The 288,358-nt window shown below is 50.8% G+C and overlaps 2 protein-coding genes across 3 annotated transcripts; one reads left to right on the plus strand and one right to left on the minus strand.

The window, feature by feature from the left end:
* Positions 1-3,781: 3,781 nt before the first annotated feature.
* LOC146839252 (uncharacterized) lies at positions 3,782-216,200 on the plus strand. 2 transcript variants are annotated; one of them, XM_085651297.1, is made up of 5 exons: positions 3,782-3,846; positions 49,034-49,164; positions 59,605-60,449; positions 136,558-139,863; positions 211,058-216,200. In XM_085651297.1, exons 3-5 carry the CDS (start codon positions 59,861-59,863, stop codon positions 212,746-212,748), a joined length of 5,586 nt encoding a protein of 1,861 aa, XP_085507423.1. In that variant the 5' UTR covers positions 3,782-3,846; positions 49,034-49,164; positions 59,605-59,860; the 3' UTR covers positions 212,749-216,200. The 2 variants fall into 2 exon arrangements, with proteins under 2 accessions (XP_085507423.1, XP_085507422.1); XM_085651296.1 differs by having other exon boundaries at positions 3,829-3,872.
* LOC146839253 (death domain-containing membrane protein NRADD-like) lies at positions 170,306-177,383 on the minus strand. The gene is made up of 2 exons (XM_085651423.1): positions 176,955-177,383; positions 170,306-170,914 (listed from the first exon to the last, which is right to left on the minus strand). The coding sequence occupies exons 1-2, from the start codon at positions 177,381-177,383 to the stop codon at positions 170,306-170,308; spliced, it is 1,038 nt and encodes a 345-aa protein (XP_085507549.1).
* Positions 216,201-288,358: the final 72,158 nt, after the last annotated feature.

The raw sequence follows: 288,358 nt of genomic DNA on the forward strand, positions 1-288,358 counted from the left end.
TGCGGATTTCCACACCCTAGAAGCCTTCCCAGTTCTCACTATCACCGAAGTAGACTCTCTCTTAAAAAGCACCAAATCTGGTTCACCATTAGACCCGCTTCCGGCCAAGATCTCTGCCACTTTGTCCAACACTCTTGCTAAGCCGTTATGTTCAATCCACCCATCGCCTCGACCAATCACAGTCCGGCTTTCGCCCAAAGCATAGTACAAAGTCTACACTGGTGGAGGTTACTGATAACATCCGAATGGCAGCGGACAATGGTCGGGCCAGTGCTTTTGGTGCTGCTCGATCTGTCGGCAGCCTTTGACACCATATCCCACCAGGTCTTGCTAACACTGCTTAAGGATATAGGTATCCGGGGTAAAGCCCTGAGCTGGCTAACTGATTTTCTAACCAACAGGACACAAACAATCAACCTCGGTCCATATCGCTCACAGACCACCACCATCACCAAGGGGGTCCCACAGGGCTCCTGTTTGAGCCCCACATTATTCACTATCTATGTCACCCCCTTGGCAGGACTACTAAGGAAACTAGGCTTCACTCCCATTTCATACGCCAATGACACGCAACTCCTTCTGTCCTTCGACAAATCAAATACACACATTCAAGACATCTTTTCGGAAGGAATGAAAGGCATCGCACAATGGATGAGGGATAATTTCCTACAATTGAACACTGACAAATCAGAAATCATGTTATTCGGAGACGCAAAATTAAGATGGTCTCTTAACTGGTGGCCAGAGGAACTAGGACCGGCCCCGCCCCCAAAGCAGACAGTAAAGAATCTGAGAGTGCGAATTGATCAGGATTTAACATTAGAGGAACACGTAAACATCACAGCCAGGACTTGCTTTCATACTCTTGGCACTCTTCTAAGGGTTTTTCCTTTACTACCATCAGCTACCCGAAAAACACTAACCCAGGCTCTGATTATCAGTCGCCTGGATTACTGTAATGCCCTACTAATCTCTGTGAAAGAAAAATCCATAAATAAACTTGGGATAGTCCACAATACTGCTGCCCGCCTAGTAAGCAACGCACCTCCTAGAACACCCTCTGCTCTTCTTCTCCGCAGACTCCATTGGCTCCCAATAAAAAAAGAGAGTCAAGTTTAAGATCTGCTGCATGGTGTATAAATCATTACACAACATGGGCCCCAGCTATCTATCCCAAAAGTTGGTCAGATATACATCGACCAGGCCCCTTAGATCTAGCCATCAAGCACTTCTCTGTACTCCCCGCATCAAATTGGCGTGTATGGGAGGCAAAGCTTTCTCTCACCTAGCCCCCGGTACTGGAATCAGCTCCCTATACAGATCCGCCAGTGTACAAATTTCCTAGCCTTTAGAAAACTTCTGAAAACGGAACTGCTCTAATCCTCTTTGGAATGACCACAAGCAGTCTCAGCACAGAGATATCCCGCACGGGGTGATTCAGGCGCTATACAAGACACATAAATAAAAATAGTGCAAGCGTCTCTCTCACACGGACAATAGGTGCCTCCTACATAGGCATCGCTAGTGCAAGCGTCTCTCTCACACGGACAATAGGTGCCTCCTACATTGGCATCGCTAGTGCAAGCGTCTCTCTCCTACGGACAATAGGTGCCTCCTACATGGGCATCGGTTGTGCAAGCCTCTCTCTCACATGGACAATAAGTGCCTCCTACATGGGCATCGCTAGTGCAAGCCTCTCTCTCACACAGACAATAGGTGCCTCCTACATGGGCATCGCTAGTGCAAGCCTCTCTCTCACACGGACAATAGGTGCCTCCTACATGGGCATCGCTAGTGCAAGCCTCTCTCTCACACGGACAATAGGTGCCTCCTACATAGGCATCGCTAGTGCAAGCGGCTCTCTCACATGGACAACAGGTGCCTCCTACATGGGCATCGCTAGTGCAAGTGTCTCTCTCACACGGACAATAGGTGCCTCCTACATGGGCATCGCTAGTGCAAGCGTCTCTCTCACACGGACAATAAGTGCCTCCTACATGGGCATCTCTAGTGCAAGCCTCTCTCTCACACGGACAATAGGTGCCTCCTACATGGGCATCGCTCGAGCAAGCCTCTCTCTCAAACTCCCTTCCTTGTCACTTTGACCACACAGGCTTCAGCGGTGCAAGCCTCAAGCACGTAGAGAGAGTACCACTTGTGCATCGGCTATACACTATAAGCAGGCACACAAGCACGCAGAGAGAGAAAAAGAGACCACAGTTGCTACTTGGGCTTCGGCTGTACACCATCTGCAGTGCAAGCTTCCCTTACACGCGTTGTCTTTTCTCTCACACCTCAGTAGCAAATATGGTATTGAGGGGCTAAAGGTGGGCCAGACGTATAATGTCACTAAGGGTCAAAGGGCGCATGCTATCAGTCCTGCTACCCCTGGCATGGCGGTAACAGTGCAAGCATCCCTCTCGCACAGCAGTGCAGTGGTGGGGGGCGCTGCCTGCCACACGTAGAGCTCTCATAGCGCCTACGGACACAGGGCCAGGTGTAGTGGGCAGTAGGGGCAGGAGTGGCCAGCTAAGCAGGAGATTGAGTTGTCGGCCTGGGTGGTGCACATGGAAGCAGGGGGGGACCTCAAGGCACAGGAGCAGCAGAAGAGGGGCGGAGGTTGGCCTGAGGCGCTCCTAATGTAGGCACATGTCGGACTGCGTAACGTCCGATACAAGGTCAGGCTGTAGAAGCGCCTGCAGGCGGACATTAATGACATTACACAAACTAACTTCAAACCACACGACGCCACTGACTGCAGACACACTGCTCTACACACACAGCTTTGTCCTCTTTACACACAGCTGTAGACACACAGCTCTGTTCTCTTTCCTCACAGCTGCAGACAAACAGCTTGTTCCCCTTTACTTACTGCTGCAGACACACAGCTTTGTCTTCTTTCCTCAAAGCTGCAGACACACAGATATACACACAGCTCTTTCCGCGTCCTTACAAATGCCTGGCTCTGCAGACACACAGCTCTGTCCTCTTTGCACACAGCTCTGTCCTCTTAACTCATAACTCCTGACCCTGCAGACGCACAGATCTACACACACAGCTCTGTCCTTTTTCCTAACAGCTGCGAACACACAGCTCGTTCCCCTTTACTAACAGCTGCAGCCACACAGCTCTGTTCTCTTTACACGCAGCTCTGTCCTCTTTCCTTATAGCTGCAGACACACAGCTCTGTCCTCTTTACACACAGCTCTGTCCTCTTTCCTCACAGCTGCAGACACTCAGCTGTGTCCTCCTCCCTCACAGATACCTGAACATGCAGACACACAGACCTACACACACAGCTCTTTCTCCGTCCGTACAGCTCCTGGCTCTGCAGACATACAGCTCTGTCCTCTTTACACACAGCTCTGTCCTCTTTCCTAACAGCTGCAGACACACAGCTCTGTTCTCTTTCCTCACAGCTCTGTCCTCTTTCCTCACAGCTCTGTCCTCTTTCCTCACTATTCCTGACCCTACAGACACACAGATCTACACACACAGCTCTGTCCTCTTTGCACACAGCTCTGTCCTCTTTCCTCACCCCTCCTGAACCAACAGACACACAGCTCGGTTGCACACAGCTCTGTCCTCCTAGCTCTGCAGCTCACTTCTCCTGGGTATAAACAGACACCTTTCCTCCCCCCTGACTTCCTGCCGAGCTCGCTCTGCCCCTTCCGACCCGGAAGTAGTATCGCTCTCACGCTAGTGCCTGCGTCTGAACTCGCGCTGCTCTGATTGGGCGCAGTGTTTTTTTCTTGTGCTGTGATTGGCTGCTGTGAAAAGCGTGGGGGCGTGATGTGGTCCAGACCTCAAGTTGGCTCTCCGCTTGCAGAGCCCGAGGAGCTCCAGGTGAGAGGGGAGCCGAGGAGCTCCAGGTGAGAGGGGCTGAGGGTGAGAGGGGCTGGAGCAGGGGAGGGGCTGAGTGTGAGAGGGGCTCCAGGTTTTTATTTATTTTTATTTTATTTAATGCGTTTTTATATAGCGCGGACTTTACCCGATGGTGTCAGAGCGCTTCACAATAGGAGCAGTAATGATACATAAGGAGAAAAATTACAAGTGAGCATGTTACAAAATCAAATGTTACGTTCCATGAGGCAATAGTGGCATTTGTGCAAGTATCAGGAGCAAACAAAATACAAGAGGGAGCAAACGATACGTTACAAAAGGAAAAAAGTGACGTGTGCAGGTTACAAGAGCATACAAAGTACACAGAGGTCAATAAATGGCACACACTCAAAACACTAAAATAAAAGTTACGTTACATGAGGCAGTGGTGGCCGTAATAAAATACAAGAGGTAGCAAACGATACGTTACAAAGGAAAGGAGACGTCTGCATGTTATACAAGAGTACAAAGTACAAGTAGAGGTATACTACTGCACTAAAGGGCAGACACTCAACACACAAAAACACACTGGGAAGGCACTTCTATAGGCATTGAGAACAGAATTTCCTATAACGGCAGGACTTCCTTCAGAAAATAGAGGGCGTAAATTAAATTTGGAAGTGTCTTTGAAGGAGGAGAGCTTTGAGGTCAGATTTGAAGGCCTGAGAAGAGGTGGTGGTCCGGAGATGAGGCGGAAGTGAGTTCCAGATTCTCACCGCATTGCCTGAAAAGGATTGGGCCATCGATCTTTCCTTCTTGAAAGTGGGAGGTTCAAGCAATAAATTTTCTGCATTACGTGAAGGTCTGGAGCCTCCGGAGAGTTTCAGTTTATTCGCCAGGTAGCGAGGGGAGGAGGGGTGCAAGGCTTTGTAGGTGATACAGGCAGTCTTGTAGATAGATCTTGCCTCTATGGGAAGCCAACGGAGGGTGGATAAAATGGGTGTGATATGGTCGCTTCTTTTGGCCCCATAAATGAAACGAGCTGCTGAATGGAGAACGGACTTTAGGGGGGACAGGTGGGTTTTGGGGAGGCCAGTAAGAAGAGAATTGCAGTAGTCCAATCTGGAGAGAACCAGCGATTGGACCAGGGTTTTAAGGTCGTGCTCCGGGAAGAAGCGACGAATCCCCCTAAGAAGTCGCAGTTGGTATCGAGCAGACTTTGCAATGGAATCGATGTGGGAGTGTAGATTGAGTTTTTTGTCGAGTATGACACCAAGGGATTTTGCGCTCTCGACAATGATGAGTTTATTGTTCAGTAGATTAGTCTGATCCATCCATGATTGCACTGGGGGAGGAGAAAGTCATGAGGAGAGGAGGAGGAATTCAGTTTTGGAGGGATTCAGGATCAGTTGATGAGTTAACATCCAGTTTTGAATGGAGTCGAGAGTAGAGCTTAGGAAGGAGAGATCGTGAGTGGAGGCCACCTTAAGATAGATTTGAGTGTTGTCCGCATATAGATGATAATGGATCCCGGATTTACTCAGGAGATTTCCCAAAGGTTCTAAATAGAGATTGAATAGTGTGGGTGCAAGTATAGAGCCTTGAGGGACACCTTGGCTGACCGCTAAAGGAGATGAAAGGCTGTTCGCTATTTTGATCATTTGGGATCTATCAGAGAGGAAGGAGGCAAACCATTTGAGCACAGTGCCCTCTATGCCCATTCTCTGTTGAAGAGTGTTAAGGAGAGTGTTGTGATTGACTGTGTCAAAGGCTGCAGAAAGGTCAAGAAGAATTAGAAGACAAGACTCCCCTGAATCGAGTATCCGCAGCGTGTCATCAATCACTAGCAGCAGGGTTGTTTCAGTGCTGCAGTTTTGAATGAAGCCGGACTGGAAAGTGTCAAGAAGATCATTGTCCTTGATATGGCGAGAGAGTTGTTTCGCTACACATTTTTCTGTGATTTTCGCAAGAAAGGGTAGGTTAGTGATGGGACGGTAGGTGTTGAGGTCGTTCGCATCAGCGGTGGGTTTTTTAGGCAGAGGGGTGACCTGTCCATTTTTGAAGGAAACAGGAAGGGAGCCTTGACTGAGGGAGAGGTTGACCAGAGTGGTCCAATAGGAAAGAGAATGGGTATAGAAGTCCATGGCAATGGCACTAGGGATGGGGTCAAGAGAGTGGTTAGAGGGCTTTGTATCGAGGATGCATTTAAGGAGGGCGTCATCAGAGATGGGGGTCAAAGTTTTGCCAAATGGTTAAGGATTTGCGCTCCTCTGTAGGGGTAGGATGAATGACCTGATCTACAAGTGATTTCACCTTTTTGTCAAAGAATATAGCGAAATCCGCAGCTTTCTTTGTGGAGTCCTCCAATTTGGAGGTTGGGGGAGAGCTGTTAGGGTTCTTGAGGAGGTCGAATAGTTTTTTGGGTCTATTTTTGGCTGAGTCAAGGAGGGATTTGAAGTGTGACGCTTTTCCAAGGGTGAAAGGGGCTGAGGGTGAAAGGAGCTGGAGCGAGGGAGGGGCTCCAGGTGAGAGGCGCTGAGGGTGAGAGGGGCTGGAGCGGGGGAGGGGCTGCAAGTGAGAGGGGCTGAGGGTGAGAGGGGCTCCAGGTGAGAGGGGCTCCAGGTGAGAGGGGCTGAGGGTGAGAGGGGCTGAGGGTGAGAGGGGCTGGAGCAGGAGAGGGGCTGAGGGTGAGAGGGGCTCCAGGTGAGAGGGGCTGAGGGTGAGAGGGGCTGAGGATGAGGGGCTGAGGGTGAGAGGGGCTGGAGCAGGGGAGAGGGTGAGGGGGGCTCCAGGTGAGAGGGGGTGAGAGGGGCTCCAGGTGAGAGGGGCTGAGGGTGAGAGGGGCTCCAGGTGAGAGGGGCTGAGGGTGAGAGGGGCTGGAGCGGGGGAGAGGGGCTGAGGGTGAGAGGGGCTGGAGCGTAGGAGGGGTGAGAGGGGCTGGAGCGGGGGAGGGGCTGGAGCGGGGGTGGGGCTGGAGCGGGGAGGGGCTGAGGGTGAGAGGGGCTGAGGGTGAGAGGGGCTCCAGGTGAGAGGGGCTGAGGGTGAGAGGGGCTCCAGGTGAGAGGGTTTGAGGGTGAGAGGGGCTGAGGGGCTCCAGGTGAGAGGGGCTGAGGGTGAGGGGGGCTCCAGGTGAGAGGGGCTGGAGCGGGGGAGGGGCTCCGGGTGAGAGGGGCTCCGGGTGAGAGGGGCTCCAGGTGAGAGGGGCTCCAGGTGAGAGGGGCTGGAGCGGGGGAGGGGCTGAGGGTGAGGGGGGCTGGAGCGGGGGAGAGGGTCTCCAGGTGAGAGGGGCTGGAGCGGGGGAGGGGCTGAGGGTGAGAGGGGCTGGAGCGGGGGGCTGAGGGTGAGAGGGGCTCCAGGTGAGAGGGGCTCCAGGTGAGAGGGGCTGAGGGTGAGAGGGGCTGAGGGTGAGAGGGGCTGTGTTAGACGGACCGGGAGGGTCGGCCGAGGTCAGGGGGAGAGGTCTCCGGGGAGAGCCGTCTCCAGCGATCGTACAGACAAGTAACTTCCCCCCCACAGACAGACACCACACAAGGATAAGATTTAGCGTTCTTTATATGCACTTCTTAAGGTACGATGAAATAGTACAAGGAGGTCTGGACTCAGGGGTCCCCTCGATTTAGGTCTCTTAGGATAGGGAAGGGGTAGCGGGACAGTCTGTTTACCAGTCAGGTAGTTCGGATGAGATGATGGTTAGCTCACAATCCTCGAGCTTGGTGGTGTAGCTGGTACGGGCCGCGGCAGCGCCAGCAGGTCCCGGTAGAGATGGTCGATACACGGTCCGCGGCAGCGCCAGCAGGTCCCAGTGAAGATGGTCGATGTACGGTCCGCGGCAGCACCAGCAGGTCCCGGTGAGGATGGTCGTTACAACGGGCCGCGGCAGCGCCAGCAGGTCCCGACGAGGATGGATGTTGCAGAAGGCCGCGGCAGCGCCAGCAGGCAGGACGATAGTTCGCAAGATAGGGCTACGGCAGCGCCAGTAGTCCGTCAAGGCTGAGTTCTCTCGGTGTCTCTCGACTCCAGGATACAACTGCCATCCTGCTCCGGAGCTGCTCCAGTTATAGGGCAGGCGCCCTTTGATGTCCGGGCCCTCGCACTTGGAGGTCGGAGGGTCCGGGATGAAGGTGTCCAGACACCCAGCAGGGGGTGGAGCCAGCGCCTGGGGGAGCTGGAGGCGATCGGCACCTGGCGGGGGAAGAGCTCTTGACGCTTCGTTCTCCCATCGACCTGCCAAGTGGTCCGCTCACCTCCTGGGTGGATGGTGGTGCCGGGATGTCGGGGCCGGCCAGGCCCAGGGTTAGGGTCGGGGGGAGGCCACGCGGCCTCGTGGTGCAGGGCCCAAGATGGCGGCTTGACCCGGCCGGGGAAGCCGGTGGGGCTGGGGCCCGTGATGCATGGAGGTCCGAGGGCAGAAGTTCTTCCCCCAGGGCGGCGGCAGCTACCTGGCGGGGCTTGGGTGTTTGGTTCTGCGGGCAGCTTGGGTCATTGGCGTAGTGGCCGACTCGCTGGCATCGGTGGCACGTGACGTTGGCTCGGAACCCAGGACGCATCGGGGGGTTGCCCCGGCCGGCCGGAGGCGGGGTGCTGGCCACGGGTGTTGCCGGCAAGGCGTCTCTCCCTCGCCCCTGGCCTCCTCCTCCTCGAGGACGGTGCTGGCCTTGGTTGCTTCGGTTCTGCTCGTGTGGCCCTCTCCGGCCCACTCGGGTGCTTTCCCATCGGTCAGCTTCGGCGGCGAGCTGCCGGGGGTCAGTCAGCTTGCTGTCGAGGAGGTGCTGCCTGAGCTCGACGAAACAGTTGTTCGACAGGTGCTCCCATACCATAAGGTTAAAGAGTTGCTCGTAGGTCGTGACATGGCTCCCCTTGATCCAACCCTCGAAGGCACGGCTGAAATAGTTAACGTACTCCACCCAAGTTGTGCCCGGGATCCGGGTGCAATCTCTGAACCTCTGGCGGTACATCTCGGGTGTGAGGCCGTAGCGGGTGAGGAGGGCAGCCTTCATGTGGTCGTAGGACGACATTTGGTGATCTGGGAGCTGTAGCAGGGCATCGCGACCTTCGTTAACGAACCTCCCCCATAGTCCGGCTCCCCAATCACTCCGGTCGATCCGGTGGGAGGTCATGGCGATCTCGTAGGCTTTGAACCACTGTTGTATGTCGTCTTCTCGGACATACTCGCGGACAACATCCTTGGGGATGTGTACTTTTTTCTCGGTTGGCCCCGGGGTGTGCGGTCGCTCAGGCACCCCCGGTTCTTTATTCTGTTTCCGAAGTTCTATTTCCGCCAGTTTGCGCTCGTGTTCGAGTGTTATTCTTTTTTCCTCAAGCTCTCTCTGTCTCTGCTTTTCTTCTCGTTCTTCTCGGAGCCGCATATGCTCTAGATTTAGTTTCTGCTCGGCTAACTTGAGTTCACCGTCCATCTTGAGCCGTGCCATTTCCAACTCGTGTAATCTGGTTCTTTCTCTTTCCTGGATCTCCTCCTGCGAGAGGCCCGTTCCCCGCTCCTCGGGAGCCGTGGCGTTCCCCTCTGGTGCGACACTGTTTCGGTCGGAGGGCCCGGCGATCCCAGTTTCCGTCCACGACTCAAGGGCGTGCTTCAAATCATCTTTGGTACTCAGGCCGGTGGTAGCAATGCCTAGTTCCATGCAGAATTGTTTCAGTTCGCGGTGGCTGTATTCTTCTAACTTATCCATTTGGAATTTTTCAGTGGAACCGCTATCTTTGGCTGACATCGTGGTTTTGTCGTGGGGTGAGCTACTCTCTGTACGATTACGCGTTGATTCGGATCGCGCCGCTGGCCACCAATGTTAGACGGACCGGGAGGGTCGGCCGAGGTCAGGGGGAGAGGTCTCCGGGGAGAGCCGTCTCCAGCGATCGTACAGACAAGTAACTTCCCCCCCACAGACAGACACCACACAAGGATAAGATTTAGCGTTCTTTATATGCACTTCTTAAGGTACGATGAAATAGTACAAGGAGGTCTGGACTCAGGGGTCCCCTCGATTTAGGTCTCTTAGGATAGGGAAGGGGTAGCGGGACAGTCTGTTTACCAGTCAGGTAGTTCGGATGAGATGATGGTTAGCTCACAATCCTCGAGCTTGGTGGTGTAGCTGGTACGGGCCGCGGCAGCGCCAGCAGGTCCCGGTAGAGATGGTCGATACACGGTCCGCGGCAGCGCCAGCAGGTCCCAGTGAAGATGGTCGATGTACGGTCCGCGGCAGCGCCAGCAGGTCCCGGTGAGGATGGTCGTTACAACGGGCCGCGGCAGCGCCAGCAGGTCCCGACGAGGATGGATGTTGCAGAAGGCCGCGGCAGCGCCAGCAGGCAGGACGATAGTTCGCAAGATAGGGCTACGGCAGCGCCAGTAGTCCATCAAGGCTGAGTTCTCTCGGTGTCTCTCGACTCCAGGATACAACTGCCATCCTGCTCCGGAGCTGCTCCAGTTATAGGGCAGGCGCCCTTTGATGTCCGGGCCCTCGCACTTGGAGGTCGGAGGGTCCGGGATGAAGGTGTCCAGACACCCAGCAGGGGGTGGAGCCAGCGCCTGGGGGAGCTGGAGGCGATCGGCACCTGGCGGGGGAAGAGCTCTTGACGCTTCGTTCTCCCATCGACCTGCCAAGTGGTCCGCTCACCTCCTGGGTGGATGGTGGTGCCGGGATGTCGGGGCCGGCCAGGCCCAGGGTTAGGGTCGGGGGGAGGCCACGCGGCCTCGTGGTGCAGGGCCCAAGATGGCGGCTTGACCCGGCCGGGGAAGCCGGTGGGGCCCGTGATGCATGGAGGTCCGAGGGCAGAAGTTCCGTCGGGAGACGGGGTGCAGGTGCTTTTCGTGGGTCACGCCTGGCGGGCCGGAGCTTGGGCCCTGTCGTGCGGGGAGGGAGCAAGCCCTTCGTGTGGCCTGTCCAACATGCGTCCCCCCCAGCTGAAGGCGGGGAGAGTCACCCATCTTCTTGGGGACTCTCCTCGTCGAGGCGGAAAAATCGTGACATGCCATCCGCGTTGGCGTGGTCTAGGCCCGGTCGGTGCTCCACGGTGAAGTCCATTCCCTGCAGGGAAATGGACCAGCGCAATAGTTTTGGGTTCTCCCCCCGCATCTGCATCAGCCACTGCAGGGGTCGATGGTCGGTTTGTACCCGGAAGTGGGTACCGAAGAGATAGGGCCGGAGCTTTTTGAGGGCCCACACCACTGCGAAGGCCTCCCTCTCGATGGTGCTCCAGCGCTGTTCTCGGGCCAGGAGACGTCGACTGATGAAGGCCACCGGCTGGTCATGACCCTCGGGGTTTAATTGAGAAAGAACGGCCCCGATGCCGTGGTCGGAGGCGTCTGTCTGTACCACGAATTCCCGACTGTAATCGGGGGCCTGGAGCACAGGGGCGGTGCACAGGGCGGCCTTCAGCTTCTCGAAGGCCGCTTGACAATCGGGGGTCCAGTTAATCCGCTTTGGTTGGTTCTTGGACGTGAGACCCGTGAGGGGCCCCACGATGCTGCCGTAGTCCTTCACGAACCGCCGGTAGTAGCCGGTGAGCCCCAAGAAGGCTCGGACCTCGGTCTGGGTGACGGGGGGCTGCCAGGACTGGATGGCAGCAATCTTAAGTTGCAGCGGGGCCACCAGCCCGCTTCCCACTTGGTGCCCAAGGTAGGTCACGGACCCTTGGCCAATTTGGCATTTGCCGGCCTTAATTGTGAGGCCGGCCCGCTGGAGGGCCTGTAGGACCTCTTGGAGGTGGAGGAGGTGGTCGGACCAGTGGCGGCTGTATACAGCGATATCGTCCAGGTAGGCAGCGCTGAACTCTTCGAGCCCCGCCAAGACCTGGTTCACAAGGCGTTGAAACGTGGCGGGGGCATTCTTCATGCCGAAGGGCATGACCTTGAATTGGTAGTGGCCATCGGGGGTAGAGAAGGCTGACCGTTCCTGAGCCCGGGGTGTGAGACCGATCTGCCAGTAGCCCGCTGTTAGGTCGAAGATACTGAGGTAGCGGGCGGCCCCCAGCCGGTCGATCAGTTCGTCCGCTCGGGGGATCGGATGAGCGTCGGTCCGGGTGACAGCGTTCAAGCCCCGGTAGTCGACGCAGAATCTCAGTTCAGGTGTGGTGCCGGGGGCAGCGGCTTTGGGAACCAATACAACCGGGCTGGCCCAGGGACTGTCCGAGGGCTCGATGACCCCGATCGTGAGCATTTTGGCCACTTCCTCCTGTATGCAGGCCCGTACCCGATCTGGTACGCGGTAGGCCCGGTGTCGAATAGGGGGACTGTCCCCGGTGTCCACGTCGTGCAAACACCAAGGGGTGACCCCGGGGGTGAGGGAGAACAGTGTAGCGAACCGCAGCAGGAGGTTTCGGCAGCCCTGGCGTTGCTCCGAGGTGAGGGCGTCGGAGAGCCGGACCCCGTCCACGGAGCCGTCATTCTCCTGAGTCTTCAGGAGATCCGGGAGGGGTTCGGAGTCTTCCTCTGCCCCACTGTCCGTAGCCATCAGGAGGCTGAGTTCTGAGCGCACAAAGTGTGGTTTGAGTCGGTTGGTGTGGAGGACCCGAAGGGGGTTTCGGGGGGTCCCCATGTCGATGAGGTAAGTGACGGGGCTTTTGCGCTCGACCACTTTGAAGGGCCCCGTCCACTTATCTTGCAAGGCACATGGTTCGGTGGGGGACATCACCCACACTTGTTGACCAGGCTCGAACTCAACGGAGGAGGCATTGTGATCATACCATCTCTTCATGTCCTCCTGGCTGGCCTCGAGGTTCGCCTTGGCCATCTCTCTGAAGCGCCGGGTCTGATTGCGTAGGGCCAGGAGGTATTTGAAGACGTCTGGAGGGGTCTTTAGGGGGGCCATCTCCCAACCTTCCTTGACTAGGCTGAGGGGCCCTCGCACAGGGTGCCCGTACAGGAGTTCGAAAGGGCTAAAGCCGAGGGACTTCTGGGGGGACTTCTCGGTAGGCGAAGAGGAGGCACGGGAGTAGTACATCCCACTGGCGACGGAGGGGCTCTTCCAATCCCCCAATCATCCCCTTGAGAGTGCGGTTAAAACGCTCCACTAGTCCGTTCCCTTGGGGGTGATAGGGGGTCGTGAATCTGTAGGTGACCCCGCATTGTTGCCAGAGGGACTTCATGTATTTGGAGATAAAGTTCGTGCCTCGGTCGCTGACGACTTCTCGGGGGAAGCCCACCCGGGAGAAGATCCCCATTAGGGCCCGGCCAACCACCGGAGCTGTCACGGTCCGTAGGGGCACCGCCTCGGGGTAGCGGGTGGCATGGTCCACCAGTACCAGGATGAACCTGTGTCCTTGTGCCGTGCGGGGGTCCAGAGGCCCCACAATGTCTATTCCTACCCTTTCGAACGGGGTGGTGACCACAGGGAAGGGTTGCAGAGGGGCTTTCAGCTTCCGACCACTCTTCCCGCTGGCTTGGCATGTGGGGCAGGACCGGCAGTGGTTCAGGACGTCGTTCCTCATTTTCGGCCAGAAAAAGTGGGTCACTAGGCGACTGTAAGTTTTGTCCTGGCCCAGGTGTCCAGCCAGGGGGACATCGTGGGCCAGGTTGAGTAGGAAGTCTCTGAAGCGGAGAGGTACCACCAGCACTCGACCGGCCCCTAGCTCTGCGATTCTTTGTTCGCTGTATAGCAGGTCGTTATCCCAGTAGACCCAGTGAGATCCGGTGGAGTCCCCTGCGTTCTGGGCGCTGGCTTGTTGGCGGAGTCCCTCGAGGGAGGGGCAGGTCTTTTGTTCCTGGCGGAACTGTTCTTGGGTGGGCCCCCCTTCTTGACGCCACTGAGCCAGGCCTGGAAAGTCCTGGGGTTGCGCGTCCCCTTCGGTCGTTGGTTCTGGGGGGCTGGCCTCGTCGTTGTCTTCTACTGGGGCGACCGGGGGCGGAGGTGCTGGCCATTCCGGTTCTTCTGATCGGGGGACGGCATGGGCGGCCATGGACCGGGTGGTTATGCAGGCCCAGCCCGGGAGGCCCAGCATCCCCAGGTGCTCTCTTCTCTCGACGGTGGCCCACGGGGAACTTTCGAGGTCATTCCCCAGGAGGCAGTCCACGGGGGCATCGTCCCGGACCGTCACCTTCAACAGGCCGGAGACCCCTCCCCATTCGAATGGGACGCAGGCCATTTGACACATACTTTCAGAATTGTCGGCTGAGCGGACGGGGCAGAGAATGTTCGGCAGGATCTGCTCGGGCTTCACCAGGTGACAGCGGACGGCCGTCACACTGGCGCCTGTGTCCCGCAAGGCCTCGGCCCGATGTCCGTTAATGGTCACCCACTGACCGTATTTCCTGGTGTTAGCGGGTAGGGGAGCCCGCGGGACCATGTCTCTTCCCCCTAGGCACGCCAGGACCATGGCGGCCGGTTCCCACTCGTGCTGGGCCGGCTCATACTCTTCCTGTTCCTCCGATAATCGCTCTTCCCCCAGGGCGGCGGCAGCTACCTGGCGGGGCTTGGGTGTTTGGTTCTGCGGGCAGCTTGGGTCATTGGCGTAGTGGCCGACTCGCTGGCATCGGTGGCACGTGACGTTGGCTCGGAACCCAGGACGCATCGGGGGGTTGCCCCGGCCGGCCGGAGGCGGGGTGCTGGCCACGGGTGTTGCCGGCAAGGCGTCTCTCCCTCGCCCCTGGCCTCCTCCTCCTCGAGGACGGTGCTGGCCTTGGTTGCTTCGGTTCTGCTCGTGTGGCCCTCTCCGGCCCACTCGGGTGCTTTCCCATCGGTCAGCTTCGGCGGCGAGCTGCCGGGGGTCAGTCAGCTTGCTGTCGAGGAGGTGCTGCCTGAGCTCGACGAAACAGTTGTTCGACAGGTGCTCCCATACCATAAGGTTAAAGAGTTGCTCGTAGGTCGTGACATGGCTCCCCTTGATCCAACCCTCGAAGGCACGGCTGAAATAGTTAACGTACTCCACCCAAGTTGTGCCCGGGATCCGGGTGCAATCTCTGAACCTCTGGCGGTACATCTCGGGTGTGAGGCCGTAGCGGGTGAGGAGGGCAGCCTTCATGTGGTCGTAGGACGACATTTGGTGATCTGGGAGCTGTAGCAGGGCATCGCGACCTTCGTTAACGAACCTCCCCCATAGTCCGGCTCCCCAATCACTCCGGTCGATCCGGTGGGAGGTCATGGCGATCTCGTAGGCTTTGAACCACTGTTGTATGTCGTCTTCTCGGACATACTCGCGGACAACATCCTTGGGGATGTGTACTTTTTTCTCGGTTGGCCCCGGGGTGTGCGGTCGCTCAGGCACCCCCGGTTCTTTATTCTGTTTCCGAAGTTCTATTTCCGCCAGTTTGCGCTCGTGTTCGAGTGTTATTCTTTTTTCCTCAAGCTCTCTCTGTCTCTGCTTTTCTTCTCCTTCTTCTCGGAGCCGCATATGCTCTAGATTTAGTTTCTGCTCGGCTAACTTGAGTTCACCGTCCATCTTGAGCCGTGCCATTTCCAACTCGTGTAATCTGGTTCTTTCTCTTTCCTGGATCTCCTCCTGCGAGAGGCCCGTTCCCCGCTCCTCGGGAGCCGTGGCGTTCCCCTCTGGTGCGACACTGTTTCGGTCGGAGGGCCCGGCGATCCCAGTTTCCGTCCACGACTCAAGGGCGTGCTTCAAATCATCTTTGGTACTCAGGCCGGTGGTAGCAATGCCTAGTTCCATGCAGAATTGTTTCAGTTCGCGGTGGCTGTATTCTTCTAACTTATCCATTTGGAATTTTTCAGTGGAACCGCTATCTTTGGCTGACATCGTGGTTTTGTCGTGGGGTGAGCTACTCTCTGTACGATTACGCGTTGATTCGGATCGCGCCGCTGGCCACCAATGTTAGACGGACCGGGAGGGTCGGCCGAGGTCAGGGGGAGAGGTCTCCGGGGAGAGCCGTCTCCAGCGATCGTACAGACAAGTAACTTCCCCCCCACAGACAGACACCACACAAGGATAAGATTTAGCGTTCTTTATATGCACTTCTTAAGGTACGATGAAATAGTACAAGGAGGTCTGGACTCAGGGGTCCCCTCGATTTAGGTCTCTTAGGATAGGGAAGGGGTAGTGGGACAGTCTGTTTACCAGTCAGGTAGTTCGGATGAGATGATGGTTAGCTCACAATCCTCGAGCTTGGTGGTGTAGCTGGTACGGGCCGCGGCAGCGCCAGCAGGTCCCGGTAGAGATGGTCGATACACGGTCCGCGGCAGCGCCAGCAGGTCCCAGTGAAGATGGTCGATGTACGGTCCGCGGCAGCGCTAGCAGGTCCCGGTGAGGATGGTCGTTACAACGGGCCGCGGCAGCGCCAGCAGGTCCCGACGAGGATGGATGTTGCAGAAGGCCGCGGCAGCGCCAGCAGGCAGGACGATAGTTCGCAAGATAGGGCTACGGCAGCGCCAGTAGTCCGTCAAGGCTGAGTTCTCTCGGTGTCTCTCGACTCCAGGATACAACTGCCATCCTGCTCCGGAGCTGCTCCAGTTATAGGGCAGGCGCCCTTTGATGTCCGGGCCCTCGCACTTGGAGGTCGGAGGGTCCGGGATGAAGGTGTCCAGACACCCAGCAGGGGGTGGAGCCAGCGCCTGGGGGAGCTGGAGGCGATCGGCACCTGGCGGGGGAAGAGCTCTTGACCCTTCGTTCTCCCATCGACCTGCCAAGTGGTCCGCTCACCTCCTGGGTGGATGGTGGTGCCGGGATGTCGGGGCCGGCCAGGCCCAGGGTTAGGGTCGGGGGGAGTGTAGGAGAGTAGGGTCTGCAATCCTATGATCACCCAGATTTTTTTGCTTTTGCTTCATTGGTTTACGACTTTCTCCGGCTGTGGGCCTGCCAATCAGACCCACAGCCTAGCTGTTCTCTCTCGAAATTAACACACATGTACGTTAGGTGCATCCACTAATTGGAACTGGGCCACCTTGTCAGTCCCTGTCTCAGCATACCACAGGTATCCAGGGCATCGGTGTACCCAGGGCCTACCAGGGGCTGAAGCATGTATTATGCCCCCCCTGGAATGGCCGCCCAAATCTGACACAACTGGCTGCACGACAGCTGGGGCCACGTGGTGTAATCACCCGTTGCTGTAGGTGTAGTATTCCTACACCTAAACCCTAAAAATGGACACATGGATTCCTATCAGTCACTCCTATAGCAGGCCTTATCAATCCTGAAGGCAGAGTGCAGGGAATCATGTGGGACGGTGCTCTGGCGCGAGCTGAGCCCGTCGACGGCTTGCGGAACCAAGCCCTAATAGCCGTTCCATGGTGACGCGGGCCAACTACTTTTAAGGCATTATAATCCTTGCGGTTATCTGCTAACTTTGGCATCGCATCACCTATACATGTCGAGTAAGGTGTCATACGAATGGGAATACGAACCCCTCGCCAGTCCTGGTGACGGGGTTAGCATTCCCCCCTTTTAGAGGGACACGACATGGAAGTAACCTTGAACCCCGGTTAAAGTTGACTCAAGCCTCAGCATCACAAAATGGATGCTGCCACCAGACACAAGTCTGACCTCCTGCTGCTGGGGGACCTTCCAGCAAGGGGAGCTTGGACAAAGGGTTTCCTGTCGAGGGCGGTGTTAGCACCGTCCCAGACAGGGTTTGTGTATCCCAGGTAGGCAGGGCTGAAAGGAAGGTGACTGCAAGTGGCACCCCGGTGCTCACTGTGCATAGCCCGGCTCAAACCAGTTTCGGGGGCACACCAGCCCCTGAGCTGGCGCGAAGCCGGACAAAGGATAGGGGTGTAACCCCCCCCTCCTGGCTCCACCCATAGGTAGAACCTAGTCACGGGCCAGCCCCTTTCTCTTAGAATAAAGGTAGGAGCGAGTCCCCTTCCCAAATTGGATAATCAGATAATCGGATAACTCCGAATCACAAACCACTTTCCACGAAAGGAACTCTTGACTATTTCTGAAGACTCTCCCTTGTGGCTAAGGAGTAGCCACCCTGCACCAGCAGGCACCATCTAAGCGCTTGCGGTTTGTTGTAAGTCTCTCCTACGGATCAAGACTGCCCAGCTCGACGAGACCCGAGTCCCTGCCATCTCTGACCTTTTACCTCCCTCATCAGCTCAGCTGAGAGTCGTAGGTGTGACGAGACCTGCGGGACCGGATATCTTCAGAACCTGCACGACGCTTATCTAGCACGCCCACCGAGGGACCCTCGAGTGAGTGCACCTAGGGTTTGAGAAGCCCTAACCCTGAGCAGCTCCAGCATCGAAGTCTGCCTCCCCAGCATCCCCGAGATCTGCGTGGGGGCCCTTCCGCTCCTTGTTGTTCACCGCGTTGTTCGACCACTTGCCGACCGGCTTGTGGCCCTCTTCACGACGCACCACGATTGTTTCATCACTAGTCTGGTTGCTCCAGACTGGCTCTTGCTCCCCTTCAACGGAGGAGTACCACGGACCCTCCTGGTCCACTCCCGACGCCATCTTGACTCCCCCGCTTGGGTGGCCACTGCCAAGATCCGCTGCCCCTTCCTGGGCCCAGCATCATCGACAGCAGACACCTTCGTGGGACAGCTCGCCCTCCATCCTGGTCGCCGCCGCGCCTCCTGGTCCGAGGAACAGCCGAGTCCGACGTCACCCACTCACCTGGTCGAGGTGACTTCAGCCGGTACCCTCCAGGTACCCACACGATCGCTGGCTAGCGGTTGAGAACTGAGTCCCCTCTGCTTTCAGGTTTTCCTTCACCACCGATCCAGGCTTGGATCGCTCTGAACATCGTCACTGGTCGCCTGCCAGCAACTTCTTCTTTCAGGCTCCTGAGACTACACGAGGACTCCCGACATCTTGACGAACTTCACGCAGCCGCAGCCTCCGGGCTAGGTAACTCGAGCATCTCGGTGCTCCATCGCCGGTTCGCTCTACAAGTGTCCAGCTCCTTTTTCGTTTAGTCCCACTGATCGGATCACTCCGGAATCAGTATCTCCAGACTCTAACCATTCGCATTTCACTGTTAGTGTAGATGGTTTCTCGTGCCCCTCGGGCATTTGTGTAAATTGTGCAACTGAAGTATTTTCCTAAGAGTTTTGTAGTGTGCTTAGCTCCCTGACTCATAAAGAGCCAGGGTAGTCTTGTCATAAATAAATATCCTTTTATTTTCATAACAACTTGTGTGGTGTCCTTTCACTTGGTGTTCAAGGGGTATATGTGATGGTAAACAGCTGGCTTAACACGCCCTCTAGAGTTTAGCCTAAGACTGCTCGTATCCACGCTACTAGGATAGCTGGTCTAAAAGGTTGACTTACAACCAATCATCAATAAGGGTCGTCTGGAATGATACACAGTGATCACTAGAATAGTGAGCACTACATATCAGGCCAACTTCTCACATTGGTGGCAGCGGTGGGATTTGAGCTTGCTGTTGTTTTACCACACACGTATCCTAAGAATATCGCAGTGAAAGATCACATAAGTACCCAGGTACATATAACTTAACTTAGAATACTCCGAGTTCTACTGAACCGGCTGTTGTAGTGTAACAGGGCTTAGCACACCCTGACTACAACTCTTAGCAAGGGATCAGTAGGTAAACCCATAGTGTAGGTAGGTGCAACACTTACACCTCACTAGAAAAGCATGTCGGTCCACGGAGAGTCTGCAGGGACTCCCCTGGTGGTCAGTGACCCTCCACAGGTCGCGTCACGGTATGCAACTCTTAGCTTCAAGGAGATGAGACAACTGTAGGCCACGCGGCCTCGTGGTGCAGGGCCCAAGATGGCGGCTTGACCCGGCCGGGGAAGCCGGTGGGGCTGGGGCCCGTGATGCATGGAGGTCCGAGGGCAGAAGTTCCGTCGGGAGACTGGGTGCAGGTGCTTTTCGTGGGTCACGCCTGGCGGGCCGGAGCTTGGGCCCTGTCGTGCGGGGAGGGAGCAAGCCCTTCGTGTGGCCTGTCCAACAGGCTGGAGCAGGGAAGGGGCTGAGGGTGAGAGGGGCTCTAGGTGAGAGGGGCTGAGGGTGAGAGGGGCTGAGGATGAGGGGCTGAGGGTGAGAGGGGCTGAGGGTGAGAGGGGCTGGAGCAGGGGAGGGGCTGAGGGTGAGAGGGGCTCCAGGTGAGAGGGGCTCCGGGTGAGAGGGGCTCCGGGTGAGAGGGGCTCCAGGTGAGAGGGGCTGAGGGTGAGAGGGGCTCCAGGTGAGAGGGGCTGAGGGTGAGAGGGGCTGGAGCGGGGGATAGGGGCTGAGGGTGAGAGGGGCTGGAGCGTAGGAGGGGTGAGAGGGGCTGAAGCGGGGGAGGGGCTGGAGCGGGGAGGGGCTGGAGCGGGGGAGGGGCTGGAGCGGGGGAGGGGCTGAGGGTGAGAGGGGCTCCAGGTGAGAGGGGCTGAGGGTGAGAGGGGCTGAGGGGCTCCAGGTGAGAGGGGCTGAGGGTGAGGGGGGCTCCAGGTGAGAGGGGCTGGAGCAGGGGAGGGGCTCCGGGTGAGAGGGGCTCCGGGTGAGAGGGGCTCCAGGTGAGAGGGGCTCCAGGTGAGAGGGGCTGGAGCGGGGGAAGGGCTGAGGGTGAGAGGGGCTGGAGCGGGGGAGAGGGTGAGAGGGGCTGAGGGTGAGAGGGGCTGGAGAGGGGCTGGAGCGGGGGAGGGGTGAGAGGGGCTCCAGGTGAGAGGGACTGGGCTAGTAGTAAGGGGTTGGGGCAGAAGGGTTTGGGCTGAAAGCGGCTGCGGTTGTGAAGGCCTGGCAGTGAGAGGGGCTGGGAGAGAGGGGGGCTCCAGGTGAGATTGGCTGAGGGTGAGAGGAGCTGAGGGTGAGAGGTGGTGAGAGGAGCTGCGGGTGATAGGAGGTGGGAGTGAGAGGACGTGACGGGCTGCGGGTGAGAGGGGCTATGGGTGAGAGGAACTGAGGGGGGAGAGGGGCTGGGAGTGAGAGGAGTGACAGGAGTTGAGGGTGAGAGGGGCTGGAGCGGGGGAGAGGGTGAGAGGGGCTGGAGAGGGGGAGGGGTGAGAGGGGCTCCAGGTGAGAGAGACTGGGTTAGTAGTCTGGGATTGGGGCAGAAGGGTTGGGGCTGAAAGCGGCTGCGGTTGAGAAGGCCTGGCAGTGAGAGGGGCTCGGAGAGAGGGGGGCTCCAGGTGAGAGGAGCTGAGGGTGAGAGGTGGTGAGGGTGAGAGGAGCTGCGGGTGATAGGAGGTGGGAGTGAGAGGGGTGAGAGGGACTGGGGGAGAGGAGCCATGGGTGAGAGGGGCTGGGAGGAAGGGCTGTGGGTAAGAGGGGCTGTGGGTGAGAGGGGCTGGGAGAGAGGGGCTGGGCGTGATGGGCTGGGGGCAGAGGGTTTGGGGTGATAGGAGCTGAGGGTCAGAGGGGATGCGGGTGAGAGGCGAGATGGGCTGGGGGTGAGAGGGGCTGCAGGTGAGAGAGGCGGGTGAGGGGCTGCGAATGAAAGGACGTGAGGGGCCGTGGGAGAGGGGTGAGAGGAGCCATGGGGGAAGAGGGGCTGCGGGTGAGAGGGGCTGCGGATGAGAGTGGCTGATAGAGAGTGGCTGGGTGTGAGCGGCTAGGGCAGAGGGGTTGGGGTGATAGGAGCTGCAGTGATAGGAGCTGAGGGTGAGAGGGGCTGTGGGAGATAGGGCCTGGAAGGGAGAGGAGCTGGTAGTGAGAGGGGTTGCAGGTGAGAGGAGCTAGAGGGCTGGGGGGGCTCTGAGGGTGAGAGTAGTGGTAGGAGGAGAGGGTGAGAGGGGCTGAGGAGGAGATTAGCTGGGAGAGAGAGGGTCTGCGGGTGATAGGGTCTGCGGGTGATAGGGTCTGCGGGTGATAGGGTCTGCGGGTGATAGGGTCTGCGGGTGATAGGGGTTGGGGGTGAGAGGGGCTGAGGGTGAGAGGAGCTGGGAGTGAGAGAACATGATGGGCTGGGGGTGAGGGTGAGAGGGGCTGGGGTTCAGAGGAGCTGAGGGGGAGGGGGAAGGGAGTGAGAGGAATGACAGGAGGTGAGGGTGGGAGGGGCTGCGGGTGAGAGGGATGAGAGGGGCTCCATGTGAGAGGGGCTGTGGGTAAAAGGGGCTGGGAGTGAGAAAACGTGAGGGGCTGCGGGTGTGAGGGGCTGCGGGTGAGAGGGGCTGCAGGTGAGAGGGGCTGCGGGTGTGAGGGGCTGCAGGTGTGAGGGGCTGCGGTGCGGGTGGCTGGGGTGCGGGGGGCTGGGATGGGCTGAGGGTGAGAGGAGCTGAAGGCTGGGGGAGGGGCTGGGAATGAGTGGCTGCAGTTGAGAGGGGCAGAGGACGTGAGGGGCTGGGGAGTGAGAGGGCATGAGGGGATGGGAGAGGGGTGAGAGGGACTTGGGGGAGAGGAGCCATGGGTGAGAGGGGCTGGGAGGCAGGACTGTGGGTGAGAGGGGCTCTGGGTGAGAGGGGCTGGAGTGAAGGGCTTGGGGTGATGGGAGCTGAGGGTGAGAGGGGCTGGGGGTGAGGGGCTGCAGGTGATAGGCGGGTGAGGGGCTGCAAGTGAGTGGGGCTGAGGGTGTTAGGAGCTGAGGGTGAGAGGGGGTGAAGTGAAAGGGGCTGGGAGTGAAAGGACGTGAAAGGCCGGGGAGAGGGGTGAGAGGGGCTGCGGGTGAGAGGGGCTGCAGATGAGAGTGGCTGATAGAGAGTCGCTGGGAGTGAGGGGCGGGGCTGATAGGAGCTGCAGTGATAGGAGCTGAGGGTGAGAGGGCCGGAGAGGGGCTGGTAGTGAGAGGAGCTAGGGGGTGAGAGGAGCTAGGGGGTGAGAGGAGCTAGGGGGTGAGAGGAGCTAGGGAGTGAGAGGAGCTAGGGGGTGAGAGTGGCTGGGGGTGAGAGGGGCTGGGGGTGAGAGGGGCTGAGGACGTGAGGGGCTGGGGAGTGAGAGGGCATGAGGGGATGGGAGAGGGGTGAGAGGGACTTGGGGGAGAGGAGCCATGGGTGAGAGGGGCTGGGAGGCAGGACTGTGGGTGAGAGGGGCTCTGGGTGTGAGGGGCTTGAGTGAAGGGCTTGGGGTGATGGGAGCTGAGGGTGAGAGGGGCTGGGGGTGAGGGGCTGCAGGTGAGAGGCGGGTGAGGGGCTGCAAGTGAGTGGGGCTGAGGGTGTTAGGAGCTGAGGGTGAGAGGGGCTGAAGTGAAAGGGGCTGGGAGTGAAAGGACGTGAAAGGCCGGGGAGAGGGGTTGCGGGTGAGAGGGGCTGCAGATGAGAGTGGCTGATAGAGAGTCGCTGGGAGTGAGGGGCGGGGCTGATAGGAGCTGCAGTGATAGGAGCTGAGGGTGAGAGGGCCGGAGAGGGGCTGGTAGTGAGAGGGGCTGCAGGTGAGAGGAGCTAGGGGGCTGGCGGAAGGGGTGAGAGGGGCTGGGGGTGAGAGGGGCTGGGGGTGAGAGGGGCTGAGGGTGAGAGGAGCTGGGAGGGAGAGGATGTGTTGGGCTGGGGGTGAGAATGGCCGCAGGAGATGAGTGACAGGGGCTGCGGGTGAGAGGGGCAGGGAGTGAGAGGAGTGACAGGAGGTGAGGGTGGGAGGGGCTGGGGGTAGGGGCTGCAGGTGAGAGGGGCTGAGGGTGAGAGGGGCTCCATGTGAGAGGGGCTGAGGATGAGAGGAGCTGCAGGTGAGAGGGGCTGGGGTGCAGGGGTTGAGATGGGCTGAGGGTGAGAGGGGCTGCAGGTGAGAGCGGCTGGGGCAGAGGGGCTGAGGGGCTGGGAGTATGTGAGTTTGCCGCCCTCCCAGGGCCTACAACTGACCCTCTTCGCTAGTAGGTAACGATGTACTTTAGGAGGCAGACGGAGGATGTTAGGGTTTTTAATTTTATTAATGGTTTAAACAAGGTCCGAATAGGGGTAACTGAGACACCCAGTCATAAGGGCAAAGAAAATGAGACGAAATCCCAGGTCCGGTGGACGCTCCCTTGGCCCCCTCCGCTTTACGTCAGCCTCTTGGGGTTCTTTGGGTAACGTCGTGGCTCATGGAAACAAAGGAAACACAAAACAACCTCCGGTCAGACACAGGACTTTCATTTGGGTGTGATTGACCCTCCACCTGCTTGTACTGTCACCACGGTCTGTGAGGGTGGGGTCGTGAGGGATAGGACGGTCCTGACTAGTGCCCTGCTTCGTGTGTCCTCCCTGCTCTCCCCCTCCCAGTTAAGCGCTTTAAATAGGTCAGAAAAGGCATTGACCTGAAGCTACAGTCCTCCGGGACTGTAGCATGGGGTGTCTCGGCGTCCTGGTTCTCCGATGGACGACTGGACACGAGAGCGGTATTGGCTGGGTCCTCACGGTCCTTCTGCTCTCCCTCTTCGGTACTCCCTCGACTCTGTCCGCTGTACAGGTCTCTCCTCGGCGCTACTCCGTGTTCTTCTCCTCCTCTCCTGTCCGACGCGATTCTGCACTCTCTTGGCTCGGCGTGTGATGTCAGGTCTGCGCCAGCCGGGAGATCTAGAGCGCTGCCTTCATCCTGGTGGGATGGAGCCGCCGCCATCTTGAAGTTCACGGAAGAAGAGTCTTCCGTATCGCCCGCATCACAGAGTAAAAGGGGGCTGCAGGTGAGAGGGGCTTCAGGTGAGAGTAGCTGGGAGGGCAGGGGTGAGGGGCTGATGGTGAGAGGAGCAGATGGTGAGAGGAGCAGATGGTGAGAGGAGCTGATGGTGAGAGGAGCTGAGGGTGAGAGGAGCTGAGAGTGAGAGGGGCTGGGGGTGAGAGGGGCTGGGGGATGAGAGGGGCTGGGGGTGAGAGGGGCTGGGGGTGAGAGGAGCTGAGGGGGATAGGGGCTGAAGGGGATAGGGGCTGAGGGGGATAGGGGCTGAGAGTGAGAGGGGGTGAGGGTGGGAGGGGCTGTGGGTGAGAGGGGCTGCAGGTGAGAGGGGCTGGGGTGCAGGGGTTGAGATGGGCTGCAGGTGAGCGGCTGGGGCTGGGAGTGAAAGGGGCTGCAGGTGAGAGGGGCTTCAGGTGAGAGTAGCTGGGTGGCTGGGAGGGCAGGGGGGAGGGGCTGAGTGTGAGAGGAGTGGCAGGAGCTTTTGGTGAGAGGAGCTTTTGGTGAGAGGAGCTTTTGGTGAGAGGAGCTTTTGGTGAGAGGAGCTTTTGGTGAGAGGGGCTGCAGGTGAGAGGGTCTGGGGTGCAGGGGTTGAGATGGGCTGAGGGTGAGAGGGGCTGCAGGTGAGAGCGGCTGGGGCAGAGGGGCTGAGGGGCTGGGAGTGAAAGGGGCTTCAGGTGAGAGTAGCTGGGGGTGTCAGTGGCTGGAGGTGAGAGTGGCTGGGGGCGAGGGGCTAGTAGTGAGAGGGGCTGAAGGTGAGAGGAGCTGGGGATGGGGCAGAGAGGGGCTGGGGGTCAGAGGAGCTGGGAGTGAGAGGACGTGAGGGGCTGCGGGTGAGATGGGCTGCAGGTGAGAGGGGCTGGGAGTGAGGGGTTTAGGGGGAGAGCGGCTGGGGGTGAGAGTGGCTGAGGTAGCTGTAGTGTGGGAGAGGGGCTATGGGTGAGAGGGGCGGGGTGAGGAGGTGTGAGGGGCTGCGGGTGTGAGGGGCTGCGGGTGTGAGGGGCTGCGGGTGTGAGAGGGGCTGCGGGTGTGAGAGGGGCTGCGGGTGTGAGAGGGGCTGCGGGTGTGTGAGGGGCTGCGGGTGTGAGAGGGGCTGCGGGTGTGAGAGGGGCTGCATGTGAGAGGAGTCACGGGTGCGAGGGGCTGAGAGTGAGAGGAGCTGAGGGGGATAGTGGCTATGGGTGAAAGGAGCTATGGGTGAGAGGGGCTGTGGGTGTGAGAGGGGCTGTGGGTGTGAGAGGGGCTGTGAGTGTGAGAGGGGCTGTGAGTGTGAGAGGGGCTGTGAGTGTGAGAGGGGCTGTGAGTGTGAGAGGGGCTGTGAGTGTGAGAGGGGCTGTGAGTGTGAGAGGGGCTGTGAGTGTGAGAGGGGCTGTGAGTGTGAGGAGTCACGGGTGAGAGGGGCTGAGAGTGAGAGGAGCTGAGGGGGATAGTGGCTGCGGGTGAGAGGGGCTGCAGGTGAGAGGGGCTGGCTTGACAGGGGCTTCAGGTGAGAGGGGCTGTGGGCGAGGAAGGATGAGGGACTGGGAGTGAGAGGAGCTAAGGGGTTTTGTGGCTGTGAGGGAGAGGACCTGAGGGGGATAGTGGAAGTGGTTGAGAGGGGCTGGGAGTGAGAGGAGCTGAGGGGGATAGTGGCTGCGGATGAGAGGGGCTGTGGGTGGGAGGGGCTGGGAGTGAGAGGAGTCACAGGTGAGAGGGTCTGCGAGTGAGAGGAGCTAAGGGGTTTTGTGGCTGTGAGGGAGAGGGGCTGGGAAGGAGAGGACCTGAGGGGGATTGTGCCTGAGGGTGAGAGGGCCTGCGGGTGAGAGGGCCTGCGGTTGAGAGAACAGCCGCAGGCAAGGGGGGATGGGGTTAGAAGGGCTGAGGGAGAGAGTGGCTGGGAAAGAGAGGGGCTGAGAGAGATAGTGGCTGTGGGGGAGAGGGGCTGGTGGTGAGAGTGGCTGGGAGTGAGAGGGGCTGGGAGTGAGAGGATGAGAGGGGCTGAGGGTGCGGGGGCTGGAGGTGAGAGGGGCTGGGTTGAGAGGGGCTGGGGGAGAAGAGATGCGGGTGAGAGGTGCTGTGGGTGGGAGGGGAGAGGGGCTGAGGTGGCTATAGGGGCTGAGGTGTGGGAGAGGGCCTGCGGGTGTGATTGGTTGTGGATGAAGACGGGTGAGAGGGACAGGGAGTGAGAGGAGCTGAGGGGGATAGTGGCTGCAGGTGAGAGAGCAGCTGAGGGTCAGAGGGGCTGCTGGTTCGAGGGGCTGCTGGTTTGAGGGGCTGCTGGTTCGAGGGGCTGGGATAAGGGGCGGGAGTGAGAGGGGCTGGGCGGCGGGGCAGAGAGGGGCTGCGTCGGAGAGGGGCTGGGAGTGAGAGGTGCTTAGGGGATAGTGGCTGTGGGTGAGAGGGGTGGGTGAGAGTAGCTGAGGGTGATGGACTGCAGGTGTGAGGGGTTGGGAAAGAGAGAGCCTGCGGGTGCGAGGGGCTAGGAGTGAGAGGAGCTGAGGGGGATTGTGGATGTGGGTGAGAGGGGCTGGGAGTGGGAGGAGCTGAGGGGGATTGTGGATGTGGGTGAGAGGGGATGGGAGTGAGAGGAGCTGAGGGGGATAGTGGCTGCGGGTGAGAGGGGCTGTGGGTGGGAGGTGCTGGGAGTGAGAGGAGTCACAGGTGAGAGGGGCTGAGAATGAGAGGAGCTGAGGGGGGTAGTGGCTGCAGGTGAGAGGAGCTGGGAGTGAGACGGGCTGCGGGTCAGAGGGGCCAGGGGTGAGAGGAGCTGAGGGTGAGAGGGACTTTAGGTGAGAGGGATTAGGGTGAGAGGGGTTATGGGAGAGAGGGTCTAGAAGTGAGAGGGGCTGCTGGTGAGAGGAGGTAAGGGGTTTTGTGGCTGCGGGTGAGAGGGGCTGGGAGTGACAGGACCTGAAGGGGATAGTGTCTGTGGGTGAGAGGGATTGGGGGTGTGGGGCTGGGGATGAGAGGAGCTGTGGTAGAGAGGGGCTGGGTGAGAGAATGGCTGTTGGCAAGGGTGTATGGGGGTTAGAAGGGCTGCAGGAGAGAGTGGCTGGGAAAGAGAGGGGCTGCGAGTGAGAGGGGCTGAGAGAGATAGTGGCTCTGGATGAGAGGAGCTGTGAGGGAGAGGGGTTTTCGGGGAGAGGTGCTGGTGGTGAGAGTGGCTGGGAATGAGAGGGGCTGCAGGTGAGAGGAGCTGGGTGGCGGGGCAGAGAGGGGCTGGGGTGAGAGGGGGCCGGGGGTGAGAGGGGGCCGGGGGTGAGAGGGGGCCAGGGGTGAGAGGGGGCCAGGGGTGAGAGGGGGCCTGTGGTTGAGATGGGTTGGGGATGAGGGGCTGGGGGTGAGAGGGGTTCAAGGTGAGGGGCTGCGGGTGAGAGTGGCTGTGGGTGAGGAGGGGTAAGAGGGAATGTAAGTGAGATGAGCTGAGGGGGATAGTAGTTGCGGGTGTGAGGGGCTGGGAGTGAGAGGAGCTAAGGGTAAGAGGGGCTGTGGGTGAGAGGAGCTGAGGAGCTGCGGTTGAGAGGGGCTACGGGTGAGAGGGGCTACGGGTGAGAGGGGCTACGGGTGAGAGGGGCTACGGGTGAGAGGGGCTACGGGTGAGAGGGGCTACGGGTGAGAGGGGCTGCAGGTGAGAGGGGCTGCGGGTGAGAGGGGCTGCGGGTGAGAGGGGCTGCTGGTGAGGAGGGTTGAGAGGGACTGGGAGTGAGAGGAGCTAAGGGGGAGAGGGGCTGCGGGTGAGAGGGGCCGAGGGTGAGCTGAGCTGCCTGTGAGGGGTTGTGGCTACAGAGGTGTGAGAGGGGCCGGGGGTGAGAGGGGGCCTGTGGTTGAGAGGGCCTGTGGTTGAGAGGGGTTGGGGGTGAGGTGCTGGGGGTGAGAGGGGCTCAAGGTGATGGGCTGTGGGTGAGGAGGGGTAAGAGGGAATGTAAGTGAGATGAGCTGCGGGTGAGAGGGGCTGCGGGTGAGAGGGGCTGCGGGTGAGAGGGGCTGCGGGTGAGAGGGGCTGGAGTTAGGAGGTAGAGTGAGACGGGCTGGGGTGAAACGGGCTGATGGTGAGAGGTGCTTGGGGTGAGAGGGGCTGCAGGTGAGGGGGGCTGTGGATGAGAGGGGCTGCAGGTGAGGGGGGCTGTGGATGAGAGGGGCTGCGGGTGAGGAAGGGTGAGAGAGGCTGGGGGTGAGAGAGGCTGGGGGTGAGAGGGGCTGGGGGTGAGAGGGGCTGGGGGCAAGAGGGGCTGGGGGCAGGGCGGAGAGGAGCTGAGGGCTGGGGGTGAGAGGGGCTGGGGTGAGAGGGGCTGGGGGCAGGGCGGAGAGGAGCTGGGGGCTGGGGGTGAGAGGGGCTGGGGTGAGAGGGGCTGGGGGTGAGATGGGCTGGGGGTGAGATGGGCTGGGGGTGAGGGGGGCTGGGGGTGAGGGGGGCTGGGGGTGAGGGGGGCTGGGGGTGAGGGGGGCTGGGGCTGAGGTGGGTAGAGGGGCTGAGGTGGCTAGGGGGCTGAGGTGGCTAGGGGGCTGAGGTGTGAGAGAGGGGCTGCGGGCAAGGGGTTGCGGGGGAGGAGGGGTGAGAGGGACTGGGAGTGAGAGAAGCTGAGGGGGAGAGGGGCTGCGAATGAGAGGGGCTGGGAGTGAGAGGAGCTGCGGGTGAGAGGGGCTGGGGGTAAAGAGGGGTGAGAGGGGCTGCCGGTGAGAGGGGCTGCCGGTGAGAGGGGCTGGGGGTGAGAAGAGTTGGGGAGAGGGGGGCTGTAAATGAGAGGGGGGCTGTGAATGAGAGGGGGGCTGTGAATGAGAGGGGGGCTGTGAATGAGAGGGGGGCTGTGAATGAGGGGGGCTGGGGTGAGAGGGGTTTCAGGTGAGCAGGGCTGTGGGCGAGAGAGGCTCCAGGTGAGAGGGACTGGGGGTGAGGGTAGCTGGGGGTGAGGGTAGCTGGGGGAGCAGAGGGACTGTGTGTGCGTGTAGCTGGGGGAGCAGAGGGGCTGTGGGTGAGGGGTTCTGGAGGAGCAGAGGGGCTGTGGGTGAGGGGTTCTGGGGGACTGGGGTGAGAGGAGCTGCGGGTGAGAGGGGCTGGGGTTAGGAGGTGTGAGGAGTCTGGGGTAAGACGGGCTGGGGTGAGACGGGCTGGGGTGAGAGGTGCTGGGGCTGCGGGTGAGAGGGGCTGATGGTGAGAGGTGCTGGGGCTGCGGGTGAGAGGAGCTGCGGGTGAGAGGGGCTGGGGGTGAGAGGGGCTGAGGTAGCTAGAGGGGCTGAAGTTTTAGGAGAGGGGCTGCGGGTGAAGAGAGGTGAGTGGGACAGGGATTTAGAGGAACTGAGGGGGATAGTGGCGGCGGGTGAGAGTGGCTGGGAGTGGGAGTTGCTAATGGGGATAGTGGCTGCAGGTGAGATGCGCTGGGGGTGACAGGAGCTGTGGGTGAGAGGGGTGGGGGTGAGGAAGTGAGAGGGGCGGGGTGAGAGGAGCTGAGGGTGAGGGGTGGGGGTGAGGAGGTGCGAGGGGCTGGGAGTGCGAGGGGCTGGGAGTGCGAGGGGCTGGGAGTGCGAGGGGCTGCAGGTGAGAAGGACGGGTGAGAGTTGCTTTCATTGAGAGTGGTGAGGGGGCTTGGGGAGAGGGGCTATGGGTGAGAGGGGTGAGAGGAACTCCAGGTGGGAGGAGCTGCGGGTGAGGGGGCTTGGGGAGAGGGGCTACGGGTGAGAGGAACTCCAGGTGGGAGGAGCTGCGGGTGAGGGGGCTTGGGGAGAGGGGCTACGGGTGAGAGAAACTCCAGGTGGGAGGAGCTGCGGGTGAGGGGGCTTGGGGAGAGAGGCTACGGGTGAGAGGGGTGACAGGAACTCCAGGTGGGAGGAGCTGCGGGTGAGGGGGCTTGAGGAGAGGGGCTACGGGTGAGAGGGGTGAGAGGAACTCCAGGTGGGAGGAGCTGTGGGTGAGGGGGCTTGGGGAGAGGGGCTTCGGGTTAGAGGGGTGAGAGGAACTCCAGGTGGGAGGAGCTGCGGGTGAGAGGAGCTGCAGGTGAGAGGAGCTGCAGGTGAGAGGGACTAGGGGTGAGAGGAGCGGTAGGTGAGAGGGGCTGCAGGTGAGGGGGCAGGGTAAGTTTTCTTTGGATGAGAGGTGGGCTGGTGGTGAGAGGGGATGGTGTGAGAGTGGCTGGGGTGAGGAGGTGTGAGTGGGGCTGGGAGTGAGAGAGAGAGAGTGGCTGCGGGTGAGCGGCTGGGAGTGAGGAGCTCAGGGTGAGAGAGGCTGGGTGTGGGAGAGAGGCTGGGTGTGGGAGAGAGGCTGGGTGTGGGAGAGAGGCTGGGTGTGGGGCTGCGGGTGAGTGGGGCTGCGGGTGAGTGGGGCTGCAGGTGAGTGGGGCTGCAGGTGAGTGGGGCTGCAGGTGAGTGGGGCTGCAGGTGAGTGGGGCTGCAGGTGAGAAGTACTGGGGTTGAGATTGTCTGCCCTTGAGATTGGCTGCCCTTGAGAGTGGCTGCGGGTAAGAGGCGCTGGGGGTGAGAGGGGCTGCGTCTGCTACGCAGACCAAGCATTCGGTGAAGTTGGATCTGGCTGCGAGTGATTTGTCTGATATAGAGAGGATGATTTTGGTGTCATTGGTTCATGAGATGATGGAGCTTCTGTGGGATCTGATGACCTCTGCGAGTGGTGTCCTGTAAATGTTGTACAGTGTCGGGCTGAGTGATTATCCTTGAGGACTTCCCAGATCAGGTCCTTGGGCTCAAATGTATGTGGGGCAGTGAGACTTGCTCAGTTCTCTTTGTGAGGAAGGAGCGTATCCATTCGAGAGCCAGGCTTGGATGCCTGTATCGTGCAATCGTTCAATGAGGTTCAAATGTGACTGTGTCGAATGCTGCAGAGAGGACGGTGTTTTCTTTTCAGTGCGTATCTCATCTGAGCAGCAATAAGTGCTGTCTGTTTGCTGTGATTCCTGCGGAACCCGGATTGGGAGTGGTTGAGAAGATTGTGAAGATCAGGTTAGTTGGTGAGTTGCTGGCTGATTGCTTTCTCTGTCACTCATGCTGGGTACGATAGTAGGGAGATGGGTCGGAAGTTGCTTAGTTCACTAGGGTTCGCCAATGGTTTTCTTAGGAGGGCCGTGACTTGCAGCATGCTTCCACTCCTTTGGGAAAGTTGCGGACTCGTTGAGGAGTTGACGATGTGGGTGAGGAATTTGCTGACCACGGGTCCTCCAAGGTTGTAGATTAAACATGGATCTCTGGGGGTCCCGGAGTGGGCGGTCTTCAAGATGGAGGTGGTATCTTCCTCAGTGAGTGTTCTCCAGTTTGTTAGGTGTCTGTCTGAGTGGTGGTTGTTCAGTTTGCTGATGATGTCTTCTGGGTTCAGTTGCTTTTGAAGGTAATTGTGGATCCTCTCGATTTTGTTGTTGTTTGAAAGGTTGTTACAGATTTTCTGGGAGGGGGTGATGGAGTTGGTTGAGGCATCTGGGGTGGGGGTTTCCTTGATGATGGCAAATATCTTTGTTGCTGTTGGGTCTTGTTAGAAATGGGGGTCCTCAGTTGGCAATGGCGGGCGCCAGTGTCCAAATAGGGACCCTTTTTTCTAAGTCAGGGCAAGCGGGCTACCCCCTTTGACAACCCCTGCTCGACCCTGTGGTAGCTTAGCACGAGCAGTTAGGCCTGTCTCAGAGGCAGTGTTTGAAGCCTTTATGACCATGTACAATAAGGTAGCAACGACACCACAAAAGGACACAACTCGGGTAGATATAGAAAAATAATATCTTTTTTTAACAGTTTAACTTGAAATTCTCAAAGCGTTTCAACAACTACATTTCTCGCAACTCGTAGGGACTCCAGAAGGCAATTGCGTATTCACCAGAACATGACACTAACTAAGTTCAAGGCCGGGGCCTACACGACCCGTTGCGCACGAGATACCTGTCAGTGACAGCACGCAGCTTCTTGAATAGCGGAGACAATGACAGGCGGACTCCCAGCGACCACAAGACTGGGCTATAGAGGTCCATAGCTTGCAACCACAATGATTCGGGGACAGGCAGGCTCTCAGCGGCATCAGCACGCGGCTGTGGCGACCCGTGCTGGTTGTGGCGATGACTCTCGTCGTGCAGCTCCGTGGTGGGCTCACAGCGGCAGCAGCTTACTCTTAGCTGCCCATGAGACGATAGCAGCAATCCTCGACAAGGGTGAGCAAGGTGCGGGCACCCAGCGGCCACAGCTCTTTTAGCTGCGGCGGCCCAAAGGATGAACCACGATGATGCAAAAGTTGACAAGGGTGCGGGCACTCAGCAGCAGCAGCTCTCTCTTAGCTGTGGCAGCCCACAGAACGAATCATGATGCAACGTGGCAAAGGGTATGGGCACTCAGCGGCAGCAGCTCTCTCTTAGCTGCGGCGGCCCACAGAACGAATCATGATGGTGCAAAGTGGCAAAGGGTGCGGGCACTCAGCGGTGGCAGCTCTTTCTCTTAGCTGCAGCAGCCCATACTGATCCAGCAAAAGGTTCAAGGGTTCAGATTCTGGCGGGCTCTCAGCGGCAGCAGCTCTTTCTTAGCTGCAGCGGCCCGCACAGGTTCAGCAAAAGTTTCAAAGGTGCCCAGTCCGCGGTCCTCACAGTAGAACTAGAGGCTCCGGATTACTCAACGGAGGACTCACCTGCAAGCAGAATTCCTCGCACAGGAATTCCGACCGCTGACTGGGTGAAGTCTAATGTCCCTGAGACTTCTGCAGGATGCGCTCTCGATTCAGGCCCACGGTTAGTTTATTCAGCAAGCTTGGTGAAAGTTTCAAAGTCCTTTCCTCTGTTAACTCGGACAGAGTTTCATCTTGACATCCAGAAGGAACACACTTGGACAAAGTTCCAGCGCAGCATTTTATACCTAAAAAGTCTTTGTTCTTTAAGGTCACAAATCACTGACTCCAATCAGAACCATTTTGGCGGGGTCGGGGAGCACTTGGTTTATGAGGTGACATCCTGCCCTTTCAGAATGAGGGGGTCTGCTATCGGACGCCCAGTGGGAGGTGGAGCCATCATTCTCCTTGCCAGGCACGGCCCTGCTCCGATCAAAGAGTCCCCCCTCCCCATGCTCGGAATACCGATCTCTCTCTCCAGCCAGGTCTGACCCAGCTGGCCCTGCTACTCCAAAACCAGACGGCCAATACACATTCTCGCAAAGCCTACAGTAAAGCTTAGGCAAAAACGACAGCGTTTTCAGAAGTGGCATTTCTAAATATGGGATATATAAACGGTCCTTACTAAGAGGTGTCTCTCAATGTCCTGAGCACAAACATATCCAACTCGAAGTTCCTATTAGGTTCCTGGGGCCAGATAGGATGATAGAAAGTAATCCTCAACTGGCCCAGTCTGGCCTATGAGAACGGATCGTGTCACACTAGCGACAGTGAAATGGAGGGTAACTCGCTATTGGACATGCTACACAGATCTAGGCATTATGGTTATCCTGAGTCATACAGTCATTTATATACAGGGAGCATTCGCGCTGTGGCACTGATTAGCAGTGGCATGGCGCCCAGAGCATCTAAATCCAGCCAACATAAATAATAGGAAGAGGAGAGGGGAAGGGAGACCCACGCCAATGATGCCAGGTCTAACACGCGTCCCCTCCAGCTGAAATGTGGGGAGAACTAACCATCCCCTTGGGGGTTCTCAGCACTAAGGCAGAAAAATCTGGACAGACCGTCAGCATTGGCGTATTCTGTACCAGGGCGGTGTTCCACCGTGAAATCCATACCCTGTAGGGAAATGGACCACCTCAACAACTTGGGATTCTCACCCCTCATCTGCATCAACCATCTAAGGGGCCTGTGGTCTGTCTGAACCCGGAAGTGAGTCCCAAACAGGTATGGTCTCCGCTTCTTCAGCACCCAGACCACAGCAAATGCCTCACGCTCAATTGCACTCCACCTCTTTTCCCGGGGAAGTAACCTCCTACTGATGAAGGCTACTGGTTGGTCTAGTCCTACTCATTGATCTGTGACAGAACAGCCCCTATACCAAGCTCTGAGGCGTCTGTCTGGACAACAAATTCCTTTGAAAAGTCAGGCGCCTTAAGCACAGGTGCAGTGCACATGGCAGTCTTCAGAGCGTCAAAAGCTTTCTGACAGGTGTCAGTCCAGTTCACAATCTTTGGCCGCTTCTTGGAAGCCAACTCAGTCAAGGGGGCAACAATGTTGCCATATCCCTTGACAAACCTCCTGTAGCACCCCGTGAGTCCTTAGAAGGCTCTCACCTGCGTCTGAGTCCAGGGGGGTTTCCAGGCCAGGATAGTTTCAATCTTCGGCTGAAGGGGTGCCACCTGGCCGCTCCCCACCTGGTGTCCCAAATATACTACAGAACCCTGCCCAATCTGGCACTTACTGGCTTTGATTGTGAGGCCTGCCTTCCGCAGTGCCATCAATACCTCCCAGCGGTGGCGTAGGTGGTCCTCCCAAGAGGATCTATTCACCGCAATGTCATCCAGGTAGGCGGCACTGAAGTCTTCCAGCCCAACCAACACCCTGTTGACCAACCTTTGAAAGGTGACAGGGGTATTCTTCATTCCAAAGGGCATCACCCGGAACTGGTAGTGCCCATCGGGTGTGGAGAATGCTGAACTCTCTTTTGCTTCCTCGGTCAAGGCGATCTGCCAATACCCAGACGTCAAATCAAAGGTGCTGAGTTATTTTGCAGCCCCCAACCGATCTACGAGCTCATCAGCTCTAGGGATGGGGTGCGTGTCAGTCTTCATGACTGAATTGAGGCCCCGATAGTCCACGCAGAACTGAAGTTCTGGGGTGGTACTGGGCGTGGCAGCTTTTGGTACCAGGACCACTGGTCTGGACCAAGGGCTGCTAGAGGACTCCATCACCCCAAGGGCAAATATTTTGGTAACCTCGTCCTTAATGCAGGCCCTTACCCGGTCAGTCACTCGGTAAGCTTTGTGCTTAATGGGAGGACTGTCCCCAGTGTCCACGTCATGGACACACCAATCAGTGACACTAGGCACCAGGGAAAACAGATCACTGAATTGCCCCAACAGTTGGCGACAATCACCCTGCTGCTCAGGAGTCAGTGTGGTGGAGAGGACCACACCCTCCACTGACCCAGCTCACTCCCCTGCACACAGGAGATCAGGAAGGGGCTCGCTCTCCTCCTCCATCCCAGCATCTGTGGCCAGAAGCATGCCCACTTCAGACCTCTCAAAGTGGGGCTTCAGGCGGTTAACATGCAGGACCCGCAAGGGGTTCCGGGGAGACTGCAAGTCCACCACGTAGGTAACAGGGCTCTTGCGCTCCACCACCTCAAAGGGGCCGTTCCACCTATCCTGGAGCGCACAGGGCTCCACTGGGGCCATGACCCAAATCTTTTGGCCAGGCTGAAACTCGACCAGAGTGGCATTCTGATCGTGCCAGTGTTTCATCTCTTCCTGGCTGACTTCCAGGTTTGCCTCAGCAAGTTTCCTGAAACGCCGAGTCTGGTTTCTGAAGGCCAGGATGTAACTAAACACATCCTGGGGAGGTTTCCTGGGAGATTGCTCCCAGCCTTCCTTGACCAGACTCAGAGGCCCTCTTACCGGGTGACCATAAAGCAGTTCAAAGGGGCTGAACCCTAAGGACTTCTGTGGCACCTCATGGTAAGCAAACCGGCATGGCAAGAGGACATCCCACTTATGCTTCATGGGCTCACCTAGGCCCAGAATCATGCCTTTAAGGGTCCGGTTGAATCTCTCAACCAGCCCATTACCCTGGGGGTGGTAAAGAGTGGTGAACTTGTACGTTCCCCCACACTCCTCCCACAGAGACTTCATGTACTTGGAGGTGGTTAGTTCCCCTCTCGGACACCACCTCTCTGGGGAATCCCACATGGAAGAAAATCCCCATCAGTGCCCGCCCCATCACGGGGGCCTTCACTGTCCTGAGCGGGAAGGCCTCAGGGTACTTAGTGGCATGGTCCACCAAGACCAGGATGAACCTGTTGCCCATGGCTGTCTTGGGATCCAGAGGCCCCACAATATCAATGCCCACTCTCTCGAATGGGGTACTCACAACGGGAAAGGGTTGTAGTGGGGCCTTAATCTTACCCCCACTTGCCTGGCAAGTGTCACACGTCCTGCAGTGAGCATCTTGCGCATCTGGGTACAATAGGAGTGGGTGACCAGCCTCTCACAGGTCTTGGTCTGCCCCAGATGTCCGGCCAGTGGCACATCATGAGCCAACCCCAGTAGGAAGGCTCTGAAGCGCTGGGGTACCACCAGCAAACCGGCTGAACCAGGCTCAGCAACCTTAGGCTTACTGTAAAGGAGGTCATTCTCCCAATAGATCCAATGTGACCCGTCTGATCACCTGCTGCCTGGGCGGCGGCCTGTCTTCGCACTCCCTTAAGAGAAGGGCATGTTCTCTGTTGCTTGCAAAATTCCTCCCTGGAGGGCCCCCATTTCTGCTGCCAATGGGTTAGCTCCAGTAGGTCCCCCAGTTCAGCGACTTGTTCCTCGGTAGGTTCCGGGGCATCCACCTCAGAGTCTGCTCCCTCCGGGACCGTGGGAATCATGGGGGCCGGTTTCCCACACCCCTTCTCTTTAAGGCAGGGGCCATGGCCATAATTTCAGGCTCCAGGCCCTCCTGAACACCCTTCTGAGCTGTCATGGACCGAGTGGTCGCACATGCCCACTCAGGCAGGCCCAACATTTCCAAATGAGACTTCCTCTCCACCGTAGCCCACGGATAGTTCTCGAGATCATTGCCCAACAGTCTACAGGCATGGCAGACCTCACAGCCACTTGAAGAGTTCCTGAGACCCCCCCCCCCACTCGAAGGGAACCTGAGCCACCTTACACTGGCTCTGAGTTGTCTGCTGACACTACGGGGCAAAATGCATGGGGGACAACCTGCTTTTTGGACACCAACCTGGAGCTGACAGCAGTCACACTAGCTCCGATGTCCCTGAGAGCCTCCATCCAATGGCCATTGATGGCCACCCACTGTCAGTACTTCTTAGTGTTATTAGGCAGTGTGGGGTTAGGGACCTTCTCAAAGTCTCCTAGCGAGACAAGGGTTAACTCTATGGGATCCCACCCACCTTGGACCTCCACCTCCCCCCCCCTCTCCAGGGCTACACTGACCATCTGACAGGATGGTGCACCGGGCGGTGCATGAGGGGGTGCATTGGGGTCCCTCTGGGGACACTGGGGATCATAAAACCGGTGGCCTACTTGGCCACACTTAAAACAAGTGAGTGGCCCCCTCGGAACAGGCCTACCTGTCGGGCCACTGACTTCTTCTCAGGGGGAGGCTGGGACACCACTGCTTGGTTCCCTGGGGAATTTCTTTGGGGTCCTCTCTGGAGCTCCCTCTGCTTACCCTTTCTCCCCCTCCCACTTCTCTGCTGGGGACCCTGCCCACCTCTGGCGAAGTCTCCCACAAAACCTTTGCGGACCCTGGTGCTCACCCAGCGGTCCGCCTCAGCAAGCTTCCTAGGTTTAGTCAGCTTGCTATCAATTAGGTGCTGGCGTAGCTCTGGAAAACAGTTACTAGAAAAATGCTCCCACGCAAACAAATACAACTGCTCAAACGTTTCCACCTTGCTACCTTTCACCCAGCGATCCATTGCTCTGCATAAATATGACACATATTCAACCCATGTGGTACCCTCTAACTTCTTACAGGTTCTAAACCTCTGCCTGTACATTTCTGGGGTCAAAACATAACTGGTCATCAAACCTTACTTCATATGGGCATACACCATCCTGCTCTCCTCAGGCAAGTCCAACAGGGTATCCCTTCTATCACTCACAAAGCTTCCCCACAACCCCGCTCCCCAATCCTTGTCAGGGACCCGGTGGGACACCATGGCTATCTCATATGCGGCAAACCATTGCCCAATATCCTCACTTTTGTGAAAATCCTTAATGACATCTTTAGGAATATAAACTCTACTGTCAGGAGTTACTAAAGGTATGCTGCCACCAGAGGGGGAGGCCGGGACACTCCTCGTCCTGAGCTCTATCTCCTTCAACATTCTCTCATGCTCCATTTTCATTTTTTCAAGTTCAATTGACAATCGATTCTTCTCAATGTCTAACTTCTGACTCTCAAGGTCCTTCTGATCTTTCAATTTAGCCATCTCCAAACTATGCCTCCTATCTTTCTCCCTGTCCTCCAGCTCTTCTAGGGTCGGACTCCTTTGGGATACACTAGTACCTGGATTGGAGGGTGTTTTATCGCCCCCCTACTCTACTGCATCATCCTGCTGCCCTCCAGCATTCTCTTCCTCCTCCCCAGCAGACTCTCTCGCTTCCCACCAGGCCTTCAGCGCCTTCTGGTACTCCTCTTTCCTAGAGAGGCCTATCACGTGAACTGCGAATTGCTTACAAAATGACTTCAGCTGTCTGGCAGTATAGGTATCTAATCTTTCCTCCTCAAAGGTGAGTTCCTCCGATGCATTGGACGTTGGCCTTCCTCTACTAGCAGTACTCATGGCTGCTATCAACAATTCAATACTAAGACAACCAACCGAACAATACTAAAAACAAATTTGTGGCTGCACTTGGTCTACACTCATCAGTGGTGTTTACCAGTTATTGTATGTGGATCATAAATGCAAGTCCTGATCCTCACCGCTGCCCGCCAGTGTTAGAAATGGGGGTCCTCAGTTGGCAATGGTGGGCGCCAATGTCCAAATAGGGACCCTTCTTCCTAAGTCAGGGCAAGCGGGCTACCCCCTTTGACAACCCCTGCTCGACCCTGTGGTAGCGTAGCACGAGCAGTTAGACCTATCTCAGAAGCAGTGTGTGAAGCCTTTATGACCACGTACAACACGGCAATAACGACATCACAAAAGGACACAACTCTGGTAGGTATAGAAAAATAATATCTTTATCTAACAGTTTTAACTCTAAATTCTCAACAACTACAATTCATGTCAACCCGTAGGGACTCCACAAGGCAATTACGTATTCACTGGAACGTGACACTAAGTTCAAGGCTACGCGACCCGTTGCGCACCAGATACCTGTCGGTGAAAGGGGACACAGCACGCAGCTTCTCGAAGAAGCGGAGATGATGACAGGCGGACTCCCAGCGACCACAAGTCCCGGCTGTAGAGGTCCATAGCTTGCACCCACAATGATTCAGGGACAGGCGGGCTCTCAGTGGCAGCAGCACGCGGCTGTTGCGGCCCGGGCGGGTGGTGGCAATGACTCTCGTCTTGCTGCTCCGTGGTGGGCTCACAGCGGCAGCAGCTCTCTTATATGCGGCGGCCCATGAGACGATAGCAACAATCCTCGACAAGGGTGAGCAAGGTGTGGGCACACAGCGGCAGCAGCTCTCTCTTAGTTGCAGCGCCGCTCAGGACAAATTCTAAGGAGGCAAAGTTAATAAAGGTGCGGGCTCCCAGGGGCCACAGCTCTTTTAGCTGCGGCGGCCCACAGGACAAACCACGATGATGCAAAAGTTGACAAGGGAGCGGGCACTCAGCGGCAGCAGCTCTCTTACCTGCGGCGGCCCACAGAACGAATCACGATGATGTAATGTGGCAAAGGGTGCGGGCACTCAGCAGCAGCTCTCTCTTAGCTTCAGCGGCCCACAGGACGAATCACAATGAGGCAAAGTGAAAAAGGTGCTGGCACTCAGCGGCGGCAGCTCTCTCTCTTAGCTGCAGCGGCCCACATGGATCCAGCGAAAGGTTCAAGGGTACCGATTCAGGCAGGCTCTCATTGGCGGCAGCTCTCTCTTAGCTGCAGCGGCCCGCACAGGTTCAGCGACAGTTTCAAAGGTGCCCAGTCTCTGGTCCTCACAGTAGAACTAGAGGTTCCGGATCACTCGACAGAGGCCTCACCTGCAAGCAGAATTCCTCGCGCAGGAATTCCGACGGCTGACTGGGTGAAGTCTAATGTCCCTGAGACTTCGGCAGAAGGCGCTCTCAATTCAGAGTGCAAAAATCAAAGCAATTAAGGTGAGTTATAACTATCTCATGGTGGGCAGGAGAGCTTTTATTCTGGTGCCCCCAATGGATAGAACTAAAAACCAAGATAATTGATGAGGGGTATGGATGTTCCCTTATTTATTGGTCAACGTGTTACTGCCTTCCTTGACTACAAAAGTTTGAGGCATCCATCTGGACCAAGATCAAAAGTCACTCTGCTTAATAAATGAAAAGACAAGACCACACTTTCACGGTATTGGTCAGTTTCGCGGCATCCTCCTTTGTTGTGATCCACCAAAATCTGAAAGAATAAAACGCAACAGTGATAAACAGTCTACATCCCAATAAAAACTGTATTCATCCCAGTGACAACTATGTGCCCACCACCAACACTGCAAACCTAGTGTAAAGTGGATCGTGGTACCATGGAACAATTGTTAAAAGTTCTTACCAACTATAATGTATTAAATCTACTCGACCTTCAAAGGTCCTTTCAGAGCGAATGAATCGACATGCACACATCCCCAGTCTGTTCATGTTGCTTCATAAATAAAGTTTAACAATATTGAATCTTGAAAAAGCCATAGGACACAAGCAAGACAGGAAAACACAATAACAATATGTACGAAAGGTAGAAGAGGCAAATCTAACCGAAACGGCACTCAAGCCCATGTGTACAGTCTGAAAGCCAAAAATGCCTACCGCCAACGGAGTCTCAAACCCTATATCATCAACAAGGGGGTAACTCCTAAGAGACGGGTCTAGTAGGCTCCGGCAATTTTCAAAGTGACTGCAACTAAAACGGGGTTTTTACTAAGGACGTCTTACCTACAGAGTCTAAGACAACCATGTCACATGAAAGGCCAGCGGGAGGATCAGTCGAAACGGTATGTGTGTATTAGAAACAGCGCCCTGGAAGCAGTGGCGGTGCATCCATTGGGGCGTTGGGGCGTAGCCCCACTAAGCCACATGGATGCACCGTCACTCAAGCGCAATGTGACCCGCTGCCCGCAATCATTATCTCGCCTGAGAATATTATTATAAATATACGCGTGTCCCGGTACCTAGTAGCACCGGGACACGCCCGCGGCCAGACTGAAAAAAATGCGCTGCTGAAGCCAGGGGGTGGGGCAGCAGGGGCTGGGCTGCAGCAGCTGAGCCTGAGTGACAGTCCAGACTCAGCTGCCTGCAGCAGTAGAGACAGTGCGCGCATGTGCATTTTTGGGCTAGGACCAGCCCGTACATGCACACAACAATCTTTCTTTCATTAAGAGGAGTCAGGGACCCAAGGGGATACTGCTTCATACAGCAGCGCCGGGGCCGCAGCCCCTGGGTCTCATTATGGGCGAAGAGTAACTGTGCCCCCCTAGCCAATCCTGGCGCTGCATGCAGCGCCAGGATTGGCTGGTCCACCGCGCAGAAATGAGGCGATTCTTTTATTGGGTGCCGCACCGCGGGGTGGTGGCACTGCCGCAGCCGCACTTGTGTATGGCCAATCACTGTGTGACTTCATGTGAAGCCATGCAGTGATTGGCCATTTTCGGGTGGTGACGTCACGTCCAGGCTCAGGCTGAGGCACGCAGCGCAGCAGCAGGCCAACTCGACGTGGATGACTCCCTCATGTGTTTGCCACCACTGAGTAGTGAGTCAGTGTCGTGATTAAAGAGCCTGCCTCGGAATCGGATGCCCAGCTCATGTAACAGTTGCCAGGTAATCTTATTGTTGCTGGCCTGTGAGTGTTTTCGTTTTAACTCAACTGACTCCCAAGTCCCGCAATCTTTTTATAAAGTTCAAGTCCATGTTGTTGTTCCCCATGATCCCAGTCTGCCCCAAGTTAAGCCGGTCAGCGGTCGGGTCTTCTAATCTTTACCAGGCAGCTACCAGGGGGGAGTTGAGCCAGGCCCTCCAGGCTCCAATGTGATGTCACGAGGTCCGACCGGCGACCGCGCTAGCAACAGGCAGCTGCAGAATCTGAATGGAATGAGCCCCCCCCCTATATCTCATAATCAACAAACGCCACTTCCTCTCGGTAAGTATGAGCTAAGTTTCATTGGCATAGGAGATGATGTTGCTTCTTTGTATCTGGGTGATGTTAGCGAGAGATGCCATGTGGCGTTGAACAGTGTGGGGCTGAGGGAAGCAAAGCGCTTTAGCAAGCGGCCTTCTAACGAGAGACAATAAAAATGTTATGATAATGCTGATGGTTAATGTTCTTCCTAGAGAGAGATCAGAGTTTTGTTGAGTGGAAGTTTTGACTCATGGAAAGGTAGCGCAGAAGGTTAATGTGCCTGCTGCAAAAACATGTACCTGATGCAGATCACAAAATGCACATGATGTAAATAGGTCAGTGGGTCACTGCTTTTGTCAGAGAGATCCTTTTTGTTACTGTGGGAGGGCGGGTCGGATATACAGACGCGGAGGCTGAATATATTTTCCAAGTGAGAATGATTTATTGTCAGACAGGCCACTCTTTACTATGGGGGTTGGAAAGGTATCGGTTCTCGTTCCTGAAGAGGTACTGGGGTAACGCTGGTCGTCGTCTTCTTCCTCAATGCTGGACCTCAAAGGTGTTTGCTTCGCTTCTTCGGCCGTGGTTGGTTCCTCCCGAAGGCTCATGAAAAGAAGAAACAGTGGGCCGTCAGTGTCAGATTCAATTAGATTTAGGTGTTACTTTACCCGTCACCTCACCCGTGTTTCTATTTGGGTCGGTCCTGTTACTGGGAACACCGTGCCTCAGCTTTGTGGCGTAGGATGAGACCGACAGTAAGGGGTGTTTAGGTCTTCCAAGTCACACAAGAACCGGGATAATTCGGCTCACACGAAGAAAAGAAAAGAAAAGAAAAGAAAAAACAGACCAAAGGGTCGTGTAGGGATTGGTACGTTTTGTGAGGAGGATTTTGTCTGGTTTCTCGAGATAAAAAGATCCGCCAGACACACTCGGTGCTCAGGGAAACCACGGAGAGGTGCTCAGGACAACAAAAGTGCAGGGAAGAACAAACTAATAGTGCCCTGGGGTCCCGCCCGTGCCAGTTCCGCCCTCCCCACCCTCAGTGTCCTCCCTCCGCCCTTTACCCTGCCGGCCTTTCCCCTGGAGTGTCGTCACTCACCCGGCCCCGCCGCAACTCTCCAGAGCTGCGGCCGCTCCACAGCCTCCTCCGGGGGACACCACCAGTCCTCACTCCAGAACTCCTCCGGCTCCTCTGCCTCGATCTCGTCCTGGTCCGGTTCGCGGTCGTTCTGCTCCTCTTCTCCCTGTTCCACTCGCGTCGTCCTTCGGCTTCCTCCTGCTCCGCTCCGAGAGAATACGTCCTGGTTCAGGTCCCCTATGAGTGGTGGAGCCGGACTGCTTCCGGGGTTAGCCCCTCCCTCTTGCCGCGTCAGGTCTGTCTGTAGGAAGAGAGGAGAGGGGGGTGTGGTAGACGGACGTTTCGGAACTGCGTCCCTAGACCTCCGCTGTCCCTCTGGCGCTTGTATTCCCCGTAAATCAGGTGAGAAAGGGGTTGGACATCGTGGCCCCGGCCCCACCTCCTCACATCCCCTTTCCCTTGCTGTCTTACTACTAGGTCCTGAGTCTTGGGGATATCTTGACAGAAAGTCCGCATTCCCTTGTTCTGTTCCCTTACGATGTTTCGTTTGGAACCTATAGGGTTGCAAGGCAAGGAACCATCTCATGACCCTTTCGTTGTTGCCCTTGTTTCGGGATAACCATTCTAAGGGGGCGTGATCTGTATAGAGGGTGAAGTCTCTCCCTTCGAGATAATAACGTAAAGTCTCAATTGCCCATTTGATCGCCAGTGCTTCTTTCTCTACCATGGCGTATCTGCTCTCTCGTGGGAATAGTTTTCTGCTAATGTAGGTTATGGGTCTTTCTTCTCCCTGTTTAGTGACCTGGGATAACACAGCTCCCAAACCCTGGTCCGACGCATCCGTTTGTAGGACGAATGGGAGGGAATAATCTGGACTGACTAGGACTGTGTCAGAAATAAGGGAGGTTTTTAACGTTTCGAATGCGAGCACGATGTCAGGGCCGGGGTTTTTCAGGATGTGTTCTGTGTTTCGGTCTTTTTGCAGCAGGTTAGTGAGGGGGGCCGCTATATGGGAAAAATTGGGGATAAAGCGCCGGTAATAACCGAGTAACCCTAAAAATGCCCGGAGGGCCCTTTTGTTTCGGGGTAACGGTATCTGTGAGATGGCTGACAATTTGGAGTCCTGGGGTCTGATGACGCCCTCTCCCAATAAATACCCCAGATATTTCACCGTCTGAGCCGCCAAATGACTTTTTGCCGGATTTATTTTGAGACCATAGGCTTCCAACACTTGTATCACTCGTTGTAGGTGAGACATGTGTTGGGTCCAGGAATCGCTATAGATGACTATATCATCGATGTATGCTCTGGCATACTCTTCATGGGGACGTAGGATTAAGTCCATGGCTCTTTGGACAGTAGCCGGAGCGCCATGTAACCCAAAGGGCAACACTTTAAATTGGAACAGGCCATCGGGTGTGGAAAAGGCGGTTTTCTCCCTGTCTTGGGGTCGCAGGGGTATTTGCCAGTACCCTTTACAGAGATCAAGGGTACTGATGTATTGAGCGCGTCCAATCCTTTCTACCATCTCGTCTACTCGGGGAAGTGGATACGTGTCGAACTCAGATATTTTGTTCACTTCCCGGAAGTCAATACAAAATCGCACCGAACCATCGGGTTTTGGCACTAATACGATTGGGGAATTCCATTCACTTATGGACGGTTCAATTATGTCCATCTGTAACATTTTATGGATTTCCTCCTTAATCGTCTGTCGCCGGGCCTCGGGTATCCGATACGGCCGGAGTCGTACCCTTTTCCCTGGAGCTGTCTTAATAGCATCTTCTATGAGGGATGTTCTCCCGGGGAAGGTGGAGAAGTTATGATTAAGAGGAGAGAGGATGGAGATCAATTCTTCTCTCAATTCCGGGTTTAAGGTGGATTCTATGCACTGGACGAATTTCGGGGACGGGTCTTCTACTCGGGCCATACCTACTGGTACCGGGCCTTCCCATTTCTTCAGTAAATTAATGTGGAAGACTTGGGACACGCCCCTTGTCGGATCGAGGTCTATCCGATAGGTTACTGGGGTTACTTGTGCAATCACCTTGTACGGGCCTTGCCATTGGCCTAGTAGTTTGTGATCTGAGGAAGGCATTAAGAGCAGTACTGAATCCCCCACCTTAAAGGATCTCTCTTTCGCCTTTTTATCGTACTGTTTCTTTTGATTCACCTGAGACATCTCTAGATTGTTGTGGACTATAGTTCGGATTTGGCCAAGGCGGGTTCTCAGAGCGGACACGTAGTCCACTAATGGCCTGCTATTCTCCACTTCGTTCTCCCATTTTTCTTGGGCCATCTCCAGCAAGGTTCTTGGCTGGCGTCCATAGAGAAGCTCGAACGGGGAATACCCCGTGCTTTTCTGCACTTTACATCGAATTGCGAATAAGGCTAGGGGCAGCATCTCCTCCCATTTTCGCGATTCTAAATCAAATAATTTTTTCAGGGTGGACTTGAGGGTGGCATTGTACCGCTCCACTAACCCGTCTGTTTGCGGGTGGTAGGCTGCGGTTCGGATTTGGTTGATCCCTAGTTGGACACATACTTGTTTCAGGATCTTGGACACAAAGGGGGTCCCTTGATCCGTAAGGATCTCTTTCGGGAACCCTACTTGGGAGAACACCTTAATCATGGCACTGGCGATATTGGTAGCGTTGGGGCGGCGTAGGGCAATTGCTTCCGGAAAACGGGTGGCATAGTCGACAATGACCTGCACGTATCGACACCCGCTCTTGGAGGGCAATAAGGGACCAATAATATCCATCCCTACTCTACTGAATGGTTCATCTATGATGGGCAAAGGACGAAGGGGAACAGGGGGGGGGTCTGTATCTGCTGGTTTTTTGGCATATCGGACATTCCCTACAGTATTTTCTGATTTGTTGGTAAATGCCAGGCCAGTAAAAGCTTTCCATGATCTGTTTTTCTGTTTTGTCGGCCCCAAAGTGCCCGCCCAACTAATGACTGTGTGCCAGGAACAGTACTTTCTCTCGGAATGGTCCTGGTATTAACAACTGTGGTTGCTGGGTAGGAGTTCCTTTTCTATACAGTAATCCTTTTTTGATGAAAAAGTGGGGACCTACTCGTTGGGGTTCCTCGCTGTCTATAGCGGAGTTCCAGGCTTCTTGCAGTGCTGGGTCTTCCCTTTGTGCAGCATGGAAGTTCCGATCTGTTTCCCACGGGTTATCCACCGGGACGGTGGGTAAAGCCATGGTGGGTTTCCTTTTTTCTGCTCTCTTTAGTTTCCTAGCTTTCCTTGGCTTAGAGGGTGGCCACTCGGGTTCCTCCTCCATCGAGAACGGGGCTGTGCTCCACCAATCCTTTTCCGACTTCGTGGAGTTGTGCAACATTTGGGGTAGGTTCGGATAATCGCTTCCCAGAATAATTCGTTCCGGCAAAGTGGGTATGAGACCCACCTTCAGGGAAGTACCTACGTCGTTTTGATGTTGTATCTGAACGTTGGCAGTGGGATACTGTTTCGTATCTCCATGCACACAGCGGATAGCCACGATGTCCCCACTTGGTTGTATGCTGGGTTCCCAGTCTTGTGGACTAACCACACTCTGGCGACAGCCCGTATCCGCCAAGGCCATCGCGGATTGTCCATTTACTTTTACCTGGCAGTGATAGGGTGGCGCTTCTTTTGTGGCGTATGAACAGTAATAGTTACGAGCTACTCCAATTTCCATCGGCTCTTCCTTTTGGGGGCAGAACCTCGCAATATGACCCATTCCACCACAGTGGAAACACTGGGGTCCAGGGGTGGGAGGTCGTAGAATTGGGGTACCGGGTACGAGGGTAATGTGTTCGGGTTTTTTTATAGGAGGTCGAGGGGGTCTATGGGTAGTGTGTCCTCCAGGCCTCCACGGTTGGTCTTCTCTCCCCTTTTGCACTTCTTGTGCCCGGCTGTAGGCACTGGCTATTTCCACGGCGGTCTCTAATGTGAGATGGGCCTGCTGTCGTACCCATTTTTGGATGGGCGGATGCAGAGAGGATAGGTACTGTTCCAAATAAATCTTCGCCATAATCCCGTCTTTATCGGTGGTGGCGGGTTTTATCCAGCGATCGGCCATATCCTTCACCCGAAAATACAGTGCCCTAGGAGTTTCCTGAGGACCTTCTTTGATGTGCCGCAATTTGATGCGATACGACTCGTCGTCTATTCCTAAACGCTCCATGATACATTGTTTGATATCTGCATAGGGCACGGTTCCTTGAACGGTGGCAGCTTGGTATGCTGCCTGGAGATCGCCGGAAAGGAGAGGACCCAGATACTGACCCCACTTGTCTGCCGGCCAGGCCGCTGCCGTGGCTAGGCGCTCGAAATTGTTAAAAAAGAAATCAGGGTCTTCCCCGGGCACATAGCGCTGGAGAACCACAGATGGAAGAGTGGTAGGCCCTCGCTGATGTCCCAACACTTCTGTGAGTTTATCCATAGCGGCTCCATGGGACTGGCTTTGTCCGATAAGAGCCTGTTGGATCTTTCCTCGATCTTCCTCCACCACAGTAAGGAACCTTTCCATGACTTTCCCGAGATGTTCCTGGTTCTCGGCCATCTTTGCCAAAGCCGTCTCCATGTCTCCTTTGGATCCCACTTCTGACACCACCTGTGGGAGGGCGGGTCAGATATACAGACGCGGAGGCTGAATATATTTTCCAAGTGAGAATGATTTATTGTCAGACAGGCCACTCTTTACTATGGGGGTTGGAAAGGTATCGGTTCGCGTTCCTGAAGAGGTACTGGGGTAACGCTGGTCGTCGTCTTCTTCCTCAAAGCTGGACCTCAAAGGTGTTTGCTTCGCTTCTTCGGCCGTGGTTGGTTCCTCCCGAAGGCTCATGAAAAGAAGAAACAGTGGGCCGTCAGTGTCAGATTCAATTAGATTTAGGTGTTACTTTACCCGTCACCTCACCCGTGTTTCTATTTGGGTCGGTCCTGTTACTGGGAACACCGTGCCTCCAGCTTTGTGGCGTAGGATGAGACCGACAGTAAGGGGTGTTTAGGTCTTCCAAGTCACACAAGAACCGGGATAATTCGGCTCACATGAAGAAAAGAAAAGAAAAAACAGACCAAAGGGCCGTGTAGGGATTGGTACGTTTTGTGAGGAGGATTTTGTCTGGTTTCTCGAGATAAAAAGATCCGCCAGACACACTCGGTGCTCAGGGAAACCACGGAGAGGTGCACAGGACAACAAAAGTGCAGGGAAGAACAAACTAATAGTGCCCTGGGGTCCCGCCCGTGCCAGTTCCGCCCTCCCCACCCTCAGTGTCCTCCCTCCGCCCTTTACCCTGCCGGCCTTTCCCCTGGAGTGTCGTCACTCACCCGGCCCCGCCGCAACTCTCCAGAGCTGCGGCCGCTCCACAGCCTCCTCCGGGGGACACCACCAGTCCTCACTCCAGAACTCCTCCGGCTCCTCTGCCTCGATCTCGTCCTGGTCCGGTTCGCGGTCGTTCTGCTCCTCTTCTCCCTGTTCCACTCGCGTCGTCCTTCGGCTTCCTCCTGCTCCGCTCCGAGAGAATACGTCCTGGTTCAGGTCCCCTATGAGTGGTGGAGCCGGACTGCTTCCGGGGTTAGCCCCTCCCTCTTGCCGCGTCAGGTCTGTCTGTAGGAAGAGAGGAGAGGGGGGTGTGGTAGACGGACGTTTCGGAACTGCGTCCCTAGACCTCCGCTGTCCCTCTGGCGCTTGTATTCCCCGTAAATCAGGTGAGAAAGGGGTTGGACATCGTGGCCCCGGCCCCACCTCCTCACAGTTACTTGCAGTTGGTGAGTTAAAATCCTAACATACAACAGTGAGCTATTAACTGTCATCTAAGAGCTGCATGCAAACTGCAAGGAATAAATTGGAGCGTTATGTTTTTTTCCCCCAGTCTCAGTTTACCCTAGTGTTTCAAAAATAAATTGTTACCTTTTTATTTTCAGCACCTGGTAAAGCCTGACAACCTGAAACATTACCAAATTTTGGGGCAATTTTTTGGCAAAGAACAAGAGGCCCCAACCTCCTTTGCTGCTCTTTCACCCCGGCTACGACCCAGCAAACACCAGTGTTAAAGGTAAGGAAACTGATGCTATATTCTTTTTTTATATTGGAGTTAGGGCTATGTATGTGGTCACTCTACATGGTGGTTGGGGTGGGTGCACATTCTGAACATTGTACCCACAGTGGATGGAATTTACTAATAGCCTTAGCCCTGTGCTTCAGGCAATAACGGTTCTTAAAGGCACTATCTATCCCTTGCCTTGTTCAAGGCCCTCAAGCAGTGTCTGTTTCAGTGCCTTCAGCAACCACTATGGCACACAGAGGCAGCAGCCAGTAAGGCTGTATTTTTAGCAGTCCTGTTGTGCAAAGGGGAGCTGTTGGAGATTTATTGCAGTACTGCACAAGATATATGTATTTACACTGAAATATGAAATTATTGCACCGCACCGTATACGTTGTACTTTGATTATTGACAGGTTTCTTTAATATATATTGGTTATGCCAGCATCGGCATCATGAATACAGTACAAGAGCTGATTACAAGGTCATTCCAGGCACGGCCACTTGAAGAGAAACTACATTTAAAGCAGTTAGGACCTCATTAGCCTGACATAAACCTACAGAAAACTTCCCAGGACAGAGGAAAAATGTCCAAACGTACATTCTCAAACGCCTGGTACATAAAATCTGATTGGCTTACAGGGTGCCCTTTAAGAAATTCTCTGTTCTGCTTCCCCTGCTTGCTGTTTGGTGATGAGTTTTCTTGGACAAATCAAGGAATAACAGACTTGAAGCAATTGTCGGAAAAAATAAAGAAGCATGCATACACAAGAAAGCTTATGGAAAACCTGACGAGACTGGGAATGTTGGGGGAAGACGCACCGATTGAGCAGCAGATAAAAGATGCATACAGCAAAACAATACAGAAACACAATGAAGCCGTTGATGGGAACAGACAGATTCTATCCAAAATAATTGATTGCATTAGTTTCTGTGGTGCTTTCGAACTTGCATTGTGAGGCCATGATGAATCAGAAAGTTCCTCAAAACCTGGGATCTTCAGAGGCCTAGTGGATTTAATGACAAGCATAGACAAGGAATTGGAAACACATTTAGCGAGTGCTACAGTCTTTAAGGGCACCTCTAAAACAATACAAAATTAACTTCTTGAGTGTATGCTCGAAATTATGAGAAGCCATGTTGTGCAAGAGTTGCAGAACACGGACTTTGTGGCTATTCAGGCTGATGACACCACTGATGTGGCCACTAAAACACAGTCCGTATTAGTGTTTCGGTACATTGACAATGAGAGAGAAGTTGTGGAGAGGTTCTATGGTTTCACACATTTAAGAGAGACTAGTGCAGAAACCATTACTGCAGCTATACTGTGTCAACTGGACTTAATTTTTCCAGAGCTGCCTCAAAAACAAAAACTTATCGCACAAAGCTATGATGGTGCGTCCGTAATGAGTGGAAGCCTTAGTGGAGTACAGAAAAGAATTTGAGATGTGTACCCTAATGCTCATTATGTGCACTGTTACGCCCACCAACTTAATCTTATAATGCAACAGGCAGTGTCAAAGATCACAGCGACACAAATTTTCTTTCAGGATGTAGGAGGCATGGCAGCATTCTTCTCACGTTCCCCAAAAGAACGGAAGCACTTCATGAGATTGTGGACAAAAGCGTTCCAAAGGGATCCTCAACTCGTTGGAACTTTAACATCCGTACAGTCAACCTAATCTATGAACATAGAGAGGACCTTGAGAAATGTTTTGCCGCCATAGAAGCCAATAATGAGTTTGATTACAAAAGTCAGACTGAAGCCCGTGGCTTTTCTAGAACACTACAAGACAAGAGTTTCAGTTCTTACTGTTTTTATTTCATGATATAATGGTTGCTGTCGACCAGTTATACCATCAGTTACAAGCACGAGAGATAGATACTGTCAAAGTGCGAGTATATACCGCTATGTTTGTACAAAGCATAAGCAAAGTGAGGGATGGGGTTGACAATTTAGACGGCAAACCGCCAGAGCAATCTACTTTTTCAAACCGCAGGAAAATCAGCACCACTCTGGTCTGAATTGCAAAGGAGATATGTGACATTGTAATTGTGCAGGCACAAGAACGTTTTTCTTTCACTAAACATTTGGTGAGTGCCACATTATTGCAAACTGAAGAGTTTGCAAAATATGATGAGGCCTTCCCGGAGCGTGCTCTGAATGAGGCTGTGGAAGCTTATCCAATGCTCAAAAAAGAGCAGCTGAGAACTGAGTTGACTGTACTGTACGCAATTCCTGTGTACCAGAAGGCCACAAGTGCCTTTACTTTGCTGGCTTTAATACAAAAACTTCATATGGAGAAGTCACTTACAGAGACAGTGACTTTACTCAAAATTGTCATAACCACTCCTATGACAACAGTCGAGGCAGAACGATGTTTTTCAGCCTTAAAGAGGATTAAGACATTCCTGAGGAACACCATGCTTGAGGAAAGACTCAATGCTTTGGCAATGCTCTCTGTAGAGAGCAAGCTAGTTCAGAAAATCCCGGACTTTAACATTAAAGTTATTGACAAGTTTGCTGCTCTTAAAGAGAGACGTGCTGATTTCATTTACAAAAAGTAAACCATGTTGAATGCTGCTACTTTGCGACCAGTTTAGTTGTTTGTTAAATAAAAAACATCTGTAAGTGAGGTACTCAGAAATGCATTATATCTCGAAGTCTGTTAAGAAGCTCTTTGGTTATACTGAATAAGCAGCTACCTATGTTATATGACATCTCTTTATTAATATTATAACTGCACTTTCACAATTGCTTTATTAACCTTCCTGCTTTCTCTAATTTGCTTGAAAATGCACCATTTTTCTTCTCTTTTTTCAAAATTTTCGCGGGGTAGAACCCCCCGAACCCCTCTTATGGTGTTTCGGGCTCGCTCGCTCGCAACTGTGCAGTATACCAATCATTTTACGGCACACCACTTTCAAATGTCACCAGCCGCCCCTGCCTGGAAGTACCGTCCTTTTATGGACACTTGTTTTGCATAAAAATATTTCTTTGTGGTATTTTATTTTTAAAACCAATCCAGACTTGGTGCAGGTAACTAAAGTCATGCTTTCTCATATAATACGGTCGAATGAAATTACAGGTCGGTCAAATGTTCAGAAACTGTTGAAATTACTTTTTAGTTACTTCCCTATTACTTTGTGATTTCTTTTTAGATTACTTTTCAGATTACTTTTCAGATTACTTTTTCTATTCATTGTGATATGCCTAGATATCACACTGGGAAATTTCCTAAATAAAAGGTAAGTAAGTCCGTTTTTGTAAGCACACAGTTTCTTAAGTTCTCCTACAATTTCCAACTCCACACTTAGAGCTTTTTTCACAGAAAAGCAGTGAATGCAATCCTATTGGAGGAAAGGAAGTTATCGGTTTAAAGGTTAGTCCTGGTTGTGGGAGTTGGGTTGCTGTGGTTGGAACCAGGGTTCCCCAGGGTCAAGGATGCACGCAAAACGCACCCTCACCGGCACTAGGGCGGCCGGGTAAAGAGTGCTGAGGCCCAATGTTATCTAATGAGAGATGGGGGTCTCCGGTTGGTGGCTGCTCACGGGCACGCCACTTGGATGTGGGAGCAGAGCTCCTAGGGTTTAGCTCAGGACGAATAGTGATTCAAGATAGCATACAAAGTGCACCCACAGCGGCACTGGGGCGGCCGGGTGCAGGGTGTTGATTTGGCATCGGGCGCTCTGTTATCAATGGGAGTTGCTGTTTTAGGTTTTGGCCCCTGGCTCGGTCCAGGAAGCCTTCCGAGAGGAACCAACAGCCGGGCAGGTAAGTTGGAAGGCTTGGGACGTATGTGCACCTCGAGTTCTTCTCTTCAGGGCTCAGGGTGGTTGGATACAGGGGTGCCTTTTGAGGTTGGATGTCACCTTACCGTGCCACTAGCGGTTGGGGGTTCTTTGAACAGAGGCTGCAGGTTACGTCAGGGAGTCCTGGAGGGGCCACCCCATGGTGGATTAGGACTCTGGAGCACTGGGGGACCCCACTGGCACCTGTGGGCCACTCTGACTTGGGCCGCAGGCGTCTGGTGCAGTGGTGGTTCCAGGCTTCGTGTTTCTTTGTCCTTAGCGGGTTCAGAGTCTGTCTTGGGAGTTTCTTTTAGTAAGAGCTGCTGTTCATAGGAGATCCAGTCTTTGTTGAAACCAGTAATAATAATAATAATAATGATCCACTTTGGTAAAGCGCGAACAATCACCCGTAAGGGTCTCTAGGCGCTGGGGGCCGTCGGGAAGATTAAGCAAGCTGTTGCCCAGAGTCACATCGTTCTGGGCTAATCTGCCGCCGGGGATCAAACCATGATCCCCAGATTCTGGAGTCAGTCTCCCTGGCCGCGGCGCCACACCTCTTCTGCAGTCAGTTCTTCCAGGGGTTTTGGAGGCCGCTGGCGGCAGGAAAAGGTGATTTTTGGCACAAGATTTTTGGAAACTGTAGACGGGCTGGTAGGGCTGGGGCCAAGTCAGTTCTTCTCTGCAGTCTCCTCTGCTGGGCATCTTCTTTCGTCCTTCTTCTTCATAGGTTGGGGGAATCTGCCTTCTGGGTTCAGGGCTGCCCCCTCAATACTGTATTTAGGGGGTGTTAGGGGTCTCGAGGTAAGTAACCAATGGCTACTGACCTTTTGTGACCATACCCTTGGTCTGCACACACCGCATGGGGGATTGGACACAAGCCCTAACACTGATTGGAGAGTGCCTGCCATCTGCAAGATGGCAAGCACTGAAGAGTGGGCGTCACCTTGCACCCCCCCCCCCCCCCCCACCCCCCACCAAAGAGGTGGGGTTGCAGAAGTGGGCACACCTCCTCCTGTTCTAATTTTTCCTGCCTTCCTTATGCTGAAAAGGGGGCGAGACAGGAGGGGGGCCTATTCCTGATAGCAGGAGAGGCTGGGGGTCGCGTTACAAAAGCAGCAAGGCCTTTGGAGCTCCCCTGCCACTGATGGCTTTTCCTGACCTGGGGGAGGTGTGACCACCTCTGCCCAGGAAGCGAAGGTTCCCACTCCCTGGGGTCCAGGAACTTGTCTCGTGATCGCAGGCTGGTGTTTACCAGTCAAGAAACCCACCAGAGGATGGTCGTATTTCAGGGGGCATCTCTAAGATGCCTTCTGAGTGCATGGTATAATAAATCCCACACTGGCATCAGTGTGAGTTTGTTATGCTGAGACGTTTGTTACCAAACTTCCCAGAATTCAGTAAAGCCATTATGGTGCTGTGGAGTTCGGAAGACAAACTCCTGACCATATCCGCATTATGGCTTTACTGCACTTACAATGTCTAAGAATGGACTTAGACACTGTAGGGGTACAATGCTCCTGCAACTATACCCTCACCAGTGGTACAGTGCACCCAGCTAGAAGGGTGTCTTACCTATACCAAAGTCAGTGGGTTGAAGGCATGGCAGACAGGTATGTGTGCCATGTCGACTCTTCACTTTCTCTGCACCAAAACACGCAGCCTGCAACGGGAGAGAGTGAGAGTGAGTGTTAAGCTACAGCGCCTCTAAGGGTGGCACAATAAGTGCTGCAGCCCTTAGAGGCTTTCCCTGGTCAAAGTGCCCTTGGCATCCATAGTAACATTTACAAGGGACTTACATGTGGCCAGAGAGGTGCCAATTGGGGGTATAAATGTACAGTTTTGGGAAAGAACACAGGCCCTGGGAACCTGATTGGCAGGGACCCGGGGCACATCAAATCAAAGTGCATCATAAATCTGGCAAAAGTGGGGGGTTGCTGCAACAGAAACCCACTTTCCTACACAAGTCACCCCCCCCTCCCATAGGCCACGAGACTCAGCCAAACATGGGAGAGTCTTCCTAATTTTTCAGGCAAGGAAGAGTAGAGGAAGTGGTTTGACAGTTGCAGGGCCTACTCTGCCTTGCATCCTTCTGTCCAGGTCAGTTCCTCTGGGGAGCTGGCCTACCTCGACAGTTTCAGGACGTAATTCCCAATGCTCCTTTCCTAGCTCTTTAGTGTCTTTACCCCATCTTTTTAGTTTGGGTTCAGAGGTGCCTTCCTCTGCAAGTCCCAGCTTACCCACAGAGATCACCCACAGCTTGATTAACCCCACCATGACCAATAGGATCAGGGGGCCTAACTTGAAGTTTGGCAGGGGGCTAGGCCACCATGCCAAGGACAGTGCTGCCATGAAGGCCACCACCCAGCAGAGGCCACTGACAGCTGTCAGTGTCCAGAACCACACCATTAGCTCTTCACTGGTAGGTGAAGTGGCTTTCTTACAGGCTTCTTTGGGTTCCGGTGGCCTGTCTGCTGTTTTAGAGTAGGGGGTCACTAGACTTGGTAGTGAACACTCTTCTTCCACCCTCTGTTCTGCTAGAAGCCACCAACTCAGGCTGGACAGTTGCCTGACTAGTCAGGCCTTTTTGTGGGCTAGGGAGGACTTCACCAGTGCCAATTGTGGAGTTTTCCCTTACTGGATAGAATCTCCCTGGTCCACTGGAACTGTGGCTAACAGCTGTCCACCTTTCCTACACTGTCTCTTCTTTTTCTTTTGGGGCTTAGCTGCACCAACGGCAGGTTGAGCCCCCCCAGGTTTCTTGGATGAGGTCTGGCACTGGACCAGTACCTCTCCTTAACTCAGACCAACCTCTGACTACCACCTTCCTCCATCTAAGGGACCCGGCTATTTCTAGGAGCACTACAGCCACAGGCCTAACAGTGACACCCCCTGGGACAGTCCTTGCACTCTTTGTTTCCCCTGGGACATACTAGTTTGAGAAAACCAACCTGTTATGCACCACAGTGTGACAGGCACAGGTATCTCTGATGAGAACAGTGGTTGGGATTCCATTCACCAGTAGGTGGTGGAAGTGTCTACTCCCCTCTGGAATCTCCAACTCAGATGTTGGGCCCATTTTCCAGTTGAAGGCTAGGAGGACTTCCTTATCTGAGGAACAACCCTCAAATGCTACACTGGCACCCCCTGGAGCTTTACATGTTTAATCTTTTTTGGGTGCCCGCACCATTTTTTAATGTTGGACACAACAGGCTTGACCCCAAGGCCCCTGCGGCCCTTCCGGCTCCTCACCAGCACCCAAGCTTGTGCTGGTGGGAGTGGGCAAATTATTTTGGTAAGCGGGTGCCCCGGGTGCAAAGAGTCGTGTCATGGCAACCACAATATTTATTTTCATGTTGAGGCCAGCCAATAAGAGCATGTAGTCCCTCAGAAGCTCTCGCATCCGTGGAAGCGAGGTGGGCGAAGGGGGGGGAAAAAAGCCCCCTCGGCCAAACAGATTGTTCTGTTTTTTTGAAGTTTCATGATCACAGGTCTCTCACGAGAGTCCTGTGAACCCAACTGTCCTGATATACAAATGTTTTATCTGTAATTTCTGAAAAACTACTGAATGGATTTACACTATATCAAAAATAGCACGATTTCTGGTCTAAGATCTAGCTTCCTGCCAAAGTTGGTGTCGTTCTTTTTAGCCATTTTCGCAGTATCGCTGTTTAATTTTCCCATGGCAAACTGTAAGGAATTTATTTACGTTTTGGGACCCCCTTTTTTTTTCCTGCTTGACAGATCACCCCGAGTATATACCAACAACGGCATATTTAATCACTCTTTAGAAAACGAGCATAATTTATTAATGCAGTGAACAAGCATTTGTACTTTTTTATGTTGAAGCCACGCCCTCTCAGCTTGGTGAAGGTCATTTCAAGCAGTTGCATGTGGCTTTCGTGGCTGAGCTTGCGGAGTTTCCCTCTGTGGCGTTCCATGGAGGTACATAAAAAACTCAGCGAGATTATGAGGAATTCTGCGAACTAATGAAAATCAGCATGTCACGCTGATTTTTAGCACTGGTAGCTTATTTTATGCTGAAAAATTAGTGTAGACAGTGTCTCGGGCGCGCCCAAGGGCGCTGCTGCTCGAGGTGCTTTTGCTGCTGTTTGAGTAGATTTTCTACTTGAGCAGCAGCTTTCTCGAAGCAAACGGTCGCAACCGCCCGCGACTGCCTGCGTTATGAAAATCTCAACGGGTGCTCTCCTCGTGTCTGAAAACTGAGCTAAGGGACGCCACTTCTCCCTCACTAACTTACTGTTGGCGAGCCGCGAAACAGAAAACACTCTGCCATGCGGCAGTTAGCAGAGTATGGCTGGAACTCCACATTCGAATTCCGCCGACAGAGAGGAATTTATTGCCACCCCTAGACTTGAGCAGGACCTCTAGTGTTGAGTTGTGGAACTGCAGCTTCACGAAAGAATTTAAATGCTTTTGCAATCAGACATGAGAAGGACCTTTTAGTAATGACTTGAGGGGTTGGCATAAATGTATTGGTATGAGTATATCCATCACTTTGTTGTACGCTTTAGTGTGACGCTCTAGTGCGATGGGCGTGCCCAGATGTGGGTCCTGTGTAGACTGTGCACAGTTTGTTGTACGCTTTAGTGTGACACTCGAGTGCGATGGCCGTGCCCAGATGTGAGTCACGTGTAGACTGTGCACAGTTTGTTGTACGCTTTATTGTGACGGGTATGTCGAGATGTGGGTCCTGTATAGACTGTACACACTTTGTTGTACGCTTTAGTGTGACGCTATGAGTTTGATGGGCGTGCCCCGATGTGGGTCCCGTGTAAACTGTGCACAGTTTGTTGTATGCTTTAGTGTGATGCTCTGAGTGTGATGGGCATGCCTCGATGTGGGTCCTGTGTAAACTGTGCACAGTTTGTTGTACGCTTTAGTGTGACGCTCTGAGTGCGATGGGCGTGCCGCGATGGGAGTCACGTGTAGACTGTGCCACTGGAACCAAGCTATGTCTGACTGATGACCCTCATAAGGGTGAAACCGGACTTGGGTTGTTTACATATGGCTGGGTCCAAATTGAGGAGGAATGTAGTGCAAAATAAGGATGGGCTGGAATTTGACATGAGTACTTACAAGTGGTTGATATTAATTCCAGTATTCCATCCATTGTTTCTTCTTGTACTCCAGTGGTAGAATGCCCGACATCACCAGCAATGCTCGTGACGCTTCGATCTCTTCTCTCTGGCTCAGCCACAAGGTTTCAGCTCCGGGAGTTCAGAGAACGGTCCCCTTCTCTCGCTGGATTTCTTGGTTGCCTAACTCCTGGCCACTTGCTTCATGCCTCTCCCATCTTGACTCGCCTACGCCTTCTCTCGATCCCGAGGTTCCGCAGCATCCTTCGCTGTGTCTTGTGCTTCGATGTCGTTCTAGTTTCAGACTGTCAGTCATTCTCCACCATTCTTAGAGGTCCAGGGGTCTCACCATGGATGAAATTCCCCAGTTACTGTTCTACTCACCCCCATTACCTTCCCACAGTCCTTTTACTATGTCTTGTTTCTTTGTTGTGGGGCTGCCACCTTGGATTTCCCGATCCGTCCACTATGTGGGTTTCAGGATGTTCAACCCTTGTTTGTATGCATTGAATGCATTTTGGAGAACGTTTGAGGATAGAATATTTTAAAGTAGCGTGCTCCAGTACTGGAGTTAGAGTAGAAAGGATAGACAGCAGTGTTCCTGTAGGTTTGACCTATAATGACAGTCAGAAGTCCAGTGAATGCGAGGAGAGTGAGGGAACGTACAGAAGGTGACAGTGGCATGGAATCTGAGGGTGGCCATGGCCAGTGGCAGTGACGTTTGAGAAGGATGCGAAGAGGCTTTGGACAGAGAGGAAGAGTGATCGGGCAATAGGTAGGTTTAAGGATGATTATATGTCACTTCAATACGCCGAATTATCATGAGACGTGTCGATGTAGCATCGTCTGGTAGGATGGCCGTGGGGTGAACAAGCGTTCCATAGGACAGTGTCCATCGCATTGAAGACGGTTGACGTTGCACCTCCACAGTCCTGCAGAGTGAATGAGTTTGAAGAAGGCTTTTATTACAAGTCTTACAGCTGACAGATCGACTCCGCAGGCTCCCTCAGAGTTATTTACATTCGAGGTGTCCTGCAGACCTCAACCCACTCTAGCATGCACCAGCACAGCTGCGGGTGTGGATAAAAGTGCATGTTGTAGTAGAAATCTCCAGTGAATGATGTAGGGGGCATACTGAGATGGAAGCCCTGGAGTCTGCGGTGTAACCTCTGCTCTCCCCGGTGAGAGGGGCCAACCTTTCTCTTCAGGATGGTTTCCAGAGCACCATTCATCTGACTGCACGCCCCTCAGGCACGTCTGAGTTATGATGCGCACCAGCTGAAAAGAAGCTGAGCCTGTAGTGTGAGAATCAGTGCTTGTAAATACCTGAGCAGAGTGAGACGGTGGAGTCTGCGGTGTGAACGTCATGGCTGCAGTCACTGATGGGAGCGGAGAGACTGTGAATCAACTGATGAGACTGTGGGTGTGAAGAGAAGGGTTGGAGTGGTCGACTCTGCTAGTGACGTTATAACAAATATTACAGCATTATGGTTGTTTGATTCATATGTTTGTTGTTTGATTCATCTGACCTGGTGTGTAGTAACCCATTTCCCTTGTTGTTGCAGATGCTATCTGAAGTCTTGGAATTTACGCTCATTGCTCATAGATATGATGTTGAAGTGGAAACCACGCTGAAGTGATGACATTGGTGCATGTGCAGGAGATCTCCATGCTTCCCCGCTGCGTGATACACCAGGTGTGACCTGTTGAAGAAGAGCACGTCTGAGAAGAACGAGAGGATACTGAACTGATACTGGCGGATCAGATTCAGGGACGCTTCAGAGGCTATCGGTGTTTCCATCACTAGAAGGCCACAGGAAGATGCAACCCTATCAGCCGGACCCTCCTTCGCATCCCTTCGGTCCAGACCAGACAGAGATGCAAATGGAGCTTGAGAGTGACCTGGAAGCCTTCTTATCCGCGTTTGAGCGTGTGGCTGAGGAATCACTATGGCCTCGAAAGGACTGGGCGAGGCATCTGGCTCCGCTGTTTTCTGGGAAGCTCCGGGCCATGGTCCAAGCGTTGCCACCACATATTATTGAGGACTATGATGAGTTTAAGGATGCTATCCTCGAGCATGTAGGCGTGAGTGAGGACAGATATCGTAAGAAGTTCCGCAGCCTCGCATTCACCGCAGGAGCACGACCACAAACTGTGGCCCATCAGCTCAGCACCTTGGGTCGGAAGTGGCTCAAACCTGGGATCAGGAGTTCTGATGATATTGTGGAGCTAATAATAGTGGAGCAGTTCATCCAGATCCTGCCGGACGGTGCCGGGCAGTGGCTGAGCCATCGTCCTCTGTCATCCCTCGATGCCACTGTTCAGCTGATTGAGGAGTACTTTATGAGAGAAGCTGTCGGATATGAGGAAGATTACTCGAGTGTGAGGATATCGGCCCACAAGCCTGAGGGTATGTGAATTCCTTGATGCCCTCTTTCTGCTGCTTGGTGGTGTCTCTTGTTCGATCTATGGTTCTTTCTTCTGCTTGGTGCTCTTTTTCTTCTGCTTTCTCCTGTTTTTGTCCTTGTGATACTGTCTCTCCTGTTTGATGCTCTTTCCGCTGCTTGACTCTTCTGTTCTCCTCTTCATGCTCTCTTCTGCCTGTTACTGCTTCATGGTTTCTCTTCTGCAGGATATCGCTCTCTTCCCTGACGCTTTCTCTGCAGACGGATGCTTCTTGACATGTGATGTTCTCTTCCTGCCTGCTGCATGTTGCTCTTTCTGCTTTCTCTGTTACATGACGGTTTATTGCCTTCTTGATGCTTGCTTTTTGCACTTGTTGCTATCTCTTTGTGCATGGTATTCTCCTCCTTCTCTTATCGTCTCTTCCTGCATGATGTTCTTTGTCCAGCCCTTGATGCTCCTCAAGGGTAGTCTCTGTATTTTTCCATCCCATTCCCTGTGCCGACTCTGAGCCCTTCCTCAACCCTGCTGCCTGCATCACTTGCTTGGCTCATGTTATGCTATTTAGGACGATCTGCAAGCATTATTATCTGATCTTCAATCATTATTTCTTACCGAATTCACAGTCCGGTTTAGACAGATTCTTTGAACTTGCCTCAATCGTAGTTGTGATTTTGTGAACATATTGTACATCAAGGTCTAACTTCCCTCTATTTGAGACCCTACTAGATGGTGCTCTGTACAGCTTGTGTTTGTGTCACTTGCTCCCTTCTAGAGTCTCAGGCAGATAGAGTAGCTTGCCTGGATCCTTCCAGCTGCTTTTGGTTAGGTGCCGAAGCGGGGATCCCAGGTCTGCACGATGCAAGGGGTGAACCTTAGAGCTGTGTTGCTTGCACTATGCAAGGACCAAGATGTTTAGATATACCTGAATCACAGTTCTGTTTAGTTCTTCCTGTTCCCCTTGACAAAATTAGGATAATTGCCTGAAACCTTCCTCCCCTTCTGAAGAAAAATAAGACTTTTAGGTGAAATTATTATTACTATGGTTGGTAGATAATAAATGTATTTTTCCTTCCTCATTATTGGTGATGTCCCTTGCAGTGAAGACGTCTCACTTTGTTGCTTCACACAAATAACTTTCTCAACAACAGCAGCAATGCACATATTTCTCCGCTCCCCAGCTGCTAGGTGCAGCGTGAATCGCTCTTTAATGTCTTTATCCTCTAGTCCGACGTCTTACCAAACAATCCGTGGTTTCACACCATATCCCACTGTCCCGTTCACAAGTCCTTCCTGTGGAAATCGCAGCTTCCCAGCAGATTCATAAGAAAGTTTAGATTTTTTTATAAACTGTTTTTATTTAGCAACCTTACAAAAACCACAGCCATGCCATTCACCAATAATACACAGTCAGATACGAGATTTACATAGGTTTGATGTGACAGTACTTTTTCATTCCAAGGACCCCCCCTAAGATTTGATACACCCCACCATCTAGCCTTACTGTTTTGTAGTTCCACAGTAGGGGACAGGCATATTTCACCCCTGTGTGTTTCCCACGCAGCCCATTTATGATCCCATTTTTTAGGACACCCTCTGTGCTTGAAAACGTCTTTCCCTGCAATCATGGCTCTATCCATATCAGCAGCCCAGTATCTGATAGTTGTTGTTTCACCCACACCCCGTTTTTGTGTGAGGTTTCATTTTGCAAGGGCCTATTCCACTGAAACCCATGATCGAAAGAATGAAGAGTATGCAGTTCCTCAGGATAGAGGGAGAGAGAGGGTGTAAGTAACAAGGAGACCGTGTGAAAGAGGAGAGGAGTTCCTCTAGTCGGAACTAGGGTCCTCACACACCCAGCCAGCTAGGTGTCATGCTTCATCATATGGACCTGCTCCTCGTCGGGTCGGCGCTGCAATACCCGACGGGCACCCTTAAAGGGGCTCTTTAGCGGAGATCTACTGTTCCTGGCCGTATGGTGTAGTGCGTGTGAGGGGTCTAGTGGTGTAGATGTGAATGCGTGTAGCTGATTAAAACAAGTTGGATAGTCCAAAAATGAGACTTTATTGGGAATGGCTATCCACTTGATTAAAAAACAAAAACAGAGTGGCAGCTCGCTGACGTGAGGGTTCGGCTTAGCTATGCTCATCTGTGGTGGTCAACATGTTTCATGCCTCGCGGTCCTAGTGATCCTTGGCAATTCTTCAGGACCTATTGAAATGTTAACTATCTACACAATGTGGCGGGTGCATTTGTTACCTGCCACATGTATTATGGAAAACGATCTCGCCATGTGTCAAATGGGAACCTAGGAGAAGGAAATAAGGTAACCAAGACACAGGTCAGTGTAGAGTACTTGGTACTTGTCCGGACATATATCACAAACAAGGTCTCTCTTCCTACAAGGTGTGATAATAGACTATGCCAATTGTAACCAAGGAGCCAAGTGTAGGTAATCAAACAATAGAGTATAGAAATTACTATACGTGAATGTGAGATTAAAAACAAGAACCATTTAAAATCAGAAGACTGGATGTGCGGTAGTAGCTGCAGTGCAGGACTAGTATTCACATCATGGAGGTGCAGGGCACTCACCTATTAGAGTGTATATCCCTGCTTCTGTCCGTGTTCGCTGCGCTACCGGGACACTAAGATTCTGGTGTCCTATTGGAAGAAAAAAGTGAAAAGTAAAAAATATAAAACAGCTAGCCCAACACGTAGTGTAAGGACAAGTAAAGCGGTGTCGACCGTAGTGCGGTCATGTCATGCGGACAGGGGTAATATATGAGCAATGACAGACACGTGGTTGAGCACCGTGGAGACCCCCAAAACTAGTGAGTCAAATGAGGCGCAACGGTGGTGCACCCAACATCCAGCCGGGACATCGTGTTTTCCAGCTGGTGCTATAAAGACATTGTTTAGTGCACGTAATCCGCCACGCAATTGCCAGACCTCAAAGTGATGTCCGGGGATTAACCGGCGCACAACCTATGCATCCGAGAGGCCCACACGTGGGGGGTAATACTGTGTCGTAGATGCACAGTCGCGAACCTGGGGAACCCTGTCACCCATAATGGATCAAGCATCGTATGCGGCAGGTGTGACTGACACCCAGCTGGTACAACCTGCTGAAGCCGCCAAGTATTGAAACCTTCGCTAGAAGGCAGAGACCACTGCGTATCAATTGCCACTCGCGAGCTCAGTACAAGACTCAATCGGCGAAAACCGCCGTACCCGTAGGTCACGGGTGCACATCCATACCGCTGCCAACACCCGCCGCAAGAAAACGGAGACACGTCAACATTGTCGTAATACTCGCGTATTAGGTGCTGCCGGGATGGGCCGTTAACCTACCCAGGCGCTGCTCGAACCGGGAAGGACAACACAGGTATGGGTCCCATGCTGAAATACTAACCGATGTGGGAGGGGTCGGGCCGGCATCCGGGAGGTGTGTTCTACATCAAAGCGTGAAGGGTGAAGCTGAGTGTATGGTGTTGGTACGTCGAAGACGGCGGCCATCTTGAGATGTGGCTGTCATAATGCCGGCAATCAGTGGTGGTGTTACCAAGATCAAGGGAATAAGCATCACAATCGCGATCTACCAAACGTGATCTAATGTGGGTGGCCAAAGTATGTAGTGAATGTATGATAAATGGCGGTCAGCAAATAAGCGACACCAATCTTTAGATGTTCATGTTGGAACAATATATGAAGTCCTGAGTGCCCCACCTAGAAAAAGGGGGGGGCATACCACTGCGGTGTCTAGTTGTGGTAAATGAAAGTAAACCTCCATAGTGTTCACATAATTAGGTGAAAAGAAATAACGCTTGACTTCCAGTGGGGGGGAATTAGTCACAGGGCAGTAAAGCGAGAAAGGAGGGAAACTCCGTGTAGAGTGGTATAACAGAAAACGGAGTGACCATGGATGGAGAACTATCTATCATTGAGTGCCGCCCATGGAATTTGATCACTAAGCCTTCAAGGTCTGCCCTAAGACGATGTACCCATCTCTGTTCTATCTTGAACAGTGCTTTATGCGTGATCCTAGGGTGGGACTCAAGCACTAACCATCTTAGGGAGTCTGGTTTGTGGTTATTTTCTTTACAGTGAGTGTAGAGTTGGGTGGTGATTTTTTGGCATCTCACATTGCTTTTATGTTCTGTTATGCGTGTCTTGACTGGTCTAAGGGTCATGCCAACGTATCTCCTATCACACGGACAGGTGATTAGATAGATACAATGAGTAGTGTTACAGTTAGTGTGTCTCTGGATCTTCCAAGTGAAAGAGTCTGAAAAGATCACTTCTTTTGTCACTGCAGTTTGGTGGCACACAGCACATGAGCCACAAGGGTAGTGACCTCTCACCGGGGGAAGGTCCCATAGAGTTCTTTGCTCCTTGTGGTCGATGTGTCTTGGTCTCGTGTTGATGAGGATATCCTTCAGGTTTTGTGTTCGCTTAAAGGCAAAATGTGGGGGGGGGAATGGTGAGGTCACCCGTAGTTAGGATTCCCCAATGTTTCTTTATTATGCTTTTTATGCATGTAGAGTCAGGAGTGAAAGATGTGACACAGGTCCGGGTATCTGTATGTTCCCTATTGCTGGTCGTAGTAGGACCTCTCGTGGGTTATTGCGTGCCCTCTTAAGTGAGTTTCTGACCGGACGTTCAGGATAACCTCTTAGTCTAAGGTTGGAACTCAGGTGGTGAGCTTCAGTCAAATAGTCACTGGTGGAACTGCAGTTCCTCCTGATACGGAGGAACTGCCCAAAGGGCAAATTGTCCTTGAGGGCCCTAGGGTGGTGGCTACCATATAAAAGCAAGCTATTCCTGTCTGTTGGTTTCTTGTATAATGTGGCGCTTAGTCCTGTATCATGAAGTGTCACCTTCAGATCTAAAAAGGGCACGTGGGAGTCTGAAATTGTAGGAGTGAACTTCAAAATTTGGTTCTGTGTGTTAATCCACTCGCAGAAGGCTAGACAAGTCTGGTGGTTCCCCTTCCAGAAGATTAGTATGCCATCTATGAAACGCCTCCACAAGGTCAAATTGTTGATATAGGGGTTGTTGGGGTGTCTGATGACTTCTTCCACAAAGGTGGCCATGTAGATGCAGGCCACTCTAGGGGCGAAGGTGCTCCCCATTGAAGTGCCCTGCGATTGGTGAAACAGTTGTTTATTGTATTCACAGTAATTCTCCGTTAGTGCCAAAGTGGCACATTCCATTATGAAGGAGATAGGGGTAGGAGAAGTCCATTCCTCTCTCATGAGGACATTCTCAATTGCCGTTAATGTGGCACGCTGGGGGATATTGGTGTATAATGCTTCCACATCCAGCGTGACCAATAGGTAAATGTCACTCGTGTCATGTATCTCCTCTATGACCTGTAGGATATCCGTAGTGTCACGGATATAAGAGGGGGTGTTTTTGACCAAAGGTTGTAAGAAATGGTCTACAAATCTGGACACGGGTTCCAGAAGTGACCCTATTCCAGATACAATAGGGCGTCCTGGGACCGGTGTGGTGCCCTTATGGATGTTAGGCAACGTGTAAAAGTAGGGGGTCTTGGGATCCTTCGTAATGAGAAATTCGGCCTCCTTCCTACTGATCCACCCATTACTTTCTGCCTCAAAAGTGATGGTAGCAATCTCGGTGGTGAGTCTTGGTGTGGGATCAATCGAGTTAGGAGTGTAGTAAGTTGTGTTATCAAGTTGTCGTCTACACTCGCAGTCGTAGTCAATGGTATTTTGTATCACAGTAGCACCCCCCTTGTCTGCTTGTTTAATAGTGATGCTGTTGTCATTGGCTAAGGTTCTCGCAGCTGACAATTCCGCATTGGACATATTGTGAAAGGTGTGCTTTGCGGAATCGTGTCCAGCTCACGAAGAACAGCCTTCTCAAATGTTAATACTTTCGGGGGGACCATACTGTTAGTCGGAGTAAATGTAGACGGATTACGTAAGCCAGTGTCTGTAGACTCAACAATTGGTTGGTCTTGTAAAAACGCTTTCAAGCTTATTTTTCTGAGGAATTCATGAATTTCACAGTTGTCTCTAAATCTGTCTGTTCTGGGTGTAGGGACATATCCCAGTCCTCTTTCAAGGACCGCTTGTTCCAGAACACTCAAGGGTCTATGGGACAAATTGACCACTAGTTCTTTTTCCCTCTGTTCCTGCCCCTGGGTGCCAACGGGAATTGTTCCTGATCCTGCCACTGAACTACCTTCCCTCTTTTGCGCCCTCTTCCTCTGCCCCAACCTCTGTCTTAAAAAGGAGGGTTGCCAGGGGGATAGAACTGGGGCTGTCCATGCGGGTACATGGGGAACTGCCAAAAGGGTGGTTGTGGTGGACCTGTGTAGGCTGGTGTATTATTATAATGGGGGTAGGAAGGTGGATAATTCCTTTTTTGATGATTTACCCCCCCCCCCCCCCCCACCCCCCAACTGCCTGTGCTCGAGTCACTATTAGTTGATCCCCTTCTTGAGTTATCGGAGCTGTCGTCAGATGAATAGCTATTCTTGGTTGTCTGGTAATCTGCTTTCAAATAGGGATAGATCTTCTCCTTGTGGAATTTCTGTATGTCCTTCTGTAATTTAGCTATTTTTTGTTTGAGTAGATATTCCCTGTTATCAGTAAACTCACTGTTTATTTCCGCTAATTTCGCTTTGAAAGCAGTGTTCTGGATAGTGGATTTAAGTGCGCCCTCTGCCGCCTGTATTCTTGCTAATAGGGCATCTGCTATCCATTGGGCAGTGTTAATAATGAGAACCAGGAGGTCTCTGGTACATTTCCAAGAGACCAGGCACCGTTCTTTTTTAAATGTGGGGTCTTCCAGAAATAACCCCGGAAAAACGTTGATTACAAGTCCACTAGGAGCAATATTGGCTCGTAGGTATTCCGTCATCAGCGCCCCATGGAGCGTAATTTTGACCCATTCCCTTTTTAATGCTGTAAGTGAAGTCCAGTCTTCTGATTGTGACCCTGAAGCCACAGACCCCCTGCCCCAAGAAGGGAGGGAGTTTTCCTTAAAATATCGGCTACAGCTTCATCATTGAAGCTGAGTCCTAGTTTGTCCTCCATGATAGGTAGGTGAACAAAACCAACCGTCAGTTATATGGAGGTTTTGAAACAAGTGTCTGGGCAAGGTCCGCGTCTTCCCATATATTTAGCAGGCATAGTTTCAGGGTTACCATCAATTTCTCCCCCCTCCCCCGCACTCTCCATTTGCTCAGCAACAGCCTTCCAATATATTTGGGCAGCTGGACACTCCCAGATGGTATGGAAGAAAGTCCTCTCCCGATGACACTGTCTGAGGCAGTAAGAATCTACCCTCCTGCCCATCTTAACCAAGACCCCCGCGGCAAGATGGACTCTGTGCAGGGTCTTGAGCTGGACTAGTCGCAGTCTCCTGGGGATGGCCAGCTCCTAATGGGAGGCCAAGGCGTCCCGCCAATCATCCTCTTCCTGCTCACTCAAATCTGCCTCCCAATGTTGCCGTAGCGCATTAAAAGACCTGGGCAGTTATTTATACATTTTCTATATGCGAGGGATATGGCCTTCCTAACCATGGGGTCAAGTATCAACCCGTCCTCCAGTGGGTAGGCCTCAGGAAGTGGACCACCCCGCGACACTGCACTTTCGAGCACATGGCTGATCTGTAGATATCTAAATGTTTCGGATTGTGCAACGTCCTCTTCCCTTTGTAGATCGGCAAAGGTGGCCAGCCCCTGGGAATTCCACGTGACCCCCACTGTTGAAATGCCAATCCGGTCCAATTTTTCGAATCCGGGACAAGCGCTCAAACGGCCCAATTGCTTAGGTTCCCAGAGTGGGGTTGCACGTGTAATTTTGTTATGCCAGCCCAGTTTTTTATTAACCGTGTGGCAAGTTTCAATGGTGCGTGCTGTCGGTCAAGTGAGACCCAATTTCCTGGGGTTTTTGTATAGTGCATTGTTGTATCCACCTTGCCGCATGAGCCACTAGTCTGTACGGAGACTCGGGTCTCCCCGGTCCCCATGAGCCCAACTGTTAACCACCACCAGTTGAGATGCCTGGAGATATAGCCTAAGGTCAGGCAGCGCAATTTCCCCATCATACCACCCCGCAGATAGTTTCTGCATCGCAATGCGTGGTGCCCGTCCGTCCCATAGCAAGGTGTGTACGGCACCATCAATACTAGAAAAGTAGGAGTCGGGAATCTTAATAGGAGTGTTTTGCAAAACAGAGAGAAAGAGAAGCAATGCCAACATTTTGAAGAGGGCGGCTCATCTCAGAAGGGTCAAAGGAAGGGAACGCCAGTGTTTTATGTCTGTGTGGAAACACGTCAAGGGTCCTTGTAAATTAGTTTCATAAAAAACGGGTTGGGTCTGTCATTATAAAGATTCCTAAAGATCGGAAGCCTTCTAGTGCCACGGGGATATCGTAGTCCCTTGGTACACGCAGCGGCAGGCCCTGCATTGGGTATAGTTGTGGCTTAGACCAATTTATTGTGTATCCCGAATGCTTGCCAAGTGTACGGAAGATGTGAAGAATACGATGAAGGGTTGATGCTGGAGAGGCCATATATAACAGTAAATCGTACGCATAATGCGAAATTCTATCCTCATGACTCGCAGTCCATTTAAGTCCACGAATCGGAGGGTCTCCTCTCACCCATATTGCCAGCGGTTCCAGCACTAAGGCAAATATTAGGAGCGACAGGGGGCACCCCTGTCGAGTTCACCTGCCTAGTCGGAATTGCTGGATGTACGTTGGTTCACCACTACTTGAGCGATCGGGCTAGTGTACGTTAGTTTGATCCATTTAGTAAACTTGGGCCTACAGCCCATTTGTTCCAGAACCGCAAATATAAAGTTCCATTCGATGGTATCAAAGGCCATTTTGGCATCGAGGGACAACAGGCCCACTTCTTCCCTAATCATACGCTGCCTCCCCAGCACCCTAGGCAGGCGTCGCAAATTTAAGGCGGTATTCGGGCCCAAAACCTGACTAATCCGAGTGTATCAGCCCAGTGATCAGAGGGATGAGTCTATTGGCCAACAATTTCACAAAAATCTTAGCTTCTATCGTAAGGAGAGGGATAGGTCTGTATGCCGTACAATCATTTGTTGGTTTGCCCGGTTTGTGAATAACTATTGAGGCCAACCGGATCTACTCTGGCAGCAGCCCTCTCTCATAACTCTCACGAATCATCTGGCAGAGATAGGGAGTGAACTTTGAAGCTATTGGCTTAAAGAGCTCAACTGGGAGTCCGTTGGGTCCCATGGCCTTGCCCGAGCGGATATCAGGGATGGCTTGCTGGATTTCCTCCTGTGTAGGTTCCCCCTCAAAGGAGTCTCTGTCCTCTTGCAATAGACAGGTGACCTTTGATTGTGGAGAGAAGTTCCCGTGCTGCCAGTGGCGAGACTGTCCCGGCAGGTGAGTAAACCAAGTGAAAGTAGGTGGCGAATGTCTCTGCAAGCTGTCGGGGATCAGTGATTTCTTCCGCGGTGGGCCCTTGTAGATGTGCCCATCTCGATACCTGCTCTCTTTTTTCCAGCCAGGCCAATAATTTACCTGTTCTCTCCCCGTGCTCGTAGATCCTATGGCAGATTGACTTGTGTTTTGCCCTAGCTGCCTATGTGAGGAGCTGTTTGTAATCCAGTATTTTAACCACCAGTGACCGATGTTCCACCTGGTCAGGGGACCGTGCCAGTGTTTTTTTTCCCCTTGTAGGAAATGTTCTTCAAGTAGGACTATGCGATTCGTCAATTCCCTCTTGTGACCTACCATTAAAGCAAGGGCTCGTCCCTTTATAAAAGCCCCAAATGCACCCCAAAGAATTTGGGCAGAAGTGAAGAGCCAGCATTTTCTTTAGTATATAATTCGGTGTCTTTGATTAACCCCGTCTTGATATGAGGTACTCTGAGCTCCCAGGGATTTATAGTTAGGGTCGTACACCTGGGTTGGGGGCCCACCGCCATCGTGGTCAAGACAGGAGAGTGATCTGAAATTCCACGTGCGAGGCAGCGGGCCTCACTAAAGTCGGGCAGATCCTCAGCGTAAGTAAGCATGTAATATATTCGCAAATGGCTGTTATGGGCCCCAGAGTGAAAGGTGAATTCTGTGGTTGTGGGGTTAAGTTGTCGCCAAATGTCAACCAGGCCCAGGGTTGAAAGGAATTCGGCCAATTTGGACCCATAGATAGAATCTCTACGCGGGGGCAGTCTATCTAATGAACCGTCTACTGTAAGATTAAAGTCCCCTCCGATTACTAATGTACCAATTGGGAGGTCAAGAATACATTTACTGAGGTCTTGCAGGGTAGACTGCCGCAACGTGGGGGATCTAGACCAAAAGCACGTTGTGTTCTCCCCTCCCAGGAACCAGACACCGCAACAAACCTGCCCTGTTCGTCAGTCCATGTTTTCTTAACCATGTTGGGGCAATTTCTCCACAGGAGTATCCCTCTCCCATGGGAGCCTGAGGTAAACCCTGTGTGTGCAATCAATTGATAACCCCATCTGTTTAGGGCCTTACACTTATTAACAATAAGGTGGGTCTCATAATGGAAGAAAATCAACGTCCACAAGTTAATACCTTATTAGGTTTATGGAATAAGAGTACATTTATGGCCCCGGTAAGCCGGTTTTTGACATTACGCTTAGCCTCAGCCGCAGGAGTCAGTTGTAACGGGGCCACTATCTGTTCCATGGGTACTTGCTGCTGCTTACTCAGGGACATTTGCTGATACTAATATTTCCTTCGTTGCTGCTAGTTCACTGACCGGATTTCGGTCTTTTACTGTGTTTATTGTGTCTTTTACTGTTTACTGTGTTTTTATCTGCACTCTGAACCGCATACCCTCATTTAAAATCAGAATTCACTCACCTGCCACTTGAGCAGGCTCTTTCTCTCTCTCTCTTCCTAGTCACGAGCGCCATCTTGGATCGGTCTAGATCCTAAACTTTGAGCGCCATCTTGGATCGGTCTAGATCCTAAACTTTGAGCGCCATCTTGCAACGTGCATTTACGCTCTCAGACGGGGAGACTATAAAACACAGAGTCATGCAAGCGCGCAGCGCGCTCGCGCCGCAGGCGCGCCGGTGGCGCGCCAGAGGCAAGCCCATCTGCGCCCGTCCGCAACCGGACTCGGCCCAGGGCCATAACTTCTGGCCCTCCACTATGCTATTCTTCCCTGCAACTAAGACAGTTGAACCCTGGCCATTCCGACCGACATTGCATTACTCGGCCTCTCTCCACTGCAGTGGGCGTTACCCCCACCCCTTGCCCTGGGTGTCAATACCAACTTCCGCAACCTCGTCTTCCTGGCTCCTCAGCCTTAGACCCCCCTAGCAATATACCTTTTCATGAATTGCAAATCACTCAGCCCCATGGTTGTCGAGCAGCGCTCATTAATACGCGCTCCCTTCCCTGTCACAGCTTACAGATCAGCGAGTTTATTCTCGCCCATGATCTTGACTTCCTTTTTGCCACTGAAACCTGGGGAGATGCTGGTTCAGGACCGGACTTTTGTCTGGCAACCCCTGAGGGCTATAGTGTCGCTAGGCATGATAGACATATAGGAAGAGGTGGCGGACTTGCTATCATTTACAAGAATCTCTATCGCACTACACTCGATCCCATACAGTCCATTAACTGTGAAGCAGCCACCTTTGCTATTAATATTAATCACAAACAAGCCCTCAAGGGAATTTTGCTATACCGACCTCCTGGGCCCCGAAATTTTTTCCTTGCCACACTCTCTGATTTTAATGATCTTATCATAAGTTCGCCGGAATACATGATCTTAGGAGATTTTAACTTCCCTCTGGAAGAACAGGGCAACCACGAAACCACTCAACTCACTGATGATCTCCTAACCTTAGGACTTCAACAATTGGTGAAGGGAACTACACACCAGGCGGGGCACATACTAGATGGTCTGTTTACCAATAACTCAGATATCTTTGTACAGGATATTCTCCCTCTCACCTGGTCAGATCACAGGGCCATTATCTTTGGGATCCATACACGGCACGCTAACCCTCCCCATTCCAGGCCACGAACTAGGTTAGGGACCCGTGCTTGGAAAACTGCGGATATCCATCAGATGGCAGATATCCTGACACTATCCTTTCCTGTGGGGATAGCCAATCCTGTCTTCTCAGCCTCCGACTTCCAAGACTGGATTCGGAATGCTGCTGATCAGGTGGCGCCGGAGAAGTTTACGCAACCTAACAGATTATCCCCTTCGGTGGTTTGGTATACCGAAGAGCTTAGGCTCCACCGACAACATTGCAGGAACTTAGAAAGGCGCTGGAGGAAATTTTACTGCCCCATAGCCAAGCATTCCTACAAAGACGCCCTGACAATATACAAAAAGGCTATCATTGCCCGAAAAAGTGCATTTTTCTCGGCTCAAATCGAGAATGCCAGCAACTCTGCTAGAGAGCTGTTTTCAGTGGTCACCACTCTGTCCACCCCCTGTACGGGACCTGGGGTCGAACCCTCTCAGTCTCTCTGTAATGCTCTGTCCAGCTTTTTCACCACTAAGGTAGCAGATATATACTCATCCTTTGCAGGGAACGCAGAGACAAGATCCAGAGTCTGCAGTGGTGTAGAACCTGCTACCGATCATGATCCCTTCTCTTCCTTTGCTCCCATTACGCAAGATCAAATCAGCAGACTTATCTTTACTACCAAGTCTGGCTCCCCCTTAGACCCCTGCCCTCCTTCAGTGATGGCTAACCTTAGCGAGGTGATCTCTTATCCACTTATGAAAATCTGTGACACCGCATTTCAAACTGGTCACTATCCAGATCTTTGGAAGAAGGCCGTGATCAAACCTCTCCTGAAGAAACCCTCCCTGGACCCCACAGCTCTGGCCAGCTATAGACCAATAGCGTGTCTCCCCTTTCCTGCCAAAATATGCGAATCTCTGATGAATAAACAACTCTCAGAGTTCATCGATACTCACCAACTTCTCGACGAAACGCAGTTTGGCTTTAGGAAAGGTCATGGAACTGAGACCGCTTTAATAAAAGCTTCAGATGAGATTAGAGCCATTATGGACCAGGGAGGTGCGGCTGTTCTGATTCTGCTGGATTTGTCCGCAGCCTTTGACACGGTCGACCATGATATTCTGGTCGACCGTGTCACAGCCCTGGGGATAAACGGTATGGCTAGAAATCTCATCTCATCTTTTCTTGCCTACCGTACCCAGACAGTGAAGTTGGGTAACTTCTATTCTCCTGTCTCTGCACTCCCCTGTGGAGTCCCACAGGGCTCCTCGCTAAGTCCAACGCTATTTAATATCTATGTAGCAGACTTAGCGAGGGTAATAAAGGCCCATGGGCTGCGACTTACATCCTACGCAGATGACACCCAACTGGTTCTGGCAATACACAAGGACGGCCCAGCGGTGGCAGCTAATTTCCAAAGCGCCATGCTTGCTGTCAGTACCTGGATGTCCTCCAACTGTCTGAGGCTTAACTCGGACAAAACCGAGGTCATGACCTTTGGTAATCTCTCCCCGGTTTGGTCTTCTGCCTGGTGGCCTGACCAGCTGGGCTCTCCTCCTGTCCCAGTTGATCAGGCCAGAAACCTGGGAGTCATTTTTGACAGCAAGCTGTCATTCAACCTTCATGTCAACAAGGTTGTGTCATCTGCGTTCTTTATTTTAAAGAAAATTAGGAAAATACTGCCTTACCTTCCCACCTCAGCTGGGAAGACCCTGGTCTCTACCCTAGTGTTTTCCAAAATCGACTATGGGAACGCCCTCTTCCTTAATACTCAGAAACTCGTTCTATCTAAGTTGCAGTCCATACAAAATGCTGCTGCAAGAATTCTTCTTGACATCCCCCGCCGCCAGCCAACTACTCCAGCCATTCGTCACCTGCATTGGCTAAGAGTAGAGGGCCGCATTAAATTCAAGGCCCTCTGCATTGCCTATAAGGCAGTGCATGGCGTCGGTCCAAAGTTTCTGATTGAAGCATTCCAGTTGTATAGCCCCAAGAGACAGCTGAGATCCGCCAACTCCTGCCTGCTTCCGTTACCTCGCACGAGAACGGCAACCTGGGGAGACAGGCGCTTCCTGGTTGCCACACCTAAACTCTGGAACCTTTTGCCACTCACCATAAAAACTGCCCCCAATTTGATAAGCTTTCGTAGGCTTTTAAAGACATGGCTGTTCAATCAGTAATCCTGCGGCTCGGTCTCTCGTTTTTGTCACATGCGCCGAGACACCTTCGGGTATTTGTTTGCGCAATAAAAATCGCGAAATAAATAAAATAAATAAATAAGGTGTTGGACGCCTTTGAGACAGTAGTACAAAAGGAATTATGGAACGTCTTCAGACAAACACAATTTTAAGTTTCCAACATCACACAAAAGGAACGACCAGCCCTAGCACAAATCTCATCTAAACCAGAGGTTACCATCTGCCAGGCGGATAAGGGTGGTGCAATGGTCATCATGGACACTGATTTCTGTGAGGAGAACATCAAAGAGCACGATCAAGACACTAATACCTATAGGCAACTGTCGTTTGATCCAACAAACACATTTCTCAGAATTCTTTCTAAGATCATAGATGACGCTGTGGACATTGGCATCATAACGAAAGAAGACCAAAATTACTTCATCAAAATCAATCCATTGATACTATATATATATTCACTGAAAAAAACAGGTTTCACACACGTTGTAGTTAACTGGACTTTTCACTCATACAAAACCAATGAAATTCCCCCGTTATAGTTAGTTCAGCTAACTATAACTCGCGCGCCCGCAATCCACTGCAGATGACGTCACATATTACATCACTCATGACATGGTCAGTGACATCACTCATGACATCACTGATGACATCTCAAATGACGCACCCCTTGTGTTTTTTAATTAAAAAAAAATGTTTTTCACCCTTCATGGTCCTTCAGGGACCTCCTGTCAAAAGGTAGGGGGTCAGGAACTCTGTACCCTGCCCCCTTTTCACGTTCTCCACCTTTTTTTAAAATTGAAACACACTTTTTTTTTTTTGCATATATTAACCCTTTCTAAATGATTTCTACCCCCAACATGACTTCTGCCTGCTAGCATAGCATTAGATCATGTAACAGTTGTGTGTGCAGAGACGTCAGAAGTTCAGTACATAATGTTTCTAATCCAAAGAGCAAGAGTACATTTCACAGATGAAGGGAACAGAGTCTTCCTCTTGATCTTTAGACACTGGATCGATACTTACTTATAGGTACCAAAAAACAATCAATTAACACAATGGCTCTTTTTAGAGCCAACCAACACCCAAACACTTAAACTTTTTTTTAAATTCTATTTTGTATACGATTTTTTTGTCGCATCTCTATGCTTCCCCTGCGCAGGCCTACAAACTGCAGCCATGCGCCAGCGCAGGCTCCCTTGCACCATGGTACAAGGATGCCTGCGTGGTGGGGAGATTGTTCTTGTGCAGGAAGGGACACCTTCCTGCACAAAAACAATCACAAGAGGCTTTTTCCTCTTTCAATGCGTGCTGTAGAATGGAGGACGCACTAAAAGAGGAAAAAACAAGGAGAAATAAAAACATTTCTCCTCGTTGTGCCTCGCAACACCACCTCTAGGGTGGCTTAGCATTCACACACATCTCCAGAGTTACGATTTCTCGTAAACCTGGAGATGTGTCTAGTTCTTTGTGTGTTGCGTGGGAACACCCAAAACAACACCCATGGAACGCCCCTTCAACACACACTGCTGCGTGTGAAGTGGCTGTATTTATGTGGAGAGGAAAAGTCACGTAGGGTGGCTTTTCCTCTCCTTGTAAATATGAAGGAGCTCCCTGCGCCACCAGTACGTTATGAAAAGTGACGTACTGGTGGCGCAGAGGCCTTGTTAATCTGCCCCAGAGATGTAATGGAAATTAAGGGTAAGACAGACAAAGGGAGAGAGACAGAATCAGACACAGAGAGCAAGGAACTGAAAAGGAGTAAGGCAGTTAGAATGACTGAGACACAAGGAGACAGGGAGAGATACATGGTTGAAAAAGTAGTGATGAAGGCAGTAAACCTAGGGGAGTAGTAGAGAAGGAGTGAGGGAGTTACGAAACAGCAGTAAAGGAAGAAGAGAGAGAGAAGGGGAATGAGAAAAGCAGAGTGAGGAGAAGTGAAAAAAAGGGAGCATGAAAGTGAAGGGGTGAGAAATACAGATATTTCAAACTTACCTGACCAACAAAATAACTTAATTATAAATGAATGTTTTTTATTAATTGCTAGAAAAAAGGATTAATTTTCCTAAATTTTCTTTCTCGATCTGAAAAAAAAGTATTAATATTTAACAATACATTTTAGAATACAGTACACATATTTTCATATTTAACAAAGCAATTTTTTGCCCTTTTTTTGCTGTTTTCAGAATATATTGAATTTCACTGCAAATTGTGAAACCAATTGCATTCATCACTTAACAGCGGGCAAAAAAATTAACAATCTGAAAGATTGTTTAAAAAAAGCCCTGAATCTCTTCAGTAAAACATACCTTGATAGAAATGTAACATATATAATAAAAATATCTTCTAAGAACAATAACTATTTGCAATAAATAACGTCTGTAAATCTTGTTGCTTAAAATAATATCTGTCAAAGAAGTCCACAAGAGAAATTTTTACCTTTGCATGAGGCCAAATGGTAATTTTTAAATTCTTTTTTGGTGAAATAACCAATGGTAATCCAATAAAATCGAAATAATGGTTTGTTCAGATGCTGCAATTTGTATCTAAAATTTTGGTTTTAGAAAAATTAAGTAGGAATTTGGTAATTCTGCAGGCAAACGTTGCTTGAAAATCAATTGAGAATCATTACAGTGTCCAGCCTTTTTCACATTTTAGATAAACTGTGTAATGACCAGAAGTTATGGAAGGTCCATCATGGAAAATTATTGCAACTGCAACAAAAGTTTTTCCAGATATTGATAATTGATGTCCTGTAAACTTCTTTATTAAAGTGTCCAATTTTGTACCATCAGCTCTACAACGTTGCATCATTAAAATTACATACTGTCCATATTTATTTAAAAATAACGTTGATAACATGTCTGATTTACATTGAGAACATTCCATGTTGTGATTGGCATCTTTAACTAATTTACTAAAAGTCACTGATTTACTCTCTGGTAATGTTAAATATATGAACCTTTCAGAATCAACATTAGAGCTGCATGTGTTCAAACAGTTTTCACAACTATGTTCCCATTTATAAGAGAGACCAAACATATTTTCTATTTCTACCCCTTCATCTTCCAGTACCATAAGCATATACATCAAGAATTCCTGTGCATCTTGCTGGACATTTTGAGTAAACTGTGTACATCCTGAACATACATCTAAAAGATTTCTAACATCAAAAGCACTTTCTATTTTAGTTTTATCATTACTCAGCTTCTGAAAAAGAAAACTCAGCAGAGAACAGAATCTTTTTTCATGATTTAGTATTATCTGCTCTTGCAAACTTTCAAGATAAAAAGCAACATTCAGCACTACATTAGCGTAGCAGTTGACACCAGAGCTATTTTCAAAATGACAACCAACAACCTCTTCAACATTGTCCTTTTTCTTTTTGCTTGGAATCACATCACTCTCCTTTTGTTTTCTCTTCTGTACATCCTCATTACAGATATTCTCAATTCTCATTTTCCGACAAACCACACGTTTTTCAAACACAGGATACTGGCCTAATTGAGGAGCATAGCTTCTTCTTAATCTATTATATTCCTTTACACAGTTTGCATCAGCACTAACTTTTGACTCATCAAAGTCTATCATGAATAAACCAGATATTGTTTTCACACGTGACAAAGGAACATATGCCATACCTTCTTTAAACACAGTAGATCCAATGTTTACAAAAGCACGATCTACAGTTAATCCTTGAGATTTGTGAATAGTTACAGCATATGCTAGAGAAAATGGAAACTGCTTCCTACGTACATATAAGTCTTTCACAAGCAAGAAACGAACTGAACAACGACAAATGTCTTTAACCTCTTCAATCTGATCAAATTTTAGTTTTAAAAATTCAATTCCATCTTTTTTCTGGTAATTAACAAAACCCACAACTTTACCCATAGCTCCATTAACTAAACCTTTTTCTACATCCAAATTACGTCTTAAAATTACTCGACAGTTCATACATACATAAAGATTTTTTTCTAAACCAGCTGTTTTCGATATGTTTTTCTCTAGAGACTCCAATTTAGTTGTCAATTTGCTTGTCAATATAATAGTTATTCCCTCATGTTGTATTTTATCCACAGCTTCCAGTTTGACAATCTCTTCATTTTCCAATTTCAAAAGTTCTTGATTGAATATAGAGCATTCATGTAGTGTTGGCATAAAGCAGATTACAGTATTTTTTCCAGCAATTTTCTTGTATATTTTCTCTGGAACAATTTGTTCTGTTGGGAACAAATTACATAGCAATCGACTCTGTAAAGCTTTTCTGCCATGTTCTGTGAGTAGTCCAATTCTGATATCTTTGAGAATACTTGCATAATCATCATCATTTGCTTGCCGCATATTGGTAATGAGTTCTTTATACTCAGTTTGTCCAAATATTCACATTACCTATACTTCCTAACGACTTTTTCGTGTCTTCATGTGTAAGAGTTTGAAATACTGGTTGTCCTTTAACTGGAGTGAGCTGCAGTAGATCCCCAAAAACTATAACATGTTTTCCTCCAAATAGCACGTCATAGTTTGTCTTTTGAATTTGCTGCATTCTTAAATGCACAAAGGCAGCATTAAGTTTGATACCATGCTTACCTCATCAATGATGAGAACTTTCATTTTTTTGAATACTCTTGCAACTTCAAAACATGCTTCTCCTGTTAGCATGTGGTATTGTATTTTGTTCTCCTGCTCTACTGGTAACATTAGCAAACGATGGAGGGTAATTCCTTTTGTGTTATATGCTGCTAACCCAGTTGGGGCAGTAACAACACAAGACAAAGTTGAATCCGTTTTTTTCTGTAGGTAGCTTCTAATTACTTTAATCAAAAAACTTTTTCCAGTTCCGGCTTTTCCACTCACATACATTCTGATTGGTTCAAATGATGTGCACGAGCACTCTTTATTTTCATGTAGTAATCCATGATCAATTTGTTTTGTGACTTCCTCATAAATTTGTTGTTGTTCATCATTCAGTTGCTGTTCCAAACTTGGTAAGTTTATTAAATCTTCCTGAGCTTGATTCATACCTGTTTCCACTTCAGTCATGGCTATTGCAGCTTCATTTTCTACGATTGGTTGTCCTAGGGGATCTTGACTGAGCGTCCCAGAACTTTGACTGTCTTGAGAACTGTCTCTAGCTACTTCAGCTGCAATTGTTGCTTCTTGTTCAATTTCTTCATTTAACATTTCTACATAAGTTGTGAAAGTACTGCATTCAATGGTATCTTTGCATGCATTAAAGGAATCTTCATAGCTTTGAAAATGTCCAAGTAATTCATCCTCTGAGCGCCATGGTTTAAACAACTGTAAAAGTGCTAAGTGGTAAAATTCCTTCTTGTCAGTAGTGTCGCAACTCAGCTTTCTGTGATTAATCAAACTTCCTTTTGTTTGTTTTACCAAACATCCTTCCTCACCAATGACTTCATATTTTCCATTGTTGATGTCTCCTGTTGCATTCCGTTTATAAATGTAGTTCTGCAGCACTTCATAGAGACACATGTTCTCAAGATGATGACTTCTCTTTGGGTAATATGTGTCAAACATATTTGTTCTTAAAATGTCTGTACTTTCAGGTTTGTACTCTGCTAAATATTCAAGTTCTCGAATAGATTTCAGTACCCGATTTCGCATTCCTGCAAGGCCTAAACTTACCCAAATTCTTCTTCTGGATTTGGAGTACAGACTTGCAGATGATAACCTATCTGAGCATTCGTAGGATCCAATTTCTCGATGCGATAACATCTTTATACTGAAACTGTATAGCTTTTTACTGACAGTCTTCTCGTGAGAAAACTCTTCCCACATTTCTTTCAATTCCGTTTTCTCAGATTTAGTGATGTAAGATGTGACATACCGAGCAACAGCAATAGAATTGTCAGCTACATACTGTATATCCATGTTAGCATTCCACATGGATAAAATGACTGGGTTGTAGTCCTTTATATATTTTGACTCTTCTTTTCTTCTTAGGTTGTAGGTATTCTTAGGCGATTTTCTTGTAATAGTATGTCGCACAGCTGACCTAAAACTGTTTACTCTTCCTTTTGAAAGAACAGGTCGTAGAAATCCAAATCGACATTTTGTGTAGAATTTTTCTTTACTCTTGTACTTTCTTCGACAGTATTTTCCACACCGATGACTTTGGAAACGTAAAACTTGCTCTTAAGTTTTTTTCTTCTGTGCTTTTAGGTATAGCACATGTTGCATATCCTTCAATGAAAGATAAAACTGCATCCTCAGAATCTGTTCAAAATTTTGGGGCATCCTTGATCCACAACAGCATATGAATATGAGGAGCACCTCTTGCTTGGTACTCTTTTCTCCAAAAGAAATCCACAACTTCTCCAAGAGGTGGATTTTTTTTATTGCAGATGAAGGACATCATAGCTTCAAATCTATGATTGAAATATCTGCAAACATTAACCGGATCCAATGAACACAATTCTCCTGCTGTCTTGTATTGGATGTTTTCAATATTTGAATTTGCCTCTCGAAGAAAATCCAGTAAATCATCCCAAGCGTACTCTGCACAGCTTAGGGTAAGGAACCATGTAGGAGTTCCTAAATTCCGTAACATACATTTCAATTCTCCATGGCGTCGGTACCAATATTAATTAGTCCCACGCTGTCAAGCCATCAGATTAATTAATTGTGATTCCAAATGATCATCTCGCTGTTGCAGGAAAATCCTTTGCAGACACATTATGTAGATGTACTCCAGTTTTCAAAATGTGATTTACTGCATAAGATAGTGCTGATAAGTTACTTTCAAATAAAAGATGGAACAAATAAGGAATACTTTGACGAAATCTTGGATCTTCTGCATATAATCTTGTAGTCCATCATATCGTCCACCTTTTCCTGTAGAAAACAGCTGGGGAAAACAACGAGCTTCCAAGCTCTCCTCCGTTACACTCACTGGAGTTCCTTTTGCTTTTTTCATCTGAAAGAGATCAATAGTTTCCCATAACTTCTTTTGAATGAAGAGGATGTATGCTGAAATGTTCATAAATTTCTTCTTCTTTTGACTTATCCACTTTTTCAATTTGCCCAGTTGGTATTCCTGTGTCTGCTAGTAAAGATAGGGTAGGTGCAGCGTGGGAAAAGGGAGACCTGTAACAAAAAGAACATAACATTAGCACCCTATACAAGTCTGACTACACTCATATCTTCTCGCTACTACCGCTCCCGTACCTGCCAAGGTTCTTCCCTGTCTGTCGTACTTCCCCTGTCTAGTAAGATTCCTCTCTCACCGCTGGGAACGTGGTACAAGCATCTAGAAAAGCAAACATGACCAGTTAGTGCTACATCAACGATTTCCGTGAATTGAAACAGACGATATCTAGACCACATACATACCCTCTACCACACACCCTTGTAAACGAAAAAGAAGAAAGGCCATCTCCAGGAAAGGAATAAGTACACACAATCTTCTGACGGGGAAGCAATACAGTCCAAGTATTGTGAGCACCCAGAACGCTTGCCTTCAGGGGCCTCCAGACGGGATGCAGTTAATACTTGCTCAAGGAATGCAAGCTATTTCCAAATATTCCCCCCAAGTCACCATACAACAGAAAAGTGGTACCTCCAGTATAGTCCCCGGCACTCGGCACCACGTAACTCCCAGGCAAGCCTTCCTCTGTGGCTACAAAAGGTGGAAACAAAACAGCCGGTAATCCCTCCGTGGTTACCTGGGAAGTCCGTAACCTCACAGATAACTTTTTGGTTCGCGGCGGTTTTGGTTTGCGGCTGGCCTAATGAGTGTAATAAAATCACTTTTGAATCGCCAATGCAATCGTTGCATAAACCTGTAATTAACATGGAAGAAATACTACTAAGCGAATCGACGCGCTGGATCCATTCCAAATTTAGAGCTCAATTGTGAATACAAATGAATAAAAATTAATAACATATAATTAAAGCAATCATAATCGGAACAGAAATCCAAAAGTGAGTCATGCTGTGTAAAATGGAACAGCTTTGGTAACATTAATGTACGGAAACAGATTTCTGCATATAACAGCTGGAAGGAAATATTATTGCACAATAAGAGCATGGAATGAATTCTAATACATGAATAGTTTTATGAGGCTAATCAATTGTATATCATAGACGCAATCAACACATGTCACATTCTACACAGAACAATTCAAGTGCCACGACGGGGTAATGTACCCCATTGTAATTCTGCATCTAAACTAAGAGCTATAAAAGGTAATGTACCTTTCTGTAAGGGCGACAATCTCAAATGTTGTAATTATGAATATGTCGGTGGTATGACATACAACGGAGTAAGCAATTCCTGTGTATGTGCGTCCCCCCATCCCAAACAAGAGATAAAAATATGTTCGAGGCATGTGGGCTGCTGAATTCATATCTGTGCATAGATCGCCGCCTAGTGTTGGGTCCGGATGTTTGCACGTTGTTGTCCTGGAAGAGTCTTCGAAGTATCCTTGGATAGGTGACTCCTCCCCTGGACTACAGTGCGCATGGGCATCCTCTCCATCCTCAGATTGTTTTTTTCCGCCATTGGGTTCGGATGTGCTATCTTAGCTCAAGTTAGGAAAAAATTTTGTCGAGGCCACAAGGCCTTTAGTTCGCGTCGGTACTGTTTATCGATCGGTTTTCGATACTCTCTGTTAGTTTACTAACTTTCAGCACCGACTTTGTTCGCATTTACCTGTCCATCAACTACTTCGACGATGGAATCGAGGACGCCATTCAAAAGGTGTCCGGTATGTAATGCGAAGTACCCACACATCGACGTCCATCCGGTGTGCAACAAATGCCTTTCGCCGGACCACGACGAGTCGACATGTATGGCCTGTGCCCGGTTCCGTTCAAAGAAGACTCTGCGGAATCGTCGAGCGGCGAGGCTCGAAGCGCAGCACGCGGCACCGGCCCCAGCTGACATCTTCGACGACGCGGACGACGTCGAAGAAGTAGAAGTCTTACCCTCCAGTCCCGTTTCCGACCAAGAACCCGGATCGGACGAGGCCGACGAGTCACTCTTCCACAGAGGTGAAGACGACACCGAGGTAGGAGACGACGAGGAGGCCTTAGGGGCCGAAGAGAGTAGCTCCGATGATGAACAAGGCCTACCTGTTCAAACCGAGAATTCACCAGTGCCACAGACTATGGCTCCGGTCGAGGGATCGCCTTCGGGCCTTACCCGAGACCTATCACGCAGTCCTTCGGCCCCGCCCTCGGGCCCGGCCTCGGACGTTCAGCGGCAGCCATTACCGCTTAAGCCAGCTGGTTTCCCTTCCACGAAACCGAAACCGAAAGCTGCTCAGGTTCCTACGAAACCGAAACTGAAAGTGGCGCTAGTCGGATCGAGGCCTTCAACACCTTCGACGCCGGCGCACCGTGTCGGCACCGACCGCACCAAGGGGGACTTCGGTGCCGAACTCGAGACGGGCGACATGGGAGTCGACAAACGGAAGAAGGCCATCGGCGCCGAAAAACCTGCTCGGTTACCGGCGTCGACGCCACCGACACCGAGGGCCGTCCCGCCTGCTACGCCTCGCAGCACTCCCTCGACGACACCGAAACCTCACGTGTCGAAGACGTCGACGGTGATCTCCGCACCTCGGCTCGATGCACCACGGGCGCAGAAGATATCTGCAGCCGCCTCGACGACCCTGGCGGGGGCCCCGACCTCTAAGGCGCCCCGAGTACGGCCTGGCGCAATGCCAGGCTGCAAAACCAAGGCTGCCCTCCAGGACCAGTCGGGTTCGATCGATCCAGCGGTTTCGTCGGTGCCGACCAGCATTACCTTCGGCTTGCCTCCATCCACAATCCCGAAGGCGTTTCAACTCAGGACACAGGCCACCAAAACTGCGGTTACGCCTGTCGAGCCGTCTCCGTCACGCGTCATCGACGCCGACACTGGCAGGATGATTCTCCACGACCGAAGGATAACTTCGGAACCGCCATTGGAACCTTTCAGGATCCCGCTAAAGAGGAAGCTGCCTGTGGACACAGAACCTCTCCTGTATGAACCCTTTCATTCACCCTACCAGGATCCACACCGGGCCTCCCCCACACGCTCCGACACGGATGCATTGGAGGACTACATGGGTGAACAAGTCCCCTACCATGTGGACACGGACCCTGATGACCAGCAGGACCCTGACCAAACTTGGGGCGACCCTGCAGACCCCAGTGCACCTCTTGATGCACAGGACCCACAACTATATGGGGCAAAAACGTCACCCACAGAGGATACTGCGGCGTTCAACGCTCTGATTGAACGGGCGGCGAACAACCATGATGTACAGCTTCACTCTGATATCATCGAAGATGACTTTCTAATGGACACCTTTGCATCCTCAGAAAGACATGTAAAGACTCTGCCAATGTTGAAGGGGGTCCTTAAGCCAGCCACTGACATTTTCAGGGAACCCACCAGGGCACGAGTGATAAACCCCAGGATCGATAAGAAATACAGGTCAGCACCTGGGGATCCTACTTACATCAGAGGACAATTACCACTCGACTCCATCGTTGTGGCGAATGCCCGCAAGAGGGCACACTCGCAGACAACCGGTGACGCTCCTCCCCCGGACAAGGAGTCCAAGGTGCTGGAGACCTCCGGCAAGCGAGTTGCCGCACAAGCTGCAAGCATATGGCGCATAGCTAACACTCAAGCGCTCCTCGCTCGCTACGATAGGGCGCACTATGACACAATGGAGCAACTCCTTCAACACCTCCCTGACCCCTACAAAGAAGGTGCAGAAATCCTTATCAGAGAGGGACAGCTACTCACAAATGCTGCCATCAAATGTGCACTAGACGCTGCTGACACGGCTGCCAGGGCCATCAACACTAGCGTCATCCTACGACGTCACGCCTGGCTGCGTATCTCAGGATTCAAGCCTGAGGTACAAAACAATATCCTTAATCAGCCCGTCAACCCCGACTTTTTGTTCGGGCCTGAGGTTGACGCCACCCTCGAGAAGATAAAAAAGGACACGGACACTGCAAAGTCCATGGGCGCCCTACAAACTCAGTCCTTTCGGAGCGGCTCCTTTCGTCGCCCCGGAAACAAGGGAGCAGGCAGAGGACAGGGGTCACAACAAACATATAACAAGGGTAATACGCAGACCACCTACGATAAGAACACCCGAGGTGGCTATCGTGGCTCCAGTACCAAGGGCAGAGGACGTGGCTACGGCAACACCAGGTCCTCCCCCAAGAACAAGCAGTGACGCCCTCTCCCTTCCTCCCGACCACATAACACCTGTCGGGGGAAGGCTACAACGGTTCCTGTCCACGTGGAACTCCATCACCACGGACAGGTGGGTCAAAGATATTATAAAATACGGTTACTGTCTGGAGTTAACTTCCACTCCACCCACAATACCACCAAGAAACCGTCCTATGTCCTCAGAGCACTTGACGCTCTTACAGCAAGAGGTAGAAAGTATGCTTCTAAAAGGCGCTATCGAGGTCGTACCCGTCCACCAGCGGGGCACGGGGGTTTACTCCCTCTACTTCTTAATTCCAAAAAAGGACGGGTCGCTCAGGCCTATATTAGACCTGAGACCCCTGAACCAGTACATTCTTTCGGAGCACTTTCACATGCTCACTCTACAGCAAGTCCTTCCGCTTCTCCAGCAGGGAGACTTCCTAGCATCACTGGACCTCAAGGATGCGTATTTTCACATACCCATCCACCCCTCACACAAAAAATACCTCAGGTTCACTGTTCAGGGGCAGCACTATCAGTTCAAAGTCCTTCCCTTCGGCGTGACAACAGCGCCCAGGGTTTTCACAAAGTGCCTAGCTACGGTGGCGGCACATTTACGGAGACAGCACATACACGTCTACCCCTACCTAGACGACTGGCTCGTTCAAGCGAGATCAGCCCAGCAATGTGCAAGCCACGTGTCCCGTACCATTCACCTTCTTCACAGTCTGGGATTCTCACTAAATTACCCAAAGTCTCATCTCCAGCCCGCACATGTACAACAGTACCTAGGTGCGACTATAGACACTCTGGCGGCCACAGCTCAGCCAAATTTAGTGAGGATCAACGGCATACAAGCGCTGATCTCCAAGTTCAGACCCAACCACTCGCTTCCAGCGCGAGTGTTTATGCAGTTGATAGGCATGATGGCCTCCTGCATCTTCATAGTCCCGCACGCGAGATTACATATGCGCCCACTTCAGGAGTGCCTAGCACGTCAGTGGAATCAGGCTCAAGGACAGTTGAAAGACCTAGTGTTGGTGAGCGGTCGGGCATACAACTCTCTGCATTGGTGGAATCCACAAAACCTTTGCAAGGGCCGACCGTTCCAAGAGCCTGTTCCACAAATAGTACTGACAGCGGACGCGTCTCTCCAGGGATGGGGAGCTCATGTACTCCACTACACAGTGCAGGGACTATGGACGACACAACAGAAGAAGATGCACATCAACCTTCTGGAACTGATGGCAATCTTCCTGGCCATGAAGGCTTTCAAAGTACATCTGTGCAACAAGGTCGTGTTGATCCGGACGGACAACATGACCGCAATGTACTACATACAGAAGCAGGGAGGGACACACTCTCCACAGTTGTCTCATCTGGCTCAGAGCATGTGGAAGTGGGCCATTCAGAGGAACATGTTCCTCATGGCGGAACACCTCCCCGGCAAGGACAACCAGATGGCGGATCTGCTCAGCAGACACAGCCACCAGATGCACGAGTGGGAGTTACACCCATCGGTACTCCAACCGTACTTCCAGCAGTGGGGTCACCCAGAAATAGACCTATTCGCGACAAGCGAAAACGCAAAATGCCAAAGCTTCGCCGCCAGATTCCCACACCCGCAGTCGCAGGGCAATGCGATATGGATGAACTGGTCCGGCAAATTTGCGTACGCTTTTCCTCCAGCACCGTTGATACCGCTGGTGGCTCGCAAACTCCGACAACACTCCCTGACACTCGTCCTAGTTGCTCCCACGTGGGCACGCCAGCCGTGGTACACCACCTTCCTCGAACTTTCCGTGGTACCGCATCAAAGGCTGCGGATCAAACCCGCGCATCTGACGCAGAACCATGGAGAGGTTCAGCACCCAGATCCGCAACAGCTGAACCTGGCGATCTGGCTCCTGAAGTCCTAGAGTTTGGCTATCTCAATCTGCCACCTGACTGTATGGACATCATCAAGGAGGCCAGGAGACCCACTACAAGAGCTTGCTATGCAGCCAAATGGAAACGGTTCGTCATTTATTGCGGTAATAATGACATTAACCCGCTGGACGCATCCATCCACAACATCATATGTTACCTCTTACACCTATACCGATGCAATCTGGCGTACACCTCTATACGGGTCCATTTGACCGCAATATCAGCCTATCTGCAAACCAGGCAGCACCTCTCTCTCTTCAGAGTGCCTGCCATCAAAGCATTCTTGGAAGGACTCAAACGAGTCATTCCACCTAGTCACCCACCGGCTCCAATGTGGAACCTCAACTTGGTCCTCACACGCCTGATGGGTCCACCCTTTGAACCTCTACACTCATGCGAGATTCAATTCCTTACCTGGAAAGTAGCCTTCCTGGTAGCGATCACTTCCCTAAGAAGAGTTAGTGAACTCCAGGCACTAACCGTTCAAGAGCCATTTATTCAGGTTCACGCCAACAGGGTCGTACTACGTACCAACCCCAAATTCATGCCCAAGGTAATATCGCAGTTCCACATGAACCAGACTATTGAACTGCCCGTTTTCTTCCAAAACCCACAAACTGTTGCAGAGAGGGCATTACATACACTAGATGTACGGAGGGCCCTCATGTACTACATCGACAGGACTAAACCCTTCAGGAAGACAAAACAACTGTTCGTTGCCTTTGCCCCACACCACAAAGGTAACGCCATCTCCAAAGCAGGGATAGCCAGATGGATAGTTAAGTGTATTCAAATCTGTTATCAAAAGGCAAAACGCACATTAACTATTCCACCACGAGCCCACTCAACACGCAAGTTGGGGGCTTCCATGGCCTTCCTAGGAAACATTCCCCTGCATGATATATGCAGAGCAGCCACATGGTCCACTACACACACATTTACAAAACACTATTGCGTAGATGTGCAGTCAAAACAGCAGGCAGCTGTAGGACAGGCTGTTCTCAAAACACTTTTTCAGACCGCTGCAGCTGGCACGGGTAGCCGCCGCCAATAGAGGGCACTGCTATGTATTCTATGCACAGATATGAATTCAGCAGCCCACATGCCTCGAACTGAATATGCTACTTACCAGTATGCATCTGTTCTTGGCATGTAGGGCTGCTGACATTCATATCGCCCTCCCTCCTCCCCGGCGCCTGTCGCAGCTGCAGCTCTCAGAATTATTGCAAGCATGGTCATCACTTTCTGTATCTACTCCATCACTGCCACAATGGCGAAAAACAATCTGAGGATGGAGAGGATGCCCATGCGCACTGTAGTCCAGGGGAGGAGTCACCTATCCAAGGATACTTCGAAGACTCTTCCAGGACAACAACGTGCAAACATCCGGACCCAACACTAGGCGGCGATCTATGCACAGATATGAATGTCAGCAGCCCTACATGCCAAGAACAGATGCATACTGGTAAGTAGCATATTCAATATACAAAGTGGTATTCACTGGGCTAGAGTAGACAGTGGGATGATTAATAACCACGTAGGTCCAAAAGGGAAATTTCGATTATATCGACAACCCAGGATCAATATCGGAATACGATAAGCACCTTACTCTAGAAGAAATTTCAACAAGCCAATTATATTTCAATTGTGGCCATAACAATACGTATATGCAGGTGCGATCCCTATTCCCTATTATGGGCCAACTACATGTCCCCAATATATATATATATATATATATATATATATATTCACTGAAAAAACCATAGGTTTCACACATGTTATAGTTAGCGGAAATTTTACTGATAAAAAACCAATGAAATTCCCCCGTTATAGTTAGTGCAGGCAACTATAACTCACGCGACCGCAATCCTCTGCTGATGCTAATACTGTATTTAGACACTTATTTGCCCATGTCTTCTTCCATACATTTTTAGCTATACATATATTACAAATATTTTTTTTTCATAAAGACACATATGTCATCAGCAGAAGATTGCGGTCGCGTGAGTTGTAGTTGCCTGCACTAACTATAACGGGGGAATTTCATTGGTTTTTTATCAGTAAAATTTCCGCTAACTATAACATGTGTGAAACCTATGGTTTTTTCAGTGAATTTGCAAGGTTTTTTAAATGCTAATTCCTAACTATAACGTGTGTGAAACCTATGGTTTTTTCAGTGAATTTGTACGTTTTTTTAAATGCTAAGTTACTTTACGCCATTCGTGGCGTGCGCGCCCACTTAACGCAGTTTAATTTAATTTTCAGAAATACACACATTCACTGGATGATGTCATCAGTGATGTCATTTGAGATGTCATCAGTGATGTCATGAGTGATGTCACTGACCATGTCATGAGTGATGTAATATGTGACGTCATCAGCAGTGCATTGTGGGCGCGCGAGTTATAGTTAGCTGAACTAACTATAACGGGGGAATTTCAATGGTTTTGTACAAGTGAAAAGTCCAGCTAACTATAACACCCCTGAAACCTATGGTTTTTTTCAGTGAATTTCTGAGGTTTTTTAAATGCTAATTCCTAACTATACGTGCCTGAAACCTACGTTTTTTCTGTGAATTTCAAAGGTTTTTTAAATGCTAATTTCTAACTATGCCTACAGAGATAGGACATGTGAAGAAAGAAGAAAAAATGCACAGAAAGAAAAAAAAGAAGTGCAGAAAGAAGCAACAGAAGTCCTCAAAGACGAAGAAAAGTGCAGGAAGAAGGATAACGTGCAGAAAGAACAAACAGAAGAGCAGAAACAATCCTTGTTGCAAAATCATCCTGTACCCTCAACTTTTTCAGACGGATACTGGTGGTAACTGAGTCTGACTAACCAGTCCTAGAGCCAGTGCTATGTTAAAAGACACTTAGAATACAGTGAAAACACCTACATACACTAGGGAACATTATGCGTTGGGGTCCCCCTGTGATTAGCATGACCTCCTCTGTAAGCCCCTAGTATATAATAGGGCAGGAGGATTAAAACTACCTCTTAAAACAGACCACAGGGCGTTTTTGCACATGTTAACTCAGGCCCCGTCCCCTCCCTTCACCACTGTGTAAACGCGCCCTGTGTCCGTTTTTAGTTGGGAGATTAAGTCCCCTTGAATCCTAAGGGTCCCTAGGGTCAAACTAGACCACTAGGTACCTCCAGTAAGCGCCACAGAGCTGCGTTGCAGAGAGGTGTAAAAAGGGGCTTGGCCTCAGAACACCTGTCTGCAGCGCAGCTCCCTGGTGCATACTGGAGATGCCTGTTGGGCTAGTTGGCCCTCAGGGACCCTCAGAGGAATTAATTCCCCAACTTACAACTCGCCAGGGGGCGCGTTTGCAGAGTGCTGCAAGGAGGGGGCGTGGCCTCCGGCACGATGCCAGTCTTTTATTTATTTTAATTTTTTAAGAAGGGGGGCTGTGTGTTTCCCCTTCTTATTCTAATTTATTGGCCCTGATGACCCCATCCCCCAGGGCCTGTCTCATAATTATATTTTTTTGACCCCAATCCCCAGGGCCGGCCACTGTTTTTTATTATTTTTAAAAAATATATATTTATAGACACACCTAGGACATGCTGGACAAACCGTACGTACCTATCACCATGACGATTTGAGTGATATTGATTAAAAGGCGACTATGAATACAATGAATCCACGTGGAATGTATTTACACCACTAGTGAAGCTCTGACATGTCTGATGCCCTACCGTGCCTAATCCCGGTAGACATCCTTGTTGTTTATTTATACAAACATGGGTAGCTATTGACGGGCACATTTAATACACATGCACACCAAGCCATTCACAGGGGATTCGACAAAAATTCGACCAAAACTATGTAAGAAACCCCCCTCACGGTTAATAAAACACACATCCACTGCCGGATGTGTAATACTTCTTATTTTACTCTCTGGAAAGGGGACGAACATCACTTGAGAGTCACAGCGCGCTCCTGGCAGAGCCCAATGCTGTGTTACACCCACCATTGCCTGCCGAGTGCCACACACCTCTGTGTTGTATTCCACCAGCTAGTGCATATGCTATGACACTCTCTAGCCCATGTGCACTGTAACCCCACCCTTGTCTTCGCACGGGTTATATTGCCCCATCTAACGTGCCTTCCTCGATGCCTATGTTATAACGCACAGTGCTATGCCATATATATTACAATCTGGGATCCATATCTTTGTCACAGTGCATATGCAACGTTACACTCCCCAGCACATATTTTATATTACAACTTTAGAGACTAGTTAGGTTACACAACACTGCCCTGTGCATATTACACTCCAAGGCGCACATCGCATAGCACGCGCTAGTGCCTGTGCTATCTCGCGCTCTCCAATGAATCTGTCATTGCACGCAATGTATTGCATATTATATTTCACGCCCGGTTCATCTTATATCACACTTTTTGGTGCATAGTTTATACCATACACTATATCTAGTTTTCATTTTCAATCGTGCTCTCAGGACTATGTTCTATATAACACTGTGTTCACCTACTCTTTTCACGGGCATTACATTTTGCGATAGGGGGTGGAGGGTCAGGGGGTGTTTCTGCCAAGTGAGCCCGGAGTCACAGTCACAAACGTCCTCTTCTTCCTGAATAAAAGTGAGATTATGCTGCATACTTGTTCATATTTTAAGTAGTTCGCACAGACACACGTTTTAAAAACAATAAAGTTCCTAATACCCGCCTTCTCTGAACAGTTAGCTTGCTGCCTGTTGGAAGGCGGACCCCGAGGAGTCGGCGAGACCACCAAGGGGGGGGCCCTCACACTGTACGAAGTAGCCGAGCGCTGGCGAGAAGTCTCCTGAGAGATCCTTCTCCTATCACGTACTAGCACAGTAACACCACCACACAGGACTCAAGGCGGTTGTCTCAAGACAAGCAATTCTTTATCAGCAATAAAAAGGTTACGAGGTCAATATTTACACGAAGGGATCGAGGGATCCACCAAAAGTCTCAGTGTCTCTTTGGAAGGGTAGGGGTAGCGGGACAGTCTTTGGCAGGAGTGCGGTACGAGGGTACCTGGGGCCCAGTTCTTATCCTCAAGCTGGAGGACCTCCGGATCTCGGAGGGGTCGAGCCGCGACGGCGTCAGCAGGGCTCTGGCGTACAGTTCGGGGAGAGCCGCGATCCAATCAGCAGGGCTCTCCAGATGGTTTCTGCTCAGCTCGAGCCGCGACGTCGTCAGCAGGGCTCCGAGGGAGGTTTCAGCGAGGTTGGGCCGCGACAGCGTCAGCAGGGCTCCGATGTTCCAGGTGGCTTCAAAGTGTTCACAAGAAGGAGCCGCGACGCAGTCAGCAGGGCTCGTGATGGTTCCGACAAGAGTTCTTCTCCGTAGGGTCAGCCGCGATTCAATCAGCAGGGCTCTCGACTCCGGGATACAACTGCCGATCTGTGGCGGGGTTGCCCCAGATATAGGTCTGGAGCCCTTTGATATCCGGACCCAGGCGCCCGGTGGGGGCGGAGAGGCCGGGTGGAGGTGGCCAGACGCCCAGCAGGAGAGGCGCCAGGCCCAGGGGAGTTGCAGGGCGATCACACCTCGAGAGGAGAGGACAGTTGGGGGTCCCATCGATACTGTCCTCCGCCGGGGGCGATGAATGGTTCCTGCGGCACCCCCTGGCCAGTTCGTGGTGCCTCGATGTCGGGGCTTCGCTGGGGTCGAGGCCGGGTTGAGCGGGGTCGCGCTGGCTGGTGCACAGAGTCACGTGGGTGCCAACAAGATGGCGGAGCCACGAGGGGTATGTGACCTCGTGCAGCTCAGGATGAAGGGCCTCGGTGCAGTTCAGAAGGGTGGCCCGTGAAGGCCGGGGCGGGGAACGGGCACAATCCACGGGGGTAAGGACCACGCCACGAGGCCGGGTCCAACAGGCGTCCCCCCCCCCCCAGCCGAAGGCATGGAGAGTCACCCATCTCCTTGGGGATTCTCCTCGTCAAGGCGGAAGAAGCGGGACAGGCCGTCGGCATTGGCGTGGTCATTGCCGGGCCAGTGTTCAACGTCAAAGTCCATCCCTTGTAGCGAGATGGACCACCGCAGCAGCTTGGGGTTCTCGCCCCGCATTTGCATTAACCACCGAAGGGGCCGGTGGTCGGTCTGGACCCGGAAGTGGGTACCGAAGAGGTAGGGCCGGAGTTTCTTAAGGGCCCACACCACAGCGAAGGCCTCACGCTCGATGGTGCTCCATCGTTGCTCCCGGGGCAGTAGCCGTCGGCTGATGAAGGCCACTGGTCGGTCGAGCCCCTTTTCATCGGCCTGGGACAGGACGGCCCCGATCCCATACTCGGAGGCGTCCGTTTGCACCACGAACTCCTTATTGTAGTCAGGGGCCTGTAGCACCGGGGCAGTACACATTGCGGTCTTTAGGGTGTCGAAGGCTGCTTGGCAGCGGGGTGTCCAGTGCACCTTCTTGGGCTGCTTTTTGGACGTTAGCTCTGTGAGGGGGCCAACAATGCTCCCATAGTCCCGGATAAACCGCCGGTAGTATCCAGTGAGACCCAGGAAGGCCCGGACAGCGGTCTGGGTAGTGGGGGGTTCCCAGGCCTGGATGGCATCTATTTTCGGTTGGAGAGGGGCCACCTGCCCGCTCCCCACTTAATGGCCCAGGTAGGTCACGGATCCGTGGCCGATCTGGCATTTGCTGGCCTTGATTGTGAGCCCGGCCCGCTGGAGGGCGGCCAGGACGGCTTTAAGGTGAAGGAGGTGTTCTGCCCAGTGGTTGCTGTACACGGCAATGTCATCTAGGTAGGCCGCGCTGAAGGCCTCAAGCCCGGCCAAAACCTTGTTCACCAGTCTTTGAAAAGTGGCCGGGGCGTTCTTCATTCCGAAGGGCATCACCCGAAAGTGGTAATGCCCATCCGGGGTCGAAAAGGCGGATCTTTCTTGGGCGCCGGGGGTGAGCTGGATCTGCCAGTACCCGGCGGTGAGGTCCAGCGTGCTCAAGTAGCGAGCGGCCCCTAAGCGGTCGATGAGTTCGTCGGCCCTGGGTATAGGGTGGGCGTCCGTCTTGGTCACAGCATTCAGGGCTCGGTAGTCCACGCAGAATCGCAACTCCGGGGGGTGGCAGGGAGCTGCGGCCTTTGGCACCAGGACGACAGGACTGGCCCACGGGCTGTCGGAGGGTTCGATGACCCCCAGGGCCAGCATCTTCGTTACTTCGGCCTGGATGCATGCCCGCACTCGGTCGGGTACCCGGTAGGCTCTGTGTCGCACGGGGGGGCTCTCCCCGGTGTCGACGTCGTGGACGCACCAGTGGGTTACCCCCGGGGTGAGGGAGAAGAGGGCTGCGTAGTCCTGCAGCAGTTGCTGGCAGTCGTTGCGCTGTTCCGGAGTCAGGGAAGAGGCGAGTTGGACACCCTCGATGGTTCCATCATGGACGTTGGACTGCAAGAGGTCGGGCAGGGGCTCGGAGTTGTCCTCGCCCCCCTCGTCGGTCGCCAGTAGCAGGCTCAGTTCGGTCCGGGCAAAGTGGGGTTTTAGCCTGTTAGCATGTAGGACCCGGAGGGGGTTCCGGGGGGACTCCAGGTCGACCAGGTAGGTGACGGGACTTTTCTTCTCCACTACCTTGAAGGGCCCGGTCCACTTGTCCCGGAGGGCGCCGGGTTCAACCGGGGCCATGACCCATACCTTCTGACCTGGCTCGAATTCTATGGTAGAGGAGTTTCGATCGTACCACCGCTTCATGTCCTCTTGGCTGGCCTCGAGGTTGGCTTCGGCCATGGCTCGGAACTTGCGGGTCTGGTTTCGGAGGGTCAGGAGATATCGGTAGACGTCAGGAGGGGCGCCTTGGGGCTTCGTCTCTCAGCTCTCTTTGACCAGGCTGAGCGGTCCGCGGACCGGGTGTCCGTACAATAGTTCAAACGGGCTGAACCCCAGGGACTTCTGCGGGACCTCCCGATAGGCAAACAGGAGGCATGGCAGCAGGACATCCCATCTCCGCCTGAGGGGCTCTTCAAGGCCCTGGATCATTCCCTTTAATGTTCTGTTGAACCGCTCAACCAGTCCGTTCCCCTGAGGGTGATAGGGGGTCGTGAACTTGTATGTGACCCCGCACTGCTGCCACAGGGACCGCATGTATCTGGAAATAAAGTTCGTGCCTCTGTCGCTCACCACTTCGCGGGGAAATCCCACTCGGGAGAAGATCCCCATTAAGGCCCGGCCTACCACGGGGGCCGTTATAGTTCTTAGCGGGACCGCCTCCCGGTACCTGGTGGCGTGGTCCACGAGGACCAGGATGAAGCGGTGGCCCAGGGCGGTCTGGGGGTCCAGGGGCCCCACGATATCGATTCCGACCCGTTCGAACGGGGTGCTGACGGCTGGAAAGGGTTGGAGGGGGGCCTTGACCCGACCCCCCGTCTTCCCGCTGGCTTGGCAGGTCTGGCAGGACCGGCAGTGGTTGTCCACGTCTCTCCGCATCCGGGGCCAGTAGAAGTGGGTCACCAGACGGCTGTACGTTTTGTCTTGCCCCAAGTGTCCGGCGAGGGGCACATCATGTGCCAGGTTGAGCAGGAACTCCCGGAAGCGGAGGGGGACCACCAACACTCGGCTGGCCCCGAGTTCTGCCACTTTCTGCTCACTGTATAGCAGGCCCTCGGCCCAGTAGACCCAGTGGGTGCCGGTCTGGTCCCCGTTGGTTTGGGCGGACGCTTGTTGGCGGACCCCTTCGAGAGTGGGGCAGGACTGCTGCTCTTGTTGGAACTGTTCCCGGGTGGGGCCCCCTTCATGTCGCCATTGTGTCAGCTCCGGTAGGGCGCACGGGGAAGCCATCTCTTCGGGGGAGGATTCACTAGGTCCAGGGTCGGTGTCCGCCTCCCCCTTGCTGCTGGCGGGAGGTGGTGCGAGCCCCTCGGGCTGGGCGGTCCCGGAGGCCGAGGATGAGCGGGGGGCCCGGGTGGTCATGGACCGGGTGATGGCACAGGCCCAGTCAGATAGTCCCAGCATTCGGAGGTGCTCTCGTCGCTCTACTTGAGCCCAGGGGGAACTCTCCAAGTCGTTCCCCAGGAGGCAGTCGACGGGGGCGTCGTCGCGTACCATCACCTTCAGCAGGCCCGTCACCCCTCCCCACTCGAAGGGGACCAGGGCCATCTGGCACAGGCTTTCGCTGTTGTCGGCCGTCCGGACGGGACACAGCACATTCGGTGACACTAGCGCCGGTGTCACGAAGGGCTTCGGCCCGTTGTCCATTGACCGTGACCTGCTGCCGGTACTTCTGGGTGTTGCTTGCGATGGGGGTGCAGGGTACCATTTCTCGGCTACCCAGGCAGACCAGGGACATGGCTGCCGGCTCCCATTCAGTGGTCCCTCGGTCGAGGGTCTCCTCTTCCTCTTCTCCCAGGGCGGCGGCCGCCAGCTGTCGGGGCGGGGGCCCGCCGGCCCCGTTTCTTCGGTTCAGGGGGCAGACCGGATCGCTGGCATAGTGTCCGGTTTGTTGGCAGCCGTAGCACGTTACTGGTGGCCGTGGTCCGGGTCTGGCCGGGGGCGCCCCCCTTCGGGCTAGGCTCGGGGAGAGTTGTTGCTGCGGTGGCCCTCGAGGGGGGCTCCTGGGGGCCCCGGCGGGAGGGTCTCGGTTCCTGTTCGGCCCTCCCCCTCCACCGCGTTGGCGGGGGGGTCCGGTGGGGTTCCTCTGGTACTCCCCCATTGAGTTCCGGGGGACCCGGGAGTTGACCCATCGATCGGCCTCGACGGCGAGTTTTCGCGGGTCGGTCATTTTGCTGTCGAGGAGGTGCTGTCTCAGTTCCACGAAGCAATTGTTGGAGAGATGTTCCCACACGATGAGGTCGACCAGCTGCCCGTAGGTGGTTACTTTGCTACCTCTGATCCACCCTTCTAGGGCCCGACTGAAAAAGTCCACATATTCCACCCAGGTGGTGCCCGGGATTTTCTTGCAGTCTCTGAACCGCTGGCGGTACATTTCTGCGGTTAGCCCGTAGCGGGTGAGCAGAGCCTCCTTCATGTGATCGTAGGAGGTCATCACCTCCTCCGGCAGCTGGAGCAGTGTGTCTCGACCCTCACTCAGGAACCGCCCCCACAGGCCCGCGCCCCAGTCTTTTCGGGGCACCCGATGAGAGGTCATGGCCACCTCGTAGGCCTTGAACCATTGTTGGATGTCGTCATTCTTGTAGTACTCCTTGACGACCTCTTTCGGGATATGTACCTTGGTCTCGGCAGGCGGTAGAGTGTCTCTAGTACTGGGGGCGTTGGTCCCTCCGTTCTTGGCCTTGATTTCGAGCTCCTTGAGGCTGCGCTCGTGCTCAAGGGTCAGTTTCTTTTCCTCCAACTCCCGGTGTCGCCTCTTCTCCTCTATCTCCTCTTGAAGTCGTAGCTGCTCTAGGGCCAGTTTCTTTTCCGCCAGCTGGAGTTCGCCGTCCAGCCGCAGTCGTGCGAGCTCTAGCTCGTGGTTCCGGACCTTCTCCCGTTCTCGTATTTCTTCTTCGGAGAGGCCGGTTTCTAGGCTTTTTCTTCCTCCGGTTGCCGGAGTCAGTGCGGTTGATGTGGTCTCAGTCAGGGGCAAGGGACCTTCCTCCTGGGAGGGGCCTGCCCCGGCCTCCAGCCATGTCCTCAGAGCTTTCTGCATGTCCTCTTTGGTACCTAGGCCGGTGGTTGCAATGCCTTTGTCTTTGCAGAACTGTTTTAACTCTTTGTGCGTATATTCTTCCAGCCGTTCGGGCTGGAACTCCATTGTCGCGTTGTTTTCCTGGCTGCTCATGATTACTGTCCGTTTGGATGGGTAGCTAGTGGGTATTGGCTGGTACGTACTGCGTTCGGCTCGGATCCCGTCGCTGGCCACCAAATGTTGGAAGGCGGACCCCGAGGAGTCGGCGAGACCACCAAGGGGGGGGCCCTCACACTGTACGAAGTAGCCGAGCGCTGCCGAGAAGTCTCCTGAGAGATCCTTCTCCTATCACGTACTAGCACAGTAACACAATGTTCTGCTTGGGTTTTCGGATCAGATAGAACCCGCTCATCAGAGCCTCACTAACCCAGCCAGAACGTTACCCCCTCCCTAGGGCCTATTTCCAATAGTGCAACCACATATGTCTACCACCTAAGGACAGGGAATTCCTACTATACATACCAAGACCTCTTATAATCGGCGGCCTCGCGATCCCATACGGATCCAGACCTCTCTACCCAGACGGCAGTCTCAGCACAATCGGCGGCCTCGCGATCCCATACGAATCCAGACCTCTCTACCCAGACGGCAGTCTCAGCACAATCGGCGGCCTCGCGATCCCATACGAATCCAGACCTCTCTGCCCATACGACAGTATCACAAGTGGCGGCCTCGCGATCCCATACGAATCCAGACCTCTCTACCCAGACGGCAGTCTCAGCACAATCGGCGGCCTCGCGATCCCATACGAATCCAGACCTCTCTGCCCATACGACAGTATCACAAGTGGCGGCCTCGCGATCCCATACGAATCCAGACCTCTCTACCCAGACGGCAGTCTCAGCACAATCGGCGGCCTCGCGATCCCATACGAATCCAGACCTCTCTGCCCATACGACAGTATCACAAGTGGCGGCCTCGCGATCCCATACGAATCCAGACCTCTCTACCCAGACGGCAGTCTCAGCACAATCGGCGGCCTCGCGATCCCATACGAATCCAGACCTCTCTGCCCATACGACAGTATCACAAGTGGCGGCCTCGCGATCCCATACGAATCCAGACCTCTCTACCCAGACGGCAGTCTCAGCACAATCGGCGGCCTCGCGATCCCATACGAATCCAGACCTCTCTGCCCATACGACAGTATCACAAGTGGCGGCCTCGCGATCCCATACGAATCCAGACCTCTCTACCCAGACGGCAGTCTCACAAGTGGCGGCCTCGCGATCCCATACGAATCCAGACCTCTCTACCCAGACGGCAGTCTCATACGACAGTTCATCCTATGATCACCATAACATACAAAAAGGGAATCAGTCTCACTATTCATCAGATCACACAAGGACTGCCAGTTCGAGCATAGCCTGTTCTCCGGTTCGAGGGGCTCCTCTTTCCCTTATTCAGTTACCACTTACCTGATCAGGGTTAACATCTGTTCATGTAGCCGCAGCTGACTAGAAGAATAGGCTACCCTCTCATACAAGAACACGCAGCACATGTTGGTTCACTACAAACTGGGTACTTTATTACTCATTACATACGCAATCACATAACATTACAATATAACACATAACCTGCAAAGAGAAGTGAAAGATTAAGTTGTGTACTCTAATAAGAAAGGGTCGACATCACCTTAGTAGTGTGTAGCCTGCACTCAGTGGTCATCTAGGTTCCCTTCTCGTCTGTGCCTCGGCTCGCCTGGAAGTCACACCTCCGCAGTCATCCTTCTCCGAGTCACTGGGACCTCTTCCTTATCGGCTACTCTCTCCTCTCTGGCTATTCTGCTAGGAGAGTATCTGTCTCTCTGTTTTTCTCCGCCTTCAAGATGGCCTCTGTCTTCCCTGGAATAAGTAGTAGCTTTACTGCTAACGGCTAGATGCCGCCTACGGACTGAACATGTAACTGCCTCAGACTTTCACTAATATAGAGGTGCGTTTCCTCATGGAGAATTCCGGCCCGTAACCTGCCGCCCACCAAATTCTTGTACCTCCCCGTACCAAGGACACGTTCCCAGCCGGCCGGCCTGATGTAGTGTCTTCGGCATGAAGAAAAATACAATCCTTCGATAAGGGCCGGCCTGAACCGGTTCTCTCCAAGCGAATAACACCTCATAACTAAAACATTACATTTGACCTAGAAGCATCCCAAGCTGCCGGAGCAGAAAGAAAGATGGAGTCTCTCCCGTTTGAGGCCTACCAGGCCTGAATTCAGCACGGCTCCATGAAATACCCTCACTACAGGACAGGTTATCCCTAATCTATCCCCTAGGCTATGTGTGCAAGCCCTGATCTATGGGGAAGAGCACAGGATCATGTCGAAGTGCCTAGTAAATAGGCTCCATTCACTACTCTAACCCTTAGACTTGAATGGTAAGAGACTGAAGTCACATTCAATCACTTTTCAACACAAGAAGGCCGGGAAAATCGAGCAGAACATTTCACCCTTGACTTCAGTCTATTATACATTCATTAAACAGAACTAATATCTGTGGAAGAATAATATGAAACAAAACCAACTGATCTATGTCTAGTACCAGGTGTGCAGAATTGAAGTAGTGAAGGAATACACTGAATAAAGCAACAGATAGAAATCAAAATGCCGATAGTAACCAGAATACCTCCTAATATCTGACGTAACATATGCAAATCAGGTAACCAATTAAAGAGCCAGTCAAACCAGCCCTGGTCAATGTGTTTTCTAACTTCTTCTGTCAAGTCATGTAGTTTATCAATGTGAGCTTGAATGGATTTTGTATGATCCGACAAGTTAAAACAACAAAGACCCTCAAAATCAGAACAATCGTGTCCATGTTTAAGCAAAAGATAATCAATGGCCGCTCGATTTTGCAAGATAGCTCTACGTTCACCCTGGGCGTCTAATAGCATGTCAGACAGGACTGTAGAAGTATGATTAATGGATTTTACCATCCAGCAGGCCATTTTCCCAATAGATTTGGCATTATAAACTGCCAAAGCAGGAACACCAACAATTGAAACAGCCAGGCTAAGGTATTCAGATTTGGAATATAAATGCAAAGATGAGTCACAATCCTCCTGTAACCTCACTGTATCTCGAATCACACGAGAGTTGGCATTCGGATGTGATGAAAACATTAACAAGCTCAGTCTAGTAATGGCACAAGGGCCTCCAGAAATATTTGCGGGGATATATGGCCAGAAAGTATTACCACATGAGAAAAGCCATCCGGCAGGTAGTAACATCGTGCGATAATGACTGGGGGTAACTACCATACTCTTGCAAGTCATGTCATTCTGAACAGAAGTACATGTTTTCGGTGTCCTTTGAAGGCACAAAGTTCGTTCATGAGCGGTGAATGAAGTGGCACCTTTCAATCTTAAACGCATACATTCAGAAATCGCACTAGGATCACAAGTAAGGAAAAAACACAAATCACCCTGTGTGATATTATAGGTAACTATTTGGGACTGGATGGGGGGTATCGGGTCTGACAGTACAGTACACAAGGGGCAATACTCATGGGTAGCAAAATCGCCCAGAAGAATATTGGGGCGAGCATTCGATACATTAAAAATATGAGTCAAAGTCTCCAATGAAGCAGGGACAGCAACTAAACAAGTCACTAGAATGTCAGTCACCGATCTCATCGGTGTCAAGCAGAAATGAGGGGCTTTAGTCACTCGTTTGGCTAACGTAGTCCAAAAGTTCGACGACGAATCCCACGCAGCGAAGGAACGCGACACTCGGGTTCTCAACTCAGCCCGGGTTGATGGGATCCCTCCTCTCTCGTCGTACCAGCCCAAAAGGAGTCCAACGCCGACACATCCTGCAGCAACAGTCCAAAGAATGATCTGAAAGAGAATCAAATACAGGCATTATTCATTCTCGTAAGTAACATTTGTCAGCCGGGACTGCTTCCCAGCTATCTTTCCCTGGTCTCATAACTAAAATGGTGTTGTCTTGACCGGTTGCAATGACTTCTGCTTGTTCAGGGGGATTCTTAGGCGACTGCACCCAAACTCTGGCCCCAGGATTATCTGTGGAGCCAAAACCTTTCTGGCCTCGTACAGTTAGCAACGTTGGGGCAGTGCCTTTTGTGATCTCACCACTGAAAACAGGCATTATTAGCAATTGAGCCACTCGGTCAGTTCGATGTATCAGTAAGTCAACCTCACTGCTATTCAGCAGGAGCACCTTAATCTCTCCCTGATAATCACTATCAATGATTCCTCCAAGCACCTGAATGCCTTTTACAGCCAGCCCCGATCTAGGGGCGATTAATCCGAAATTCCCAGTTGGTATATGAACACCAACACCAGTTTCAATGATGACTCGATCCTTACTTTTTATAACGGTGTTATCCATGGCATGCAAGTCTAAACCTGCCGACCCTGGGGTCGCTCTACATGGAGCCAAAGCTCCGGGAGTAATCTCCCAGTACATCACAGTCTCTCTGATTTCATTGGGCTTAGCATCAACATTCGGAGGAAACAAACGCATAAGTGGGGATTCAGCATTTAGAAAAGGACGGTTATTCAACATCAATAGCGCTTGAGGCAAAAAGTCTCGCCAATTCTTATACTTGTCATCTGTTAATTTACGTAACTGATCTTTCAGCAGTCCATTCAACCTCTCCACAAGACCCGAGGCCTGTGGATAATATGGTATATGAAACACCCATTCAATATTGTTTTCCACACAGAATTCCTGTACCAATCTTCCACGAAAATGGGATGCATTATCAGATTGAATTTGGAATGGCACACCATAATACATCATAATCAATTCCAATGTTTTAATAGTATTCAATTGGGTAGCTTGCTTACAGGGAAGGGCCACCAACAGGCCACTGTATGTATCAACAATAGTGCAAACATATTGACAATTCCTACTCATAGGAAGTGGACCGATGTAATCAATCTGCCAAATTTGAGCGGGCAATTTCCCGCGATGTAAATGACCTTTAACAGTTTGGGGCACTTTGCGCTGCCTGATATGCTGACAAATGGGACAATGTAGAATAACATTTTTGATTAAATCTAGGGGAATATAAATTCCTCGATCAGCAGCCCACCTGCTAGTGGCTTTCTCTCCAAAGTGTCCTGCTTTCTGGTGGGCCCATTTCGCCAATCCCGCAATATCAGAATCTTGCCTGTCCACCACTGCCTCAGCAATTTTAGATTTCTCATCTGCAATGTTATGAAAGAATTTGTCAAGAGAGTCTATCGGGGTATGAGCATCCACATGGAAGATTGTAACAGTACTCTGTGGGAGCATTTCCCAAATCTCCTGCCATAATTCTTTTCCCCACAGTTCTTTTGAATGGATTTTCCAACTATGGGAATGCCAAGTCGGTAACCAGACTGGCAGTCCATTGGCAGTAGACCAAGAATCGGTGAAAATATGACATGTGCCAGGTAACTCTTGTTTCAGAACTTGATAAACAGCATAGAGTTCAGAAAATTGACTGCTCTTACCCTCACCAGTTGTACTCAGCAATTTTTGTGTGATCGGATTATAGGACACCGCCTTCCAATGCCGTTTCGTCCCTATGAACCTTGCTGAACCATCCGTAAACCAGACATGGTTTCTGTCCTCTGCGGACAAATCATCAAAAGGTCTACCCCACTTAACAGGAGACTCCTGTACTAAAGGTACGGAACATTCACTCTCAGTCTGTCGATGGCGCCCGTGCCACCTGCTCATGCAAAGATGCAACTCCTTTTTGTCCCCACGTGCCCTGTCTTGTATATACCATTTCCATTTAATCACACTCACCTCTTGAGCGTGTCCAATTCGGTGAGTTTTCGGCGAACTCATAACCCACTGCATGATAGGAATTTCAGGTCGCAAAACTATATCATGTCCCAAAGTCAATTGCTCGGTATCCACCAGAGCCCAATAACATGCAAGTAACTGTTTCTCAAAAGGTGTATAACGCTCACCAGCATCAGGTAACTTTTTGGTCCAGAAACCTAACGGTACTCTACTCTTGCCTTGTTTCTGCCACAAACTCCAATTCGCATAAAGGCCTTGGACAGACACATTCAAATCCACATCACCATCACATACAGGCCATAAATCCAGAGCATGCTGAATTGCTTCTTTTGCCAGACTGAACGCATCTTGCTGTGGTTTATCCCATTCAAATGCATTCTTTTTACGAGTGACCTGGTACAAAGGGGCCAATATTTGACTCAAATGAGGAATATGCTGGCGCCAAAAACCAAACAAACCAATGAAGCTTTGGGCTTCTTTCCTATTCCTCGGAACTGCAAAATCAAGAATTTTCTGTTTAACCTGAGGGATCACTTCTCGGTGCCCCTCATGCCAATTAATACCCAAAAATTTCACAGCCTGGGACGGACCTTGTAACTTATCCGGGTTGATTTCCCAACCTTTCTCACGCAGGCACTCAATGACTCTGTCCAATTGGGTCTGAACTTCCTCTTGTGTTTCGCCTTGGATCAAAATATCATCAATATAGTGACATATCTGAATTTGCGGATGAACCGGTACCTCAGCCAAATGCTCTGCCACCAGCCGGTGACATATCGTAGGACTATGCACATAGCCCTGGGGAAGACTTCTAAACGTCATCTGACGCCCGTTCCACGTAAAACTGAATTGTTCCTGACACTCGGGGGCAATCGGAATCGAAAAGAAAGCATTAGCAATATCAATGGACGCATACCATGTACCTGGATGTTTTTGGATTCTTTCAATTAGGGTAATACCATCCGGTACCGCAACAGTCAAAGAGGGTGTGTGTCTATTCAATTCTCGATAATCAACAGTCATGCGCCAAGAATTATCACTCTTACGTACAGGCCAAACAGGATTATTCCAAGCAGAAGTAACTGGGGTTATAACTCTTGCATCCACCAACTCCTGAATAGTGGTACTAATCTCTTCATGACCACCTGGAATACGATACTGCTTCTGACGAACCACTTTTGTCGCCTGGGGAACTTTTATGGGGGGCATTCTTAAACGACCAACCCGTACAGGCCTGGACGATATATAATGTTTAGTTCCAAATTGGTAACATCCATCATCTAAGTGCAAAGTCATTCCTTTCAAAATATCAATTCCAATTATGAATTCTAAGAGTAGCACCACTAATACAGAGTATTCTTTTCTAGGAATTCTACCTATTCTCATTTCAAGTAAAGTTTGAACTGCGGGAGTTTCCTTTCCACCTAATCCGGTAATTGTAAAAGGCTGACCTTTAAACTTCTTTGATTTTCCATGAATAAGAGTGGCCTCCGCTCCTGTATCTACCAATGCTCGGGCCCTTTGGATATTACGATGTCTCCAATAAATATCAATATCTACATAGGGTCTATTATCTCTGTGAGCCCATCTGTGTACTGGAGCTTGACCTATTTCCTAGTCATTTTTACTGCGTTCTGTGTACCAGGATAAATCAGGATAAAGACTCTCACGTTTCCCAGGTATCGATACCTCCTGTTCATATCCATCTCCATTACGAAATGGATTCCTGTCCTCTGCATTGTACTGCGGGTTTCGATCGGCCAATCTGTGTCGATCCTCTCTCCTTCTCAACTCAGGGGATTGATCCCTATCATCTCTACGTCTGCTGTTAACATAATCATCTCTCCCCCTCTCTCTTTCCCCCTCTCTCTCCCTATCTCTCTCACGACGGGGGGACAAATCACGTACATAACGTCGATCATCACGACGATCAGAGCGCCCACGGCGGTCGTCATCACCGCTACCGTCAGAAAAACCACGATCACACTCAGTCGTCCGAACACGCCGGGCACCCTCCTTTCGATCCAAGCCACGTTTGCGAAACATTTCCCACAAACGAGAAGTAGTCTCACCGTCAATGTCCTCCTTCCGCACACCATCGGCCATAAGACCAAAAAACATATCACGTCTAGTAAGTTTATTGTCACCAGGAGTACGAGTGTCAGGCCGGGATTGCCGTTCAGGTTTAAACCACTCACCCAACTCACCGAGTTGGCGTACCGATTCCAGCACCATAGACAATATGTTACCAGTCTGATTAATCAATAAAGTCATCATGACCTGCTTATAAGCAACAGGGGAAGAACGAATAATACGATTCCGCACAGAAGATGTCAACAAACCATCAAGCAACCTGTCAGCAGTATTCAGAAAAATTGCCGTTTTCATCACCTCCTCTTTGAGACGTTGTGCAGCATCGCGCAAAGTATACCACGGTTTGTCATTCACAGGCCAGTCAGACTCAGTAGGATATTTTTGATTACAACCCTCAGTCGCCAATTGAAGCAAAGAAATTTGACCACCAACATTAAAGTTACGAAAATGATCCTGTACAGTAGAATCCGAACTCAAGGAACAAAACTTCAAACAATCGCCAGCATCCAACATAATGCCAGCAGCGCCCAGTTCATAAAGGCGCACCATCCATGTGAGTAAGGTCTCACCAGCTCGCTGACGAAATCGCGGCAAAATATCACTAATTTCTTGTTGAGTAAAATCCTCCAAAGAGTCTAAAGCAATACCATTCGGAGCACCGGGAGCCTGCTGCAACTTCCGCCGAAAAACTGGATGCACCGAGACCGCGGGACGAGCAACACAAGGAGCTCGACCAGCACACATAGAGGAACAATCAGTGTAAGAAGCATCGACCCCACTCGAAGGACGAGCGCAATCATGGGGTGCACCATCAGAGGCGCAAGAAGCAGACTTACAATCACGGCCGGAGCGAGAGGACTCGCGCTTGGCAGACTCCTCACCCGAGGAAGGAGAATCACTCGAGTTCCAGATATTACCATCCCATTCATCAGGATTCCAATCCAGTCCGGCTTTCGCCACGACCAGACGCACCTTTCGCGTCGAAACCCGACCACGCCGATTCTTGTATTTATAACGAGCAATTCGCACAGCCGCCCTCTCGGCAATAGTTTGGTACGTCTCAAGTTTGTCAGCAAGCAACTTATTTTGACACCGCAACAAAGTATGAGCATTCTGAATCTCAACAAAGTTCGCTTCCAAATCCTTATGCAAGTTCTGTAACTTCAACAACCTCTCATGCAGAATCCTGTACGCAGACAGAACAATCCAACCTCTGCGCCCCAAAACGGGAAGCTCATCCCCCTTAGATACCGGCGCCTTCTGTAAACAAGTAATCACATTAGCCGGCTCCGCCAGCTCCAAAAAAGAATTCCAATTCTCACTCAAACCAGTAGAATCAGCCCACTCACGGGCTAAGGCTTCATAAGGCGTTGAATCCCAGCCGGGAATATCAACGGGCAACTTAAAAGTAGATTTCGACTTTCTAGAAAACATCTCGGAAAAGAAAGAAAAAGAGAAAAAGAGAAAGAAGAAAAAGAAAAGAAAAAAAAAAAACTACACACACAATTATATACAAATAATATACAAACGAAACCACGCACGCGCCGAAAGCAAACACGATACAACCACAACGCACACAGGTTTCGTAAACGGTTCGTGACGCCAAATGTTCTGCTTGGGTTTTCGGATCAGATAGAACCCGCTCATCAGAGCCTCACTAACCCAGCCAGAACGTTACCCCCTCCCTAGGGCCTATTTCCAATAGTGCAACCACATATGTCTACCACCTAAGGACAGGGAATTCCTACTATACATACCAAGACCTCTTATAATCGGCGGCCTCGCGATCCCATACGGATCCAGACCTCTCTACCCAGACGGCAGTCTCAGCACAATCGGCGGCCTCGCGATCCCATACGAATCCAGACCTCTCTACCCAGACGGCAGTCTCAGCACAATCGGCGGCCTCGCGATCCCATACGAATCCAGACCTCTCTGCCCATACGACAGTATCACAAGTGGCGGCCTCGCGATCCCATACGAATCCAGACCTCTCTACCCAGACGGCAGTCTCACAAGTGGCGGCCTCGCGATCCCATACGAATCCAGACCTCTCTACCCAGACGGCAGTCTCATACGACAGTTCATCCTATGATCACCATAACATACAAAAAGGGAATCAGTCTCACTATTCATCAGATCACACAAGGACTGCCAGTTCGAGCATAGCCTGTTCTCCGGTTCGAGGGGCTCCTCTTTCCCTTATTCAGTTACCACTTACCTGATCAGGGTTAACATCTGTTCATGTAGCCGCAGCTGACTAGAAGAATAGGCTACCCTCTCATACAAGAACACGCAGCACATGTTGGTTCACTACAAACTGGGTACTTTATTACTCATTACATACGCAATCACATAACATTACAATATAACACATAACCTGCAAAGAGAAGTGAAAGATTAAGTTGTGTACTCTAATAAGAAAGGGTCGACATCACCTTAGTAGTGTGTAGCCTGCACTCAGTGGTCATCTAGGTTCCCTTCTCGTCTGTGCCTCGGCTCGCCTGGAAGTCACACCTCCGCAGTCATCCTTCTCCGAGTCACTGGGACCTCTTCCTTATCGGCTACTCTCTCCTCTCTGGCTATTCTGCTAGGAGAGTATCTGTCTCTCGGTTTTTCTCCGCCTTCAAGATGGCGTCTGTCTTCCCTGGAATAAGTAGTAGCTTTACTGCTAACGGCTAGATGCCGCCTACGGACTGAACATGTAACTGCCTCAGACTTTCACTAATATAGAGGTGCGTTTCCTCATGGAAAATTCCGGCCCGTAACCTGCCGCCCACCAAATTCTTGTACCTCCCCGTACCAAGGACACGTTCCCAGCCGGCCGGCCTGATGTAGTGTCTTTGGCATGAAGAAAAATACAATCCTTCGATAAGGGCCGGCCTGAACCGGTTCTCTCCAAGCGAATAACACCTCATAACTAAAACATTACATTTGACCTAGAAGCATCCCAAGCTGCCGGAGCAGAAAGAAAGATGGAGTCTCTCCCGTTTGAGGCCTACCAGGCCTGAATTCAGCACGGCTCCATGAAATACCCTCACTACAGGACAGGTTATCCCTAATACTAACGAATCTATCCCCTAGGCTATGTGTGCAAGCCCTGATCTATGGGGAAGAGCACAGGATCATGTCGAAGTGCCTAGTAAATAGGCTCCATTCACTACTCTAACCCTTAGACTTGAATGGTAAGAGACTGAAGTCACATTCAATCACTTTTCAACACAAGAAGGCCGGGAAAATCGAGCAGAACACACCACCACACAGGACTCAAGGCGGTTGTCTCAAGACAAGCAATTCTTTATCAGCAATAAAAAGGTTACGAGGTCAATATTTACACGAAGGGATCGAGGGATCCACCAAAAGTCTCAGTGTCTCTTTGGAAGGGTAGGGGTAGCGGGACAGTCTTTGGCAGGAGTGCGGTACGAGGGTACCTGGGGCCCAGTTCTTATCCTCAAGCTGGAGGACCTCCGGATCTCGGAGGGGTCGAGCCGCGACGGCGTCAGCAGGGCTCTGGCGTACAGTTCGGGTAGAGCCGCGATCCAATCAGCAGGGCTCTCCAGATGGTTTCTGCTCAGCTCGAGCCGCGACGTCGTCAGCAGGGCTCCGAGGGAGGTTTCAGCGAGGTTGGGCCGCGACAGCGTCAGCAGGGCTCCGATGTTCCAGGTGGCTTCAAAGTGTTCACAAGAAGGAGCCGCGACGCAGTCAGCAGGGCTCGTGATGGTTCCGACAAGAGTTCTTCTCCGTAGGGTCAGCCGCGATTCAATCAGCAGGGCTCTCGACTCCGGGATACAACTGCCGATCTGTGGCGGGGTTGCCCCAGATATAGGTCTGGAGCCCTTTGATGTCCGGACCCAGGCGCCCGGTGGGGGCGGAGAGGCCGGGTGGAGGTGGCCAGACGCCCAGCAGGAGAGGCGCCAGGCCCAGGGGAGTTGCAGGGCGATCACACCTCGAGAGGGGAGGACAGTTGGGGGTCCCATCGATACTGTCCTCCGCCGGGGGCGATGAATGGTTCCTGCGGCACCCCCTGGCCAGTTCGTGGTGCCTCGATGTCGGGGCTTCGCTGGGGTCGAGGCCGGGTTGAGCGGGGTCGCGCTGGCTGGTGCACAGAGTCACGTGGGTGCCAACAAGATGGCGGAGCCACGAGGGGTATGCGACCTCGTGCAGCTCAGGATGAAGGGCCTCGGTGCAGTTCAGAAGGGTGGCCCATGAAGGCCGGGGCGGGGAACGGGCACAATCCACGGGGGTAAGGACCACGCCACGAGGCCGGGTCCAACACTGCCCCATCCCCCTCCTCCCTATCCTCTGTTGTGTGAATCCATGGACTAGCCTCCTCCCTCCTGCCATGCATGGTCTGATGTGTTGCCACTGCCCTCAATTTAGTATGATGTACCAGTACCCTCCTCCTGCCCTCCATTGCCCAATTCTATGCCCCATCATTAACCTCCTGCTTAAACTCTGTGCTTAGCTTGCTGCCTCTATTCTCTTTCCCCCTGCCCTCCGATGTCTTTGTGCATGCCCCTGCTCCATCCTTTTTGCCCACCATGTTCCATGGACCTGCCACTCCTATCTACTCGGAGTGTTCTGTTGAGCTGCCACTCCCCTCCCACCTGCCTAGCATTGTCAGATGACTGTAACCTGTCCCTGCCACCTCCACCCTGCCTGTCCACATTCCATGCCCCTATCTTCTTCCTCCTGTCCTACATGGTCCATTGTACTGCCACACCCTTCTGCCCTCCCTGGTCTGTTGTGCTGCAACTGCTCCTCCTGCCTGCCCCGTGCTGTCTGTTGTGAGGCCCCTTCCCCTGAACTTTCTTGTCTGTGCACAGGTCCTGACCCTCCCTTCTATCCTCCATCGTCCTTTGTGCATGCCCCTGCACCCTCCTTCTTGCCCATCATAGCCATGGTGCTGCCACTAACCCTCCCACTTGCCATGCATGGTCTTCTGTGCTGCCATTGCCCCTCCCACCTTCCCTGTGTGGTCAGTTAGCTGCCCCTGACCCCCTCCCACCTTCCCTCCATGGTCTGTGTGTATGCCATCACAGTCTCACTGTTGCTCTTCATGGTGTGTCTTGCTTCTAGTGCCCATCCTGGCTCACCTCCATGGCTATCTTGCTGCTCCTGCCCTGCCCCCTTTCCCCCAGCCCTCTGTTTACATGTGCAGACCCCTACTCCCTCCCTCCTGGCTTGTCTGTTCCATTGTAATGCCCCTGATCCGTCCCTCCTGCCCTTTATGGTCTGTTATGCTGCAGCTTTCTCTCCTGTCTGTCCATTATGGTCAGCTAGCTACCATTGCCTCTTGCCCCTCTGTTCTCTGTTGTCCATGTGCATGGTCCTGTCCCCTCCCTCTTGCTTTCTATGGATTGTTGTGCTGCACTCCCGTCCCGCATGCCCTGTGTGGTGTATTGTGCTGCTGCAAACCCTGATGCCTGCCCTGCAGGGTCAGTTTGGTGCACCTCTCCATGTCCCTCCTGTCCTCTGTTATCCAAGTCCATGTCCCTACCCCATTTTCTTCCATGATCCAATGTACCATACTTGCGAACATTTTGAACTTGGTAAGCGGGAGATTTTGAAAAAAAACTGGGGTATTGATTTTCCCCTTTGAGTTACATTGAAAAAGAGGAGATTGTAGACAGGAGACAGATCAAATAAAGCCCATTTGAGCTTAAAAACATTGGACGTTTCCTGGCTGAATCGGGTCTGTTGGCATGTATGGTTGTACTACCATTGCCTCTTCCTTCTGCCCACAATGGTCTATTACATTGCCACAGCCTCTCTTGCAAGTCCTGTATTGTTGGTTTGTTGCCCCTGCCCCCCTTTCCACTGCCCTCCATAGTCTGTTGTGCTGCCACGGCCTTTCCTGCCTGCTCAGTGTGGTTAAATTGTTGCCTTTGCACCCTCCTACCTGCCTTCAATTTTCAGAGTCGGTGCCCCTGGCCTCTGCCTCTCAACAGTATCCTAATGAACAACTAGATTGCTAACATTCTATATTTTTTACAAAAGTGTGGAACGCCTGACGTCATCTTGATGTAATCAAAACTGTAATACCTAGAGCATTTCCTTTAGAAATTACATATATGAGAGGGTCCTATTTGCCATAAATACTGAATGTTAGCACTCTAGTTGCTCATTAGATCACTGTAGTAAAACTACTGTTCACCATGGAAGTCTGCTCCTGGTATTAAAAGTGCATGTTTCAGTCTGCATGTCAGAATTTTTTAATGAAATAGAAGAGGATTTGAGAAGTCACTCAAAATGTGCCCTCATTTTCTTTCTTCAGCATTAATCATAATTTCTATGGCAAAATGAACCCCATCATTGTGTTCCTTTTTAAATTAAATGTTTTAAGTGTTACCAGTTTATTCCAATCAAGATGGCTTCAGGTGTGCCATACTTTTGTCATAATGAAGACGGTAAGCGCTCTAGTTGTTTTAAGAACACTCTGGGACATTCTGTCATTGGGCTATATTTGGGCTACATCTGGGTGATATTTGGGCTACATTTGGGCTCTTTTGTCTCTGGTGGCCATTTTAGGAGATTTATTTGTTATGAAGTGTCCTAATTTCCTCATTTACTGCAGTCTCCTCAGTAGGAAATACTTTCAGTTTTTTACTTTGATTCCATCAAGAAGGCATTCAGATGTGTCACACATTTGCCATAAATTCAGAATGTTAGCACTCTTTTTGCTCATTAGATCACTGTAGTAAAGCTACTGCTCACCAGGGAAAACTGCTGCTGGTATTGAAAGTGCATGTTTCAGTCTGCATGTCAGAATTTTTTAATGAAATAAAAGAGGATTTCAGAAGTCAAAATGTGCCCTAGTTTTTCTTTCTGCAGCACTAATCATACTTGTTATGGAAAAATTAACCCCCTCATTTTGTTCCTTTTTAAATTAAATGTTTTAAGAGTTACCACTTTAATCCAAGCAAGATGTCATAGCATACGCACTAGCTGGTGGAAAACAAAACAGAGGTGTGTGGCACTCGGCGGGCACTGTGGGTGTAACACAACATTGGGCTCAGCCAGGGGCACGCTGTGACTCTCAAGTGAGGTTTGTCTCCTTTCCAGAGAGTAAAATAAAAAGTATTACACATCCGGCGGTGGATGTGTGTTTTATTAACCATGAGGGGGTTTCTTGCATAGTTTGGTCGAATTTTTGTCGAATCCCCTTTGAATGGCTTGGTGTGCATGTGTATTAAATGTGCCCGTCAATAGCTACCCATGTTTGTATAAATAAACGACAAGGGTGTCTACTTGGAGAGTACCCACCAGCGGGGGCGCCGGGATTAGGCACGGGAGGGTGTCAGACATGTCAGAGCTTCACTAGCGGTGTGAATACATTCTACGTGGATTCATTGTATGCATAGTCGCCTTTTAATGAATATCACGCAAATCGTCATGGTGATAGGTACATACGGTTTGTCCAGCATGTCCTAGGTGTTTCTATAAATATATATTTTTTTAAAAAAATAAAAAACAAAGGCCGGCCCCGGGGGATGGGGTCCCCGGGGCCATAAGTGGCCTGAGGAGGGGGGCAACACAGCCCCCCTCCAAAAGAATAAAAAAATAAATAAAAGGCCATGACCTGGGGGTTGTGGTCCCCGGGGCCGATTAAGGCCTTGGGAGGGCCAAATTAATTTTTTTCAACAAAAAAAATTAGGGTGGAGGCCCTGGGGGATGGGGTCCCCAGGGCTAATAAATTAGAAAAAGAAAAGGGGGCCACACAGCCCTCCTTCTTAAAAATAAATAAATAAAAGACCGGCATCGCGCCGGAGGCCACGCCCCCTCCTTGCAGCACTCTGCAAACGCGCACCCTGGCCAGTTGTAAGTTGAAGAATTAATTCCCCTTCAATACTGAGGGTCCCTGAGGGCCAACTAGCCCAACAGTTATCTCCAGTATGCGCCAGGGAGCTGCGTTGCAGACAGGTGTTCTGAGGCCACGCCCCTTTTTACACCTCCATGCAATGCAGCTCTGTGGCGCTTACTGGAGGTACCTAGTGGGCTAGTTTGACCCTAGGGACCCTTAGGATTCAAGGGGACTTAATCTCTCAACTCAGAACGCCCACAGGCCCTGTGGCGCGTTTTTAAGTTGGGGAAATAATTCCCTTTCAATCCTGAGGGACCCTGGGGTCCAACTAGCCCACCAGGTGCTTCCAGTAAGCACCACTGCTCTGCGTTGCAGAGAGGTGGTGCAGGCCGTGCCACTTTTTACACCTCTCTGCAACGCAGCTCTGTGGCGCTTACTGGAGGTACCTAGTGGTCTAGTTGGACCCTAGGGACCCTCAGGATTCAAGGGGACTTAATCTACCAACTTAAAACGGCTACAGGGCGTGTTTACACAGTTGTGAAGGGAGGGGACGGGGCATGATGTGACATGTTCAAGCACGCCCTGTTGTGCGTTTTAAGAGGTAGTTTTAATCCCCTGCCCTATTATATACTAGGGGCTTACAGAGGAGGTCATGCTAATCACAGAGGGACCCCAACACATAGTGTGCCCTAGTGTATGTAGGTGTTTTTACTGTATTCTGAGTGTCTTTTAACATAGCACTGGCTCTAGGACTAGTTAGTCAGACTCAGTTACCACCAGTATCCGTCTGAAAAAGTTGAGGGTACAGGATGATTTTGCAACAAGGCTTGTTTCTGCTCTTCTGTTTGTTCTTTCTGCACGTTATACTTCTTCCTGCACTTTTCTTCGTCTTTGAGGAGTTCTGTTGCTTCTTTCTGCATTTCTTTTTTTTCTTTCTATGCGTTTTTCCTTCTTTCTTCACATGTCCTATCTCTGTAGGCATAGCTAGAAATTAGCATTTAAAAAACCTTTGAAATTCACTGAAAAAAACATAGGTTTCAGGCACGTTATAGCTAGGAATTGGCATTTAAAAAAACCTTAGAAATTCACTGAAAAAACCATAGGTTTCAGGGGCGTTATAGTTAGCTGGACTTTTCACTCGTACAAAACCATAGAAATTCCCCCATTATAGTTAGTTCAGCTAACTATAACTCGCGCGCCCGCAATGCACTGCTGATGACGTCACATATTACATCACTCATGACATGGCATTCCACGGAACTTTTCTCCCCAGCACTCCATAAGAAGCCCACGTCGGCCCCTTTTTTCCGTGCCTTCGAGGCACATGGACGGACTGACAGCAATATACATACACAGCATACACAGTACACAATATGCAAAGCAACACACACAGTGTGAAGAATAAATAACAAGGCAAAAGAAAGACATAATGGCTCTGAAAGTAATAAATACATCTTGAAATACCAGTAAACTGAAACATTAGCAACAGGACATCAAGCATAGAAGGACGGACAACAGGGAGGCGGGTGGGTCAGTGAGGAATCCACAGGCAGATACTGTATCCACCAGAAAAAGCGTTACCAAAGGTAAGTAACTTGTTCTTCTGATGGATAAATCTGCCAGTGGATTCCTCACCTTGTGAATAGATTCCCACAGCAGTCCCCACTCCCGGAGGAGGGTGTCCATCCTTCTATACCAAAAAGTCCTGAAGCACAGAGCGCGCGAAGTGGCCCTCCCTCCTCATCTCGGAGTCCAAGCAATAATGCTTCGCGAAAGTATGGAGGGAGGCCCAAGTCGCGGCTTTACAAATATCCGCCACGGGAACACCCCGGGCCAAAGCAGATGTTGAAGACTTAGCTGTAGTAGAGTGAGCACGAATACCCTCAGGAGGAGTCTTACCAGCCAGGGCGTAGCAGATCTTGATGGTCAGTATTATCCATCTTGACAGCGTGCGCTTGTGCACCGCTTTACCTTTAGAACGACCAACGTAGCCAATAAAGAGCTGGTCATCAAGGCGAAAGTCCTTGATTCTGTCCAGATAAAAACTCATAGCCCTCTTTGGGTCAAGGCGATGGAGTCTTTCCTCCTCCTTGGAGGGATGAGGGGGTGGATAGAAAACAGGGAGGGTAATAGACTGCCCCAAATGGAAAGGAGTAACAACTTTTGGCAGGAAGGCAGCCCTGGTCCTAAGAACCATCCTTTCAGCATGTAAGGTAAGAAAAGGAGGTTTGGAACTTAGAGCTTGAAGCTCACTTACCCTCCTTGCCGAGGTTATGGCAACAAGAAAAAACACCTTAAAGGACAACAGCCTCAACGGACAGCTATGCAAAGGCTCAAATGGGGACCCCATTAGAAAGGTTAAGACAAGATTAAGGTCCCACTGAGGCATTACAAATGGAGTGGGAGGAAACATGTTTGTAAGGCCCTTGATGAACCTCAGAACAACCGGAGATTTAAATAGTGACGGTTGATCTGGGAGGCATAGAAAAGCCGATAAGACCGAAAGGTAGCCCTTGACCGTGGCCACAGCAGAACCCTGCTGAGCCAAGGAAAGAGCAAACTGAAGCACATCAGAAAGATGGGCTTTTAAAGGGTCAATGGATCTCTCTCCACACCATTTAACAAACTTGGACCACCTGTAGGAGTAAATGGACTTGGTGGAGTGTCGCCTGGCCGATAAAATAACGTCCACCACATCAGGTGGGAGAGAGAAGGAACTCAGGTTGCCCCGTTCAATCTCCAGGCATGAAGGTGTAAGCTCTGGAGGTAAGTAACTTGTTCTTCTGATGGATACATCTGCCAGTGGATTCCTCACCTTGTGAATATCCCCTGCGCCAGCATTCCACGAAGGTTTTTTTTAATGGTAACATGGATGGTAGATTTGAATCCCCTTTATGTATAAACTTGTACTTTTCCAAAGCTCAGATCCTTTTTTTACTTAGTGTAAATCTTTTCTTGGCTTCTAGGACTAGCGTGCAGCCAGTGTAGCACCAGAGTAGACTTCAGTGCGTTCACAACTCTTCATGAAACAGAATCACTACGAACCGTACTAGCAGCACAGAGGTTCATTGCAGCAGACAGCCTCAACCCTTGGTTCTCAAAGAGTTTGGAAAAGTTTAGGAGGAAACCTGTATCAATCAAGATTTAGTGCAATCTCTCATGTGAAAAGTCTGTTGCCATAAATAGCTCAACATTTGGCCAATCCGGGGCGACCAATATGACTTGGGCCCGGTCTTGGCGAATCTTCCTCAGAACCCGAGGAATCAAGGGTATGGGAGGAAACACATAAAGGAGTCGTGAGCCCCAACTCAACTGAAACGCGTCCCCCAACGCCCCCTGCATCGGAAACTGGAGACTGCAGAATGACGGGCAGTGCGCATTCTCGCGGGTGGCAAACAGATCCACCCGAGGAGTTCCCCACGTCCGAAAGACGTGACGAACCACCTCTGGATGGAGCTTCCACTCGTGGTCGGCGGAGAACTGCCGACTGAGACTGTCCGCACGCACGTTCAGCACCCCGGCCAGATGATTTGCCATCAGACAAATCTGATGGTCCTGCACCCAGGACCATAGATGTAAGGCCTCTCTGCATAGACAAAGAGACCCCACTCAACCCTGCTTGTTGACATACCACATGGCGGTCGTGTTGTCTGTCAGGACTTGAATCGACTGACCGCGAAGGGAAGGGAGGAAGGCCTTGAGCGCCAAACGAATCGCCCGCAATTCCAGAGGGTTGATGTGAAGCAACCTTTCCTCTGGAGACCAAAGTCCTTTGATCTCCAGATCCTCCAGATGAGCACCCCACCCTAAAGTGGATGCATCCGTTATCACTGTGGCCACAGATGGAGGTAGATGGAAGGGCCTTCCTTGTGATAGATTGCCCTTTACGCTCCACCAAGACAGATCCGCTGCAGCTTCTCTGGAGATCTTGATTGACTCCCTGAGATCCCCGTTGTGCTGATACCACTGCTTGCGGAGGCACCACTGGAGCGCCCTCATGTGCCAGCGTGCATGGTTGACCAACAGTATGCAGGAGGCGAACAGACCGAGCAGACGAAGGACCTTCAGAGCTGGAACAACCGCTCCATTGTGGAATAAAGGGACCATTTCCTGAATGTCGAGAATCCTTTGAGGAGGAGGGAATGCCCGACACACAGTAGTGTCCAGTACCGCCCCTATGAACAGGTTGCGTTGCGAGGGCACCAGGTGAGATTTGGGTACATTGATCGAAAAACCCAAGTCGAATAACAGCTGAGATGTTACCTGCAGATGACGCTGCACCATCTCCGGGGACTCTGCCTTCAGAAGCCAGTCGTCCAGGTAGGGGAAAACTGGAACCCCCGACCTCCTGAGATGAGCATCCACCACTGCCATCACCTTCGTGAAGACTCGAGGTGCGGTAGTAAGACCAAACGGGAGGACCACAAGCTGGTAGTGTTGTGACCCAACCGTAAAACGGAGATACTTCCTGTGCGACTTCAGGATTGGAACATGAAAGTACGCGTCCTGCAAGTCGAGCGACACCATCCAATCTCCTTGCTGCAACGCCTGAAGAACCTGCGCAAGGGTCAGCATCTTGAATTTCTCCTGCTTCAGGTAAAAATTCAAGACTCTGAGGTCCAGGATCAGACGCAATCTTCCGTCCTTTTTGGGAATCAGGAAATACCGGGAGTAGCAACCCTGACCCCTTTCCTGCTCTGGAACCACCTCTATCGCACCCTTCTGAAGCAAGGCTAAAACTTCTTTCTGCAGGAGAAGTAGATGGTCTTCCGAGCATTAACCTTGGCAAGGAGGGTAAGGGGGAGGAAACTCCCGAAAGGGAAAGGCGTACCCAGTCTCTACGAGGGTCAAAACCCAAAGGTCTGTTGTAATAGATCTCCAACCCCGTAGAAAGTTGGACACCCGACCCCCCACAGGTCTTACATGATCCGGGATGGGGGATCTAGGGCTGCTTCCCTGAAGCCTCATTGGGAGCAGAGGAGGAGGAGGAAGTAGAGGGGTTGCGACCAGATCCTCTCCGACCCTTTTGTCTTCCTCTATAGGACTTATAGAGGGGATTCTGCTGCTGTTGTTGCTGCTGCTGTTGGGGCTGCCGGTAAGAGCAAAAAGACGATCTTCCAAAACCCCTAAATTTTCGAAAGGACGAACCCCTAGCAGGAGCTTGCAGACCCAAGGATTTCGCAGTCTGCCTGCTATCTTTAAATCGCTGTAGGGCAGAATCCGCCTTTTCCCCAAACAGCTTCTGTCCGTCGAAAGGCAGATCAACCAGCGTAGCCTGCACATCAGCTGAAAACCCAGAGGTACGGAGCCAAGCCTGCCTCCTTGCAGCAACAGATGACCTCATGATCCTTGCCACAGAGTTCGCAGTATCCAACCCTGATTGGATAACTTGTCTGGCAGCCGCCTGAGTGTCCGCCACAACCTCCAAAAAGGACAACTTATCCCCTTCAGGCAACTTAGGGGCCAAAGACTTAATGGAGTCCATTAGTGCATGCACATAACGTCCCAACAGGCATGTGGCATTAGTTGATTTCAACGCCATACTCCCCGTGGAAAAGGTCTTCTTGGCTGCCTGATCAACCTTTTTAGATTCCCTGTCAGCCGGAGACTGAGGGAAGGCACCCGAAGCATGCTTGGAACAAGAAGCCTGCACCACCAAGCTGTCCGGAGATGGATGAGTGGACAAGAAGTCAGGATCCCCTGGTGCAACCTTGTATCTTCTTGCCACCTGCCTACACACCGCCGGAGATGAAAGGGGTTTCTTCCACACCTCCAAGACCGGCTCCAAGATGGCCTCATTGAAAGGCAACAAAGGCTCTGATGACGAAGTTGGAGAATGCAACACCTCTGTGAGCAAGTTGGATTTGTACTCCACAGAAGGCAGCTGCAAATCCAAAAGTTCTGCCGCCTTCTTGATTACCACATGATAAGGAGCCAATTCCTGAGGCGGAGAAGACCTGGCAGATGCATGCTCCCACTCTGGGGTTGTATCCAAACCACTAGCCTCATCAATACCTTCGAAATCATCCGAGGAAGAGTCAACCTCACCTTCTTCCACATCCATCCGATATCTCTTTTCCTCCAACACCCTCTGGGCCTCCCTCCTCGACCGGATCCGAGGGGCCGACGTCGACGACGCCGTACGCGGCGTCGGAGGAGCCAAAGGTACCGGAGTCGGCGGCGCCAAAGGGGGAGTCGGCGCCGGACGCGGCGCCGATGGAGTCGGCGTCGGCGAAGGCTCCGAAGTCCGCTGGTCCTTCCGAGGTCGAATCGGATCCCCAGGCGGCGCCGGAAACTGCCAAGATGGCGCCATCGGCATAAAGGGAATAAAGGGGGCCTGAGCATACTGCTGCGGCACCCCTAGTGTAAATGCCATCGGACCCACGGGACCAGTTGGTGCTCCGGATGGGTAGGCTGCCCTATTAAAAATGCCATACATAGCATTTAAGAAACCGGTAGAATCAGTACCTGGAGCCGGGAACTGAGGAAAAGGAACAGGCCCTGTACCCCCTTGTGGAGTCACCAGCATCGGCTCCGCAGTATCTTCAACCGGAGCCTCAGACTCTTCAGGCACCGGAACAGACTCCTCCTGCTCATCTTCATGGAAGGAAGCATCCGACTCCACCCGTTCCGGAGTCGACTCCTTAGACGGATCCGATGACCGCGTCGGGGACTGAACCGGAGTCTGCTTCTTCGAAGGAGAACACCTCGGTGACTTCAAAGGTGATGGAGAAGGAGACAAGCATTTGCTCTGGCGTCGAAGGGGCGAAGCCGACCTCGACCTCGACTTCTTGGACCTCGAGGACCGACTTCGAGAAGTGTGTTTCCTCTTCTTGTGGTGCTTCTTCGACCTCGAAGACTCCGACGTCGACGACCCCCTCTTCGACTTCTCCTTCTTACTTCCTCTCTTCCCCTCACTGATCTTCTTCATGAAGAGCTTAGTCTTCCTCTCCTTGAGTGCCTTCGGGTTCATGCTTCTACAGCATCCGCACTCCTCCATGTCATGTTCCGAAGAGAGGCACCATAAACAGTTCTGGTGTGGATCAGTCATTGACATCAGACCTCCACATTCCCTACAGGGCTTAAATCCCGACTTCCTAGTCGAAGACATACTGGATTCAACAGATTAACACGGCTAAATTACAAAGTAGCCAACGAGCACTGGAAAAAAAACCATGTCAACATTTCCGGACAGTGAGTTTAAAACTGAATTAAGTATAGTCTCTGACTTGATTACTTTGTCCAATTGACAGGTAAATATGTCCCAACAAAGTCTATTCAGCTTTGGATTAAAAAAAAGTGATAAAGAAAACCCAGGAGAAGGAACCCCCAAAAAACCAACTGAGAGTGGGCCTTGTATCACTGCACAGAATCCTAACATAACTAAAAACAAAAAGTATGAAGCTGAAAAAAGAAAACAAGTTTTTCAGTCACACTGGGTGGAATCCTGGCCATGGCTAGCCCTGAAGGAAAGTCCGGCTGGAGAAGGACCAAAAATGTACTGCACTATTTGCGAGAAATATCCTCCTATAGCAGTCAGCTATTCGGGTTCAGGTAGAAATGCGTTCTTAAGTGGATGTGACCAGTTGCGCATTGAACCAATCAGAGCTCATGAAACTAGTAAGGCATATATGACATGTGTTTCATGGCACCGCCAGGAAATGAAAGAAACCGCTTTGCAGTCTCAGACTCCTATAGCTGGTACCTCAAATTCCAGTGTCCCTAAAGAGCAGCCCCTCATCATGCAAGCACTGCAGATACTGAAGGAGACCGAGAGAAAGAAACTGACCATCTTGTTTAACAATGCGTACCTAATTGCAAAACAAGGTAAGCCACTCTCAGACATGGACATCTTGTGTAGGGCTAAGAAAAAAGCAGGTGTGGATATAGGAGAAAATGATGCAAACCGCAAAAAATCCTCAGAGTTCATAAGATGTGAGGCGGATATACTTCGACAGGACATCAAAAAAATTGTTTCAAATACGCGCTTCATCTGCATTATTGCTGACGGAGGCACAGATAGTGCCATCACTTAACAGGAAACTGTGCTGGTGAGAGTAGTCAATGGTGGGAAACCCTACACTCTGCAGATCTTGTTCCACTTGAACATGCACATGCTCAAGGAGTTCTGGACGGTGTAGTTAACCCCTTCGACGCGCATGACGGAACGGTTCCGTCATGCACGTCGGTTGCGCTGTGCGCATGACGGAACCGTTCCGTCATGGCCCCGCCCGCGCACGGAATCTTCAGCGTGGCGCGGAAATCCGCGCCGCGCTGAAGAGGTTAAAGGAATCAAAAGGTTCTCTTTGGATTTAGTAGATATGAGGTTTACAGAACATCCAGGCCCATCACTAATAGCTGTCAATTTCGATGGTGCTGCGGTTATGATGGGATCTAAGGGAGGGGTTGCAGCACTCCTAAAGAAAGGCATTCCTTTTCTTCTGCCGTTCCACTGTGTAGCCCACACGCTTCAGCTTGGGATTCGAGATGCTGTAAAATACCATCCTTCTGTTTGTCAGTTTGAGCAAACATTGAAATGGATTTTCAAATTTTATTGGTATAGTCCTAAGAGGTGAAGAGATGCCTAAAGAAGTTTCAAGAATAATTGATGAAAACTTTGCACATTTCACCGATATTAAACAGGTTAGATGAGTATCCAGCAAAACCAGGGCTTTGGCAGCCATGCAGCAAAACCTGCAGACAGTGGTTCTACACTTGGGACTGGTTGCAGCTGGTAGTGATGATTCTGCTGCTAAGGCAAAAAAGTACCTCTCGGTTGTAACTAGTTTTACATTTATAAAAAACCTTTACAGTCTGAGAGATATCCTGAAGCCAGTGTCTCAGCCTTCAGAATTCTTTCAGTCTAATGAACTGCTTTTATTGCATGTTTCACCTGCTGTAGAGAGGAGTGCGTTGACCCTAGTAGGCCTACAAAGTGAGTTGGGTGAATATATGCAGCAGTTTAAAAAACTGTACCACCCTGAAGAAAAGAAGTTTGGACACATTTCTACTGATGGCTGGGAAATAAAGTTATCAGGACACTGCCCACCAACAGCAACAATCAAAAGTGACAGTGAGTTTATTGACAGTACGGTTAAGTACATCGATAAGCGGTTTGAAAATTGTAATTGCATGCTGGTTCAAGGGTTTCAGGCATTTGATTATACACTGTGGCCAGAAAGTAGAGAGAAACTCTATATATATATATATATATGAACTCTCTGATATTGAGGCAATTGGACAACATTTTGAGGTACTTTTCACCACAGACGAGAGGTTGGCAATTGTAGAGGAGTTTTGTGGACTTAAAACCCATATGAAAAGCTTTCAGGCCAAAGGCATTCCTGTATTGCCTGCATACTCCTCCGTGCCAGCAACAAAACCTTCCTCGTTGACTAATATATTAAAGCTTGTGGAGATGATGTTCACATTCAGCGTATCTACAGCAGAAGCTGAACGTGTGTTCTGCAATGAATATCATTAAGAACCCACTAGAACACGGTTAAATCAAGATGTTCTCCAAGCCCTAATGCTTCTTAAGGTAGAAGGTCCCAACTTTGAGGATTTTGACCCCAGCAGAGCTATTGATCTCTGGCTTACAACAGGAGGCACAAAGCGTGTGTGCAGACATAAAAGGCCACATCTATCATAACTTCTGAAGTATTGCTAATATGAGTCTTAGAGATGCCTGCCATGCAAGATCATTTATTGTTGTAACTTGTATTTCTATACAATTTCTATATGTTTGGATAAATGGGATAATATTGCTTGTCAAGTTTTTCTTAGAATTATTATTGCAAAGCATTTAATGGTTTACCAATATTAATAAAACAAAAATATATTACGTTTCTCTGTCAGCTCTTATGTTTGATGTGTGGACGGGAGTAGGTGGGACAAGTGGATTTTACAGGATATGTAGATCTCAGTGGCATTTTGTCACATGGACAAGTAGATTATTTTGAAAATTCCACACCCCTGTTGAGCTGGGGGTAGTGTTTTAGGGTTTAGCGTAGTGCAGTGGTGTGTGTTTTGGGGTTTAGGGTAGTGCAGTGGTGTTTGTGGAGTGTAGGGGTCGTGCTGGGGTAGTGTTTTATGGTTTAGGGTAGTGCAGTGGTGTTTGTGTGGTGTAGGGGGTCGTGCTTGAGTAAGTGTTTTAGGGTTTAGGGTAGTGCAGTGGTGTTTGGGCAGTGTAGGGGGTCGTGCTAGGGTAGTGTTTAGGGTAGTGCAGTGTGTTTGTGTAGTGTAGGGGTCGTGCTGAGGGTAGTGTTTTAGGGTTTAGGGTAGTGCAGTGATGTTTGGGTAGTGTAGGGTGTCGTGTTTTAGGGTTTAGGGTAGTGCAGTGGTGTTTGTAGTGTAGGGGTCATGCTGGGGGTAGTGCTTTAGGGTTAGGGTAGTGCAGTGGTGTTTGTGTAGTGTAGGGGTTAGTGTTTCAGGTTTTAGGGCAGTGCAGTGGTGTTTGGGTAGTGTAGGGGGTCGTGCTGTGGGTAGTGATTTTGGGTTTATGGTAGTATAGTTGTGTTTGGGTAGTAAAGGGGTTCGTGCTGGGGATAGTGTTTTAGGGTTTAGGGTAGTACAGTGGTGTTTGTGCAGTGTAGGGGGTTGTGCTTGGGGTAGTGTTTTAGGGTTTGGGTAGTGCAATGGTGTTTGTGTAGTGTAGGGGTTCATGCTGGGGTTAGTGTTTTAGGGTTTGGGTAGTGCAATGGTGTTTGTGTAGTGTAGGGGGTCGTGCTGGGGTAGTGTTTTAGGGTTTGGGTAGTGCAGTGGTGTTTGGGTAGTGTAGGGGGTCGTGCTGGGGGTAGTGATTTTGGGTTTATGGTAGTATAGTTGTGTTTGTGTAGTGTAGGGGTCAAGCTGGGGTTAGTGTTTTAGGGTTTAGGGTAGTGCAGTGGTGTTTGTAGTGTAGGGGGTTGTGCTGGGGTAGTGTTTTAGGGTTTAGGGTAGTGCAGTGATGTTTGGGTAGTGTAGGGGTTGTGCTGGGGTAGTGTTTTAGGGTTTGGGTATTGTTGTGGTGTTTGTGTAGTGTAGGGGGTCGTGCTGGGGATAGTGTTTTAGGGTTTAGGGTAGTGCAGTGGTGTTTGGATAGTGTGGGGCGTAGTTCTGGGGGTAGTGTTTTAGAGTTTAGGGTAGTGCAGTCTTGTTTGGGTAGTGCTGGGGGTAGTGGTTTAGGGTAGTGCAGTGGTGTGTAGTGTAAGAGAGTAGGATATGCTTCACATGGGTATCCCCACTTTTTGCTGGTGTTTCACTGTTTTTCGACCTTAGTCTGGCTGTGGCCCTGCTAATCAGGACCACAGATTAGCTGCTTCCTCTCTAAAATGGTTTCCATGTACATTAGGTACATATCTAATTGGATTCTGGAGTGCCTTATAAGCCCCCAGTATATGGTATTCTATGTACCTATGGCATACCTCAGAGGCCTACCAGGGGCTGCAGCATGTATTATGCCACCCCTGGGAAGCACTCCAAAATTACACCACAGGTCTGCTACTGCAACCTGGGTAAGGGTGTGCTTGCACCCCTTACTGTGGTATAGCCTACCTATATCACTACCTTATACAGACACATATAAACCTATAAGCCACTCCTATGGCAGGCCTTGACACCTGAAGGCAGAGTGCTTGGTTTTATGTGAGAGGGTGCCCAAGCATGAGCTGAGCCCCTCTGCAGCTTTCGGAAATATTTCCTTATGGCTGTTCTGTGATACAGCCATAACATATACTCTTAAGTGCATTATAACCTTGCGGTAAATGCTAACTTTGGGATGGCTGCATCAAAACATGTCGTGTTTGGTGTCAATACCACCCTCCCTCCCCCCCGCCAGTCCTGGCAGCGGGGTTAGCATTCCACCCTTCTAGAGGGAGAGACATGTTCACACTGGCTTAACCTGGCTAAATCTTTGCAATGCACTGGCATCACAAAATGGATGCCACTGCCACAGACACGGGTCTGGCCTCCTGCTGCTGGGGGAAACTCCGGCAGGGGAGGCCTGGACAATAGGTTTCCTGTCACAGGGAGGTGTAACCACCTCCCCAGACAGGCGGATGTGTATTGGGGCTGGGTGGGTGCATTCACAGAATGCTTTTGAGACACTGCCTGGGGCACCCAAGGTGTCCCTGTGCATAGCCCAGTTCAAACCGGTTGCAGGGGCACTCAGCCCCTGCTCTCCCTGCTCTGGCGTGAAACTGGACAAAGGGGAAGGGGTGTAACCACCCCCACCCCAGCCCACCCATAGGTGGAGCCTTAGAGATAGTCCATCCCCTAAACTTAGTATAAGTATAGGAATCTAGTCCCTAGGACTTTAGATTACCCTGGACGAACCTCTGAAACATATATCCTGGACCTTCGACTTTCTATCACGACTAGAAGACGGATGAAATCTCCCTTGGGGTCAAGGAGTGACTCCCCTGCTTGGCAGGCACCAAAGAAGCAACTGACCGGTCTGCATTGCTGAAGCTCCCGCTGGACGCCGAAGTCTTTGCATCACCAGTCGTGGTTCTTATACCACTTTTTTAGTATATGGTTTGGTACGCCCTAGGGCCCAAACGTGTATTTGTGCTTTTACTGATGCTTAAACACTTGAAAACTAAGTACTTCGAACTCCAGTCTCATAAAGAGACTAGAGGGGTGTGTTTAACCTTAAATACATATATTTTGAATATATAACTGGTGTGGTTGTCTTTTCATTTGATCATTCGAGAGATTATAGACTGGTAAAACAAGCTGCTCTACATTCCTTCAAGACTTAGCCTGAAGGCTGCTCTCCATAGCTACCACTGGGATAGCTTTCACATAAGGTTGTCTTTAACCATTCACCATAAGGGGTTGTTTGGACTGATACAACGTGCCCACTGGAACTCTAGTGGACAGCATATATCGGGCCACCTTCTCACATGTGGGTAGTGTAGGGGGTCGTGCTGGGGGTAGTGTTTTAGGTTTTAGGGTAGTGCAGTGGTGTTTGTGTAGTGTAGGGGTCGTGCTGGGGTAGTGTTTTAGGGTTTAGGGTAGTGCAGTGGTGTTTGTGGTGTAGGGGGTCGTGCTTGGGTAAGTGTTTTAGGGTTTAGGGTAGTGCAGTGGTGTTTGGGTAGTGTAGGGGGTCGTGCTAGGGGTAGTGTTTTAGGGTTTAGGGTAGTGCAGTGGTGTTTGTAGTGTAGGGGGTCATGCTGGGGGTAATGTTTTGGGGTTTAGGGTAGTGCAGTGATGTTTAGGTAGTGTAGGGTGTCATGCTGGGGTAGTGTTTTAGGGTAGTGCAGTGGTGTTTGTGTAGTGTAGGGGGTAGTGTTTCAGGGTTTAGGGTAGTGCAGTGATGTTTGTGTAGTGTAGGGGGCGTGCTGGGGGTACTGTTTTAGGGTTTAGGGTAGTGCAGTGGTGTTTGGGTAGTGTAGGGGGTCGTGCTGGGGGTAGTGTTTTAGGGTTTAGGGTAGTGCAATGGTGTTTGGGTAGTGTAGGGGGTGTGCTGGGGTTGTGTTTTGGGGTTTATGGTAGTATAATTGTGTTTGGGTAGTGAAGGGGATCGTGCTGGGGGTAGTGTTTTAGGGTTTAGGCTAGTACAGTGGTGTTTGTGTAGTGTAGGGGGTTGTGCTTGGGGTCGTGTTTTAGGGTTTGGGTAGGGCAGTGGTGTTAGTGTAGTATAGGGGTTCATGCTGGGGGTAGTGTTTTAGGGTTTAGGGTAGTGCAGTGGTGGATTCACAGTGAATGTCCTACCTCTGTGTCTGCCTCCTTTCCTTCTTTGGGCCTCCTCTTGGGACGTCTCCTCGAGGCGTACGATGCTCACACGTGTTGACGGCAGTGTGTGGTCCACCCACTTTGCGACCCTGCAGCATCTTCCAGACAGGTAGGGCTGTCTCTTCCGCCACCAGAAGACAGACCCCCAAACCCTCCAGAAATCTCCGTCACAGCGTCCTGTGGAGTCGGCATGCTGCAAGGTTCATCGTTGACCTCTCCCTGACTGACCACCTCAGGCCAGCCCCTGATGCGTCCAGCTTCTCAGTCTCCAATGTACCCCTCCTGGGCCCTGGTGCTGGGCGGGGACGGAGCAAACACTCCACATTAAACCGAGGTGAAAAGGATTTGTTGATGGCAGAAAAGGTGAGAGGTTGCAAAGCTAGAAACCAATGTAAGACTGTTTGGTATGAGTCCCGAGTGTTTCCTAACCAGACTAGTAGTGTGTGGTTAGTGTGAGGGCTTGGTTAGGCCTACGCGTTAGGGACCACGTGGCATCATGGTACAGCAGTAATGAAGGGACACCACACATGCAGTCAGGGTCTGGGCCGGAAGTCCCGTGCGACCTCCGCCCGTTTATAGTCTCTCTGGCCACGCCTGGCCAGAGAGTGATACAAAGTGTGTAGGTGCTTCCTGCAGCCTTACGCTGCATGCCGACAACTAGACCACTACATCCCATCCCAAATCAGTCCTTTTCTTTCCGACCCAACTGCGTGCTCCATGCAAACTCAGAGAGTTGGCTGTTCGGCTGTGGATTGGGGCGTAGATTATATTTGTGTCGCACAGCCCCTGTGCCCCTGGTCGGGCTGCCAGTTCCGGGCTCACATGGTGCTTCTGTCGGGTTGTTCTCTTCTGTTCTTGCCAAGGTCGGGGATCTCGGTCGCGGACTGACAAAGTGATCGATGTTCGGATCCATGTCAGCCATGTCGGCACAAGGAGTTCTTTCTTCACCTAGGCGATCTTCCTTCGCTTCCGGAACTTCTTTAAACCACGATATATTTCGGGTGACTACCTCGCCGTTCCTTTCTGCCGTCACAGCAGTACCTCGGACCTCCTGTACCAGCCATGACCCTGCCTCATACGGTGTTCGAAACTTTCCTCCAGGTCTACGATTTTTTATCAGCACCCGGCACCCTGGCCTCAGAGTTCGACTCTTCGCTCGTCTCCGTTGACTGGCTCTGATGTTGGTCATGGTCCTCCGGCGCTGAGCTGCAGCCGCATCGTAGGGTTCTTGTTCCCACGTGTCAGCCACCGGAAAACTGTCTCGCCGAGGCCCGGCCAACATTAGCGGCCACGGGGTCCTCTGGGTCGTGCAGTGTGGGGTGCTGCGATACTCTCGCAGGAATTTCTGTAGTACTACCTCGGGGTCAGCTTGTTCTGCCGTGGCGATGCGCAGGATCTTGTTCAGGGTCCTCATGAACCGCTCTGCTGTGCCATTGGCTTGTGGCCATTGAGGCGTTATGCGATGATGCTTTATTCCAAGCCGTGCCAGGAATTCCTTGAACTCACCCCCTTGGAAGGGGGGTCCATTGTCAGTCTTGAGGGATTCAGGCAGTCCAAACAGTGCAAATGTTTTTAGGAGTGCTGGGGCGAGGTGATTGAACGCCGTGGATGGTAGCACTTCCACACACGGGTACTTCGAGTAGCTATCCATCAGCACCGCGGTGACTCTTCCATCTGGGAAGCTTCCGAAGTCTAGGTTCACACTTGCCCACGGGGCAGGTGCTGGGTCCTCCGTGATCACAGGGGCCGGTGCTTCGGCAGTCCCAGTCAATTGGCACGCTCGGCAGTTCCTGACTACTTGTTCCACGGCTTCCTCTAGCCCGGGGAACCACATCTTTTCTCGCAGACGGGACTTCATTCTGTTCGCCCCTTAATGGCCTTCATGTGCCAAGCTAGTGATTCTCTCCTGCAGGCTTGTCGGGATGACGATTCTTGACCCTCGCAGCAGGATGCCGCTCTCCGTTGTACTTAGCTCATCTCGCACTCTCCATATCTTCCCGAGGCGCGTCATTTCCGCCTCATTCCAGCCTTGCACGTTGGTGAGGAAACCGTCCCACGCCCCTGTTTTTATGGTGTCTACCGTTCTCTTGAGGACCATATCCGAAGCCATGCTTGCGCTCACTTCTTCGCACGACACTGCTTGGGGGCACGCCCACTGAGACACCATGTTCACAAAGTCTTCAGTCTTCCTCTCCTGACACGTGTCCACCCTTCCTTGCTGGCTTGGGTGGCGCGACAGAAAGTCCGCCGGGTTTTTAGCACCTGGCCGGTATGCCAGCTCCATCTGGTACTGCTGAAGTTGTATAGCCCACCTCTCAATCCTTGGCGGTGGGTGCGGGGCCGTCCCTCGAAACAAAGGAAGTAGTGGTTGGTGGTCAGTAACCACTCGGAACGGGTGCCCGCTGACGTACAAATGAAAGTGATTGCACGCCCACTTGATAGCGAGGGCTTCTCTCTCAATTTGTGAGTATCTGGCCTCTGTTGCAGTTAAAGCTTTGCTGGCGAAGGCTAGCGGCACCCATGTGCCTGGTTTGGTCTCTTGGGTCAGGACTGCTCCCAGTCCTACCGGGCTAGCGTCCACGATCAGCTCTGTCTGCCGATTGGTGTCAAAATACACCATCGTCGTGCTGGCCAGCAACGCCGTCTTGATTTTCTGGAAGGCGTCTTCTTCTCTCTTGGACCATTGCCACCCAGCGTCTTTCTTCGTCAGTTGGCGCAGCGGTTCGGCTATGGTCGCCAGGTTCGGGATGAACCGTCCGCAGTACGTCGCCATGCCCATGAAGCTCCGTACTTCTGATGCAGTGTTTGGCGCTGGTGCCAGTTGTATAGCTTCCGACTTCTTGGGGTCAACTTTCACTCCCTCAGGACCAAACACGTACCCGAAGAACTCCATGGACCGCTGGAAAAATTGGCATTTCTCCTTGTGTAACGTCACTCCATGTTCCGCTAGCCGCTTCAACCTTGCTCTTAGTCGGCGGTGGTGCTCTTCAAGTGTGGCTGAGTGTATCAGAATGTCATCACTCACATTCATAACTCCTTGAAGCCCCGTTAGCACTTCCTTCACTGCATTCTGGAATATTTCCGCGGCGGATGATATTCCGAAGTTTAACCTGCGGTACCTTCGTAGTCCTAGATGGGTTGAGAATGTGGTAATGTACCTACTGTCCTTGTCCAACTTTAGCCGATGGTACCCAGCATTTAGATCTAGTTTAGAAAACCATTGTGCACCGTTGAGATCAGCTAGAATGTCATCAACGGTGGGTGTCAAATGTCTTTCTCTTTTGATGGCTCGATTAGGCATTCGCATGTCAATGCATATGCGGATCTTCCCTGGTTGACGAGGTTTTTCCGCAATCACCATTGGGGACACCCACGGAGTCGGACCGGACACTTTCTCAATCACCCCTTGCTGTTCCAGCTTTGCCAGCTCTTGCTCGACCAGTGGGCGCAGGTAAAACGGTATTCTTCTGTGACGTAGAGCTATTGGCTTTATCGCTGTGTCAATGTGTAACTTGACCGGAGGCCTTTTGATCGTACCTAGACCTTGAAACAACTGTGGGAATTGTGTTAAGATATCTTCCATTTGTGTAGTCTTGACCGCAATGGCGAATGTGACTAACGACAAGTCTTCTGCCGTGTGGCTTCCAATCAGAATGTCCGCTTCCTTGTCTACCACGTGGAACGTGGTGGTGACTTCTTGGTCTTCTGACTGCACGGTCACTGTTATTTTCCCCTTCAGCGGTAGTGGTACCTGGCTCCCATACGTGAGGATTCGTACTTTGGAGGGCATTAGTGGAGGTTTTGTCTTGAGCGCTCTGTATTGTTGGGATCCCATCACATTCACAGAGGCCCCAGTGTCTATTAGTGCGGTGACTCGTGTCCCTGTGATAGAGACTCCGCAAGTCGATTGAGCACGGCGTTGTCTCTTCAGGTCGCACACAAACGACAAGAAATGGCACTCTTCTTCTTCCTCCTCGGACGAGGATGCTTCGACATAGCGAGGATGCCCTGATCCGGCCCGTTGGGACATTGCCTGTGACGCTTCTTCTAGATGTAACTGTTTCACTTGCTTGTACGGCGCCTTTCTCCCTGTTGAGCCTCTCAGACGTGGGCCACCTCTGCACACGCTTGCAAAATGATTAAAGGTGCCACATTTTGTGCACGACTTTCCCCTTGCTGGGCAGCTCTCTGGAGGATGCTCTTCCTTCCCGCAGTAGTCACACTGAGGTTTCCGGGATGTTTGGGAGGGCCACCTCCCTCGATTGCCCCGTGCTACCGTGCGAAGTGCGTCTGCTCTCTCCATCTTCACAGTGACCGTCGGTTCTGCGGCGGTGTGGAGAGCCGCCTCCATCGCAGACGCTCGCACATCCGACAGCTCATGTGACCTGGCTAGGATGAGGATGTCCTCTAGCGCAATGCGCGGTTGGCGTAGAATGAGTGTCCTTAGCGTTTTGTTGCGACACCCTTGGATTAATTGAGCCCGGGCTTCCTGTACGGGGTCATCGTCGGTGTATGTGCTAGCCAACTCTCTCAGACGGGCGTGAAAAGCGTCCATCGATTCCCCTTCCCGCTGCTTTGCTTGTCGCAATTTGAACCTCTCATAGTCGGGGTTTAGCTGGGGATCAAAATGTGCGTTTAAGGCCCTGACCGCTGCATCATAGTCGGTTGCTGGTCCTGTATTTGGTAAGTGCGCGAACAGTTTATAAATTTCGTCTCCCGCAAAATGTAGCAGCAACGACCGTTTCACCTTGTCATCCGTTTCTCTCGTGGCGATGAAATAGTTGTCAAGGCGACCCAACCACACCTTCCATCTCAGGGACGCCGTCGCAGGGTCAATCAATTCACTGAAGGGAGGCAGGGCGCGGACTTGGGTGTGCGTCGGCGTCACCACGGGCGCAGGCGTCACTGGTTGTCTACTCGTGCTTGCCGCCTGGTCCACCATCGTGGTTATGGAATAGAGACTTACTGAAAATTAGCCGTCGTGGAGAAACCCCCACCGTAGGGGTGAATTGAAATTAGGTGTGGTCACCACGTGCTGCGCTGCGGCGAGACAGTGCACCCTCAGCCCCAAACTGCGATCACACCAGTGCACAGAACCACCTCTCCTGGTTGGCCGTGCCACCTAGGCCAAAACTTATGCTGGGAGCCCAACAGTCACAATGTTCATGCCACCACACTTTGCTTGTGCCAGTGTTTGATGATGACGACTATTTTATCGTTTTAAGTTATTTATTTATTTTTCCCTTTTTTTGTCACAGCCAATGCTTGATGATTAAGGTGGTGGTATCGCTGCTTTGCACGAAGCTTGCTGGCTCCCCTCTTCCGCGCTCAGGGAAGGCACACAAACACCCAGCAGGTCAGGGGGCATACACGCGCGGCGCGCGGGGAGCAGCACAGGCAGAAGGATCCGGTGCGCATGAGCAGGCCTCAGCGCGTGCACCAACAGCCCGTCTCACCGTCAGATGGGCGGCCTCCTCATCGCGCGTGACTGGCGCTGCCGGCCTCAGAGGGAAGGACGAGGACGCGGGATTGCTTCATCGGCACATGGGCACATCACAGCATCGGGCAGGCAGTCCGGAGGCCCAGGGCAGCAAGGCAGGTCAGAGTCGGGATCGCACCCGCATCACCAGGGCAACGATCGCTGCGGCAGCCAGTTACCTCTGCCACCGGGGCACACGCGCGTCGAAGCGCAGGACATGTAGCGCCCACCCTCGTCGCCAGTGTGAGGGCTTGGTTAGGCCTATGCGTTAGGGACCACGTGGCATCATGGTACAGCAGTAATGAAGGGACACCACACATGCAGTCAGGGTCTGGGCCGGAAGTCCCGTGCAACCTCCGCCCGTTTATTTATAGTCTCTCTGGCCACGCCTGGCCAGAGAGTGATACAAGGTGTGTACGCTGCATGCCGACAACTAGACCGCTACAGTTAGTACAGATAGAAAGGTGCCCCCAAAGTAGCTAATATCTCCGAGATTCTGCTACCACTTAAAAGCCAAACATTCTTTCTTTATTTTTGCTTCGTTTATTTTACGTGGCAACAGGTTCATGCTAAAGTAGCATTTCATGTATGACGGGGACATTCTGTGACAGGAGAACTCGTAAACCCACCCCAGCAGCATCAGTCTGCAACAAAAAAGGACCCAGAGCTGGGGTCCTGAAGCAGAGGGTCACATGTCAATATTTTCTTTAACTGGGCAAAGGCTCAGAGCAATACGTTTGGCGCTTTCTTTTCTAACCAAGCAGGACGGAGGCGAGCAACATCCGACTTTGCAGGACTACTTCTTCGTAATCACCCACAAAACCTCGAAAAGCTCGAACTTTGTTTTCAGTGTTTGCTTGAAAAATGGCCCGTAGTACCCCCTCTTTGTCAATCTGGAGTTTTATTAACCCAATGTCGAGTGTGTATCCAAGACACAGCACTTCTCTGGAAATGATGATAGGACGTGGACTGGTGCTCGGCACTGGCGTAAGGAACCTTGAGGGGGCCTCCCTGCAAGGCACCTGGGGGGGCCCCCCTCCGGGCTCACTCAGGAGCTCTGCAGCCAGAGTGCTGTGCTGAGGGGTCCCCTGGAGCTTTGGGCCCCCCCCGCGCCGCGGGGGCCCGTGTTACTCCCCTGTGCTGCTCGTTTCACTGATCTCCGCTGCTGGCAGGTTTTCCATTTCTTGGTCTCCAGCTTTGCTTCTGGAATACGATACGGTTGTATCTGGGTCCCAGTACCTGGTTCTTGTTTATTTTGTGTTTAATGAAAGAGGCGTGGCCAGGAAACACTGGAAGCGAGTCTGTAAAGTGTGTGCACAAGTTCTGTAGACCCTCAGTTTGAGACACTGCTGGGGCTTTGTTTACTCCATCTTCTGCCGCAGTCCCGGTCGCTGGCGGCTGCGGTTGTAAAGCCCGGAAAGAGTCGGGCTCTTTCCTTACATTTTTAAGCAGATCCAGATCCTCGGTCTGTAGGGCGGGTTTCATATCTTGCTGTTCAGAGCTACACATGGCGGGTCCCGGGACTTCCTTCACTTGATGGGGTCCTTTCCACTGCGCCAATAGGTTATTTTCCGAAGTAGGTCTTAGGAGCAGGAACTTCCCTAGTCCTATTACCCTCTAGCGTTCGTGCTCCGACACACTGTCAGAGCCGTTTCCCCCCCTGCTTCCTCCCAGTCTTCCAGTGTCATGCCCAGAATGTTACAGGACAGTCTCTCAAACAACAGTTCAACGGTGTGGATCCTGTAAAAGTTTTGGGGGGACTCCTAAGGGTAAACAAGGCCAGTGGTAATGCTTTGCCGCAGTTCTTCCTGGCTGCACTGGTCACTTCTCAGAGCTTCTGTTTGTGGTTCTGTCCTTCAACCCCTTGCTGTTTGAGGATGGCTCATGCTCTTGTAATCTGTTTGATGTGAGGAACGTGAGAGTTGTTTGAACAAATGGGACCTAAACTGGAGTGTGGTCCAAATTGCTTTCCTTAGGGAGGCTTCTGCGAGCAACGAATGGCAACAGAACATCTGCGATGCGAGTCACAGGCGCCTCTGGGTACCAAGCGGCATAATCCGCGGGGGTGTAAGTGGTCCCTTTATACCCATGCCTGCCCCTTGGTAACGGATTTGGGGAACTTTTCAAATGCAACTTGGATTTTTTCGTTGCCATGTGGGTCATTTCTGGTAGTATGTAGTGATCTCTGCATATATTCCTGGCAAGCAAAATGAGTTTTGTGCGACCCTTGATGTCTCGCTATCAAGTCACAGTGTGCTAGTTGGAGGAACACCTTCCTGAAAAACTGAGGTACAAGAAACTGTTTTTCTTCTGTTTGAGGTACCACATAATATACTAACCAGCTAACTTTTGAAAACAGTGACTAGTGGTGGCCAAGGTACCATCACCCGCTTGGAGTAAGGCATTTTTTAGAATATATATTCTTTTTATTTTCTGAACGCAGTGCAGTTGTCAGTCTTAAGTTGGTCGTGTAACTTGGAGTAGCGTGTCTGGGTTTTTTTTCACTTCTTTTGACTTTAATACTTATTCTTTGTCTTGTGCGTTTTCGTGGTTTTGGTACCTCTGTTTTGGATACGTCTGCCTCTTGGACAAGATTCTGCTACCAGTCAGACATGGAGGGAATTGAAGGGAAATATTCTTGTAGGTAACCGAGGTAAAACTCAAACTGACAACTTTGTATCCACATGAATACAGGTGCCTGCCCCACGTGCCCCTCTGCAAGGCCCACAGTAGACCCCTCCTCTGCACTCCCACAACAGGTAAGGGTGTGTTGGTCTCTCTGGTGACTTCCTTCCATGGTACAGGTTTAATGCTCTGACAGCAGCTTTGTGCTTTGTGACCCCAGCCACCACTTTCAAACATTGTGGCCCCATTTAGGCCATGATTGCTCTGTATGAGAGAGGAAAGGGCTTTGGTCCGAACAATCCCTCAGCTCTACCTCAGCTCGTGGACTGAAATGGTTTGAACTTTAAATACCCGCTCTGTCCTAAAAGGCTCTGCCCTGTTGGGAAATTGTAAGTACAACTCCCGCCTCTTTTTCTGAGTCCTTTCTATCATGAGAGCATTCGCCAGAGGCCCTATCCCGTGTATAGGTCCCACCCGCCTCTCTGCACAGAGCGCCGAACCCACAGAATGACTGTTCCGGGAGCTTGGTGGGATTTCTCCAACCCGTAAGGCTGCCTCTGACCGGAGTGAAAGACCTAGATCTGTCCATTGTTGACTGTGGCGCTTGAAATTCATTCATGCTTTGTAGGCGTTATACGAGGCCTCTTTTCTGCTGAATATATGGTTTATGACATTGGGAACTTTTGACCATGTTTTTTTTCTCTTTTGTCTGTTTAGGTGTTGCGACCTTGAAACCCAGGAAAGCTCTTGGAACGAAAGATGTTGAAGAGCCATCTGACCAGAGCCATGTAACGGCAGAGGGCAGAGAGCAGCTTGGAAGCGCCACTGCAACGAGTGTGGCTGCGGCTCCAGAAGGAATCCATATGGGTGCCGACCGAGAAGAACCACTTGTTGAGAGCGTGGGGGTGACAGGGAGTGCTGTTACAAGGTTCGTCATTGTGAATTCTGAAGTTATACCATTGACCGAACACGGGGCAGAGTCCTGCATCGAGGATCAACCTGAGCATAGCAAGATCGAGAGCGGCGGGAACTCCAAGGTCTGTGTTGTGATAGCGGAGCCCGAGAAGAGAGAGAGTAACGACGAGTCTAAAGCAAGGGGGAACATACTGGCACCAGAGAAAAACTCACAGATAAATAGAGGGGAGGATTGCTTTATTGTGAATCGTGAACATGAGATGAGAAGAAATGAATCATCTAAGGTGGTTTGCGTCACGATGGATACAGGCGATAGAACAAGAACTGAGGAAGGGGAGGATTGCTTTATCGTGAATCACCATGAATCAGAGAGGGGACCCAACCCAGAGAACTCGGAAGCAGCGGATGTCACCCTGGAGTCGGAGAATAGCTCAATGGCAGATGGAGGCGTCTCTTGCATTATTGTAAATCATTCTGAATGTCAAAGGAGTGAGAGTACAGGGAACGTGGAGGTGGTGTGTGTTACAGTGGAGCCAGAAACTAGCAATGGTGGGGATTGCACTGCCATGACTCATTCCTCAGAAGACATGAGAAGGAGTGCAAGACCATCAAAAGCGTTGCGTGCCGCCGTGGATCTTGAAGATAGGTCAAGGAGTGAAGAAGGTGTAGAATGCATTATCATGACTCACTCTGGGAAAGAAAAGAGAGCAAGTATAGAGAGCTGTACATCATTGTATACCACAGTGGAACTAGAGGACGAGTCAAAAAGTGATGACGGCGTGGATTGCATTCTCATGCCTCAATCTGAACAAGACAGGAGTCGGAGTATAGAGTGGTCGAATACTTTGTGTGTCACCGTGGAGCCAGGAGATGGGTCCGCAAGTGAAGGAGGTGTAGACTGCAGTATCATGAACTCCTCTGAACAAGTCAGGAGGGAGGGTACAGAGAAGTCAAAGGTAATGCGTGCTGCAGTGGGGCCACAAGATTGGTCAAACACTGAAGTACAGGATTGCTTTATCGTTAATCTCAATGAATGTGAGGAGAAGATAAAGGTCTCTGAGGAAAGGTGTGTTACTGTGAAACGTAAGCATGTGCAGAACTTTAAAGAACACGAGGATTTATGTGCCGTAGATCAGCTTCAAAGTGAGGGTCGCGCAAACCTGGAGAGCTCTGGGGCAGAAGGTGCAATAATGGTTGAAGATTCAGAGGATTGTATGATCATGGAGCAACTTGAGCCTGACAGACAAAACAGTAACAAGAGCTCCGAGAACGTAGAGGTTGTGACTGTGGATCCTGAAAGGCTGGTGGTTGTTGAACCAGAGAAAAGCAATGCCAAGGGCTGGCCCGAGACTTCCAAGCAAGAGAGCTTCAAGGCAGGGAGCGAGGCCGTGAAGTCCGAGGGCATGCAAAGGGATGGCAGCAGGAAAGCAACATCTGCAGTAGATGTTTCTGACCCTTGGAGGCCAGAGATTACCAGGAACTCATTGGAAGGACTTGTGACTGGTAAACAACCGGGGCTATCAATGATTGTAGAGTGGGACAAATACAGTGACGTGCAAAACTCTAAGCATGAGATGAAAGAGGACCTCGAGAACTGTAAGGTTGGGTTTTTAACTATGAATTCAGAGAGTTCATTAGAGGTTATGGAGTGGAAAGCTTCCTGTGAACACAACACTGAACCTGGCCTGAGGGAGGAAAGTGGGTACTCATTGGTTCAATTTGTAGGCATAAAACCGGAGAGAGAGTCTAAGATTGATGGATGTTTAATGACTTCTGCTATAGGTCCCTCACAGAGTCAAGAGGGCTCTGAGATCCATAACAGAGGGCCTGTGACCATGAGATCTGAACACAACAGAGGTACTGAAGGAGTTGAGGATTCCTGTAAAATAGATAACCCAGAACCTGAGAGGAAGGAGGTCAGCGTGACCTTGAAAGAAGAGTGTTTGACAAAGAATGAAGAAAGAGAGAGGAAATATGCAATTAGTCACTCAGAAGTGGAGAGTTCAGAAAGTATTACGAACTCTACAGTCAGGTGTCTAAAAGTGAAAGCAGAAAGTAAGCACACAACTAGTGATTGGGAGAAATCCTTTATCATACGCCCCCTGGAACATGAGCTCAGAGAGACCTTTGGGAACTGTGGGGCAGGATTTGGAACTCTGAACTCTGAGCGCACACCAGGGGCTGGGCCTGGAAGAAGCCTGGCCACTGCCGGCCATAATGAAGGGGCTGCAACTGTGAAGCCAGAGGATAGGCCAGTGGTTGTAGAACTAGGAGCGGCTTGGGTCATGGACCACCCTAAACCGAAGTCAAATGAGAACACTGAGAGCTGCCAGGCAGGATTTGGGACTCTCAAACCAGAGAGAATGACATCAGTTGAATTAAGGGAGAGGACATCTGGTAAGAGTCACAACGAGTGCATTGGAGGCTTTGAAAAATATGAAAATGTCAACAGACCAGATAACATCACACTTGATATGAGAGAAAACATTAAGAAAGCTAGGGTAGAGGCTCCACATGTAAGGCCTCCGGGTAGGTCAAGAAGTGAAGACCTAAACACTGAGGACCGTGATGAAGATTTTGTAACTGGGAAATGTGAGACTATATCAAAGACTGAAGAGAGGGTGAGACCATACATTAAGGATTATCTTCACTCTGAGATCAGAGCCGGCTGTGGGAACCACGGTCTTGAGTTTGCGGTACCCGAGGGTATGTCAGAGGCTGGTGCTGGGTTGAGTTCATCGACTCCGGATGCCCAGCACTCATATATGCAAAAAGATATCGAACAATATATACACGTGGATCCTCAGGCAGAAGAGGATAATACCTTCTCCAGCGCAGGTTTTGGTTTAAATAAAAGACAGGCGTCTTTACCATATGGAGTCCATTTACCCAGTGACATTACAAACCATTCCTTTCCTGGTGCAATCCATTCACAGTCTGAATCCCAAACTGAAAAGCAGTGTTTTGTAGTTGTGAACAATGAAATTATCCCAGTCACTGAAGCAGTAAGAGAGGCTTATGGCAGAGACGTCCCGCACGCTGAGAGGATGGAGAGCAGCAGTCATTCCTCTTCGAATGAACAAGACGTCTTCACTGCGGCAGCACCAGGTAGTACATATTTCATAAGGAGAAACCATGTTTTTATGCACATATGCTGGTGTCTGTGCCTGGTCCTCGATGGATGTTGGAGTAACAGGCGGTGGAGATACATACATATGTACACACACATACATTCTGAGTTTATGAATTGGGTCAAAAATGTCTGAAGTTTCACATCTGAGCAGCTGGAGAGCACTTGATGCTAATTTGGCCTCTTTCAAAATCAATGAATCAATGCAGTACTGGATCCCAGGAGATGACTGGTGATCAGTGGATCCATAGATATTATCACTGTATCCAGAATGATAAGCATGTCTGGGCGATGATCAGTGGACCCCAGGAGATCATTGGTGATCAGTGGATCCATAGAGATTGTCACTTGATCCAGAATGATAAGCATGTCTGGGTGGTGATCAGTGGATCCCAGGAGATGATTAGATCCCAGGAGATGACTGGTGATCAGTGGATTCATAGAGATGATCACTGCATCCAGAATGATAAGCATATCTGGCTGATGATCAGTGGATCCCAGGAGATCATTGGTGATCAGTGGATCCATAGAAATTTTCAATGCATCCAGAATGATCATGTCTGGGTGATGATCAGTGGATCCCAGGAGATCATTGGTGATCAGTGGATCCATAGAGATGATTACTGTATCCAGAATGATAAGCATATGTGGGTGGTGATCAGTGAATAAAAGAAAGAACTGAATGAATAAATGAAAGTGAGGACTGTCCAAGTGCCACCAGCATGCAGGTGGTAAGAGGAACTAAAAGAGGAGGTAAAATCACAATGTCAGGGATTGTAAAGAGGGAGTGGGAGAGTTCCCAGGACTAAACTTTGGCACATCGACCATCATGGTAAAAGCGAAGATCACCAAGCGAGGGAGAATTAGCGACTGGACAGAGAATAGGAGAGCGGTTTGAATGATTTACATGTGAGGCGTAGGTGGTGTTGGTCACAGGCGTGGTTAGACGATAGATCGTACTGAATGCGGGACAGAATGGATTGGCCTTCGTTACCTTATACTTGGTGATGTCTAGTTACCGTAAACTCTCAGTGATGCCAAGTATGTGGCAGGTTCCAGCAGTGGCAGTGTATGCCAATTAACATAACCGTTGATTGCTGGGCTTTTGATGTCTGCGATGAGTATTGTTATGCCGCTCTCACGAATACTTTGGGCTTTGGTTTGGATTAAATAAACAGGGTTTTGAGACTTCTGAAAAAATTTCCAAAGTACTTCTTGGAAGTTACCCCGGTCAGAATGTTCCAGGAAGACTGACATGGATATTTACACGTACCTAATTGGAGCAGGTGTATATGTGTTTACGCATGCATTAATATACCACTTCAGAGTCTTTGCACTTACTAACATTTTTCCTCCGTAGTGAAAGTATTTGGACATGTGTGAAAAGCTTCCACGTTTTCATGTGTTCACCTGCTTTGGCAGTTATCCTTGACACGAATCACCCACTCTTGCTTCATGCAGATGTTTTTTACTTGTGAGTAGATCCAATTATCAGTGTCCTTCCACGTGTTACAGAGAGTAAACGTGAGTTCGCCTTCTTAACTAAGGGTCAATTCAGATGGCACTTTATTTCGGCAGAAAAACACAGCCATAAACGCACAATACAAATATTAAAACATCATTAAAACATTTGTTATGTCCTCAGCTGTGCAAAAACGTAAAAAAAAAAAATTGCAAACAATATTTGCATAATAAAAGCAGACAATATTAAACCATTCCGAAGAATCTTCAGCCGAGCGAGGCCGGGGTTAGGGAGTCTGTAGGAGAGTAGGATCTGCTTCACATGGGTACCCCCACTTTTTGCTGGTGTTCCACTGTTTTTCGACCTTAGTCTGGCTGTGGCCCTGCTAATCAGGACCCCAGCCTAGCTACTTCCTCTCTAAAATGGTTTGCATGTACATTAGGTAAATTTCTAATTGGATTCTGGAGTACCTTATGAGCCCCTAGTATATGGTATACTATGTACCTAGGGCATAGGTACCTCAGAGGCCTACCAGGGGCTGAAGCATGTATTATGCCACGCCTGGGAAGCACTCCAAAATGACACCACAGGTCTGCTACTGCAGCCTGGGTAAGGTGGTGATTGCACCCCTTACTGTGGTATAGGCTACCTATATCACTACCATTGCACACACATATAAAACCTATAGGTCACTCCTATGGCAGGCCTTAACAATCCTGAAGGCAGAGTGCTTAGTTTTTGTGTGAGAGGGTGCCCCTGCATGAGCAGAGCCCCTCTGCAGCGTTCAAAGTACCTTCTCTGATCATATACTCATATACTCTTAAGTGCATTATAACCTCGCGGTAAATGCTAACTTTGGGATGGCTGCACGGAAACATGTTGTGTTTGGTGTCAAATGCTTTGGAATACTACCCCCCCTCCCCTCCCCCCCCCCCCCCTGGTAAAGACTTTCTACAGCCCTGGCATCACAAAATGGGTGCCACTGCCACATACACGGGTCTGGCCTCCTGCTGCTGACCAAAACTCTGGCAGGGGAGGCCTGGACAATAGGTTTCCTGCCCCAGACAGGCAGATGTGTATTGGGGCTGGGCAAGAGCACTCTCTGGTGCTTTGAAGTCCTGCACTGGGGGCACACTTGGTGTCCCTGTGCATAGTCCAGTTCAAACCGGTTGCAGGGACTACCTGCCCCTGCTCTGGCGCAAAACTGGACAAAGGAAATGGGTGTAACCACCCCTCTTTCCAAAGCCTCCCATACGTGGGTCCCTAGAGTATGTCCAACCCCCAAACTTAGTATAAGTATGGGAACCCAGTCCTTGCGACTTTAGATTACCCTGGACGAAACTCTGCAACATATATCCTGGACCTTCGACGTTCTGCTTCAACTAGAAGACTGAAGAAATCTCCCTTGGGGGCAAGGAGCGACTTCCCTGCTTTGCAGGCACCAAAGAAGCAACTGTCCGGTCTGCAATTCTGAAGCTCCCGCCGGACGCCGAAGTCTCTGATCCCCAGAGGTGGATTTCCAGACTTCCCCTAGGCTACCCTGAGTCCACAGCAAAGCTGAGGACCGTGGCTATCGTAGGTGACGTGGAAGCGTGACCCCTGGACACCGTGATCTTTTGCTGATCCATCATCTTCCTGGTCCTCCTCGAAGTTGTGCTTTGGGCTCTGAGTAGCCCCAGCCTTGAGCCCCTCCTGCACCGAAGATTTCTGGCCTCCACTCCACGAGTGACCCGTGGGCCAGATTCCAAGTGACTTGCCGTTGCCAAGGCTTGTTGGGTCTACTCTGGTCGCCGACACCGCAGCACTCGACAGACTTCGTAGGACAGCTCAAATCCAGCTTCTGGTCGTCATCGGAGCCTCCTGGACCTCGTGGCTGAAGAGTCAAGGCACCCGACAACTCACCTGAAGCACTCGACATCTGTGGGCACTGGACTATCGTGCCCTTGGTCACTGGTTAGTGACCCAGACTCTGTCCCCTCTGCTTTCAGGTTCCTTCCATCCTAGATCCAGGCTTGCATTGCTTCGGACACTTCTCTTCTTCACGGCAGCAGCACTTCCTGAGCAGCTTTCATTGAAAACAGCGACGTGACCCGACACCATTTGACACCTATGCACCCGGCTTCCCTGGGTGAGGTAACTTGAGTACCCCAGTGCTCCCATGGGTGTTGGCCCTAGACACCTCTAGGTCCAAAAGAGTTCGCTCATAGATATCCTCTAAGTGTCCTTAAACTCTAAATTTCCAACCGTGACTTTCCCCATAGAAGTTAACAGCGATTCGCGGCTGTGTTCTCACACTGCACGCATCCCCCGTGGGTCCCCTGTGTCACTACCTTGGGTGGTTCCTTGTGGTCCGAGCACTTCTACAGGCTCGAGGCCTTGTGTCTAGTTCAGTCGTGGTTCTTATACCACTTTATTGGTATATGGTTTGGTACGCCCCTGGGGCCCAAACGTGTATTTACTGTTGAATACTGACTTGTAACTTAAGTACTTCGAACTCTAGCCTCATAATGTTTTATCTTAAATACATATATTTTAAATATATACCTGGTGTGGTTGTCTTTTCATTTGATCATTCAAGAGATTATAGACTGGTAAAACAAGCTGCTTTACATTCCTTCAAGACTTAGCCTGAAGGCTGCTCTCCATAACTACCACTAGGATAGCTTTCAAGAAAGTTTGTCTTTAACCTATCACCATAAGGGGTTGTTTGGACTGATACAGGGTGCCCACTATAACTAGTGGACAGCATATATCAGGCCAACTTCTTACAGAGTCATACCATGGATTAGAACCCAGAGTTGACCCATCAGGTGGGTGCCCCTGCAGCAGCCTTCACGCGGATGTAGATTACGGCTTTAAGAAAATTGTTTTCTTTTAGCGATGGCACACTTAAAAAATGAGCAAATGCTTCTACAGAAAGTGGGTCAACTTACCTGTCACAGATACAACAGTGCCTCGGCACACATTCTGATGCCACAGACATTGTTAGTGGGACTAGAAACCTTGTTGAGTCGGCCAAGTAGTACTTGCAAAAGAAGGTGAAGTGGAGTAAACTCTCGGGTGAAGTCTCATCACAGGGACACATTACTAGGATCAAATTGACCCAGAGGAAAGCTTAAATGCCACCTCACGATACCAAACCTGAATCAGGCTGCAAGGACTCTGTCCCATGGCATCCACGCATGTCAAATACGGCTCCATATTAGGAGTAGTTTGCAAGTTAACTTACTCCCTTACAGAAATTGTAGCTAGTTTGCCTTCCTCGCTAACCTGCCTTTTCCTGGTTTGGAATGCTTTCCTAACCCAGGTTAGACCAGCTTTGGATTTTGTGGAGGGGGTAGAAAAGAGTTCCGGTCTCCCCAGGTCAGACATTTCATGCTTGATGTATTCCTCCAGGGTATGGCTAAGCCTCTATCTCAAGCAAGACAATCTGTGAGCACCTTCCTTTTAAGACCTGCATGCGGGTTCGCCCCAGACAGCACCCCATAACACCAGGGGGGCCAATTTGATAGTCTTCTACAAATCCAAGCCCAAGCTCCTGATGAACTATATAGGTGGCAAAAGCTGGGGGTACACCCAGGAGACATCGCAGAACCCTGTTTTTTTCAGTATGTTGGGCGGTAGTGTTGAAATATCCCCAGATGCCAGCTTCATAGGTAAGATTGGGGAGGCACTTGTTCCTGAATGCCTCCAGCAGATGGCCCATGGGCTTTCTACCGATCTGTGATGCTAGTTACAAAAAATGGGTATGACCCAGAGACGTCACTAGGCTCTGGGTTATTGACGGTACAGGAGAAAATGGTCCCAGGGGAACACAATTTAAAACAAACAATGATTTGTAATAACATATGTTAAATTACTCAAGAACATTTTCAGTTCAACAATGTTTAATCATATTGAAGCCATGCTGGAATTGTCATAACATTGCACATATCTAATTAAGTTATGCAGAGGTGCCCCAAGAGAAGAATATGAGGGGTTGGTGCAGCAAAGTGCAGAAGTGACGGTTTTTGAAAAAAGGAAGGGAAGTGACAATATATACATAAAAAAATACATACAAAGCCTGTACCAGCCTGACACAGGGCTACAAATACATCTACAAAGCCATTGTGTTAAGTTGGCGCTGTGAAAAAAGCACTGTTGTCCACATTGGCATTAAGGATAGAGTTGTCGACGTTTCGACCCCGAGAAAGTGTAGGGTGACTTAAATCCTTACAAGAGGTTCTTCATCAGGTCTGAGGGGGCACCTGAGGAGTAATGAAATAGCCTTTAGTATGTTGGTTAAAGAGGACTACTGCAATGCATGTCGCTGAAAACATACAAGGTAAACGAAAAATTACCGATGTCCACCAGTGTCTGTGGTGGGTAAATAGTCAAGAAGGGCCTGTGGGCTCACAAAGCTCCTTTGTGTTCAATGAAAGTAACCCTTACAAAGACCATGTGACCCTTTGGAGACGCTACATCGACGATGTTCTGTTGATCTGGCCTGGCGACTCCACGGAACTGAATAATTTCCATCTATGGCTGAACCAGAGATCCGATGACTTCAAGTTTACCATTCATTCAGACACAAATACTGTGATTTTCTGGACATTACCATCAAGGCAGAGAATAACTAACTATACCCCACCTTATTCAGGAAGCCAACCGAGCGGAACTCACTACTCAGATGCAACAGTCACCACCTCAGGGGGCTACGGGACAACGTGCCCTTTGGACAATTTCTGAGAACTCGCAGAAAGTGCTCCAGGAAAGAGGATTACATGACGGAATCAGAAAACCTCCTGGACCGTCTCATCGAGAGAGGATATCCCAAGAGGCTGGTCAAACGTGCTCGCAAGAGAGCATGGAAAACGTAACTCACGGCCAAGGCACGTGAAAGAGATCCAAATAACAGGATGATTTGTGTCACCACATTCTGTACCCAGAGTCATGCGATCAAGAAAATCATTAACCACTACTGGAGACTGATCTCAGATGATCTGGATCTACAAGAGCCACCCGTGCACTCCGTCAAGAAAGGAAAAAGTATACGAGACCGTGGGGTCCGTTCCCTACTGGAGGCACCTGCCGCACCTTCCATCCAGACCATGTGGCCCCTTCCGAAAACAATAGGCCACTATAAATGTGGCCATTGTAAGGCCTGTAAACTTACTGTCCAAACTAAAAAACGTAATTAAAAACAGCATGTCATTGATCTCAAAACTCACACTAACTGTAACACATCGGACGTGATCTACGCCATAATTTGTCCTTGCGACTTGATGTATGTCGGTCAGACACGGCAAAAAGTAAAAACCCGAATACTGCAACACTGCAGTAGGGTACGATGTGGTGTAATTGGGGCACCCCTGGTAGAACGTTTTCAGAGCACAGACCATTCAGCTGAGAGTTTAAAATGGGTTGTTCTTGAAAAGGTCGCACTTGGCATCAGGGGAGGCGATATTCAATCTGTGTTAAGTATTCGAGAATGTAAATGGATGCATCTTTTAGATACTATTGAGAATGGGCTTAATGGAGTGGATGCCAGCAATGCCCAGCTGGCATGATTAGCACTCTCTGAGATATGATCATTCTCTGGTCAGTATGTTTACTATCCTCTAACTTTCACTTTGTATATATTTCAAGGGGTTCTGTTAGTGTCATGTGATACTATGTGTCCTATTTATGGTCTCAATGTAAACATCGCACCATCTATGAATAGCACACACATGGAGTAGCGTTATATTCCCTAGGTTTACCATGTGCCTTACTCATAGGCTATGTTTCTTAGTACTGTTACGCTTTAAATCATACACCATAATGCATATTTGTGTGCAATATGCATGGCTGTATGTGCCTGTTTCGAGTTATGTAAATACTGCCACAATCTAATCGTACCACCAATGCACTGAATATGTAATATGTACTGTTCAACTTTAAACTCATGTCCCATGCCTGTAATATGTACAGTGGAGGGTGCTGTTTCAAAGTTATGTTTTTATTGTTAATACTGCCACGGTTTAATCATACCACCAATGTATTGGACATGCTGTGCACAGTATGCATGAAGTGATGGTTTAATATGTAGATTCAAACATAAGATGCACCTTTCATACATGATCTGGCATTCAGGATCCGATCACATGACATCCTCTTGAGATGATCCGTGGCTAAATCTCTTTTTTCATGCCCATCTCTTTTTTCATGCCCATTTCTCACTAGCACAGACGGGTGCTGACACAATACCATTCAGCAAAAACCAAAGGAAATGATGGACGGAGTGCTGAACATTGCAAGCACTCACCCCCAGTCAACTGATCTGGGTTTAATCCATCACCGTTCTTTAGCCCACTCTGCCACCCCAGTTCAGACATGGCCATATGCAAATCAGTCTGACCCTGTGCCTCATGGGAACAGTCCAGCCCGAACTGCCAAGCCAGGTCTTCCCTGGACCGGAAACAAGCTTCCTAGGACCGGTTTCTGGCACTTCAGCCGTCTTCAGCCAGGCTTGCTTGAATCCAGTGGCAAAGTGAGCAAGGGACTCACGTCTGAGCATACCCTGCCAACTTATGGCGAACAAAGCAAAAACCAAAGGAAATGATGGACGGAGTGCTGAACATTGCAAGCACTCACCCCCAGTCAACTGATCTGGGTTTAATCCATCACCGTTCTTTAGCCCACTCTGCCACCCCAGTTCAGACATGGCCATATGCAAATCAGTCTGACCCTGTGCCTCATGGGAACAGTCCAGCCCGAACTGCCAAGCCAGGTCTTCCCTGGACCGGAAACAAGCTTCCTAGGACCGGTTTCTGGCACTTCAGCCGTCTTCAGCCAGGCTTGCTTGAATCCAGTGGCAAAGTGAGCAAGGGACTCACGTCTGAGCATACCCTGCCAACTTATGGCGAACAAAGCAAAAATCAAAGGAAATGATGGACGGAGTGCTGAACATTGCAAGCACTCACCCCCAGTCAACTGATCTGGGTTTAATCCATCACCGTTCTTTAGCCCACTCTGCCACCCCAGTTCAGACATGGCCATATGCAAATCAGTCTGACCCTGTGCCTCATGGGAACAGTCCAGCCCGAACTGCCAAGCCAGGTCTTCCCTGGACCGGAAACAAGCTTCCTAGGACCGGTTTCTGGCACTTCAGCCGTCTTCAGCCAGGCTTGCTTGAATCCAGTGGCAAAGTGAGCAAGGGACTCACGTCTGAGCATACCCTGCCAACTTATGGCGAACAAAGCAAAAACCAAAGGAAATGATGGACGGAGTGCTGAACATTGCAAGCACTCACCACCCCAGTTCAGACATGGCCATATGCAAATCAGTCTGACCCTGTGCCTCATGGGAACAGTCCAGCCCGAACTGCCAAGCCAGGTCTTCCCTGGACCGGAAACAAGCTTCCTAGGACCGGTTTCTGGCACTTCAGCCGTCTTCAGCCAGGCTTGCTTGAATCCAGTGGCAAAGTGAGCAAGGGACTCACGTCTGAGCATACCCTGCCAACTTATGGCGAACAAAGCAAAAACCATTCAGGCCAGAGAGACATATGACCATCTACTTTCAGACAATATGTGGTCTGTTTTCCTTTTTTATACTGAACCGCGCATCACCGGCGATCTTCACCCTGTCTACGCTGGCATCAGCAGCCTTCACCCTGTCGACGCGGGCATCAGCAGCCAGCGGTCTTCACCCTGTAGACGCGGGCATCAGCAGCCAGCGGTCTTCACCCTGTCTACGCAGGCATCAGCAGCCTTAACCCTGTTGATGTGGGCATCAGCAGCCAGCAGTCTCCACCTTGTCTACGTGGGCATCAGCAGCCAACGGTCTTCACCCTGTCTACGCGGGCATCAGCAGCCAGCGTTTTTCACCCTGTCGACGCGGGCATCAGCAGCCTTCACCCTGCCGACGCGGGCATCAGCAACCAGCGGTCTTCACCCTATCTACACGGGCATCAGCAGCCAGCAGCCTTCACCCTGGCTACGCGGGCAGAGCGTGCACGCCTACCGCCGGTCAGGTCAGTATATAAGTAATCACTTCGGCATAGTTCCGCTTGCCAGTTGGTGAACGGACGTGCGATTTCCCTAAGGAGCTACGTTTTTAGGTCTCACCTAGCGTGGGCTGTGCACATGCGCAGTCTCGCTGGCGAGATTTAACGATTTGGGGTATTTTGTGTAGAGGGCATTAAGCCCCGCCCCTCTTTTCCATTGGCCGGCATCACCGTTTATGCTAAACGTTGGCCAGCCATTGGAAAAGAGGTGTTTGTGACGTTTTCAACCGGCTTTCAGAGCCGTCCCATTTGGACGGCTTGTCTGCCTTCCTTCTGCTGTGAAAGCTTTCTTATCTTTATGGGGCCATGTGTTTCAAACACATGGCCCCATAAAGACAAGAAAGCTTTCGCGACGGACGAAAGTGAAAGCGGACCATGCTTGTATTAAGAACCCTGAGGGAGAGGGTGGGAATGGAGAGCCCGGTAGAAAATTAGATGGTATTTTTGAATGCCCATACATATTTCGGCGGAGAAAACTGCGTTTGTACCATTTTAATAACTGAGGGGAAAGACCAATAAAATAGTAACAGATTTATAGTTATTTGTATCTACTTCTTTGACCGCACCCTCACTGTACTCAGGAACCCAGTTCCCATACTTTTTTTTTGTTCACTTTGAAAGGGGGTTTACCTGACCGCTTGCCTTAAAAAAACATAAAGCTGCATCTTTTTCATTTTAATTCGAGCATGTTCGGGACTGCCATTGGCACTCGGAATTTGTCGTCAACGAACGAACGTCTATTTGGTAGCCTACATCTTTACTCTATTTTCGGCCTTGCACAGTTTGTTTATTCTGTGGCCGCTAATCGCAAAAGTGACAGCTGGTGACGTACGGACAAGTTCTCAACTAATCACGGCGCAAGAAGTTCACAGTTGTACAGCTGTGGAAGCAGTCAGGGCACGCAACTCATAGGTGACGTACAATCCTAATGGCTGCTGACGCGAGGCTCCTTTCTCTGCCAAGATGGCGACTGGTTGAGTAGCGTCCTCTGCACCTAGGATCAGCGCCTGACACTGACCGGCGAAGGCGTGGTCTGGTTTCTGTTCCAAGCCGGGGTGAGAGGCAAAGAGGTAACTGCACCGAAGGGCTAAGACACGAGCTTCTGTTCCAAAGGTAAAGGCCAAGATACACTGCCCTATGATTGCAGCGGCACAGGAAAGCACTATATGGTGGGTAAGTGAAGGGGGACGGAAGTCATGGGTTGTCGGGCAGTAGGAATCTACGATGTCCGTGTGGGAGGATCAAAGGTGTTTGTGGATGAGAGGACAGGCACTTTGGCGCAGCAGGTATTTTAAGTATCTTAGTGGCGGAGTGCGAGTGAAAGAGGAGTAAAAGGTTTGTTGGTCATGTGTTTTGGCAGAATGTGTTGGGATGGTGTGTGAATATGTACAATTAAGAGCGCTGTGGATGAGATGATTATTGAGGGTAATCTAGAGCTCCGACGACGAGAGGATAGACTGAAATGAAGGTAGACGCGATAAAAAAAGAGGAGGGGAGGAGGAACAAGGGCCATAGTGTGACTGACTAGGTACGAAGTGGTCGTGATAGAGGAAGAGGGAAATAGTTGGGGGGACTAAAATATTGGATGCTAGGGAGGGAAACGTGGAGAGAGGAGCAAGTGGGTTGGTGTGAGGTGGTGAGGCTAATTAGCATCAAACGTAGGGGCTGAAATGACGGCACGGTGGCTTGGGATAAGTGGTGAGGCAGAATATTAATGAACAGGGCTCTGGTCCTTAAAAAAAGAAGTTAGGCAGAGTGGGCATGACATCATAGAGCATGATATCAAGCGTGGCATTACAACCTGACCTCACAGGAAGTGACATCAGATCTTAAGACTTCACATATGTTTAGCAGGTGTATCATTAGTACATTTGAGCACATTACACTATTCAACTAATTAGATTTTGCATTGGGGTTGAGCCAAAATATTGACCAACTCCAACGCAAAATCTGGCCTCAACATATAATTTTTTTTAAAACACTGCCACAAACAAAAGGGCATCAAGGAGAAACTCGGCAGTAAATCTGTTCTGCTTAATTGGCTGCAATGTCTGTATTTTAAATTTTCTTATGGGGTCAAGGCACCTGCCGCAGAGATGTTTGTGTGCCAGTTAAGTCTCAGGGACTAATCAGGGCTTTAAGTGGGCCTGGTCCCACCGGGTCTGAGCACCGGCAGTTTTTTAGAGGGGGCCTCGAAACGGGTCTCTATCGGGTTGTGCTTACTGCTCTGGCATAGATGTTCCGTTTTTTTCCGGACTGCAGTGACAGCAGGCACATCGATGTGCGCATGCTCACTTCTCACCAGTGGAGAAGTTACGGCATGTCATGCCAGGTGAACGTGCTCAGGGAGGGAAAATCCTTTAAAGAGTAATTTTCTCGCTGGATTTCCCTTCTCTTTTTGAAACTAAGGAGAAGCAACATTGTCATGGTGTCACCAGGGCTTTAAGTGGAACCTTCTTCAATATTATATACAAGCCATAGTTGCTGCTTATTTATCTTATGCAACTAACAACCATTGACAAAGCCAATAGTCCTGAAGGGATGTAGGTATGCTGTTACTTGTATCATATATCTAGATGCAATGCCAGAAACAGCAGAATACAAGTCGGGTGGCACACTACGCTAAGCACAGATTTTAACTTAAGTGTTGTAAACCACGCCCTAATGACATTGTACACGCCCCTTTGAGAGACCCTCCCGTTTTTTCATCCCACTTAAAGCCCTGGCAATAATTGTAATGGTAATGTAACTCTGGAGTATATCGTATTTGCTGGAGAGATCTGTGTTTTTCCTTGTCCTAGTTTTGAATAAAAGTAGCAAAGAAGGTTAATATGTCTCAGGCAAAGCACATCATGTGACACGCAGATGGCAGATTTTTATTTTATGGAAATGGGTTAGTGGGTTACTGCTTTTAAGACAGATCCTTTTGTTACTTGCAGTTCATAAATTGTAATCCTTCATATATAGAACAGTGAGGTATGTAGGAGATGGGACTCCAACACCTTGTAACACTCACTGTCTTATGAAACACATCATTTATATTAATGTACACACATAATTTATTGTCAATGTATAATCTGTACATGTGATTTAAAGCGCTCTGACACCCTGCATTGTAATGAGTACTGCTAAAGCACTATAAAAGAAATAAAACAAAATGGTGCTATTTACATTATTAGTGTAAATACTGGGTCGACCAACACACCTGACAGTCTTACAGTATATGTATAACTTTTATATATATGGAATGAACAGAGTAAAACGCATTTCTCTCAGTGAAGAAGGCCGGCAGAGGGAGCCAGTGGAGCAGGCCGGCAGAGGGAGCCAGTGGAGCAGGCCGGCAGAGGGAGCCAGTGGAGCAGGCCAGCAGAGGGAGGCAGTGGAGCAGGCCGGCAGAGGGAGGCAGTGGAGCAGGCCGGCAGAGGGAGGCAGTGGAGCAGGCCGGCAGAGGGAGGCAGTGGAGCTGGCCGGCAGAGGGAGGCAGTGGAGCAGGCCGGCAGAGGGAGCCAGTAAGACAGGTCGGCAGAGGGAGCCAGTGGAGCAGGCCGGCAGAGAGAGCCAGTGGAGCAGGCCAGCAGAGGGAGCCAGTGGAGCAGGCCAGCAGAGGGAGGCAGTGGAGCTGGCCGGCAGAGGGAGGCAGTGGAGCTGGCCAGCAGAGGGAGGCAGTGGAGCTGGCCGGCAGAGGGAGGCAGTGGAGCTGGCCGGCAGAGGGAGCCAGTGGAGCAGGCCGGCAGAGGGAGGCAGTGAAGCAGGCCAGCAGAGGGAGCCAGTAAGACAGGCCGGCAGAGGGAGCCAGTGGAGCAGGCCGGCAGAGGGAGCCAGTGGAGCAGGCCGGCAGAGGGAGCCAGTGGAGCAGGCCAGCAGAGGGAAGCAGTGGAGCAGGCCAGCAGAGGCAGCCAGTGGAGCAGGCCAGCAGAGGGAGCCAGTGGAGCAGGCCAATAGAGGGAGGCAGTGGAGCAGGCCAGCAGAGGGAGGCAGTGGAGCAGGCCAGCAGAGGGAGCCAGTGGGGTTCTATTAAGCTGCAGCTTTTAAGAGTAACAGATTTTTCAGAAATGTGCCTTTGGCTTTCACAGCGTTACCTCCATTATTTTCTTTAAAATAGCACCAATAAATTAGTACCGGCATGCATTGGAGCATTAAAATTGACCATATCTGCCAGATTGGAAGCAGGTGAACCCTTCGTCATATGAGCCTCAGGTGGAGACCATTTGAGATGCACAAGAAAAGTGGGCGATGATTGTTTCCATTCAGCCCAAGCACACTCGTCTGCTTAGTGTCCACTCAGGAGGTTTGTAGTTGTAGAGTGTGTGTTTTTATCTAATGTGTTGTGGTATAATACAAAGGTTATTTTTATACAATACCTTGTGTGGAGTTTCTTTTGTGGTGGGCCTTGGGTGTTGTTGCTGGGTGCGCGCGCAAACGCTTTACACATTGCCTCAGAGATAAGCCTGACTGCTCGTGCCAAGCTACCAAGGGGGTGAGCAGGGGTTATCTTTGGCGTGTAACTTCCTTGCCCTGACTAGAGTGGTGGTTTCTGCCTGGCTTTGGCGCAAGCCCTAGCCAACCAGAAATCGCCATTTCTAACATTGGTGGTCAGCGGTGCGGATTAGAACCAGTATTTGCACTTGACCTGCAGTGATTCGTCGTACATCACTAGTCTAGTTAGCAGTTACATATTGCACAAAGTTTTGGAAGACCTAGGAAGCATCATGTCTCTGACTGGAGTAGGCGAGGAGGTGGAATTGCAATTTGAAGTAGAAAAGTTGCTCACATATAAGAAGGATCAACTAATGCAATTCTGCAAACAGCTTGGATGCCCAGTGAAGGGCAACGCTAACAAGGCAGAGCTACAGAAAGCTCTAAGGGCCTGGTGGGAGGCCAAAAATGGTGTGACAGAAGAAGCTACTGGAGAGGATGGTACACCGGAGCACGGATTTGGATCCGATGATTTGCCAGTGAATAGGCCAGCGTCTAGGGCTGGCAGCACCCATTCCAGTAGGGGCCTTTCTCCAGAGGAACTGGAGGAAAATCAGAGGATTAGGGCCCATGAGATTGAACTTTTTAAGCTCAAAGCTCAAGCAGAAGAGAGGAAACTGCGCCTTGACAGTGAAAAGAAGGCAGAGGAGAGGAGGAATGCTCTCGCTTTGGAAGAGAGAAAACTCCAGTTGGCTCATGAGTTGAGCATGAGGGAGCTGGACATTAAAGCTAAACAGGTGGGAGTCCAGTCCGAATGGTGGCAGCGCACAACCAGTACAGGCGGGTAAAGTATACATACCGAAAGATTTGGTGCAGAATTACCAGAGGGGTGAGGATATCTATGCATGGTTTAGATCCCACCGCTGCCACCAATGTTAGATCTGGGGGTCTCTAGTTGGCAGAGGTAAGCACCTTAGACCAAATGGGGACCCTTGCTTCTAGTCAGGGTACAGGGACACACACGGTAGATAACCCCTGCTCACCCTCTAGGTAGCTTGGCTCGAGCAGACAGGCTTATCCCCAAGGCAATGTGTAAAGTATTTGCACGTAACAACTACAATGACCCCCTAGTACACCACAAACGTAGACCACACAGGTAAGTATATCAAAAATATAACTTTATCTAGTTTCAGCAGTGGCAATCAAGTATCAAAGGGTTTGCACATTACTCGCTTTCCTGCGTTGTCAGGATCGTAAGCAGATAGTCTCTAGTCTCTTGTGTGATTCAGTACTCACGAAAAAGAATCAGTTCGCAGGCTCTTGGTGTTTAGATAGCCACGTTCCTCTGGCGGCGCCTTTGCGCGTATTATTAAAGCGCTCCTCTCAGGCTGTTCGGTGCGGGGCTTCCCCAGCTCTCGAGCGATGGACCACTGCCCGATGTCGTCGTTCTTAAAGAACTCCTTCACTACATCCTTGGGAATATCAACTCTTGGTTCCGCCGGTACTGGCGGTGTGCTGCCACCAGAGGGATTATCTCCAAACTTTTTGCTTTCAGCTCCAGCTCCCTCAGCTTCATGTCATGCTCTAATTGTAGTTTCTTTTCTTCCATGGCTAATCTTTATTTTTCCATATCCATCTGCCCATGAAGTTTTGCCATCTCCACCTCGTGTGCCCGGGTTGCTGCCCTGTCTGCCAACTCTTCTGGCGACAGGCCTCTGCCAAACTCATGGACACTTTCTGGTGGAACCATTTCCACCTGATTCTCTGGTGCCTTTGACTCATACCAGGCCCTCAGCGCCTTCACGAGTTGGTCCTTCTTTTTCAATCCAGTTTGGGCAATTCTGAACTTGGAGCAAAAACCTTTCAACTCTTCATTGGTATGATTCTGAAGTGCGCTTTCTTCCCAATCTATGTCCTCAAATCCAGAGATTATAGAAGCTGCCCTTCCGTAGGGAAGTGAACCAGGCATGGCTCTAACAACGGAGATTCTTGGCAAAACAAAAACAATTGCTAGTCTTGTGGCTGTGTTACTGGTCTGCTCTCACTACGTGGTGATCAGTGGTTCACTATACACAAACCGCAAATCCGTAAATCCTCACCGCTGCCACCAATGTTAGAAATGAGGGGGCTCTGGTTGACGCAGGTGTGTACCCACAACAAGCAGGGACCCTTTACTTCTTGTCAGGGCGAAGGATGACTCTCCAGAATAACCCCTGCTCACCCTCTAGGTGCGTGGCGCGAGCAGTCTAGGCTAAGTCTCAGGCGTACACGGTTAAGCAAATGCAATTACACATACAGTAAACCCCTTGCATGCACCACAAACGGACACCAATCCGGAAGTATATAAAAATAAGCTTTTATGTAGATTCAGCAGATTCGAATACAAGGCCCAGTAACGATGAACTGATGGGGCCACAACTCTTGGAAATACGGTAAAGTCTCTTTGTTACGGAAAGTTCTTTAGGCGGGCACAAGGTAACTGTGGGCCTCAGCGCACTTCGTGCTGAGGCGGCGCCCGGGAAGCACACGGCAGATGACAGGGAAATCAGAACGTTGCGGACCCTGGATCCGATGCGAGCTCGCGGTCGAGTTCGTAAGTACAGTACCTTGTTTCTTGACGCGAAGGCGGGTGCGGGATTTCAGCGGCTCTTCGACAGAAGTGCGAGGCGGCGTCCGGGGCTCCCACACTTCACGAGGGGGGTCTGATCTTCAGGCTCACGACAAGAGCGGGGTGTTGCAGGTGGCAGGTGAACAAAGCGGGGCAGCCGGGCACGCAGATACGTCCGGGCCGTCCGAGGCTTGGAGATGCTCACAACGCCGATTCCGGCGGGAGGGTGAAGGTGCACAGCGAGCCTCCAGCGAGCGAGGTGACAGGGGCAGCCCAGCACAGCGTAGGGGGAGCGGCTCCGATCGAGCGAGGCTCTTCCCAAGGCGGGGGCGGCTAAGCAGTCCTGGTCACGGCTCAGGGAGGGACTGGGGCACGAGGGTCACAGCTCCGGCGAGGGAAAGGACACCACAGTCCAGCGGCAGGCGAGTGAAGATCAGGTAGAGCCCAATGGTCCTGGGTCTCAGTTCAGGGGGCAAGCTCAGTTCCAAGCCCTTGGAGATCGTTTTGAAAAGCACAAGTCTTGAAAGTAAAAATAAAGCAAAGTCTTCAGCAACAGTTTCTCTTCTCCCCTTTGGCAGCAAGGTCACCAATGCAGGCCAATCCCCCAGGATAGGGACAGTCTTCCTCCTACAGCTTTCCCGGTGCCTCCTCCTCAGGCAGAGATTCTTCTTGGTCAAAAGCGGATCTAGTTTCTTAGGAGCAGGGCTCCTACATTTATACAGCAAATCTTTTGTTCTCCCAGGCCAGGGGGGGCCCTTGCCTAGTCCAGTCCGGTTTCTGAGCACTTTGTTTACGCGATGCAGGCTTCTTCTTTCAGAGTGCAGGGCAGAGTCATCAGACGCTCCACAGGGGGCGGAGCCGGCATTGAGGTGGCAGAGCACTGTCCTATTCAGAGCCTAGGAGTACTCCTCCCCCCCATCTACCTGTTGATCGTCCTATTCGACACCAGGCTACCTAGCCCTGCCCATCTGGGTTCCCCCAGCCCTGTCACTCACACCAGCCAGACATCAGATACACATCACACAGAGGCGGGCTGAAATGTTTAGGCAAGTAAAGGCCAGCTTTCTAAAAGCGGCATTTGCAAACGCGGAATATTAAAATAAACCTTGGGAAAAGATGTACCTTATTATTCTGAGTTCAGGCATACTAAACTCGATCTTCTACCATGTTCCCTGGGTCGGTTAGGATCATAGGATGTAACAATCCTCGCCGCCCATACTGGCCTATGAGAACAGGGTAGCCTTACAGTAGTGAACAACAAGAGGGCGGTCATTCACTACTAGGACATGCCACGCATCCAGGCTTGTCCTATCTTAGGCTTACAATGCACCCTGCCCGTGGGCCTACCAGAGGGGTGACTAACATGAAGTTAAGGGAAGGTTTAGGGACCGGCAAGTGTGGGCACTTGCCAGTCAGCATGTCAGTACCAGACTGCACGCAGGTTCTGCGATGGCAGACCTTAACGGCCGCTTCTGTGGGTGGCACAACCAGTGCTGCAAGCCCACCAGCGGTGTTTGCATTTACATGCCCTGGCGCTCCTGGCGCACTTTACTGGGGTCTGACAGTAAACCAAACGATCCAATCATGGAATCCAACCAACATATATAATTTACAAGGGAGCACTCGCACCGCGACACTGGTTGGCAGTGGCACAGCGCGCTGAGCGGCCAACACCATAAAAGCACATGAGGCACAGCGACAAAAAGAGGAAGGGAGACTCACGCCAAGGTGCCAGGTCTAACAGTGTGGCTGTCCTTTCATTTGATCATTCAAGAGATTATAGACTGGTAAAACAAGCTGCTTTACATTCCTTCAAGACTTAGCCTGAAGGCTGCTCTCCATAGCTACCACTAGGATAGCTTTCAATAAAGGTTGTCTTTAACCTATCACCATAAGGGGTTGTTTGGACTGATACAAGGTGCCCACTATAACTAGTGGACAGCATATATCAGGCCAACTTCTCACATAGTGCCTCTAAGATAAGCCTGACTGCTCGTGCCAAGTTACCAAGGGGGTTAGCCGGGGTTATTTTAGTAGTGTATCTCCCTTATTCTGACTAGGAAGAAGGGTTCCCATCTATTTTACTGGTTAATTCTTTCCATTTGTTTCGATTTGGTTTCCTATAATGGGTTTCAACATCTAGAATCGCCTGCATTTTATTGTAATCCAGAGTGTCCATAATTACTACACACCCTCCTTTATCTACAGTCTTTATTACTTTGTTCTAAATTCTTTAAAGATTCTCAATGTTTAACTTACAAATTGTTGTCATTTTCTTGGTGAGTAGATCATCTAGGCCTCTTTCTATAATGTTACATCCTTCCTTCACTTCCTTCTCCTTCTTTCCCCATCCTCCCTTCTTTGTTACATCACCTGCTTCCTCGCCAGCCTTGGCAAGCACTGTCTTTACTTTCCATTCACATTCCAGATTCTGCATAGTTTGTTTTACACTGGAATCTTGTCTGTTGCCCAGTTGCACCTGGAGCTGTTTATGGATGGATTTACATTGCTGTGCAGAGAATAAATCTACTTCAAAATGTATTGGTAATAACTCCACTGACCCTACCTCTAATGCTGACCAGACTGGTGACAATGACCAGACTCCGGTGAACCCAGATCTCCTGGATGAGGATGAGGAGGATGACAATAATGCTACTTCCTTTATTCCTCCTGGTTGGCCTGACAACAGGGCTAGAAGGGATAAATCTCTGTCAAGGGGATCTGTCCAGTCTAACTCCTCTATAGGAACCTCTGTTTCTTCTCATAGAGGGAGGGAAACCTCCCAGAAGAGGAGAGAGAGACTGCTGAAGTATGAGGAAGACAAGTTCAACTTCAGAAAGCAGCAGATGGCCTTAGATAGGGTAGCCCTGGAGCTCTACAGAGCTAGTAAAAAGGGGGGACTAGAGTCCCTTGGTGGCAGCAATTTCCCTAGAGATAGGGAGAGGTCTTATGACCATAGAAACCTAAGTAAGATTGTCCCTCCCTACCAGAGTGGGGATGACATCTACAAATGGATAACTGCCTTGGAGAGGGCCTGTAAAGTACAGAAGGTCCCTCAAGGTCAGTGGGCAGCAATCTTGTGGCTCTCCTTTGCAGACAAAGGTAGAGACAAGCTCCTCACTGTAAGCGAAGAGGATGCTGATGACTACAACGTCTTAAAAAGTGCTCTGATAGATGGGTTTGGCCTAACCACTGAACAATACAGGTTAAGGTTCAGAGACACCCAAAAAGCACAAAATCAGGACTGGGTTGACTTTGTTGACTGTGCTGCTAAGGCTCTGGAAGGTTGGTTATTGGGCAGTAAAGTGTGTGACTTCAAAGGATTGTACAATCTGATAATGAGGGAGCAGATTTTTAATAACTGTCAAAATCAGCTGTTCCACCAGTACCTGGTAGACTCTGATCTGACCTCTCCCCAAGAATTGGGAAAGAAGGCAGACAAATGGGTCAGAACCAGGGTGAGGCAGAAGGTACAGAACCAAGGTGGTGACTCCTCATAGGACTGGTCCCAGCATCACTCATCTTAGGACTAGTCCCAGCATTACCCATCTCCGGACTGGGTCCAGCATTACCCATTTTAGGACTGGGCCCAGCATTACCCATCTCCGGACTGGGCCCAGCATTACTCCTCTTAGGACTGCTCCCAGTATTACTCTTCTTAGGACTGGTCCCACATTACCCATCTCAGGACTGGCCCTAACAGTACTCATCTTAGGACTGGTCCCAGCATTACCCATCTCAGGACTGGTCCCAATATCACTCATCTTAGGACTGCTCCCAGTATTACTCATCTTAGCACTGATCCCAGCATTACTCCTCCTAGGACTGCTCCCAGCATTACTAATTTTAGGACTGTTCCTAGCATTACTCATCTTATGAGTGGTCCTAGCATTACTCATCTCAGGACTGGTCTCAACAATACTCATCTTAGGACTGATCACAGCATTACTCATCTTAGGACTGATCCCAGCTTTACCAATCTTAGTACTGTTCCCAGCATTACTAATCTTAGGACTGTTCCCAGCATTACTCATCTAAGGAGTGGTCCCAATATTACTCACTTTAGGACTGGTCCCAGCATTATCCATCTTAGGACTGGACCCATTATTACTCATCTTAAGACTGGTCCTAGTATTACTCATTTTAGGATTGGTCCCAGCATTACTAATCTTAGGACTGGTCCCAGCATTACTCATCTCAGGATTGGTCTCAACAATACTCCTCTTAGGACTGATCCCAGCATTACTCCTCTTAGGACTGCTCCCAGTAGTACTCATCTTAGCACTGGTCCCAGCATTACTCATCTCGGGACTGGTCCCAGCATTACCCATCTCAGGACTGGTCCCAACATCACTCATCTTAGGACTGGTCACAGCATTACTCATCTTAGGACTGGTCTCCACATTACTCATTTTAGGACTGGGCCCAGCATTACCCATCTCAGGACTGGTCCTAGCATTACTCTTCTTAGGACTGCTCCCAGCAGCACTCATCTTAGGACTGGTTCCAGCATCACTTATCTTAGGACTGGTCCCAGTATTACTTATCTTAGGACTGGTCCCACATTACTCATTTTAGGACTGGGCCCAGCATTACCCATCTCAGGACTGGTCCCAGCATTACTCTTCTTAGGACTGCTCCCAGCAGCACTCATCTTAGGACTGGTTCCAGCATCACTTATCTTAGGACTGGTCCCAGTATTACTTATCTTAGGACTGGTCCCACATTACCCCTCTCAGGACCGGTCCTAACAGTACTCATCTTAGGACTGGTCCCAGCATTACTCTTCTTAGGACTGCTCCCAGCAGCACTTATCTTAGGACTGGTTCCAGCATCACTTATCTTAGAACTGGTCCCAGTATTACTTATCTTAGGACAGGTCCCACATTACCCATCTCAGGACCGGTCCTAACAGTACTCATCTTAGGACTGGTCCCAGCATTACCCATATCATGACTGGTCCCAACATCACTCATTTTAGGACTGCTCCCAGTATTACTCACCTTAGGACTGCTCCCAGCATTACTCATCTTAGGACTGGTTCCAGCATTACTCATCTTAGGACTGGTCCCAGCGTTACTAATCTTAGGACTGGTCCCGGCATTACCCATCTCAGGACTGGTCCCAACATTACTCATCTTAGGACTGGTCCCAGCATTACCCATCTTAGGACTGGCCCAACATCACTCATCCTAGGACTGGTCCCAGCATTTCTCATCTTAGGACTGGTCCCAGCATTACTCATTTTAGGAATGAACCCAGCATACTAATCTTAGGACTGTTCCCAGTATTACTCATCTTAGGAGTGGTCCCAGCATTACTCTTCTTAGGACTGGTCCCAGCATTACTAATCTTAGGACTGGTCCCAGCATTACTCATCGTAAGACTGGTGCCAGTGTTACTCATCTTAGTACTGGCCCCAGCATCACTCATCCTAAGACTGGTCATAGCATTACTCCTCTTAGGACTGGTCCCAACAATACTCATCTTAGGTCTGATCCCAGCATTACTCCTCTTAGGACTGCTCCCAGCATTACTAATCTTAGGACTGTTCCCAGCATTACTTATCTTAGGAGTGGTCCCAGCATTGCTAATTTTAGGACTGGTCCCAGCATTACTCATCTTAGGACTGGTCCCAGCATTACCCATCTCAGGACTGGTCCCAGCATTACTCTTCTTAGGACATCTCCCAGCAGTACTCATCTTAGGACTGCTCCCAGCAATACCCATCTTGAGACTGGTTCCAGCATCACTCATCTTAGGACTGGTCCCAGCATTACTCATCTTAGGACTGGTCCCAGCATTACTCATCTTAGGACTGGTCCCAGCATTACCCATCTCAGGACTGGTCCCAGCATTACTCTTCTTAGGACATCTCCCAGCAGTACTCATCTTAGGACTGCTCCCAGCAATACCCATCTTGAGACTGGTTCCAGCATCACTCATCTTAGGACTGGTCCCAGCATTACTCATCTTAGGACTGGTCCCAGCATTACTCATCTTAGGACTGGTCCCAACAACACTCCTCTTAGGACTGATCCCAGCATTTCTCCTCTTAGGACTGCTCAGCATTACTAATCTTAGGACTGGTCCCAGCATTACTCATCTTAGGACTGGTCCCAGCATTACTCATCTTAGGACTGGTCCCATTATTACTAATCTTAGGACTGATCCCTGCATTACCCATCTTAGGACTTGGCCTAGTTTTGCTCATCTTAAGACTGGTCCCAGTATTACTCATCTTAGGATTGGTCAACACACTTTTTCATAATACAAAAGAAAAAACATGTAATTATAGTAAAACATGTTTTCAATAGAAAATTAATTCCTATCCAAAGAACCACACTAGTCTGACATTGATAATTCTTTATACAGAGAAAAAACTTTTTATACTTTAATTCATTTGGTATAACCAATGTCCCAAAGATCTAGAATGGGCTTTTAAAACAATCATCAACGCGTTTCGGTGGGTACTGTTATTCGACAGCCACCATCTTCAGGAAAAGAACGATAGCTCCCAATTTCAAATCGATATCTGTACCACATTCCAAGAAAAGACAAAGATTTTTTTTTATTTTTTAAACATTTAACCCATAGTTCAAAAACTTAAAAACAGTATTTATATCCTGTTGATACTCCATATAAAACACACATACGCAAAAGAACCCAACCATACTTTAAACAGGATTCCAATACCAAGTTCTTGTTTCGGTATAGTTATGAGAGTACCTTGAAAACTTCCAAACATACTTTTGATCAAGGAGCAGGTTATTCCTTTGTTGAGGGTTGATGATATTTATCTATATCTATCTCCCTGTGATATGGTTGTCACATGATTCTGAAAATATATAAAAACCATAATGTAGTAATAACCTCCATGAGCTATATATATATCATCAAAATAACATTCTAAATGAGTTATAAAATAGGTTTTTTACCTCCACCGACTTCGCAATCTACTCCTAATGTAGGAAAGAGGTTGTAGGAAAATCAAAATCAAAATCAAACCCCTGTATATAAAAGAGGGATATACAAGATCCTTTTCTTTTTATATCACAATAATCGTTTTTTTCTATAAACGAGGGTTCTCAAGATCCTAAAGCCATCATTTACCTTCAAAAATATGGGAAAGAAAGCGGGGGACCACCTTCTTATAGGTGCAAGCGATGGTTCACAGCTCCATCCTCCAACTTAGTAGATTGTTTCTATCTTTTACAGCTACCTCTTTTGTATCTAGAAAAGAGAATATAGAGGAACATAGTATAGCGCCACATTACCCGATTACCATAATAGATCCAAGATTTCTAAATTATATTACCCCTACACATGTCTCAATTCCGTAGGACTACACATTTTTATAGTGCCGTATCTTTTTGGTCGGCTACATTTGAGTCAAATATCAATGTCCAAATGATCTAGAGGTATTCTTTTTTTAAAATAAACCACCAGACATTTATTATAGTTAATGGACCAATGATATTAGACAAATGAAGTTAGTGCATTCTTAAATGTCTTCCCCCTTGCCCATGTCTTAATTCCATGAACACTAAAAAAGTTTAGCGTGCCATATTCCCCTGATTATATTTGTGAGGCCGTATTCTATAAACCTATTCACTAGTGAACCCTAGCCAACTGTTAACATAATTAATGAGCGGCTCCAAACCCCCGAAATCCCAAGACGCTGAACCAGCGTTCTCATAACTTAAAAAACCAATAGTCTTCCCCAGGGGCTTCAGATGTGTTACAAACTCGCAGGCTTGGTCTATTTGGCTAGCCTGTAGGGAAGCAGCCAGCTACTTTAACTAAAACCAATGAGCATATATCCACCCCTTCCCAAAGGATCCTTACCTCCGTTCAGCAACCAGAACTCGGGGTATTCGCCTCCGTGAATCTAAACGACATGCTGGCGAACGCGGCGGGGTTCTAACTATTCCTGTTGCTCCCACGTGACTCTATGTTGAGAATCACTTACAGCTGATGTTCCGTGCGTGCTGTACATTACATTTTAAACACAGCCGGCATATTGTAGTTGTCAAAACATACTACACATAATATGAAAACCTTACAACAACTTAAATCATTTAAAACGAGACAATAACGGGACAATCTTCCAACGTAAATTACTCCAATCAATCATCAAAACGTGAATTATTCAAGTCGATCGTCATAATGATTTTTTATATGACACCTGAAGGTTAAGTATTCCCAAGGTAGAATCCTATTTATTTTCCATTGTTATCAATAAGGGATAGCCGATACTCTCAGGTCTACATTTTAAACGTTGTTATGTAAGCACCTACTGAGACCTCTTCTAGTTTGAAAAGGAAGCAAGGTTCGAGAACACAGGCGCCATTTTGTAGTGGCGTCCCACTCATAAATTTATGAAATATAGAAGGTATTCCGTATCACATTTCCCTTCAGATGTTTTCAAAAAAGAAAAAAAACAACAATAATCTATTAATCTTGTTATAAAAGACATCCCGCATTTGTTTTTTTCATTAAAGGAAGGATTTTTGATCTTAATATCCTTCAAAAGATTCCAACAATACCCCCCCATAACCCATTATATTAAAAACTCATCATTATAACAACTAGTCATTGTAAACCATTTGTTTAAAGTACTCTCCCTAATTCTAAATACCTCTCATGGAGCCATTACTCAGTTAGGTCACCCTGATACCTTCACAGTGCCCCTATCAAACGGTCGCATTCTTCCTTTGAATTCAGACCATTGCGTACTGTGTTAAGTCGAGGAATATACCACTGTTCTCTTGCTTTACGTTGCAGGTGAATGTTGCCACCTCTTTTTCCAATAGTAACTTTCTCCAAAACAAACCACAGTAAATCTTGTTCACTATGCCCTTGTTCTTGGAAATGAGACACCAAGGGGGCATTAGCCTTTTTAGTCCTAATTGCCGACTTGTGTTCCTGTATCCTTATGCGTAGCTCCCTGCTAGTCTCTCCCACGTAGACCATGCCACATGGGCAACGTAGAAGATAGACCACGTTCTTACTCCTACAGTTATTTAGCGTTCTGGATGTTAAACAACATCCGTTGTGGCTGATTACTTTGGTTTGTAAGCATTGAGCACAGATATTACAAGTACCACACCTTATATTCCCAGTTGCTAAGGTGTTATCTAACGGTCGTTGTGTATTACGTGGTTCTTCTCGATAGGTGTGTACCAGCTAATTTCTATGGTTTTTATTTCTCTTGGACACAAAGCGGGGTTTGTCCAATTTACTCTCCTCTTCATCATTAAGAATACGCCAATTCTTATTGATCACATTTTAAATTTTATTACTGATGTTGGAGAATTTGCTCACAAAGACCACACTATGCGTTTCTTTCTTCTTTCGTCCAGTCTTGTTAATCATGGCCTCTCTATCATAAAATCTTGCTCGCTTACAGGAATGAGATCAGTTTTTTGGGGTAACCCCTATCATTGAATTTGTTCTTTAGGACTTCCGCATGTTTATAGAAGTCTTCAAGATTTGAACATATTCTCTGTAACCGGAGAAACTGACTAAAGGGAATATTGTCCCTTTGCGATTTAGGGTGGAAACTTGAAAAGTGGAGCAGAGTGTTTTTGTCCATAGGTTTTGTGTATAATTCCACCTGTAGAATCCCATCCCTCCCTTTGATGGAAATATCTAGGAAGTCAACTTTTGTCCTACTGGGTTGTGAGGTGAATTTCAAATTGGGATCCCCCAAGTTGAGCCATGTTAAAAAGTCATCCAACTGTTCGATATCACCATCCCAAATGAAAAATATGTTATCAATGTTGCGGTACCAGCCCGCTACATTTTCAAAAAAAGGCGCAAATTTATTATAAATATGCTTTTTTTCTAACTCCCCTACCTAAAGACACGCCAGACTCGGGGCACAGGTGGCCCCCATGCTGGTCCCCTTGTTTTCTCTAAAAAGTTGATCCTTAAACAAATCAATCAATCAATCATAGCATTTATAAAGTGCACTACATACCCGTGAGGGTCTCAAGGCGCTAGGGGGGGGGACGCTACTACTGTTCGAAGAGCCAGGTCTTGAGGAGTCTCCTGAAGGTTAGGAGGTCTTCGGTCTGCTGCAGGAGGATGGGGAGGGTGTTCCATGTCTTGGCGGCGAGGTGGGAGAATGATCTGCCGCTGGTGGTCACTCTTCGGATGCGGGGGGCGGTGGCAAGGGCGCGGTCTGCGGAGCGGAGCTGGCGGGTGGGGTTGTAGAGGCTGAGTCGGTTGAGGTATGCTGGTCCGGTGTTGTGGAGAGCCTTGTGTGCATAGGTGAGGAGCTTGAAGGTAATCCTCTTGTTGATGGGGAGCTAGTGCAGGTCTCTCAGGTGGGGTGTGATGTGGCTGCGGCGAGGGATGTTGAGGATCAGGCGTGCGGAGGCGTTCTGGATGCGTAGGAGCCGTTTCAGGAGTTTGGTCAGGGCTCCTGCGTAGAGTGCGTTGCCGTAGTCCATTCTACTGCTGACGAGGGCCTGGATGACCGTCCTTCTAGTTTCGGTGGCGATCCACTTGAAGATCCTGCGAAGCATGCGGAGGGTGTTGAAGAAGGTGGAGGAGACGGCGTTGACCTGCTTCGTCATGGAAAGGGTGGAGACGAGGATGACCCCTAGGTTGCGTGCATGGTCGGTGGGTGTAGGGGGTGCTCCTAGTGCAGTCGGCCACCAGGAGTCGTCCCAGGCCGAGGGGGTGGATCCGAGGATGAGGACGTCTGTCTTGTCCGAGTTCAGCTTCAGTCGGCTGGTTCTCATCCAGTCGGCAACGGCCTTCATTCCTTCGTGGAGGTTGGTTTTGGTGGTGTGGGGGTCTTTGGTGAGGGAGAGGATCTGCTGGGTGTCGTCGGCGTAGGAGATGATGTTGAGGTTGTGCCGTCGTGCGACGTGGGCGAGCGGTGCCATGTAGACGTTGAACAACGTTGGGCTGTGGCATGAGCTTTAGGGTACGCCGCAAATGATCTTGGTGGCTTTGGAGCAGAAGGGGGGGAGGCGGACACTCTGTGTTCTGCCGGAGAGGAAGGAGTTGGTCCAGTCCAGGGCATTCTCTTGGATTACGGTGTCGTGGAGGCGTTTTCGTAGTGTGCGGTGGCAGACCGTGTCAAAGGCGGCTGATAGGTCCAGGAGGATGAGGGCCGCAGTTTCTCCATTGTCAAGCAGGGTCCTGATGTCGTCGGTGGCGGCGATGAGGGCAGTCTCGGTGCTGTGGTTGCTGCGGAACCCGGACTGGGATGGGTCCAGGATGCTGTTCTCCTCGAGGAAGCTGGTCAGTTGTTTTTTGACGGCCTTTTCGATGACCTTCGCCGGGAACAGGAGCAGGGAGATGGGTCGGAAGTTCTTGAGGACCTTGGGGTCTGCCTTGGGTTTCTTGAGTAAGGCGTTGATCTCTGCGTGCTTCCAGCTCTCCGGGAAGAGCGCTGTCTCGAAGGAGATGTTGATGGCTTTCCGGAGATGGGATGCGATGGTGCTGCTGGCTTTGTTGAAGATGTGGTGCGGGCAGGGGTCTTCCGGGGATCCAGAGTGGATGGTGTTCATGATCTTGATGGTGTCGTAATCGTTGATGTTGGTCCAGGCGAGCAAGCGGTTGGTGCGTGGATGTCTGCGATCTTGCAATGGAAGAAGGTGGCCAGCGAGTCACACAGGTCTTGTGACAGGGGGATGTTGTTGATGTTGGAGCTAGGGTTGAAGAGTTCCTTCACGATGTTGAAGAGCTCTTTGCTGTTGTGTGCGTTGTTGTCTAGGCGGTCAAAAAGATATTATTTTTAAGGATTATCCTTGCACACTCAACTATAAAGTTATTATTAACACCATCTAGATCTTGGTCATTGAGTGCCTCACACACAACCTCTATTGTGTCTTCTTGGGGAATATTAGTATAAAGAGGTTCAATGTCTAGTGTAACCAGACATTGAGTCTCTTCATTGAAAGGTTTACCCTCTAAAAGAGAGATAATGTGGGAAGAATCTCTCACATAAGATTTCAAACCACTCACAAGTGGACGTAAAAAGCAATCAATATACTTGCTTAAAGGTTCCAGCACGGAATCAATACTGCTTACAATGGGCCTCATCGGGGGGGTCCACACTATTCTTGTGTATCTTTGGAAGGCCGTAAATAGACGGGATTTTAGGTTAAATATTTTTCAAAAATTTGAATTGACTCCCTAGCTTCATAAAGCAGCTTCACACAATCATTTGATAAAATAGTTATTCAGTTTCTTTGTGCAGGTTCATAATGTTCCACTTCACTTAAAATATTACTCATCCTTCTTTCGTAATCCGAGGTATCAAAAATGACAACTCCACCACCCTTTCTGCGGGCTTTATGGTTAGATTGTAGTCCTCCTTCAGTGATAATATGGCATCTCTTTCTGCCTTAATATTGTGTGAAAAAGATCTAGGGGTTTCCGAAAGTACTTTCTGAACCCCGATTTCAACAGCCTTCTCAAACACCCCTAAGTTTTTACCCACCATGGCCAAGGAAGAGGTAAACAAAGATTTAGGTTTCAGGCCAGAAATATAACTAGTCTCTCGAGAAGGACGGCCGTCTAATAACCTTTTCAACCGTACCTTCTTGAAAAAGAATCAAAGATCCTTCTCCAGTTAGTATTTATTTACTTGTGAGGAGGGGACAAAACGAAAACCCTTTCCTAAAATGCTAATTTCTAACTTGCTCAGCTCTCTGCTGGACAGGTTAATTACTGGTGCTCAGTCTGACGCCAATACCTATGATTTCTCATGCGTAGATATTCTTGCGGGGGAGAACCCCGTATCTGTTGGCCCCTTCCTGGGTTCCCATTGTATCTCTGACCTCTCCTTGGTTTTTGTTTAAAAAAAAAAACCCGTACTCTTTAGTGTTACCTCTATTTGTATTCTCCTCACGGGGGATATTTTCCTCTTCACTGCTGGACCCTAATGTGTCTGAAAATGTGACCTGTTTTCTCCCACCTCTATTATAAATGGGTCTATTGGCCGGCCTTTCCCAACTAGGGTCATTCCTCTGTTGATAATTCTTTTTCCTTTTCAGCCATTTAAGTGGGCATCCATCTATTCTTAATCTAGGAACATTCTGCTGTTAGTGTGATGTGTACAGGTACTGTGGATAAACAAAAAACAGCCTCTTTTTACTAGATGCGACTAAGAAGGGCTTAGCAACAGTAAGGCACTCATAAATTCAATCACTTTTTTCTAGTTCACTAAGAACAGGTAAAAAGAAGTCAAAAGTGCACTTGATGTGCCATTTACACTTTCCAGCACCATTTAAAGTGTGTGGCCTTCACAAACGATACATGTAGATGATTCCATCACCAATGACAAGGAAGTCGCAACTTCTCATGAAGGATGTTAGGCCAGCAGCCATTGGCTTTCGGAGGTAGGATCATTCTTGGGGGCATCACTGCCCAACATTAGATCGCAGGTTTGTATCCTTGCTGGTTGATCAAAAGAAGTGCCACCTTGTGCAGCTCGACAAATGTCATGGGAACCCATGGCGTTACAGAAAGAAAGTTTTGATTGTCATGTAGTAGAAAGTGTGTTTCTTAAAAAAGTTCATGGGTATTCAAACACCATGCTTCGAGGCACTCCAGGCATACGATCACAACAGAATCAATCTGAAAGGGATGAACATGGAGGAACCAACATGGCTGATTTACAAGACATCCAACAGCAAAGATTTTGAGAAGACCTTGCTCCAGAAGCTGCTCCTATGCTGCAATTCCAGCATCTTGCCTGACACCGATGCAGTCTGTGACAACGACAAACTTGAAGATTCGCACATTTGACCAGCCCACCAAGACCTCGCTGTCACCACAGCACATGTTTTGTGTTTTTGTACTTCTTCACCGTTAGTCAACAGTGTCTGTATTTAGAATTAGTTATTTCTGTTGGAGGAACTGTCCACCTTTCAGCCTACATTATACCACAGAGCTGGCTTCTGATTTACTGTTGAGTTTTTCCACCACATCTGCTCTCTGCATGTTGATTAGTGCAGTGCATAGCACCTCCAGCATGGCACCCTCCTTGGTAGACCAGTTGGTTAGGAGGGTATGGACAGGGTGTTCACCGTGACCAATGGTATCAATGCTGTCCTCCTCAAAGCCAAGTAAGATAGCCAGGCGTTGCAAGTCCTTGCCATGGCTCAAATCTTCCCCCAGCCGCTCTACTTCTTCCTGCTTGTGAGGCGGAAGGTTAATGTCGAGCTTTGGTTCTGTCTTGTGTACCTTATTAAGCTGGTGTGGCTCCTGCAGGCTCTGCGTGTCTAGAAAGTCACCACTGTCGCTGTGCAGCTTCTCAGTCTCAGGATTGGTGCCCAGCTCCACTGCCCGCGCCTTTGCCAGCTGCTTCTTTTGCTTGCAAGCGCTCCAGCACTTGAAGGCCACATAGGCGATGAGTCCCACCACAACGGCCCCTAGGATGTAGCAATACACTGGGATGATGTTGTTGCTGCTGTCCTCCCGTGGGATGAGTTCAGGAGAGCTGGGCGAGGCGCTGCTCCCTGCGACCCACATCTTCTTGGAACTGTCCTTGTCGACAGTTCCAAGAGTTCCAACAGTTCAAGAGCAGAATGTTCCCAGATTAAGATGGATGCCCACTTAAATGGTTGAAAAGTGAATGACATGAAGTGGAACACACAAACCAGTGCATGCAGTGTTGAGTTGTTGAGCTGTCTGTTGTGGAAATGTGCTTAGAAGATAAAAAGCTCCATGTTGACTTCATTGGGGGATTTCTTCACTTGGGTGTTTCTGAAATGTGTTTTTTTGGCTGTTACCAATGTGTATCACTGTTGATTCCTATTGCAAGTGTAGTGTCCCAGTTTTCAAAGTGCACTTTGAACAACGTCATGAGCACACATGGGAAGAAATCAGTGCATGTTAATCATAAGAGATTCTCAGTGTAAACAAGAGGACGTTTTCCCCAGTTCAAAAGGTTGGCCAAACATATGCTTCAAAGAAGCGCTCGTGTAAATAAAGACAGTGCTGAAATAGCATGGACAAGGACTACATTCAGCCTTCAAAGGAATTGGTGGTCAGTTTCTCCGCATATTCAGAAAGTGTAGCAACTGTTGTCACCATGTGTCTGATGCCAAATAGTGCTCCTCTTTACTCACTCCATAGAAGTGTTGAATGCTGAAATTTGTACCACCAAGTTCAGAGAGTTTCGGAAATTCTCATTCCTTTCAATGTTATCCTTAAAATTCTTTTTTTTTACCCCATTTGCACATTTGGGACATATTTGTAACCTACAAACATGTTTCTGGAAACAGAGCTGATGTGAAGGATACATGCAGGGAATGTGGATGGTACTTGTAGTACAGGGGAAAACTACTCGGAACAGCTAGTCAAATTGATGTGTAGTAAACTCTAAGTTAAATTATCACAGCCAAACCTTTGGCTGGTGTACGAACCAGGAAGTATTTGTCCCAGGTGACATATTGATGCCTCAACAGTATCTTTATTCTGACATTTTACTGATGCAACCAGCAACTTGAGTTCCGCATTGTAAATTCCAGGAATATCTTTCCAAGATCATTTGGTCCCTTTGCATAAGCAGGAAGAATTGATCGCTGGTACATTTTTAGGTCTCGCTGAGCCAGCGCATACGCTGCTCAGAGAGAAATTTAGTAGGGGCTTTAAAAAGTGCTACCACAAGCTGCTTTGGCTGGCCTAGCCCTTGCGTTCACGCGCGCGTGGACGCGCGCAACCGCCACCTTTCAGTGCCGATCAGGCGCCATCTGTCTTTCCTCTCAACGCTCCTGCGCCCCTCCCCTCCCCCGCCGCGCTGCTTTCACTTTCGTGCGCGGCCAATGCTTGTTTATATTTACGTACATCTATACGTTAAGTCCCCTCTGGCTGTTCCACAACACACCATTGCATGGTACAGCAGATGTGTCATGATTGCTTTCAAAACCACGCGCGAGAAGACGAGGGTGCTTGTGTGGCCCCGTGCACTGCTATAAAAAGGATATATTTACAGTGAATGCGAGGTGATCCACAGCAGGGAGGCCAGCGCCCAGAGGCCGAACGGCAAGTACACTTTGACATCTGCGAAGCACTTGGTCAGATAGTCCCAGTTCCAAAGCGCCAAGGTTACAAGCTGCTGTCCTCGGGCCGCCTCTGTTCCATTTTCAGGGGGACCCGTCGGTGGGGGACCCACTGCTGAACCCTTAAATTACCAGGTTTTTGATGTTCGCTGCTGTTTACACAAGGGTAACCCTGTGCGATTGAGGCCGCGACATGCAGGCACACTGTTTCTAGTGCTCTAGCCTCTAGGCACTACGTTGCTATTCGTGCACCGGCCAGTAAAGTGCTCAGTTGTTGATACGATGCCTTCTGGTTGCCGAGTTCATGTCTTTGGCTTGGGGGTTTACAATTAGTGAAAAGCTGCTGGTACCTATCCTTTAACAACAATCACCAGTGTCTCTTGTAGTTCTAGGCACTAAGTCCTGGACATTTGGTTAACGTGTGTTGTGAGCACCTCGTCATCCACGCGTGACTCCGCTTTGTGTGTGCTGAGCTACTGATGGCCATGACACTCAGAAAGGTATTGTGGTAAAACACTGGACGATATACATGTATCACCCAGCCGTCAATATAAGCTTTATTTCGAAACAAAAAATATCTTAAAAGCTATACAATCCCAAATAAACAATTACAGTACTCCTAAATCAAAAAAAAAAATTCTTAGGTACAATTTACAGTAAAACAATTGGTTAAAAGAGACATTTAAAAACAGAATCATTAGAAGAATTTAACATTTTTATATACATTGTACCTGTAAAATGAAAAGTGCTTGTGCTAAAAAGCAAGCGCCACTTGAGGGTGAACACCCTAAATATCGATTCAGAAATATCGACTGCCCAGCATATCGAATTCAAAATATAGAGTGGACAGAATATCGAATTATCAAAATATAGATAGGTCAGAATATCGAAATTGGGGTACGAAATATCAATTTCCATAATATAGAATTAAAAAATATAAAATTCCATAATATCGAATTTTAAAATATAGATTACCATAATATCGATTTTTTTTTTAGTGTTATGTATGGTAGTATATGTGTTAAAATTATGTATTATTTTTATAATGTATGTTTAATTTATTTAAACTAAGGAATGTTATGTAATTTAATTTTTGTGTAATTTAATTCCGTAGCAGGTTGTGGGTTTATAGGGGAATAGGGTGGGAAGTAATTTAATTATGGTTAATTAAATATTAATTATATTTATATGTTTTTATAATTAATTGATTGATAATTAATTAATTGGTTATTAATTTTTATTAATTGGTAATTAATTTCTATTAATTGATTAATTGATAATAATGTTAATTGTATTTTTTATTATTAGGAGCGGGTTGTGAGTTTGTAGGGGAATTGGGTGGGAAGTAATTTAATTGTAATAAAATAAATAATTATTTTTTTATTTATCAGTATTGATAATTAATTGATTAATTATTAATTGGTAATTATTTTGTATTAATGGGTAAATAATTTGTATGAATTGCTTAATAATGTTTATTAAATGCAAAATTATTTGTATTAATTGATTAATTGATAATAATGTTAATTGTATTTTTTATTATTGGGAGTGGGTTGTGGGTTTATAGGGGAATTGGGTGGGAAGTAAATTAATTGTAATAAAGTAAATATTAATTTTTTTATTTATGTGTATTGATAATTGATAATTAATTGTTAATTGGTAATAAATTTCTATTAATTGGTAATTAATTTCTATTAATTGCTAATTAATTTTTTTCAATGGTAATTAATTGTTATTAATTGGTAATTATTTTTAATTAACTTTTTATTGGTATTGATAATTAATGTAATCTTATTTTTAAATTAAATCATTACTTTCCCTACTTTTGCGCACTCAGGAGTGGGAATAGTATTTTTTACCCTCCCGCTATCCAACTCTTTCCCTACTGTTGCACTCACTGAAGTGGGAATAGTAATTGTTACCCCTACGCTACCCAACGTTTTCCCTACTGTTGCACTCACTGGAGTGGGAATAGTAATTTTTACCCCTACGCTATCCAACGTTTTCCCTACTGTTGCACTCACTGGAGTGGGAATAGTAATTTTTACCCCTACACTATCCAACGCTTTCCCTACTGTTGCACTCACTGGAGTGGGAATAGAAATGTTTCCATTCCCGCTATCCAACGCTTTCCCTACTGTTGCACTCTCTGGAGTGGGAATAGTAATTTTTACCCTCCCGCTATCCAACGCTTTCCCTACTGTTGCACTCTCTGGAGTGGGAATAGTAATTTTTACCCCTACGCTATCCAATGCTTTCCCTACTGTTGCACTCACTGGAGTGGGAATAGTGATTTTTACCCCTACGCTATCCAACGTTTTCCCTACTGTTGCACTCACTGGAGTGGGAATAGTTATTTTTACGCTCTCACTATCCAACAAAAGCTCTACTTTTTTTATATTACTTTTATTATGTTGACATTTTAAGCTTTTTTATATTATATCATGTATGTTTTATTTAATTGTTTTTAATATTTAATTACTTTTATATTATTTTTAATACATTAAAAAAATTCGATATTTTAGCTAACTATATTTTAACATTCTATATTTTGGAATCGATATTTTAGTACTTACCTGTTTGTAGATAGGGAGTCGATATTTTGTCCGTCTATATTTTGGCGTCGATATTTTAGGCATTCTATATTATGTCCCTCGATATTTAGTCACTGAACCCCACTTGAGCGCTTAAGTTATTTAGGAATTAATGCTCACGTTTCTCGCACTAATACTCCATGCCCATCTAAGAAATTTGGCTGTTGCACAGGCATGGAAGTCCCTTGAGTCAGATCTTAAGATGTGTAATGCTACTTGGTGACTGCGGGTACCTAACTCCCTGCAAAGTGGTTTCAGCCAACGCCCCCTTGGTACTTTATAGGCTGGGCAAACAAACATAAAGTGTGGGATTGACTCTATGGCAGCCTCACAGCTTGGGCAGGAGGGGAGAGTTTGCTGAGGTGGCTTCCACTGCGCAGTGAATTCTCGCAAGGGGAGGATACCTACCCTGAACTTAAATACAAAGCTCTGTCATATGGTTTTTGAATTAGGTCCAGGTAGGGTTCAAAATGCATTATGTACTTGTGCTGCATAAATTCCTCTGTTAACCTTCCAACTCTAGGGTTGAGGAGGTCATTCATAGTAACCCACCGCCAGTATGCCTTCTTAATTTCTGCCTTTGGTGGGGAGGTTCTATTGATCCAAGCCTCTTTGAGGCCGGGATCATATAGAAGCTTTTTCACACCTTTTAACCAGTCAATCTTGTGCCACCCATCCATGTCCATTAACTCTCTAAGCCCTGCAGCATAATTGGCTAATTCAGGTGTCTGCCACAAGCGGGCCCACAGCAAGAGATGACGTAATCTTGCTATGTATCCAAGCGAGTGGCAGCCAAGATCATATAAAAGGGGCTTAGTGGGAGTCCTCTGGGGGAGCATCAATAGATCCCTCAGGAATTTGATTTCTGATCTGCAGATTTGGTCTGTATTGGATAGACCCCACAGTTCGGCACCATAAAGTGCCGAATTTACAGCTCTAGCCTTATAGATTGTTAGTGCGGGGGCAATTGGTTTGTTTAGTGAAGAACGATGTTCTTTAAGAATTGCCCCCACCACCCTTTTATGGCTCAAGAGCATTTTCTGCCCATGCGATCTCCAAAGCATGGAATCAGAAATACGAATTCCCAGATAATCGAATGTAGCGACCCTCTCCAGCGGTACACTGTTGAGTGAAGGAGGGTTCCTAAGTGTTTTAGGTGGATTTAGAATTAGGAACTTTGTTTTCTGAGTATTGATGGACAGCCCTCAGGTGTTACAAAACTGGTCAAAGCTATTTAGAAGAGTCTGCAGGCCCTTTGGGGTTTTTGAAATAAGGAGGGTATCGTCCGCGAACAGGAGAGTAGGGATTTTTTCCCCCGCCAGGGTTGTGGCATCAGATGGTATTTGCTGTAGGTGCCCAACCACCGCATTAACATACAAAGAGAATAGGGTGGGAGCTAGCACACAGCCCTGGCGGACTCCCCTGTTCACCGGTATCCGTGCTGTTATTTGCCCTTGTGAACCCCATCTTATTTGGGCATAATTGTCCTCATGCAGACGAATTAGCATATTAAGGATGTACCTGGGCACCCCCTGCTCTGACAGGACTTGCCACAGGCGCTCACGAGGGACCAGGTCAAAGGCAGTCTTTAAATCAATAAATGCAAGGTAAAGACTGCTTTTGCCTAGCTTGACCACCTTCCAATATAGGAGTAATAGCCTGAACGCCTGTTCAATGGTTCCTGTACCCGCTCTAAAGCCAGCTTGATAGTCGGAAAGGATCCTATTTTCGTCAGCCCATGCAAGGATCCTCTAGCAATACCCGACCAACTACTTTCTGGGTTGAATCGATCAAGCTTATCGGGCGGTAGTTGGCAGGGTCATCCCTACCCCCCTTTTTGAAAATAGGCACAACTTCTGCTCCCTTCCCAGAGTCTGGGATGGGACAACCGCGGTCAATAACATTAATTAAAAGTGCAATAAGTTTTGCCCATTTCGCCGAATCTGCTCGGAAGAGGTCCCCTGGCAGACCATCAGGTCCTGCTGCCTTGGCCGGGACTGTTCGCTGGATAGCAGCTTCAACCTCCAGATCGGAAAAAGGTTCTGTGTTTGGTTCCTGGCCCGGAGCCCAAGGATCGATAGTTGGGCCATCTAAGGTGATTTCCTGTGGACCAGAGTATAGGTTCAGAAAATGGTCATACCATCTCTTGCTCGAGATGTTATTCGTTATTAGCCCACTGTCGGGGCGAACCTTTTTCCTGACCAGATTCCAGAAAAGGCTAGCATCCTTCCCTGTGCTGGCTGCTTCTAATGCTTGCCAGTGCTGTTCCTCCCACTCTCTCTTCGCTTTGAGGACTGTCAGATTGTAGTCCTTTCTAGCAGTCTGGATCCTGATAGGGGACTTGCCTTTAAGGGCCATGATTAGGGCAGATTTTTACCGTCTGCAAGTCCTCGTGTACCAAGGGTTGGTGGTGTTCCTACTCAAGGTACATGGTTTGCTGCCCGTAGTTGTACAAAATAAGGATCCCAGAATATTGACCAAACCCTCATAGATTGAAAATACCTTCTGAGTACCATCTCAATCTATATTGATCTCTTGTAGGTCACTCAGAGACTCTGTCAGGGTCTCCCTTATAGCAGATAATTTCCCCTCATCCATTGCTACCTTTTGCCATTTGAGGCGCCTTCCGCAATTCGAGAGGGTATCCTCCCTTGATATCATATGGGCCTCTCTACTCGTATTTTCTGGGTTGGGGAGCCATAAGGGATTTAGCGACAAGGACAGCAAATTATGGTCGCTATCGGTAGTAGGTATAACCTCCATGTCTATTAGATGTCTCCAGAGATTTTGATTTAGCAAAATATAATCAATACGTGAGGAGAAGCCCACCCTGTTATATGTATGTGCTCCTAAGGGGTCGGAGGGGGATCTTCCATTAGTAGCCCTAAGACCATACTCTAATGATATAGAATTTAGCTGGATGGCTAGCTGAGTCCACCTTTTTATCGGGGGTAGACTCAGCAGGGGGATTCCCTGCTTTACGTCATCCTCCTCTGAACCCAACAGGCCCTCGGTGGCGAGAGGTTCAAATGTGCAATTGAAATCTCCCGCCACCAGGATGTTAGATTCAGGGGGGCAACGAGAAAGTTCTGCTTCCAAACAGCTGATTATTGGAGACTGGACTCCACCTTTTGTACCACGTACATAGATGTTGAAAATTTCTAGAGACCTCCCTCCTTTATTGTCCCTCAGGGTAAGTCTTAGGAGGTCTGGGCACTTGCACTCAGTTATTTGTATCGTGCAATCCAGTATAATGCTAACCCAAATAAGGAGGCCACCAGATGGCCGCCCCTTTACTGATACTGGTAATACTACAGGAATAAAATAGGAAGCAAAGCCAACTTTGTGGTGGGGAATCATACTCCAGGTCTCTTGGAAGATACAAATGGTGTAGTTGTCAATAAGTTTGTTCCAATCAGGTATGGCTAGATTTTTAGACAGACCGGCTATGTTCCAAGAGATAATTTTAAGATTGGAAATACTATCTCTAGGACACCCTTGTTCACCAATACTTGTATCTATATGCAGGGAATGTTGTTTACTAATAGGTGTATGAGGTAGTTCAATGACAGATGGTAACGCCTGGTTAGATAAACTAGGCCGTACAATAGGTGCATTAGAATGTTTGGCCAAAGTAGCACACTCCTGAATTATATTATGCCCAAGAGAGCTTTGTGCAACTGGAGATAGTCAGTCATTTTCGTCTAGTTGCGACTCCCTGGATGATTTGTGTTTGGGAGCTGTGGCCCTCATGTTTGTATTAGAATCGAGTGGGGTAGATCTAAATTGGATATCGGATAAACCAGGGGCAGAGGTCCTATATTCTAAAGCTAATAGGTCCTCGGCCAACTGGGGGCAAGTCAAAGTGATTTCTATTGTGTCTAGTCGAAGGTCATGAGAGGAGTGCCTTTTAACCTTAACAATATCTTCTCTTATCAGCGACCGGCACCCTCTAACATGACGGATCCAATGGATAACCTTATTCTTGAGAGAATCCTCGGGTTCATGGCCCAAATATTTTGCGACATTAACCATAAACACTGGCTGCCTCTTACGTGTGGTGGCAGGTCCGGGAAAGTGCGGGCCGGATGCGTTTGGAGTTGGCAGTAGAGGTCTAGCTCTTGGGGTTGCGAGATGGATATCGCTATTATTCTGTGTAGCTCTAGCTTGCCTTCTAGCTTTGGTCAGCAGAGATCTCGCATTTTGCCCTGCCAGTGTGTGAGGGGACACAGTAGGTGTGAGTGTGGCATGCACGGGAGTAGATTTATCTGCAATAATAGTATTATCTTGTATCGGTACAGGTAGGGGAGGAGCATCTCGAGGTATGTGGGCCATATGTTGGAGAGATAATGTCCTAATGGTGGCTGTTAGGTCTAGAACTGAAGATTTAAGATCCCTCACCTGAGCTACAAGTGAGTTTATAATTGACATCAACATCCGGCCACTTGCATTATGGTCTATTTCGCTATTTATTTGAGAAAGACAGAGTGCTTCTAATGGAGCCTGGGTGGCCAGATCGTCGGGTGGGGTTATTTCCTCAGTCAGAGCAGTATAGCGATTAGTGCAAACTATAACAGAAGGCTCTAGATGACTCATTTCTGACTGTGCCAAAGAGGGAAGGGGTGCTTGATCGGGCGAGATGATGGTCAACCCTAAACTAGATTGACTAAGTGTTAAATTACTACTTCCAGTAGCCGAATTTATACTTGGCGTTTTACAAAACATCTTGGGTATATGAACTGGCGGTGGTCGTTTGTTAACTTCTAGACTTTGGGTGGAATCTGCTGCTAGTATACCCTCACACTCATCAACTAGTGTTTCGATTCGATCCATAACATGTTCGCTAAGCATTCTCTTACTTTTCTTAGCTTTCTTGGATTTTCTGGCGCCCTGGCCTACATTTGCAGCATTCGGTCCCCCCCACTCCCCCTGATCCCTCCATAAGTTTCCTCTTGCCCATTATGAGGCCATGAAGGGAATGTTTGTGGACAGTATAAACAGTACCTTTGTGGGCAGTCCAATGGCAGTAGTCAATTTGAATCGGTCGATGGAAAACGACGGCTGTCAGGGGGGTGACCCTGCCCTGGCTCTTCCTGGCTGAGACGGGCGCGGACGGGCCCGCCCTTGGCCCGGGCTTCGCCTGGCGCTCGCATGCGTCCCGCGTCGCGTGAAGACTCCGGCAAACTTATACCCCGGTGGTGAGGGGGAGGGGCTTGCTGTCCGGTGCTCGCTCCCACAGGCTCCTGGGACACGGAGTCCTCCTGATTGCCCCCACTGCTGGCCACAAACAAAAGGCTGCGCCGCGTCTCCCACGGAGCGGGAGGCGCAAGGAGTTGTTGTAGCCCCGGTGGTGAGGGGGAGGGGCTTGCTGTCCGGTGCTCGCTCCCACAGGCTCCTGGGACACAGAGTCCTCCTGATTGCCCCCACTGCTGGCCACAAACAAAAGGCTGCGCCGCGTCTCCCGCGGAGCGGGAGGCGCAAGGAGTTGTTGTAGCCCCGGTGGTGAGGGAAAGGGGCTTGCTGTCCGGTGCTCGCTCCCACAGGCTCCTGGGACACAGAGTCCTCCTGATTGCCCCCACTGCTGGCCACAAACAAAAGGCTGCGCCGCATATCACTCAACCACATGCATTGCAAAATCTGGTAGTCTTTAATTATTTCTCCCAATCATTCTTCTGTGTCTATGAATTCCCCAAAGTGCCGCGTATCTCCTCACTAGAGGGACGTCAGACGCAAAGCATTTAACAACAGAAACACATAAAATAGAGTTCACCATAGTCCATCTTCTTTGCAAACCGAACACACTGTAGGAGAGTGGGATCTGCTTCACATGGGTGCCCCCACTTTTTGCTGGTGTTTCACTGTTTTTCGACCTTAGTCTGGCTGTGGCCCTGCTAATCAGGACCCCAGCCTAGCTGCGTCCTCTCTAAAATGATTTCCATGTACATTAGGTAAATTCCTAATTGGATTCTGGAGTGCCTTATAAGCCCCTAGTATATAGTATACTATATACCTAGGGCATAGGTACCTCAGAGGCCTACCAGGGGCTGCAGCATGTATTATGCCACCCCTGGGAAGCACTCCAAAATGACACCACAGGTCTGCTACTGCAGCCTGGGTAAGGGTGTGCTTGCACCCCTTACTGTGGTATAGGCTACCTATATCACTACCATTGCACACAAATATAAAACCTATAAGTCACTCCTATGGCAGGCCTTAACAAAGGCAGAGTGCTTGGTTTTTATGTCAGAGGGTGCCCCTGCATGAGCAGAGCCCCTCTGCAGCGTTCGGAGTACCTCCTCTGATGCTGTTTGTGGTGCAGCCTGACCATATACTCTTAAGTGCATTATAACCTCGCGGTAAATGCTAACTTTGGGGTGGCTGCACGGAAACATGTCATGTTTGGTGTCAAACGCTTTGGAATACTACCCCCACCAGTTCTGGCGGCGGGGGTAGCATTCCACCCTTCTAGAGGGAGAGACATGTTCACACTGGTCTAACCCGGTAGGACTTTCTACAGCCGTGGCATCACAAAATGGATGCCTCTGCCACAGACATGGGTCTTGCCTCCTGCTACTGACCGAAACTCCGGCGGGGGTGGACTGAACAATAGGTTTCCTGTCCCAGAGAGGTGTAACCACCTCCCCAGACAGGCAGATGTGTATTGGGGCTGGGAGGGAGCACTCTGGTGCTTTGAAGTCCTGCACTGGGGGCACACTTGGTGTCCCTGTGTATAGTCCAGTTCAAACCGGTTGCAGGGGCTACCTGCTCCTGCTCTGGCGCGAAACTGGACAAAGGAAATGGGTGTAACCACACCTCTTTCTAAACCCTCCCATAGGTGGGTCCCTAGAGTATGTCCAACCCCCAAACTTAGTATAAGTATGGGAACCCAGTCCTTGCGACTTTAGATTACCCTGGAAAAAAACTCTGCAACATATATCCTGGACCTTCGACGTTCTCCTTTGACTAGAAGACTGAAGAAATCTCCCTTGGGGTCAAGGAGTGACTCCCCTGCTGAGGTCCGTGGCTATTGTGGGTGACCCCTGGTCACCGTGAACTTTTGCAGCAACACTATCTTCTGGGTCTTCCTCGAAGTTGTTCTTTGGGCTCCGAGTAGCCCAAGCCTTGAGCACCTCCTGCACCGAAGATTGCTGGCTTCCACTCCACGAGTGACCCGTGGGCCAGTTTCAAGTGTGACCGCTCGAGGCTCCTTCGCGATCACTAGCCCGTTGGCTAGTAGGTCCCCATGAAGGCAATTCCTCTTCTGATTGGGCTTTCCTGGTTGCTCCAGACGTGCTCCGACTTACCCTTGCTGGGTAAGTCCCCCAGACCTTGCTGGTCTGCACCGCAGTCCTTTCTCTGATTTCCAATGACTTGCCATTGCCAAGGCTTGTTGGGTCCAATCTGGTCGCCGACACCGCAGCACTCAAAAGATTTCGTGGGACAGCTTGAATCCAGCTCCTGGTTGTCATCTGTGCCTCCTGGACCTCGAGGCTGAAGAGTCAAGACACCCGTCAACTCACCTGCTCATCTTCTTGTCTTTGTCATATGTCCCTGTTTCGCTGTTTTTCTTGTTGTTTGTCTCTGTAACCTGTTTCTGTTGGTGTGTGTTTTCTCTTGTTCTTAACTAACTTTGAATGTTGACGAAACTTACTCTTGTTGTCTAAATGGGGGATTGCAACTTATGAAATCGGCGACTCTCGAGCTCTATTTTGATGGTTCAGAGCAAAAACAGGACCTGTGCCCTCCTTGTTGCTGAGGGGTGTAATTGGAACTTGCATTTTGAAGTGCGCTGGGTGGCTTAGATATTGAACTCGGAGGATAAATCTTCTCAGAAGACAGAGGTAAAAATCTTTGCAGTGGCTTCTTTCACGGTTCTTCTCCAATGCTTGATAATTGAGGAGTCTTCTCTGCAACATGGCACACTGGACAATTAACATCGGTCTCCGATTAACCCGATTAAATGTTCTTTACTGCTTCTCCTTCAGGACTGGAGCAGGATTCATTGCAAGTGTGACACTTTAATACACGGTTGACTGGTAGTCATGGCATGAGTGGAATTTCGTGTTCTATGTTTTTTTGTACCGTTTGACAGGTAGCATGTTTGAACACACTCTTGTGCTGTTAAATTGGCTTTTGCCTTATATGTAGGCCGGGGCTAAAATTCAGTTCCGCTCGCGGAAATTGCGATAATTTGACATTTTTGCGTTCCGCGGAGAGCGCGAAAATGTCAAAATTTCCGCAATCCGCATTTTACCGGAAATGTTTTGCTTGCTCGCGCTGTAAAATAATACATTCTCGCGTGCGCGCGATCGCCTTACCTGATTCCACGCGTTCGCCGACAAGTTTTCCCGATCCGGTCGCGTTCTCCACGAGATGTTTGATTGTTGGTAGCCATTTGCGCTGTCTCGCGACAGTTCGCGCCCGCAGTAATGTCATTTGTCGTGCAATCACGTCTTTCTTCTCGCGATCATGCACCGCGAGACAAGTGAAAACAAGATGGCCGCGCCCGCGAACAACCGCATGGGTAAGTTGGCGAGCCGCGACCACGCAGAAAATACCGCGAACGGGCGGGAAAAAAACTTCCGCATCTTCGCAATATTTCTGCGTGTTTGCGGAGATTTTTAACATTTTCGCGATAATTTGCGAAAGTGAATTTCGCAAATTCCGCCCACCCCTACTAATATGAGGTGAAAACGTTACGAGACCTGCTATAACCCCACGAGCCCCCAAGGGTGGTGCTGAAAATTAGCATCTAGTGGTGTAGTTTGTAGACAGTTCTTTCAATTAATGCTCTATTCATACTTCGTTTACCAGCATGCAACAAAGTTGCTATATTTGAAAAAGTGCATTCAGTACATTCTTATCTTAAACAACTCCCTTGCAGTCCCGTTGGAGAACGCCTCCTGGGCAGGCGTTTTAACACATAGATTCCTGATTGTGTATTCTGTGACACTGTTAACTATGCAACTCTGTGTTGCATCTCGCATGCAGTGGGATTATTTGTAATATCTTTAGCCGCTCGTTTACCTTAAACAATGCAACACAACGTTTGAAAAGATATCAGCAGAAATGTGCACAGAAACCAAGCACAGCGTATGAGCATTCATGGCGTTCCTTCAAGAAAGAACTGATACCCACACATGCACACTGCCCACTCACAGTGGTAGGTTCCAAATGTAGAATATTAATATCCCTGGTCAAAATGTCTGCTGGCAGTGCACTAAGTACAACTTAAGTCTATAGAATGATTTATATATTTTTTTCCAGATTGCATGGTGAGATTATTTCAGAATGATTCTAGAGCAAAACAGCGGAATCATTCATTAAGAATTCTCAGCAGTAGCAAATCGACGTTCTTGTAGAAAGAATATTAAATGTTGAAAAATGGCTTGTGACGAGTGGTCTGGCTAAATCTCACAGCTTTGAAAAAGGCTATAGACAAACAGGAGTTAACATTGTGAGGACAAGCCTGAGGTGGCACCATTCTAGGGTATGTATTGGTGCCATACGCATTGAAATGGGCACAATTGAATGGCTCTGCAGTTCTAATCCCAACACTATTTTCCTTTCAGAGATAGGTGACTGCAAATTTCAATGAATGCCTGTACTTAAAATGTTCCAGTTCAAACACTGCCCTCCTGATACCCTCTTCCCCTCCCCCACCATGGTATGCATACCTCCTTAAGCCATGCTAAAAGGACTGAAACACATCTTCCCAGAGGCCCAGCTGTCCTCCCTTGCTAGGGTTTACTCTTCCGCTATAGGTACGTAGTAAAGTAGAAGTAGTAGGGAGAGGACTGTGAGAGGTCTTACTCCTAACAGTGTGGAGTAGGTGGATAGTCTCATGCCCCCTAGTGGCTCCCCCAGCTTCCACTAGAGTAGAGGGATGAGCTGTCCCCATTGCCCTGCTCTGCTGTAACACCATAGATGCCCTGGTCTGCTGTAACACCATAGATGCCCTGGTCTGCTGTAACACCATAGATGCCCTGCTCTGCTGTAAGACCACAGAAGCTCTGCTCGCGGGTCTGAAATTCTTGGAATGGATGAGTATAATCCCCAGTGGGATGAGGGTGAGTCGAGCAGGACTGGGGCAGTAGTTCCTTTTCTGTTAGTTATACGCATATGAATCCATTCATTTGTAATCGCTGTAGGCTGGTATATGCTGCAAAGAAATGACGGGAAGAGCGGGTAAACGTTTGTCCAGACAGAATGGTTTCATTATATCCTTTAATTTGAAATGATTTGATTTCTAATAACTTTCAGCTAAATTATTCCAGTGGTTTAGAACACCATTTTACAATATTCTTTGGCAAATATCAATCGTTTGTATCCGATAGCGACCATGCTTCCAACATTTTGATAGCGACATGTTCTGCTAGTCTACAGTAGTTTTCCTGTCCAACTCGAAACTTGGGTGGCCTGCTTTCTGCAAGTATTCTCGTCATTCGGGAGCCAAAAGTTGCACTGTAGTTTACCGCTTCAACGGTCCTGGCGTTGACGGCGGAGATCATTTTCTGTGTGCTTTTGACCATTTGTGTTCTTTGTCATCAATCCACCCGATTCTTTCGCTTCCAGAGAAAGATGAAGTGCATGCTTGGTCATGACAGAGCCTCAAGATCGACTGAAGCGTCACAAACAGTATGTAAAACTCTGCAAATGTTCATGGTGCTTCATATTGGGTTTGCCCAGTGTGTGGGTGCAGCCAGTTGTGGTGATACGGTCATGGAAGCACAGGGAAATATATATTGTGCAGGATCTCAAACTTTGGCCAAGGAGAACTATGAGATTGAAACCGAGATCTACTTGTTCCTCAGAATGTGTGTAGTCAAATGACCATGTCAAAACAAAACAAACAAGCATTGGCATAGCCAATGGGTCTCGCCTTTGGGGCCTTATAAGTGTTTAGTTATCCAGCACAGTATCCTTGATGCAACAACATCAAGTGTTGCATGGCTAAACCCTTATAATGTCCCAAAGGCAAGACCTATTGGCTATGCCAATGCTTGTTTAAAGCTCCCCCAGAGTTCCCTTTTGTGTGAGACCTCCAGTAGTAGATGCCTATCATCATCGCAAACCGAGTCACCTTGTTTGCTCCTTAGCAGGGGTTAGCAGATCAGTAGCACTGACATAGGAAATCTGTGCCTTCCCTCAAAGCATTAACTTGAATTTATCCTGGGCTCAGTTCAATGGATTCTCAATCAGTTCCTTTCACATTGAGTGAAAACATACATCTAACCTTATCGTAATGAATATGTGTGCCTGCTCCTCACCCGCTCTATTGAAAGCTGGCAATCGCTTCTCAGCTTTTATGGTGCTCTTTCTGTCCCAATGAACATTAGATGCTAATCAAGAGGACCTATTCGGAGGTGACAGAAAATCAAAGAGGACCTTGGACTGTGGGATTCCATTTTGTAACAATCTAGCCCATGGACGCCTAGCTAGATGAACAAGTGGTGCTCATCCAAGTGATCCGGACTTTGATGCTATCTTGAACTTGTAATATACTCTGTCTTTTTTCATACTTTTTATTTCTACTCGCAATTTGTCAAATTTTTTGTAATGAAACGATAATGACTCTTCATCTTAGCTAAATGCTATCCAAAAAACATGTTGTGAGAAACATAAGGTTTGTCCAATTCTTTGTGGGTAGGTGGGGCAGGGGCAAGAATGGGTTTAATAAGTACATAATCAAAGAGTTTTATAATGCCTGTAAATTACATTTTCATCTTAACTTAACATGAAATACAATAAATATTGTACATCAAAGCAAAAAATAAAAATAAAAAAAATAATAATTTTTCCTTTAAAAATGGGTAGGTAGATTCATAATTAAATCTCCCCATATTTGGGCCTCTTCTAAAGCTGTGCTGTCCCTCAATTCTGTCTCAAGTTTTTCTATGGCTTCCTTTTCTATGATGATCAATTCTTGCGCTGTTTCAATAATTAAGAGCATCCAATCATGGCAGTATCTATTGGAAATCTGGGTCCATGTCTCCAAGAACTTCCTTTTCTCAACAAAGAGGCCTGGTTCATTATGCACCTGTAGTCCAATCGGAATTGTACCAGATTTCACATATTCAATCAAATTGGCTGTTGAACAACAGTACCCACCGAAACGTGTCGATGCTTGTTTTAAAAGTCCATTTTAGATCTTTGAGACATGGGTTATACCAAAGTAATTAGAGTATAAAAAGTTGTTTTTCTGTATAACGAATGATCAATGTCAGACTAGTGAGGTTCTTTGGATTGGAATTAATTTTCCTGCATGTTCTCCCATATTATTTGTACTATTGAAAACATTTTTTATTATATTACATGTTTTTTCTTTTGTATTATGAAAAAGTGTGTTGTTTTAATGAATGTATAATAAATCACTTTAGGATTTACTGACCTATATTGAGTTTCCTGGTATCTGGATTTGCAGGATTAGCTTTATTTATGTCTTGGTGATATCATGTGTTGGTATGAGTATGAGAATTGTATGACTGAGTGTTGGAAAGGCATTCTCCGGGGTTGTTGGGCCATGGTGGCCGGAAGTCTGTGACATCGGGGATCAGGTGCGGTTGCAGGGTGGCTGGCTGGTCGGGAGGGCCCACGTCACGAGGCCGGTCTCACACTGAGCTGCCCAAAGGGCACTACTGTAAGTTGCGCAAGGGCGCTCGCCATATCTTTGTGGCCTCACTGTTGATTATATTACGGCCGCATATGACTATGCCTGGGTTCTTTGAAATTGCTTTTTTTTAATACTTTCCCACTTCCTCTGGCTCCTTTAATTCATGATGTAATTAAAAATAACATTATTTCTATTAGGACTTCTTCAACACAGTCTTTATTTGATTAGGCAACTACAGATTGTACAAAACACTGCGGCCAGAGTGATTTGTAAAATCCCTTTCCGCCACTCGATCACCCCCCATCTGAGGAAGCTTCACTGGTTACCAGTGATTAAACGCATTGAATCCAAGGCTCTCACTCTGGCATTCAGAGCTTTTCGGGGACAAGGCCCTGCATACCTGAGAGCTAGACTCAAGCACTATCATCACGACCGGACCCTCAGATCTAACCATCTTCGTCTCCTTGCTATCCCCTGTTTTCGCAGGTCTAGAACAGAAGGCAGAGCCTTTCGGTTATTACCTCTAAACTCTGGAACGCACTGCCACTCTCCCTCCACTCATCTGAGTCAGAACCTATCTTTCGACGTGCCTTGAAAACCTGCTTGTTCACCAACCTCTGGCTCCCCTCTCTGCGCCTATCATCTGCCGTCTGCCCTAGCGCCGAGACAACCTCGTTGGGGGTAGCTGTGCACTTTATAAACTCCTAAAATAATAAATAATAAATTATATTACTGTGTTAATTAATTAATCAATCAATCACTGATTGGTAGAGGGTGGCTACTCACCCGTGAGGGTCTCAATGGAACTGGGATGGGTGGGGGGTGTGAGAAGGTGACCTGATATATGCTGTCCACTAGTTCTAGTGGGCACCTTGTAGCAGTCCAAACAACCCGTTATGGTGATAGGTTAAAGACAACCTTTATTGAAGTTATCCTAGTGGTAGCTATGGAGAGCAGCCTTCAGGATAAGTCTTGAAGGAATGTAAAGCAGCTTGTTTTACCAGTCTATAATCTCTTGAATGACCAAATGAAAGGACAACCACACCAGGTATATATTCAAAATATGTATTTAAGATAAAACACACCCCTGTAGACTCTTTATGAGACTGGAGTTCGAAGTACTTAAGTTACAATTTAGCAATCAACAGTAATAACACAAATACACGTTTGGGCCCTAGGGGCGTACCAAACCATATACCAATAAAGTGGTATAAGAACCACGACTGAACGAGACACAAGGCCTAGAGCCTGTAGAATCGCTGGGACCCCAAGGAACCACCCAAAGTAGTGACACAGGGGACCCACGGGGACTGTGGGCAGTGTGTAAACACAACCGCGGGTTCCCATTAGCTTCTATGGGCAATGTCGTGGTTGGAAATTTAAAGATTAGGGACACTTAGAATCGAGCTAGGACCAAACCCTTTTGGACTTAAGAAGTTCTAGGGCTAGCACCCACGGGAACACCGGAGTACTCGTGTTACCTCACCCAGGATAACCGGGTGCAGAGGTGTCTTTTGGTGTCGGGTCGCGTCGTCGATTACAATGGATGCTGGCGAAGAACTGCTGCTGCCGTGAAGAGGAGAAGTGTCCTAAGGGATTCAAGCCTGGATCTAGGATGGAAGGAACCTGAAAGCAGAGGGGAGAGAGTCTGGGTCACTAGCCAGTGACCGAGGGCAGGATGGCCCAATGCCCACAGATGTCGGGTGCTTCAGGTGAGTTGACGGGTGTCTTGACTCTTCAGCCACAAGGTCCAGGAGGCGTCGACGAAGTCCATGAGCCGGATTCGAGCTGTCCCACGAAGTCTGTCGAGTACTGCGGTGTCGGAGACGAGACCCAACAAGCCTTGGCAACGGAAAGTCTCGTGGAAAGAGAAGAAGGATTTGTACAAATGACCGAGAGAGACCCCTTGTCTTTTAAAGGGAATGGGGTACTTGTCACACTTGAGGAAACACTATCCCTATACTAGGACACAATGGTACAACACACATAAATAAAACAATCATTGATATGAAAAAGGCACCAAATGTTCATTGCATTTATTATTTAAAAATATATGTGAAATTCATAAAATCAATTGTGCATTTACATAAACTTAAAAACACAAAAAAAAACAACATATACAGACTTTCACATTAATATAATTAACAACCTGTTATGAGCCCGCATAACAGAAGATAATGGAAGACAGTACACTTTGTCATAAATTACGCATCCTGATGGGTCTTATAAATAAGACTATGGTTGGTGATATGTATGCACCGTTATATCTACTAACAATCAACCACAGTTCTCCCTTGGATTGCGTTTTTTAGATGCGTCGACGCGTTTCGATGGTTTTTCTTATAATTCCATCTTTATCAAGACAGGTGATAGGCTTCAGGTCCTCTTCTATTGTACAGGGACCTACATAAGGGAAATAAGTTCTTTTATTAGACTCATCTTTATAATTAGTTTTTACAGGGAGCTCATATGCTCTCTCTAGTTAACTCTCTTAAGGAGTATATTCTAAGGTATATATCTACTCTTGTTATAGGTGTACATATCCATTAAAATAAGGTTATGCTTCACCTGATTTATTCAACTCCAATACTCCGATTTCTACTCAGTTTTCACTTGTTGGTCTACGTGGTGGAACGCTGTGGGTTTTAATTATTTTGTGCTGTAACACAGACAATAGTAACATCATCATGTTATTCAAAGGGCATGCGGACACTAACCCCAATTGAATTCAGAAAACACTCAATATGGCTATCTACTTACTGAATGTTTTTCCTGATTTTCCTGATTGTGGTTCTTATAATGGCGGCTGGGGGTACGTGACGTTTCTCCCTCAATGCTCCTCACCTATTTTTTTAAAAGAAATAGAGGCGCTCATGTTAGCGCCGCTGACATTTCTCTCGTACCTCGAGCGTGGTATAACCACATCGGTGTCTATCAATGCTGACGAGGACTATTAATCTAGGCGAACATTGCAGTCTCACCTCGTGGCCTTTAAAACATCGGCTTCATACGCGGTGACGGGGGTCCGTAATACTCCTCCCTCAATGTTCATCACCTATTTTTAAAACAAAGAAAATAGATGCGCTCGTATTAGCGCCACTAACATATTTCTCGTACCTGACGCGTGGTATGACCATCACGATATCTGTCAAATGCTGACAAAGAATATTAGCTAGCATTGCAGTCTCACCTTGTGGCCTCAAAACAATCGGCTTCGTACGCGGAAGTGCTCCTCTAGTCGCTTCCCTAATTCTTGTCTAAGGCGACTGCTTATTTGTGGGTACAGACATCGACCCTGATTGGTTAGATTTTACACGTGGTCAGTAACCCATGTGATATTGATGTTACGAGCGGGATTTTTTTAAAAGAAAACTTTATCGCTGAGTTTCTTGGGCACCCTAATTACTGGCGATATATTTCAGTACAATCGCCGTATTATATATATACTTTGCGATCAACTCTTGGTTTGCTGTTGATTACAGTTCACGATATTATTTAGGTGCATAATTGACCAACAAAACGAAATATTCTCCTAAATTGAGACATTATGATGACATGCAGTATGACAAACTTATCAATTCTTGGTTATTAACATAACTTCACATTGTCGAATATGTTATTACAATATCACCAAATAACATGAAATCATTATACTAGTATTCTGTACAATCACCTCATCTACACTTGGTCGTTTTACATATACTAAACATTGTCTCGTATGTATTTAAATATCACCAGGTCGACGTAATGGTTTTGATACAATTCACACCTTATGTGATATATTAACCTTATTATGCATCATGTGTTGTATAACTACATAATAAACTTCACCATTTAACAGGGATGGAAAATTTATGCAAATACAATGACAACAATCATCGTCTCAGAGATGTTGCTAGGATGCCGTTTGCTGCTCTTGTGGTATCAGATTTTTTGTAAATTCTCCTTACATATACCCAAGATTTACCCAACATGTTGTGCCCAATAGTATGCCACTATTAATCTGCAGTATGATTAAGGGTTATAATGATCTCTTCCTCAGGATAACACAAGAACAAACGTATTCTCAGCAGAATCTGTAGTATACTGGATCGATACAGAAAGAAAATGCTGTTTACTTTGGTCTGCCAGTTCTTTTAAGGACCAATGATACTCATCCAGTCCTCTTTCGAATTAAGACCTCTCTCCACAGTATTAAAAAAACATATGAACCATTGTTCCCTCTTTTTCCTCTTGATGTTCAAATCACCCCCTCTTCTGTTTACTGTCACTTTTTCCAAAATGAACCACCGGATTGAATCCCAATTGTGGTTTGCTTCTAGAAAGTGATCTGTTAGGGGGGCATTGGTTTTTTTAGTTTTGATTGCAGATTTGTGCTCCAACAGGCGGTTTCGTAGTTCCCTACTGGTTCCACCCACGTACCCAAGGCCGCAGGGGCAGATTAAGAAATAAACAACATTCCTGCTCCTACAGTTGTTAAAACTGCTGGCCCAAATTGTTTTGTTGTTGTGGGTAAGGTTTTTCGCCTCAAGGCATTGGGGGCAAATGGAACAAGTTCCACATTTGTAATTGCCTTTAGCTTTATCTCCCTTCATGGTGGTTTGGGATTGTTGTTTGTTATCATATGTCTTTACCAGTGCATTTCGTAATGTTTTGTTACGTCTGAATGAGAACAGTGGCTTCTCAAGTGGAGTTTCTGATCCATAGTTCAAAATCTTCCAATTTTTATTGACTATGTTTTTGATCCGGTTGCTAAGATTGGAGAATTGAGAAACGAAAACTAAACGTCCTGCTACTTTGTCATTATTTTTATTCTTATTTCTCTCCAACAAATGGTCGCGATTATAAAATCTCGCTCTTTTGAAGGAGTGTTTGATTAATTTCTTAGGGTAGCCTCTTGCAGCTAATTTTTTCTTCAAGAATTCAGAATGGTAATAAAAGTCGGAAAGAGCTGTGCAGTTGCGCCTTAGTCTTAAAAATTCCCCAAAGGGAATATTGTCCTTTTAGGAACGTGGATGGTTACTACCATATAGAAGAAGTGTGTTTTTATCAGTGGGTTTCGAATATAATTCTACATTAAGGGCGTTTCCCACATTTTTGATTTTTATATCTAGAAACGCCACCTCCGAATGACTATAATGAGCCGTGAATCTCAGATTAGGATCTCCCAGGTTAATCCATTCAAGGAAACGTTCTAAATCCTGACTGGCACCGTTCCAGACAAAGATGATATCGTCTATGTAACGGTGCCAGTAGGTTACATTTTCAAAAAACGGAGCCATCTCATTGTAGATATGTTTTAATTCAAAGTCACCAACATAGAGGCATGCCAAGCTGGGAGCACAGGCAGCCCCCATGCTGGTGCCTTTGATCTGGATGTAGGCTTCATCCTTAAATAAAAAGATGTTATTTTTCAGTACCTTTTCAATACATGACATTATAAATTCCTTATTGGCTCCCTCTAAGTCTTTATGATCTAAAATGTTGGAGATAACTCTTATGGTGTCGTTCTGGGGGATATTCGTGTATAATGCCTCTATGTCGAGGGTCACCAGAATCTGGGTAACCCTGTTGAAGCTCTGACCCTCAAACACGGAGATGGCATGTGCTGTATCTTTGAGATAAGATCTCTGTTTTTGTACGATTGGTTTTAAGAAATGATCTACATACTTGCTGACGGGCTCCAGGATGGATCCCACACTACTGACAATAGGTCTCATAGGTGGATCAGAGGTGCTTTTATGGATTTTTGGGAGTCCGTAAATGGCCGATGTCATAGGATGTAAGTTCAGAAGGAATCTATACTCATTCTCACATATCCACCCTTGTTCTCTCCCTAAGTTTAAGAGTGATACCACCTCTTTTTTAAGAACATCAATCGCTGTAAGACGGATGGGTTGATAATGTTCCCTCACGTTTAAGAGGTCCCTCATCCTTTTGTCATAATCTGTAGTGTCAAATATAACTATACCTCCGCCTTTATCGGCTGGTTTTATGGTTATAAGATTGCACTTTTGTAAGTTCTTTAATGCTTGTTTCTGATTCCAAGGGAGATTGTTGTTTTGGTATTTAGAGACTGCCTGCCTCATATTTCTAATTTCCATTTCTACCACTTTCTCAAATAACTCAACGTTTTTGTCCACTTGACCCAGATTGGGAGTAAAAGTGGACTTTGGTTTAAAACCAGATACATTAGGTGTAGGTACATAAGCTTTGTCTTCAAAAAATTTATTGAGCCTAATTTTTCTGAAAAAGCTCTTTAAGTCACTCTCTAGTTCATATGAGTTATGAGGGGCACTGGGTGCAAAACTGAAGCCTTTTTTTAAAATTTCAATTTCATTTTGGGTTAGAATCCTTTTAGACAGGTTAATAATGGGGAGTTCTTCTACCTCCAATATTGTCTGCTCCGAGTGGCTACATATTCCTGTCCCATCTGAGGTTGATGGTTTCTCGGGGGTTCTTGTCGGTTGTAACCCCTGTGTCCCCTGTGGCCCCGATTCTGGCGCCTGCCTAAAAAAGACTCACGTTCAAATGAGGGAGCTCCTCTCCCATTTCTTTCTCCATCATGTTCCTCTTCACTGCTGGAACCTGACGTTTCAGAGAAGGTAACCCGTTTGATGCCCCCTCGTGAATAAAGTGGTCTGACGTTTTGAGGTCTATCCCCTCTGTAGTCATTTTTATTGTTAAAATAGTCTTTGCTTAAATATGGATATACTGTCTCTATATTGTATTTATCAACGTCTTTTCTTAATTTTTTCAATTTTTTATTGGTAAGATATTCCATATATCCTTTTGCTTCCAACTCGAGTTCATCCAATTTACTTTTAGCCTCCTCCAAGGCAGTATTCTGCTTGAGATGGACTTCTAATTCGTTAATTTGTTTTTTCTCAATATCCAATAGTTCTTGAGCTGTTTCAATAATGAGAATAAGCCAGTCTCTGCTACAGCGATTGTGTCCATGTTTCTAGAAACTTGGGATTTTCCACAAACAGACCAGGTTCATTTCTAACTTGCAAACCTATTGGGATGACACCCGCTTTCAAGTACTCAATTAAAAATTCCGCGTGTAATTCGGTGCGGATTAATTTCTTTTTTGCATTTAAGATCTTTATTAGTTGTTCATGACTACTATTAAATTACTATAAAAATTGAAAAAATTAAGAAAAGACGTTGATAAATACAATATAGAGACAGTATATCCATATTTAAGCAAAGACTATTTTAACAATAAAAATGACTACAGAGGGGATAGACCTCAAAACGTCAGACCACATTTATTCACGAGGGGGCATCAAACGGGTTACCTTCTCTGAAACGTCAGGTTCCAGCAGTGAAGAGGAACATGATGGAGAAAGAAATGGGAGAGGAGCTCCCTCATTTGAACGTGAGTCTTTTTTAGGCAGGCGCCAGAATCGGGGACACAGGGGTTACAACCGACAAGAACCCCCGAGAAACCATCAACCTCAGATGGGACAGGAATATGTAGCCACTCGGAGCAGACAATATTGGAGGTAGAAGAACTCCCCATTATTAACCTGTCTAAAAGGATTCTAACCCAAAATGAAATTGAAATTTTAAAAAAAGGCTTCAGATTTGCACCCAGTGCCCCTCATAACTCATATGAACTAGAGAGTGACTTAAAGAGCTTTTTCAGAAAAATTAGGCTCAATAAATTTTTTGAAGACAAAGCTTATGTACCTACACCTAATGTATCTGGTTTTAAACCAAAGTCCACTTTTACTCCCAATCTGGGTCAAGTGGACAAAAACGTTGAGTTATTTGAGAAAGTGGTAGAAATGGAAATTAGAAATATGAGGCAGGCAGTCTCTAAATACCAAAACAACAATCTCCCTTGGAATCAGAAACAAGCATTAAAGAACTTACAAAAGTGCAATCTTATAACCATAAAACCAGCCGATAAAGGCGGAGGTATAGTTATATTTGACACTACAGATTATGACAAAAGGATGAGGGACCTCTTAAACGTGAGGGAACATTATCAACCCATCCGTCTTACAGCGATTGATGTTCTTAAAAAAGAGGTGGTATCACTCTTAAACTTGGGGAGAGAACAAGGGTGGATATGTGAGAATGAGTATAGATTCTTTCTGAACTTACATCCTATGACATCGGCCATTTACGGACTCCCAAAAATCCATAAAAGCACCTCTGATCCACCTATGAGACCTATTGTCAGTAGTGTGGGATCCATCCTGGAGCCCCTCAGCAAGTATGTAGATCATTTCTTAAAACCAATCGTACAAAAACAGAGATCTTATCTCAAAGATACAGCACATGCCATCTCCGTGTTTGAGGGTCAGAGCTTCAACAGGGTTACCCAGATTCTGGTGACCCTCGACATAGAGGCATTATACACGAATATCCCCCAGAACGACACCATAAGAGTTATCTCCAACATTTTAGATCATGAAGACTTAGAGGGAGCCAATAAGGAATTTATAATGTCATGTATTGAAAAGGTACTGAAAAATAACATCTTTTTATTTAAGGATGAAGCCTACATCCAGATCAAAGGCACCAGCATGGGGGCTGCCTGTGCTCCCAGCTTGGCATGCCTCTATGTTGGTGACTTTGAATTAAAACATATCTACAATGAGATGGCTCCATTTTTTGAAAATGTAACCTGCTGGCACCGTTACATAGACGATATCATCTTTGTCTGGAACAGTGCCAGTCAGGATTTAGAACGTTTCCTTGAATGGATTAACCTGGGAGATCCTAATCTGAGATTCACGGCTCATTATAGTCATTCGGAGGTGGCGTTTCTAGATATAAAAATCAAAAATGTGGGAAACGCCCTTAATGTAGAATTATATTCGAAACCCACTGATAAAAACACACTTCTTCTATATGGTAGTAACCATCCGCGTTCCCAAAAGGACAATATTCCCTTTGGGGAATTTTTAAGACTAAGGCGCAACTGCACAGCTCTTTCCGACTTTTATTACCATTCTGAATTCTTGAAGAAAAAATTAGCTGCAAGAGGCTACCCTAAGAAATTAATCAAACACTCCTTCAAAAGAGCGAGATTTTATAATCGCGACCATTTGTTGGAGAGAAATAAGAATAAAAATAATGACAAAGTAGCAGGACGTTTAGTTTTCGTTTCTCAATTCTCCAATCTTAGCAACCGGATCAAAAACATAGTCAATAAAAATTGGAAGATTTTGAACTATGGATCAGAAACTCCACTTGAGAAGCCACTGTTCTCATTCAGACGTAACAAAACATTACGAAATGCACTGGTAAAGACATATGATAACAAACAAGAATCCCAAACCACCATGAAGGGAGATAAAGCTAAAGGCAATTACAAATGTGGAACTTGTTCCATTTGCCCCCAATGCCTTGAGGCGAAAAACCTTACCCACAACAACAAAACAATTTGGGCCAGCAGTTTTAACAACTGTAGGAGCAGGAATGTTGTTTATTTCTTAATCTGCCCCTGCGGCCTTGGGTACGTGGGTGGAACCAGTAGGGAACTACGAATCCGCCTGTTGGAGCACAAATCTGCAATCAAAACTAAAAAAACCAATGCCCCCCTAACAGATCACTTTCTAGAAGCAAACCACAATTGGGATTCAATCCGGTGGTTCATTTTGGAAAAAGTGACAGTAAACAGAAGAGGGGGTGATTTGAACATCAAGAGGAAAAAGAGGGAACAATGGTTCATATGTTTTTTTAATACTGTGGAGAGAGGTCTTAATTCGAAAGAGGACTGGATGAGTATCATTGGTCCTTAAAAGAACTGGCAGACCAAAGTAAACAGCATTTTCTTTCTGTATCGATCCAGTATACTACAGATTCTGCTGAGATTACGTTTGTTCTTGTGTTATCCTGAGGAAGAGATCATTATAACCCTTAATCATACTGCAGATTAATAGTGGCATACTATTGGGCACAACATGTTGGGTAAATCTTGGGTATATGTAAGGAGAATTTACAAAAAATCAGATGCCACAAGAGCAGCAAACGGCATCCTAGCAACATCTCTGAGACGATGATTGTTGTCATTGTATTTGCATAAATTTTCCATCCCTGTTAAATGGTGAAGTTTATTATGTAGATATACAACACATGATGCATAATAAGGTTAATATATCACATAAGGTGTGAATTGTATCAAAACCATTATGTCGACCTGGTGATATTTAAATACATACGAGACAATGTTTAGTATATGTTAAACGACCAAGTGTAGATGAGGTGATTGTACAGAATACTAGTATAATGATTTCATGTTATTTGGTGATATTGTAATAACATATTCGACAATGTGAAGTTATGTTAATAACCAAGAATTGATAAGTTTGTCATACTGCATGTCATCATAATGTCTCAATTTAGGAGAATATTTCGTTTTGTTGGTCAATTATGCACCTAAATAATATCGTGAACTGTAATCAACAGCAAACCAAGAGTTGATCGCAAAGTATATATATAATACGGCGATTGTACTGAAATATATCGCCAGTAATTAGGGTGCCCAAGAAACTCAGCGATAAAGTTTTCTTTTAAAAAAATCCCGCTCGTAACATCAATATCACATGGGTTACTGACCACGTGTAAAATCTAACCAATCAGGGTCGATGTCTGTACCCACAAATAAGCAGTCGCCTTAGACAAGAATTAGGGAAGCGACTAGAGGAGCACTTCCGCGTACGAAGCCGATTGTTTTGAGGCCACAAGGTGAGACTGCAATGCTAGCTAATATTCTTTGTCAGCATTTGACAGATATCGTGATGGTCATACCACGCGTCAGATACGAGAAATATGTTAGTGGCGCTAATACGAGCGCATCTACTTTCTTTGTTTTAAAAATAGGTGATGAACATTGAGGGAGGAGTATTACGGACCCCCGTCACCGCGTATGAAGCCGATGTTTTTAAGGCCACGAGGTGAGACTGCAATGTTCGCCTAGATTAATAGTCCTCGTCAGCATTGATAGACACCGGTGTGGTTATACCACGCTCGAGGTACGAGAGAAATGTCAGCGGCGCTAACATGAGCGCCTCTATTTCTTTTAAAAAAATAGGTGAGGAGCATTGAGGGAGAAACGTCACGTACCCCCAGCCGCCATTATAAGAACCACAATCAGGAAAATCAGGAAAAACATTCAGTAAGTAGATAGCCATATTGAGTGTTTTCTGAATTCAATTGGGGTTAGTGTCCGCATGCCCTTTGAATAACATGATGATGTTACTATTGTCTGTGTTACAGCACAAAATAATTAAAACCCACAGCGTTCCACCACGTAGACCAACAAGTGAAAACTGAGTAGAAATCGGAGTATTGGAGTTGAATAAATCAGGTGAAGCATAACCTTATTTTAATGGATATGTACACCTATACCAAGAGTAGATATATACCTTAGAATATACTCCTTAAGAGAGTTAACTAGAGAGAGCATATGAGCTCCCTGTAAAAACTAATTATAAAGATGAGTCTAATAAAAGAACTTATTTCCCTTATGTAGGTCCCTGTACAATAGAAGAGGACCTGAAGCCTATCACCTGTCTTGATAAAGATGGAATTATAAGAAAAACCATCGAAACGCGTCGACGCATCTAAAAAACGCAATCCAAGGGAGAACTGTGGTTGATTGTTAGTAGATATAACGGTGCATACATATCACCAACCATAGTCTTATTTATAAGACCCATCAGGATGCGTAATTTATGACAAAGTGTACTGTCTTCCATTATCTTCTGTTATGCGGGCTCATAACAGGTTGTTAATTATATTAATGTGAAAGTCTGTATATGTTGTTTTTTTTTGTGTTTTTAAGTTTATGTAAATGCACAATTGATTTTATGAATTTCACATATATTTTTAAATAATAAATGCAATGAACATTTGGTGCCTTTTTCATATCTATGATTGTTTTATTTATGTGTGTTGTACCATTGTGTCCTAGTATAGGGATAGTGTTTCCTCAAGAGAAGAAGGATGTCAGTGCAGACCAGCAAGGTCTGACGGACTTACCCAGCGAGGGTAAGTCAGGGCACGTCTGGAGCAACCAGGGAAGCCCAAGTAGAAGAGGAGTCGCCTTCGTGCGGACCTACTAGCCAACGGGCAAGCGATCGCGAAGGAGCCTGGAGCGGTCGCACTTGAAACTGGCCCACGGGTCACTCGTGGAGTGGAGGCCAGCAATCTTTGGTGCAAGAGGTGCTCAAGGCAGGGGCTACGCGGAGCCCAAAGCACAACTCCGAGGAGGACCAGGAAGATAGTGTTGCTGCAAATGTTCACGATGTCCAGGGGTCAAGGTTCCAAGTCACCCACGATAGCCACAGGCCTCAGCTTTGCTGTGGACTCAGGGTAGCCTCGGGGAAGTCTGGAAATCCACCTCAGGCGATGCAAAGACTTCGGTGTCCGGCGGGAGCTTCAGCGATGCAGACCGGTCAGTTGCTTCTTTGGTGCCTGTCAAGCAGGGGAGTCACTCCTTGACCCCAAGGGAGATTACTTCAGGCTTCTAGCGGAAATAGAAAGTCGAAGGTCCAGGATATATGTTGCAGAGTTTCGTCCAGGGTAATCTAAAGTCTCAAGGACTGGGTTCCCATACTTATACTAAGTTTGGGGGTTGGACATACTCTAGGGACCCACCTTTGGGAGGGTTTGGAAAGAGGGGTGGTTACACCCATTTCCTTTGTCCAGTTTTGCGCCAGAGCAGGGGCAGGTAGCCCCTGCAACCGGTTTGAACTGGACTATGCACGGGGACACCAAGTGTGCCCCGAGTGCAGGACTTCAAAGCACCAGAGAGTGCTCCCGCCCAGCCCCAATACACATCTGCCTGTCTGGGGAGGTGGTTACCCCTACCTGGAACAGGAAACCTATTGTCCAGGCCTCCCCTGCCGGAGTTTCAGTCGGCAGCAGGAGGCCAGACCCATGTCTGTGGCAGAGGCATCCATTTTGTGATGCCAGGGCTCTAGAAAACCCTACCAGGTTAGACCAGTGGAAACATGTCTCTCCCTCTAGAAGGGTGGAATGCTACCCCCGCTGCCAGAACTGGCGGGGGGGTTAGTATTGCAAAGCGTTTGACACCAAACACGACATGTTTCCGTGCAGCCATCCCAAAGTTAGCATTTACCGCGAGGTTATAATGCACTTAAGAGTATATGGTCAGGCTGCACCACAAACAGCATCAGAGGAGGTACTCCGAATGCTGCAGAGGGGCTATGCTCATGCAGGGGCACCCTCTCACATAAAAACCAAGCACTCTGCCTTCAGGATTGTTAAGGCCTGCCATAGGAGTGACTTATAGGTTTTATATGTGTGTGCAATGGTAGTGATATAGGTAGCCTATACCACTGTAAGGGGTGCAAGCACACTCTTACCCAGGCTGCAGACAACAACATCCTGGACTCCTCCCAATCAGGATTCCGCAGCAACCACAGCACCTAGACCGCCCTCATCGCCGCCACAGATGACATCAGGATCCTACTAGACAACGGCGAGACTGTGGCCCTCATCCTCCTGGATCTCTCCGCCGCCTTCGACACCGTCTGCCACCGCACACTACGCACGTGCCTCCACGACGCAGGGATCCGTGACAAGGCCTTGGACTGGACCACCTCCTTCCTCAACGGCAGAACTCAGAAAGTCCGCCTTCCTCGTTCCGATCCGAAGCCTCCGAGATCATCTGCGGCGTCCCACAAGGATCCTCCCTCAGCCCGACGCTGTTCAACATCTACATGGCACCACTAGCATGCATCGTCCGACAGCACAACCTCAACATAATTTTCCTACGCCGACGACACGCAGCTGATCCTCTCCCTCGCCAAGGACCCTCTCACCGCCAAATCCAACCTCCACCAGGGAATGAAGGCCGTCGCCGACTGGATGAAGGAAAGCCGTCTTAAACTGAACTCAGACAAGACGGAGATCCTCATCCTCGGGCCCAACCCCTCAGCGTGGGACGACTCCTGGTGGCTCGCATCACTGGGGACACCCCCGGCCCCTACCCACCACGCACGCAACCTGGGAGTCATCCTCGACTCAAAACTCACCATGACCAAACAAGTCAATGCAGTCTCCTCCACCTGCTTCAACACCCTCCGCATGCTCCGCAAGATCTACAGATGGATCCCGACAAACACGAGGAAAACAGTCACCCAGGCCCTAGTCAGCAGCAGACTCGACTACGGAAACGCCCTCTACGCCGGAGCCTCGTCCAAGCTCATCAACAGACTGCAAAGAATCCAGAACCCATCTGCACGCCTAATCCTTGACATCCCGCGCCGCGACCACATCACCCCCCACCTGAGGAACCTGCACTGGCTCCCCGTCGACAGAAGAATCTCCTTCAAGCTCCTGGTCCACTCACACAAGGCACTCTACAAAACCGGCCCAGCCTACCTCAACAGTCGACTCGCCTTCTACATACCCAACAGGAAACTCCGCTCCGCTGACCACGCCCTGGCAACGGTCCCACGCATCCGCAGAACCTATTCCCACCACGCCGCCAAGACCTGGAACACCCTCCCCCTCAACCTACGACAAACCGAAGACCTGCTGACCTTCAGAAGACGACTCAAGACCTGGCTCTTCGACCAGTAGCAGCAGCACTCCCCCCCACCCCCTTACCCCCAGCACCTTGAAACCCTCACGGGTAAGTAGTGCGCTTTACAAATGATTTGATTGATTGATTAATTGATTGATTGATTGCAGTAGCAGACCTGTGGTGCCATTTTGGAGTGCTTCCCAGGGGTGGCATAGTATATGCTTCAGCCCCTGGTAGGCCTCTGAGGTACCTATGCCCTAGGTACATAGTATATCATATACTAGGGGCTTATAAGGCACTCCAGAATCCAATTAGATATGTACCTAATGTACATGCAAACCATTTTAGAGAGGAAGCAGCTAGGCTGTGGTCCTGATTAGCAGGGCCACAGCCAGACTAAGGTCGAAAAACAGTGAAACACCAGCAAAAAGTGGGGGTACCCATGTGAAGCAGATCCTACTCTCCTACAGGGGGTTGCTGTTCCATCTGGATGTTGGGTTCAGTTGAAGAGCCAGGTCTTGAGGCCCTTCCTGAACAGTGCCAAAGGCGCGGATTGCCTGAGGTGGAGGGGCAGGGTGTTCTAGGTCTTAGTGGCGAGGTAAGTGAAGGATCTTCCTCCGGTTCTGGTCTTGTGGATCCGTAGGACGGAGGCCAGGATGAGTTGGGCGGAGTGGAGATGTCTGGCGGGTGTGTGGAAGGTAAGGCAGTGGTTGAGATGTTCTGATCCTGCATGGGGTCATTGTGGCAGTCATCATTCAGTGATCGGCACCCCGGGTATTTTAGTCTGCTTTGGGCAATGTAAGATCATTTTCATTTATTTTTTTGTGGCAGTCATCATTCGGTGATTGGCACACCTGTTATTTTACATCATTTTGCTTTGTGACTATTTGCATATTTGGTGGTAGTCACCATTTCAATGATTGGTACATCTAATTAGCTGGTTATTTAATTATTTTATTTAGCAATTGTGAAGTCAAATTTAATTGTATTTTGAAAAATGGCAAGCATGCAACCGCCTCCTTTTTCCCTGGCTGAACTGGGAGAACTACCTGTACGTTGGGATTTGTAGATTGATATGTTTGAAGTGTATGTGGAGGTATCGGAAGAGGGAGAATGTACTGCGGAAAGACAGTTATTGTTACTAAAACATAGGTTTGGTGCTATAGGGTTAGAGAGTTCTAGAATTCACCTCCCATAGAAAATGCTAATAATGTGGATGTATACGAGTATGCAGTGAAACAGAGGCAGGAAAGGTTCGGCAGGGAAATTTATGTTGTGCTGGAATGATTCAAATTTTATTCGAGAGCACAGAAGGAGGATGAAACTATAGACCAATTTGTTGCATCAGTAACCGGGTTAGCTGTGACCTTGAGCATATGTCTTATGCTCATGTTTTAAGGGAGCAGATACTAATAAAAACGAAATCAGTACTACACATAGGCACTAATAACACGGTCATGTTATCCCATCACAAAGTTGTTGAAGTTCCATGGTAATTTCTTCACTCCGCTACTCCGACGAACCTCGATGTCATGTACTCCTCGTATGTCATTACCGCTGCCTCCTTATCATACTCATTCTCATCTCTACCCCCTACACACAGACTGAGTAATTACCACCCCTACCATCTCCCATCATATAGCCACCATATCCTTTAACATTTCCACAGCTGACATTCTCATCATTAGATTTTCTCACATTGTAAGGGCTCACACGTCGTTAATGCCACATTCTTCCAATTTGACTGAACTACCCAAAACTTTAATAATTCTCAAGGGTTCTGACCAACATGATGCCCCCTATTCCACAAAACCTGGCTTCCTCACTCGTACATACTGTCCCACTCTCACTATAGGTAAACTCATACAAACATTCTGTCTACATTTGGTTTGTTCTTGGAGAACTTCTGCCTTTCTTCTCATTTCCTGATCTTTTTATTTATTTATTTTATTTTTTATTGAGCGTAGATAGTAGACAAAGTAGAAATGTTAAACATGGTATAAGAGAAGAGAACATACTTACATAATACTCAAATTCATATTTCAGTAGACAATAAATAGATTCACATATAATATAACCAACATTCCAAAAAGCCCGACTCAACCTTCATAATACCCGAATTCATATTACAGCAGACAGATAATTAGATTCACATATTTTTTTTTTTTAAAACATGTTTTTAATGCAGAATTATGAATAAGGCATCCATTAAGTCAACCTGTACACGCATGTTATCTCAGAGCACACCCATCGTTATAGCAATGCACACAGCCAGTCAGCCCACATCCCGGGGGCCGGGCGGCGTACTAGTACAGAGACTCAGAGTATCATGGCGATCACCTCACAGAGATGTCAGGTCAACAGCCTAATATAGTATCTGCGTTTATACCCATCAAACTCCCTCCCCAAAAACACCGCCAGCTACAATCAATCACTCAGAGTGGTTGGCACCAGTATTGTCCGTGTCCACAGCTTCAGTCCACACCAGTGCCCTCCCGTGATAGCAGTGCCTAAGGCCTATCAGTACGCACATCCTAGGTGCCCAAGGAGAGCTGCCCTGGAGCCCCGGTCCCCTATGGGCAGCAATCATAGACCCTTCCTGTCAGCGCTCTTCTAAACACTACAACACCCCAACAACTCCCCTCCACCCTACCCACCCCCCAACTGCTGCTGATGTGGGCCATGATTGTGGGTTCTAACGCTAATGTTTGCCATTCCTCGGGTTTTGCATGTAGTCTCCCAAGTCTCATGGACCCCGCCCTCCGAATGTTTGTGCTCTGTACGCTCCAGTCGGTAATCTTGCAGGGCTTGTACTATCATCTCCCAGGCCCTCGCCCACTCCAAGCCCTTCTCGTCACCCGCCTTGGTAGCCTGTCGCCTTCTAAGCACACTTTCACATCTAGACCATTTCAACAGCTCAGCCATCCATCTACCAACTGATGGGCCCTCCCGGGATTTCCAGTGCCATGTAATTTCTCTCTGGGCCAACATGAGACCTAGGTCAATGAATTTGCTCGTCACTTTCGTCTTTGCCGTGTGAGGGAACCAGAGCAGTAGACATGCCGCCATGTCGAACTCCACCTCCCGGTCAGTGACTGCATTCAAAAGCTCTCCCACCTCGGCCCAATACGTCCCTAGCTTCGGGCACCCCCACAGAAGGTGGTCTAGCTCGGCCCCAAGCGCTAAGCATCTCGGGCACGCCGCATCCTGCACCTTAAAGTATCGTCTAATCTTTCCCGGGGTCAGGTAGGCCCTATGGAGTACGAAGAAATGTACCAGCTGAAAACGGGCATTCCTACTACCCTTCCACGGGGGAACAACCTTTACAACGCAACTTTTACAACGCACTACCATTACAACGCATTTTTTACAACGCATAATCCATTACAACGCATGACATTACAACGCATGACACTACAACGCATTTTTAAAAACTACCTTTACAACGCATTCCATTACAATGCATACTACCATTACAACGCATACCATTACAACGCATAATATTACACTATACTATCCAACACTTACCCTACTGATGCACCCCCTGGAGTTAGAATAGTAATTTTTACCCCTATACTATCCAACACTTACCCTACTGATGCACCCCCTGGAGTTAGAATAGTAATTTTTACCCCTATACTATCCAACACTTACCCTACTGATGCACCCCCTGGAGTTAGAATAGTAATTTTTACCCCTATACTATCCAACACTTACCCTACTGATGCACCCCCTGGAGTTAGAATAGTAATTTTTACCCCTATACTATCCAACATTTACCCTACTGATGCACCCCCTGGAGTTAGAATAGTAATTTTTACCCCTATACTATCCAACACTTACCCTACTGTTGCACCCCCTGGAGTTAGAATAGTAATTTTTACCCCTATACTATCCAACACTTACCCTACTGTTGCACCCCCTGGAGTTAGAATAGTAATTTTTACCCCTATACTATCCAACACTTACCCTACTGTTGCACCCCCTGGAGTTAGAATAGTAATTTTTACCCCTACACTATCCAACACTTACCCTACTGTTGCATCCCCTGGAGTTAGAATAGTAATTTTTACCCCTACACTATCCAACACTTACCCTACTGTTGCACCCCCTGGAGTTAGAATAGTAATTTTTACCCCTATACTATCTAATACTTACCTTAAATGTAATTAAATATTATGCGTTGTAATGGTATGCGTTGTAAAGGTAGTATGCGTTGTAATGGTAATGCGTTGTAAAGGTATTTTTTAAAAATGCGTTGTAGTGTCATGCGTTGTAATGTCATGCGTTGTAATGGATTATGCGTTGTAAAAAATGCGTTGTAAGTGCATGCGTTGTAAAAGTGTGCGTTGTAACGTCATACATCCCTTCCACGTCCTCCGCATAATGTGGCTCCAGACCGTGTCCGGAATGGGTTTGCCTATGCTGTCCTCCCATCTCTCCTTCAATGCTGTAAGCGGTTCCAGTCCCTCATGTAACAGTCTAGAGTGAAGGCAGGTCACCGCCTTAATCGTTCCCGCCGCCATCACCACGTATTGGCAGGTCAGGGTTGCGGTAGGTTCCACCAGCCCTTCCCTCCAATGCTTTTGTATCGCCGCACTCACTGCCGCATGCAGGAGGTAACTCCCATCCGGGAGGCCAAACTGTTCCTGCAACACCCCGAAGGGGGCAAACGCCCCGTCGACATAGAGGTCCCCACCATCTGCAGCCCCAGCTCCTCCCACTCCGCCAACGGGGACCAGTCATAATTAGATTCACATATAATATAAGCTTCATAATACCTGATTTTATATTGCAGTAGACAAATAGATAGATTCACATGTAGTATAATCAGCATTCTAAAAAGCCCAACACAAGGAAGAACACATGCTACCGACCGGCCTCGAATCCACAATTAAAATTAAAAAGCAGGCACGATATATAATAAAACCCTCAGGCTTCTCTTTGCCCAGAGAGATATCCTGCCTTACACATTTGCATCTAAGCGTGAAATACGAGCATAGCCCACCCAAGTTATCTTGAATCTATGAAGCGCCCTTACCCTTTTGCATATGCCTCTTCAAATTGGTAGGTCCGGGCTAACTTGGGAGGCCATTATACCATTGTAGGCACCTTCTGAGATCTCCAGTTTGCAACACCAGAGCTCTGGCTACTGCTATTGCAGCAAAAACAAAATATTGCCTATACTTTGGCAGCTGGCTAGTTGTGTGAGAATAGCCAAAAAGGGCCAGCGGTGAAAAAGGTAAAGTAGCCATAGACGCACAATCACTAATAAACCTAAACACCTCTTCCCAGAAGTGTTGTAGTTTGGGACATGTAAAGAATATGTGCACCCAATCGCCTGCCCCCGCCAGATTACATCTAAAACATTCATTTGAAAGTGCTGGAAACCATTTGTGTAGTTTGAGAGGGTATATTACGCCCACCACCTTGAAAAAAAGGACATCCTCTTAAAATTTGCCTGCCTCAATGCCTTATTCCCAAATTCGCAACCTAGTTGCTATTCCGTTATATTAAACTGGCAGTTGGTTTCCTGAGCGATTTATTTTTAAAGCATTACCTCAACGAAATTCTGACACAAACCCTGATGTAGTAAACAATACCAGTTACTAATACCACTTAGAGTCAAATAGAGGGCTGGTTTCAAAATTATTCTTTCCCTCTTGTTGATTATTTTATTCTTATTCGTGGGAAACAAGTTATCTGTCTAAAACTTAACCAAAGATCGCCTCTGCAGTGCGAATGCCTCCCACGATATCAAATTAGTGTCATTGTAGAAGTCACCCAGTTTACCAAATCCTAGCCTGTTATAAGTCTGCAGTAGCTTTTGTGAAAGCTGGAGACCTTACAACTCTCAGTCTTTAAGGGGAGTAAATGCATGGCACAATGGAATGTTGTATGCTTTATGGAACCGTTGTATATGGTTAGCAATTATATTCACAACCCTATACCTTGTTTTTTTGGGTAACTTCGCAGTACGCAGAAATGCTGTTAACTTAATTGTGCTTTCTATGAGCATCAGATTTTTAAAAAGTTATCAAATATCGATGCAGGAGCCACCAGCTGCATTAATAAACTAATCAACGCAGCTTGGTACTATGTGGGGAGGTGGGGTAGTGCAAGTCCCCTGTGCTAAAGGTCTAGTTGAAGAATAGATAGCTTGGTGCGGGTTTTTGTTTATTCCCATATAAACTGCCGGAAAATCTTGTCTACTTCGTTAAAATAAGGAATCAGTATTTTTAAAGGAAATTTAAAAACAGGAATATCAGCAGGGGAAGGATTAACATTTTCACTAAAGAGACTCGGGCTACTATAGTCAGAGGTAAAAGTGACTATTTCTCCAAACGATTTTTAATTGTATTGAGCGTTTTATGTAGTTCAAATGAAACAGTTGCGAAAAATCTGGTGTGATCGGCAAGTTTATCATCTCATTTTTCCTTTTCAACCACTACCACTTGGAAGATGGTTTCCTCTGTCTCTACAACTCAAAAGGCATCTTGCTTGTCTCAGAATAAGGAGTAATTATGTAGGACAATGAAATGTCCTGAAGATAGCTCTTCCATGACAACCCAGATTTCAAAGCTGGTTGAATGGTTCCTTTTATAACTCGATTAAACCGTTCTACTTGAGCATTACCCTCTGGGTGGTACGAGGAAACTTTTACATGTTTAATTCCAGAATCCTTTAAAAACATTTGGATCATTTCTGATGTGAAATAGACCCCATTATCAGACACCAGAACTTCAGGAAGGCCCTCCCTTGAAAAAACATCCTCGAGGAGTTCAGTTACCCCATCAGTAGATACTTTGTTCACCATACGTACCTCTGGCCACTTACAATAACAATAAATAAGTGCTATGACATATATCTCCCTGGCAGACAAGGTCAGGAAAGGCCCCATAAAGTCTATGGCCAACTTATTCCATGGTCCATTCGGTAACTCCACCGTTATCAAAGGTACAGTCAGTGGTTTCATAGACTAATTGCTTGCACTAATGGTTTTACAATTCCTCACCCAATGATCAAACATAGCATCTGCCTCTGGCCACCAAAAATGTTCTTTTATTTTCCTCCTAGTACTCAACTTCCCTTCATGTCCATCGTGACTTACTTTGGCGATATTCTCGTGTACACCACTCAGGAGTACAATCTTGTCTCCTCTCAACACAATAATATTGCACACTGATAATTCATCTTTAACTTTCCAAAATGCACTGCATTCTCCATGCAATTGAGATTCCGTTGGCCAACCCCTGAAATACACTCTCTTACAACCTTCAAAAACATATCCTTTGCCATTTCCTGGATCCACACTGCTTCAGACAAAACTTGCCCATACTTTTCTTCCTCACTCAACACAACATCCTCATAGGTAAAAGCCATCCTCACACTCACTTCCATTCTCTGCAATTACATTCCCTTCCTCTAACAACAACCCTGACAATTCATCAGCAATTCTGTTATCCTTACGAAGTACATATACAATCTCATAAAAGAACATTTGCAATTTGATTCTAACCTTTCTAACCTTGGAGAAAGATTCCTTTCACCCCAAGGCTGAAAAATATTTATCAGTGGTTTATGATCGGTGTAAATTTTGAATTTCCTACCCCACACAAATAACCTAAAGCACTCTACTGCCCAGGTATCAGCCAGGAACTCCTTCTCAATGACAGAATAATTATGCTCCATTGGAGACAAAGTACGAGATGCATACGCCAATATCCATTCCGTCCTTTCTTTTCTTTGTGACAATACTGCACCAATCCCATACACACTGGAATCTACTTATAACAAATGATTTTAAATATAGTGCATGCAAAATGTCCTTGATTGCTCTGAAACACCTTGTTTGATCTTGCGACCATTAAATTTTGCATTCCTCTTCAGTAACATTCGTAACTGATCCACTTTTGTAGCATAGTTATGCAAAAAGCAAACAACAAGAATAAAATGATCATTTCCAACATAGTTAAAATATTATTTAAAACCTAACACTCTAAAACCTACTTCTATGCGCTACGCTAGCAGAACATGGAAAGTAGAACTTGCAATCTAGACTGTCTTAGGGAGAAGCAGTGCACTGCATACCTTGTTGACAGCAAAAGCTGTGGTTATCAGTGAGGCATGAAGAGAAGGTTCCCTGCGAAAGGAAAACAAATGCCACAGCAGCCTCCTTTCTCCTGGACTCAGCTCATTATACATATCAGGTGCAGACAAGAGTGTCTCCATCAGTATCTTGTGTGATAATGTGGGTGAAGGACCTCTTCTGACAAGTGGACAAGTGGCAGTCCTTCTATCCTATCTCTGATCACGGACTGAAATCACTGACGTAAGTTCATGAATTTCTGACATTGATTATTTGCATCGAGGTGTGTCTCCCAGACATGTACAGATGATCATACATGTTGAATGGACCTCTATTCAGACTACACTGTTTTGAGGATGTGTCTGTATTTGCTGTTATTTGACCTTGACATTGTGATAATAATTCTCTTGTCCCAGACTAATGTTGTATCAAGATTTTTATTTATGTCATTGTCTGAATGACTTAACACTTTCACAGACCTTAGAAAGATACGGTCAGAAGATATCTGCGACAATGGCAGACATGACAAGGATTCTGCAGAAGCAGAGAATCTGGCGACTCTGTTTACCTAAAATAGAGTCGAGCCTACACAAGATGGAGCTAGGCCTACACAAGAATGAGTCAGGTCTTATGGACTTTGTCAGCTATAGATATATAGTTAGATTTTCATGGTGGCATGTGGTTAACCAAATGTAGCGCAACTGCAAAATATTTTGGACATGGTCACATTGCAGGAAAGTGAAACTCCATTATTAACAATGTATGTGTGTTCATGCACTAATTTCTATCTTTATTTTTTGCCTATATAGAGAATGGCCAGAGAAGCAAATCTAAGATGCTGCATGGAGACTATGCCGAAGAACTGGAGCCAGGCAGAACATTATCTGGAACCAATACCAGACCGTTACTCCCATCCACAGCCTCAGACAGTTCTATCCTGGAACATAACAAGAGTCAGTGGGAGCCAAGAACCTCCCAAGAAAACAGACCGCATCAACCTCTTCAAAGAGAAAGCAGTTTCAACAAAGCTTTTCTTAATTTAATAAGCGAAGAGGAACCAAGTGCTTGCATGTTTCCTGATCACCAAGGAGGAGAGGTTGGAGCAAATGCAGCCAACGGTGGTGAATATGGTAGGCGATTCAACAATTCATCAACCTCGAGCATGCCTCAGCATCTCCGACCTGGGGAGAAACCATATGAATGTAGTGAATGCGGAAAAACCTTCAGGTTTTCATCAAACCTCCAAAAGCATCTCGAAGAACATGCCGGAGAGAAACTGTACCCATGTATGGTATGTGGCAAAGGCTTTGATACCCCCGCATCTCTACTCTGGCACCAACACATGCACACTGAAGAAAGCTTGTACACATGCACGGTGTGTGGTAAGAGTTTTGGAACAGCCTCGTCCCTACTCTGGCACCAGCACATACACACTGGAGACAAGCCGTATCCATGTGCCAACTGTGAGAAAAGTTTCAGGTCACAATCAAACCTATATCAGCACCAGCAAGTACACACTGAAGAGATGCCATACTCCTGTTCCATGTGCGAGAGGAGCTTCAAGGACCCATCAGCACTGCAAAGGCATGAAGAAGCACATGGAGGACTAACATCGTACTCACTTACTGCATTTGATGAAGGTTTCAATGACTTCTCATCTATCAACCGGCAAAAACTAATATGTACAGATGGTAAACCATACTCGTGTACAGACCGTGCCAAGAGTTTTAAGGACCCATCAGCTCTTCCTAGGCACAAACAGGCCCACACAGTAGCTAAACCATCCCCATGTCCTGAGTGTGGGAAAACCTTTCCTGACCCATCTTCCCTGCAAGCACATTATCAAAAACATACTGGAGAGAAACTGCATCCATGCACTGAGTGTGGGAAGACTTTCCTGAGCCCTTCAGCTATGCACCAGCATCAGAAGATGCATACAGCAGAGAGGCTATATACATGTCCTGAGTGCGGGATTAGTTTCAAAGCTCTGCCAAACTTGCATACTCACCAACGAATGCACACAGGAGAAAAGATATACCCATGTACTGAGTGTGAAAAGAGTTTCCTAACCCAATCAGCACTACGTAAGCACCAAATAATGCACACAAAGCACCAAGAGAGGCCATACCCATGTCCTGAGTGTGGGAAGCGTTTTGTTGACTTGCCATCTCTGCACAAACATTTAAGAACACACTCAGGCGAGAAGTCATTCCCTTGTGATGAGTGTGGGAAAAGTTTTAGACTCCGAAAATCCCTGCGTATACATTATCGAATCCACACAGGAGAGAAACCGCATTCATGCACTGAGTGTGGGAGGTGTTTCAGTGACCCATCTTCATGGCGCAAGCACCAAAGAATACATCGAAGAGAGAAACCTTATCTGTGCACTGTTTGTAAGAAGAATTTTTCTGACCCTTTGTCTCTGCAGAAGCACCAACAAATACACACAGAGGAGCTGGAAATGAGTAGGCCTATCACTCTTCTCCCCACACTGAGTTGAGTAGCCATACAAGGTGTGTCCCTCCGCAGACGCAGCAGGAGAAGCAATGCAATACGCATGAATGTCACACAAAGATCCATAGTGCCCATATATACCTCGATGTGAATGGTCCTTGCCCATGTACCCTAAGTGTTAGCTCATTCTAATGCTGCGAGTTGTCCTACTAGTGAGGCCGTACGTCAAACTCCAAGAAGCAGAGCAGACATGAGAGTGCCAATAATGTTAGGAGCAGCACCCGGACTACTGGAGGAGCTTGAACTTACATTTCTCTATTCCTAGGTGTGCATCCTCTACCTTACAAAATAGGAAATACTTAGGACAAATCAACACAAAAAATTGTCTATTAATATAGGAGGAAAAACATCAAAACGTATCCAATTAAACATAATAATACTGTCTATGGTAGACAGAGTAAAAGTGATGCACCTACATCTAACATATAAAACCAGCAGTAAAGGGAAGGAATATAAGTCAAACTTAAGAACACCCTAAACAAAACATGAGAAGGTAACTACTTGAGGGATAAGGATGAATAGAAACCTTGACTTGGAGAACGTAAAAGTGGAAGAAGTAAGGTAAAGAGACAGCAGGAGAATGTACATGTAAGGAAAGACATTATTCTTGACCAAGAATGGCTTTCTAGAAACTGATGCACCTCTTGGAAGCAACAGAGATCTGCAAACAACTATACAATTTAAGAGAAGTGAATCTCCGTGAAATGAATCTCCAGCCACGAACAAGATTGGTTCTAAAAATATGAAGTGCAAATACACCTGAAGTTTTCATTATTGAAGGTGTGTCAAAATGATGTCCCAAAAGTACAAAGAGTTATGATTGCTGAAATAGAAAATATTAGATTTGGGTTCACACCCGATGCCCTCCCCTCAGACCAAAAGAATAAACTATCTCTACTGAAGAAACACAAAATTAGAAATAGAACATATACACTGAAAAGGAGAAGAATCTGCCTTTTCAAAACTTCATTGGTATAAAATTACAAAACGGCTACAGAAAATTTAAGTACCTGAACATTTTTTTGTGGTTTTGAAAGAGATTGCAGCATGTTTGTAAATTAAATCTTTAAAGACTCTCATCAATTGGGCACAGATAGTAGGGAAAGTAAAAAAAATTCTAGAGCAACATTAGAGATAACAAAACTAGAAAAAAACATTAAATGTCAGAACATTGATGGTAATAGATCCAGATTAACACTCTATATTTTGGAATAGTAGTGAAAAGAGATGCAGCCTAAAAGATAATATATTGGAATACTACAGGTAAGAAATTAAGATTAAAACCATTTTATATTATGAATGTTAGAAACAAGAGATCAGATAAAAATATATAAAGAAACATAAAGTATAACATCGGGGTAAAGTTTACGATTGGTGCAAACCAACCGGGTAATAAGACCCCAATCTACAAGTTCATTGACTTCAGGTTCAAGTCAGAGTGGCTTCATACCACTCACTCTGTCCACACACATATCTGTACAAAGAAGTCCCAAGTTTTGGGCCACCAAAGTCTTATAATATCAGCCTTGTAGGCATGTATATTTTAAAGGTATATATATTGTTAAAGTGCACAAAATCATAAAATGCTTTCAAAGCAGAGGCTCCCTGCTCTTCATTGTAGCATTTATTATTGAATGTTAATGGCCTCCCCTCTTGTTCAAGCACATCTTTCTCCCAGGACTCAGATCTCTAACTATTCATCTGAAAATAAACCTAGGCCACATTTACATATTCTCCACAAAAGATCTTTTCACACACCATATATGTTACAGAGATGTCATGTGGAGAGTGAACATGGGCGCACACCCCGTTCCTGTGCGTGGTGTGTCAACAATAGTATTTGTGTTGTAGCCTCAGTCCAGCGCACTGAAGCATTTTATTACCAGAAAAGACAGCGGAGTTACACGACTTCAGCTCCAGGACACCCTTGCGGGTGGTAGCACGGTTTACAAACACACATAACATAACAAACACAAATACTGAAAAATAATACAAACGTGATAACATTGTTTTTGCTCAAAATGATCCACAATTAGAAAAATACAACACAGCTATGGCTTGAATTTAGATCAAAGTGATGTGGTATCTGCATGAAGTGCAGAAGCCAGGATACGCAAAAGTCAATGTTGGTGGAATATTTTCGTAGCATCACTTGTCTTGGGTGAAATACAACCGCTAAAGATCTGTGCTCCCTTTAAGATTGGTACCGAAAGAACCCTGGGCGAAAGCGATCTGTGACAGAGACGGATACAAAAACAACACTTGAAGAATACTAGCCCGGGGCACTCTTACTATGGCACGTATGCCAAATAGAAACTCAACTGGGAGAGAGTCACCCTACAGAATTGTGCTACATTTGGGAGGAGCACGTCCAGTTTTCGACACTTAATGAGTCAAAGAATTCTCATTCTTGACTTTACATGAAGAACCCATTATAGATGTTACCCGTGCAAATAGACCTACAGGGTACAGCACATTAGGTCCTGGGAAACTGAAGGTGGTAGTTCTGTTCCTGACACTGTGGGGTAATCGCCAGGAAATTGAGCGTAATATGATATTGGCTTCTGCAGATCAAATCACCACCTGTCAATAATACCATTAATCTCAGCCATCCCAGAACCTGGAGTTATGGAATGGGATGAAGCCTTAAGTGCTATCTCTTAGCATGAAATTCCTACTTTTGGTATAGACTGTTTTCAAGCAGCCCTCTCAGCATCACCTCTCTGGTGCATCCATCAGTGTCATCCCCTTCATAAAGAACAGCATTTCCACCATCGTGACCGTCCATGAGAGACGTGATCCTTACTCTCAACTTTGATGAGTATTAATTATCACCCAGGAAATGCAGCCACTTCAGCTCTGCCTGCTAAGAACTGTCAAGGAATATATCCACTGACTTCAGGAATTTTTCTGTAAGCTCTGGTGCTTCTAAGACTTGACTCCAGAGATGTGTGTGTGTGTGTGTGTGTGTGCCTAATCATTTAAGCCCATCCACCGCTCTGATTTCCCACCACGGATGCCTGAAGCTCCTCCACCACGGTGATTCCTCTCCACAAATGCTTCAAGCTCATTCGCAGCAGTGATTCCCCGCCATGAACTCCCCGGGTCCCGCTGGATAGAGCAGTCTGCAAGCCTATCTTACATTCTGTTCCCACCAGAAGCAAGATGTCTGTACATCTGAGAGGCCTGCCTACCACAAGAAAGGCACCCACTTGTGGAATTCTCATCCTACGGTATCATCTCAATGAGCTTTCAGTTACTGACTTGAAAACCTATGTCTTTACGCTTCATTTCATTGGATCTCGTTCTTGGTTCCCTTTCCCCACCCTTGCTATGTTTAGTCTGTTCCACCATTTGTTCTTCTAGGCCAAATTCTATCTGAAATGTTTTGTTTCTTTGTTCATACTTCACAGTGAATATCAGTGTCTGTTGAGTCAAGACTGGGTAAAGAATTTTTTTTAACTAAATGAATAAGTCTTATCTAAACTCTCCCTTCTCATTTATGAGGCACATTGCTGTAATTGCGTTTGTAACAGTTAACAAAATGTTGTCATACGCAATGGAACCAAGTGTACCATGAGTACACAAGAAGAAAGGGTGTGTGTCCCATAGCAGTGAACGTGACTCTAGCATTTGTCCATTCCACCTGCCTGTAGAGCTGCTGATGCATGATGGACTCACGCCCACTGGATCCGTAAGGTGTTCAGTGTACAGGGGCTCTCAGAATATCCCTGGGTCCTTTGACTGACACATGCAAGCTGTGTGAGGGGAGTCACTGGGCCTGCAGAACTATAGCAAACTTACTGAACTCACCAGCCTCTGAAGGCAGTGGTGAGATGTCTGGCACCAGCACATGCAATAACAATCCCCATCCTAAGCTCAGGCTCTGAAGCCCAGTCTTCCCCATTGTTGACATACGCCAATGAATAATGCCTTAAGATCATTGGCTACCTCCAACGTGTGCTGTGAACATGTAGACAGCAGAAACCACTCAAAGATTGACCATCCCTGATTGCCCTCTACTGCTTGAGGTGCTCTCCCAATTCTGAAGTCCACGCCTTGCCTCATTGGAACTCCCTTGATTGCCCTCTACTGCTTGAGGTGCTCTCCCAATTCTGAAGTCCACGCCTTGCCCCGTTTGAACTCCTTTTCATTGCCCTCTATTGCTTGAGGCACTCTCTTAATCCTGAAATCCACACCTTGCCCCATTGGAACTCCCTAGATTGCCCTCTACTGCTTGAGGCACCTTCCCAATCCTGAAGTTCACACCTTGCCCTATTGTACCATCCCGGATTGGTCTCTACTGCTTGAAGCACTCCCTTAATCCCTAAGTCCACACCTTGATTGCTCTCTACTGCTTGAGGAACCTTCCCAATCCTGAAGTCCACACCTTGCTCTGTTTGAACTCCCTTGATTGCCCTCTACTGCTTGAGGCGCTCTCCCAATCCTGAAGTCCACATCTTCCCCCATTGGTCCATCCCTTGATTGCCCTCTACTGCTTGAGGCGCGCTCCCAATCCTGAAGTCCACATCTTGCCCCATTGGTCCATCCCTTGATTGCCCTCTACTGCATGAGGCGCACTCCCAATCCTGAAGTCCACATGTTGCCCTGTTGGTCCATCCCTTGATTGCCCTCTACTGCTTGAGGCGCGCTCCCATTCCTTAAGGCTGTCAGGGACTGTCCGGGACTATGTGGGGAACACAGTCAGGGACTTGGGCAAGGACTGGGAACTAGGTAGAAAACGTACACAGAAAGAGGAGTACAGCGCTGCCCAGGATCATACAGGGAGTCAGAGGAGAAAAAGGGATCCAAAGGAGAAGCCTGTACAAGTGAACAAGATGGGTAAGGAAGGGCATTCACGAGGCAATTTAGCATTCAGAAGAACTACACCCAGGACGAATGTGCAAGACATATATATGAAACAACATTAACAATAAAGGGGAGTGTGGGGTAAAGCACTCAGGAGCTCCACACGGTAAGACTGGAGTTCAGTAGGTTTCTCACCCACAATTGCTGTTACAGATCCAGACTACAAATACCCACATGTAGGATATGCATGCAAAGGCAGGGTCTGAGGAGCTGATACATACGGTGATGTTATAAATGCAACTCAAAGACAATACTCACAGTGAACAAGAAACACCACCTAGGTAGTCAGCCGTGCCCGTGGATCCTGGCGATCAAACAGGAACACACAAGGGGGTAGAACTAAACACAAGCACAATAGACAAGGAGCTAGCAAGGAGGAGTGCTTAACAGGAAAGGAAGGAAATCTCTATGCACACTTGACAGAAAGCAGGCAACAAACATACAAAGCAACAGAAGGAAGGCAGCAGAATAGAAAGACAGCATACTAGGAACTAGAACCAAGGAAATAGGGAGAAAGGCAGTGACTGGAGAAAGATATACAGGAGGGGAGGCTACAAGGGTAAACTAGAATAGTGCAGGTTCAGGAATCAAGAAAACAAAGTAGCAAAGAAGGCAGAGTTGGGGCAGGAACAAGAATTGAGCTAAGGCTGAAGAGTCAAGGCAGCAATGCAGGCAGCGCTAGTTCAAGGAAACAGGAAATAGCTAAAGCTCAGGAAACATGGACTCACGAGAGCACTACAAGAAGTGCAAATCAGGAACAAGAATTGAGCTAAGGCTCAGGAGTCAAGGTAGCACTGCAGGCAGTGCTGGTTCAGGAACAGGGAATTATTTGCAGCTTCGGGAGTCAAGGTAGCACTGCAGGCAGCGCTAGTTCAAGGAAACAGGAAATAGCTAAAGCTCAGGAAACGTGGCCTCGAGAGCACTGCAAGCAGTGCAATTCAGAAACAAGAAAAAGCCGAAGCTCAGGAACTGGAGCAAATAATAACTATAGCTCAGGAACTCAGGAAACATGAGCACTGCAGGCAGTGCTAATTCAGGCACAAGGAATAGCTATAGCTCAGGAATCACTGGAAACAAGGATATCAAAGGCTCATGAAACACTGGAAACGAGGATCGGTCTCACCGGTACACAGCTCCAATGACCGACCTTGGCCTGAAGGGAGCTGGGGCTTAAGAGAGCTCACAGTAATCACACGCATCAGGTGTGAGCAGGCTAGCAGCAGCCAGCCACAGGTGAGCTGAACTCCTCCACCCATCCTTGGCCTGCAGGGGTGGAGACAAAGCAGTGAGCAGGAAATTCTAGGTAGTGGAGTTCCAGACATGAGCAGGCTGGCTTCAAGTATGAGCAGGCTGGCTTCAAGTATGAGCAGGCTGGCTTCAAGTATGAGCAGGCTGGCTTCAAGTATGAGCAGGCTGGCTTCAAGTATGAGCAGGCTGGCTTCGAGTATGAGCAGGCTGGCTTCAAGTATGAGCAGGCTGGCTTCAAGCATGAGCAGGCTGGCTTCAAGTATGAGCAGGCTGGCTTTCACAAAACCCGGCATAGATTGGGAATGGATGTCAATTCCCAAATAGTGTTCAAATGGCTGGAAATCAGTATATACATGAAGGGGAGGGCCTGGGGGCTTATTAGAACACTGGAGAGTCCCACAGTCCAGCCCCTTGATGGTGGACATGAGAACGCAGGGAGCAAATTGTGACAAAGGCCACCCCTTTGCTCTGTTCCTCACTGCATGTATTGTGGTAGTAGTAGGCTTCCTCTGTCATCTTTTTGAATCTTACTCTCACAGTCGGGCTCTCCCTCTCCATGCATTAATCTCTACATCACTCTCCCCACGCGCCCACCTTCTCTTCTCCAAAATGTCCGTCCCGGCTTTCATCACTCTGCTCCTCTTTTTTGGGAAGAGGTGTGGTGCAATGGCCAGGGCGGCTGACTCCGCACCACGGGGGCTCAGGGTTCAATCCCCGGCGGCAGATTAACCCAGCACCTTGTGACTCTTGGCAATAGCTCGCTTAATCTTCCTGACGGCCCCCAGCGCCGGTACACCTCGTCTGAGGTAGCTGCGCGCTTTGCAAATGCTAGTATTATTATTATTATATACATTCCGTCTACCTTAACCCCACTATTCCTTCCTCCTTCCACCCATCCGCCCTTTCCACTCATTTATCCTCTATTCTCATCATTCTGTCCATCTGTTGCTGCCTTCATTCATTAATCCATTCATCCCTTGCCTATGCCTCTCCCTCACTGGTACTCCCAGTGCACCTTTCTGAAGACTGCTGGGATGTCAAGAGCAGGTCCAGATAACACTGAGATCATTCTTTTCTCAGCACAAATGTAAAGGAATTGATCCAAGGGCCCAGGTGGGACTTGTAGGAGCTATTGCCACCAGGCAGGTGCATCTCTCAGCTACAAGATGCATTCCTTCCCAGCTACAGGTTGCATACTCTCTCAGCTACAAGATGCACACTCTCCCAACTACAAGATGCACACCCTCCCAGCTACGAGATGCACACCTTCCCAGCTACAGGATGCACAATCTCCCAACTACAAGATGCACACTCTCCCTGCTACCTAAAGCCCACCCTCCCAGCCACAAGATGCAATGTCTCCCTGCTACAAGATGCACTCTCCCTGCTATAAGATGCACACTCTCCCTACTACAAGATGCACTCTTTCTGTTACAATATGCACACCCTTCCAGTTACAAGAGGCACACTCTCCCTGCTACAAGATGTGAACCCTCCCAGTTACAAAATGCGCACCCTACCTGCTACAAGATGCACACTCTCCCAGCTTAAAGATGCACCCCCCAGCTACACCCTCCTAGCCACAAGATTCACACCCTCCTAGCCACAAGATTCACACCCTCCCAGCCACAAGATACACACCCTCCCGGCTTCAAGATGCACCCCCCAGCTACAAGATGCACACTCTGCCTCCTACAAGATGCACACCCTGTCAGCCACAAGATGCACACTCTCCCAGCCACAAGATGCACACTCTCCCAGCCACAAGATGCACACTTGCCACACCACAAGATGCACACTCTCTCTGCTAAAAGATGAACTCTTCCAGCCACAAGATGCACACTCTCCCTTCTACAAGATGCACACCCTCCCAGCCACAAGATGAACTCTCCCAGCCACAGGATGCACACCTTATGGGAGGTTGATGGACCGTCTCAGAGAATGCGGTGTAGAGGGCAAAGCTTGGGAGCTGCTTAACTAATTTCTCTCCGACAGAAGCCAGATAGTAACGTTGGAGAAGTTTAAATCAAAACCTTTTTTATTACCATGCGGCGTCCCGCAGGGGTCTTCCCTGAGCCCGACTCTCTTTAATGTATATGTTTCAACCTTAGCACCGGTTATTAGTGCTTATGGGTTTGGGATCACCTCGTACGCAGACGATACGCAAATTGTGGTAGCTCTACTACCTGGCAAGGAAACCGGAATGGACAGGAGCTTCCAGTCCTGTATGGAAGAAGTCGGAAGATGGATGGCAGGTAACTGCCTGAGGCTGAACTCGGATAAAACCGAGGTGATGTTGTTTGGGAACGACCCTAATTTTTGGACTCCCTTATGGTGGCCGGCTTCACTTAGGTCACTCCCCATCCCATCAAAGAAGGTTAAAAATTTGGGGATCCTGTTAAATGAGAAACTTTCCATGGGAGCCCAGGTCAATGCGGTACTTTCCAAAACAGGGTACGTTTTAAGAACAGTGAAGAAGGTCTTGAATCTTCTGCCGCTAGACTGTCGCAAAACAGTGGTTACGGCCCTGGTTTTATCGAGGCTGGACTATTGCAACAGTTTATATTTAAACATGCAACAAAAGCTGCTGCACAAGCTTCAGCTGCTCCAGAATGCCGCGGCCAGACTCCTTACGGGTACCCCCAAATTTGCCCCGATCTCCAATGTGATAAAAAAAACTACACTGGCTCCCGGTTAGGAACCGGGTACAGTTTAAATAATTATGCATGGTGTTCAAAGCACTGCATGGAGAGGAACCTGATCACCTCAAAAGGCAATTTCAATGGTATAAACCAATGCGCACGCTTCGATCGTCAGAAGCGAAATTGACCCCTCAACAAAAAAAGCCCATTGGGGCGGACGAAGCTTCACCTTTTGTGCCGTAAAGGCCTGGAATGAGCTTCCATTTAATTTGAGAAATGCCAATAATCTGCTAAATTTTAGAAAGGATTTAAAGACCTGGCTTTTTGATAAATAACCTGCCTTGCCCTGGGCTTGCCTAAAGAGAAGTAACTAGCGCCAGGAGACCTTCGGGTAATCATGCGCTTTAGAAATCGCCTTAACATAACATAACACACGCTCCCAGCCACAAGATGCACACTCTCCCTGCTACAAGATGCACACTCGCCACTCCACAAGATGCACACACTCCTTGTTACAAGATGCACACTCTGCCTGCTACAAGATGCACACTCTCCCAGCTACAGGATGCACACTCTGCCTGCTACAAGATGCACACTCTCCCAGCTACAGGATGCACACTCTCCCAGCTACAGGATGCACACTCTCCCAGCTACAGGATGCACACTCTGCCTGCTACAAGATGCACACCCTCCCAGCCACAAGATGCACATTCGCCACTCCACAAGATGCACACCCTCCCATCCACAAGATGCACACCCTCCCAGCCACAAGATGCAGACTTGCCACTCCACAAGATGCACACCCTCCCTGCTACAAGATGCACACTCTCCCACTTACAAGCTGCACACCCTCCCAGGTACATGATGCACACTCTCCCTGTTACAAGAGGCACAATCTCCCAGCTACAAGATTCAACCTCTCCCAGCTATGAGATGCACACCCTCCCAGCTATGAGATGCACACCCACCCAGCCACGAGGTGCACACACTCCCAGCCACGAGACGCCCACTCTCCCAGCCACAAGATGCACTGTCCCTGCTATAAGATGCACTCTTCCTTCTACAAAATGTACTCTCCCTGCTACACAATGCACACCCTCCCAGCTACAAGATGCACACTCTCCCAGCTACAAGATGCACACTCTCCCAGCCACAAGATGTACTCTCCGTTCCTGCTACACAATGCACACCCTCCCAGCTACAAGATGCACACTCTCCCAGCTACAAGATGCACACTCTCCCATGTACAAGAAGCACCCTCCCCCCAGCTACAAGATGCACCCTCCCCCCAGCTACAAGATGCACCCTCCCCCCAGCCACAAGATGCACACCCTCCCAGCTACAAGATGCACACCCTCCCAGCTACAAGATGCACACTCTCCCAGCCACAAGATTCACACTCTCCCAGGTACATAATGCACACTCTCCCAGCTACAAGATGCACACTCTCCCAGCCACAAGATTCGCACTCCCACAGCCACAAGATCAACCCTCTCTCTGCCACAAGATTCACTCTTCCCGCTAAAAGATGCACGCTCTCCCTGCTACAAGATGCACGCTCTCCCTGCTACTAGATGCACACTCTTCCCGATACAAGGTGCACTCTCCCAGCCACAACATGCACACCCTCCTAGCCACAAGATGAACACTTGTCACTCCACAAGATGCACACCCTCCCTGCTACAAGATGCACACTCTGCCTGCTACAAGATGCACACTCTCCCAGCTACAAGATGCACACTCTTCCTGCTACAAGATGCACACCCTCCCAGCCACAAGATGCACTGTCTCTGGTACAGGACGCACACCCTTTCAGCCACAAGATGCACACCTTCCCTGCTACAAAATGCACACTCTCCCAGCTACAAGATGCACCCTCCCCCCAGCTACAAGATGCACCCTCCCCCCAGCCACAAGATGCACACCCTCCCAGCTACAAGATGCACACCCTCCCAGCTACAAGATGCACACTCTCCCAGCCACAAGATTCACACTCTCCCAGGTACATAATGCACACTCTCCCAGCTACAAGATGCACACTCTCCCAGCCACAAGATTCGCACTCCCACAGCCACAAGATCAACCTTCTCTCTGCCACAAGATTCACTCTTCCCGCTAAAAGATGCACGCTCTCCCTGCTACAAGATGCACGCTCTCCCTGCTACTAGATGCACACTCTTCCCGATACAAGGTGCACTCTCCCAGCCACAACATGCACACCCTCCTAGCCACAAGATGAACACTTGTCACTCCACAAGATGCACACCCTCCCTGCTACAAGATGCACACTCTGCCTGCTACAAGATGCACACTCTCCCAGCTACAAGATGCACACTCTTCCTGCTACAAGATGCACACCCTCCCAGCCACAAGATGCACTGTCTCTGGTACAGGACGCACACTCTTTCAGCCACAAGATGCACACCTTCCCTGCTACAAGATGCACACTCTCCCAGCTACAAGATGCACACTCTCCCAGGTATATAATGCACACTCTCCCAGTTACAAGCTGCACACTCTCCCAGCTACATGATGCACACTCTTCCAGTTACAAGCATCACACTCTCCCAGTTACAAGCATCACACTCTCCCAGTTACAAGCTGCACACTCTCCCAGCTACAAGATGTACACCCTCCCATCTACAAGATGTGCACCCTGCCAGTGACATGATGCACACCCTCCCTGTTACAAGATGTACAATCTCCCTGTTGCAAAATACACAATCTCCCAGCTACAAGATGCACACCCCACTAGCTACAAGATGCACTCTCTTAGCTACAAGATGCACCCCTCGAGCTACAAGTTGCACACACTCCCTCCTACAAGATACACACCTTCCCTGCTACAAGATGCACACTCTCCCAGCTACAAGATGCTCACTCTCCCTGGTATATAATGCACACCCTCCCAGCTACAGGATGCACATGGTACACACTCTTCCAGTTACAAGCTGCACACTCTCCCAGTTACAAGCTGCACACTCTCCCAGCTACAAGATGCACACCCTCCCAGCTACAGGATGCACACCCTGCCAGCGACATGATGCACACCCTGCCAGCGACATGATGCACACCCTGCCAGCGACATGATGCACACCCTCCGTGTTACAAGATGCACAATCTCTCTGTTACAAGATACACAATCTCCCAGCTACAAGATTCAACCTCTCCCAGCTACAAGATGCAAACCCCCCAGCTACAAGATGCACACTCTCCCAGCCACAAGATGCGCTCTCCCTGCTACAAGATCCACTTTCCCTGCTACAAGATGTGAACCCTCCCAGTTACAAAATGCGCACTCTACCTGCTACAAGATGCATACTCTCCCAGGTTAAAGATGCACCCCGCAGCTACACCCGCCTAGCCACAAGATTCACACCGTCCCAGCCACAAGATACACACCCTCCTTCCTACAAGATGCACACCCTGCCAGCTACAGGATGCACACTCTCCCAACTACAAGATGCACACCCTCCCAGCTACGAGATGCACACCTTCCCAGCTACAGGTCTCCCAAGTAAAAGATGCACACTCTTCCTGCTACAAAAAGCCCACCCTCCCAGCCACAAGATGCAAGCTCTCCCTGCTACAAGATGCACTCTCCCTGCTAGAAGATGCACAGTTTCCCAGCTACAAGATGCACACCCTCCCTACTATAGAATGCACACCCTCTCAGCTACAGAATGCATACCCACAACTACAAGATGCACACCCCCTAGCTACAAGATGCACACTCTCCCAGCCATAAGATGCACCCTCCCTGCTACAAGATGCACACTCTCCCATCGAAAAGGTGCACTCTCTCCTAGCTACAAGATGTACACCTTCCCAGCTACAAGATGAGCACCCTGCCAGTGACATGATGCACACCCGACCTGTTACAAGATGTACAATCTCCCCGTTGCAAAATACACAATCTCCCAGGTACAAGATACCTCTCCCAGCTACAAGATGCACACCCCACTAGCTACAAGATGCACTCTCTTAGCTACAAGATGCACACACTCCCAGCCACAAGATGCACCCCTCGAGCTACAAGTTGCACACCCTCCCTCCTACAAGATACACACCTTCCCTGCTACAAGATGCACACTCTCCCAGCTACAAGATGCCCACTCTCCCAGGTATATAATGCACACTTTCCCAGTTACAAGCTGCACGCTCTCCCAGCTACAAGATGCGCACCCTCCCAGCTACATGGTGCACTCTTCCAGTTACAAGCTGCACACTCTCCCAGTTACAAGCTGCACACTCTCCCAGCTACAAGATGCACACCCTCCCAGCTACAAGATGCACACCCTCCCAGCTACAAGATGCACACCCTCCGTGTTACAAGATGTACAATCTCCCTGTTACAAGATACACAATCTCTCAGCTACAAGATTCAACCTCTCCCAGCTACAAGACGCAAACCCCCCAGCTACAAGATGCACACTCTCCCAGCCACAAGATGCACTCTCCCTGCTACAAGATCCACTTTCCCTGCTACAAGATGTGAACCCTCCCAGTTACAAAATGCGCACTCTACCTGCTACAAGATGCATACTCTCCCAGGTTAAAGATGCACCCCCCAGCTACACCCGCCTAGTCACAAGATTCACACCCTCCCAGCCACAAGATACACACCCTCCCTCCTACAAGATGCACACCCTGCCAGCTACAGGATGCACACTCTCCCAACTACAAGATGCACACCCTCCCAGCTACGAGATGCACACCTTCCCAGCTACAGGATGCACACTCTCCCAACTACAAGATGCACACTCTCCCTGCTACAAAAAGCCCACCCTCCCAGCCACAAGATGCAAGCTCTCCCTGCTACAAGATGCACTCTCCCTGCTAGAGGATGCACACTCTCCCAGCTACAACATGCACACCCTCCCTACTATAGAATGCACACCCTCTCAGCTACAGAATGCATACCCCCAACTACAAGATGCACACCCCCTAGCTACAAGATGCACACTCTCCCAGCCATAAGATGCACCCTCCCTGCTACAAGATGCACACTCTCCCAGCCATAAGATGCACCCTCCCTGCTACAAGATGCACACTCTCCCAGCGAAAAGGTGCACTCTCTCCTAGCTACAAGATGTACACCTTCCCAGCTACAGGATGCAGACCCTCCCAGCCACAAGATGCACACCCTTCCAGCTATATGATGTGCACTGTTCCAGCTACAAGATACGTACCTTCTCAGCTACAACATGCACACCCTATCTGCTATAAGATGCGCACTCTCTCAGATTAAAGATGCACGCTCTCCCTGTTATACGAGGCACTCCCTCCCAGCCACATGAGGCTCATACCCCCAGCCACAAGATGCACACTCTCCCTGCTACAATATGCAAACCCTTCCAGTTACAAGAGGCACACTCTCCCTGCTACAAGATTTGAACCCATCCAGTTACAAAATGCGCACCCTACCTGCTACAAGATGCACACTCTCCCAGCTTAAAGATGCACCCCCCAGCTACACCCTCCTAGCCACAAGATTCACACCCTCCCAGCCACAAGATACACACTCTCCCAGCCACAAGATACACACTCTGCTTGCTACAAGAAGCACACTCTGCCAGCCACAAGATGCACACTTGCCACACCACAAGATGCACACTCTCCCAGCCACAAGATGCACACTTGCCACACCACAAGATGCATACTCTCCCTGCTACAAGATGCACTCTACCTGCTACAAGATGCACACCTTGTTGTGAGAAGGTGGCCTGATATATGCTGTCCACTAGTTCTAGTGGACACCTTGTATCAATCCAAACAACCCCTTATGTTGATAGGTTAAAGACAACCTTTATTGAAAGCTATCCTAGTGGTAGCTATGGAGAACAGCCTTCAGGCTAAGTCTTGAAGGAATGTAAAGCAGCTTGTTTTACCAGTCTATAATCTCTTGAATGACCAAATGAAAGGACAACCACACCAGGTATATAGTTAAAATATATGTATTTAGGTTAACACACACACCTCTAGTCTCTTTATGAGACTGCAGTTTGAAGTACTTAGTTTACAAGATAGCACTCATCAGTAATAGCACCAATACACGTTTGGGCACTAGGGGCGTACCAAACCATATACCAAAAAAGTGGTATAAGAACCACGACTGGAATAGACACTAGGCCTAGAGCTTGTAGAATCGCTGGGAACCCAAGGAACCTCCCAAGGTGGTGACACAGGGGACCCACGGGGACTGTATGCAGTGTGTAAACTTAGGGACACTTCTAATCGAGTCAGGACCAAACCCTTTTGGAATGTCTTGACTCTTCAGCCACGAGATCCAGGAGGCGTTGATGAAGTCCACGAGCCTGATTCGAGCTGTCCCACGAAGTCTGTCGAGTGCTGTGGTGCCACCGACCAGAATGGACCCAACAAGCCTTGGCAACGGCAAGTCACTGGAATTTAGAGAAAGGACTGCGGTGCAGACCAGCAAGGTCTGAGAGACTCACCCAGCGAGGGTAAGTCAGGGCACGTCTGGAGCAACCCGGTAAGCCCAATTAGAAAAGGAGTTGCCTTTGTGGGGACCTGCTAGCCAACGGGCTAGTGATCGCGAAGGTGCCTCGAGCAGTCGCACTTGAAGCTGGCCCACGGGTCACTCGTGGAGTGGAGGCCAACAATCTTCGGTGCAGGAGGTCCCCAAGGCTGGGGCTACTGGGAGCCCAAAGCACAACTTCGAGGAGGTCCAAGAAGATAGTGTTGCTGCAAAGGTTCACGGAATCCAGGGGTCACGGTTCCACGTCACCCACGATAGCCACGGGCCTCAGCGTTGCTGTGGACTCAGGGTAGCCTCAGGGAAGTCTGGAAATCCACCTCTGGTGATGCAAAGACTTTGGCGTCCGGCGGGAGCTTCAGCGATGCAGACCGGTGAGTTGCTTATTTGGTGCCTGCCAAGCAGGGGAGTCACTCTTTGACCCCAAGGGAGATTTCTTCAGTCTTCTAGTTAAAGTAGAACATCAAAGGTCCAGGATATATGTTGCATAGTTTCGTCCAGGGTAATCTAAAGTCCTAGGGACTGGATTCCTATACTTATAGTAAGTTTAGGGGATGGACTATCTCTAAGGCCCCACCTATGGGTGGGCTTGGAAAGAGGGGTGGTTACACCCATTTCCTTTGTCCAGTTTCGCGCCAGAGCAGGGGCAGGTAGCCCCAATACACATCAGCCTGTCTGGGGAGGTGGTCACATTTTGTGATGCCAGGGCTCATGAAAGTCCTACCGGGTTTAGCCAGTGTGAACATGTCTCTCCCTCTAGAAGGGTGGAACGCTACCCCCGCTGCCAGAATTGGCGGGGGGTAGTATTCCAAAGCGTTTGACACCAAACACGACATGTTTTGATGCAGCCACCCCAAAGTTAGCATTTACCGCGAGGTTATTATATGGTATGGCTGTATCACAGAACAGCCATAAGGAAGTATTTCCGAAAGCTGCAGCGGGGCTCAGCTCATGCTTGGGAACCCTCTCAGATAAAACCAAGCACTCTGCCTTCAGGATTGTCAAGGCCTGCCATAGGAGTGGCTCATAGGTTTATATGTGACTGTATAGGGTAGTGATATAGGTAGCCTATACCACAGTAAGGGGTGCAAGCACACCCTTACCCAGGCTGCAGTAGCAGACGTGTGGTGTCATTTTGGAGGGCTTCTCAGGGATGGCATAATACATGCTGCAGCCCCCTGTAGGCCTCTGAGGTACCTATGCCCTAGGTACATAGTATACCATATACTAGGGGCTTATAAGGCACTCCAGAATCCAATTAGATATGTATCTAATGTACATGGCAACCATTTTAGAGAGGAAGCAGCTAGGCTGTGGTCCTGATTAGCAGGGCCACCGCCAGACTAAGCTAGAAAAACAGTGAAACACCAGCAAAACGTGGGGGTACCCATGTGAAGCAGATTCTACTCTCCTACACAACACCCCCCCTCCCCCAAACGCAGGGACATTAAACTAACCTTGACCAGTTGAGTCTTCATGTTCTAAGTAGAAATACCTAGAGTGTCCATCTGCATTGGCATGGTTACTCCCAGGTCTTTGTTCCACTGTAAAGTCCATCCCCTGTAAGGAAATGGACCACCTAAGCAGTTTGGGGTTTTCACCCTTCATTTGTTTTAGCCATAAGAGGGGCTTATGGTCTGTCTGAACAAGGAAGTGAGTGCCAAACAAGTATGGCCTCAACTTCTTCAGAGCCCAAACCACAGCAAAGGCCTCCCTCTCAATGGCGGACCAACGTTTCTCTCTAGGGGTCAGCCTTCTGCTAATGAAAGCTACTGGCTGATCCTGACCTTCTTCATTCAATTGTGACAGTACAGCCCCAACCCCCAATTCAGATGCATCAGTTTGAACAATGAACTTTTTGGAGTACTCAGGACTCTGCAGAATGGGAGCAGTGCACATGGCCTGCTTCAGGTCTTCAAATGCCTTTTGACAGCTAGCTGTCCACTGAACCTTTTTGGGCAACTTTTTAGAAGTTAAGTCATTCAAGGGTGTCACTATTTATCCATACCCTTTGACAAATCTCCTATAGTACCCAGTCAGGCCTAAGAAGGCTCTCACCTGAGTCTGGGTAGTTGGAGCAACCCAGTCCATTATGGTCTGGATTTTGCTCTGCAATGGTTGAACCTGGCCTCCACCTACAAGGTGGCTCAGGTACACAACCTGACTCTGCCCTTTCTGGCACTTAGTAGCCTTGATAGTTAGGCCTGCTTTTTGCAGGGCCTCCAAAACATTCCTTAGGTGGACCAGGCGATCCTCCCAGGTGGAGATAAAGGCAGCAATATCATCCAGATATGCTGCACTAAAGGCTTCCAGGCCTGTGAGAACTACATTCACCAACCTTTGGAAAGTGGCAGGTGCATTTTTCAGACCAAAGGGCATTACCATAAATTGATAGTGCCCACTAGGGGTTGAAAATACTGTCTTTGGCTTGGCATCATCAGCTAGCCTGATCTGCCAGTAGCCAGCTGTCAAGTCAAATGTGCTAAGGTACTTGGCTGAGGCCAAAGTATCTATAAGCTCATCTGTCCTTGGTATTGGATGGGCATCGGTCCTAGTGACTGCATTAAGACCCATGTAGTCCACACAAAAAACCTCATCTCTCTTTTTCCATCACTGGTGTGAGGTTTTGGCACAAGGACCACTGGACTAGCCCAAGGGCTATTTGAGGGTTCAATAACACCTAAATCCAACATTTTCTGGACTTCTGTCCTGATACAGTCCCTGACATGGTCAGGTTGCCTATAAATCTTATTTTTAATAGTCAGACTGTCCCCAGTGTCCACTTCATGAGTGCACCAGGTAGTCTGACTTGGAATCAGTGAGAATATGTGTCTGAACTGATTGAGCACCTGTCTGCAATCGGCTTGTTGCTGGGCAGTGAGGCTGCCTGCCAAGGCTACACCATCAACGGACCCATCATCAGGGTTCTGTGAGAGGAGGTCAGGGAGTGGGTCACTCTCTTCCTCCTGTCCCTCATTAGTTGCCATGAGCAAGCCCATGTCAGCCCTGTCCACATATGGCTTTAGCCTGTTGACATGTAGTACCCTATGGGGACTCCTAGGGGTTCCAAGGTCTACCAGGTAGGTAACCTCCCCTTTCTGTTACAACACCCACACTTTCAGTCCTGGCTGGTAAACAGTCAGTACAGCCTTTTGGTCATGCCAGGCTTTTTGCAGTTCCTGACTAGCCTCAAGGGTTTTGTTTGCCTTTTTCATGTGCCATCCTGGAGCGGAGACCAAGTACATAGTCCACTATGTCTTGTTTTGGGGGCTTGAGAGGTGACTCCTATCCTTCCTTCACCAAACACAATGGACCCCTGAAAGGGTGACCAAACAGAAGTTCAAATGGGCTATAGCCAACCCCCTTCTGAGGCACCTCCCTGTATGCAAATAAAAGGCAGGGCAAGAGCAGATCCCATTTTCGCCTAAGCTTCTCTGGGAGTCCTTTGATCATGCCCTTTAAGGTTTTGTTGAATCTCTCAACTAAACCATTGCATTGTGGGTGATAGGGTGTGGTGAACTTGTAGTTCACTTGTTGGAAGGCGTTCACCGGGGAGGCTGCGGAATGCGTTCCTGACCACCCGGAGACCCACCTTTCCCAGAGTTAGGCCGAGCAAGAGCGGGGAGGCCCTTCCTAGAAGTGTCTCGTACCTAGGATCGCACACGCTGCGCTTTCTCTCTTCTGATAAGAGGGACACCACACAGTAGTTCTTCGTAAGACAATATACTTTATCGTCAGTTGTAGGGGATCTTTATGATCCGGAAGGCAGGTACAGAATTAGTGCCACAAGCAGCGGCGATCTCGTGATGGGGGCTATGGGGGTAGCGGGACAGTCTTTGAGTCAGTGTCTCTGCGGAGTATCCGGCGCACAGCTCTCAATCCTCGAGCTGAGGGGATGTTGCTTCTCTCGGCAATCTCTGCCGATTCTCTTGGAGGAGGGGGGCCGCGAGTCACTCAGCAGGCACAGGAGGTTCGTAGTTCGGGGAGCCGCGACGGCGTCAGCAGGGCTCAGATGGTTCAGAGTTCGAGGAGCCGCGACAGCGTCAGCGGGGCTCAGGTGGTTCAGAGTTCGGGGAGCCGCGACAGCGTCAGCAGGGCTCAGATGGTTCAGAGTTCGGGGAGCCGCGACAGCGTCAGCAGGGCTCAGATGGTTCAGAGTTCGGGGAGCCGCGACAGCGTCAGCAGGGCTCGGATGGTTCAGAGTTTGGGGAGCCCCGACAGCGTCAGCAGGGCTCAGATGGTTCAGAGTTCGGGGAGCCGCGACAGCGTCAGCAGGGCTCAGATGGTTCAGAGTTCGGGGAGCCGCGACCGCGTCAGCAGGGCTCAGGTGGTTCAGAGTTCGGGTAGCGTTCTTCGGTTCGGGGGGCGTTCGAGCCGCGACCAGGTCAGCAGGCTCTCGTCAGTCCAGGTCTTCTCTGCCTTCCGCACCCCTTGTTATACTTCCCCTCCTCTTTGAAGTCCGGGGTCCTCGCCGAGAGGGGTCTTGGTGCCTGGGGGGCGGTGTGTCGGGGCTTCCTGTCACTCGGCCCTTTGATCTGTTCAGGTGGGTCCGGGAGGGACTCCAGACACCCAGCAGGCGAGGCGGCCGCTCACCGGGGGCCTGGTGGTCGATCGAAACCTCCCTTGGGTAAGAGACCAGAGGTGTGACAGGGTCGGCGCCTCTCGGTCTGGCTTGGGGGGTTTCCCTCTCCTTCGGCCGGGCATGCGTGTTGGGGGTCTGGCCGGCCATCGGGATGTTGGGCCATGGTGGCCGGAAGTCTGTGACATGGAGGATCGGTGCGGTTGCAGGGTGGCTTGCTGGTCGGGAGGGCCCACGCCACGAGGCCGGTCTCACACGCGCCCCCCCCAGCTGAAAGGCGGGGAGAACTACCCATCCACTTGGGGGTTCTCCTCGCTGAAGCGGAAGAATCGGGACAGGCCGTCCGCGTTGGCGTGGTCCGCCCCGGGGCAATGTTCCACAGTGAAATCATCCCCTGGAGGGAGATGGACCAGCGTAGCAGTTTGGGGTTTTCCCCTCGCATCTGCATCAACCACCGCAAGGGTCGGTGATCGGTTTGCATTCGGAAGTGTGTTCCGAACAGGTAGGGCCGTAGCTTTTTGAGGGCCCAGACTACTGCGAAGGTCTCTCTTTCAATGGTGTTCCACCGCTGTTCTCGGGGCAGCAACCTTCGGCTGATGAATGCTATGGGCTAATCTACACCTTTGTCGTTGAACTGTGAGAGGACTGCCCCGATGCCGTGTTCCGAGGCGTCCGTCTGGACCACAAACTCCTGGGCGTAGTCGGGGGCTTTAAGCACCGGAGCAGTACATATAATGCGGTTTTTAGGGCGTCGAACGCTTCCTGGCATGGGGGAGTCCATTGTACTTTCTTGGGGTGTTTTTTGGAGGTTAGCTCTGTGAGGGGGCCTGCGATGCTGCCATAGTTCTTAATAAACCTCCGGTAGTAACCGGTGAGGCCCAGGAAGGCCCGGACTTCCGTTTGGGTCGTTGGGGGTTCCCAGGACAAGATGGCATCGATCTTTGGCTGGAGGGGGGCGACCTGTCCGCTTCCCACCTGGTGCCCCAGATAGGTTACGGAGCCGTGCCCAATTTGACATTTTCTGGCTTTGATGGTGAGGCCGGCCTGGCGCAGAGCCAGCAGGACTTGTCGGAGGTGCTGGAGGTGCTCGGTCCATTGGGAGCTGAATACCGCTATATCGTCGAGGTACGCTGCGCTGAACCCCTCTAGTCCGGACAGGACCCTGTTCACCAGCCGCTGGAAGGTGGCCGGGGCATTCTTCATTCCAAACGGCATCACCCTAAAGCGGTAGTGCCCATCCGGGGTGGAGAAGGCGGAGCGCTCGTTGGCTCCCTCGGTGAGGGCAATCTGCCAGTATCCACAAGTTAGGTCGAAGGTGCTGAGGTAGCGAGCGGCCCCGAGGCGGTCGATGAGCTCGTCTGCGCGGGGGATAGGGTGAGCGTCCGCTCGGGTGACCGCATTGAGTCCTCGGTAGTCCACGCAAAACCTCAGCTCGGGGGCAACACCAGGGGCAGCCACTTTCGGAACCAGGACTACCGGGCTGGCCCAGGGGCTGTCAGAGGGTTCAATCACCCCGAGGGCCAACATCTTCGCTACCTCTGTCTGGATGCAGGTTCGGACCCGATCAGGGACCCGGTAGGCCCGGTGTCTCACTGGCGGGCTGTCGCCGGTGTTCACGTCGTGGACACACCAGTCGGTGACCCCAGGGGTTAGGGAGAAGAGGTCCGCGAACTGCCTTAGTAGCTGGCGGCAGCCGTCGGACTGCTGGGCTGTGAGGGCGGTTGACAGTCTCACCCCCTCCACGGAACCATCTGTCTCTTTCGCCCCCAGGGGGTCTGGAAGGGGCTCGGTGTCTTCTTCGGCCCCATCGTCGGTGGCCAGGAGTAAGCTCAACTCCGTCCTCAGAAAGTGGGGTTTGAGGCGGTTCACGTGGAGGACCCGGAGGGGGTTCCGCTGGGACTGCACATCGACGAGATAGGTGACTTGGCTCTTCCGCTCGACCACCTTGAAGGGTCCAGTCCATTTATCTTGGAGGGCGCAGGGTTTCACCGGGGCCATGACCCAGACTTGTTGGCCCGGCTGAAACTCAACCAGTGTAGCATTCTGGTCATACCAGTGTTTCATCTCTTCCTGGCTAGCCTCGAGGTTCGCCTCAGCGAGTTCTCGGAATTTCCGGGTCTGGTTGCGGAGCGCCAAGATGTATCGGAACACATCCGGAGGGGTTCCCCGGAGAGTCGTTTCCCAACCCTCCTTGACCAGGCTCAGGGGTCCCCGGACGGGGGGGCCGTATAGCAGTTCGAATGGGCTGAACCCCAGGGGTTTTTGTGGGACCTTTTGGTAGGCGAACAGGAGGCATGGGAGGAGGACATCCCATCTCCGGCGTGGAGGTTCTTCGAGGCCCATGATCATTCCTTTCAGTGTCCTGTTCAATCGCTCGACTAGGCCATTCCCTTGGGGGTGGTATGGGGTGGTGAACTTGTACGATACTCCGCACTGCTGCCATAGGGACCTCATGTACTTGGAGATAAAGTTCGTGCCCCGATCACTCACGACTTCGCGGGGGAACCCCACGCGGGAGAAGATCCCCATCAAGGCCCGGCCTACCACGGGGGCCGTCACGGTGCAGAGGGGGATGGCTTCGGGGTAGCGGGTGGCATGGTCCACCAGGACGAGGATGAACCGGTGGCCCTGGGCGGTCTTAGGGTCCAGCGGTCCCACGATGTCGATTCCTACCCGCTCAAAAGGGGTACTGACGACGGGGAAGGGTTGTAGCGGAGCCTTGCGCTTCCCCCCACTCTTTCCGCTGGCCTGGCACGTGAGGCAGGACTTGCAGTGGGCCTCCACATTCGCTCGCATCTTGGGCCAATAGAAGTGGGTGACGAGTCGCTGGTAGGTCTTATCTTGGCCTAAGTGTCCGGCCAGGGGTACATCATGGGCTAGGTCCAGGAGGAGACTTCGGAAGCGCAGGGGTACCACCAGTACTCGGGCCGAGCCCAACTCGGCCGACTTCTGTTCGCTGTACAGGAGGCCGTTTTCCCAGTATACCCAGTGGGTGCCGGTCCGGTCGCCTGCTGCTTGGGCCTCGGCCTGCTGTCGGGGTCCAATGAGAGAAGGGCAGGTGGATTGTTCTTGGCAGAATTCTTCTCGCAGTGCCACTGGGCCATTTCCGGCAGGTCCCCGAGCTCGGTCAGGGGTTCGGGGTTTGGAGGCACGGACCCCTCGTCGGGAACGGTCGCTTCGTCCGGAAGGGGGTCGTCGGGCTCGGGTGGTGCATCCCGGACCTCGGGGATGGTGGCGGTGTTCAGCGGTATGGCCTCCCCTCCCTTGGAGGAAGGCAATCTGAGAGTCATCGAGCGCGTGGTGGCGCATACCCATTCGGGTAGGCCCATCATCTCGAGATGGGCTCTTCGTTCCACTTGTCCCCACGGGGAATTCTCAAGGTCGTTGCCCAGGAGGCAGTCTACGGGCTGGGAGGTTCGGACTGCCACCTTCAACTTGCCGGTGACTCCCCCCCATTCGAAAGGAACTAGGGCCATCCGGCAGAGGCTCTCGGAATTGTCTGACGATATGACTGGACAAAAGGCGTCGGGCAGGATCTGATCTTCGGAGACCAGGTGACAGTGAACCGCCGTGACACTCGCCCCGTGTCCCGGAGGCCCTCGACGCGGTGACCGTTGACCGTCACCTGCTGTCGGTACTTCTTCGTGTTGGCGGGCAGGGACGTTCCGGGGACCATCTCTCGGTCCTCTAGGGAGACCAAGGCCATGGCGGCTGGTTCCCATTCTTCGGAGTCTTCCATCTCTTCCCCCAGGGCTACGGAGGCCATTTGTCGAGCCGGCGGGGTTGTCGTGACGGGTCGTTGGTACATGGGACATTGAGGGTCGCTGGCATAGTGTCCGGTCTGTTGGCAGCGAAAACAGGTGATCCTCGCTCGGGGCCCCGACCTCCCCGGTGGCCCGGTGCTGGCCGTAGGTGGAGCTGGAAAGGGCGGAGGTTGTCCTCTGGGGGGACTGAGCTGGGATCCCCCCGGGAGTTCTCTTGGCCGGCCTTGATTCCCTCCGCCCCTCTGGCGGGGGGGTCCCTGACTGTGGCGACCGTAGTCTCCCACGGGACCCCGGGAGGCCCGGGTGTTTACCCACCGGTCAGCCTCGACGGCCAGTTTTCGAGGGTCCGTGAGTTTGCTGTCCAGGAGGTGCTGGCGCAACTCCACAAAGCAATTGGCGGACAAGTGTTCCCATGTGATTAGGTCGAACAGCTCCTCAAAGGTGGAGACCTTGCTGCCCTTGATCCACCCGTCCAAGGCCCGGCTGTAAAAGTTCACGTACGCCACCCAGGTGGTACCGGGTATCTTCTTGCAGTCTCTAAATCGTTGCCGGTACATTTCAGGGGTGAGCTCATATCTGGCTACTAGGGCCTCTTTCATGTGACTGTAGGAGTTCAGCACCGTGGAGGGCAGGTCCAGCAGGGTATCTCTCCCCTCGCTCAGGAACCGGCCTTACAGCCCAGCCCCCCAGTCTTTCTGCGGGACTCGGTGGGAGGTCATAGCGACTTCGTAGGCCTTGAACCATTGCTGGATGTCGTCGTTCTTATAGTATTCCTTCACCACATCCTTGGGGATGTGGACCTTTGGTTCCACGGCGGAGGAGAGGGGTTGAGTTTCCGAGGGTCTGGCCTCCGCATTCTTAGCCTTGAGCTCGATCTCTTTCAGGCTACGTTCATGCTCTAGTTGGAGTTTTCTTTCTTCGTGTTCTCTCTGTCGTTTATTTTCCTCGAGTTCTCCTTGTAGGCGTAACTGTTCTACCGCCAGCTTCTTTTCGGCCAGTTTTAGCTCCCCCTCGATTTTTAATTTTGCTAGTTCTAGTTCGTGGTTGCGACCTCTTTCTCGGTCCGCTAGCTCCTCTGGGGATAGGCCCCCCTCGGGGGCGCTGTTCCTCCCTGGGGTGCTTCGTGGTTCGTTTAGCGGTTCTCCTTCTGTTTGTGTCCGGGGAGCTCCTGCCCCGACCCAGGTTTTTAATGCTCCCTGGACGTCCTCTTTCGTGCTTAGTCCGGTGGTAGCGATTCCAAGGTCTTTGCAAAATTGTTTCAGTTCTCGGTGCGTATAAGATTCCAACTGGTCCTCTCGGAATGTCGTGCTCGTGTCGGTACCTGCGGCACCTAGGGAGGTTTCTCCTTCCATTTCTTCTTGGTAGTGCGTCAGCCGTTTACTGCACGATCTCTAGGTGTTGGCTCGGATCCCGTCGCCACACCACACAGTAGTTCTTCGTAAGACAATATACTTTATCGTCAGTTGTAGGGGATCTTTATGATCCGGAAGGCAGGTACAGAATTAGTGCCACAAGCGGCGGCGATCTCGTGATGGGGGTATGGGGGTAGCGGGACAGTCTTTGAGTCAGTGTCTCTGCGGAGTATCCGGCGCACAGCTCTCAATCCTCGAGCTGAGGGGATGTTGCTTCTCTCTGCAATCTCTGCCGATTCTCTTGGAGGAGGGGGGCCGCGAGTCACTCAGCAGGCACAGGAGGTTCGTAGTTCGGGGAGCCGCTACGGCGTCAGCAGGGCTCAGATGGTTCAGAGTTCGAGGAGCCGCGACAGCGTCAGCAGGGCTCAGATGGTTCAGAGTTCGGGGAGCCGCGACAGCGTCAGCAGGGCTCAGATGGTTCAGAGTTCGGGGAGCCGCGACAGCGTCAGCAGGGCTCGGATGGTTCAGAGTTCGGGGAGCCGCGACAGCGTCAGCAGGGCTCAGATGGTTCAGAGTTCGGGGAGCCACGACAGCGTCAGCAGGGCTCAGATGGTTCAGAGTTCGGGGAGCCGCGACAGCGTCAGCAGGGCTCGGATGGTTCAGAGTTCGGGGAGCCGCTACGGCGTCAGCAGGGCTCAGATGGTTCAGAGTTCGAGGAGCCGCGACAGCGTCAGCAGGGCTCAGGTGGTTCAGAGTTCGGGGAGCCGCGACAGCGTCAGCAGGGCTCAGATGGTTCAGAGTTCGGGGAGCCGCGACAGCGTCAGCAGGGCTCAGATGGTTCAGAGTTCGGGGAGCCGCGACAGCGTCAGCAGGGCTCAGATGGTTCAGAGTTTGGGGAGCCGCGACCGCGTCAGCAGGGCTCAGGTGGTTCAAAGTTCGGGTAGCGTTCTTCGGTTCGGGGGGCGTTCGAGCCGCGACCAGGTCAGCAGGCTCTCGTCAGTCCAGGTCTTCTCTGCCTCCCGTCCCTTCCGCACCCCTTGTTATACTTCCCCTCCTCTTTGAAGTCCGGGGTCCTCGCCGAGAGGGGTCTTGGTGCCTGGGGGCGCGGTTTGTCGGGGCTTCCTGTCGCTCGGCCCTTTGATCTGTTCAGGTGGGTCCGGGAGGGACTCCAGACACCCAGCAGGCGAGGCGGCCGCTCACCGGTGGCCTGGTGGTCGATCAAAACCTCCCTTGGGGAAGAGACCAGAGGTGTGACAGGGTCGGCGCCTCTCGGTCTGGCTTGGGGGGTTTCCCTCTCCCTCGGCCGGGCATGCGTGTTGGGGGTCTGGCCGGCCATCGGGATGTTGGGCCATGGTGGCCGGAAGTCTGTGACATGGAGGATCGGTGCGGTTGCAGGGTGGCTTGCTGGTCGGGAGGGCCCACGCCACGAGGCCGGTCTCACATCACTCCACACTCCTTCCACATAGCAGTCAAGTAACTAGACATGAAGTTTGCACCCCTGTCAGATACTACCTCCTTTGGAAAACCTACTCTTGAGAACACACTCAAGAGAGCTTTTGCCACTACAGGTGCAGTAGTGGTCCTTGTGGGAATTGCTTCTGGATACCTGGTGGCATGATCCACTACCACCAGTATAAAGCTGTGCCCAGATGCTGTTTGGGGATCCATGGGACCAACAATGTCAATCCCTACCCTTTCAAAGGGCACCCCCACAAGAGGTAGTGGTGTCAGGGGGGCCTTTGTAGTGCCACCTGCTTTGCCACTGGCTTGGCAAGTTACACAGGAGCGACAAAACTCCTTTGTGTCTTCAGACATGTGAGGCCAGTGAAAGTGAGGAACAATTCTGTCCCAAGTCTTGTTCTGGCTTAAGTGTCCTGCTAGGGGAATATCATGGGCTAGTGTCAATAGGAAACCCCTAAACTTCAGCGGTATAACCAACCTCCTGGATGCACCAGGCTTGGGGTGTCTACTCTCTGAATATAGGAGTCCATCATCCCAATAAACTTTATGTGTGCCACTAGCATTCCCAGCAGCCTCATCAGCAGCTTGCTGTCTGAGGGTTTCAAGAGAGGGGCAGGTTTTCTGCTCCAGGCTCAGATCAGACCTGGAAGGGACCCCTGTTGTTGGACCCGGCCTCGTGGCGTGGTCCTTACCCCCGTGGATTGTGCCCGTTCCCCGCCACGGCCTTCACGGGCCACCCTTCCGAACTGCACCGAGACCCCTCATCCCGAGCTGCACGAGGTCGCATACCCCTCGTGGCTCCGCCATCTTGTTGGCATCCACGTGACTCTGTGCACCAGCCGGCGCGACCCCGCTCAACCCGGCCTCGGCCCCAGCGAAGCCCCGACATCGAGGCACCAAGAACTGGCCAGGGGGTGCCGCAGGAACCATTCACCGCCCCCGGTGGAGGACAGTATCGATGAGACCCCCAACTGTCCTCCCATCTCTAGGTGTGATCGCCCTGCAACTCTCTTGGGCCTGGCGCCTCTCCTGCTGGGCGTCTGGCCACCTCCACCCGGCCTCTCCGCCCCCCCCGGGCGCCAGGGTCCGGACATCAAAGGGCTCCAGACCTATATCTGGGGCGACCCCGCCACAGATCGGCAGTTGTATCCCGGAGTCGAGAGCCCTGCTGATTGAATCGCGGCTGACCCTACGGTGAAAAACTCTTGTCGGAACTATCACGAGCCCTGCAGACTGCGTCGCGGCTCCTTCTTGTGAACACTTTGAAGCCCCCCCCCCGGAACATCGGGGCCCTGCTGACGCTGTCGCGGCCCAACCTCGCTGAAACCTCCCTCGGAGCCCTGCTGACGACGTCGCGGCTCGAGCTGAGCAGAAACCATCTTGAGAGCCCTGCTGATCTGATCGCGGCTCTCCACGAACTGTACGCCAGAGCCCTGCTGACGCCGTCGCGGCTCGACCCCTCCGAGATCCGGAGGTCCTCCAGCTTGAGGATAAGAACTGGGCCCCAGGTACCCTCGTACCGAGATCCTGCCAAAGACTGTCCCGCTACCCCTACCCTTCCAAAGAGACACTGAGACTTTTGGTGGATCCCTTGATCCCTTCGTGTAAATATTGATCTCGTAACCTTTTAATACTGATAAAGAATTGCTCGTCTTGAGACAACCTCCTTGAGTCCTGTGTGGTGGTGTTACTGTGCTAGTACGTGATAGGAGAAGGATCTCTCAGGAGACTTCTCGGCAGCGCTCGGCTACTTCGTGCAGTGTGAGGGCCCCCCTTGGTGGTCTCGCCGACTCCTCGGGGTCCGCCTTCCAACATTTGGTGGCCAGCGACGGGATCCGAGCCGAACGCAGTACGTACCAGCCAGTACCCACTAGCTACCCATCCAGGCGAACAGTAATCATGAGCAGCCAGGAAAACAATGCGACCATGGAGTTCCAGCCCGAACGGTTGGAGGAATATACGCACAAAGAATTAAAACAGTTCTGCAAAGACAAAGGCATTGCAACCACCGGCCTAGGTACCAAAGAGGAGATGCAGAAAGCTCTGAGGACCTGGCTGGAGGCCGAGGCAGGCCACTCCCAGGAAGAAGGTCCCTTGCCCCTGACTGAGGCCACATCAACCGCACTGACTCCGGCAACCGGAGGAAGAAAGAGCCTAGAAACCGGCCTCTCCGAAGAAGAAATACGAGAGCGGGAGAAGGTCCGGAACCACGAACTAGAGCTCGCACGACTGCGGCTGGACGGCGAACTCCAGCTGGCGGAAAAGAAACTGGCCCTAGAGCAGCTACGGCTTCAAGAGGAGATAGAAGAGAAGAGACGGCACCGAGAGTTGGAGAAAAAGAAACTGACCCTTGAGCACGAGCGCAGTCTCAAGGAGCTCGAAATCAAGGCCAAGAACGGGGGGACCAACACCCCCAGTACTAGAGACACCCTACCGCCTTCCGAGGCCAAGATACATATCCCGAAAGAGGTCGTCAAGGAGTACTATAAGAATGACGACATCCAACAATGGTTCAAGGCCTACGAGGTGGCCATGACCTCTCATCGGGTGCCCCGAAAAGACTGGGGCGCCGGCCTGTGGGGGCGGTTCCTGAGTGAGGGTCGAGACACACTGCTCCAGCTGCCGGAGGAGGTGATGACCTCCTACGATCACATGAAGGAGGCCCTGCTCACCCGCTACGGGCTAACCGCGGAAATGTACCGCCAGCGGTTCAGAGACTGCAAAAAAATCCCGGGTACCACCTGGGTGGAATATGTGGACTTTTTCAGCCGGGCCCTAGAAGGGTGGATCAAGGGTAGCAAAGTCACCACCTACGGGCAGCTGGTCGACCTCATCGTGTGGGAACATCTCTCCAACAATTGCTTCGTGGAACTGAGACAACACCTCCTCGACAGCAAGATGACCGACCCACGAAAACTCGCCGTCGAGGCCGATCGATGGGTCAACTCCCGGGTCCCCCGGAACTCAATGAGGGAGTACCAGAGGAACCCCACCGGACCCCCCCGCCAACGCGGTGGAGGGGGAGGGCCGAACAGGAACCGGGACCCCCCCGCCGAGGCCCCCAGGAGCCCCCCTCGAGGGCCACCGCAGCAACAACTCTCCCCGAGCCTAGCCCGAAGGGGGGCGACCCCGGCCAGACCCGGACCACGGCCACCAGTAACATGCTACGGCTGCCAACAAACCGGACACTATGCCAGCGATCCGGTCTGCCCCCTGAACCGAAGAAGCGGGGCCGGCGGGCCCCCGCCCCGACAGCTGGCGGCCGCCGCCCTGGGAGAGGGAGAAGAGGAAGAAGAGACCCTCGACCGAGGGACCACCGAATGGGAGCCGGCAGCCATGTCCCTGGTCTGCCTGGGTAGCCGAGACATGGTGCCCTGCACCCCCATCCCAAGCAACACCCAGAAGTACAGGCAGCAGGTCACTGTCAATGGACAACGGGCCGAAGCCCTTCGTGACACCGGCGCCAGTGTCACCGCTGTCCGCTGCCACCTGGTGACCCCCGAACAGATCCTACCCAATGTGCTGTGCCCCGTCCGGACGGCCGACAACAGCGAAAGCCTGTGCCAGATGGCCCTGGTCCCCTTCGAGTGGGGAGGGGTGACTGGCCTGCTAAAGGTGACGGTCCGCGATGACGCCCCCGTAGACTGCCTCCTGGGGAACGACTTGGAGAGTTCCCCCTGGGCTCAAGTAGAGCGACGAGAGCACCTCCGAATGCTGGGACTATCCGACTGGGCCTGCGCCATCACCCGGTCCATGACCGCCCGGGCCCCCCGCTCGTCCTCGGCCTCCGGTGCCGCCCAGCCCGAGGGGCTCGCACCACCCCCCGCCGGCGGCGAGGGGGAGGCGGACACCGACCCTGGACCTAGTGAATCCTCCCCCGAGGAGATTGCTTCCCCGTGCGCCCTACCAGAGCTGACACAATGGCGACACGAAGGGGGCCCCACCCGGGAGCAGTTCCAGCAAGAGCAGCAGTCCTGCCCCACTCTCGAAGGGGTCCGCCAACAAGCGTCCGCACAAACCAACGGGGACCAGACCGGCACCCACTGGGTCTACTGGGCCGAGGGCCTGTTATACAGTGAGCAAAAAGTGGCAGAACTCGGGGCCAGCCGAGTGTTGGTGGTCCCCCTCCGCTTCCGGGAGTTCCTGCTCAACCTGGCACATGACGTGCCCCTCGCCGGACACTTGGGGCAAGACAAAACTTACAGCCGTCTGGTGACCCACTTCTACTGGCCCCGGATGCGGAGAGACGTGGACAACCACTGCCGGTCCTGCCAAGCCAGCGGGAAGACGGGGGGTCGGGTCAAGGCCCCCCTCCAGCCCTTTCCAGCCGTCAGCACCCCGTTCGAACGGGTCGGAATCGATATCGTGGGGCCCCTGGACCCCCAGACCGCCCTGGGCCACCGCTTCATCCTGGTCCTCGTGGACCACGCCACCAGGTACCCGGAGGCGGTCCCGCTAAGAACTATAACGGCCCCCGTGGTAGGCCGGGCCTTGATGGGGATCTTCTCCCGAGTGGGATTTCCCCGCGAAGTGGTGAGCGACAGGGGCACGAACTTTATATCCAAATAAATGCGGTCCCTGTGGCAGCAGTGCGGGGTCACGTACAAATTCACAACCCCCTATCACCCTCAGGGGAACGGACTGGTTGAGCGGTTCAACAGAACATTAAAGGGAATGATCCAGGGCCTGGAAGAGCCCCTCAGGCGGAGATGGGATGTCCTGCTGCCGTGCCTCCTGTTTGCCTATCGGGAGGTCCCGCAGAAGTCCCTGGGGTTCAGCCCGTTTGAACTATTGTACGGACATCCGGTCCGCGGACCGCTCAGCCTGGTCAAGGAGGGCTGGGAGACGAAGCTCCAAGGCGCCCCTCCTGACGTCTACCGATACCTCCTGACCCTCCGAAACCAGACCCGCAAGTTCCGAGCCATGGCCGAAGCCAACCTCGAGGCCAGCCAGGAGGACATGAAGCGGTGGTACGATCGGAACTCCTCTACCATCGAATTCGAGCCAGGCCAGAGAGTATGGGTCATGGCCCCGGTTGAACCCGGCGCCCTCCAGGACAAGTGGACCGGGCCCTTTAAGGTAGTGGAGAAGAAAAGCCCCGTCACCTACCTAGTCGACCTGGAGTCCCCCCGGAACCCCCTCCGGGTTCTACATGCTAACAGGCTCAAACCCCACTTTGCCCGGACCGAACTGAGCCTGCTACTGGCGACCGACGAGGGGGGCGAGGACGACTCCGAGCCCCTGCCCGACCTCTTGCAGTCCAACGTCCATGACGGATCCATCAAAGGTGTCCAACTCGCCTCTTCCCTGACCCCGGAACAGCGCGACGACTGTCAACAACTGCTGCAGGACTACGCAGCCCTCTTCTCCCTCACCCCGGGGGTGACCCACAGGTGCGTCCACGACGTCGACACCGGGGAGAGCCCCCCCCGTGCGACACAGAGCCTACCGGGTACCCGACCGAGTGCGGGCATGCATCCAGGCCGAAGTAGCAAAGATGCTGGCCCTGGGGGTCATCGAACCCTCCGACAGCCCGTGGCCAGTCCTGTCGTCCTGGTACCAAAGGCCGCAGCCCCCGGCCACCCCCCGGAGTTACGATTCTGCGTAGACTACCGAGCCCTGAATGCAGTGACCAAGACGGACGCCCATCCTATACCCCGGGCCGACGAACTCATCGACCGCTTAAGGGCCTCCCGCTACCTGAGCACGCTGGACCTCACCGCCGGGTACTGGCAGATCCAGCTCACCCCCGGCGCCCAAGAAAGATCCGCCTTTTCTACCCCGGATGGGCATTACCACTTTCGGGTGATGCCCTTCGGAATGAAGAACGCCCCGGCCACTTTCCAAAGACTGGTAAACAAGGTTTTGGCCGGGCTCGAGGCCTTCAGCGCGGCCTACCTAGATGACATTGCCGTGTACAGCAACCACTGGGCGGAGCACCTCCTTCACATCAAAGCCGTCCTGGCCGCCCTCCAGCGGGCCAGGCTCACGATCAAGGCCAGCAAATGCCAGATCGGCCACAGATCCGTGACCTACCTGGGCCATCAAGTGGGAAGCGGGCAGGTGGCCCCTCTCCAGCCAAAAATCGATGCCATCCAGGCCTGGGAACCCCCCACTACCCAGACAGCTGTCCGGGCCTTCCTGGGTCTCACCGGATACTACCGGCGGTTCATCCGGGACTATGGGAGCATTGTTGGCACCCTCACAGAGCTCACGTCCAAGAAGCAGCCCAAGAAGGTGCACTGGACACCCCGCTGCCAAGCAGCCTTCGAAACCCTAAAGACAGCGATGTGTACTGCCTCTTTGCTACAGGCCCCTGACTACAATAAGGAGTTCGTGGTGCAGACGGACGCCTCCGAGTATGGGATCGGGGCCGACCTGTCCCAGGCCGATGAAAAGGGGCTCGACCGACCAGTGGCCTTCATCAGCCGACGGCTACTGCCCCGGGAGCAACGATGGAGCACCATCGAGCGTGAAGCCTTCGCTGTAGTGTGGGCCCTTAAAAAGCTCCGGCCCTATCTCTTCGGTACCCACTTCCGGGTCCAGACCGACCACCGGCCCCTGCGGTGGTTAATGCAAATGCGGGGCGAGAACCCCAAGCTGCTGCGGTGGTCCATCTCGCTGCAAGGGATGGACTTTGATGTTGAACACCGGCCCGGCAATGACCACGCCAACGCCGACGGCCTGTCCCGCTTCTTCCGCCTTGACGAGGAGAATCCCCAAGGAGATGGGTGACTCTCCATGCCTTCGGCTGGGGGGGACACCTGTTGGACCCGGCCTCGTGGCGTGGTCCTTACCCCCGTGGATTGTGCCCGTTCCCCGCCCCGACCTTCACGGGCCACCCTTCCGAACTGCACCGAGACCCCTCATCCCGAGCCGCACGAGGTCGCATACCCCTCGTGGCTCCGCCATCTTGTTGGCATCCACGTGACTCTGTGCACCAGCCGGCGCGACCCCGCTCAACCCGGCCTCGGCCCCAGCGAAGCCCCGACATCGAGGCATCAAGAACTGGCCAGGGGGTGCCGCAGGAACCATTCACCGCCCCCGGCGGAGGACAGTATCGATGAGACCCCCAACTGTCCTCCCATCTCTAGGTGTGATCGCCCTGCAACTCTCTTGGGCCTGGCGCCTCTCCTGCTGGGCGTCTGGCCACCTCCACCCGGCCTCTCCACCCCCCCCCCCGGGCGCCAGGGTCCGGACATCAAAGGGCTCCAGACCTATATCTGGGGCGACCCCGCCACAGATCGGCAGTTGTATCCCGGAGTCGAGAGCCCTGCTGATTGAATCGCGGCTGACCCTACGGAGAAGAACTCTTGTCGGAACTATCACGAGCCCTGCAGACTGCGTCGCGGCTCCTTCTTGTGAACACTTTGAAGCCCCCCCCCGGAACATCGGGGCCCTGCTGACGCTGTCGCGGCCCAACCTCGCTGAAACCTCCCTCGGAGCCCTGCTGACGGCGTCGCGGCTCGAGCTGAGCAGAAACCATCTTGAGAGCCCTGCTGATCTGATCGCGGCTCTCCACGAACTGTACGCCAGAGCCCTGCTGACGCCGTCGCGGCTCGACCCCTCCGAGATCCGGAGGTCCTCCAGCTTGAGGATAAGAACTGGGCCCCAGGTACCCTCGTACCGAGCTCCTGCCACAGACTGTCCCGCTACCCCTACCCTTCCAAAGAGACACTGAGACTTTTGGTGGATCCCTCGATCCCTTCGTGTAAATATTGATCTCGTAACCTTTTAATACTGATAAAGAATTGCTCGTCTTGAGACAACCTCCTTGAGTCCTGTGTGGTGGTGTTACTGTGCTAGTACGTGATAGGAGAAGGATCTCTCAGGAGACTTCTCGGCAGCGCTCGGCTACTTCGTGCAGTGTGAGGGCCCCCCTTGGTGGTCTCGTCGACTCCTCGGGGTCCGCCTTCCAACACCTGTCCCCAAGAACTCAACCTGGTCAGCTTCAAGCTCCTCTGGGACAGTTCCTTCTTCAGGCTCAAGATCATCTCCCTGAGGAGACTGATCAGTATTCTGAGTCAGGTGGGAAGGCTCTCCCTTAACCCTACTGCTCCTCCTCTTGTGAGACACCTGGTCCATTGGTCCAGAATCCAGGGCCTGTCCAGTTTTAGACATTTTAGCCTGTGACCTAGTCACAGCAAAGACATGTGCAGGGATCCCTAACATTTCTGCATGTGTCCTGAGCTCCACTTCAGCCGAAGCTGAAGTTTCTAGATCATTGCCAAGCAAGCACTGTACTGGTAGGTCTGCACTTACCACAACCTTCTTAAGGCCAGTTACCCCTCCCCAGTAGAAGTTAACAACTGCCAGAGAATGGTCTGTTCTGACATTGCTAGCATTGGTCACTTGGTACATTTCACTAAGTATAATCTGCCCAGGATCCACAAGATCTTTTGTCACCATTGTGACATTTGCTCCTGTGTCCCTGAATGCCCAAGTTTCTTCTCCATTAATTAAAGGCTGCTGTCTGTATTTGCCCAAGTTACTGGGACTCACAAAGGGGGACATATCCAAGCCCCCATCACTGACAAGCACAGCCTGAGTTGGTACTCTGACTAGGCCAGAGTCCATCTCAGAACCCAGGGTCAACCCTACTACACCCTTATTTTGGGTATTCCCACTACCAATTGTAACTGCACTAGGGGGAGCAGGTGCCTTAGGGGTATTGGTAGGGACTGGAGTATTCTCTTTGGCCTTGGTCCAGTCACTAGTCCAGTGAGTTTTCTGTTTACAGATTTTGCACCAAGGTTTCTTTTGGCCTTTGCCCTTTCCTGACTGTGAATCCCCACCTGAAGAAGATTTTTGGGGCCCTTGAGAAGACTTCTGGTCTTTACCCTTGTCCCCACCCTTGTCAGAGTTTTTGGAATTTTGCTTCTTTGGGTCACTACCTTGGTTCTGTACCTTCTGCCTCACCCTGGTTCTGACCCATTTGTCTGCCTTCTTTCTGAATTTTTGGGGAGAGCTCAGATCAGAGTCTACCAGGTACTGGTGCAACAGCTGATTTTGACAGTTATTAAGAATCTGCTCCCTCATTATTAGATTGTACAATCCTTTGAAGTCACACACTTTACTGCCCAATAACCAACCTTCCAGAGCCTTAGCAGCACAGTCAACAAAGTCAACCCAGTCCTGATTTTGTGCCTTTTGGGTGTCTCTGAACTTTAACCTGTATTGTTTAGTGGTTAGGCCAAACCCATCTATTAGAGCACGTTTCAAGACTTTGTAGTCATCAGCATCCTCTTATCTTACAGTGAGGAGCTTGTCTCTACCTTTGTCTGCAAAGGAGAGCCATTAGATTGCTGCCCACTGACCTTGAGGGACCTTCTGTACTCTACAGGCCCGCTCCAAGGCAGTTATCCATTTGTGGATGTTATCCCCACTCTGGTAGGGAGAGACAATCTTACTTAGGTTTCTATGGTCATAAGACCTCTCCCTATCTCTAGGGAAATTGCTGCCACCAAGGGACACTAGTCCCTCCTTTTTACTAACTCTGTAGAGCTCCAGGGCTTCCCTATCTAAGGCCATCTGCTGCTTTCTGAGGTTGAACTTGTCTTGCTCATACTTCAGCAGTCTCCCTCTCCTCTCCTGGGAGGTTTCCCTTCCTCTGTGAGAAGAAACAGAGGTTCCTATAGAGGAGTTAGACTGGATAGATCCCCTTGACCGAGATCTATCCCTTCTAGCTCTGTTGTCAGGCCTCCGAGGAGGAATAAAGGAAGTGGCATTATTGTCATCCTCCTCCTGGTGGTCGGTGTTCACCAGAGTCTGGTCATTGTCACCAGTCTGGTCAGCATTAGAGTTAGGGTCAGGGGAGTTTCCATCCCTAGACCCACCCTCAGGTGCTGCCCTACCTACACTGTCTAAATCATCAGGCCCACTAGGCCCTGTGATGTCATCCAGTTTCAGTATCTTTATGAGATGCTGGGTGGATGGACTTTTGCCAGTCTTCAGCTTCCTAATGGAACATAAGGCCCTAAGCTGAGCAAAGGAGAGATCCTCGTATTTATAGGGAAGGAGCTCACTGGTTCCTGGCAGGGGCTCACTGGTTCCTGGCTGGTTAGACATTACTAATGTGGTGTGGTGTATTGCACTACCATCACTAGTGTGGCCTACTAAACTCTTGAGTTGTAGAAAGGGTGTGCTATCCCTTAACACACAACTCTAAGTTCAGTAGAACCTACTGTAGTTAAACTCGATATTATATGTACCTCAGATACCTTTAGTGGTTTTCAGTTGATCAATTCAATTGAGATTATCTGGTAAAACAATAGCAAGCTGGAATCCCACCGCTACCACCAATGTGAGAAGGTGGCCTGATATATGCTGTCCACTAGTTCTAGTGGGCACCTTGTATCAGCCTAAACAACCCCTCGTGGTGATAGGTTAAAGACAACCTTTTTTGAAAGCTATCCTAGTGGTAGCTTTGGAGAGCAGCCTTCAGGCTAAGACTTGAAGGAATGTAAAGCAGCTTGTTTTACCAGTCTATAATCTCTTGAATGATCAAATGAAAAGACAGCCACACCAGGTGTTGGACAGGCCACATGAAGGGCTTGCTCCCGCCCCGCATGACAGGGCCCAAGCCCCGGCCCCCCAGGTGTACCCACAGAAAACAACCCGCACCCCGTCTCCCGACGGAACTCCTGCCCCCGGACATCCAGGTATCATGGGGCCGAACCACTACCGGCTCCCCCGGCCGGCCCAGCCGCCATCTTGGACACTGCACCACGAGGCCGCCTGGCCTCAGCTCGACCCTAACCCTGGGCCTGGCCAGGCCCCGACATCCCGGCACCACCATCCACCCAGGAGGTGAACGGACCACTTGGCAGGTCAATGAGAGAAAGAAGTGCTGATGGCTCTCCCCCGCCAGGTGCCGATCACCCTCCAGCCCCCCGGGCACTGGCTCCACCCCCCTGCTGGGTGTCTGGGCTCCCTCATCCCGGACCTTCCGACCTCCAAGTGCGAGGGTCCGGACTTCAAAGGACGCCAGACCTATAGCTAGGGCAGCTCCAGAGCAGGAAGGCAGTTGTATCCTGGAGTCGAGAGACACCGAGAAGAACTCATCCTTGACGGACTACCGGCGCTGCCGTAGCCCTGCCTTGTGAACTATCGTCCTGCCTGCTGGCGCTGCCGCGGCCTTCTGCAACCTCCATCCTCGCTGGGACCTGCTGGCGCTGCCGCGGCCCGTTGGAACTACCATCTTCGCTGGGACCTGCTGGCGCTGCCGCGGCCCGTTGGAACTACCATCTTCGCTGGGACCTGCTGGCGCTGCCGCGGCCCGTTGGAACTACCACCTTCGCTGGGACCTGCTGGCGCTGCCGCGGCCCGTTGGAACGACCACCTCCACCGGGACCTGCTGGCGCTGCCGCGGCCCGTCCAAGCCCGAACACCGAGCTCGAGGATTGTGAGCTATCCATCATCGCATCTACCAGATTGGTAACCAGACTGTCCCGCTACCCTTCTCCCCAAGCTAAGAGACTAGAATCGAGGGGACCCCTGAGTCCAGACCTCCTTGTACCATTCCATCGTACCTTAAGAAATCGCTTATAAAGAAGTTAAATCTTATCCTTGTGTGGTGTACCTTTGTGGGAGGGAAGTTACTCATCTGTACGATCGCTGGAGACGGCTCTCCCCGGAGACCTCTCCCCTTGTCCTCGGCCGACCCTCCCGGTCCGTCTAACATTGGTGGCCAGCGGCGCGATCCGAATCAACGCGTAATCGTACAGAGAGGAGCTCACCCCACGACAAACCACAATGCCAACCGAAGAGAGCGGATCCACCGAGAAATTCCAGATGGAGAAATTGGAAGAGTACAGCCATCGTGAGTTGAAACAATTCTGCATGGAACTAGGCATTGCTACCACCGGCCTGAGTACCAAGGACGATCTCAAGCACGCCATTGAGTCGTGGGCAGAAACCGGGGTCACCAGATCCCCAGATCGAAGCATAGCAGCCTCAGAGAGGAACGCCACGGCTCCCGAGGAGCGAGGAACGGGCCTCTCGCAGGAAGAGATCCAAGAAAGAGAAAAAAACAGACTACATGAGTTAGAAATGGCACGGCTCAAAATGGACGGTGAACTAAAATTAGCCGAGCAAAAACTGAACCTAGAACATCTGCGGCTCCGAGAGGAACGGGAAGAAAAACAGAGGCAGAGAGAGCTCGAAGAAAAGAGATTAACATACGAACATGAGCGCAAACTGGCAGAAATAGACCTACGGAAGCAGAACAAAGAACCGGAGGGGCACGAGCGACCGCGCACCCCGGGAACGGCAGAAAAGAAAGTCCACATCCCCAAGGATGTCGTTCGAGAGTATGTCCGAGAGGACGACATACAACAGTGGTTCAAGGCCTACGAAATCGCCATGACCTCCCACTGGATCGACCGAGGTGACTGGGGAGCCAGCCTATGGGGGAGGTTCGTCAACGAAGGCCGCGATGCCCTGCTACAGCTCCCAGACCATCAGATGTCATCCTATGACCACATGAAGGCTGCCCTCCTCACCCGATATGGGCTCACACCCGAAATGTACCGCCAGAGGTTTCGGGACTGCACCCGGATCCCGGGTACAACTTGGGTAGAGTACGTCAACTATTTCAGCCGAGCCTTCGAGGGTTGGATCAAGGGGAGCCACGTAACAACCTACGAGCAACTTTTTAATCTCATGGTGTGGGAGCACCTCTCTAACAACTGCTTCGTCGAGCTCAGGCAGCACCTCCTCGACAGTAAATTGACTGACCCACGGCAACTCGCCGCCGAAGCTGACCGGTGGGAAAGCACCCGAGTGGGCCGGAGGGGGCCACACGAGCAGAACCGGAACAACCAAGGTCAACACCGTCCCCGAGGAGGAGGAGGAGGAGGCCAGGGGCGGGGGAGAGACACCGTCCCGGCCGCACCTGCTGCCAGCACCCCGCCCCCGGCCAGCCGGGGCAACCCCCCGATGCGCCCGGGGTTCCGAGCCAATGTCACGTGTCACCGATGCCAGCGAGTCGGCCACTACGCCAATGACCCGAACTGTCCACAGAACCAAACCCCAAAACCCCGCCAGGTAGCTGCCGCCGCCCTGGGGGGAGAACAAATCTCCGAAGGACAAGAAGAATACGAGCAGGCACAACAAGAGTGGGAACCGGCCGCCATGGTTCTAGCGTGCCTAGGGGGGAAAGACATGGTCCCGCAGGCCCCCCTACCCGCCAACACCAGAAAGTATAGCCAGTGGGTGAACATCAATGGGCGCCGGGCCGAAGCACTACGCGACACAGGGGCCAGTGTGACGGCCGTCCGCTGTCACCTGGTAAAACCAGAGCAGATCCTGCCGAACATTCTCTGCCCCGTACGTTCAGCCGACAATTCAGAAAGCTTATGTCGAATGGCCTGCGTCCCCTTCGAATGGGGAGGGGTCTCCGGCATGTTGAAGGTGACGGTCCGAGATGATGCCCCCGTGGACTGTCTCCTGGGGAATGATCTCGAGAGTTCCCCGTGGGCCGCCGTCGAAAGAAGAGAGCACCTGGGGATGTTGGGCCTCCCGGACTGGGCGTGCGTAACCACCCGGTCCATGGCCGCCCGTGCCATCCCCCGACCAGAAGAACCAGAATGGCCTGCACCTCCTCCCCCGATCGCTCCAGTAGAGGACACCGACGATACTGACCCCCCGGAGCAAAACCCCGAAGGGGTCGCCCAGCCCCGGGACCTTCCCGACCTGGCTCAGTGGCGTCAAGAAGGGGGGCCCACCCAAGAACAGTTCCGTCAGGAGCAGAAGACCTGTCCCTCCCTCGAGGGACTCCGCCAGCAAGCCATCGCCCAGAGCGCCGGGGACACCACCGGAGCCCATTGGATCTATTGGGATAACGATCTGTTATATAGTGAACAGAGAATCGCGGAGTTAGGGGCCAGTCGAGTGTTGGTGGTGCCCCTCCGTTTCAGAGACTTCCTGTTAAATTTGGCCCACGATGTCCCTCTGGCTGGACACCTGGGCCAGGACAAAACCTACAGTCGCCTGGTGACCCATTTTTTTGGGCCGAAGATGAGAAGCGACGTCCTCAACCACTGCCGGACCTGCCCCACGTGCCAGGCCAGCGGGAAGAGCGGCCGCAAACTCAAAGCGCCTCTGCAACCCTTCCCAGTGGTCACCACCCCCTTCGAGAGGGTGGGGATAGACATTGTGGGGCCCCTGGACCCCCGCACAGCACAAGGACATCGGTTCATCCTGGTACTGGTGGACCACGCCACCCGCTACCCCGAGGCTGTGCCCCTGCGAACTGTGACCGCCCCGGTGGTCGGCCGGGCCTTAATGGGGATCTTCTCCCGGGTGGGCTTCCCCCGGGAGGTCGTCAGCGACAGAGGCACAAACTTTATTTCGAAGTATATGAAGTCCCTCTGGCAACAGTGCGGGGTCACCTACCGATTCACGACCCCCTATCACCCTCAAGGAAACGGACTGGTTGAGCGATTCAACCGCACGCTCAAGGGAATGATTGGGGGATTGGAAGAACCCCTCCGTCGCCAGTGGGATGTACTACTTCCGTGCCTCCTCTTCGCCTATCGAGAAGTTCCCCAGAAGTCCCTCGGCTTTAGCCCTTTCGAACTCCTGTACGGGCACCCTGTGCGAGGGCCCCTCAGCCTAGTCAAAGAAGGTTGGGAGATGGCCCCCCTAAAAACCCCTCCAGACGTCTTCAAGTACCTCCTGACACTGCGCAACCAGACCAGGCGATTCAGGGAAATGGCAAAAGCAAATCTTGAGGCCAGTCAGGAGGACATGAAAAAATGGTACGATCAAAATGCCTCCTCCGTCGAATTCGAACCTGGTCAACAAGTGTGGGTGATGTCCCCCACCGAACCGTGTGCCTTGCAGGACAAATGGACGGGGCCCTTCAAAGTGGTCGAACGCAAGAGCCCCGTCACCTATCTCATCGATATGGAATCTCCCCGGAACCCCCTCCGGGTCCTCCACACTAACAGACTCAAGCCCCACTTTGTGCGCTCGGAACTCAGCCTCCTGATGGCTACAGACAGGGGGGCAGAAGAAGACTCCGAGCCTCTCCCTGATCTCCTGAAGACTCAGGAGAAAGATGGTTCCGTGGACGGGGTCCGGCTCTCTGATGCCCTCACCCCAGAACAGCGCCAAGGCTGCCGGGCCCTCCTGCTGCAGTTTGCTACCTTGTTTTCCCTCACCCCAGGGGTCACCCCCTGGTGCTTGCACGACGTGGACACTGGGGACAGTCCCCCTATCAGACACCGGGCATACCGCGTACCAGATCGGGTGCGGGCCTCTATCCAAGAGGAAGTATCCAAGATGCTCACGCTCGGGGTCATCGAGCCCTCGGATAGCCCCTGGGCCAGCCCGGTCATGCTGGTCCCCAAAGCTGCTGCCCCCGGCACCACTCCTGAACTCCGATTCTGCGTCGACTATCGGGGCTTGAATGCTGTCACCAGGACCGACGCTCATCCCATCCCCCGAGCGGATGAATTGATCGACCGCATGGGGGCTGCCCGCTACCTCAGCATCTTCGACCTGACAGCGGGCTACTGGCAGATCGGTCTCACACCCCAGGCCCAAGAACGGTCCGCCTTTTCTACCCACGATGGCCACTACCACTTCAAGGTCATGCCCTTCGGCATGAAGAATGCCCCAGCTACTTTTCAGCGACTAGTGAACCAGGTCTTGGCGGGGCTCGAGGAGTTCAGCGCCGCCTACCTGGACGATATCGCTGTGTACAGCCGCCACTGGTCCGACCACCTCCACCACCTCCGGGAGGTCCTGCAGGCCCTCCAGCGGGCCGGCCTCACAATCAAGGCAGGCAAGTGCCAAATTGGTCAGGGATCCGTGACCTACCTCGGACACCAGGTGGGAAGCGGTCTGGTGGCCCCTCTGCAGCTCAAAATCGCTGCCATCCAGTCCTGGCAACCCCCAGTCACGCAGACCGAGGTCCGAGCCTTCTTGGGCCTCACCGGCTACTACCGGCGGTTCGTGAGGGACTATGGCAGCATTGTGGGGCCCCTCACGGGACTCACATCCAAGAACCACCCGAAAAAGATTACCTGGACCCCAGACTGTCAAGCGGCCTTCGAAAAGCTGAAAGCCGCCCTGTGCACCGCCCCTGTGCTCCAGGCCCCCGATTACAGTCGGGAATTCATTGTGCAAACGGATGCCTCCGACCATGGCATCGGGGCGGTCCTCTCTCAGCTGAACTCCGAGGGACTTGACCAACCGGTGGCCTTTATCAGCAGACGCCTCCTGGCCCGAGAACAACGCTGGAGCACAATCGAGAGGGAGGCCTTCGCAGTGGTGTGGGCCCTCAAAAAGCTCCGGCCCTATCTCTTCGGTACCCACTTCCGGGTGCAAACAGACCATCGACCCCTGCAGTGTCTGATGCAGATGCGGGGGGAAAACCCTAAACTATTGCGCTGGTCCATCTCCCTGCAGGGGATGGACTTCACTGTGGAGCATCGACCGGGCCAAGACCACGCCAACGCAGATGGCCTGTCACGCTTTTTCCGCCTCGACGAGGAGAGTCCCCAAGAGGATGGGTGACTCTCCCCGCCTTCAGCTGGGGGGGGACGCATGTTGGACAGGCCACATGAAGGGCTTGCTCCCGCCCCGCGTGACAGGGCCCAAGCCCCGGCCCCCCAGGTGTACCCACAGAAAACAACCCGCACCCCGTCTCCCGACGGAACTCCTGCCCCCGGACATCCAGGTATCATGGGGCCGAACCACTACCGGCTCCCCCGGCCGGCCCAGCCGCCATCTTGGACACTGCACCACGAGGCCGCCTGGCCTCAGCTCGACCCTAACCCTGGGCCTGGCCAGGCCCCGACATCCCGGCACCACCATCCACCCAGGAGGTGAACGGACCACTTGGCAGGTCAATGAGAGAAAGAAGTGCTGATGGCTCTCCCCCGCCAGGTGCCGATCACCCTCCAGCCCCCCGGGCACTGGCTCCACCCCCCTGCTGGGTGTCTGGGCTCCCTCATCCCGGACCTTCCGACCTCCAAGTGCGAGGGTCCGGACTTCAAAGGACGCCAGACCTATAACTAGGGCAGCTCCAGAGCAGGAAGGCAGTTGTATCCTGGAGTCGAGAGACACCGAGAAGAACTCATCCTTGACGGACTACCGGCGCTGCCGTAGCCCTGCCTTGTGAACTATCGTCCTGCCTGCTGGCGCTGCCGCGGCCTTCTGCAACCTCCATCCTCGCTGGGACCTGCTGGCGCTGCCGCGGCCCATTGGAACTACCATCTTCGCTGGGACCTGCTGGCGCTGCCGCGGCCCGTTGGAACTACCATCTTCGCTGGGACCTGCTGGCGCTGCCGCGGCCCGTTGGAACTACCACCTTCGCTGGGACCTGCTGGCGCTGCCGCGGCCCGTTGGAACGACCACCTCCACCGGGACCTGCTGGCGCTGCCGCGGCCCGTCCAAGCCCGAACACCGAGCTCGAGGATTGTGAGCTATCCATCATCGCATCTACCAGATTGGTAACCAGACTGTCCCGCTACCCTTCTCCCCAAGCTAAGAGACTAGAATCGAGGGGACCCCTGAGTCCAGACCTCCTTGTACCATTCCATCGTACCTTAAGAAATCGCTTATAAAGAAGTTAAATCTTATCCTTGTGTGGTGTACCTTTGTGGGGGGGAAGTTACTCGTCTGTACGATCGCTGGAGACGGCTCTCCCCGGAGACCTCTCCCCTTGTCCTCGGCCGACCCTCCCGGTCCGTCTAACACCAGGTATATAGTTAAAATATATGTATTTAGGTTAACACACACCCTTTTAGTCTCCTTATGAGACTGGAGTTCGAAGTACTTAGTTTACAAGATAGCAGTCATCAGTAATAGCACAAATACACATTTGCACCCTAGGGGCGTATCAAACCATACACCAAAAAAGTGGTATAAGAACCACGACTGGAATAGACACTAGGCCTATAGCCTCTAGAATTGCTGGGACCCCAAGGAACAACCCAAGGTAGTGACACAGGGGACCCACGGGGACTGTATGCAGTGTGTAAACACAACCGCGGGTTCCCGTTATCTTCTATGGGCAATGTTGCGGTGGGAAATTTAAAGATTAGGGACACTTCTAATCGAGTCAGGACCAAACCCTTTTGGACTTATGAAGTTCTAGGGCTAGCACCCACGAGAGCACCGGAGGCTTTTTGGTGTGGGGTCGCGTCGTCGATTTCAATGGAAGCCTGCAAACAACTGCTGCTGCCCTGAAGAGAAGTGTCTAGAGAGATCCAAGCCTGGATCAGGGATGTAAGCAACCTGAAAGCAGAGGGGACAGAGTCTGGGTCACTTGCCAGTGACCTAGGGCAGGATGGACCAATGTCCACAGATGTCTGGTGCTTCAGGTGAGTTGATTCGTGTCTTGACTCTTCAGCCACGAGGTCCAGGAGGTGTCGACGAAGTACACAACCCGGATTCGAGCAGTCCCACGAAATCTGTCGAGTGCTGCGGTGTCGGCGACCAGATTGGACCCAACAAGCCTTGGCAACTGCAAGTCACCGGAATTTAGAGAAAGGACTGCGGTGCAGATCAGCAAGGTCTGAGGGACTCACCCAGCGAGGGTAAGTCAGGGCACGTCTGGAGCAACCAGGTAAGCTCAATTAGAAAAGGAGTTGCCTTTGTGGGGGACCTGCTAGCCAAAGGCCTAGTGATCGCGAAGGAGCCTCGAGCAGTCACACTTGAAGTTGGCCCACGGATCACTCGTGGAGTGGAGGCCAACAATCTTCGGTGCAGGAGGTGTTCAAGGCTGGGGCTACGGGGAGCCCAAAGCACAACTTCGAGGAGGTCCAAGAAGATAGTGTTGCTGCAAAGGTTCACGGAATCCAGGGGTCACGGTTCCACGTCACCCACGATAGCCACGGGCCTCAGCTTTGCTGTGGACTCGGGGTAGCCTCGGGGAAGTCTGGAACTCCACCTCTGGTGATGCAAAGACGTCGGCGTCCGGCGGCAGCTTCAGCGATAGAGACCGGTCAGTTGCTTCTTTGGTGCCTGCCAAGCAGGGGAGTCACTCCTTGACCGCAAGGGAGATTTCTTCAGTCTTCTAGTTAAAGTAGAACATCGAAGGTCCAGGATATATGTTGCAGAGTTTCGTCCAGGGTAATCTAAAGTCCTAGGGACTGGATTCCTATACTTATAGTAAGTTTAGGGGATGGAGTAACTCTATGGCCCCACCTATAGGTGGGCTTGGAAAGAAGAGTGGTTAAACCCATTTCCTTTGTCCAGATTCGCGCCAGAGCAGGGGCAGGTAGCCCCTGCAACCGGTTTGAGCTAGGCTATGCTCAGGGACAGCAAGCGTGCCCCCAGAGCAGGACTTCAAAGCACCAGAGAGTGCTCCCGCCCAGCCCCAATACACATTAGCCTGTCTGGGGAGGTGGTCACACCTCCCTTCGACAGGAAACCTATTGTCCAGGCCTCCCCTGCCGAAGTTTCGGTCAGCAGCAGGAGGCCAGACCCGTGTCTGTGGCAGAGGCATCCATTTTGTGATGCCAGGGCTCAGGAAAGTCCTACCGGGTTTAGCCAGTTTGAACATGTCTGTGAGACCGGCCTCACGGCGTATGCCCTCCCGATCATCCCGCCAACCTGCAACCACCCTCAAGACACGACATCTCCGACTCCGGCCGCCCCAGCCACACAGACCCGAGGGCCGGCTAGAGCCCCCGACAGACTCGACACCCTACCACGCATGTCCGCCCGAGGGAGCGGGAACCCCCAAGCCAGACCCAGAGGCGCCAGCCCAGTCACACCTCGGGTCGCCTTCCCCCGGGAGGACTCGATCGGCCACTAGGCCCCTGGGGAGCAGGCGCCTCGCCTGCCGAGCGTCTGGGGTCCCTCCCAGACCCACCTGAAAAGACCAAAGACACGAGCGGCAGGAAGTCCCGCCGAACCCCCTCAGTCACCCAAGGCCCCCCTCTGCGAGGACTCCGGACTTCAAAGGGCAGGGGGAGTATAACAAGGGGTGCCGGAGGAACGAATGGCAGAGAAGACCTGGAACCATCGAAGCCTGCTGACGCTGTCGCGGCTGCTGAATACTGAACCCGACCTCCGAACCATCTGGGCCTGCTGAGTGACTCGCGGCCCCCAGCCATTGAACCATCTGAGCCCTGCTGATAAGATCGCGGCTCCCGAACTCCGACTACCTGTGCCTGCTGAGTGACTCGCGGCGCTCCCCTCGAAGACGAATTGGCAAGAGATCGCCCAGAGAACCAACACCCTCCAGCTCGAGGATTGTGAGCTATCCGCAGGGTACTTTGCAGAGACACTACCTTCAAAGACTGTCCCGCTACCCCCATTCCCCTATCACCGATTTGTAGTCTCTTGTACCGCTGTGTACTCCGTACGCCTTGGATCATAAAGATCCCTTGAAACCTTCGATAAAATAACCTATCGTCCTACAAAGAATACGTGTGGTGTCACTCTGTTCGTAGTGTAAGCTCAGGGTGTGCGCGCCTGGTTCGGCCTACTTGGGAGAAGTGGGTCAAAGGGGTGGGCAGGACGTGTCTCGAACCCCCCTCCGGCGAACGCCTTTCCAACATTTGGTGGCAGACGACGGGATCCGAGCCGACACCGAAAGAGAGCGTGCAGTGAACGACTGACGCACTACCAAACAGAGATGGAAGGAGAAACCTCCCTGGGTGCCGCAGGTACCGAAATGAGCTCGATGTTCCGAGAGGACCAATTGGACTATTATACGCATAGAGAATTGAAAAAATTTTGCAAAGACCTTGGAATCGCTACCACCGGATTAAGCACAAAGGAAGACTTCCAAAAAGTATTGAAGACCTGGGTCGAGACGGGGGCGCCCCCGACCGAAACGGAAGGAGACTCCGCCCAGGAACCACAAAGCATCCCGGTGAGAAACAGCGGGCCAGAGGGGAACCTGTCCCCCGAGGAACTAGCAGACCGAGAGAGAAGCCGCAACCACGAACTTGAACTGGCCAAGCTGAAAATCGAGGGAGAACTAAAACTGGCCGAGAAAAAGTTAGCCGTCGAGCAGTTACGGCTACAAGGGGAACTCGAAGAAAAGAGACGCCAAAGAGAGCACGATGAAAAGAAACTCCAGCTGGAACATGAACGCAGCCTGAAAGAGATAGAGTTGAGGGCTAAAAGCGAAGAGTCACGACCCTCCGGGAATCTACCATCCACTCCCACCGTGGAAGCCAAAGTCCACATCCCCAAGGATGTGGTAAAGGAGTATTACAAAAACGATGATATCCAGCAGTGGTTTAAGGCCTACGAAGTCGCCATGACCTCCCACCGAGTCCGGCAGAAGGATTGGGGGGCTGGGCTATGGGGCCGGTTCTTAAGCGAAGGGAGAGATACCCTGCTGGATCTACCCTCCACGGTCATAAACTCCTACAGCCACATGAAAGAAGCCCTCGTGGGCCGGTATGGACTCACCCCCGAGATGTACCGGCAACGGTTCCGAGATTGCAAAAAGATACCGGGCACCACCTGGGTAGAATACGTGAACTTTTACAGCCGGGCCTTGGACGGGTGGATCAAGGGCAGCAAGGTCTCCACCTTCGAAGAGCTGTTTGATCTGATCGCCTGGGAACATTTAGCGGCCAACTGCTTTGTAGAACTGCGCCAACATCTCCTGGACAGTAAACTCACCGACCCCCGAAAACTGGCCGCCGAGGCTGACCGTTGGATGAACACCCGGGCCGCCCGAGGCCCCGTGGGAGACTACGGTCGCCACAGTCAAGGACCACCCCGCCAGAGGGGCGGAGGAAACCACGGCCGACCGAGAGACTTCCCAGGGGGGCCCCCGCACAGCCCTCCCAGCAGCCCACCAGCGGCAGGTCCAGCTCCGTCCCCAGCCAGCACCGGAGCCCCGGGGCGGCAAGGGCCACGAACCCGGACCACCTGCTTCCGCTGCCAACAGACCGGACACTACGCCAATGACCCCCAGTGTCCCCAGTATCAACGAACCGCAACGACCAACCCCCCGGCCCGGCAGATGGCCTCCGTGGCCCTAGGGGAAGAGATAGAGGACTCCGAAGAGTGGGAACCAGCTGCCATGGCCCTGGTCTCCCTTGGTGATCGAGAAATGGTCCCCGGGACACCCTTGCCCGCCAACACGAAGAAGTACCGACAGCAGGTGACCATCAACGGCCACCGAGTCGAGGGCCTCCGCGATACCGGGGCAAGTGTCACCGCGGTCCACCGCAACCTAATTTCTGAAGACCAGATCCTACCCGGTGCCCTCTGTCCGGTTATATCCTCCGACAATTCCGAGAGCCTCTGCCAGATGGCTCTGGTGCCTTTCGAGTGGGGAGGAGTCTCCGGAGAATTGAAGGTAGCCGTCCGAACATCACAGCCCGTAGACTGCCTCCTGGGCAACGACCTCGAGAGTTCCCCGTGGAGGCAAGTGGAACGAAGAGCCCATCTCGAGATGATGTGCCTACCCGAATGGGTCTGCGCCACCACGCGCTCCATGACCGCGCGATTGCCACTCTCCGAGGGCGGTGAGGCCCTCCCACCAAACACTGTCCCCGAGAACCGGGACACCCTACCAGAAACGAACAACCCTCCTTCGGAGGGAGAAGAAGACACTAACCCGGGAGAAGAGCCGGGACCTTCCGCCCCTGAGGCACTGACTGAGCTCGGAGAACTGCCCGAGATGGCCCAGTGGCGCTGCGAGGGAGGTCCCTCCCGTGAAGAGTTCTGCCAGGAACAGGCCACCTGCCCTTCCCTCGTGGGGCTCCGACAACAAGCAGAAGCACAGACCGCCGGTGACCGGACCGGAACCCACTGGGTCTATTGGGACAATGGCCTCCTATATAGTGAACAAAAGTCAGCAGAGCTAGGCGCAGCCCGAGTACTGGTGGTACCCCTGCGCTTCCGAAGTCTCCTCTTGGGCCTGGCCCACGATGTACCCTTGGCAGGACACTTAGGCCAAGACAAAACATATCAGCGATTAGTTACCCACTTCTATTGGCCAAAGATGCGAGCAAATGTAGAAGTCCACTGTAAATCCTGCCTCACGTGCCAGGGCAGTGGGAAAAGTGGCGGAAAGCGCAAGGCTCCATTACAACCCTTTCCCGTTGTGAGTACCCCGTTTGAGCGGGTCGGCATCGACATCGTGGGACCCCTGGATCCGAAAACCGCCCAGGGCCACAGATTCATCCTCGTCCTGGTGGACCATGCCACCCGCTACCCCGAGGCCATTCCCCTCCGCACCGTGACGGCTCCCGTGGTGAGCCGGGCTCTCATGGGGATCTTCTCCCGTGTCGGATTCCCTCGCGAGGTTGTGAGCGACCGCGGCACTAACTTCATATCCCGCTACATGAAGTCCCTGTGGCAGCAGTGCGGAGTAACATATAAGTTCACGACCCCCTACCACCCCCAGGGCAACGGCCTGGTGGAACGCTTCAACCGAACCCTGAAGGGGATGATCCTGGGCCTCGAGGAGCCCCTGCGCCGAAGATGGGACGTCCTCCTCCCTTGCCTCCTGTTCGCGTACCGGGAAGTTCCCCAAAAATCCCTGGGGTTCAGCCCATTCGAACTACTATACGGACACCCCGTCCGGGGGCCCCTGAGCCTGGTCAAGGAGGGCTGGGAGACAAGCCCCCGGGGGACCCCTCATGATGTGTTCCGCTACATCCTGGCGCTCCGCAACCAGACCCGGAAGTTCAGAGAACTAGCAGAGGCTAACCTCGAAGCCAGCCAATAAGAAATGAAGCGCTGGTATGACCAGAACGCAACTCTGGTCGAGTTCCAGCCGGGCCAGCAGGTTTGGGTCATGGCCCCGGTGAAACCCTGCGCCCTACAGGACAAATGGACTGGCCCCTTCAAGGTGATCGAGCGGAAGAGTCAGGTCACGTACCTGATCGATGTACAGTCCCCACGGAACCCCCTCCGGGTTCTCCACGTGAACCGTCTCAAGCCCCACTTTGTGAGAACTGAGTTAAGTTTGCTACTGGCCACCGATGATGGGGCGGAAGAAGACACTGAACCCTTGCCCGATCCCCTGTGTGCTAAAGAACTGGATGGTTCCGTGGAGGGAGTGAAACTGTCGACCACCCTCACTCCCCAACAGTCCGACGACTGTCGCCAGCTGCTCAGACAATTCGCAGACCTCTTCTCCCTCATCCCAAGAGTCACCGACTGGTGTGTCCACGACGTGGACACCGGCGACAGCCCACCTGTGAGACACCGAGCCTACCGGGTGCCTGACCGGGTCCGCACCTGCATCAAGACCGAAGTACAGAAGATGTTAACCCTTGGAGTGATCGAACCCTCCGACAGCCCCTGGGCCAGCCCGGTAGTCCTGGTCCCGAAAGCGGCCGCCCCTGGGGTCGCCCCCGAACTAAGATTCTGTGTGGACTACCGGGGGCTCAATGCGGTCACCCGAGCGGACGCTCATCCTATCCCCCGCGCCGACGAACTCATCGACCGCCTTGGGGCCGCTCGATTCCTCAGCACCTTCGACCTGACCTGCGGTTACTGGCAGATTGCGCTCACGGAGGGAGCAAAGGAACGCTCCGCCTTCTCTACACCCGATGGACACTACCGCTTCAGGGTCATGCCGTTCGGGATGAAAAATGCCCCGGCCACCTTCCAACGGCTGGTAAACAAGGTCCTGGCCGGACTCGAGGAGTTCAGCGCAGCGTACCTTGACGACATAGCCGTATTCAGCTCTCAATGGCACGAGCATCTCCAGCACCTCCGGCAAGTACTGCTGGCCCTGCGCCAAGCCGGCCTAACAGTGAAGGCCAGCAAATGCCAGCTCGGGCAAGGCTCCGTGGTCTACCTGGGGCATCAGGTGGGCAGCGGGCAGGTCGCCCCCCTCCAACCAAAGATGGACACCATCAAGTCCTGGGAGCCCCCTACCACCCAAACAGAAGTCCGGGCTTTCCTGGGCCTCACAGGATACTACCGGAGGTTCATTAAAAACTATGGTAGCCTCGCAGGGCCTCTCACGGAGTTGACCTCCAAAAAGCTCCCGAAGAAGGTGCAGTGGACTCCCCCGTGCCAGCAGGTGTTCGACGCCTTGAAAACCGCCATGTGCACCGCCCCAGTACTCAAGGCCCCAGACTACTCCCAAGAGTTTGTGGTCCAGACCGACGCATCTGAACACGGCATCGGAGCCGTCCTCTCGCAGTTCAACGACAAGGGCATCGATCAGCCCATAGCCTTCATCAGCCGAAGGCTGCTGCCTCGAGAACAGCGTTGGAGTACCATAGAACGAGAGACCTTCGCCGTAGTCTGGGCCCTCAAGAAATTACGGCCCTACTTGTTCGGAACCCACTTCCGAGTGCAGACGGACCACCGGCCTTTGCGGTGGCTGATGCAGATGAGGGGAGAGAACCCTAAACTGTTACGATGGTCAATCTCCCTCCAGGAGATGGACTTCACTGTCGAGCATCGCCCCGGGACGGATCATGCCAACGCCGACGGCCTGTCCCGGTTCTTCCGCTTCGGCGAGGAGAACCCCCAGTGGATGGGTAGTTCTCCACGCCTTTCAGCTGGGGGGGACACGTGTGAGACCGGCCTCACGGCGTATGCCCTCCCGATCATCCCGCCAACCTGCAACCACCCTCAAGACACGACATCTCCGACTCCGGCCGCCCCAGCCACACAGACCTGAGGGCCGGCCAGAGCCCCCGACAGACTCGACACCCTACCACGCATGTCTGCCCGAGGGAGCGGGAACCCCCGAGCCAGACCCAGAGGCGCCAGCCCAGTCACACCTCGGGTCGCCTTCCCCCGGGAGGACTCGATCGGCCACCAGGCCCCTGGGGAGCAGGCGCCTCGCCTGCCGAGCGTCTGGGGTCCCTCCCAGACCCACCTGAAAAGACCAAAGACACGAGCGGCAGGAAGTCCCGCCGAACCCACTCAGTCACCCAAGGCCCCCCTCTGCGAGGACTCCGGACTTCAAAGGGCAGGGGGAGTATAACAAGGGGTGCCGGAGGAACGAATGGCAGAGAAGACCTGGAACCATCGAAGCCTGCTGACGCTGTCGCGGCTGCTGAATACTGAACCACCTGGGCCTGCCGAGTGACTCGCGGCACCCAGCCATTGAACCATCTGAGCCCTGCTGACGAGATCGCGGCTCCCGACCTCCGAACCATCTGGGCCTGCTGAGTGACTCGCGGCCCCCAGCCATTGAACCATCTGAGCCCTGCTGATAAGATCGCGGCTCCCGAACTCCGACTACCTGTGCCTGCTGAGTGACTCGCGGCACTCCCCTCGAAGACGAATTGGCAAGAGATCGCCCAGAGAACCAACACCCTCCAGCTCGAGGATTGTGAGCTATCCGCAGGGTACTTTGCAGAGACACTACCTTCAAAGACTGTCCCGCTACCCCCATTCCCCTATCACCGATTTGTAGTCTCTTGTACCGCTGTGTACTCCGTACGCCTTGGATCATAAAGATCCCTTGAAACCTTCGATAAAATAACCTATCGTCCTATAAAGAATACGTGTGGTGTCACTCTGTTCGTAGTGTAAGCTCAGGGTATGCGTGCCTGGTTCGGCCTACTTGGGAGAGGTGGGTCAAAGGGGTGGGCAGGACGTGTCTCGAACCCCCTCCGGCGAACGCCTTTCCAACAATGTCTCTCCGTTTAGAAGGGTGGAATGCTACCCCCACCGCCAGAATTGGCAGGGGGGGGTAGTATTCCAAAGTATTTGACACCAAACATGACATGTTTTGATGCACCCATCCCAAAGTTAGCATTTACCGCGAGGTTATAATGCACTTAAGAGTATATGGGATGGCTGTATCACAGAACAGCCATAAGGAAGTATTTCCGAAAGCTGCAGAGGGGCTCAGCTCATGCTTGGGCACCCTCTCACATAAAACCAAGCACTCTGCCTTCAGGAGTGTCAAGGCCTGCCATAGGAGTGGCTCATAGGTTTATATGGGTCTGTATAGGGTAGCGATATAGGTAGCCTATACCACAGTAAGGGGTGCAAGCACACCCTTACCCAGGTTGCAATAGCAGACCTGTGGTGTCATTTTGGAGTGCTTCCCAGGGGTGGCATAATACATGCTCAACCCCTGGTAGGCCTCTGAGGTACCTATGCCCTAGGTACATAGTATACCATATACTAGGGGCTTATAAGGCACTCCAGAATCCAATTAGATATGTACTTAATGTACATGGCAACCATTTTAGAGAGGAAGCAGCTAGGCTGTGGTCCTGATTAGCAGGGCCACAGCCAGAATAAGGTCGAAAAACAGTGAAACACCAGCAAAAAGTGGGGGTACCCATGTGAAGCAGATCCTACTCTCCTACACTTGTTACAAGATGCACACCTTTCCTGCTACCAGATGCACGCTCTCCCAGGTATATAATGCACACTCTCCCAGTTACAAGCTGCATAGTCTCCCAGTTACAAGCTGCACACTCTCCCAGCTACAAGATGCACAACCTCCCAGCTACAAGATGCACACCCTGCCAGCGACATGATGCACACCCTCCCTGTTACAAGATGGACAATCTCCCAGCTACAAGATTCAACCTCTCCCAGCTACAAGATGCACACTCTCTTAGCTACAAGATGCACACTCTCCCATCCACAAGATGCACACTCCCTGCTACAAGATGCACTTTCCCTGCTACAAGATGTGAACCCTCCCAGTTAAAAAATGCACTCTCCCAGGTTAAAGATGCACCCCTGAGCTACACCCGCCTAGCCACAAGATTCACACCCTCCCAACCACAAGATACACTCCCTCCCAGCTACAAGATGCACCTCTGAGCTACAAGTTGCACACCCTCCCTCCTACAAGATACACACCTTCCAGCTACAGGATGGACACTCTCCCAGCTACAAGATGCACACGCTGCCTGCTACAAGATGCACACTCTGCCAGCCACAAGATGTACACTTGCCACACCACAAGATGCACACCCTCCCTGCTACAAGATGCACACCCTTCCTGCTACAAGATGCACACTCTCCCAGTTACAAGCTGCACATCCTCCCAGCTACATGATGCACACCCTCCCTGTTACAAGATGCACACTCTCCCTGTTACAAGATGCACACTCTCCCTGTTACAAGATGCACAATCTCCCAGCTAAAAGATTCAACCTCTCCCAGCTACAAGATGCACAACCTCCCAGCCACAATATGCACACTCTCCCAGCTACACGATGCACACCCTCCCAGCTACGAGATGCACACCCTCCCATCTACGAGATGCACACTCTCCCTGTTACAAGATGCACACTCTCCTTGTTACAAGATGCACACTCTCCCTGTTACAAGATGCACACTCTTCCAGTTACAAGCTGCACACTCTCCCAGCTACACGATGCACACCCTCCCAGCTACAAGATGCACACCCTGCCAGCGACATGATGCACACCCTCCCTGTTACAAGATACACAATCTCCCAGCTACAAGATTCAACCTCTCCCAGCTACAAGATGCACACCCCTCAGCTACAAGATGCACACTCTCTTAGCTAAAAGATGCACACCCTCCCAGCCACAAGATGCACTCTCCCAGCTATAAGATGCACACCCTCCCAGCCACAAGATGCACACCCTCCCAGCCACAGGATGCAGACTTGCCACTCCACAAGATGCACACCCTCCCTGCTACAAGATGCACACTCTCCCAGTTACACGCTGCACCCCTCCCAGCTACATGATGCACACCCTCCCTGTTACAAGATGCAACACTCTCCATGTTACAAGATGCAAACTCTCCCTGTTACAAGATGCACACTCACCCAGTTACAAGCTGCACACCCTCCCAGCTACAAGATGCACACCCTCCCAGCTACAAGATGCACACCCTGCCAGCAACATGATGCACACCTTCCCTGTTAAAAGATGTACAATTCCCTGTTACAAGATACACAATCTCCCAGCTACAAGATTCAACCTCTCCCAGCTACAAGAAGCACACTCCCAGCTACAAAATACACACTCTCTTAGCTACAAGATGCACACTCTCCCAGCCACAAGATGCACTCTCCCTGCTACAAGATGCTCTTTCCCTGCTACAAGATGTGAACACTCCCAGTTACAAAATGCGCACCCTACCTGCTACAAGATGCACCCCCGAGCTACACCCGCCTAGCCACAAGATTCACACCCTCCCAGCCACAAGATGCACACCCCCACAAGATGCACACACCCCCGCTACAAGATGCACCCTCTCCCAGTTACAAGCTGCACACCCTCCCAGCTACAAGATGTACCCCCGAGCTACAAGTTGCACACCCTCCCTCCTACAAGAGGCACACCCTGCCAGCTACACGATGCACACTCTCCCAGCTACAAGATGCACACTCTGCCTGCTACAAGATGCACACTCTGCCAGCCTCAAGATGCACAACTGCCACAGCACAAGATGCACACTCTCCCAGCGACAGGAGGCACACTCTCCCAGCCACAAGATGCACATTCTTCCTGCTACAAGATGAACACTTGCCGCACCACAAGATGCACGCTTTCCCAGCGACAAGAGGCAGACTTCCCCAGCCACAAGATGCACATTCTTCCTGCTACAAGATGCACACGCTCCCAGTCACAAGATGCACACTCGCCACTTCACAAGATGCACACCCTCCCTGCTACAAGATGCACACTCTCCCAGTTACAAGTTGCACCCCTCCCATCTACATGATGCACACCCTCCCTGTTACAAGATGCACACTCTCCCTGTTACAAGATGCACTCTCCCTGCTACAAGATGCACTTTCCCTGCTACAAGATGTGAACCATCCCAGTTAAAAAATGCGCACCCGACGTGCTACAAGATGCACTCTCCCAGCTTAAAGATGCACCCCCCAGCTACACCCACCTAGCCACAAGATTCACACCCTCCCAGCCACAAGATGCACCCCGAGCTACAAGTTGCACACCCTCCCTCCTACAAGATGTACACCCTTCCAGCTACAGGATGCACACTCTGCCGGCTACAAGATGCACACTCTGCTGGCCACAAGATGCACACTTGCCACACCGCAAGATGCACACCCTCCCTGCTACAAGATGCACACTCTCCCAGCTACAAGCTGCACACCCTCCCAGCTACGAGATGCACACCGTCCCAGCTACGAGATGCTCACCCTCCCAGCTACAAGACACACTCTCCCTGTTACAAGATGCATACTCTTCCAGTTACAAGCTGCACACTCTCCCATTTACAAGCTGCACACTCTCCCAGTTACAAGCTGCACACTCTCCCAGCTACAAGATGCACACCCTCCCAGCTACAAGATGCACACCCTGCCAGCGACCTGATGCACACCCTCTGTTGGAGGGAGGCCCACCGGGTAGTCGGGGAGACTATTCCGGCACCTTCCTACCGCAAAGTTATAGCCGAGCGCCGCTGAGAAGCCCCCTCGGGGAGGTCTTTCTCCTATGATCGTACTAGGCCCAGTAACACCACCACACAGGGCTCAATAGCTGTTGCGAGATTAGATTCTTTATCGGCAAAAATACGTGCAATATTTACAGAGGGATCGAGGGATCCCGTCAGAGTCTCAGTGTCCGTTCAAGGGGATAGGGTAGCGGGACAGTCTTAGTGCCTGCCAGGCACGGGAGGGCTCTGCGCCAGACCTTGGATGCTGGTCTCAGAGCGGCTCGGACGTGGAGAGCCGCGACGTCGTCTGCAGGGCTCGGATGGTAGTTCCGCTTAGGTCGAGCCGCGACGAGGTCAGCTGGACTCTGGTGGTAAGGTTCAACAAGGTCGGGCCGCGGCGGCGTCAGCAGGGCCCCAAGGGTTCGTGAAGGTCTTTAAGCACGGTGGAGCCGCGACGTCGTCAGCAGGGCTCAAGGGGTGGTTCAGAGTGAGTCTTCTTCCGTAGGGTCAGCCGCGATCCGATCAGCAGGGCTCTTGACTCCAGGATACAACTACTGCCCTGTTGTCGGGTCGCCCCAGATATAGGACGGGAGCCCTTTGATGTCCGGACCCGGGCGCCCGGAGGGGGCGGAGAGGCCGGGTAGGGAGCGGCCAGACGCCCAGCAGGAGAGGCGCCAGGCCCCAGAGAGTGGGGTGATCACACCTAGGTGTGGAGAGACGGTAGGGGGTCCCATCGATACTGCCCTCCGCCGGGAGTGGGAAGGGCTCACGTGGTATCCCCCGAGCCAGGGGTTGGCGTCTCGATGTCGGGCCTCGCTGGGACCGAGGCCGGGTAGAGCAGGGTCATACAGGTGGTCACGTGGGGTGACGTGCAATCCAAGATGGAGGAGCCCCGATGGGCATGGGACCTCGTGCGGCTGAGCGCGGGGAAACAGGACCACGCCACGAGGCCGGCTCCCACACGCGTCCCCCCCAGCTGAAGGCAGGGAGAGTCACCCATCTTCTTGGGGGTTCTCCTCGCCGAGGCGGAAGAATCGGGACAGGCCATCAGCATTGGCGTGGTCGTTGCCGGGCCGGTGTTCAACAGTGAAGTCCATCCCTTGCAACGAGATGGACCAGCGTAACAGCTTGGGGTTCTCGCCTTTGCATTTGCATGAGCCACCGCAAGGGCCGGTGGTCAGTCTGGACCCTGAAGTAGGTACCGAAAAGGTAGGGCCGGAGCTTCTTGAGAGCCCATACCACAGCGAAGGCCTCCCGCTCGATGGTGCTCCACCTCTGTTCTCGCGGCAGCAGTCGGCGGCTGATGAAGGCCACCGGTCGGTAGAGGCCCTTGGCGTCCAGTTGGGAGAGGACTGCCCCGACCCCGTACTCCGAGGCATCGGTCTGGACTACAAACTCCTTGCTGTAGTCGGGGGCCTGTAGCACAGGGGCAGCGCACATGGCTGCTTTGAGGGCATCAAACGCGGTCTGGCAGCGGGGCGTCCAGTGCACCGCCTTGGGTTGTTTCTTTGAAGTGAGTTCCGTAAGGGGGCCCACAATGCTGCCGTAATCCTTTATGAAGCGTCGGTAGTAGCCTGTGAGGCCCAGGAATGCCCGGACAGCGGTTTGGGTGGCGGGGGGCTCCCACGCCTGGATGGCGTCAACTTTTAACCGGAGGGGGGCCACCTGGCCACTCCCCACCTTTTGGCCCAGATAGGTCACAGATCGTTGACCGATCTGGCACTTGCTGGTCTTAATTGTGAGCCCGGCTCGTTGGAGAGCGGCCAGGACTTCCCCAAGGTGTCCGAGGTGCGCGGCCCAGTGGTCGCTGAAGACAGCAATGTCATCGAGATAGGCCGTGCTGAAGGCTTCGAGACCGGCCAGGACCTTATTTACCAGCCTCTGAAAGGTCGCTGGGGCGTTCTTCATGCCGAAGGGCATCACCCGGAAGTGGTAGTTGCCGTCGGGGGTAGAGAAAGCTGATCGTTCTTGTGCGCCGGGAGTGAGCTTGATCTGCCAGTACCCAGCGGTGAGATCAAAGGTGCTTAGGTAGCGGGCGGCCCCTAAGCGATCAATCAGCTCATCGGCTCGTGGCAAAGGGTGGGCATCGGTCTTGGTAACTGCGTTTAGGCCCCGGTAGTCGACACAGAATCTGAGTTCGGGGGCTGTGCCGGGGGCGCCGGCCTTCGGCACCAAGACTACCGGGCTGGCCCACGGGCTGTCGGAAGGCTCGATGACTCCGAGGGCGAGCATCTTGGCGACCTCTGTCTTTATGCAGGCCCGGACTCGGTCAGGCACTCTATAAGCGCGGTGTCGTACAGGGGGGCTATCCCCCGTGTCCACGTCGTGGACGCACCAGGGGGTTACCCCGGGCGTGAGAGAGAAGAGGGCAGCGAAGGGTTGCAGTAGCTTCTGGCAATCATGGCGCTGTTCTGGTGTCAGGGTGGCAGAGAGGTGGACGCCCTCCAAGGAGCCGTCTTGGCTCGAGGACCCCAGGAGGTCGGGTAGGGGCTCGGAGTCACTCTCACCCCCATCGTCGGTAGCCAGTAGTAAGCTTAGTTCAGTTCGGGCAAAATGGGGCTTGAGCCGGTTGGCGTGCAGGACCCTGAGGGGGTTCCTTGGCGACTCCATGTCGACCAGGTACGTGACGGGGCTCTTTCTTTCAACTATCTTGAAGGGCCCGGTCCACTTGTCCTGCAGGGCGCAAGGGTCCACGGGCGACATGACCCAGACTTGCTGACCCGGCTCAAACTCGACGGCTGAGGCATTCTCGTCATACCAGCGTTTCATATCTTCTTGGCTGGCTTCAAGGTTGGCTTCTGCCAGGGCACGGAACTTCCGAGTCTGGTTCCGCAGGGTCAAGAGGTACCGGTAGACGACGGCCGGGGCACTTTGGACGTTCGCCTCCCAACCCTCCTTGACCAGGCTGAGGGGCCCTCGGACGGGGTGCCCATACAACAGTTCGAAGGGGCTGAAGCCCAGGGACTTCTGGGGTACCTCCCGGTAGGCGAACAGGAGGCAGGGCAACAGGACATCCCATCTCCTCCTGAGGGGCTCTTCCAGGCCCTTGATCATCCCCTTTAGGGTTCGGTTGAACCGTTCGACCAGTCCGTTCCCCTGGGGGTGGTAAGGGGTGGTGAATTTATAGGTGACCCCACATTGTTGCCAGAGCGATCTCATGTACTTCGAGATAAAGTTCGTCCCCCTGTCGCTCACCACTTCTCGGGGGAACCCCACCCTGGAGAAGATGCCCATCAGGGCCCGGCCCACCACTGGAGCGGTCACAGTTCGGAGGGGGACAGCTTCTGGGTACCGGGTGGCGTGGTCGACCAGTACCAGGATGAAGCGGTGGCCCAGGGCGGTTCGGGGGTCGAGGGGCCCCACGATGTCTATCCCCACTCGTTCGAACAGGGTGTGGACGGCTGGAAATGGTTGCAGGGGGGCTTTCACCCGCCCCCCAGTCTTCCCGCTAGCTTGGCAGGTCGGGCAGGACCGGCAGTGCTGGTCCACGTCTCGTCTCATTCGGGGCCAATAGAAATGGGTCACGAGGCGGCTGTAAGTCTTGTCCCGCCCGAGATGTCCGGCGAGGGGCACGTCATGTGCCAGGTTCAAGAGGAATTCTCGAAATCGGAGGGGGACCACCAGCACCCGGCTGGCCCCTAGTTCGGCGACTTTCTGCTCGCTATACAATAAGTCATTGTCCCAATAGACCCAGTGGGTTCCCGAGGGGTCCCCCGCAGCCTGGTCGGCCGCCAGCTGTCGGGCCCCCTCGAGGGACGGGCAGCCCTTCTGTTCTTGCTGGAATTGTTCACGGGTGGGGCCCCCGTCGTGGCGCCACTGGGCCAGCTCGGGGATCTCGCTGAGGGGAGCGGCCTCATTGGAAGAAAGTTCGGGTGGCCCGGCCTCCTCGTCAGGTTCCTCCGGGCTGGAGGAGGTGGATGGTTCATGGCCCGCCGGTTCGTCGGGGGCCGGGGCCGCAGCTGGCTGGACGGTCATGGACTGGGTGGTGGCGCAGGCCCACTCGGGTAGTCCTAGCATCCCCAGATGCTCTCGGCGCTCCACCTGGGCCCAGGGGGAGCTCTCTAGGTCGTTCCCCAGGAGGCAGTCCACCGGGGCGTCGTCGCGGACAGTCACTTTTAGGGTGCCGGACACTCCTCCCCAATCGAAGGGGATTCGGGCCATCCGGCACATGCTCTCGGTGTTGTCGGCGGTCCGGACAGGGTATAGGACATGTGGTAGGATCTGTTCGGGGGTCACCAGATGACATCGGACAGCGGTCACACTGGCCCCAGTGTCCCGGAGGGCCTCGGCCCGTCGCCCATTGATGGTGACCCACTGTTGGTACTTCTGGGTGTTGCTTGGGATGGTGGCGCGGGGCACCATTTCTCGGGAGCCTAGGCATACAAGCGACATGGCGGCTGGTTCCCACTCGGGGGATCCGTCGTCGTGGTTCTCCTCCTCGTCTTCTCCCTCCCCCAGGGCTGCGGCGGCAATTTGTCGGGGAGGTGGCCCCGTGGTCCCGTTCCGTCGGTTCACGGGGCAAGCCGGGTCACTCGCATAATGGCCGGTCTGTTGACATCCGAAGCAGGTTACTGTCGGTCGTGGCCCAGACCGGGCGTTCGGGGTCCCTCTTCGGCCCTGGGTCGGGGAAGCGGGGTTGGTTGCTTGTCCTCGCGGCGGACTTCTGGGCGGTCCAGCTGGAAATTCTCACCGCGGTGGGATCCCCCTCCTCCGCCGCGCTGGCGGGGAGGTCCCGTGGTGCTCCGTTGGTAGTCCCCCACGGGGTGCCGGGGGATCCGGGTGTTGACCCATCGGTCCGCTTCGGCGGCGAGCTTCCGAAGCTCGGTCAGTTTACTGTCCAGGAGGTGTTGCCTTAGTTCCACAAAGCAGTTGTTGGCGAGGTGCTCCCAGACAATGAGGTCGAACAGTTCGTTATATGAGGTGACCTTGCTCCCTTTGATCCATCCTTCCAACGCTCGGCTGAAGAAGTCCACGTATTCGACCCATGTGGTACCGGGGATCTTCTTGCAGTCCCGGAAGCGTTGCCGGTACATCTCGGCCGACAGTCCGTAGCGTGTGAGTAGGGCTTCCTTCGGCGGTACGTCGGCAAATGTAGATCTTGCAGGCTGCCTGGATACGGTCAAATGCTGGATGACCAAGTCTTGTCTCAAACTTAATGGAGACAAGACAGAGCTCATGCTCCTGGGTCACATTCTACCATCGACCATAGACAATCTCTGGCCCACCAGCCTAGGTCCGGCCCCAACACCCAAAGACGCCATTAAGAGCCTTGGTGTCTGGCTCGACAGGTCCCTGTCCTTTGACCAACAGGCTACAAAACTTTCTGCCACCTGTTTTGGTATCCTGAGAGTCATTAGGAAGATTTTGCCTCTACTCCCCTTTGAAGCAAGAAAAACCGTAGTCCTGGGCCTGATCCAATCGCGGCTGGACTATGGAAACGCATTATATCTCGGAGCTCCCGACTTCACCTTGCGCAAACTACAATTAATACAGAACTGCGCAGCCAGAACACTCTTACAAATTCCTCGCAGATCCTCAGTAAAGTCCGGACTGAGGAAACTGCACTGGCTCCCTGTAAAGGAAAGAGTAGACTTCAAATCACTCTGCATCGCACACCAGACTTTCTGGTCGCAAGGCCCGACCATCAACCTCCCTCTCATCACACCCTATATACCCACCAGACAGTTGCGCTCCACTTCTGCAAATCTAGCCATTGTACCGCAAACAAAGAAATCAAGATCCGGAGGCCGCTCTTTCTCCTTCAATGTGGCTAAAAAGTGGAACGCCCTACCCCAGCATCTCAGATCAAACCCCGACATTCTCTCTTTTCGCAAACAGCTGAAAACGCTCCTGTTCACCACATAACCATGGTACTGAATCTGCCCTCCTCCTTACTCAAACTTCAGAGATATGCTTAGCGCTTGGACGCCTCAGGGCAGCTACCCGCGCTTTAGAAATCCGAATTCATTCATTCATTCATTCATGTGGTCGTACGAGGTCATCACTGCGTCGGGGAGTTGCAGCAGGGTATCCCGTCCCTCGCTGAGGAACCTCCCCCATAGGCCGGCGCCCCAATCCTTCCGGGGTACCCGATGGGAGGTCATGGCGACTTCGTACGCTTGGAACCATTGCTGGATGTCGTCATTCTTATAGTACTCCTTGACGACATCCTTGGGGATGTGAACCTTTGGCTCGGTCGGGGGCAGAGCGTCCCGGGCTCCGGGGTTGCTGGTCTCCCCAGTTTTAGCTTTTAGTTCAAGTTCTTTAAGGCTCCTCTCGTGCTCGAGGGTTAGCCGTCTCTCCTCCAGCTCCCGATGCCTTTTCTTCTCCTCGATTTCTTCTTGTAGTCGTAGTTGCTCCAGGGCTATCTTTTTCTCCGCCAGTAGGAGCTCACCGTCCAGCCGGAGCCGGGCAAGGTCCATTTCGTGTGTCCGGGCCCTTTCCCGTTCTCGTATTTCTTCGGGGGAAAGGCTGGTGTCTGGGATGGTTCGCTCCCCGTTTGTCGGGGTCGTGGTCGGCAGGTTTCCGTCCCGGGCCGAGGTCCCTTCGGCTCGGGGTGGAGGGGTCTCGGGTTCTGCCCAGGCTTTCAGGGCTTTCTGCATTTCCTCCTTGGTGCCCAATCCTGTGGTTGGGATCCCTTTGTCCTTGCAGAATTGTTTGAGTTCCTTGTGGGTGTATTCCTCCAGTTTCGCCAACTGGAAGGTTGCGGCCACGGTTGCTTCTTGGCCATCCATGATTCCCTTTTCTCTTCTCGTCTGGTCAGGTAGTGGTTGCGTTACTTGCTTGTACGATTGCGTTTGCTCGGATCCCGTCGCTGGCCACCAAATGTTGGAGGGAGGCCCACCGGGTAGTCCGGCACCTTCCTACCGCAAAGTTATAGCCGAGCGCCGCTGAGAAGCCCCCTCGGGGAGGTCTTTCTCCTATGATCGTACTAGGCCCAGTAACACCACCACACAGGGCTCAATAGCTGTTGTGAGATTAGATTCTTTATCGGCAAAAATACGTGCAATATTTACAGAGGGATCGAGGGATCCCGTCAGAGTCTCAGTGTCCGTTCAAGGGGATAGGGTAGCGGGGCAGTCTTAGTGCCTGCCAGGCACGGGAGGGCTCTGCGCCAGACCTTGGATGCTGGTCTCAGAGCGGCTCGGACGTGGAGAGCCGCGACGTCGTCTGCAGGGCTCGGATGGTAGTTCCGCTTAGGTCAAGCCGCGACGAGGTCAGCTGGGCTCTGGTGGTAAGGTTCAACAAGGTCGGGCCGCGACGGCGTCAGCAGGGCCCCAAGGGTTCGTGAAGGTCTTTAAGCACGGTGGAGCCGCGACGTCGTCAGCAGGGCTCAAGGGGTGGTTCAGAGTGAGTCTTCTTCCGTAGGGTCAGCCGCGATCCGATCAGCAGGGCTCTTGACTCCAGGATACAACTACTGCCCTGTTGTCGGGTCGCCCCAGATATAGGACGGGAGCCCTTTGATGTCCGGACCCGGGCGCCCGGAGGGGGCGGAGAGGCCGGGTAGGGAGCGGCCAGACGCCCAGCAGGAGAGGCGCCAGGCCCCAGAGAGCTGTGGGGTGATCACACCTAGGTGTGGAGAGACGGTAGGGGGTCCCATCGATACTGCCCTCCGCCGGGAGTGGGAAGGGCTCACGTGGTATCCCCCGAGCCAGGGGTTGGCATCTCGATGTCGGGCCTCGCTGGGACCGAGGCCGGGTAGAGCAGGGCCATACAGGTGGTCACGTGGGGTGACGTGCAATCCAAGATGGAGGAGCCCCGATGGGCATGGGACCTCGTGCGGCTGAGCGCGGGGAAACAGGACCACGCCACGAGGCCGGCTCCCACACCCTCCCTGTTACAAGATGTACAATCTCCTTGTTACAAGATACACAATCTCCCAGCTACAAGATTCAACTTCTCCCAGCTACAAGATGCACACCCCCCAGCTACAAGATGCACACTCTCTTAGCTACAAGATGCACACTCTCCCAGCCACAAGATGCACTCTCCCTGGTACAAGATGCTCTTTCCGTGCTACAAGATGTGAACCTTCCCAATTACAAAATGCTCACCATACCTGCTACAAGATTCACACCCTCCCAGCCACAAGATACACACCCTCCCAGCTACAAGTTGCACCCCCCTGATGAATACAGGCCCCAGCAAGGCCCGCAGGACACAAGGGTTCGCTCTCCTGCAATGGAATCTACAAGGAAGTTGGCACGGAAACTGCAAAGTACAAAGACAAAGTTTATTAACCCTTAAGGGTGGTCCTACAATCCATACAACACTCTTCAGTATTGCATAGAGTAGCACAAAGAACTTGCGTACACGGTCCCCTTTTATACACGACAGAGGGGCTCATAGGTGGGTGGATACATCATGAGGCAAGCGTCTTTACCTTTTATGGACATTTTCGATACAGAACCAATATGTGGGCGGAGTAACCAATTTCCTGAGCCCGCGAAAACATGGTCAAGCGAGGATTAACTGATAACAGATGTGGTCAAGTCTGGGCATGCGCCAGACGGACAAAGGAGCTATTTATAGACTGTTACTAGGCAGATTACAAGAGCAACTGACGAGAAGGTAGGACTCTTCTCGTGTACAGCACGTGGAGACATGACAATACAAAATGGAGTCCGGACATTAGACAACATAAGAAGAGAACCCGTTCCGAGCAGAGGGGAGTTCATGTCTTTAGTGAATGCTTAATCACATCGTTGTTTCAATTTTCAACAGACGACCCTTTCAGCATTTACTGAAGACATTCGGTTTATTAAAATAATCATCGTATATGTCGATTTTCATAATTTCTTCTATTTCTTTAGTCAAATGTTTCTGGTAAGTGACATTGGCAATAGCTTTCTTATCAGGAATACAGAGTGACACACATAGGGAACAGAGTAAAGGACCACATTGGATACAAATGCAACAGGAAAACAAAATTGCTACGATAATACAGAGACCAGTTAAAACCTTCCATCCCCATGTAGTAATCAATGCCCAAAACCATCCAGAAAAGGTCCAAGTGCCATTTTCTGTATGGATCTCAGATGCAATTTTATGTAACTTGTTAATAGCATTATAGACCGATGGCGTGTGGTCAGGAATAAATACACAACAACTACTTCCGATAATTTTACATGCTCCACCTCGGTCAGCTAACATAACATCTAACACCATACGATTCTGCAATGCAACAATTCTAGTAATTTGTAATTCTTCCGTAAGATTCCCAAGAGCAGCAGCGGTTTGATTTGTCACAGCCTCTACAACTCTTGTTAACCTTCGAACTTTCCTACTATTTAGGGCAGCTCCAACAAAGAAGAACAATCCTAAATTAAAATCAATATACTGCTGCAGACTAGTATCGGTCTGGTCGACGTCATCAATGGATAGAGTACGTTTATACCTATTTACAGTCACATTATTCAACAACTTCAAATCTTTATGATAAGATGCAGGTGCCAAGAATACAGGAGGTAATAAAAATGCTACATAACATACCCCAGACCAACCGGCTGGCAAACGATAATAACCCTTATTCCCACATACGAAGTATGTATTATGGGATGCTAAGAAGGTACTGTTATTCAACCCATCAATATTCAGGATGGTGACACAATCGCTAACACCAACAGGAATATAGCCCACACTCTGGACGCACAGGTCCGCTTGAGCCTGCGCCACTTGAATCACAAATCGGTCCTTCCCCACAGTGTCTCTAGTGTTCGTGAAAATATAGGGAATCGATTCATTGTCTGGTCGATACTCTTCCCATTCCCAAATTGTCCCATTCGCTTGGGGATAACCGTCCTTATCTTGATGACATTCCCTATTAAGTCTGAAGAGTAACCGTCCCACTGTAGGTTTCCGTGTGGCAAAAAGCAAAGTGTACCATGCTCTACAAGAGCCATTATGAGAAAAAGGAAGAGGTATGAACGGAGTTCCTCCTTTCTTCTGGTGAGCTGGCATCATGCCACATATCCAACAGTTCGTAGCATTCGTGGCAACATGAGTATGATGCAACATCTGGATGAAAGTGTTATTCAAGTAAGACTGGCGGTGCTTCAACTCTTGATACGGAAGGGTATAAAAATAGTGCTCCTCAGGCACTGGAGTAGTCAAAACAAGCAACTCTCGAGCAGGAGTCACATCCTCCACAAACCATGTGGTTATCCCAACAATAGCTACTGTAAGAATAAAACCTGTTGCACAAAGGATTTTCTTTTTCTCCATTTTAAAATGAAAAATCAATATCTTCCTGAAACTAAAAGGTTGTCAGAACTCTTCCCCTTAGGCAGCGGTTGATTTCTTCACCAGCGGGCCAAGACGGGTGTCGCTACACTAATGCAGGGCTGATCCCCCCCCCTTGCCACATCGGCTCTCCGTTTCACTAACCTAAGGGCCGTTCTGACAACCTGTCCTGATACTGAAGAATTCACTTCCTTGGTCTGAGATGATATCGCCTTCCTCCAGGAATCACGTGGTCCGGAAAGAGCTCCTCAGTGTCGTTCGGTTCCACAGCACGGCCTTTCTCTGCAGTCAGAATTTCTCGATGGTCGGTCAATACAGCAGGCTCCACCAATCCGGGCGGCACTTTGCGACAGTGCAGGGAATGGATCCAATTCTTTCGGTTGGAAACCCGCACAGCCGTCCTCGTTGCAAGTAGGACTTGCTCAGGACCAACCCATCTCGGCTCCAAGCTGTTCGTCCTTTCAAAAATCTTCAGCATAACATAGTCTCCAGGTCGGAGACTATGTCCTTCGCCTGTGGACCGATCAGGGAGCGCCTCTCGGACCTGTTGATGAATAGAAACCAAGTTATCCGTTAACTGTGCCAGATAATCATTCATCATTACACAAGGTACATCATACACAGCCTTAGGCCTTGGTGGACCCCAAATATTCATTGGGTGTCCAAAAACGATCTCATAAGGCGTGAGACCGGTTCGAGAATGTGGTATCGATCTAATTGACAATAATGCCAGCGGTAAAGCATCTGGCCAAGTCAAAGAAGTTGAAGCTTGGATCTTAGCGATCTTGAGCTTCAGCGTACCATTATACTTCTCAACCAGTCCTGCAGACTGAGGGTGAAACATCGCATGAAACTTCTAGGTAATGCCTAGACCCTTCAAGACATACTTTATAACATCCGCTATAAAGTGAGGCCCGTTATCACTCCACAGCAGTCTACAAACGCCATATCGAGGGAAAAACTCCTTCAATAGCATCTTGGCTGTAGTCATTGCAGTATTATCTTTCGTAGGGTACGCCTCAACCCTTTTACTGAAGGCACAAACCACTACTAGAACATACTTCAAATTGTTACAGCGCTCAAGCTGGATGTAATCCATCTGCAAAACCTCAAAGGGTGCAGTAGGTGTCGCAAATCCTCCTGCTGGAGTTCGAGTACCCTTTCCTGGGTTATACCTCAGACAAATCATACAGGTCTGCACTACCCTCTTTGCCGTGCTAGCAATCTCTGGATGCTCCCAGACTTGAGTAAGCAATTTTACAATTGCGGAAGCTCCAACATGTGCTAGCCCATGTGCCATCTGAACCATAGGTTGTACAAAAGCTGTGGGTAACTTCCATCTATCCATCTGCTTATTCCTCCAACAACCCTCATCATCCAATTCTCCATCATTGGACCATTGCTCCCGTTCTTTGTCAGAAGCGGTCCTCTGTATTTCCAGCACTTCTCTCTTTGCATCGTGCCATCTTTCTACCTGCGACTTCACTACGTACATGGCAGTAGCACCAGGCTGCATTGCCGTCTCCCGTGCCACCCGGTCTGCCAAAGCATTCCCTTCTCCAACTTTATCAACCACTTTCTTATGGGCACTACATTTAATTATAGCAATCTTCTTCGGATATGTCAATGCAGTCAAAAGGTTGTGCACTAACTCTCCATGCATTATCTGTACTCCATGCGACGTTAGAAACCCTCTCTCCTTCCAAAGCAGGCCGAAATCGTGCGCTACTCCGAAGGCATAGCGGCTATCTGTATAAACATTCACACACAATCCTGTACTGAGCTCACATGCTCGTGTTAATGCTATCAGTTCCGCTGCTTGAGCTGATTTCTGTGGTATGCGTGCTGTCTATTGTTTGCAGTGTGGTAATTGCATACGCTGCTGAAGTCGTACCATCTGGTAGCTTCAGGCATGATCCATCCACCCACAATTCTCCATCTACATCTGGAAAGGGCGTATCTTGGAGATCAATACGACCCTTTGTCTGTTCCTCAGTCACAAGAATACAATCATGTGCTTTTCGTGCTTCAGACTGAGTTTCCGGGAACGGCAACAATGTAGCCGGATTTAACGTTACACACCTCTTTAACGTAATATGAGGAGCCAAAAGCGTCAACTCATATCCCGTTAAACGGGCACTGGTCAAATGCTGCGTTTTCGTTTGATTAAGCAGGGCATCAACAGCATGGGGGACTAATACCAACAGTTTGTGAGATAACACAATTCCCTCGCTTTGGCGTATTGACACAGCTGTCGCCGCAACCGAGCGAAAACAACCAGGCAATGCTCGGGCAACAGGATCAAGTACAGCTGAAAAATATGCACAAGGGCGCTGCTTGTCGCCATGCATCTGCACTAAAACTGATAATGCACATCCATCTTTCTCATGCACATACAGCGAAAAGGGTTTTGTATAATCAGGGGTCCCTAACACTGGTGCTGAACAAAGGGCCTGTCGCAATTGCTGGAATGCAATGTCACACTCATTTGACCAGGGAAGCGGAATAGGTGTGTCTTTTGTCAAAAGGGCTAATAATGGCTTGGCTATGTGTGAAAACCCTAATATCCATTGCCTACAAAAAGAAACAAGACCCAAAAATGCACGCACGTCCTTCTGTGTGGAAGGCACTGGCGTGTCCAAAATTGCTTGAATACGATCTGGTGTGAGTGCACGCCCCTCCTTAGACAAAAGGTGACCCAAATAAGTCACCTTTGGTCTACAGAATTGCAATTTCTTCCTTGATACTTTGTGATTGTGAAATGCCAAAAAGGAAAGCAAGGATAACGTACTCTTCTCACACAGCTCCGGAGTGTCAGCCGCCAACAAGATGTCATCGACATATTGGATAAGGGCGACACCCTCGGGCAAAACAAAGGAGTCCAATTGCCTTTTCAATGCTTGACTGTAAATGCTAGGGCTTTCTGTGTAGCCCTGAGGGACTCTACAAAATCGATAAGACCTATTATTCAGAGTGTAACCAAAAAGGTATCGGCTATCAGGATGAATAGGGATCGAAAAGAAGGCATTTTTCAAATCAATAACCGAAAACGTGGTCGCCGTTGGCGGGACCAAAGTGAGCAACGTCGTGATATCAGAAACCACTGGATACTGAGGAATCACGATCTTGTTCACCTCCCTCAAATCAATGATAAACCGATAAACTTTGGCATCCGTATCTTTCTTCAAGATGGGTAAAATCGGACTGTTACAGACGTTGTAGGGAACTTCCTCCACTACTCCCACCTTAATCAAATCCTGCACAATCTGTATGAGGGCCTCCTCCCCCTCCTGGGAAATACGATACTGAGGGAGGCGTGGTAACACCGCCCCCTCCTGGACACTAATATGGACAGGCGGAATCACCATCTGTCCCACATCAGTATCCGAAATGGCCCACAAAGTACGAGGGAGAGAAGCTAACACAGTATCCTCTGTTACCACACACATCCGTACTGTCAAAGGGTGATTATCGTTTAATATCACACGTACTCCAGCGGGGGAGCAGCGGATCGTAGCTCTGAAATGCTTGAGCATATCCAGACCCATAATGTTGTCAGGCGTGTTCGGGGCAAGCAAAAACGGACAGGGTGCAGAAAAGGGATCAACCTGGAATGCAAGGGGTCGAGAAAGAGGGCTTCGAGAGAGTGTACCATCAAACCCTACCGATGTAACCATTAAGCCAGATGGGGGAGCCCTCGGAACCAATTGCTTAGACAGCGCACTACGAGTCGCTCCTGTATCTACTAGGAACCGATCAGTAGAACCCAAAACCTTCGCTGAGACATAAGGACCCTTCTGATCAACCGGCACTTCAACTGATTCTAACCCCCATCCAACGCATTCCTATGCATGCTGCGAATCATGGTACCCAGAGCGGTCCGTCCCTGACACTTGATACTGGTGCTGTCGATCAAAGACATTAGGTCTATCTCGCTGCTGCACGGTAGGTTCAAAACGAGCACGATCAGTAGAATTCCCTCTGAGATTCGGGAAACCCCCTCTACCTCTCGGTGCAACTTGATTATGCCCCTGACGAGAGGCATACAACACCGGACAATCTCTGGCCCAATGACCCGATTGTTTACAATACGCACATTGATTCCTATTTAAATCTGAGCGACCCGAAGGCGGACCGTAGAATCCTCCCCTACCTCTATTGACACCCCGACGGGGCGGACCATACACTTGCGCTAACATCACCTTCGTTTTCAAGTCTTTCGATTTCTTCTCCTCCTGCCCCTTCGCTTCTTGTTCCTGACGCTCATAATACTGAGCTATAGTCAGGAGGGATGTCGGAGACGCGGTGGACCAAGAACTTTCACTCGCTTTTAAACGAGCTGCTATTTCCGGTAATAAATTTGCTACATATTTATCGGCAAAAAGGTGTCGGCCCGTATCATCCGTAAGTGACTGACCACTAAAATCATGAAATGTCTCCTCAAAGCGCGTAAAAAAATCTGCAACTGATTCATCAGCTTTCTGTTTACACGAGGCTAACATGTTCCAGTCAATCTTTTTAGGGGGAATAATTGTTTTCAACTTGGTCAAAATAGCAGCGGGGAGATCTAAGATAATCTGAGGCGGTTTCTGCGCGGGCTTCCTCTCCTTATCCTCATCCTCAATCTCAGACCACCGAGCCTTAAAAGCGGCTTGATCATCCACCTTCCGTACAGATCGCCACATATCCAGTGGTAAAATAAGCCCAAAGAACAGATCTATATCTGCTAAGGTCATAGTACAAGAATTCAAGGCCCCTTCGACTTCTTTGTAAAAGGCCGCTGGATTCTTGCGGGGATCAGGCAATGCATTCTTTAATGCCATAACATCAGCCCTATGCCAGGGAGTATAAATCCAATTGTACACAAAATATCCCTTAGCATCGGCAGAAGTAATATCCGCACTAGTTCCCGCTCCTTTAGGAGGAACATACAAAGGTGCCGCCTCTCGCATGGGTTTAGCATGCACTAGTTCGCCCTTATCTGACTGGGAGGAAGACAGCTGCTGATCGTCCGCCTGCAAGGCCAAGCTCTCCTCCTCCTTCTTCCGGCGCGCTTCGTCCCGTAGTCGAAGCATCTCATCCCGTAGCGCAAACAGACGTCGGACCGCACCAGGCACCTGAGAGGGAGAGAAAGTACCATTACGTAGTGCTCTAGAATCCGACACTATCTCCTGCGGCTCAAAAGCATCAGAATATTTGCGAAAGGCAGCAACCACTTCTTCAGAAAAAACGGCAGCAAAATACAATTTCTCCCTATCCTGCCATCCTTCCAGAGTCGGTAATAACTCTGCAGAAGACAGTTTATTTGAAACTGCACGATAAGAAATTTTCCGAAGCTCACTCGAGCGCTCAAGAGATAACATGGATCGCGTGTCTATCCTATCTTTACCCGATCCGGAATCCTGGACTGTCGGAGCAGACGCACCTACATAAGGTGGCGGGGAACGATCTAATAGGGAAAAATCATCATCAAGATTAGTAAGGACAGGATAAAGAGGCTGCCGAACAGCATATTGACCCGACACTTGCAGCCTACGCTCTTTCTCTTATCTCTCCGTCTGTTCTCTTTCCTCCCGACGCTTCGCTTCCTGCGCTCGCACATGATCATTCTTCCGTTGCTCTTTATCAAACAGCGCTTTCTCACGTTTTTCTCGCTCACGCACTTCCTTCACCCATAATCGCACACACTCGAACATATCTTGACGAGCACGCCGTTTACACATACACTGTTCCACATACTCAATCTTACGCATATCAAATGATCCATACAAAGGCCATCGTAACTCAGGATCCTTTTTGGTGTATTTCCTCCAGACTGTGCTGTACATTATAGAGGAAAGACCATGCTTCACATACATATCCCTATTAGGAGTCCCCTCTGGGGGGGCTGGAGCAGATTCCTCGAGGTTTAACCGGTTTCCAAAGCAGCAGCACCACTTACGGAGTGCGCTAAAAGCAGGCATGCTCAGAAATAATGCAAAATATGCAGTATTATCAAAAAAATGGCACTTAAAACTTTGCGCCGTTCAAATTTACACAACTCTGGAGAAATATCTCCACATTACCTGCCTATATGTGTTGCAACGTGTTAGACGGACCGGGAGGGTCGGCCGAGGACAAGGGGAGAGGTCTCCGGGGAGAGCCGTCTCCAGCGATCGTACAGATAAATAACTTCCCCCCCACAGACAGACACCACACAAGGAGAAGATTCAGCGTTCTTTATAGGCAATTTCTTAAGGTACGATGGAATGGTACAAGGAGGTCTGGACTCAGGGGTCCCCTCGATTCAAGTCTCTCAAGATGGGGAAAAGGGGGTAGCGGGACAGTCTGGTTACCAGTCTGGTAGTTGAGGTGGTATGGTGGATAGCTCACAATCCTCGAGCTTGGTGTTCTAGCTGGGACGGGCCGCGGCAGCGCCAGCAGGTCCCGGTGGAGATGGTCGATACACGGTCCGCGGCAGCGCCAGCAGGTCCCGGGAAGATGGTCGATACACGGTCCGCGGCAGCGCCAGCAGGTCCCGGTGAAGATGGTCGTTACAACGGGCCGCGGCAGCGCCAGCAGGTCCCGACGAGGATGGATGTTGCAGAAGGCCGCGGCAGCGCCAGCAGGCAGGACGATAGTTCACAAGGTAGGGCTACGGCAGCGCCAGTAGTCCGTCAAGGCTGAGTTCTCTCGGTGTCTCTCGACTCCAGGATACAACTACTGTCCTGCTCCGGAGCTGCCCTAGTTATAGGTCTGGCGTCCTTTGATGTCCGGACCCTCGCACTTGGAGGTCGGAGGGTCCGGGATGAAGGTGTCCAGACACCCAGCAGGGGGTGGAGCCAGCGCCTGGGGGAGCTGGAGGCGATCGGCACCTGGCGGGGGAGAGCCCTTGACGCTTCGTTCTCCCATTGACCTGCCAAGTGGTCCGCTCACCTCCTGGGTGGATGGTGGTGCCGGGATGTCGGGGCCGGCCAGGCCCAGGGTTAGGGTCGGGTGGAGGCCACGCGGCCTCGTGGCGCAGGGCCCAAGATGGCGGCTTGATCCGGCCGGGGGAGCCGGTGGTGGCTCGGTCCCGTGATACATGGAGGTCCGGGGGCAGGAGTTCCGTCGGGAGACGGGGTGCGGGTGATTCTTGTGGGTCACGCCTGGCGGGCCGGGGCTCGGGCCCTGCCATGCGGGGAGGGAGCAAGCCCTTCGGGTGGCCTGTCCAACATGCGTCCCCCCCAGCTGAAGGCGGGGAGAGTCACCCATCTTCCTGGGGACTCTCCTCGTCGAGGCGGAAAAAGCGTGACAGGCCATCTGCGTTGGCGTGGTCTTGGCCCGGTCGATGTTCCACGGTGAAGTCCATTCCCTGCAGGGAGATGGACCAGCGCAATAGTTTTGGGTTCTCCCCCCGCATCTGCATCAGCCACTGCAGGGGTCGATGGTCGGTTTGTACCCGGAAGTGGGTACCGAAGAGATAGGGCCGGAGCTTTTTGAGGGCCCACACCACTGCGAAGGCCTCCCTCTCGATTGTGCTCCAGCGCTGTTCTCGGGCCAGGAGACGTCTGCTGATGAAGGCCACCGGCTGGTCATGACCCTCGGGGTTCAGTTGGGAAAGAACCGCTCCGATGCCGTGATCGGAGGCGTCCGTCTGTACAATGAATTCCCGACTGTAATCGGGGGCCTGGAGCACAGGGGCGGTGCACAGGGCGGCCTTCAGCTTTTCGAAGGCCGCTTGACAGTCGGGGGTCCAGTTGATCCGCTTCGGCTGGTTTTTGGACGTGAGACCCGTGAGGGGCCCCACCATGCTGCCGTAGTCCCTCACGAACCGCCGGTAGTAGCCGGTGAGCCCCAAGAAGGCTCGGACCTCGGTCTGGGTGACGGGGGGCTGCCAGGACTGGATGGCAGCAATTTTAAGTTGCAGCGGGGCCACCAGCCCGCTTCCCACCTGGTGCCCGAGGTAGGTCACGGACCCTTGACCAATTTGGCATTTGCCGGCCTTAATCGTGAGGCCGGCCCGCTGGAGGGCCTGCAGGACCTCTTGGAGGTGGAGGAGGTGGTCGGACCAGTGGCGGCTGTACACAGCGATATCGTCCAGGTAGGCGGCGCTGAACTCTTCGAGCCCCGCCAAGACCTGGTTCACTAGACGTTGAAAAGTAGCGGGGGCATTCTTCATGCCGAAGGGCATGACCTTGAAGTGGTAGTGGCCATCGGGGGTAGAGAAGGCGGACCGTTCCTGAGCCCGGGGTGTGAGACCGATCTGCCAGTAGCCCGCTGTTAGGTCGAAGATGCTGAGGTAGCGGGCGGCCCCCAGCCGGTCGATCAATTCATCCGCTCGGGGGATAGGATGAGCGTCGGTCCGGGTGACAGCGTTCAAGCCCCGGTAGTCGACGCAGAATCTCAGTTCAGGTGTGGTGCCGGGGGCAGCGGCTTTGGGGACCAGTACAACCGGGCTGGCCCAGGGGCTGTCCGAGGGCTCGATGACCCCGATCGTGAGCATTTTGGCCACTTCCTCCTGGATGCAGGCCCGTACCCGATCTGGCACGCGGTAGGCCCGGTGTCGGATAGGGGGACTGTCCCCGGTGTCCACGTCGTGCAAGCACCAAGGGGTGATCCCGGGGGTGAGGGAGAACAGTGTAGCGAACCGCAGCAGGAGGTCCCGGCAGCCCTGGCGTTGCTCTGGGGTGAGGGCATCGGAGAGCCGGACCC

This window comes from Triturus cristatus, chromosome 4_1, assembly GCF_964204655.1.
Source record: "Triturus cristatus chromosome 4_1, aTriCri1.1, whole genome shotgun sequence".
Classification (NCBI taxonomy): domain Eukaryota; kingdom Metazoa; phylum Chordata; class Amphibia; order Caudata; family Salamandridae; genus Triturus; species Triturus cristatus.

Excerpts from the sequence above, each read along its gene's own strand:
- LOC146839252 (XM_085651297.1), top strand. The coding sequence starts at position 59,861 with ATGCAACCCTATCAGCCGGACCCTCCTTCGCATCCCTTCGGTCCAGAC. Across the intron at positions 60,450-136,557 it reads ATCGGCCCACAAGCCTGAGG|GTGTTGCGACCTTGAAACCC; the intron begins GTATGTGAATTC and ends TTGTCTGTTTAG. Across the intron at positions 139,864-211,057 it reads CTTCACTGCGGCAGCACCAG|AGAATGGCCAGAGAAGCAAA; the intron begins GTAGTACATATT and ends TTGCCTATATAG.
- LOC146839253 (XM_085651423.1), bottom strand. The coding sequence starts at position 177,383 with ATGGCCCTTAAAGGCAAGTCCCCTATCAGGATCCAGACTGCTAGAAAG. Across the intron at positions 170,915-176,954 it reads GAGCAGATTCGGCGAAATGG|GACAGTTCCAAGAAGATGTG; the intron begins GCAAAACTTATT and ends ACTGTCGACAAG.